The 204355-nt window shown below is 38.6% G+C and overlaps 2 long non-coding RNA genes and 1 other non-coding gene across 8 annotated transcripts; 1 reads left to right on the plus strand and 2 right to left on the minus strand.

Annotated features, from left to right (window-relative positions):
- Positions 1–20180: 20180 nt before the first annotated feature.
- Positions 20181–20254, minus strand: TRNAI-AAU (transfer RNA isoleucine (anticodon AAU)). The gene has a single exon. It is a non-coding gene; the product is annotated as a tRNA-Ile (tRNA).
- Positions 20255–28937: 8683 nt separating this feature from the next.
- On the minus strand, positions 28938–135681 carry LOC110361765 (uncharacterized). Of its 6 annotated transcripts, none has more exons than XR_010470214.1 (5): positions 128667–135681; positions 126588–126642; positions 123046–125573; positions 111227–111423; positions 79805–83186 (listed from the first exon to the last, which is right to left on the minus strand). It is a non-coding gene; the product is annotated as an uncharacterized LOC110361765 (long non-coding RNA). The 6 variants fall into 6 exon arrangements; XR_010470216.1 differs by having other exon boundaries at positions 123046–124607; positions 128667–135680; XR_010470213.1 differs by having other exon boundaries at positions 123046–126642.
- Positions 75944–167901, plus strand: LOC110361764 (uncharacterized). The gene is made up of 6 exons (XR_010470217.1): positions 75944–76217; positions 119964–120068; positions 144256–144343; positions 151740–151835; positions 155332–155802; positions 167432–167901. It is a non-coding gene; the product is annotated as an uncharacterized LOC110361764 (long non-coding RNA).
- Positions 167902–204355: the final 36454 nt, after the last annotated feature.

Here is a 204355-nt window from a genome sequence, read left to right on the forward strand (position 1 = left end):
TCATTTTAGTTGCCTATTGCTGCACATTGTCTAATTCCATTACCTCCGACAAACACGGACACAAGAGGAATGCATAGTACTCAAGGTCTGGGTGGGTACTTTTCCAGACAATGGCCAATAACTCATTTGGCCTTTTTGTCTGCTATTGCACATTGAGGTAACAATTTCAGAAGACAGAAAATGATGACTCCAAAATATATTTCCTAAGCAGTAATTGCTATTTCCAAGTTCCGTACCATGTAGGCATGGTTTAAATTATTGTTCCTTGTAGGCAAAACTTCACATTTAGCTACACTGAAGCTCACATGCCATGCTTTTAGCCTTTCCCCTAGATCTAAGCCATTGACAATGTATTCAACTAACCAAAGGAAGTTGGCTCCATTCACAAACTTTTACCATGTAAGATTTCACTATGTATTCCTTTTGTCAGGTCATTGATGCACAATGATACAGACATAACGTAATTTTGTTCCCAGCAACTATCCTTCTGGTACCCCACTACTGACTTTCTTCCATTCTGGAAAGTAACCATTAAGCCTGACCTTTTGCTTCCAAGCATATAATCAGCTTTCAGTCCATAAAGGAACCTTTCCTCTTAATTCCGTTGCAACCTTGTCTCTTTAGTAACCTTTAGTGTGGAAACTTGCCAAAGGCTTTTTGTAAAACCCAATGCATGATACAGTGGATCACTTTTATCCAGATGTTGCTGACACCCCCACAAAACTGACACATCAGTGACCGCAGATTCTCTTCCCAGGAGCCCAGCTGCCTCTTTTTCCCAGAAGATCTTGTTCACTTACAGAATCAGGGAATTCACTCATTGCACACTCTACCATTTGACCAGGAATGGTCAGCCTAGCCAGGATACCCTCTAGAAACTTTGCAGTATAGAGGAGTTATGCTGGCAATCAGCCAGGCCTCCAGCACAGAGGGTGTTTGAAGTTGTAGTTTGTGTACTTTGGTCAGCAGTTCTGCAATTTCACATCTGAGCTCCCTCAGAGCTCCCAGGTGAATGCCATCCAGTCTAGGTGACTTATGAACACAGCTTCTCTGCTTGGTCTGATGCTTCCTGTATATTTACTTGAAATTCATCTAGCTCATCTGTCCTATCTACTACAAAGAATGTGTAGACATATTTATGTCATGATTTACACTGAAATCACAAAACCTAGCAGCTTTCTTCAGGCTCCACTGAAGAACCTCTCAGTGTCATCCCATGAAAAGATAGTGGCATTTTAAATCTAAAAGTATAAATGAGCCATAGCATGGATAAACCTTTAACCTGATCTCTTTGCAGGAATTTAGTATGGGGTTTCCATGCTAGTTGGACCCTAGAGGGCTCTGAAAGCTAAGGAAGCTGCAAGCTTCCTTACTTCCATACTATTATAATGCTGTTGATATCAGAAACTATCAGGTAACTCCACTGACATAGATGAGATCAGAATCTGGCCCTAGAGTATAGTTCAAAATTATCTTGTCTAGCAAAGAAAGAAAGAGCTGGCATTAGTAAGATCCCCAGATTTTTCTTATCATGGCCTTAATGTTAGCAAGTTAATATGTCTGTAAGGTTGCAAAGGATTTCTAAGGAAAAAATCTGTTGTGAGAAAATGATAAATATTGATTATTACACAGTAACAAAACCATAAGCAGATGTACAGATAATCTAACTCAGAGTGAATGTTACAAAGACTGCAATAGATATTTATCTGAATTTGCTATCTAGTGCTATGCCTATTAATTGGACTTTCTGAAATCATTAAACATATTTTCCACAGAAAGTTTTCTTGAGAGGTTGTTTTATGTTTTGTTTCCTCTGAAATGTAACAAAATAGTGATTCCCAGCACTGTCAGACTCTCATTCAAGTGCTTGTATTGAAACTTGGAAATGAGACTCACCCATTTTGATGCAGATGTGAGAACGTATACCTGTCTCTCTTGCATAATCCATTCACATATCATGTAAAAATACTTCAGCAAATATTTTCTCTCAAAAGGGTATGAAAGCTAAGGGAAGGAACAGTTCTGACATTTTGCAATGAATTATTTCACAAGTCTCTTATTTTTTTGGCCACTCCAGTTTTTGTTTTGAAATTAGAAAAAAAAAAAAAAATCCAGTTAAATCTGCAATTCAGTTAAATTGCATCTAGAACTCCTTAGGGGGAATAGGTCTGAGTTATTGCTTACATGGCAGCTTTCATCAAAACTTGAAGCTACTATCATCATAAATAAAGACAAAATGTCAATAGCTATCTGAAATTCTACTGCTATACCAGTTTTTAATGTCATTTCAAACTTAGGAGCTTCAGGGCTAATATAGTCCTCCTCTGGGCAACAGAGAGAAGTGAACGAAATACACTGACTGTTCCTTTTTCTCTGGAGCTTGCAGCAACTCCACTCCAAAGTCTATGGTGACTGGCAACAGCAGCTTAGTCCTCAGATGTAACAAATTGATGCAGATCTATCACTATCCAGAGTCAAGTGGAATTATGCCAGTTTAGTTTAGCAGAGGACCAAAGTATAAAATTATTTATAATACAAAACAGATTTGAGAGTCTCATTAAATATTTAGGGTTGGGATTTCTATATAAACAAACTTCAACTTTTCTTGTTCAAATTTGAAGCAAGAGAAAAACTGGTATGTTTAAATGACAATAATCTGCAAAATGTACCTTCCAGAGCACATTAAAAAAAAACCCTACAGGTTTCCTTTTTGCATCCATAAAGTCCATGATTGAGGTTCCCTTGGTGCTTTTAGTGCAACTAGCACAAGCTTAATCTCTTTTTAAATTTAAATCTTTAAAAGGCATTCATTGCCATTTTTCATAGGGAAAAGAGTCTTCAATTGCTAGGGCTGAAAGCCTGTCACTGTGATTTTTCCTAAAAATCATGGCTTTTCAAAGTTACTCTCCTGAAAGGAGCAAACTTTTAAGACACGTTATCTTATAAAAGTTACACAAAAGCATGGATGCTTTTCAAAACCTATTTTTAAGATCTCTAACTCAAGAAAAGTTCCTCTAATTTACCTACAGTTTTGACAAATGAAAGTTTCTGCAAAGCTCCACATACAAAGTGCAAAGTATCTGGAAGCTAGGAGCAAGGAGTGTGGAAGTGGGAAGGCAAAGGCAGAAAGAAACATTATGTTACTACAAAAGACAACATTAGACAACTAAAACTGACACTTAAAGCATGCATTTTAAATGCATATTTTCCACATATTTAGGCACAGTTAAATTTTAAATAGTTGTGTTTCTGTTTGGACTGTCTGTCACATTTAGCAGTGGCCATTCACAGATCTCATTCACTTTTGAAACAACACATACAAGCTCTGTCTTGGATTCCTGATAACTTCTACCAGTTAACATGACCAGCAGGCTCAAAGGCAGCTCCATGGTTTGGTAGCATAGGAAACTTAGCTACGAGCACCAGAATTTGATTAGTTTCCTGATGTTGGAAATAAATAGTCCAGAGGGTTTAGGCTCATGGTTTCCAGTCCACCAATGTAGCTCATGTGTAGCCCCAGCTGTTAAAACTACTTTAAAGTAAGATGCAACAGAAGGAGACAAAACTCTTCCTGAACAAGTATTTCTGCTCAGTTTGTATTGCTGTCCTTTTACCAGAATGACAAAGTCCAGGCTGTAAACTGTAGAATCTACAGCATATAGCAAAAAAACAAGTTCACAACTTTAATTCTTTGTTTGTATGGTAGACTTGGAAAAGTCTGAAGAGTGCTGGTAGAGACATCTGACCCACATACCCTTGTTATTCAGTATCCCTGTACCACAGACGTTATTCGTGTCTATTGCATCCAAAAGTCTGCTGGAAAGTTTCCTTCCTTTTTCCTTACATGCAGAATATCGAGGCTCTAACAAAATGTAACTGAAATATATTTGTGGCTTCTCATGACAGAGTGGGCTGATGGATGTTGCTCAAATACACATGATATTTTTAATCTCCTCCCTCAAAATTTTATGCTTCAGTAGAGCATAATCCATATCAAGACATTTTAAAAGCTGACATTCTAAGGGAAACTTCTGAAAGATTGTGAGGAATAACTCCAACTCCTAATGAAAATAAAAATGTAGGTCAAGCAAATAATGATTAGATCTAGTCTTCCTATAGCTTTACAAAAACGTAACAACCTCCCAGTAGCTGTGCTTTAAAAACTGAAACCAAGTTTCCTCTTTCCCTAAGGATGTACAAACACAGTATGTGATTTAAATTGAACTTGTGGAACCACTGATGTTTTGTCTGATTTTTACTCCTCTTGCTCAAAGCTGGCAGGAATGTGGCATATGAAGCATTTCTACTTCATCTTCAGCAGAGAGAAGATTGGGAAAAAATATTACAAAGTAAAAATCTTGCGGGTCATTTGCCAAAACACTATAAGGAGAAATATAAAGCTTTATTATATAATGATAATGAAAAAATGGGCTGTTTTTGTTGTTCCTCTGGTTTACTTCATTATACTTCGCTGTTCATGGATTTTCCATTGGGTTCTTACTGACTACCACATATGAACTAGAGAGGAAAGTCAACCTAATTGAGGTACCAAGCAGAAAATAATATAACCCTTAAAAAGTGGCCCTTTCTTTTCTGTGCTAGTGTCACAGAGGCACCCCAAAAGTAATAGACGGGTGATAAGATCCAAATACGCTTTATTCTAACCAGAGCTGTTGAACAGAAACCAAATATATTACAAAACACAGGTTCAGATACCAGTTAGGAGTTGAATTACTACACAGCTGACTCAAACTCAAGGGATGAGATCCCAAAATTCTAGAGCAATGATTCAAAACACACGCCTTCCTGCTCTTACAAAGTGAGGACTTTCATGTGTAAGCAGATGATGGCTTACCAGTTCAGCAAGGTGTCTCAATCCCCGGTGAATGTTCCTTAGATGGCCATTCTAAGGAAGAGTCTTCCACTGCATAACCACCAACCCAAAGAACACCAACTCAAAGCCGGTATTTGACAGGCTTTGTTTATATCCTAGTTGAATCTGGGCTGTAGTCATTTATGCTAGTGGTCCAGAAACTTCTCTCAACTAAGGCATTTCATTGGTCAAGGGCCCTGTCTGTTCACCAAGGGCTGTATGCATGACCATAGTGGTCCATCAGCCTAGAAGTGTCTCTGGCTTTCAGATGGGAGAAGTGCCTCTCTCACAGATAGGTATCAGAGAAAGGATTTGACCATCATTTGCTCCTGTAACCACAGATGATCTTTCTTGCCAGTTCTATAGTGGTAGTTCTGGGGATATTCATGTAGGAAATCTGGACAGAGGGAACAACATTTCAATAAATATTCATTTATTCACATTTGGACCTCAGGTTTGAATAAATAGCATGCACAAGTCTGTTCGTATTCATTATCTGTGATTATTTGTGCATTAAATCTGTGCAAGATGCAATATGCTTTAAAAGTTAATTTTAAACTCAAATGTTAGTGAAAAAATATTATTTTTAATTTAGTATTCAAAGTTCAAAAGAAGGCTCCAGTAAGCTGGTAACACTTATATTTATGTTTCATTATAAACACCTGAGTAGTCCTATTGAAGTCAATGTAATTACTCGTGCACTTCAAGTCAACTGTTTCTAGGTTTGGAATCTTCTTTTGAAACTTTTTTAGAACTGTTTTAAAAAGCCTATATGTAGGGAAACAGACAAACTTCAAGGAATGTGTTATCTATTGTGAATTATTCATTCAAGCAGAGTTTTGTTAGTGACAAATGAACATAATTGAAGACTGATAATAAAGAAAAGCCTAGCATTTCGAAAACATAGCTTGTGTCTTTGTTGCCACCAGAAAAATTAAATATTGGGGAATTTGTTTGTGTCCATTCTTTTCTACAGAGGACTGATACAGGGCATTCAATTGCAAAGTGATGTTATCTCATGCTGAATAGTGGAGAAATTAGAAATGCCTATGTTGTGACCTCTCCTAACTGCTAACTTCAGTGTGTAGCATCAGACAACTCACTTAAATCCTTATGCGTCAGGGCATTATGAACATGCAATCTGAATGTCCCCAGTACTCCTGTAGGTGGCTGGTGATGATTAACACAAGATATCATCTGACTGGGCATGCTTCCTTCCAAGGATGCCCAACTTTTCCCTCATCAAGACAAGTTATAATGACAACTATCAATATTACAGATTTATAGAGCAGTGCTGCTCAAAAATTTAAAGAGACTAAGGCCTCTGTGTGCAAGAGTATGAATATACAGCAGGTGAGATAGTGTAGGCCTAAAGGTATTTATCTAAGACCACAAAACAGAGGACAGAGAAAAGACTGCTCATTGCCATGTTATTTATCTAGAATTTAATCTTGTATGATTAATTCAGGTTTTAGCTCAAGCCTTCCACTGCCCATTCAGAAAACTTTCTACTCAAGTTCAGAAGTGTTCTCTGTCTTGTTTAAGTTAAGAAAGATGAAGTTGAAATTGTTGCAGTCTGGATAGCCTTTGCTGCTGCCGCCTCCTGAAATAAAGTAGTTCCATCCAGGTAAATTGTGTTAGCGTGCCTCAGCATCCAGGCCATACCAGGGTCTCATGGGCACATGCAGAGGATGTGGTTATGTAAGTACCTCTCTTTAAGGGAATGTATTCAAACAGGAGCCTAGCAATCGAGTCAGCTATGGTTGAAAGATGTACCCACGCAGCTAGAAGTACATCCCAGCATGCTCATATCACCTGGAGCTAAACCATACAGGATGGACGTAACTGTTTATGTTCAGATAATCTGGTTTTGCATCTATTCAAAATATACTCACAATGCTGTTTGCTTTGTTCTGTGCCATTTTGAGTTAGTGCTAGTTCAAATGTCTCTGCATGGATATGTTTCCCACGCCCTGGTACAAAATCAAAGTTTATTGAAACCTAATATTGTAATCTGATGATTGTGCCCTTCCAAATTCAGATTTTTTTTTTCCTCCACTACATAAATAAAGCCTTTTAATAACCTCAATAGGTGTAGGAGAGGGTCTGAAAGTTACGTGAGTTATACAGACTGTATTTTGAGATGTAAATCAATCACAAAATCTTTACAACAGCAAGATTTTAGTCTTTTGTTGCACCTTTTATAAAGCAAATGGAAGAAAAAAAATTCTGTTTCTAATACAGGGAAAGTGAAAGGCAGCAGAGTTGTGAAAGAGAATGCAGAATTTCAGAGGGATGACATACTATAACAAATAGCCTTTTACCGACCAATCAAAAAATCACGTTGGTTCTCATAGGAAATAAGAGCTTAAACTCAGAATGCAAATACAATGAAGAGTGAGAAGAAAAAATGTCCCTTAAAAGAGAGAAACATCTTAATTCTAGTCAGAAATTTTTGTTATGTATTAATTTTCTTTTCACCAGATCTTATTTAAACTCTGAATCAGTGAGCTAATCTGCACAGAAAAAAAAGTGTCAAAAATATAACTTTATCTTGAACTATTTCAGCTACTTGGTAACAAAAATCCCACAAAACTTATAATTCTACAGCAGCTGTCATTTTAAAATTAATAGGTCCTTTCATTCAGCACCTCCCTGTCATTATATTTTTGCCCCAAATTAAACAGCTGTCCATGTGGTAAACTATTTCCCAATGTGCAAATTTCTGTTCCATAAAAATGCCCTGTTGCTGAATATATAACTAAAATAAATCATATACAAAGTATATTTTAACTCTCATTAAAATAATAGATTTTCCTGATAATGGCTTTTGCTCACAAAATGAAACCATGGAGTAGTTTTCAGTTTGTTCAACACCAAAACAAGAGGATAATCAAATATGTTTGAAATATTTATTTTGTCCACTTTGGGTCAATGTAAAGTCAGAGGAACAATATCAGTTTACACCAGTTGAGTCTCTACCCCATGATGTTGTAAGTCATACTGGACTGACATTTCTCATGAGTTTGCAGTCTACAATCTTTTTCCTGTTTTTCTGGCTGTTAAATATCACTTTTTTCTTTCATCTCACTATACTTGATAGTTCTTACAATCTTTAGCAAAGGTGAGTATTGTGGGCCATCAAAAGTTTTGAGATGTTTCACTTGTTTTCCATGGATTTTGATGTCTTGCTGCAAAGACATCATAGACATCTGAAGGTGCCTGTGGAAAAGAAAAAGGCTTTTTGGTGAAAAAGTTTCTCCCTGTATCTATGTTCCAAAGTAAAAGTTTTAATAATTTTGTTTTTGCTAAATTTTACATTATGCTTATGTAGATGACTTTCTGAAATCTTGTTTCGTATTTCAAACGTTGATTCCATTTCTCTTCATGCAAAGGCCCTCTAATGCTCCACCTAAAAGTATGAAAACAAAGGCTTAAGGTCAGCAGGTCAGAGGAAAGAGAATCATCTGAGAGCTCTAAGAGTGTGGAACACAAAATCAAAATTTCTTTTAATGATTTTGATAAATATAAGGAAGACTGTTTTGTACAAGAAGGCAAAGGAATGCTTTAAACATTCCTGCTTGAGCTCTACTCTTAGAGCAGCAGGACTTCAGCAGGTCTAGGTAAGCCTTGGAAATATTTCCTGCAAGTGCTCTGTCATTGCTGTTTTGCAGAGCATTCTTTAATGCTTCGGCGTCAAGCAGACCTGCAGACCTGAAAAGTGCACTCCCCACTGATGAAATGCAACAGGTGATTTGTACAAACACAATGTAGAAAAAGTTGCTTGATAGTTCTGGGATTTATTGAAAGGAGGAATATAGCAATAGCATCACACAGGAGAAAGACAGTGGAAAATCAGAGAAGGTCAGAGAAAGAGGTGATTTTTCCTCTGAAAAAAAAAAGTGGGAAATTATAATTTAAAAGGATGTTTAAGATTTTCAGAAATTTTAAAAAGGGTAAGTGTCTAATTTTTTTTCAGGATGATCTTGAAAGACCAGATGAAGTAGCATATAGTAAATCCAAGAATAAGCCAAAGGTGATGAGAACATTTTGGTACTAAAAAATGACAAAACATTGAAAGACATGCAAGGAAAACATCTCAGAAAAGACTGGATAAACTTCAGATAACCTATTTCTGATCTCCCTTATAACTTGGATTCAGGTAAACCCTGAAAATTAGATTTGTTTTTCAAATATCTTTGCTGAAGTGGATGGTCAAAGCTGAGTGGAGCTCATCACAAATCCTCTAAATTCTGTTCAAGGTTTCTCCCACGTGATTTATTCTTCCACTTACACAATTACCCATGTGTTTTTATTAGTTCTAGGTAAAAATAAATAGGTATTTTTTAACATATTACCCACAAAGTGTTATTTTTTTGTCCTCTTATTTCTAAAATTTGATTAGTTTCAAAACCCCTTATTTTATATGACTTTGGAAAGGTCCTCTCAGTTCTTGACTCACCACATCCACCCTTTCTATTATACGTGTTCCCAAACTGTGAATGTCATGTGACTTCATTTTGAAAGGTCATAAGTTGCTCATTGCCCTTCAGCCCTTCATCTTGTCCAGTACTTCGTGGATATTATTTGTCTCATATGCAAACTCTTAGGACAAGCTGATGTTTGGTTTTGTTTTGTTTTTCATAAAGTGCTAATCCCTATGGGTCTGTAATCTCAATGGGTTTGTTGCTTCCAGCTGTAATAAAAATAAAATATAATTTTTATTGATGACACTGATAACTCTGTATTCACCATTATTTGGATAAATGAATATAAATCCATTTAAGAGAGGAAGATCTATTTGTAAATACAGCTATGGAACACATCAGTGCATGTTTTAAGCTCGTATCTGTTCAGAATGCTGTTCACAGGACATAGTTTGTTCATTTATGTTGACAAATATAATGTTGTGTTTTAATTATTTATGGATTTTTAATTATTGAAAGCATTACTTAGCAGTCTACCAGGAAATGTATCACGCTATATATTCTGAGAGTAATAAAATCCTAATGATTAGAGGGCCAATGGCAGTAGTTCCCTGAAATTAAATCTTTGATGAGAAGTGTCAGAGTGGGTTGTGAGTTTTGGGACAGGGAGAAAGACAAAATTGTGATAGGTAACCAGGTAACAAATGTTTTCAGCTATGTGAAAGGTTAATGAGCACATATCATTTGCATAATGTGACCATTGGGCTTGTCTAAACCACCCTTTATTTCTCCTTAAAAGTACCCTATCAATGTGAAGTCTACTGTGACTCCATCAGTACAAGTGCTAGTGGAAACACAGTCTTGAGGACCATTTTTTAACTCCATGCTAACAAGGCTAAGGCAATAACATAGTAAAAATACTTGTAGGTAAAAGGCACGCATCTCCACTAGTATTCTTAGGGGTATTCCACAGAGGAAGCAATATTAGTGTATTGCAGGATGGGGAAAATAGATGCAGCTGAAACCTTTATGGTTATTTGTTTGTTTGTTTGTTTGGCTTTAGTTTGGCTTGGTTTGGTTTGGTTTGGTTTGGTGGGCGTCTTTGTTGGTTTTGTTTTTAATTTTTCCCGATAGCTCCCTATTCAATGCAAAGCAGAATTTAGGGTTGTCTTATTTTTTAAAAAAGAGTGATATTTGAGCATCTGACAGGTTAGTCTCTCCACACTGTGGTAAGAAGTTAATTTAGTAAAAAAATATCTACACGAAGATGTCAAAGAAAAAAATCTTATACTTTTTTTCTTCTCAATTACCCCTGTATAAAATATGATTATAAGGCACATAAAATTCAATAGAACAAGCTGACAGGCACATATACTACTGGAATTAAGTCTCTGCTTTCTCTTGCTCTCCTTTTTCTTTAATAGAAACATTTCTATTAAACTCATATTTCTACTAAACTATTAAAGTTTCTGGAAAACTCAACCAGCTGCATTGATCCAAAGCATGCCACCACTGCATTAAGGTACACACTGACTAGAGGTGTCCAGAAGCCTGTAGTATGAGATAGGCAGTACCCTGTCCCAGAGTCAAGCAGTGCTTTTTCTTTATCTGCTAGTTTAAGTACCAGTAGTAGAATTTATCTGAAATGTAGCAGTAGACATAATGTATTAAAGTCAGGTTTTTTACTTGTGTGACCTGTTTTCGTCAGCACTTAACTGGTAGGGACAGGACCAAGTGAGGGGATGCTTCTAAATCACTGATTCTTGTCTGGCCAAAAAGCTGGGAACCTTGCAATGCTCTATGGAATGTTTTTCTCTCCTCACAAACATGAATTAATTGACTTAAGCAATATTTTGTTAAAATAAGAAAAGCAGATAAAGACAGGTAAATTGAATAATATCTGCCATTTTAAATTATGAGTAACACTAGTTCACAAGCCTAGCCTACTGCAATAACACTTCACGACTGTCAAACCTCACTGGCAGGACTCAATACAAGCTATCTCAGACCTTGTGCTCCAAGCCAGTTTTGTTGCCCTGAACTCCTTCCAGCCAGCCCCCATTTCACCAGCTATTCTACAACATTACAACTAATACATTTCTCTGGCATGCAGGAAACATTTGAAAGCATCACTGCTTTTCAGGAAAAAGCAAATTCTTTTGTCCTTACTTTTTTCCCTATAGCTCCACACACACACTTCATTGACTTACTTTAGGATAATCATTCATCTCAACACCATAAGCGTAGTTACTTATTTCAGACATCTGTATCATGTTATAAACACAAACTTATGTGTGTTTCTCAATGCTTCCCAAACATAATAAAACAGACTTAAAATATACATGTTTGAGACCTATCCATCTGCCCTTTGCATTTATATCTCCCTTTCCTCTTTCAGAAATCAGCAGCGTGCACCTCCTTTGCCTCTTGCCCCCAAAATCCTCTGATGTTGCTTTGCCTTCAGTTCTAGCCTCAGCTGGCAGGATAGCACAAGTAGCTGAAACTGCTGCCCTGTATGAGAAGCAGCTCTTAGCTGCACCAGTCCAAACAAAACCCTGGGAAGTCAGTCTGGAAATCACAAATCTTCCCCTGCAGTTCCCTTTCTTCTGAGATTTCACACTAGACCTAATGAGTCTATTTATAGTTTGGTCTAATTATAGATCATAGAAGATGTGGTCCTGCTCTACTCCTAGCTGCTTCTCTTTTCATTGGTTCTAGGAATCACACTGCCATTGGATAAATGAGGTCAGATAATTAATCCAAAAGAAAATGAGCCTGCCAAAAAGAATTACGCATTTACTCATAAGATCAATGAGCTTTGGAGTTTACCCTCCAGCCACATGATGTCAAGATCTGACTCAAGGCAGGAGGCAGGAGCACATACCTCAGAAAGAAAAGAGAGAGAACAGGACTGTGCCTTTTGGCATCAACCTCTGCGAATGTAGGTTAGAAGCAGTGTGAAACAACATCTGGGATATGCCTCTCTGGAGAATACTTTTTCCTATCCCCACCTATACTGACATATAGATGCAGAACTTGAGATTTCATCCCTTTTTTCCTCCCTTACAGCCTGCTACCCAGAGGATTTCACTGCTATCATGTCAGGTCATGTTATTTCTTCTCCTCATAATAAGACAAAACCAAAAAGAAGTTTCAAAGCCTCCTTGTATGGTTACTCTTCTGAGTACCACCCAAACAGGTGTTTGTGAAATCCATATTTCTGTGGGTCTACCTGTAACAGGAGCTCATCAAACCATGCCATTAGCATTAAGCTCTGTCTAAGAATTCAGGTGTTCATTGAAGAAACAATTTTTCTTCGCTCCATTGCAGAAAAGTTATGCCTGTTTACTTAGACGGGGCAAAAGGTGCTAAAATTTAATTGGCTATGTCACAATAGGATTGTGGAGCTGGCAGGCATCTGTGTTCATTGTATCCAGCATCTGACTGTTGCAGCCACCCATGTTGCAGGATCACAGAAGGGTTGAGATTGGAAAGGACCAGGGGAGGTCATCTGGTCCAGCTGGACTGCTCAGATAGAGTCTACCTAGAACTGGTCGCCCAGGACCATGTCCAGACAGCTTTCGGATATCTTCATGGATGGAGACTCCACAATGTCCTTAGGCAACATGTGCTAGTGCTTGGTCACCCTCACAGTAAAACAGGTTTTCCTAATGTTCAGGGGGAACCTCCTGCATTTCAGTCTGTGCCCATTGCTAGTTGTCTTGCCACTGAAAAGAATCTGGCTCCATCTTTGCAGCCTCACTTTGGGTATTTGTATACATTGCTAAGATCCTCCTGAGCCATCTCTTCTCCAGGCTGAACAATCCCAGCTCTCTCAGTCATTTTTCATATGAGAAATGCTCCAGACCATTAATGATCTTCATGGCCCTCCACTGGACTCTCTCCAGTATGTCCATCATTCTCTTGTACTTGTAAGCCCAGAACTGGACAGGGCACTCCAGTTATGGCCTCACCAGTGCAGAGGAGAGTGGAAGGAGCACCTTTCTCAGCCTGCTTCAAGACTTTGGCTAATGCATCCCTGGATGGCACTAGCCTTCTTTGCTGCAAGGACATATTGCTGGCTCACATAATACAATTCCTTCAAATTTGGCTGATATGAGTTGAAATATTCAAGGAGGGACAGAAAGAGAAAGTAGTAGAAGGACCAGTAAATTTGTATGTTACACAACTGATTTTTCCCAACTTTTTGCTACATTTCTCTAGAGAGCAAAGACAGTTTTTTAACTCTGCTTTCTTTGTAGTGTTTTAATCTCCAGTCATGAAAAAAAAAAATCTTAGAAATCCTTATTCACCTGACCCACAGAATTCCCTTGTCACTTGTTATTATTTTCCTAAAAAAATCCCAGTAATTGGGGGCAAGAGCACAGTTCTGCTTTAAAAGCCATCTCAGCTCATGATACGTGTCATGGATTCCAGATGAATGATTAGGAGAACACGTATCCAATGCTGTCCAGATTCTAAAAGTTTAATGAAGAAGTAACATCCTTTCTCAGCTGCAGCTGAGTGCTTGCCTTGCAGCCCTTGGATAAACTGGAAGATTGTGGGCTACACAAGAGGGAAGTTCAAAGAGCTGAAGGAATGGCAGAGTTGTTTCTTTCTACAGTGAGTCTCCAAGGAACTGCCCACATAAGCTGGGAGTAGATTTATGTGTCTGGCAGAAGATGTTTTTAAGAAAAGTGAAGCAGGAAGCAGCAAGGGATTTGGAAAAGTTCACTGTAGATGCTTTATTCAAGTTTCTGGGCCAGGACCTGTAGGACTGGAAAAGATGGAGATTTTCCTTCCAACTCAAGTGGTAAGTGTTTCCAAAACCAGCAGAATCAAGGAAATAAGTGCCACAGAGCCTGTTATAGAGATGATAGTCTTCTGTCCTCTCAGCTGCCTAGACACCAAGATATCCTGAATGGGGAGACAGTCTGAACAGTTTGATGGCAAGCTCGATCACAAACACATCACCAGAGTACTGGATGAAAACAGAAACTGATGGAGAAAAGGAGAAACTGTGGCAGCATTTGTTATTTTTAGTCCTATGCATAGACATCATTATTACAGGTTGCAAACAGATAAGCATTCCATGAGCTACTGCTCAAGTCTGCCATTTGTAAATATTTTTTTAATTCACATTTTTAAACTGTACAATTCACTACATTCATACAAGGAGCTTCAGGAGACATTCTAGGAACAGCTGCTGTGATACTAGCTGATCTTATCCCACCTGCTCACCCTCAATCCCTGAAATTCTGAGTGCTGAACTGAGCAGAGAGGCTAGCATTTCACCAGATATGCAGAACGCACATTCACTGACTTAGACATTCATTGAACAAATGAAGTTAATTACAATACCACTCTTCCTTTTTCTTTTTCTTTTTTTTCTTTTTTTTTTTTTTTTTTTTTTTTTTTTAGAAATAAAGGTATATTTTGATTTTTTAGATCTTTGTTGCTCTTTGCAAGATTTTGTTGTGTTAGACATCTCCGTGGCTGGATGTGACTCTCTGTGAAGTCAAAGGCATTGACAGATGCTGAAGGTCTTTAGACAGATTGAATTTTCAGTGCTGGGTCCAAGTATGTTTAAAATGTATTCATATAGTGAGATGGACTATCCTGTGCTAGGAGATAGATCACAGGCTTTTATCATATGCATTTCTGGGTACCTTACAGCATCTTCTTTTCTAAAAGTACAGGAAGCCTGTTTGTACAAAAATTTATAAAGGTCTCAATTATGTGTGACAGTGTTATAAACCATAAGGAGGTAAAATGTGTGTTGCAAATCCAGGCGTGCCCGCTGACGCAGCCCTTTCTTTAACTCTGTTCATGAATCAGCATAGCATAAAAACTGCTCAATGACAGAACATTATCTTGTCTGGAATGTGGTGGTATAAATTTGATATGCAGAAAAAGCTCTGCTGTCCTGGTTTTGTACCTGTGAGACATCACCTGTTCTGAACAAACTACAAAGAAAGCAAAATGGGAGAAATTCTATAAGAATGCTCTTCACTTCTAAAGTCCATCGTAAAGCCCATATCTTGTTTGTTTATAACTTGTTTTCTCATTTTGATTGCAAGTTCTCTGAGGCATGGGTTTGCATGGTCGAACTTAATGGCAGCACAGCTCCACATTCACACTTCTCTAGCAGTGTGTCAATGTTTGCCTGCACATACTTGTGTTGCTGTGTTGCCTTGGATAGGTTTATATTGTCCCATTTTCATAAAGGCAAGAATTTACCATTTCTGGTAGAAATGAGGAATGCTGAAATGATATCTAGATATCTTAAAGCTTCTAGTGGGTCTACAGAAGATAAAACAGTTCAGCAGTTACTTTTTCAGTAACTTCAGTTAGTACAGGTATATATTAGCAAAAATATATATATATTTACACGGTTAATAACAGCTCTTAAAAGGTAAGGTAAAAGGTGGTGCTAGTACCGTTAGCATTCAAAAATAAAGCTGTTTGATCAGCCCCATGTAAACACTCAACAAGAAGAAGCAGACTATTGGCAGGGTTAGAAAACAATGGCATTTGAAACATTTGACTTGCACATCATTCAGTGTTTCAAATGAGTAAATACATTTAAGGTTCCAAGTTACATTCTGCTGATCAAGTACATTCTCCATGTTTGTACTGCACTGCCCAATTTTCCTACCAATTAGGTTAAAATATCTCCCTTTCAATTATTTTTCCCACTGAGTTATATCAGAGCAGTGAGAGAAAAAATAAAATTATGATCACCTAAAAACAAGGTGTTTGTTATGATTGAAAAAAGTTGAGTCTGTCATCCTTAGCAATGTGTTTCATGTCTTTAAAATCCTGGTACAGCACATAGGATGGGCAATAAGATTGCTCTGTGAATGTGGGGAAGAGATAGTGCTTTAATGCATTGCTCCTTGTTCTGTTTCATTCTGCATGTTTGCAGTGCATTACTCACAAATACACAGCACGTCCCTTGAACATTTCCTCTTAACTGGTAGTCCTAGATCATAGAATCAAAGAATCATATTGATTGGAAGAGACCCTCAAGATCATAAAGTCTAACTGTTAACCGAACACTGGCACTAAACCATTTCCCTAAGAACCTCATGAGACAGGACAGAACAAATTCTTAGAAAGGGAGTGGGGGGAAATTGAAATAGACATCACAAAGAAAAATAAACCAAACATGAAGGAGCAATGTTGGTCATGAATGTGTATAGACATATACAGACATGGATGGACACACACATAGATTGTTATTAAATCACCCTGTGCCCTGTCTAGGGTCTTCTTTCATTGTGAACCTGAAGCCATCAAGTTACCTCCCTCAAACAAATCCAAAACTTTGTTTTGAAGCTGCCTTCTTTCTGGTGAGGATGTTTTCTCTGGCCAGCTTCTTCCCCATTCTGTCTGGGATGGTAGGACCCACTAGCAAGAAAACACAACAGAAAGCTTTGCACCTTTGTTCTGAATTTGAGGAGGAGGCTGAGGCCTGCTGTACACACCACAGCACTGTCCTCCCAGCATAACTATTTTGACAAAAACTCATTTGGGAAGACAAACATGGTGACAGATGATGGGATTCTTGAGTTCATGGTCAAGCCTAACAGCTGCCATCATTACCAGGATGAGGCACAAACAGCCACATGCATCTGTGGTATAAATCCATTGATGTCAGCAGATGAAACTGGCTCAGAGAAATGTGGCCGCTTTGCTGTAGGTTTGTTTCTAAGGGAAGGGAGGATAAACAGTAGAAAAAAAGCAAAGCATTTTAGTAAATATGCAAATTGCAATCTAATGTGCAAAGTCTCTAGTTTGTTGCTCCAAACACTCCAATAAATAAGGAAAACTCTCTATTTGGCAACATATTCACACATAACACTGTGTGCCTGCCACATAAAGCCTTCCAAGTCAACTGGCTAATTATTATTATTTTCTCTTTTGCTATTAGAAAAGCACCTTTCACGAAAACAAGAGCCTCATTTTGTTGGGATGAAATCTCTCTTTGAGGATTTATATATCGGATTAATTAGCAGTTGGAACAGGACTCACTCCCTCTCACAGCTTCCATTCTCCCATTAACAGTCTGTGGCTCAGTGCTAAATCTCAGAAGACAGTTCTGCTATTTACTGTTCTGTTTAATGCAGGATTGCTAATTCTTATCTGTTTAAACACAACTGACGATGTCAGGACAGCTAACAAGTGAAGGCAGTTTGTAATGACTAGTCGTAATGTCAGTGTTGATCCTAACACTTTTATAAACTAATCATTTTCCTTCTTATTTCATTCCTAAGCATTAAAACACTATAAAAGAACAATCAGCATGAGAGTTTGGAGAGAATAAAAGATTTTTTTATTTGTATAATTTGCTAATTCTGTTAACTATTGTCTTAATTTGGAATAATTTGCTGGAGGTCTTTGTGCATTGTTGTCCCTCCTTGTGTGCTTCATTAGTCAAAACTTATTCTGCGGTATAGACGGGCCATTTTAACCTCCTTTGGTGGTCACGCTGGTCTTGCCCCCACCCAAACTGTGGCTTGTTAGCATCAATGTGAAGATAAACCGGCACACAGCTGAAATTGATATAATTGCAGAAGGATCGGGTCAAAACTACTCAGAGACTTAGAGGAGTGCACATATAGCCGAGCAGGAGATGTCATGCCTTACCTCCATTTCTTAAGCATCAGTGTCTGACAGTGTCAAACAGCTCAGTTGTCTGAAAGTCTGCCAGAGCTGCTGTAAGCAGTACCTCAGCAAGAGCTCCTGCACCCAAAGCTGACCTCAGGAGCAGTGACAGAACATGTCTGCACTGCGGCATGCCAGCTGGTCCCTGGAGATGCGCTGATGGCCCACCAGGACTGAAAGAGCTGTGGGCTCCAGCACTGGAGCTGGCTTGCACCCAGTCTGCTCTCAGGATCCATGGGAAGCTTCAGTCTGCCTCCTGCACCATGCAAAGTTATCCCATGCTTAAAGCTTTGAAAACTGCAGAGCTTACGGTCAGATGCTGGGTGAGTAATTTTCTTTCTCTGCCCTCATTTTCCCCACCAGCTAATAATATTACATAATATAATAATAGATCATATTCTCATCTAACAAAATAATAATAATAGATAATATTCTCATCTAACAAAACTCCATAGGTCGAATTCAGAAGATACTATCGCTCTTCAAAAACCAGCTGCAATAACAAGAAACTTAGACATCCCGTGTGCATTAAACTGAAAGTTAGGGATTTTCTGGACAATTGCACTTCCAGCTTCAGCCCCATCCAAAGAGAATGTTTAACACAAATAGAAGGTAGGATTCAGATTTTCTTTTGCTTATACCAACAAAACTGGGGTCCAAACCTTTTTCATTACAGTTAATTGCAGAAGTTCCACTGACTTCTAATTGGATGCCAAATTGGATGCCTAATAAAAGACTTAATAATCTGCATTTTAAACATTGCACAGGGTACCTGTCCTGTGCAGAGATGCAGAAATTTTAATCTCAGAAGATGCACTTGGCTTCACATCACCTTTAATTACACTTCACCCAAGAGGTTTTTGTCTGTATGTTTTGGAGGTATTTTTGGTTGGTTGGTTGGTTTTGTTTTTTTGAGTTTTGTTTGGTTTTTGTTTGTTTGTTTGGGGGGTGTGTTTGTTTGGGTTTTGTTTGTTTGTTTTGGGGTTTTTTTGGTGGTTTTTTTTTTGGAGGGTGTTGTGAGGTTTTTGTTTTTTGCTTTTTTTTCAACTTAAAGAAAAAAAACAAAATCCCTTTCAAAAGGTTAAGATTTGACCTCTTTAAAGAGTGCTTACTTTCTGTGAATTATGTACTTCCATAGATTTTGATTAACTGTAGCACTGAACTTTTATGAGTGACTCATAAGGCATATAAGGTTATCAGTCTTTAGCTCAAAACTTAAAAGTACTCCCACTTTTACTAGTCTGGGATCTGTCAGCTTGCAAATGGATAGAAATAATGTTGAAAGTATTTTTGTACCCAGTTTGACCAACAGAGGAGATTATGGACCAAGTTTTAAGAATCCTGTAATCTCAATAAAATAGCAAAATATACTGATCTTTTAGAATCCAGGTTTCAGCAATAACTCATAATCAGAGATGAAGGCTAAGATACATACACATATACATGTAGGTGGGATCTGTGAACTTTTAAAGTATCACAGTATGTTTGGGATTGGAAGGGACCTCAAAAGATCATCAAAAGATCACCAATCCCCCTGCCAGAGCAGGAACGCCTAGGCGAGGTCGCACAGGAACATGTCCAGGCAGGTTTTGAATGTCTCCAGAGAAGGAGACTCCACAACTTCCCTGGGCAGCCTGTTCCAATGCTCTGTCACCCTCACTGAGAAGAAGTTTTTTCTCAAATTTAAGTGGAACCTCTTGTGTTCCAGCTTGATCCCATTACCCCTTGTCCTGTCATTGTTTGCCACTGAGAAGAGACTGGCTCCATCCTCATGGCACTCACCCTTTATATATTTATAAACATTAATAAGGTCCCCCCTTAGTCTCCTCTTCTCCAAACTAAAGAGACCCAGCTCCCTCAGCCTTTCTTCATAAGGGAGGTGCTCCACTCCCTTAATCATCTTTGTTGCCCTACGCTGGACCCTCTCCAGCAGTTCCCTGTCCTTCTGGAACTGAGGGGCCCAGAACTGGACACAATATTCCAGATGTGGTCTCACCAGCGCGGAGTAGAGGGGAAGGAGAACCTCTCTCGATCTACTAGCCACCCCCCTTCTAATACACCCCAGGATGCCATTGGCCTTCCTAGCCACAAGGGCACAGTGCTGGCTCATGGTCATCCTGTTGTCCACCAGGACCCCCAGGTCCCTTTCCCCTACACTGCTCTCTAACATGTAATTTCCCAACCTATACTGGAACCTGGGAAAAAGCAAGTGGCCCGTACGGGGATCGAACCCGCGACCTTGGCGTTATTAGCACCACGCTCTAACCAACTGAGCTAACCGGCCCAACAGGTCTGGATTATTTTTTGGTTTGCCACTGAAGAGGGGATTAGAAGGATTTTTTACAGATGCCTTTTGAGGCTGAACTAATTAACAACATAACAATTCTTGACAGTTGAAAACCTTGTATTACATTAACTTTTATCATTATCTTAGCCTTTGTAGGGCCAGCCCAGTTCCTGCAGCCTTTCATTAGAAGCAGAATTTTCCTGATTTTTCTTTCAGTATCCTAATTATTTGATCTGCAATCTATTTTCCTTCCTCTTTTCCCTTCTAGACACTGGCTCACAACAGTAGTAACTTTCTACCACTCTGGCAGGTGAATAACTAAGATGGAATTTCTTTTAATTTACTAGCAGGTTTGATTTTTTGCAATCCTTTTGAATTTGACTGAAAATAAAAGTCAGTCCAAACACCATTAAAAATTTCAGTCTGAATGAAACATTTTACCTTATTTTAATTCAGTTCAGAAAGAAACATCCTTTTGCATTCTCAGGTTAGAGCGTCTTGTTTTAAAACAGCAAACTACTTCTGGAAGGTAGGTGGGAATGTTTAGGGAAATTTCAGAAGAAGAATTTGAAAAAAATAAATCAAATTTGCTAAATGGGCCATTAAAGCTATGTCTACCTCTTATGGCAGGAAAAGAAAATGTGTTTAGCTAAAATATGTCATCCATCTTTATCTACTCCTGACTGAAATATTTTAGGACTACATCACATGCCATCTCCTATCTAGACTGCTTCCAGACTCTGCCAGCTATTGTTTACCTTTTTCAAATTTTATCTCTCCTATTTACAATATGGCAATGATGATTTTCCAATAAAAATCACCTTATTTGCAAGTCAGATTTAACATATGCATTCCATTATTACAGTGCCCAAAGAAACTGCACTCAATGCTGTAGAAGACTGACCTGGTTTACAGTGGTTCAAGTTCATTAATGATTATGCTCCTTCATAGACATCTGCAAGAGCTCCATTTCATATTGATATTTTGATGCAGAGAAGGCTGCAAGAAGATTTAAGGCTTAGTGTTTTCTTACCTCTCCCTGAGAAATGGAGTCACCATCAAAACTCATGGAGATCTAGTAGTAATATTTGACAACCGACCTGAAATACTGCAAGAGAATACAAAACCATCCCTTTCCAAGTGACGTTCTCAAAGCAAGCTTCACACTGTATACCATAAATCTTTGAAAGTCCAGTATTAAGTTTCAGCAGTGAGCTTAAACAAGTATATCAGCAACAGTTTTCAAGCAACACGAAGACCCCACCATGAGCACACACCATTCAGGCCTTGGCTATGAGACAGGCATGCAAGAACTGAGTTGTGTTTCCTACTGGGACATTTTGTGGCATTTATCTCAAGAACGCTGATGCTCTTTAACTCTCCAGCACATCAGGTCACATGGCTCCTTTCCATACACATAGCCAAACCAGATGGGAGTACTGCAGATGTAAACTCTAACCCTTTTATACACCCTTATCACACCCAGTCCAGTCACATCTCCTGAAATTCCTTATCATATCATGTACAATCCTTTTATGGGGCAAAAATAACACTCTGCAGCTCTCTACGGCATGCACTGAATTTCCCTTCCACACTATTTGCCCTGTGCTGAAGTGCATTTAATTTATAAGGATATGCACATGTTTCTCTCAAGAAAAATATGTATTTCCTACAGAAGTTTCAAAGCACGTTATTTCTTTGTACACTGTAATCCCTCTGCATTACTGAGAGCAAATCACTTTCTGACATGTCCTGTAAGCGTTATTTCCTCATCCATAATGCTTACCAAAAATATTGAAATCTTGACACACTATTATAATGGCTTATAAATGTATTCCCAACTAAGTAAGTGAGAGGCTGTCTCTTACAGAGAGATTAAGTTTCTTTGCCTGGTATCAAAGTCTATGTGAGCAAGTGGTATTAACTGGTTGATTAACAATTGTTAGCAGACAAGCAAATGGCTTTGATGCTCTAACTTCTTTAATCACAACCCACCAGTGATATTTTGTTTCACAAAGCCCATCTAGTTCAAATGGGAGTGTAGTTTGGATTATGTTGGACAAATCAGCTGGTATCAGAAAAATGAACCTGAAATGTATTTATTGGCATATATATAGGATTTTAAAAAATCACTCGTGGTCTTTGAAGACAATGTCTATGCAGAGGGGTCACAAAAAAAATCTTCTTTCAGCTCTTGTATCATCACAGTATAGACAACTCTTCAAATCCACAATTTTAAAGACATTAATCAAGATGCATTTGCTACAGCTGTTCTTGCTACCAACATCTGGCAGACCTTGTCTAGATGTATTCCTCTTACCATGTACTTGAAAAAAACAAAAGTGGTAGATAAAGATCCAGTGAGGTAACCTCTTCACACGGGAAGGACTCCAAATTGATGCAGACCGTGAAAAACCTTAACAGTGGAGACAATTGTATGTGGTAGAAAAGGGGAAGCTGGAAAGGGATATGAAGAAAAGGAAGGGATATGTCAAACAAATGGGGTTGGGGAAGTAACTTAGCAAAAGCACGTAAGTCCTGTTATGGCTTAAACTGCTCTAGTCTTTCATGTTGAAGGCCCTGTATTTTTAAGGGTCTCCCACCATAACAAAAATTCCATAGAAGGCATTAAATATAGAATTTTTGGAAAATGCTGATGTGACAAGTAAAGCTGTTTGTGAGACATATGCAGTCCTGATGAATTTCTGACTCACCAATATTATAAAAAAAGTGTCAGACATTTCTTCTGAGCAGTCTGTTTGGCAAACTGAATACATATGATTATTAAATTCACTTACTTTTGATGATTATCAGTTTGTGAGCATTTGAACATTTCAGGTGTTTGTTCACAGTCACGTTGAGGACATTTTTTCGGAAAATAATTTATTCTTGTGAAATGTGGAAACTTCTTTTCATTCCTACTCCAGCATCACAGAAGTTTAAATAGCAAAGGACCCAACAGAAACCATTAGAAGCCTCTGGAGCAGTCTTCTGGTGTCATCTACTATCAATTCTCAGCACAGAGATACCAAGAGAGACTGAGAAGGCTGTAGTCTCTGTCACTAGCATTAGCACCAGCTACCAAGGTATGTGTACTTGTGTCATATTACAACACTGAAAACATTTGTCTTTTACGTTTTATTCCCGCAATTCCTCTGCTTTCCCTTCCCAAGGTCCATATGAGGTATCCTCACTTTTGCATTTCTCACAAGGCTCCTGAACTGTGTTTTAGAGACGTTCCATCGAACATTTTTTCAGTTATTATATACTATATAGACATAATTAATGAAGAATTTTAGTCAACAAAAAGTTCAAAGATTAATTTGTCTTCGTAAGCTACAATAGTCTGAGATTATTTAAATGCTTCTCATTTAAATAATGTCAGGTAGGTCTTGGGAGATGAAAGTGTCAGTTATTGCAACTATCTGCAACATAAAGGATTTTGAATCTCAAGATATAGCTATGCAAGGAGCATGAAAACAGCAATGCAGTCTTTTTTTTTTTTCCTTTTAAATAGGAATGTATATTAATGAATATTTGTCCCCACTATTTACTCTGCTTTAATTGTTTCAGTGAACTAAAAAGGTATGTTTTTTCAATTACATGGAGATAACTGCACTTCACACTACAGGGATCCTTTGTTTAAGAAAAATTCTTGCCATGCTTTGAAGGCTGTTGGAGAGATATATTGGAAAGAGCAAAAAGTCCCATGCTTCTGCTCACACAAAGTAATGAGTAACTTTAAAAATCCTATAGCTGACTTTTAAAATCATGTCTAGAATTGATATAAAAATTGAGATTTTTAAAAAAATATGTGAGATAAAATTGTCCTATATTTAACCCAGAATTACAAAGATGATCAAGGGAGCGGAGCATCTCCCTTATGAGGAAAGGCTGAGAGAGCTGGGTCTCTTTAGTTTGGAGAAGAGGAGACTGAGGGGTGACCTTATTAATATTTACAAATATATAAAGGGTGAGTGTCAGGAGGATGGAGCCAGGCTCTTCTCGGTGACAACCAATGGTCAGACAAGGGGTAATGGGTTCAAACTGAAACACAAGAGGTTCCACTTAAATATGAGAAGAAACTTCTTCTCAGTGAGGGTGCCAGAGCACTGGAACAGGCTGCCCAGGGGGGTTGTGGAGTCTCCATCTCTGGAGACATTCAAAACCCACCTGGACATGTTCCTGTGTAACCTCAACTGGGTGTTCCTGTTCCGGCAAGTGGTTTGGACTAGATGATCTTTCGAGGTCCCTTCCAATCCCTAAATTTCTGTGATTCTGTATGTTTATGTTAGCATGTAAAATGCATTGATAACTTGAAAATGTTTTAATAATTATCAAATAAATAAAGCGGGTGTACATGTATCATGGAGCAGTCTAAAAAATATGGCTTTTAATAGCAGGATAGTATAAGGCATGTTGTCCATAGTAATTTCATTAAATCATGTCTACAGGTGTATTCAAATGACACAAATACTGATTTCTCTTTTGAAAAACTGTATCAGCTTCAGCTTCATGATTTTACTTCCTTTCTCTATTCAGTTATTGGTGTCAACCAGCAATATGTAGTTAACAGCAGTAATGCAAATCATTAATCTGCTTCAAATGACAAGACTCAGACACAGTTATCAAATAAATTAATATGTTTTTAATGAATTTACACCAATATCCCTCCGTTTTCAAGAAGATTTGAAAACTGTCATAGTACAAACTTTTTCCAGCCTATGATCTCCATAGAACAAACAAGACATCCCCTGATTTAGTAAAAATTTCAGTGTTTATGTCATTAACAGGAGAATTCTCACAAAGCTAATCCCATCAGCACCCCTGAATTACAGAGACTACAGAGGTAAAGGCAGCTTTATGATTTTGTAAAATAACTGACAGCACTTCAGAATGAACCAGCCAATTATGCCCTGAAGTAACCAGTGTGACTTTGAATAAAGATAAGGCACTGTATGGTTATTTAATACAATATTTCAAAGAGACTATGAAGATTTTCTCATCTTCTGCATGTAGTCAGTGTTTTCATTGTACAGTGCAGGCTATTGTGCTTAAATTACTGTTCACATTTTATGCATATGTTGCATGTATTCTGGAATACAATAATGATCAATGGAGTTGCCCAAGCCACTGGAGATACTATGTGGCATTGATATAAAGCCAGAAAAAAGAAAGCACCAACAAACCAAACTCACAGAATGTTTTCTATAGCAAATAACAACATTCCTTCTGTCACCTCTAGACAAGATGAAGGTTAGAGTACAAAAAATCCTGTCTACAGTCTAGCTAGCGGACTCCATGAAAGTAATTTCTTTATATCCTGGTTACTCCTGCCAACATTAATTGTCGACCTCCAAGGATGCAATGACAGCTCTGCAGATTTGCTGTCCATAGATTACATTGCCATAAATATTCTCACCCATAAATATGTTGTTTTGATAAATTACCCATGTTCATTTGCAATAAAAGTTTTCTATCTTTTATAATGAACATCATATATAGATATTAGCTATTGCAGTGACACCTTGAACTTTTGAATTTAGGAAAGAATAGTCTACTGATAGACAGGACTGTGGAACACACTTCTTAGATACCCTCTTTCCTGAAGAGTGTCACTTCAGTCAAAAGGATTTACACATATTTAAGGACAGTAGGGAACAATAGGATCATCTAATCATCTAATCTGAAAAAATGTTAAACCTTCACTATGTAGCACACATAGCAGCTGGCTGATAATACTACAAGGATTCACCATGCATCTAGCATTTTCTTCGCCTAATAGCAAGTAGCACGACATCAGCTCTGTGACACAGAGAAACATTCTTATTTTGCTGAAGGGAAATAAAGATATGTGTAGGATTTGTGCTGTCACCAAAACAGAATTAAACAATAACTAGTTGCTGTATCCATCTCAATGCCCAGTCTATTATATCTGTTTGCCAGTCAAATAAATTGATATGGACAGGTACCGATCACCTCTTTGGAAGCTGATAGTGTAAGTATCTGAGCAACTGACACAACTGTTGCGTCATGTACTTCTTTAAATTCCAGCTCTGAAAACCGGAACATGGAGTCTCTATCCTGTTTTTCTACAGTTGTTCCCAAACTGAAGCATCTGAATCTTCTTTAAGCAGAGCTGCAGCATTATTCTACTCCTGACTTGCTATGTCATGAAGAAAACAAGCGCTTGCCTGAATTATTACAATGAATATGCACGAAATAAAGAGACAGGGGCCTCTACTGGGGCAAAAGGCTTTCTTCTCAAAGGCACTGGCTGAGCCCAGACACTTGGAATGTGAAGTCCTTTGAAACGAAGTGTGTCTGGCAGCTGGAGGTACCAAGGAATGCCAGCTGTTCACAGGTCGAGGTCAAAAAGCAACTATGGAGGTCATCTGGTCCAACCTCGCCAATCAAGCAGGGTCACCTAGAGCCAGTTGCCCAGGACAATGTCTAAACAGCTTTTGAATATTTCCAAGGACATGGACTCCACAAACTCTCTGGGGAACCTGTGCCAGTGCTTGGTCACCCTCACAGTAAAACAGTGTTTCTTGATATTTGGAGGGAGCCTCCTCTGTCTCAGTTTGTGCCCATGAGCTCTTTTCCTGTCACTGAGCACCACTAAAAAGATTCTGGCTCCACCACCTTTGTATCCTACCTTCATATACTTGGTAACATTGATAAAATCCCTTTGGAGCCTTCTCTTCTTGGGGCTGCACAGTCTCAGCTCTCTTAGCCATTCTTCATATGAGATGCTCACTGGACTCTGTCCAGTAAATCCATGTCTTTCTTGTACTGGGGAGTCCAGAAATGGACACAGTATTCCAGGTGTGGCCTGACCAGTGCAAAGTAGGAAGGAAGGATCACATCCCCCAGCCTGTTGACTGTTGATTCAGAATGCATGTCAGACCCCTTGTTCTTCACAGAAACAGTTATCAGCAGCATTAGAGACATTCTCCTGCATGAAGGCTGCTTTTCACTAGTGTGTATCTCTGATGAGACTTAGATGTGTTAATGTCTCAGTTCATTTTCCAGCTATCCAGTCATAGATTGTTCAGGATTACATGGTCATTTATGGCTGACTTGAAATCTCTATTAAATTATATAATTTAAAATTTCATGACATGAAATGGCAGATATCTTCACTGGCCTCCATCTTTCCATAATCTGTTTGTTGACTTTTTTGTCTATTAGATCACCCAGGCTTGTTGTCAGCAGGCTAGTTGTTAGGCTCAGGAAGTTCTCAAGAGATACAGATCCAAAAACCTCAAAACAACAGAGCTGTATAAGAGATACCCATGCACGGATTCCTCTAATCACAAATGAAAAGAGTTACCTTCTGCTCTCTGGAGTGGGAGACTCAATCCCGCTAGCTCTTCTGTTCCTAACAGAAGTCCTCCGAGTCCTGGGCGCACATGGCTGCCAAGCATGTCTACATTCCAGTTCTGGCTTCCTCTCCCAGTTGAAAGGGTGTGCAGGGGCAAGGTTTTCCCACATCAAGCCAATGATGGCTTTATTCTTCTTCTTGCTTACATGGGGAGGACAAGATGTGAAGTCAGTGTCATAGCACTCTTGGTCTTCACATCAAGCTGATTTTCTTTGCCTCTAGTGTTTTAGGAAAGATAGAAGATCTGGTACTCAAGACTCAAATACCAAGTCATTGCTCTGCTCTGCATCAGGTCAGGCTTCTGTAAAGCTGGGGCTCTTGTGCAGGTAAAACAGGTTTCTATATTGGTATAAAAATGTACAAAGGGATCTCAAATAGCTGGATGATGCACCTAGTCGTATGGTTTAGTTTTAGGTAGTCCTGTGAGGAGCAGGGAGTTGGACTTGATGATCCTTGTGATCCTTTCCAACTTGAGATATTCTACAATTCTATTATGTTTGCTCTCATTCAGGTAATGGGAAATGGGGGGAGGCTTTGTTTGGATGGAAAAAATATTTTCAGTCTTTGAGCCACTAAACAGACCTGTGTAAGCCCAGAAGAAGTAGTATCACACGGGGAATCAATACCATGTTCTCAGGTATGGTACATTTCGTTTATTAAAGCTACTACCTGAAAATGAACCTGATAAGCTAGTATAACTTACCAGTGCTGTGAGGTATCAGAGATACATTGCTTTTGGCTTTAGGTGAAGTTTAGATCATTTTGCACATAGTACCTCTGTATAACCTAGTCTTAGAGCTCCTCCAGCTCCCAGGTTCCCAGTGCATGGAAACTTTGCATCTCCAGAAGGAAAAAGCCACCACTTCCTACCAAATGGATTAGAAAAATTGTTTGCTTCAAAATGGTGAAATTATCCCTGCTTCTGAAAGTAGAAAGCAACCCAGCAGTATCATACAGTAAGAAATGCATGATACAGATTAGCAACACAGTGAGAACTCAAGGGGAGGAAAAGAGCAACTATCTTCAGAAAGATGGCCTCACTGAGGGTTACATCTCTTTCTTTCTCTTCAGAAAGACTGTGTCTAAAACCAGGAAGAATACCTGGGATTCAGAGAAGGCTTTCATGACACTTTTACCTTGTTAGTTAAACAGCTCCAAGAATTCACACTGGTATCACTACTCCGGGGCTGTGGCAGCCCTGTGATTTCTAGAAAAGGTAGTAAAGCCCAAAGATGTGGTGTATCACTTTTACCTAAACTTCCCAGGACTGAAGAGAACATCTTCTGCAATTAATTTTCTTTACTTTTTTTTTTTTTTTTTTTTTTTTTTTGAATGTGGGAAGCTGGAAGGGAGACTGATAAGTGATCTAGTTTCAAGGCTTGGCAGGGAAGCAGAAATAAAGACAGCAGTTTTGGTAATAATTCTGGTTCACTTAGCCATATAATGTTTCCATGATTCCTTACTACTACTTCTTTTCCCACACCATTGGGTTTTTCTGGTCTCGGATATCTACTTTTCTCTCAAAGTAAACACTTAATAAGTGCCTTTTATATTGTCCCATAAGCAAAGGAGAAAGGGCTACAGAACTAGTTGTTTCCTCATTAAATGGAGAAGGACAAAGATTCATGTCCAGGTTTCCACTGTGTTAACTGGAGAGGGCAGATTCGAGCTGCAGTGCTTTCTGTATTAACATGCCCCAAATGTATCTTTTTAGCCGTCTCCTGCTTAGCCTTTCTCATGCCCTCATCTCAGTTCAACACTTGGAAATTCCAGGCTGTTAGTAAGACTTGCCTTTGAAAAACATTTTCTGTTATATTCTGTTTCTTCATTCAATCTACATAATCCTAAGAAGATGAGAAATTTAACTTAGTCCTTCATTAGTTCTAAGCTCAGTGCATCATAGGTTTCTTGAGTTCAGATGGCTTAATTTATTGCTGCTTTGCTGAAGCCTCAAACAGTATTTTTTCCATCTTCCGCATCAAGGATTTCTCCTCTGTTTCTCATTTTAATTTTTCATGAGCCCAAAAGTTAACTTCCTTTAAAAAAATAAAATACAAACTTTGCAATAGCACCACCTTAATGTAAAAGTATTAAACATTTTCAAACAATTTCGATTTCACCCTTAACACTTTCATTCAAGAGTATCAGTAGTCATCTGCAGATGATAATCAATGTTGTGCTGTATTATTAATCAGCATGTACCAAATAACTGAGGCCTCAGCTTCCAGGTAAAATGAGACTCCATGAGATTATTATTAAGTGATTTTCTTGTATTATGTTAAGGTAAACAGCACTCTTTGCTAGGGATGGCAAAAGTGTTACAGGGTGAGTGTGTTGTTTCAAGACAGACTGCTAAGCAAGGCTAGTTATGAAAGATACGATGCACCAAAATGCGAGATGAATACTAACATAAACAAGCTGGGCCTTAGCTTACAGACACAACAGTTTCCAGTGGCTGTCAATGCCATTTCAGCATAAAACTGATCCTGCTGCTTTCCTTTAACTTCCATATTTTCAGCTGTTCTTTAACCTCTACAAAGGAGGTTCCCCAAGATGGTGCGTCTTTATAAAGTCTTCATCCAGAGCTTTTCAAGTTAAGAACTATTGTATCATCGAAATCAATACATTAAATATACTGAAATAACAAAAAATAACATAACTGTGTATTGAAAGATTAGTAAAAAGCAATATATGTTTTCCTTTCAGAATGAAAAATACGGCATTATAGTATCTTTACTTCAAAAGAAAGCTATTTCATGTATAAATTTATGCAATCAAGAAATGTTCAGACAATTGCATTGCTTCTTTGGCTGAACATCCCAAAGTACATTATAATTTAGGTCTTAAGGTTTAATTAGCAGAATACAGTTTGGGCAAATGAACAGCATGGAGGTGCCAAAACACAGAGTCCTAAAAATAGGAACCCATAAATCTTTCCGCCGTGGTGCACATATGCAGCTGTACAGTATCTGATGGATTGAAAATGCTGCCTGAGAACAACATTAAGATTCGTAGCAGCAGAGGAACTCTACTGAACAAATTTCACAGGGCAGCAGGAATTTATCATGTTTGTTCTGTCAGTGTAACTCACATCTCACTCGCTAAACCCCATAAAGGAGCGCGGGAAGCAGAAAGAGAAAGGCAAAAGAGAGGAAATGGAGTGATATCAAGCAAGGATTCTTTAAAGAGATTTATACATAAGCTACTTTGAAACTAGATTGCTTCTCGAGAAAGAAAGAAAATGTAAAATAAAAGAACCATTAACTGGTATATTGTTTTTATTTTGCACTATGTTTTGTGACATAGTATTTTTCTGAGGTGTTCTGTCAAAATACCAATTCCTGATCCTTTTCAAGGCATGCATACAGTATTTCCACTTGAAGAGAAGTAGATAAAAACCCATATGGTGCACTCCGGCAGCAATCAATTTGACAGTTCTTAGGACAGTAGGCAACACAAATGTCTCCTTTAGAAAAAGCATATGAGTCTATCCAGTCTTTCCTATTCTTGTTTGGCCTTTGCTTGAATCCTGCAGCTTAATAAACAGTTCCTCCTTCCTGAACAGGATAGATTTCTTCTGTGTGATTGGCAAGTAGAGGTTCTGAAAAATCATGAGATTGGCTTTAAGATCATGATATCAACTCAAGCTCAGAGAAGTACAAGAGTTAGGATTTTCTGCTATCACTCTCCTCTGAAGACGGAAAATAAGCATCTCTTGGCAACTTCATTTACCCAGACAACAATGTTGTTTCTATCATGAAGTCTACCAGCTGGGTTTCATCACTGCGAGCCAGGCTTGTTTTGGAAATGCAAAGGTGAGAGAGAACCATTAGTATTGAACTCAAAGGGGGTCTGAGGACATTGTGCAGCATATGCCATGGAGCAAATGACTTAATGATTATGAGTAGAAGATTTGGACTTGATATCAAACTCCAGCATCAGTAAAATATTGTGGATTGGTTCTTTGGAGCACAAACACTGTCCTAAGAAGTAACAAAATTCCATATGTATAGATAGGAGTCCCAGATGGGGTTGTTTGTTGAAATAGCAGTCCTGTGAACTTTGCAGTCAGTGTTAACCGGACTGTTAGCAGCACAGAATTCGTTGTACAGAGATGACAGATGGTGACTCTAGTTCCTGTAAGACAGCAGAAGCAGAGCTGATATTCCAGTACAAAAACAACTAGCTCAAAATCAACATGGAGCTTGACAAATCAGTTCTTCACAAATGAGCTAATCAGATAGAGAAGGAGGAGCAGCCTTGCAAAGTGACTAAAGGCATGGTCTATCAATGTCAGTGCAGAAATGCCTGGGTACCAAAGTCTGTATTATATGCAGAAACAGAAGCAGGGACAGCTGCTCCTAAGCTGCTACAGAGTTATTAAGCCCTCTTGAGAGGTGCTAAAGACCAAATAATTTTTTCTGCATGGTTCCATCATATACAGCGTGGACAAATCAGCCGTAGCAGCTCTGCACCATGCTTCATTGTTCACTGTACCAATGCCCTAGAAAGCTGGTCTGAAGTAAAGTGGATGGTGCCTAGCCATGGCTGTGCAGTGGGTAAACTCCAGGGGCCCATCTTGTGTTCTTAATATTCTTGTACATATTATAAATAGATAGGCCTGATTTTTGTGTGTCTTTTTGATATGTATTTCCTATTTTCCTAAATAAAAAGATAGTAGTGAGCCCATATTCTCAAGGACTTCTGTGAGCTATACTAGGGAAATGTCATCTCCAAAAGTAACCAAGGAAAGTATATTTAAAATTCAAGGAGCTGCAGGCAAGAACAATGTACCAGAGAGGTGTTCAAACCTTAGTTTTATCAAGAGAAAGTCCTTTCACATAATCTGATTCAAGTCTTTGTGGCTGTTATTGGCGTCTGACAGAAGATTCCTGAGCTAAATAAATGAGTTCTCAGAACAATTTTCAGAGAGATTAGGAGGTTCCCAGCATTTTTCTTAAGAAAATATTGATTTTTAGCTAATGTCTTAGAACTGGGAGAGAGAGAGCTGGGTCCATCAAATATAAAATAGTGCCTCACATTGTCAAAAAATGCAGGTTGAAGGCAATATTCCAAAACTTCCCTTGTTTAACCCACATATTTAAAAGTAAAATGAAATATTTGATTTCTGTTGAATGATCTCTTTCGAAATTTTTGTTTAATATTCCTAAGCATATCTATACTGTGATGATATGCAGAACAGAGATACAAGCTTTTATTTTTCTATGTAAAATGAGCAAATTTCACTACATAGAGTACAGGTATTTCCTGCTTTTTAAGGAAAGAAGAAAGATTGCTATCCAATAGCATAAAAATATATATTTGCAGCTTGCTGGATCTACTGCTATGTTCTTCCTAAAGGACATTCCTAAATGGGGAAAACAACAGCTATAAAAGAATTACTCCCCCCATCAGGTGTTAAGTCATGCAAGCTTGTAGCCATAGAGTTCATTTTTCATTCATTCATGTGGGCTCGAGTTTGGGCTCCAGTTTCTTTGCTCTTACTGTGTCTCATCAACCTCAGAGGTGCTCAGAAACACTCTAACAGTAATCCACATGAAACACAAAGCAGTGCCAGGTTGGAAAATTTTCTGCCAATGTTTTCAACTGGTTGCTCTTTTCTGTTCTTCTCTGAACAATCCCTTCTCCTCTTCATGCTTCCTAGTCTGTTTCCTTTGTCTCTGAACACAAATGAAAAGAGCAAAGGAAAACCAAATTAAATTTGCAAGTGCATTCCCTCTCATTCTGCTGCAATGCACTGCCTGACCAGCAGCTGCTGCCTGGTACTGTGGCAGTGCTCTGGGATTTTAAGGTTTCAAAGAAAAGTAGGTTGGCACCCCTACTGTCACTAATATCTCATAAAAAAAAAAAAAAAAAAAGGATATGAGAGCAATCAGAGAGAAGAAATGAGATCAGGTTGAAGGGGAGATGTGGAATTAGGAAAAAGGTGTCAGGGAACTGTTTGCTTGTTCTCTGATGGCCAGCCAGGTGTTTTCCTAACCTGCAAGAATGAAGAAGCCCTGATAACATATTCTGTTATATGACTAATTACATATTATGTGGCTCCAATTCCTCTGCAATAATTCAAGACAGACAGTATACTATGTCATGATGAATACTGTAAGGGACATAATCTTCCCCATTCTGCCAATTTTGTCTACATTATGTTTAGGGAAAGATGTTCACTATAGAGAGAATAGGAAGCACATTAGTTCTTCTCCTAAATTCCTTTTTGTGAACCTCACATCCAAGTCGTTTGTACTCATGATAGTATGGGGCTATCTGCAGAATTGTCAATTTATATGACAAAACGCAGAACTGTAGGATAAATCCTGTAGCAGCCATCTAGTCAAAGGTCAGGACTGAACTTTCAAAACCTGAAGGGAGAAGAAAAAGAGCTGTTGGGTTGATAACCCATAAGACATACAGTGAGCAAGAATAAGAGTCATTGTAGGATTTATACAGTTCATTAATCAGGACAGCATAGATACTAACAGGCTGAGGAAACTCAAGGAGGAAATTGTCAGCTTATTGTCACAGCTTTATCAAAAGGTACTGCCTGACTCTTCCCAATTCAGCTGATGATTAATACATGCTAGTTCTAAAAAAAAAAGAAGGTTTTCCGAAGTGAAATGACATAACACAAAGTCCGAAACAAAATCATAAGGAGAAAACAAACAAACAAACATACAAAAAACCCCACAACGTACCATTCAGCATCAGTCTGCAGCTGTGGCTCCTGTGACATTTCTCTTGGACAGCTGTTATGTGGCTTCAATAATTTCTGTCCCATGGTTCTGCTGTTTGCAGGACTGTGTGAGAAGCAACAGCAGTGAAGTGCTCTGGCTAAAATAACTGTAAAAAAAAGGGAGGAGGTTTCTTTCTCTAGATCATTTGCCATCATGGTCCCTTGTGATGCCCAGCAAACAGCTGGACCAGCACAAAAACGGGCACAGTACAGGATCAGGGAATCCACTCTTGTCAAAAGAAATGCCCAAGCCAGCAGTGTTGCCCTGGCAAAAGTCAATGAAAGCACAGCCTCAGGTCATAAGCACTAACGTGGCAGAGATACAGCCCAGCAGAGGAAGAGTGAGTGAGCCTGCCAGGCTGGCTGGCTGCACCCGTTTGTTGTACAGAGAGATAACTGTCAGAGCAAAGACATGAGAGGTGCTGGGATCCAGCAAGTGGAACATTGGGATGGAGGACAGGGAAGGGAAGGGAAGGGAAGGGAAGAGAAGGGAAGGGAAGGGAAGGGAAGGGAAGGGAAGGGAAGGGAAGGGAAGGGAAGGGAAGGGAAGGGAAGGGAAGGGAAGGGAAGGGAAGGGAAGGGAAGGGAAGGGAAGGGAAGGGAAGGGAAGGGAAGGGAAGGGAAGGGAAGGGAAGGGAAGGGAAGGGAAGGGAAGGGAAGGGAAGGGAAGGGAAGGGAAGGGAAGAAGCTATGCTGGTGAAGCCATGGAGTGGGAAGCAGAACTATTCAAAAGGAATAAATTGTAGGATGAGGTCAACTGTCTAGTTTGACTGCACCCTGAGGGGGTGGCACACGGGTATGCTTCCCCCATTTCCCCTACTAAGCTGCTATAAGAAGGTTTGAAGGTCCCAGAGCTCTGTTTCACCCTCCCTACAGATTGGCTTTTGTGGTACTTGAAGACATAGGCTCCACATCAGGGCACCAGTACAATGATGCAAGTGGAGTAAAAGCTGTGATTTGCATGGTTACTCATAACCCAGCAATCTAATGGTCCCTCCTGAAGTTGTCTTTCACCTGAAGAAACAGAGAAGTGCAGTTCAGAAAAGGGGAGGTGGAGAAGGAAATAAACTGGTGGTTTCAAGTTCTGGCCTCCCTGAGACATGAAAGGCCACCACCAAGTAACCAAGACCAAAAGAGTCCATTACTATCCCCCCACCTGACCAAAGACAGTAGGTCAAGGGAAAGGAGTGAATGGAAACAAGTCCACATGCAAGGTAACAGGCAAAACATCCCCTTGCCCACCATACCCTCCCAGATGCCTCTATACAACACATATGAGGCTCTGGAAGTGGAAGGCCAGTCAATGGCTGATGAAAACCAAGGACCATCTACACCACAGGTGCTAACAGGATCTGAAAGGCCTACCACCTCCAGAAGAAAGAAAATAAGGGTTATAGTTGTAGGTGACTCCCTTGTGGGGAGTGCAGAGGGTCCAGTATGCCAGAAGGACCCTTCTCTTAGGAAGGTCTGCTGCCTTCCTGGGGCCTGGGTTAAGGATTTCACCAGGAAACTTCCTAGACTGGTCCAGCCCATGGACTACTACCCATTACTGGTCTTTCATGTGGGTTGCAATGAAGTTGAGACCCATAGTCCAAGCGCATTTAAAAGAGACATCAGGGCCTTGGGGTGGTTAGTGAGGGAATCAGGAGCCCAAGTTATTTTCTCCTCTCTTCTTCCAGTTGTGGGCAGTGACATTAGAAGAAACAGAAGGGTACAGTTTATTAATACTTGGCTCTGTGGCTGATGTCACTGCCACAGTTTTGGCTCTTTTGATAATGGGATGGCCTACACAGCACTGGGTTTGCTGGTGTCAGATGGAGTTCACCTTTCACATAGGGAGGAGAGGGTCTTTGCACACAAGCTAGCAGGGCTCATTGACAAGGTTTTAAACTAGATATGAAGGGGGAGGGGGATGCAATCAGGCTCACCTGTGACATGCTGTGGGTTGCAACAGCAAGCATAGAGGGGCAAGGTGAAGCAGGCTCTAAACTGATGAGATTGGAGAGTAGGTGATACTCATGCAATCACATCCAATTGGGGAACATGCCAGACCAACCAGAGTAGCAACAAGTATTCCTTAGCTGCCTCCCAAGATGAGAACCAGGAGGCAAATCACCACATGGGTACACGTGTCTGCAGTAGACCTTTCTGCAGCCCTCATGAAAAACCCACATGCTTGAGTACTTCCCTGAAGTGTCTGTACACCAACATGCGTAGCATGGGGAGTAAACAGGAAGAATTAGAGATCTATGAACATGCACAGAGTCATAATCTCATTGCTATTACAGAGACGTGGTGGGACAGCTCACACGAGTGGAATGTTGTCATGGAAGGCTATGTACGTTTTAGGAAAGACTGGCCAGCAAGGTGTGGTGGAGGAGTTGCACTTCACATGGGAGAGCAACTCGAATGTCTTGAACTCTGCATATGAGGGGATGACAGACAAGTTGAGTCCTTATGGGTAAAAATTAAGGAACAAGATAACAAGGGGGACACTGTTGTTAGTGTTTACTACAGGCCACCTGGTCAGGAAGAGGAAATTGATGAGGCTTTCTACAGACAGCTGGAAGAGACTTCATTCACTCTGACATCTGCTGGGTGGGCAACACAGCTAAGCATTCACAGTCCAGGAGGCTCCTACAGATCATTGGTGACAACTTCTTGACACAGATTGTGGAAGAGTCAACAAGGAGAGGCATGCTGCTGGACCTTGTCCTAACAAACCAAGAACTGGTTGAAGATCATGGAGTTCAGGATCCCTGCAGGAAGCAGGACAATAAATAGGACTAAAACCATGGACTTCAGCAGGGTGAACTTTGGCCTCTTCAAGGTCCTGCTTGGAAGAATCCCATGAGGTAGGGCTCTAGAAGGTAGGGGGTTCCAAGGCAGCTGGCTAATATTCAAACATCACTTCCTCCAAATTCAAGACCAATGCATTGCTATAAGAAAGAAATCACATAAAGGGAGTAAGTGGCCAGCATGGATGGGCAAGGAACTCCAGTCAAAATTCAGGTGGAAGAATTATGTTTACGTAATGTGGAAAAAGGGACAGACCACCTGGGAGAAATACAAGATGGCTGTTAGAGTATGCAGGGATGGCCATGAAGGCCAAGAGTGTCCTGGGGTGCATTAAGAAAAATGTGAGCAGCAGGTCAAGGGAGGTTATTCTCCCCTTCAACTCTGCCCTGGTGAGGCTGCATCTGGAGTACTGTGCCTGGTTCTAGGCTCCCCTGTTTAAGAAGGACAAGGAATTACTGGAAAGAGTCCAGTGGTGGGCTACAAAGATGATTAGGAGTCTGGAGCACCTTCCTTATGAGGAGATACTGTCTGGTCAGCCTGAAGAAGAGAAGGCTGAGAGAGGATTCTATCAATGCTTACAAATATCTGAAGGGTAGATGGCAAGAGGATGGGACCAGACTCTTTTCAGTGGTGCCCAATGATATGATGAGGGGCAATGGGCACAGACTGAAGCACAGGAGGTTCCATCTAAACATGAGGAGAAACTTCTTTACTTTGAGGATGCCAGAGCACTGAAACAGGCTGCCCAGAGAGGTTGTGGAGTCTCTTCTGGAGACATTCAAAACCCACCTGGATGCATTTCTGTGCGATCTGCTCTAGGTGAACCTGCTTTAGCAGGTGGGTTGGACTAGATGATCTCCAGAGGTCCCTTCTAGCCCCAAACATTCTGTGCTTCTTTGAGAAGTCAGTTCCAAGGGAGACACAGGTGACAGCACAGAGACTTTCTATACTGGATTCGTGATAGAAGTAAGGACATAATGGAACTACATCTTAAATCCATTTATCACTCTGTCAGTCAATGGGTCAAGTTGAATTAACCTCTGTGTGTGGAGCACAGCTGATGAGGGCTCCAAAATTCCTCGTACTGACCCTCTGGTAAACTTAAACTGACAGACTTTTTGTTTTATTTTAGGGGTGGTTTTTTTGTAGATTTTTTTGTATACATGCTATCTCATAATCCATAGTTTGCTGGAAAAAAAAAAAAAAAGAAAAAAAACCAGAATAAACACTACATACTTCAGGGAGTAAAATAGTTTTAGCAGAATTGTTGAGCAAATCTGGAAATTCCAACAACTCAGCTTGTGCCTATGAATCCACAGCAATAAACTTGTCCAACTCCATGCATTCTCAGCAAGCTTCAAGAATTGTTCTTTAAATATGTGTATATATAAAAACGAGATCAGTGAACCAGTTGCCCATTCATTTTAGGCTGGAAGAGGCTTATTTCCTCACAAAAAAATTGTTTAACATAATGCTAGTCTTTCCAGGACTAACACATGAAGTACCATCTTACTGATGTTGCTGGGCATCATGACAAAAACTGAAGTTAGTCACTTGTATAAGTCCCTGCAGTCACGACTCATATGTTGGGATCCCATATCTCTATCAGCAGCAGACATGAAAATTGGAAGCTTCACTGCCTAAGGTTGGAATTGATTTCTAGATAGTAAAACATCTATGCCAGCTTAAAACTGCTTCCCGTAAAGCTTCTCTACAGTGCTGCTTCATTCTTTAAGGATGAAATAGGGTGTGAGTAAAAGGGTTCCTGGCTTTACATACTGCATTTGTCAGATTCACTTTTTGGATACATTTAATGCAGTCTTTCTTCTTGTGACAGTGGTTTTCCAAATTTTCTCACATGCAACTGCATTTATGTACAGTTGTAGGAATGCAGCTTCAAGTGTAGAAATCACTATGAGGTATATTCTGCAAAACAACAGAGAGGACTACTTTCTGGGCCACATAAAACATGGCTGACTCCACCTGAAAGATCAAAAATTACATACATATAGTTCTTTTTAGTTGGACCTGAGTTTAAAAAAATATATATTTAAAATGTGTACTACATTGACAGTCTTTTTATATTCTTTAGAATTATATTGGAACTATTCATGTCATGTTCTCTCTGATATTTCTTAATCTCCTGAATACAGTTTTAATGTTTCAGACTTCCTACATAAGAGTTGTGAAGCTGAAAAAGTAGATTAATCTCATTCACCTCCACCAAATAGGAAGAGATTTAGCACAAAGCAGCAGATACTTTTTCAGGGCAGCTGATGGACATAGGTTATGACACATTTGTAGCCATTTGGATATGCCTTTACAGGAGCTGTCATTAGATTATCTCATCTTCCTCTACAGACTGAGCTTTGCAGGTGGACCTCAGCTCCCTTAATGAACAGGACAAAATAAGAATGTTTACATTGCTGCAAGGGAGATCCATGTTAGACATCAAAAAGGAAGTTCCTAATGGATCAGATTCTGTGGAGAATTTTTGGAGTCACTGCTACTGGAGATCTTCAGGAAGAGACTAGAGGGACATGCTGGGAGTGACACAGGCACAGACGATCTTGCCATGCACACTCACAGGTGATCTGCGCTCCCCAGGGCTTGATTCTGTATCCGAGTACCACGGGCATCACAGGGACTTGCTCCCCTCCCACCTGCTTGTCTTCAGCCAGAGAGGTGATGGCAAGTGGAGATGGGAGACACAGTCCTGTGCCAGAGCCTCTCTAGGACTCGACAAGGGGCATGTGTAAAACTGCTGTGGTAATTTGCACAAGTCATGCACATCTTTTTCCACAGCATTTGTCTTTTAAGGGGGGGGACTGTTTTTTTGATCCAGTAACTAGCTGTCATCTAGTTCTACTAAAAATGATTCCTTTGGCCTTGCAATCTGACATTGCAATCTCTAAGTGTAGGGGCATTGTTGGTCTTTGTTTCAGGGCTTGAGATAAAGCCCACTGAATGAAAAAAGAAAAGGCTACATTCTCAAGTACTGACAAAACAATAAACTCGCACTAAAATCAAGGGTATTTTAAGAGTACCTACAGCCTCACAGAATCAGAAACCATGCCAGATGAGATAGATCTGCTGTAGGATAAGAGACAAAGTTTTGTTCAAACAAGTTGCAATAGGATTTTTGATTAGGATGAAAATGCAGCCACTTCCCTGGAGTAATTGGGCTATTTATTTTTAAAAATTACAATAATAATAGCATCCAAAAGAGACATCCATTTAGCTCTGCAGACAAAAAACAACAACAACAACAACAACAACAACAACAGCAACAAAACCCACAAAACAAAAACCCAAACAAACAAAACCCAAACAAAACCAAACCAACCAAACAAACAAACAAAAACCCAAAACAAAAAACAAACAAGCAAACAAACAAACAAGAAGAGGGAAATGGAGCAATAAGTTGAACAGGTGTTAAAATGCCACTTTTTATCAATAAAACACCTTCAGACTGACTATTGGTGATTAGAAGTAGATCTAAGACACTACTATCCAGCCTCCTAATTTAAAGGGACAATGCATTACTGCAACTGCAACAAAGAGATAACAACTCCAAAAGTCATGAAGTTGGATGTCAGTAAATGACCCAAAATAGTTTACTATAAAATCTTGACAGAGGAGGGGAAAATGTGAAGAATAATGCCAGACATCAGATAAACAACTTGTTAATACAGCTGTACTACATGTCCATCTCCTGCACCTTCATTCAAGAAACTACTTAAAGTAAGCAAAGTGGCAAAGTCTCTCCCTCTGCTTTTTAGAGAATCCTTCTGAAGCCATGTTCTAACGTGTTTGCTTTCCCACAGTCAGACTGAAATAAATTTGAGTACTCTGAAGCTACACACATCCAGTGAGACACTAACTGACTACACTTCTTCATCACTTTGATACAATAGTACATTACACCGCTACTAGTTTAGATCTAGTGAAATAACTCCAGAAGTAGTCAGCTGGTGAACACAGCTGAAAGTGTTAAAACATGATGTCTTACAAAAAAATAGTCTGTCCTCAATCCAGCTAGCATTGCCCTACTATTTTAGTTCTCTTTGCAAATTCACTAAAATAAGTATTTTCCCACAGAAGGAAGTAAAGACTAAGTCTCAGCATCCAAAATGTTAAGGTCATCCTTGCCATTATTAATAAGATGTTTTATTTTTCTTTCTGTTTTTTCAAAATGTTCCTTAAGAAATATTGATGTGCCTCATGACTCTAAAATACCCTCTCTTTTTTCCACTTCTCTGCTATAGCTGATAATTTGTCTAGAAATAGTACAAGATAATTAATATTTAATTAAATAAATGGTGGCCCAAGCTTGGAAATATTTTTATCCATCACTAGATGCACAAAAATATTTATTAGTGTATGTTTTTAAAACTGCATTTGTGCAGCTTAAAAATTTTGGGGTTTATTGTTTTAAATGAAAAGGAAGCAACAGCAATTCAACATCAAGCTAATAAATTATCCGGAACAAATCAAGACATCTTTTGAGTACCTATCTGGGCACCAAAGGATGATTCAGGTCCAGACTCTATTTCCTTTCTTTACAATGGATACAGCCTGAATCCCTTTGATTTTTGCCTTTTATTTCAATACTGGCAGAGGTCAAGTACTGCTTAGAATATATCCATCAGCTGATACACTAAGATTGATGCATAAATACCAAGCAAGGGAATAAATGGTAGCAAAGCACACCAAGGTCCTGACAACACATCAGGAAGATGATATAGAAAGATGCTATTAAGCCAGTTTAGCACTGGAAGGTGATGCCAAGAGTCATTACAGAGTCTCCATCCTTGGAAGTTTGTAAGACTGACATGGAAAGAGCCCTGAGCAACCCAGCCTGATCTCAGAGCTGTCCTTGCTTTGGGCAGGAGGAGGCCACTGAACCAACCTGAACTATCCCGTGCTCTTCAATTTTGTGCTAACAATGTAGAAATTACAACAAAAAGAAAGGTTACAGAACCGAGATAAAGTGGTAGGAGGCTGAGGGGCTTGAAAGAAAGCATCGGGACAGCTATGTCCGACATACTGGTTACAACACTTTCTGGAAGCCAAACTGCTACAAATTGGATGCTGCACTTTTTTCCCAGAGCAACATGCACAAGTATAAATCGTCCACATCTTCCTACCAGGTGGCAGTATTCCAGAGAAAGCATTTTGGGATCAGGAGAGCTATGTTGATTTAGATTAGCTGATGTTATCTGAAGGGACTAGTGAAGGGAAGTAAGGGATAGCAGAACAAATTCAGTCATTAAAAGAGTAAATTAAAATCACGTGGGCAAGTAAAGGCAATCCAAGATTTGTCAAAGAGAGGAAACCAAAGCAAAAGGAACTTGGAAATTTGTGATTCAATTAATAAGGGGCCTTTTAATGGACAGTGGAGCTGTAATATTTCACAAATGGAAAGTAGATCCAAGACAACAAAGCAAAGGAGTGGCTGAAGGCAGGAAGAGGAAGACCCACAGAGTACCTCTAGGGCAGCAACCTCAAAGACAGGCAAGCAAAGGATGAAGCCTTAATTCATAGCCTAACAGCAAGCAGGTCCTGCTGAGTGTCCTGAAACCTTCAGGATACTGAGAACTTTTAGTTGTCCATGGTTATAGCTCACTACTTGCTATAATAAATGCTGGGAAGATATAAATTGGAAATGAAGGGTTTCCTCCTACATTTTCTCAGCATGTTCAATACATATTTTTAAGAGATATTAAAAATTATGAAGGAGGTTATGTTTATATTTCCAGCCTGTGTCATACAAAAACTCTGTCTCAAGAGAACGTATTCTTGCACCCTTGAAATTCTGCAAGAGTTAGTGCTTTCTCAGCAGCCTGTTTACCAGCTTGGAAAACTTTGAAAATTACAATTAAAGAGTTTCAAGGTTGGCTACCACTTGACCTTGCTGTTTTCTGTGAGTTCATCACCAGAGAATGTGTTGCTTGGAGGCTGTAAGGGCAGCAGAATCCAACCTCAGCACAAAGAGCTAATCTCTAGTTGTTTTATAATCCAGCACCAGAGGGGAAAAGCTGACAGAGAAAGAAATGTCTGAAGATTATAGTCCCAGTCAAAGCTTTTAAAACACATGCTGAAAATTAAGCATGACTGGGTTCTTTGCCTTAAGCAGAATTGTTCATCTGCTTGAACTTAAAAACATACATATTGTAGGAACTGGATTAGGTCAGTGTGATTTCCCACTTTTCTGCTGAGATCATTGATACAACTAAATGTTTAAATCATTCTCTGTCAAGAAAAGGATTAAAGAGATGTTATAGTGAAACAAGTTCAAATATATCTGGGTTATGGAGTAATCTCAGTGTTGTTTTTAAAGTATTCTGAGAGATGCTTCATGAGAAAACATTTTCTTCATGATCATCGGGATGCACAGCTGTTAGTGACCTGACTATTTTATACAACGAAAGAACCAAGTTGTTATCTTCAAGATGCTCACAAGCTGAGATATCTGTCTGAGCAGCTTGTGCTGAAATGTGTCAAAACTAAACCCAAACATCTTGAAACATCCAAAAGAAACAGCAAGATGAATCATTTCACTGAGTTGGGACCTACCATAGGAAGAAATACTCTGCAGTATTAAAGCATACCGAGGAATGTTTTATTGGTCCATTATTGGACATAATGGGACTGTTGGAAAGCACAGAGATGATACAGAGGTGAATGAATTTCAGTGATGGGTGAAATGGTCTCTCTGTATTTAATCTCTGCAGTCTTCTGGGATATTTCTTTGTGAATGCAGGAGATAAATATAATTAACTTTTGTTGCCTTTCCTTTTGGGAGGATGCAGTGATGGCAGCCTCTCTATGCCCTGTGAAGTCATCTTCAAACATGTTCTGATGCATTGTTTCCAATACATAGTGCAAGAGTTGCCTAGAAAATTCCTGTAATGGAACTTTAAAAATTGCTGTGCTAAAACACAAATGTATACATTTAAACATTGAAATAAAAGTTACTTTTGTCACTGCTTACAACCTGAGAAGTTTTCAATAAATATTATTGAAATATACATGGAAAGATATCTGATGGCAGCTGGTTGCAAGCATACCTTGGTTTTTTTTAATCTCCCAATCATGGATGTTTAGAAACTCTATGGATCACTGTAAGGGTCTGTAAACACTAAGCAAAACAGACATATTACTAGTAGTCTTAATTCATTATATTAGGGTCAATGCCTTCATTGGAAACTTAGAAATCAAGAAAGGTGGAAAACACAATGTAATAAAATATAACACAATGAGATTTCACAGAGCGTATTCTTCATTAATCCACCTCAAACACATTAGCATGAATGATTAGCCAATATTCAGGGTCTTGCTGACTTGTTTCTGGTAGAAAGAGGAACTTGTGAACAATCAAGTATTATCTGCATACAATCCTTCTTATTTTTAGGGAATGTATACAAATTTCTGTTTCCCTCAACACAATAAAAATAAATAAGACCCCATTTCTTTTTCCAGCACTCAAAGCTGGCTCAGTTTTCTGGCTTCCTCTCAGCACCATTGTATCAGTGCATCTCAGGTTTTCTCCTTGGTTACCTGGCTTTTCCTGCTGGTGGTTTCTTGCTTGTTTTTTTCTTCCCAACAGACAAAACTCAAAAGCACAGCTGCCGCAACGCAGCCCCAGCCCCAGAAACCCATGGATCCTATGGTTCAGCTTCTGTTCATTCTGCTCTAAAGCTCCAAATAATGTTCCTGTCATTTCACCTATTCTGCTCTGTACGAGGCTAAAATGCTTTTCATCATGGTTAGCACACCCATTATCCTCCCAGATATACATAGGTCTTTCTTTGTCTATCAGCAGGCTATGAGCCTGCTGGTAGCCATCAGCCTTCCTTAGCCTGACAGGTTCATATGGAAACTGCAATATTCAAAGAGCTGGTGACCGGGAACGTCTGGCAGTGAGATAAACACAAAACTACCCTGTGGCAAAAATCCCGCTGTAGTTTCAGGAGCACTGAAAACTTTCAAAAAATATTTATTCAGTGTTGTGTCACAACTTCAAGAGGAGCAATTGATGACCTAAAGTGAAGAGGATGACTTGGTTTTGATCTGTTCTGTTTCTTGGATGATGTGGAAATTTCTCAAAATGGAAAATTTGCAGTCTTCACCACCACCATGTCAGGCAAAATTAATAGCAGCAACTTTTGTAGAAAGGCTTTGGGGTTCAGGGTTGCTTTACATTTGAAGGCTTCACCCTTCTCAGCATTTGACTTTGTTGTTGTTGTTATTACAAATTGAGTAGAGAAAATCTTACTGAGTTTTCTTACTGAGACGTCTTCTTACATCACAGCTGGAAAAAGACAGAATGGCTAGTCTGGCTTCATGTGTGCCTCTCACTGGATTTGGGCCAGAAGCAAAGAAAAAACTGAAAGGGGGAAAGACACCTGAAACTAAGAGGCTTAGCAGAGTGGGGCTTGCTCACACACGTCTAGCAGAGCTGGTACTGCTGAGTTCCATATTTGACTGTTACCAATACAAATTGAGGATGACAGTAAGCAATCACACTTTCCCCCCATTTTTTTTAGGAAAGAATAACACACAGAGAAATTAGAAAGAATACAAAAATCATGGAGACATAAAACATAGTCAGAGGAGAAAGTGGAGCTGCATTTTTTTTCTGCACCTCCCTGCGCCATAACCTTCCTATTCATTTTTATTTGCAGCTGTGGAAGCCAGGAGACTGAAGTAGAACTTTTGATTTTCAGAAGCACAAGACTGAATGCCAGGCAGCAAAGTAATATTTCTTTTTTTGGGGGGAAATATATATATATATATATAAGTAATTTGCATTTATCAGTACTTTTCCTGGGGACATTTCTGAGAATAATCATCATCCAGAAACTGCAGACAACACAGCAGCTGTTGGGAGAAACCAAAAAAGCTGCCCTGAAAAACTGAAGAAAGTTTGTGTCTCAGATCCTTTATCTGTTTAATATCGCAAGACTGTCTTCTTGCTGTACTGTAGCCAAAGGATCAAGCAGAACTCTGCTTCAGATCTGGAAGTTCAGAACCTGTTAGACTAAGGTTGTGCCTTTGCCCAGGCAGATGCAACTCCAGCTGCCAAGTAGAAGTCTGCTTTCTGATTATTGCACCCCCTTGCTGAACAGCCATATGTTTTCACCGATAATCCACCTAGACTCAGGACAGAAGTATTTTATACTTCTGAGCAAACCTTGTCCAGAAGTACAGACTCAAGCCATTTCTGGGAGGGTAGTCAGCATATTCCCATTTTGGCACAACACTGACGTCCTTCTCAGTCACACCAATTCCAGATGGGCGGGCCAGCACAGAGAAAATCCAGCTGGCCAGAAAATTCCTGTTGTTTTCTGGGTAATACAAATAATAATAAGAGAAGACAAGCCACTAATAGATAGCACTGTTGATCTTCTCTGAAGATCAGTAGTCTTACTTTACCAGTTTTCCAAGTAAGAAAACTAAGGCAGGTGGAAGTACATGTTTGAGGCCATCTGACAGGAAGCATTTGCTGAATGGTGTAGCTGAAGAGCATTCAGAAGAGTGTAACAGTCCTACACACATGGATAGTCCAACTTACCTGGATCTCCTGAGGACAAATGTGTAAGGCGTGGAGCCTATTCACAAGAAGGACTAAACTACCAATCCCAATGTGGAATATTGTGGGGAAAACTTTATTGCCCAAGGGAGGCAAATGAACTAGTCAGTTATGCACAGCTGTGCCAGCAAAATTGAGAGGTCATCCCCATAAACTGGGGAGAAACAGAGGATGTTGGTTTCTTGAGAATAACCTTCATTAAACATCAATCTATTTATTATTTATTCAGTTGTCTGTGGAGGCTGAGTAAGAGAAAGCTTAGCATTGTCATTTTCAGATAGAAGCAGATTGTTCAGAAAACAGTAATCTTTATTAGTAAAATATGCAGAAGTGTAATAGCCCATGCCATCCAGAATACATTGTTAAATTTAGAAACTTGCAAATTTAGAAACCTCTGAAGCTGATGCTGCCACTGATGTAAGGCATCACTTGATTTCATTCAAGGGAAAAGAGAGAGGGAGAAAGAGAATGTAAAGACTACAAAATATAATGTGTAGTCAGATAGTTCAAAGACAGTTATTTCTTGCTGGAAAGGCAAGTGATTGATAATTTAATTTGACATCCAAGCCAGAGTAAGTTTTGTAATAAGATGAACTGGAGTTTTTTTTACTTGCTGCACACCATAATTTGGTTTGGAATTTTAGAAGGAAAATGTCCTCTTCTACTGTTCTTTTAGTGTCTTGCAGTTTCACCATAACTGCTAATGTCAGGGCTGTACAGATTAATTTGCTAAATAATTACTGCCTTGCTTTGTTCAAATGAATGTGTTACACACAAGTTGGGTGATGCAGAAATACAAACCATACAAAACTACCCTGCTAAACTTTAACTCAGAGTAATAACTCTGAATCCAAATAATGAAATATTTTGAGACACATCAGCATAAACCACATGGCACAAGAAACCATGCTAAGGAACATAAAAAATTTGAGTATAAACACATTTTCCAGCATTCACACATTCATAGAGAGTCAGGATATTCACTTTATCACAAAGATCAAATGTTTTCTGAGATTTGTGGGGAAAGTAAAAACAACAACAACAAAAACCACCACCACCTCAACAACAACAAAACACAACCAAGAAACAAGTGACATTTTATGTAATGACAGGACTTTTTACTAGGAGGTTGGAGATCTTTGGAACAGATTCTCTTCATGTACTTCAGATAGCATTTTGACTGCTGTATGAGAACAGAAACTGCACTGTGTTTGCTGAAGAACAGTAGGTTTTAGGTTTCTGAAGGGTTTTTTTGTTTTGTTGCATTGAACAATACGAAGAAAGTAGATCTAAAAATTTGCCACCTCAATTTTCTGCTGTTTGTGTCACAGCACTGTTGCACTTCAGTTTCAGGGACTTTGAAATCTTTAAAGGCTGTGGAGCTGGAGCCTGCCATGGATAAAAGGCATGAGCTTTCCCCCACTTCAGAGGTGGCAGCTGCCAGGGAAAGGCTAATAGCTTTTTGCAAGCAGAGGAAAGTCTCTGATGTTTTCTCAACTAAGAAACTAAAAATGAAGCTACCCATAAAAAAAGTAATCATGGGATTGTTTGGTTTGTTGTTTTAGTTTTCCCTTTTCCCTGAGATTTGTGGAAGAAATGCCCACAGTTTGCTGGGCTCCGACTTTCTATTGGTTACCGACATTGTTTTGGAGAAGAATTCCCCTCCCCCCCATGCCCAATGCCTGTCCTTTCCTATTCCAGCTGTAACTGTGTCAAGCAGGAGAAAACACGTGCCAGTGCCTCAATCCCTGCAGATCACAGTGCAGCTTGAACTCCCAAGTCATGTGGTGAGAGTGACGAGGTGGGCACATCCTTTGCCTGTGGACCCTCACTGTGTGGTGATTCCCTGCAGCAGGGGGACCACACCAACCATTGGCTCAGTGAGTGTGAGTTAACAGTCCATAGCTGTTATCTTTTTTTCTTCTTTAAAGTGAACTAGCCTATTTTTTTCTAGGCAAATTAAGATCTAAGTCAATTAAAATATAGTCATGGGAATACTGGCACTGGTTTCCAGCAGAGTGCTCTCGCTTTTTGCATTTCCTGGTAAAAACAGGAAAAACTGGACAGAAGTGTGTGGCACATATCACTCATGTCATTCACCTGCTTTCTTCTCCCTTGTGTGCTTTCAGAGCCAAGTAATGTAAGAAAATTTTTACTGCTTTTACGTTACGTCTAATTTTGTTCTTTAGCAGACTATTTTAACAGCAGGAGTCCACTGAGCCTAGTCCATCTTTCTCTGAATCTGAATTCAGGTGAGGTCTCATTTAGTCTCACCTAAAGCTCAGCCCACTTTGTCCCACAGCTTTGTGAGGAAGAAAGCTTCCCTTCAGCTTGCCAGCATGAATAATTGCAAAACAATGTATCTAGCTATATGAACTAAAAATTGAAAGAGAAAGGCTCTTATAGCTTTTATTCTGTAGTTACAATAATAATATTACCATAGCGCTATTACTGCACATCTCTATATTTTAATATATCAAGGCCTTTCTCTAGGATGTGCTATAAAACCACACAAAGATATTACAAGAATAGTTGTCTACTGCTGATTCCTAATTGCTAAGGGTAAATGCTTCTCTTCAGGGAAGGATTTTAAAACAAAACATTTTTATTTCCTCCAGGCGTCTCACTACACCTAAGAGCCATTCACAGTCTGGAAATCTTCTTTTTTTGGAAACAATATGTAACACCATCTTTGGGCTACATAACTGAAGAACTTTTTCTCTCCTACTAAAAAGCACCTGTGCATCCCTTCCTTAATTTAACTTGCTTTCTCCAGCTGAGGCTGTTTAGTCATTCAGCAACTAGAACTGGTTCTGGTAAGGATAGAGTTTCTTTTTTTGGTTTATTTTTGTTACATTTTGGTTCTGTCAGATTTGTGAGCATTCCATAGGTAAAAACGTGCTTTCTGTAATTTGTCATGAGTCACGGTATGTAATTTGGCCTGTAACTGGACATCTTCATATCTTGTATTAAAACGCAAAAATGACTTTTATATAAATAGATTAGCAAAAAAAATAAAAGGGGGGGGGAGAGGAGGGGAGAAATAATTAAATTCTTAAAATGTGAGTGTTTATTTATCTTTAAGATGCAAAATACATTTCTAGAAAACTAAATTCAAGTCCCAGGTTTAACAGACTGGCCATTGTGCGATAGATTCAGTATCTATAAAGGCTGCGTTTCCTGTCCAAATTGATGTTGACTTATTCAAAAGGATACCTAAGCTGACTCTGTGAACAACTTGCAGAGGGTTTCAGTCTTTCAGTTTTGTAAATACTTGAGTTATAACTGTATGCCTTTCCCTGATTATTTAAATTCTTGGTCACAGAAAGCAGAAATGCCACTGAAGTAGGACATGTAAAATAATAAAATAACATGAAAGGCTGAGACAATCTGTCCAGTCTGGAAATGAAACTTACTCTAAACAGTACTGCTCATTTCAATTTTGCTTTTTTTTTGGTAAAATTCTGTGTGTTTACTGTAAGTGTTATGGGAACTGCTGCAGACTTCAGGCATGCAAGTACCATTTACAGAGAGTCATGCAGGCTTTCTTAATTTACTTTTTTCTCCACAAAAAACCCATACAATATGAACCATGCTGTGCCTTTGCTCCTCACAGTGAACAAGTATATTGTGTTTTAGTCTAGAGATAAGCTGAAGTATGTCTTGTATCCCACAACACATCAAATCCATTCATTTATTTTATCATTTTGTTTACTCTTGTCTGTGTTGCTTTTACTTTCTCACCTACCTTCAAATGTTTTGTCCTTACCTGGTTTCATAAGCTCACTTACATCAATAATCATTGATATTCACCTCCCCGCTTCAGAAATGTTTTGTACTTTTGCTGCTCATAGTTAATTTTTATTCCTTTGCTGCTCTTACAAGTTCATTTTTTATTTAGTCTGGCAGGTCATGCAATCTTTTCCATTGCTTTCAGAAGTTTTCATTCCCCTATCAGCTTCTACTGCTACCCTATTTTTTTTTCCTCACTTCTTCACTAGCCTTGTGGTTTGGGTTTGGTGTGTTTGTGTGTTTTTTTTGTTGTTGTTGTTGTTGTTGTTGTTTTTGTTTATTGTTTTTGGTTTTTTGTTTGTTTTTGGTGTTTTTTTTTTTTTAGTGAGGGGAGGGGTGTTGGTTGTTCTGGTTTGGTTTTTGGTTTTTTTTTGTTGTTGTTGTGGTTGTTTTTTTTTTTTAATTCTCTTACTACTTGTTCTAGATCCTTGTCCAGGTACTCTGGCTTTCTGCCCACCTTTGCACTAAAGCACTGTTTTCTGCAGCAGCTCTGATCTGGTTAAATTTCACATCTCCTGTCTGCCTACTTCATTTTGTCTTCCCACGTTATCTGACTTTTACTGAACCTTCATCTCAGAGTTCCTTGTAGCTATATTTCTTTTTTGCATTTGGTGCATTGAATTAACACTTTGAAATAACAGAAGTTGTGCAAGGAAGTTGGGTTGGGGCTTTGGTTAGTTGGCTTTTGGTGTTTGTGATTTGTTGTTCTTTTGACTTACCAGGCTTTCACCAAGCAAAGGCAGTCAGGACAGAAAACAAGAAAATCATCTTGAGTAGAAACAGAGAGACTGGTTGAACCATGGAACTTGCCTAAGCAGTAGATGTAGGTTTATCTGAAATGCTGAACTACCTGCTGTTTGTTTTTCCTACTCTGCTCAAGGAACCTGCACTTTGTGCTTATTTTCTGTAAATAAACAAGATTACACCAAATGATATACCTGACTTCTAAATCTATTTTTCATCTTAACAGGAACGACTTTGCCAGACCATATTGGCTAACTGCTTCAGCAAAGTGGGTAATAGTATGAATTTGTAGTACAAATTTAAAGGAAGTGACAAAGCTGATTTGAAAGACAGAATAGACACCACCTGTGAATCAGTGCTCTACATTCACATGGCTTTAAAAACTGACTTGTCTCCAATTCACTAATGAATAGCTATCAACATTATAGTATATATTTAAAAAAAAAAAAAAGTCTAGAACCCCTCTTGAGATCTGGGTTCCTATCCTAAAGAAATTGTAAATGGGGAGAAGAGTGCTGCTCATGTATAATGAAAAGGGCAATTTTTATACTAGCATATGGAAAAATTATTCACAGGGCCTTGAACTAACATGGTTTAAAGTTGTTTAAACGTACTGTCACATCCTTCACATGTTTCATAAATTAATACATTGTCATGAAGAATTTCACAAAGAAAGTAGTTAAATGCCAACTCATTAGTATTGTGCAAGTCAATTAGCATTTTGGCATGCAAAATCATATTCTTGTACTTGCAGGAGGCAAATTGCTCTCCTTAAGCACTAAGCTTGGTACAGTCTGAATAACAGTGATCAGGGTGCTAGTGTCTTCTGTTGACATCGGTGATCAGGTGTTGCATGTGGTTACTGTTCTGTCACAACAAGTATTGGCTAAAAACTAGAATATTTGTTCAGAAGTCCAGTCATTTTGAACAAAAAAAAATCCAGTTTAATTGAAGTGTTGCATTTCAATGAATAAAAAAAGTTTTGTTCTTTTAAGAAATGCTGTATTTTTTGAAATGATATTGTGAACAGTTGGATATCTAAGACCAAATGACTCAATAAAAATGTTAGTTTCATTTCTCTAAAACATAACTTCATCAGAAAATTATGCATTCTTATACAGTGATAATGATCTCCAAATCAACTGTATTTTCCAGCAACAAAAATGTTGTGGCACTCTGATAATTTAAAGTCTTCTATAAGTCTCCTATTTAGTTGCAGACACTCCCATAGAGACTGTTCCCTTCCACTCTATTTCAGTCTGGTCCCTTTGAACTGAATAATTGCCAATTGCCAGTTATGTCTAGCTATTATTTACCCATCCTCATTAGCAACAAATGGTGGTCCCTGCACTTGCTCTACTCAAATGAGCTGCCTAGCTCCACTCTCACTTTTTTTTAATATCTATAGCTATGAACGTAGATAGGTAAAAGTGTTAGCTTTCTGATTTATTACATGGACAAGTGAGGAGTTATGAAAGGGAAATATTGACTGGAAAAGCAACAAGACCTTTCAGATCAGTGGTGTTAAATGGCAGTTTTGTCTGAATGAGGATGAAAAAGAGGGAACAAATGTTTTGAGAACTGATCTTTTATAGTAAGAAGTAATAACGAAACTCCCAAGTAGATAATCTTTTCCCCTGCTGACTATTATTTGTTGTGTTAAAAAAAAAATACAAAAAATGTTATATACAGCCTTAAACCTACTTTCATTTTAAGCATGTAAATAATTCCTTTTCTTTAAAACCCCAGATTTTCTGTGCTTTTGCAATACTGTGCTAGACATTACTGCTAGAAACAATTAGCAACACCTGAAGAAGTCACTTCATTCTGATAAAAGGTGAATGAGTTGCCATCTACAAATCTCATTAAAAATCTAACCTGAAAGGCCACTGTTGGAAGTATTTTGCAGTATTTCGTTAGCTACCCTTTCTTGTTTTATTGTACCCTTATAGTCTGGTCAGGAAACCTCTGGTGGCCCGACTTTAGGGCACTAAAAATCCACCTCAATTGGTCTCTATTTTGTAGGACGTGTTTCCTGGTGCTGCTTGCTTTATGGCATATGAGTGGAACATCTCAGCTCTCTGCCTCGTGGGAAGTGAAGGTTAAGGCTTTTTAGGATCTTGATTTGAATATAGCACATAAAGCAATATTGCAGACTCTGTCATAGCTGTGTTTGCTATAGTTTCTAATATTTGGACTAATAAAAACCATTTCGTAACAGTGAGCAACATCCACAAGTGGCTGATAAATGCTACTTCCCAATACTTAAAAGAAAACAAATGCCTCGTGTTCCTGACATCATATATAAAGACAAAGTATCTTCAGGAATTGTGGATTTTGCTCTTAATCCTTGTTTATTTTCATTGTTTTTTCCATTTTGGAGTAATTTTCTAATGGGGCTAGCTCACATATTTTCAGAGCTTGTGAAAAGAGTAGTCATACTAATTTATAGTGTATTATTAAGAGTTAAAAATTTAATTTCACAAATTTGGATCTTTCCATGCAGCCATATGAGGGACATAACAGGTTAAAGCATATTCATTTCTATATAGCAAACAATAACAGGTTAATGACAGATTAATATGATGCTGAATCACTTCCTTGAAAGCAGAATATCCTAAGACACACTACTGTGCCTGCAAGTGTCAGGTGAAAGTTATTTTTAGATTTTTGCCCTATGGAAGTGGATTTAATCAGCTAGAGCTGATTAAACAGCTGTTCACTCTGAGAATAAAACACAGAACTGAAATATTGTTCAAGTCAAGAAGGATGAGATGCTCCTTTTGTTTTTTGTATCATGGATGAGTTGTAAAGACCCCTCAAAAACAGTCTGTACTTACAAATACAAAACACTTCAGTGAAGTCATTTTACTGCTTAAAGTGCTTTTTGTTGTTTTCTTTTGTTTACTCCTTCCAGAATTTCTGCTTGACTGAAAATTCAGAGGTGAGTGTTCACGCTGAGGAGGAATGAAAGGCAGTTTTGAGACACCCACATCTCTTGCAGACCAAGAGCATCAGCCAGCTCCAAGTGTTATTCTGTGGTACTGGCTGTTGTCCTTAGCAGTGTTGCTCAAACAATCTCTTCATCCTTCCACAGCTGTGCTGGGCACTACTAGCCCTTCCACTTAGGGTGCCAGTCTCATCTTGTCTGCTGGGGATTTTGTTCTCCAGATTTACCTTCCTATACCTGATAATCATCTGCAAGTTTGTCAAATGCTGTAAGAAGCACCATGGATCCTTGCCTTCTTGGTTTGTAGGTTCCCCGGGATGATGAAAACATGGAGGTGTGGAGGGAGGGATGTCTCTTATGACAGATGTCTCGGTGAGGAGAGACAGTAAATTTAGTGGCTTCTGGACAGATGAGGTAGCTGTGCTTGTATTTTTGTCATAAAATTTATGTTAGCTGTAGCTTGGACTCAGTCTATAAGTTGCTTTTTTAAGCACAAGATAGGTCTTAATATTTTTTAAATACTTCCTGACTATAGTGTATTGCTAATTTTTCTTTAAAAGGCAGTTTTCAGTGCTTCTTAACCATTTTTTCTGTAATTGAGCAAATTACCAATTCTTTTCCTTATTCTGCAGATTGAGATTCTAGCATACTCCATGGCCTGTTTCTTGGATTGAATATGTGACCTTGAATTGTGAGAAAATGATACATTTCTCAGGAAATATCAAGATTTGCTGTACACTTATCCAGAATAAGAACAATTTTTCTTCCTTACTGATGACAACCTCTCATCAATCTTTTGCAGATGGGCAAATGAAAATCTAAATTGTGATCCATGCATAATATTACAGTCACAGGCTACTAGCAAAAAGTATTTAAGTTCAGCTAACTGAAACTTTGGGCCTCCTCCATTAGCAGAGTGCCTTGCACCTGTGATGCTGGCAGGCCCAAAAACCTAAGATCTAGCCTTTGGGTTTGTTTCTTTTACTGCTTTTAAAAGGAGAGTGCTGTATGCCATTGTGGTCACAAATACTGTCAAAAAACAACAAGAGAAAAGCAGCACATGGGTCAACCAGCTTCATGCTGTATTAGGAAACCCCTTCGTCATGCTCAGAAGCTGCAGATAGACTTGACCCTTTCTATATGTCTCCTCTCAGATATTTTAAAATTAAATATAATCTTTGGCTACTGTGCTGTTACATTTTAATGTCCCTTAACACACACTTTTAGACTTCAGCAAACATTTTCAATGTGATACAAAATGTGATATCAGATTTCTCTCTATAGTTAAAAAAATAAACAACAACAACAGCCACCTAGATTGTGGGTTAAAAATAAATATATAGAAATCATAGGTATATAATATATAAAAATATTTATATTTTTATATTTATGAATGTGTAAAAAGATCTTGACTCTCTTCTCTCCACTGAAGTCAATGAAGCCAGTTAAGTGACAGAATCAAGCTGTGTGTGACACAGTGTGGGTATGCTGTATTTGCTCTATGTGAACTGCAAAATATCCTAGTGGGACTAACATAAAATACAACAAACTATTGTATAACATGGAACAGTGCTTTCCTTGGTGAAGGAGAAAAGCAATTTTATGTTTAAAATAGCTGGAATCAAGCCTATTGCACAGAGAAGTAGCTTATATTTTCCAAAACTGTGATTAATCAGAGAATCATTTTTGTTCTACATAGTATAACTGTATACTGCAATAGACAAATCTTATTCCATAGATTGTTTCTAGACCCCGTTTTTCATAATCCATGTTTTTTGGGAAAGCATATGAAAGCTGACAGAATTTAACATTGGATAAAACTGCTCTGCCCTGACATAATGTAATCTCAGAGCAGACGCTTATCTTGTTGGAAAGTGTTTCTGATGCTGAAGAAGAAGAGTGAGTGCCCCTCCGGGCCCAATAAGGCTCCTACAGACTTTGGGTCATGTGCTGCCTCTGCTTCTCATTAGCTGCACCTCACTTGTATCCTTGTTGCTCATCAGAGCACCTTCTTTGACTTCCTTTCTTAGCACTTTGCATGACGACGTTCAAGTACATTTTGTATATTTAGCTCTTCCTATTTATTATTTTGTCATTCCATTCCCTTCTGCATTTAAGTGGTGGGGCATTGAAAACTGGTCCCTTGAGGATGCCCCTAGGCTGCCTGGACAGGTGTTTCTGTGCAATGATTTAGCTTACTTTTAGACACAAATGTGCTTTTGTTGTCTTTTCCACTTTGCTTGTGGGGTGCAAGGAAGAAGATAATTCATTATTTAATTTACTCTTTGAAAAGCATCCACATATGAGTATTTTGGTGAAGGCCATTATCATCTGAGGAGGGGGAATGAGGGCTGTAAGGCCACTCGATTATTTTTTTTTCCAGCTACCTCCTCTTAATATGTCCAGAAAAGTTTTATTTAATTGGTTGACAGACTTTCGGATGTGTAGCAACCCAGCCCAGCAATAAGATCTTGAAAACTCTGATGAATGGCCACTGTGTACATGCAGGTTGGGTATAAAAGACCCATGAAGAGGCTCCAACCATTTCCAGTCCATTGCACATGTGACCTCAGACAACACACCTGCTGTAGGTGAGAAACATCCAGGATAAGCCAGATGGCTGTGCATGCCTTGCATTCTCCCTGGGGGTTTACCCTGCTAGGGAACTTCACAGTTAAGCTTTTGCCAAAAAAGACTATTAAGTTTTATCAAAAGTCACCAAGGAGAACAGGAGAAGCATCTGTGTAGGAAATGAACGACACAGTCGAGAGTGGTGTTGAAATGTTGGTGGATACTAGGCATAAAAACATGGCACATACACTGCGTTTGAAGTTTGGACTTTATAAGCATAAGACATTCTGAACCATATCTGCTGTTAGAGAAAGTTGTTAGATATGTTCTAAGGAGAAAATAATCTGTCCCTTCTGAGACCCAGTTAAGGAAGAGGAAGCACTGTTGATTTACTGGATATCTGTCAGCTGAGTAAAACCATCTTTGGGTTTAGTGAAAAAAGAAAATATTTGGTTATAAATTCGCACCATCCTTCAGCTTTCAAACTAGAACAAACATCTTCAGGCTTTTTATTCCTCTTTTTGTTCCAGACAGATGTATGGCTGATATGCTCTTCTACTAACAATAAACAGGGCCCCACAAAGGCATCTTGCTACGATAAGAGGCAAGAACAGCAAACCAAAGGCTATTGCCACACTGCAGATGGAAAGGCCGTACCTCAAAGAATGTAAGATATTAATGCACAAAAAGTCTACAAAGGTGTATTTTTACTGTAAGAATTACAACATCAAGTTTTATAGTTATAGAAAATGATTTTTTTAAAGCTAAATTATTATCTTTGCATGTCGTTAAAGCATTAAAATGTAAGCCTTATGTGGGAAATAACAGAATGGGCAAATAAAGAGTATGGGTTTTCTTAAAATTGGTGGTAAATTTGCTAAAACACAGCATCAGTTGCATCTTTTTTTTTTCTACACATACACTATTGTGCTAATGTATAATTAAACTACAGTGTGGGTATTGCTTTTTGCATTGTGGAGTAGCACAAAACCCCTTAGAAACAGATTTCTGTCTGTCAGATGCTGTATCACTTCTAGCTCAAAGTGTCAAAATGCCACATCAGGGTCAAAATGTGTGCAAAAAAGGATATAATTTGGACTTCTGCTATCATTTAAAATAAAATAACTAGAAAATCACCCCGCTCCCATGAGAGGAAGAAAAATAGGAAGAACGAGAATGCTGTTTAAATATATATTTACCTTGGTTATTACCATTAATAAATAGAAATATTTTGCATGCAAGAATCAGAGTAAATAAACCCATTTGTTTTCTTGTGAATTATGTATGCCTAGTTGTTGACTCGGTTCCTGAGGTCAGCTGATCGGAGCCAGCTCGGCCGGTGCCGAATGGGCGAAATCTCGAGGTGCAGAGACGCCTTTTTAAAAAATTTTTTTAATTCCTGCGGTTTCGATTTCACGACCCGGCAGCGCCCGGCAGCCCTTGCGGGAGCAGCTGACGTGGCGTGGGCGTTGCCAGGGTAACAACAATCACAGCCCCGCCCCTCCCCGTGAAAGAGCCTCAGGGAGGGCAGGGACACGTCGCTGCCCACCAGGCGCTGGGAGGTGAGACCAGCGTGTGAAGCTGTGAGTACCACCCACACTGTGCTGCAGCAGCGGCTGTGGGAGCTCGTGCAGCAGGTGCAGAGGTTCTGTCCCTCCTTGCTCCATAGACCATCTCACCTGTTGGCAGTCTCCCAGACTGCAGCTTACCATGGTCTCCTCCAGACAGAGAGCTTGCCCCAAAAAGACTGTGGTGACCCAGACGGAGGCCCTGCCCCGATCTGTGTCTGTTCAGGTCTCTGGCTGCAGGGAGTGCCAGAGGCTGCTGCTGCCAGGGGAGGGAGGCAGCATTCCACCTGTGTGAGGTGTGAGCAGGTGTGAGATCTGCTCAGCATGGTGGTGGAACTCAAGGAGGAGGTCAAGAGACTGAGGACCATCAGGGAGTGTGAGAAGGAGATTGACTGGTGGAGAAACTCCCTGGCGTGCCAGCGAGAAAGGCCCCAGGGGGATACCCCCCAAAAGGTGATAGGCCCCCTGCCCTGTCAGACAGAGGGAGCAGACCTGAGACAGCCCCTGCCCTGTGACTGTCAGGCAGAGGTAGGGGACCAAAAAGATGACGAGGGTTGGAATCGAGTTCCAGACCCCCCTCCCTATCTGCCTTCCTTCCCCAGGTGCCCCCCCGTAATAGGTTTGAGGCCCTGGATCTTGAAGGAGAGTTGGGTGAGGATGTGGTGCAAGGCCCCACTATGAGGTCACAAAGGAAGAGGCAGTTGACTCCACACCTCAAGTCTGCCTCGGATGAGAAAGAAAGATGGGTAATTGTAGCAGCCAATTCCCTTCTGAGAGGGACAGAGAGCCCAATATGCAGAGTTGACCTTCATCGTAGGGAAGTGTGCAGTCTACCTGGAGCCCAGATCAGAGATATCACCAGGGCACTCCCCAACCTGGTGCACCCAACAGACTACGACCCAATACTGATCTTCCAGACAGGTGGGGAGGAAGCTGCATCCCATAGTCTGAGGGGAATGAAGAAAGATTTCAAGGCCTTGGGACAGATGGTGAAAGACTCTGGGGCTCAAGTGATTTTCTCTTCCCTCCTTCCATTTTTGGATGACAATGTGGGAGGGAATAGAAAAAATCAGTCCATAAATGATTGGCTACAAGACTGTTGCTACAGACAGGGCTTTGAATTATTTGATAATGGCTGGTTTTATAAGACACCAGTCCAGACAGCAATACATGGGAAAGGTTTCTCTCACAGGGGCAAAAGGATGCTGGGACAGAAATTAGCAGGGCTCCTTTGGAGAGGTTTAAACTAGACTCGAACGGGGATGGGGCTGTAGCTGAGCTTGCACCAGTGAGCCAGTACTCCAGAATTGATGAAGACCGGGAGGCCTCCTACCCCCCTATGGTGAAATCGATGTGCTCAGCCTGTTCCCTGAAATGCCTGTACACCAATGCACACAGCATGGGGAATAAGCAGGAGGAGTTAGAAACCTGTGTTCGGGCAGGAGGTTATGACCTGGTGGCAATTACAGAGACATGGTGGGACAGCTCACATGACTGGAATGTGGTCATGGATGGCTATGTCCTTCTCAGGAAAGACAGGCCAGCAAGAAGAGGTGGTGGAGTTGCTCTTTACATGAGAGAGCAACTACAATGTATTGAGTACTGTCCAGGGGTGGATGAGGAGCGAGTTGAGAGTCTGTGGGTGAGAATTAAGGGGCAGGCTGGCATGGGTGATACTGTTCAAGTTCAGAGCATCCCGACATGCAGGAAGTCAAGGAAGGGAACCGGGAGACCTGTGTGGTTGAACAGGGAACTGCTGGATAAGCTCAAGTGGAAGAGAAGAGTTTACAGCTCATGGAAGGAGGGGCTGGCCACTTGGGAAGAATATAAGGCTGTTGTCAGAGGGTGTAGGAAGGCAACTAGTAAAGCTAAGGCCTCCTTAGAATTAAACCTGGAGAGAGGGGTCAAGGACAACAGGAAGAGCTTTTTCAAATACGTGGCAGATAAAACTAACACCAGAGGCAATGTAGGCCCACTGATGAACGAGGTGGGTGCCCTGGTGACAGAAGATACAGAGAAGACAGAGTTACTGAATGCCTTCTTTGTCTCTGTCTACTCCGCTGGAGGCTGTCCTGAGGAGCCCCGTACCCCTGAGGCCCCAGAGGAAGTCAGGGCAATGGAGGAGTCAGCCTTATTTGATGAGGACTGCATTAGGGAACAATTAAGCAATCTGGACATCCATAAATCCATGGGTCCAGATGGGATGCACCTGTGGGTGCTGAGGGAGCTGGCTGAGGTCATTGCTAGACAACTCTTCATCTTCTTTGGTAAGTCTTGGGAGACAGGAGAGGTGTCTGAGGACTGGAGGAAAGCAAATGTCACTCTAGTCTTCAAAAAGGGCAAGAAAGAGGACCCCGGTAACTACAGACCAGTCAGCCTCACTTCCATCCCTGGGAAACTGATGGAATGACTTATCCTTAGTGCCATCTCAAGGCATATCAAGGATAAGAGGGTCATTAGGGGCAGTCCACATGGCTTCACCAAGGGGAAGTCATTGTTGACCAACCTCATAGCCTTTTATGAAGATATGACGAGGTGGATAGATGATGGCAGAGCAGTGGATGTGGTCTACCTTGACTTCAGTAAAGCATTTGATACAGTCTCTCACAGCATCCTCACAGCTAAATTTAGGAAATGTGGTCTGAATGATCAGGTAGTGAGATGGACTGCGAACTGGCTGAAGGTAAGAAGCCAGAGAGTCGTGGTCAATGGGGCAGAGTCTAGTTGGAGGCCTGTATCTAGTGGAGTGCCTCAATGGTCTGTACTGGAGCCAGTATTATTCAATATATTCATCAATGACTTGGATAAGGGAATAGAGTGCACTGTCAGCAAGTTTGCTGGTGACACCAAACTGGGAGGAGTGTCTGACATGCCAGAGGGCTGTGCTGCCATCCAGTGAGACCTGGACAGGCTGGAGAGTTGGGCGGGGAGGAATTTAATGAAATATAACAAGGACAAGTGTAGAGTCTTGCATCTGGGCAGGAACAACCCCAGGTTCCAGTATAAGTTGGGGAACGACCTGTTAGAGAGCAGTGTAGGGGAAAGGGACCTGGGGGTCCTGGTGGACAACAGGATGACCATGAGCCAGCACTGTGCCCTTGTGGGCAGGAAGGCCAATGGCATCCTGGGGTGTATTAAGAGAGGGGTGGTCGGTAGGTCAAGAGAGGTTCTCCTTCCCTTCTACTCTGCCCCTCTGCCCTGGTGAGACCACATCTGGAATATTGTGTCTAGTTCTGGACCCCTCAGTTCAAGAAGGACAGGGAAATGCTTGAGAGAGTCCAGCGCAGGGCAACAAAGATGATTGAGGGAGAAGAGCATCTCCCTTATGAGGAAAGGCTGAGGGATCTGGGTCTCTTTAGCTTGGAGGAGACTAAGGGGAGACCTTATTTATGTTTACAAATATATAAAGGGTGAGTTTCAGGAGGATGGAGCCAGGCTTTTCTGGATGACAACGAATGGTAGGACAAAGGGTAATGGGTACAAATTGGAACACAAGAGTTTCTACTTAAATTTGAGAGAAACTTCTTCTCAGTGAGGGTGACAGAACACTGGAACAGGCTGTGCAGGGAGGTTGCAGTGTCTCCTCTGGAGACATTCAAAACCCATCTGGACACATTCCTGTGTAACCTCATCTAGGTGTTCCTGCTCTGACAGGGGGATTGGACTAGATGATCTTTCGAGGTCCCTTCCAATCCCTAATGTTCTGTGATTCTGTGACTTAGAGTGGGAGACAGGCCTCCTTTGATCTCCTTGATCAGACTGGTGTTTGGAAGACTTACAAGAAAGTGAGGTTTGTAGCCTTTTCTGCAAGTGTCATCATGCTTTCCTACCTTCATTACCATTGGCCTAAGAAGTGACAGCCTTATGTGTTTCGCTGTTTACAAACAGAACTGGAAAAGCTATCAGATAAGTAGAATACAAAATGCGAAATGTGTACTCAATGTTTGATGAGGAAGGTGGGAGAATAAGGAAGTCTTCACTAACTATTAAACTCCAAAGCTTGAACTGTCAGGCCATTGCTCACTCTGAATAATGCCTTCCACCATTGGTAGCTCCTCTGATTGGAACTGAAAAAATTGTGCCTTACCTTAATTCACATCACAATATACAGAATCTTGATATGACCAACAGTCAGACAAAATTTGGCATGTACCTTTTGGAAGTTTTTAGTAGTAATTGAATATTATCCAAAATGTTTTAATTTGTTTAGGTATTTTTAGGAAGAATTAATAGGTTGAGTAAATTAGAGCCATCCCTGGAGGGATCCCCAGGTGGACAAGTGGGAGCAAAAATTGGCATTAAAGCCTTGTATAAGACAAAGAGAGTTTAATTATCGTTTTAGTGTGGATTTTATAGAATAAGAGCAAGTCACCTAAAGCCAAACATATTTCTGTCAGAACAAAGGATAGATCTGAATTACAAAATTCAAATGCTTTGGAACCTACATCCCAAAGTCTGACGCTGGCATGTAGGATTTTGATCTAACAAAACCAAACAGTACTCATCTGGGGAAAATACCAGTGATATAAAAGGCCAGATGTGGATCAATGCAATTAATAGATCACTTTCCTCAGAGCTATTTTCAGGCCATGTATTTGAAGCAGATTAATAGACAGGCCTAGATTGTTTGAGTAAGATATTTAGATGGATCTTGATTCACCTTGAACAGAAAGACAAAAGACCAGACACAATTTACAAGCTGTGGTCCAGATTCTTTTCAACATGGAAACTTTTAAAAGAACAGGAGTTGCAAGAAAGAGAGAGGTCTCAAGCAGGGGGGAAACAAGTAATGTGAAAACTATGACATTTTATTTTTCTGCTAAAGTCCTTTAGAAAAAGTGTCCATTTACTTCTTGCAAACAGAGACTCCTGCTGCGTTGTAGCAGCTCAGTATACACTTAAAATTTTACATGAATGAAATATACAGCTGACAGTCTTACCTGTGGTATTTTCTAGACATTCAAGTTCTGGCTGCAGGCTGACTGAAGGAAAAGTTTTTGACTAGAAATAGTTTGAAAATATGGGAGAAAGCTTCCAGAAATAGTTTTCTAGAAAATATATGCTTGGGTTTTGGTACTGTTTGTGTCAGCCCTATGTACGCAGCTTTTTCTTTTTTTTTTCCTCTTCTTCTTTTAATTGCTATTTCTAACCCTTCCATAAGTGGAAGCTAAATGCTTTTATCTCAGTTTAGCTAGTATTTAATGGATCTGTGAAAACACAGATATTTAAATACATGAGCACTTCACAGGCCTCCATTTAAAATATTTAATATTCGGTGACAAGTACTTAATGATTTTTGGATAAACTAACCTTGATTACCCACTATATTACTTCAAAGGGTATCTTTTCTGTTCTATGAAGTATTTTAGGTAAATGGTTTAAAGGTAAAATGCTAAAAAGGCAGTCTATTTTACAGAATGAAGCACGATAGTTAAAATTCTGTTTAAAATGTTATGACACTGCAGTTTATTAACATTGAAAGAAATTTAACACCTAGTTTATGGTCCCCAGTTTTGCCTTCAAACTGGATAAACCTATCATACAGGAACCAAACTAGAACTGCTGCTAAGAGTGGCTTAATGTGGTGGTATACAATGTACCTTCTTCACCATTGGTTTTTTCATCTATAAGTTGGTTTATATGTTACTTAATTAGGGATGCCTCATATTTATTGACTTCTGGACTCAGCCTTCTGTTTGACTACTGAGCGATAAATTGCAATATTCAAGCCAAAAAATATAAGAAATGCAGTGAAGTGGAAACAGGTCCCACTGCAATGGGGGCTGTCCAGGAAGGCAATAGATAACTTGAGGAGGATAAGAGAAGCAGGGAGTAATTACTGGAGTGTGCTAAGGAGAGGTGAAGCATATACTGTTCTAAGAAAGAATGAAACTTCTGAAAGAAAGCTATTTGACAGATGAAACCAGAAAAAGGAGGGAAAGCTTTTTCTGCATCCTAGAACATTTGAATCTGATGTCAAACACACAAGACAGATTGTACCAATATCTAATTTGAAATCAAATTATAGCAGAAATCAGGGGCCCCAACCTGAGAAAAAGATTATCAGAAAGACTTTTTTGGTACATTTAAAAAAAAAAAAAAAAAAAAGGCAAAATCTGGCAGGCTAAGGAAAGCAACCAAGCCAGGCCATATGTTTTGAGAGGGGGAAACAGGAAATGTTAATGCAAGGAAATGTTAATGCAAGTGCAAGTAAATCTTAAAACTCTTATGAGTATGCAGAAATGAAATGAAATAAGATCAAACACTCAAAGGAGAAATCTAAGCAAAGTCTGATCCATTATTTAGAAAAAGCAGGATGAAAAATTTTGCAGAATGTGAAAAAAAAAATTTATTTAAGCAGTGTCCAGTGTTTAGACTATATTTTGAAGAAGCAAACCCATCTTTTAGAAAAGTCAGTAGAGAAAGACTGAATCCGTTTAAAACTAAATTAATGACTCAATCTTGGACAAGAAGTAAAAAGGCTTTTTGTGAAATTAATCCAAAGAATTATATATAGCAACTGGAACATAAACCTAAGTACTAGTGAAATCTTTATAATTTCTTAAGTGATCCCTGGTGCACAAGCTTATGTGCTAGTAGCAACAAAGGCTTTGGAAATAAGTTAGTTATAGTAAAATACGTAAAACTGGAAGAAGATAGTAGAAAATAATTCCTAGTATAAAAGTGTATGAAGGTAAAGAAAAACCCTAAACCTGTATCAAAGGTTTGATCAAACAAGAGTGATATACTTCTGAAAAAATGTTTTTGCTATCTAGAAGTAGCATCAGTAGAAAATGATGGCCTTTAGAGATGAAATCTCAAAGCTAATGTCTGAGTTTACTAAATGGGACATAGTAAATGTTGTTATGACTGATAAAAATAATTGTTTTCCAAGGATGTATGTTACTGCAGGTCCAGGGTGCCCAAGCTCCATGGTGTTATAGCAAGTGTTGTAGAAATTGACAGAAGAACACTTTAAACAGCTGAAAAATCAGATTCCTATTTGGCATTCCTAAACTTCAGGGCACCATCCTTCAAATTTGATCTGTCAACAGCTGAAATGTGGTTTGACAGAAAACTTAGAACCAGACAACTTGATTGCATAACCTCTTCTTTTAACTTAAAGCTAAGGTAAGTTAGAAAAAGAAAGAAATTAAACAGAAAGTGTACTATGGAAATGGAATGGCAACTATACAGACTACTTGTCTCCAGGACAATATATGATGGACAAATATGAGCAAACAAGACATTAATCTTTAGTGAAGTTGTTCCAGTTAGGTTGTTATTGAATATGCAGGAGAAATTGCAGATAATTCCTCTTTAGAAAGAAACTGAAGAAGTAAAAGGTGAATTCTGAAAATTTAAGTGTAGAAACAGAAGTAGCTGTTGAGAAGGTGGGAAATCACAGTATTGTAGTAGGTGAAGAGCTGAACAGGGGAAGAATTGCAGAGATTCTTCCAGGAGAGCAGAGGAAGGATACAAAAGGAATTTTTGCAACAGAGAGTTGCCACGGGATCCCTGCTATATAAGCAGTAATCAAAGGCAACTAATAAATAATTTGTCTTTTATGCAGTTTTGAATATATCCCTTGAGAAGAAGAAAGAAATAGTGATATTTGGGGCAAGCTGCAACCACATAGCCAAGTGTCAGGTTTTCTATGGCATTCATGCTGACCCAACAGAAAATGAAACAATAGAATAATTGTTAAAGGGTGCTGGGGAGACTCCACCATTACAAAAGGCTATATAGAGGTTACACAGACACCTATCAGGAGTAAGGTTAATATAATAGTCCTGGTCTGACCAAGGGGCTGGCCTAAAAAATTGCCCAAACTTTCTAGCTCACCTGAGGGATCTGTTACGATAGCAAGAGTCTGCAACTGCATTTGCAACAAGAGATTCTAGTAGGATGTCCAGTTAAAAAATGAAATGTAGAGTGAAAATTAGAGTCAGAACACTTTCTTGGAAATTAGTTTCCAGGTTCTCCACTGAAATGTAGGATCAGCAGATACAAAACCACAGCTCCTTATTCTTTCCACTCTGTCTTCTAATTCACTTTCCATAGTCCTGCTTTGGTAAAGCACATGTTGAATTTTAGAAACCTTTTGAAGTGCCCCTGAAAACTAAGGACAACTGAATGTATGACTTGATACTTTCCTTAAAAGTAACGGCTGGTAGCAGTTAAGTGCATGTTTATAAATGTTGATGCATCAGTGTCTTATTTTGTGTCTGTTCCTGCTCCCACAGAGATTTTGCAAAGCTGAGAATTCATCTGTGTGCTGTTGCCTCATTTCCAAACATGAACTTTGTGAGGAAAGTGCAGAGTATGGGTCTGCCTGATTAAGTCAGATAGACAGGGTCCCAATGTGCTCCTGGGAGCTTCCCCCAGCCTCAGAGAGCCCTCAGGCAGGGTTAGAAAAGTCTGGGGTTCTTGGTGAAATGTACTGTGGCTTGGAAAGCCTCAAGCAGTGATTTCTTCCTTGCAGTAAGGAGAAAGAAGTGGATCTTTGGACCTTGCCAACAGAATGCCCATCTAGGTTAAAAGCAAAGTCAAGCTCAGCCATCCCTGCCAGAGCATCTCAGGGCAACATGGGCAGACAGACAAAGCCAGTGAATTGCAATTGGGAGCCCCTTAGTTTGCTTAGAATGAGCTGGGTGGGGCTCTGCAAAACTATAGAACAAAATTATACTCCCTTCCCCAAGATCTTATATTACATCTGCTGCTCCACCTGCCTCAGCGAGAGAAGAGCAAAACACTGGCAGCTCTGCAGCCATGCCAGGGCTGAGGCTTGGGGCACTGTGGTCATTCAGAGACCAAACTGATTTTCCCATCTGTACCTCTAGGGACATAATTTTGATGAGTGTGTGCACAGCTTCTTGGGGCACGAATTGAGAAATATTTGGTACCTCAGCCTGAAACTAATTTACATAACTTCAACTTAAGGTCTTGGGATATTTTTTTGAGAGGTTTGTCATTAGTGGATTTTTCTAATTAAAGAAGCCTATAATACCAAGGAGCTGGTAAAGTTTGTCCTTTTGCTGCATCCCAGGACTACTGCACTAATCAGTAACTAAGGGAAATATACAAGAGTGATGTGTTACGTAAATAAGGCATATATAAGTGTATGTAAGCCTGGAGATATTTTTTCATAAGTTTTAATCTTGCACATTCTGTCCAGAAGTTTCAAGTGTTAGAATGACTGGGATCATGTTATTGCTTAGGAATGAGGATGTAACAGAAGCCTTTTCATAGTATCAAGGATACTCCAAAAAGTCAGCATTCATTAAATGTTATCAAGCATTTTATTCAGATGGCACAGTGAAGAAAGGTCCTGCAGTGCAAGGCTCTGTATATACTCAAAAGAGAGAATTCATACCCTACTAGCTCACACTCCAGGGAAGACAGACAAAAGGTGAGTAAGAGGAAGCATTTTATTCCAGTTTTACAAAAAGGGCACAGGGAGGCAAATCACCTGTTGGGATGATACAGAAAGAATATAATAACATGAGGTCCCGTAAGGACTAATTCTACACCTTCCATTATAGCATCCTTTATTTCTTTAAGAGTGCAGCATGATTCTGTGATGTAAGAAACTAAAATGCCTTTTCTGAGGTCTCCATTATGATGTCTTGTCTTTCCCACACAAATAAGAGAATCCTTAATTTAGCTGTGTTTGATATAGTGTTAAATGCAAACCTGCAGTCAATTAAAAAGGGGCTGCTATTGGCTACAGATTCAGATAACCTGAAACTAAGCCCACCAAAGGCCATTTGATCTTCCTCCATGTTTTAGGAATAGATGTTGTGTAGAAATAGGCTGGGCAACAGGAATGGAGAATTTGACATTCCATTAGTCATCATCACTTTGTGTGCCCAAGTGTGTTATACTTGGTTGACAAACTGCAAGCCACATGAAGAGCAAGGTAGGTATTGAGAAATTTCCTTTTTGAGGGTTGTTACTTGTGATGCTTTCTAAAAGCTGAATTTTGAATAGTAAGATGATGGATAGTGAATCATTTAAAAACAAATCTTGTTTAGATCTTTAGCTTGTGTAATAGGATCTCATTTAACAGAGCTTCTTGTTAACTCATTAAGGAAATTCAAGACTGGGGGATGAAAATGGCTTTGCATACTGTCAGAATGCAAGATGATGCTTTGAGTTATCTTGGAAGCAGGTGTATTTATTCCATTGATTCTTTCAAACACATTCTGTGCATTTTATGGCTTCTACTTTTCTCCCTTAATTTCCATCAATCTATAATTAATCTTGGGGAATGTTTGCCATGCATCATTGTAATTTGGTACTCTGTGAGGCTGGTTTGGAAGCCTGTATCTTGCAGATGCAGTGGAAGGGAATTTTTTTCAAGACACACTGGGTGCAAGAAATAAATATCAGGAATACCATTCTTGGCTCTTTTTCTGCAAAGTGTCTACAACCCCACAGCTTAAAGGCAAGAAATGAGAAGGAAAGAGTGTGCATATGCAGTGGAAAAGAGGAGAACAGGAGATGAGGAAAGTATTTCTTTAAAGAAAAAAACCCTGTCCTCCTCTAGACAGTGAACATATGTATGCATAGATGCCTTTAAACATACGACTCTTTCTGAAGTGAGGGATGAAAACTGGTTTTGGTTTCTGATATATTATGAAGTAAGTTTTGCAGCAAATTAAGTTAAAAATTTCATTGGATATGTTCTGTCAGAGTGGTTGGGTTCTAACATGAGGAAAGAAAAATATTTTTTTAAACAAAACTAAGAAATTTAATGAATCAGAAAGCTTTGGTGCTCATTACAAAGAAACCTTGCTTTTTCCAAGCTTAGGCACTAAATAGATGAATACTCTAAGGTATTCTTACTGTAAAAAGGAATTGATTAATGAGAATTTATGTCACAAGTGTTCACAGTATCACAGTCACAGTATCACAGTATGTTTGGGATTGGAAGGGACCTCAAAAGATCATCTAGTCCAATCCCCCTGCTGGAGCAGGAACGCCTAGGTGAGGTCGCACAGGAACATGTCCAGGCGGGTTTTGAATGTCTCCAGAGAAGAAGACTCCACAACCTCCCTGGGCAGCCTGTTCCAGTGCTCTGTCACCCTTACCGAGAAGAAGTTTTTTCTCAAATTTAAGCGGAACCTCTTGTGTTGGGCTTGATCCCATTACCCCTTGTCCTATCATTGTTGGCCACCGAGAAGAGCCTGGCTCCATCCTCATGGCACTCACCCTTTATATATTTATAAACATTAATGAGGTCCCCCCTTAGTCTCCTCTTCTCCAAACTAAAGAGACCCAGCTCCCTCAGCCTTTCTTCATAAGGGAGGTGCTCCACTCCCTTAATCATCTTCGTTGCCCTACGCTGGACCCTCTTCTCCAGCAGTTCCCTGTCCTTCTTGAACTGAGGGGCCCAGAACTGGACACAATATTCCAGATGTGGTCTCACCAGGGCGGAGTAGAGGGGAAGGAGGACCTCTCTAACAACATCCTCTAACAGCAGCCTTATATTCTTCCCAAGTGGCCAGCCCCTGCTTCCACGACCTGTAAACTCTCTTTTTCTGCTTGAGCATACCCAACAGATCCCTATTCAACCATGCAGGCCTTCTGGCTCCCTTCCTTGACTTCCTTCGTGTGGGGATGCTCTGATCCTGAGCGTGGAAGAAGCAATCTCTGAATGCAATCCAGATATCTTGTGCCCCTTTTCCTTCAAGCAGTCTTGCCCATGGGATTTCCCCCAGCAATTGCCTGAAAAGGCCAAAGTTAGCCCTGCTAAAGTCCAGGGTTGCAATGCTACTTGCTATTCTGTTCCCGCCACCCAAGATGCTGAACTCCACCATCTCGTGGTCACTGCAACCCAGGCAGCCCTCAACCTTTACTGCTTCGACCAGACCTTCCTTGTTAGTGAGGATGAGATCCAGCAGTGCACCTCTCCTAGTCGGCTCCTCCACCGTCTGCACGAGGAAGTTATCATCAATGCACTGGAGGAACCTCCTGGACTGTGGCTGGCTGGCTGAATGGTCCTTCCAGCAAACATCAGGGAAGTTAAAATCCCCCACAACAACCAGGGCCTGTGACTGTGAGGCCACTCTCAACTGCCCATAGAAGGCCTCATCAACTTCCTCAGCCTGATCTGGTGGCCTGTAACAGACGCCCACAACAGTGTCACCCCTGCCAGCCTGTCCCTTGATCCTGTTGGACAGCAAGTTGCAAAGAAGAGACATTTACTTGGATTTGAAAAGGAAAAACATTAAGGAACATATGAAATATTTATTTCTGAGTATTTTTCTAAATGCATTCTGCTTGTAGGAAGTCTGCTATGAGGTTCTGGAGTGTGAACATACATGCAGTATGTAAAGTGGACTTTACAGATCAGCCTTACTGAAATGCTCACTGAAGTACTAAGTAGGCAGGACGATGTTCATGCTTGTGCTTCACAAAATCATAGGAAGGAGTTGATTGGGTTTTATTTTGATTTCTTTTTTTAAAGATGCATCTTTAAAGATTAAAATAGGAGAATCCCGGAGGGGAAAAAAAAAAAAAAAAAAAAAAAGCAGAGTACATCCATCTGAAACCAAAACAGTGAATAGCCCAAGCTTTCAAAACTCAGGTACTCAAACCACATGCTTTTTCAGTATGGATTTTTGTTCCTTCAGCAAGGCAGATACCTCTGTTGTCACTCTGCAGGAGGGGAACTTCATCACCCCAGCCATCCTCGTAGCCACACTGTGCAGCCCTTCCAAATTAATCTCTCTTGAGCCTTTGTGAGATGTGTTTTGAGAGTTGTGTTTTGAATTCTATGCAAATTCTTAATAGGGTTTTATAGGGAAGCATTAATACCCTCTATCTTTGCTAGAGTGACTTTACCTGATAAATATTTGTTGTTTCTTTAATGACCACATCAGACTGGTGTGGTCATGTTCTTCCAAGCTGACTATCTGCAAGGAGATTTTCCTCCTTCTATATTAATTCAAACTGATTAACTTCCAGTACATAAGAGGGTTTTCTTTGATAGCATTGTGCAGTGTTACATCTATTAGTACTGCTATGTTGTCTCTCATTTCCCACTTTGTTCTCAGAGGTCATTTGGTTTTCTCTACATGATAATCCATTTCGCCTTTCTGGTGGTATCTTCCAGGTCTGCAACTCTTGCACGTTTTATTAGTAGAGTTACAAGTCTTTTCTTTGCTTAAAGGTCATTAAAGAAAAGCTGAACAAAGCATGTCCTACAACCTGAGATGTTCTTCTAACATCTTCCATCTAGTTTGGAAGTTCCTTATTTACCATAATGCCGGACTCTTCCCTTTACTTCCTAAGCCATTTTATAATCAGTTTCCTAATTCCCAAATTCTCTATTCTAGCAATTCCCTTTGAATACCTTACTATAATCCTGGCAGTCTGGATCTGGTAGATTTCCAGCATCTACACAAAGCCACTATCTTCTCAAAGAAAAGTATAATCTGTGGCTGGCATGATCTGCCTTTTTTTCTGTTCTCCATCCACTTTGCAGAAACAATTATTCTTTTGGGCCTGTCTGTGGTTCTTGAATGCTCTTGAAATGAAATGACAGCTTTTATTTGGAACTTCATCTGAAAAAAATCTTTAAGATGTTATAAAAACAGTTTTGAGATATTCTGTAAGACAAAGAAATGGTTACACTGCCTCTAGTATATTTTAATGTCTCTTTAACTAAGAACCTCCACAGAAACACTGGCATTCAGGCTGTGCGGATACTGATTCTAGTGCTGTGTAATGTTTACAATAAAACTATTTAGAAGAGGAACACAAGGCTTTATTGCAACAATCCCCATGACTAGGCAATCAAGTTTGGTGAGCTTTCTGTGGTTTGTAAGATTTTTGGTCTATTTTTGAAGCAGTGTGAATGGACAAGATCATTCTATTTTCTTAAAAAAGAATGAGGGTTTGGTTATTTGTGATCTTTTCAGATAATGGTTTTTAGTAGAAGGGAGGGTTAGCAAAACATTAAGAGAATTGAAGAATTTGCCAGTCAAAGCCTTTTCAGAATGAAATGTCCAGCACTAGATTTTGCCACTTTGAAGCAAGTCAGCTTAATTAAATATTCATGACCCTAAAAGATGTGTAGACACGTAGAAAATTGTGACTCCAGATTTTTGTGTTTTTCTAAAACTTGCATTAAAATGTCACATTACATTTGTATCATAAGCTTTGAAAATATGTACTCGGTAAAACTAGACATGTGATGTCTTGAATGTCATTTTGTAAGGTAGTGCAGAAGCCTTTTTCTTGGTCTTGAAATAATTTATTTTTTTTTCAATGGTAAGGCTGTCAACGTGAAAGGAAAAAATAAAAGTAAACACAAAACTGGAGGATACTCTGTTTCTTCTTTCTAGCACACACAGTAACAGAAACAAGTGCAAAACGATAATAAATCTATTCCAAAAGTCATTAGTCATCTGTGGTCACTGCATGGAAAAAAATAGTGCCCGTCTTAGTGACATGAGTGGCAAGTCCATGAAAAGGTTGTGTAGCAGCAATGAAAGTCTGTCAGTAGACATTAACAGATCAAAAGCTCCTACCTAACATCTACCCTGATATGCTCTAGCTATTTGTTCTTTATAGATCGCAGAAGAAATTGTCTCTTTTAAACTCCATTATTGCTGCATTTTGAGCTTCTGTCAGAAACGGTGCAAGAACAAACAGTATTCAAAAGATCTAATTTCTCCTCCAGCTGAATTCACTGAGTATCAAAGCAAGTGATTTATTTATTTATAAAGCAAATTCAGCTTAGTTTTCAAATCATCAAGATTCATGTAGGGGGGAACACGAAAATTTGAGACTAAGTTACGTGCTTGGTTTTTACTTTATTTAGCTTGATTCCTCTGTTAAATGTGACCCTGTGACAGTTTATGACCCCCATATGGTATACAGTTTGAGTGAAAAATAGTTCCATTTGGCCATAGTTTCAGGGAATATTTTTTGGGACTTTTACATTGCTGAAAGTTTTATTGCTGCTATCAATGGGAGAAGATACAGACTGTCATATAAATCTGCTCAATATTTACCTGCTGATTGTTTCAGCTTATGCCTATGCTTCCTATGGAATTTCAAGCAGAAATGAAATTAAAATGGAAAAATGTGTTAACTTTTTACAACTGAGTTTCATTATTTTTCCTTTTTAACTTTTTTTTAATCTGCAAGCGTTCGTCTTTTTCCCACTAAAATTGGAATCGGATAGATATAGAGTGAATAACTTTTCTGTTCTCTGACATTGTATCTAAAAGATTGTTCATTTTTTACATGGGATTACTTCCTTCAGCTAAGGTAGATCCAAACACATCATCCAATATTCACATGCAGTATTTTAATAAAGGACCATACAGGACCGTGAGTTCATAAAATTGTAATTACTTTATGTTATTGTTAATGCAGTTTGTTCTGTAACATTCGCAATGTATTGATATTCTGCAGTTAACAGGCTTTTCTATCAGAATTCAGCATATAGTGACATAAAGAAGTCATCATGGAGAGGAAACCCATTATTTCTTAGAGGGAAAAGCTCAACTGATTCTGGTCTGCTTATCTAAAAAGGAAAAGTTCATTGCATGTCATTTCTTGTATCAGACTTGCAGCTGCTGTGAAAGAGAGGTCTCCCATGAAGACCATTGACTTTCTGATTGAAAATTCATATGCTGGTGTGGAGAAGGATGCTTCATCATGAGGGGCTGAGCTCCACCAAGGAACATGGGCCATAGGCAAAGCTTCCATAGACAACTGTGTGAAAAAACAACACTTGTAAGCACAGAGAGAGGGGAGTGGCAGAAATCCGCAGGGAATCCCTTTACTCCTTGTTGGCACTATATGCCAAGGTGCCCATGGAAGATCTCCTTGCAGTATGTTGGAGTCCATCTGGCTTCCAAGCATCCTGGTGCTCTGCAGACAGAAGCATAACTTGAAGTCACTAGGACTTCTCTTTCTCTTCTCTTGTCCTTCTCTTTTCTTGCTGCAGAGGAAGGAAAAAAAACCCTGGGGACCAGTGCCAGTCTGCCCCGGGGGAAAGAATTCCTTCCTGACCCCAGTTCTGGCGATCGGCTGTTCCCTGAGCATGTGAGCCAGACCTGGCTCCTTGTCCCACAGGCTGCTCACACCTTCCAGGACCTGCCCAAGCCCTAGCCTATCCTCCCTTGAGCTGGAGCCATCTCGGGGACTTCCCAGAGTGCCCAAATGCCTCTGAGCTGATGGACCTTGGGGGCAAGAATTCTTCCTGTGCTGTCAGGACACCAGTGGGTGTTCCAAAGCCCTGCAACCCCTTGCAACCCTTATACCTCCTATTTCTTATGGCTCCTGAGCCTGGCTGTGTAGGGGATGAGAATGGTGAGCTCTGCAGTGCTCCTCAAGGAGGAATTGCCTTGGTCTTGCCACTGCTATCCAGTTGAAAAGGATTTCCACCCATGAGCTGAGCTTGGAAAGTGGCCCTGCCAGCAGATTGTCTTGCAGTGGAGAACCTCCAGCAGCCTCATGCAAAGTCTTCCTCCCTCAGACTCTGCCCTGGGATTCCAGCAGCTCCTCAGGTGCTTCCTCTGGGGTGTGTTGGGGCTGCCCTCAGGCCAGCTCTGGCAGTGGACACAGGACCTGGCTGCTTGTTTTGATCCTACCCAGGGCATTGTGACTGCTGCATTGCCGGGTGCTGGCATTGTGACATGGGGGTGACAGAGCCACACACGTGCAGCCCCACCAGCAGCAATCCCTCCTGCCCCCCCCACCCCTCTGCCCAGCACCCTTTGGAGGAAGCCTTTGGGGTGCTGGGCCCGAATCAGTCCCGTTACCTGCAAGATAGGGGAGTAATCAACCTAATAGTGTCCCTTGTTTACAAAAACACAGTGTGCATTTGTTGCCAGTCCAGCCTTAGTTGCAGTACTGATACTGCCTGTGACCATCTCCCATGCAATTCCATGAAGGTGCTTTCTGTCCTGCACTTGGGGCAACGACTCGCTGTGTTTGTACTTTCTCTTCCTCAGACAGCTCCCGCCTCAGTGGATGTTTTGGCACCGTTGGGTTTGGGGACTCAGCAGGTTTTCTCTCTTGGGCTGTTTAACACTGGGACCTTCCTACCCGTGCCCTCTGACCGTGGCTTCCACAGCAAACTGTTTGCTGAGGTACAGTTTGCAAATCAGCCCTTTGTGTGCAGCTAATGGTATAGGTATGTGATGGGGAGGAGGTAATTGTGCCATGTTTTTCAGGTGTGGAGCCCTCAGGGCTCTGTCAGGGCTTGTCACGCTGAACTCCAGGCATAACAGAGCAGAGCACCTCTTGTCTTGTCTTGTCTCGTCTTCTCTTCTTTCTCTCACAGTGAGTCAAATAATAAAGAGATTGTTTGCCTGATAGGACAGGGGGGGTTTCAGCTCCAAAACCACTTTCAAGGGCACATAACACAATGAATACAAGTGTACTTTGTATTTTGTTTTATTTTATTTTGCTGTTAATTTTTAAATTTACTTTATTTTATGTGGTTTCATGTTATGTTATTTCATGTCACTTGATTTCCATTTCTGACTCTGTTTCAGAACCTATGCTCACAAGCATTAACACAAGCCCAAGTGTAGCCAGGAGTTGGCTGATGCATTCTTCAGTTGAGTGTGAGAAAACATCCCTTGCAGGCTGGCAAAGGCAAGTCCCAGAGCTGCACAGAGCAGCAGCAGGAATAGAGGCCAAGCTGTCCCTGGTTTCTGAAGAGGGAGAACCTTGAGAGTGAGGCATGGGACTGTTCATGCACAAAAGAAGAAGAAGAAGAGGTGCATGGTACCATGGGATCTTTTCCAAAGCGTGACACTTAGTGATGGTGAGCAGACTTTTTTCCCTTCCCAAACTTGTTTTGCTGCTGTGCTTCTTGGCCAGTGATGCATGACAAGCACTCTGGTCCCTGCCAGGTGCTTGTGTTGCCTGCAGGGAGAGCTGACAAGTAGCAGCTGCAGATGGTGCAGCCAGCCCTGAGCCCTTGCAAGCAGGGGCTGTTTTGGTGAAGGATTTTGGTTTTGGTAGCTTAGTTTAGGTTGTTGAGGTGTTTGGAGGTTGTTTGTTTGAGGCAGGTTCTTTGAGGGTGATTGTCAGAGACTGGTTGTTGAAGGCTGTTGGGTTTAGGTTACTTGATGTAAGTGATTTTTGGTTGAAGTTGGTTTCGTTGAGGTTGTTTCCAATAGTTTGGTTTAGGGTGGTTTAGGTAATTTCGCTTAGGTTGTTTAGATGATTTTAGGTTGGGTGGTTTAGGTTGGTTATTTTAGGTTGGTTTGTGTTTTGTTTTTTTTTTTCTTCAGTAGGCAGTTTAGATAGGTTGGTTGACGTCTGTGTTTTTATGTAGGTTGGTTTAGGTAGGTTTGGTTTACATGGTTGAGGTCACTTGGAGGGTTTCTGTTGAGGTTAGTTGAGGTTGTTTGGTTGAAGTTGGTTTAGTTGTTTTTTTAGGTAGGTTGGGTTAGGTGATTTGATTTGGGTAGGCTGTTTGAGGTTGTTTAGTTCTTTCCTGGTGGTTTAATTTGTTTTTTTTGGTAGGTTTTATTTTGCTTGTTTGGTGGTTTACGTTTTTTTTGGTCATTTGGCTTAGGTTGGTTTTGGTTGTTTGGGTTATTTGAGGTTTGTTGTTTTGAGTTGTTTTGTGCTGTCTGAGGTTGGTTGCTTGTTTGTAGGTTGTCTGTTTCTCAGAGGTTTCATGTTGTTTAAGCTCAGTTATTTTAGGTCATTGAAGGTGGTTTGTTTTTGGTTTAGGTTGTTGCTTGAGGTTGGTTCAGGTAGTATGTTGTAGATTGTTGGAAGGTTCTTTTTAGGTGGTTCATGGCTGTTTGTTTTAAGATTTTGAAGGCAGATTAGTTTATGTTCTTTAAGGTTGTCTTTTTCCAGTTGTTTAAGGTTGGTTTATGTTAGTTGTTTTGTGTTGTTTGTTTGTTTGTTTGTTTTTCTCTTTCAGATAATCTTCACATATAGCAATTACTAGTGCATCTTCAGTGTAAAAATGGCACAGCTTTCTGAAATGTTGGTATGGGTAGACAATCTTTTTTTAATTGTTTTGCTTCTTAGAATCAGCCAAAACTCAACTTAAAGGGTTGTAGGATATTAAGATAACTAATATTGGGTCCAAAGTTTTATGTACAAATTTGTGTATTCCAATTGGTTTACCGTACCTACACCCTGCAATAATGCATCTCACTACATAGTGCCCATGAAATATAAAAGCTATTTTATTCTACTTCCTGTCTTAGAAGTATGCTCTGGAGAATCATAACAGTTGTTTTGTAACACTGTTAGTAAAACTTTCAAGAATCACAACTGCCATCATGAAATCACTAAACAATTCTGAATTCCTATGTATAATGTGACCTGGTGAGTCATAAACTAAACTATATAGTTTTTATTTGAGCATTTGCAGATATTAATTTGTTGTTGTGATTTGAGTATTATGTGCCTGATTTTTTTCCTATTTTTTTCTTCTTTTTACTTAACTGGTAATGAGAAGGGAGGGCACCTAGTAACAGTATTTATAATAAGTTGTATGGCACTTAGGAGTTTAAAAAAAGCATCAAACATTTTTCCCTTGGAGTCTAATTACTTGTTGCTTTATTACTTCTGGAAAATCTGAAGCTGCTCAGTTATCTGCCATCTCCTAAAATAGATACCAGAGCTAAAACTTATATATACCTATTATTGACCTGGTGGTTTAAGGGCAAGGAAGGGCAAGTACTGAGAAGGCAGTGAAATTTGTGGCTGCAGTGTGGATGGATAATAGTGCTGCATGGGTTGTGCTTCTGCAGGTATCAGCCCGTCTTCCCTAGGCTATTAGCCAAGTTGAGTTGTCTATATGTATGAACTGTACTCCAGTTTGAAATAAGACAAATTAGAACTTAAGTTAACATACTGAAAGCAGACTCCACATTGATTGGGAGAGGTATGTATGAGTGGAAGGAAGGGGTAGCCAAAGTAGTACAAAGATTGTCTCAGCTGGCTCCTAACCTGTTCAGTGACCTGTAGGAGAAGACAGTGACAGAAGGCTGTAGCATTACTGTATCTTGAGCTTACTGTCTTCTTTTTCCATCTTGGCTGTGTTGGTAGGAGAATCTTCTCTTTTACTCTTCCTTCGTGCTTGTGAAAATGGTGATATTTGCATGCTACTTTTCTTCTCTACTTAAAAATCCACTGGTTGCTAAATAAAAGGTACAGAACTTAGTCCACCTCCTGCAGCACTATAAACTGGCTGCATTTCCACTAAAAGCAAGAAACTTGGGCAGTAGCCTGTTAGAGGAAGATTTTTTTCAGCCAAGACTGATATATGTGAAATACATGAAGCTGCTGCATCCTCCACTACATGCTACCTTGAGGTTCAAGCAATTTGTGTATCCATCAGGCACAATCTAAAGCTTCATAGTATTACATGCTACTGACCTAAAATCACCTGAACTGATGTGAAGATTTCATCTGAGATTTCATTGTGTCTTATTAGAACCAAAATTAAGTGTCAAACTGTGTTTTGGTGCTTGGTAATACATTCTGGTTTGGCATTCGTTTTGTAAGTATGTCATAAACATGTTGCTAGTCATCCTCAGTCTTTTTGAAAAGAATGTAAATGTATGTGTGTGTAATGCTGAATGCATATGTAAATACTTACAGGACTGAGGAAATCAATCCCAGCATACCTAAAACTTTGTGCTCCCAGAGCAATGAATCGTTGTGCAGATTTGCATGCAGCTTGTTTCTGGAGATACTGATGATGCTGTTTCACTCTCTGTTTGTGTTAATTTGGTCTTTTGTCCTTTGGATTTAAACTTGTTTTTTACCTAACATACTTCTAATGGAATTAGCCCAAATAAATTCTTGTGGTAACTTCTGAGTCTTTAAAGTACTCACTCTCCACTAAATCTGCTTCCTCTCATAGAATAAGGCATCTTGCTTTCTCATGAAGGGGCATGTTTGTTCAGTTCAGACAGATGAATCATGAAATTTGCCAGTTGACTCAATAGGAATTTTTTTGTAGCAGCAAGTATACTGATTCACAAAGTATGGATTTAGCCCAATACTGTTTATAAATTAAAAACAATAATACTTGCTGCTGGAGGTGATGTGATTTAAGATTACATCACCTTAATCAGAGCCATTGAAACAAAAATGGATAATGTAAAATCAATGAGAAAATATAAAGCTCGCTCCTTCCTTCCTTCCTTCCTTCCTTCCTTCCTTCCTTCCTTCCTTCCTTCCTTCCTTCCTTCCTCCCTCCCTCCCTTCCTTCCTTCCTTCCTTCCTCCCTCCCTCCCTCCCTCCCTCCCTTCCTTCCTTCCTTCCTTCCTTCCTTCCTTCCTTCCTTCCTTCCTTCCTTCCTCCCTCCCTCCCTCCCTCCCTCCCTCCTTCCTTCCTTCCTTCCTTCCCTCCTTCCCTCCTTCCTTCCCTCCTTCCTTCCTTCCCTCCTTCCTTCCCTCCTTCCTAGCTTAGGGGAATTATGACTTTTAAAACCCTGCTTTCTAGTGATTAAAAAGCAAGTTGTTGCTACTGCATAGGAATTGGATGTTTAGCAATTGTTCAATTTATTTTCCAGCTTCAGTAAACAAAGCAATATTTCCGACAGTGAAAAATGTGTCCTCAACATTGTCTATTACTGTACCTTCTAAGTGTACAAGTTTGTTATAGCTATCTTCTCATTTTTTACATTGGCCTTCTTTGCCCTGGGTGGAAAAAAATAGAGCCAGTAATGACATGTATTATAAAGATTAATCAACCATAAAGACTATAATTGAACACACAAGTGTAGTCATTACTTGATTAATTACTTCAATAAAATAATCAGTCTTCCACGTTCATCAGAATAATATTCAGTTGTGACTAGAAGAGAGTGTGTGGAGACCAGGACTGCCTTCTATTCTTACATTAGACTTTTCTCTTTCCTTCTCTTTGGTTACAGAACTTGCTTTTATTTGAATGTTTCATTTGAATGAACTTGCTTGCTTTCCCAGCAGAATTCTGTCATCCTAACTTTATCCTTAAGAATAAATACTGAAATCTCCCATGTGAACTTTTACATCGCATGTGTTACCTGTTGACCTAATGAGTATATGTGGAAAAGTCCTTTCTAAGAAAGTATGTAGAAAATGCCACCCATGGGAGTTAGACAGTTAGACAAAATTGTTACTCTTATAGACTGAAAGGGCTATTAAGTGACAGATTATTGTACTCTTAAGTTTTCATTCCTAAATCATGTTTCCTAAAACTGAAACCTGGTGATTCATGCTGTGCAGCAATTAATCCATTGCTGCATCTTTATCTCCGTACTGGAACTCAAGCTCATGAGAATTTTTCTTTCTGTAACCTGTAAGGGAAAGGTGGAGCAAGTCTGCATATTTACGAACAAGATGAAGAATTATTTCTAGCTCAGATGATTTTGAAGTAGAGAAGTTGTATGCACAAGTCTTGAAGTTTTAGATTGGGAGATGTATTCTGATATCAATTGCTGTAATATTTTTACAGAAAGAAGATTAATTAATTCCACAGTGGCTAACTACAGTAGGGCAAGTAATTAATAATGTTAAATAAGCAGGCTGAAACATATTCTGTGTGGTTCAGTGTTTGAGCCATGGTCAAACCCAAGTGAGCATCAAAACTGAAGAAGTAGCCTTTAATGGTTGCTGCTTAATGCTGAGGGTTTACACGAGTTCTTCTAGCATTTTAGAGGCCATAGGAATTGATTAGTGTGCATTTATATTTGAATATTATGGAGGAAAATTTATATGACCTTGGCAGGTGGACATTATAATGTAATCTCAATTGTGTATATTTGTAACCCTAGTAAATGATGAATCTGTGTCTCTAACAGCATGGACTTCCTGACATACTGAATATAAGCTTACCATGTATCTATGTAAGACACCCAGTGCAGCGATTGCCTTGTTTAGTCATTACACATAAGAGCATCCTATACAACATCTAATTTCCAAGTGCTCCTAACTATGTTATTTCTCAAAGTTTTTTAAACTAACAAAACATGATTTCTTCTTTGAGATGGCTCTAATTGTCAAGTTCAGCTTTCTACAAGTCTATTTTTTGGAGTTATTTAAGCACTAAAAATGCTGACTTTTTAAAGTATTGTTGATTAATACAGAAAATTTACAAACTGCTGTAAACTGATTTAGTGCTTCAGAAAGCCTGGAGAAATATGTAGGAAGTTTTCCTCAATTTTTCTTCTTCTTGCTAGGTTTATGTTGGGGTTTGGTCTGGGAAGTTCCAAGCCAGAGAGATTCTTTAATATTGCCTGGAGTGAGATTAAGACACAAGTGAGGTCAAATGCCACTTGACTAGGGAACTTTATTGAACACTTATGAAGAAGATAGTGATAGGACCGGGAGAAAAAGGCAGAAAAGTAGGAAACCTAGCACACAGTTGGGACAGGTTTGCAAGAGAAAGTTAACCACCACGGATCCAGGATCCAGTCAGCTTCAGTAGGCAGGGCAGTGCATCTCAGGAAGGCAGCTTGTCCATCACTCACAGGTGTACCCTGAGAGGTACACACGTGATACTGCTTGGTGTTTGTGGGGACCTCCAGGTTGCGTGCATACTGTGTGTGTCTTCTATGCACGGACTGCCCAGTCCACACCTTTGCACATCTCTTGGTCCTGACACGCTGGTCCCATGTAGCTCGGTCCCCACACATGCTCTGGCAGGGGCAAGTGATTTGCTCATGGCCAGGCAAGTCTCCCATGGCTTGTAGACAGGCAGGTTCCCAGCAGGACATGCCCCTATTGCCTGTAGCTAGACAGGTTTCCTGGGGCTCGTAGCTGGGAAGGCTTCTGGGAAGTGGTATCGTCATTTGTGGCGGAGACAGGAGCAAACAAATTTTGAGACACTTAACTAAAAATGCAGTCTCTGACATTTCATTATTATAGTTTATCCAGAGAGGAGCAAAGAAGTTTCTCAGTTAGTTCAGCTAACTATTATTGCTCATGCCTGAGAGAGATCTGTGCTAACTCTTATAGCAGAAGCTGTTCACCTATAGTGTTGTGAAATTCAGAATAAGTGAAGTTACGCTGCCAAGATACATCACCAGATGAAAACTGAGGATGTTCAAACTGTTTGAGACTGTGATTCAGCCTCCTCAGAGGCTGGGGCTTTCTGGGACCCTGTGACAAACCTAGAGAATGTGCTGAGGAGGATTTTATCTTGAGTCGGTGTTTACCCCTGCTTGCAGAAAATTCTGATTTAGCCTAATACGATGATGCCAAGAGCATCCAGAAACTTGAATAATACAGCATAGAGTATTTCCAATGTATTCCTTATGGAGCATCTGGTCTCTGTTGTGTGTAGGTTGCTGACAACCCTCTGAGAGAAGACTGATAGGATTTTATGTAGAAATGTTCTAGGGGAAGGTCATATTAACTTCTGTCTCTGCATATAGGCATTGTCAGCATCTGCTTGCTCATCTGATCGCTTCTCCCAGGAAAACAGCTGTACCATTTATGCAGGAACTGTGTCACTTCTTACATGCCACTGTATAGTCCAGCACTCCTTATTTATTGCAGAAGAAAAGGCAGAGAGAAGGCAGAGGAATTAACTCTCATTTTTTTATGGAGAGGGTAGATTGAAAGAACAGCACTAAATTGTCTTGTGCAAGGCATTGTTGTGCTTTCAAGAAGTAGCGTTCTTCTTAGTAGTTTGATTCTGGTGGAGACAGTCATGAAGTGAGGGCCAAGAGGTATAGATGAAAGTTGGTTTAGCCCTATGGCACTGCTGTACAGATATCTCACTGGGATTCACCACACTTGAGCCAAGCCAGATCTGCAGTACACTGGTAGACCAAAGACGGGAGGGTTAGTGGCAGACAGAGTGGGGAAGTGTAAGTAACTTATTTGTCAGCACACTGTTAGTTAATTATCTAAACTCTAAAATCTTTTTTGTTTGGTTTGGATCACCTGTACTGGCATTTTCCTCATCGATGTTGACATGATTGAATGCAAAACCAATGTCAAGGATTATGTTTCCAGAACAGAGTAAGGACAGTGAATGCAAATTATCTCTTCCATCGATGGCTTTGTGAAGTCCTTAGAGTGGACAAGAGTGCTCAGTCACTGAATGGGCAAAGTTCTGACCTGTTAATTTGTTTCTAGACCCTTATTGTGATCTTTGCTACATTGTTTATATCAAGGATGGCACAGTCACGAAATAATTTCCTTTAAGTTGATGGTTAGGGTGTCAAACTCATTTTCACAGAATCACAGAATCGACTGGGTTGGAAAAGACCTCAGAGATCATCAAGTCTAACCCTTGGTCCAACTCCAGTCCATTTACTAGATCATGGCACTAAGTGCCATGTCCAATCTCAGTTTAAAAACCTCCAGTGATGGTGAGTCCACCACCTCCCTGGGCAGGCCATTCCAATGCCTGACCACTCTCTCTGGACAGAATTTCTTTCTAATATCCAGCCTAAATTTCCCCTAGCAGAGTTTAAGCCCATGCCCCTTGTTCTGTTGCTAACAGCCTGGGAGAAGAGACCAATCCCCACCTGGCTATAACTTCCCTTCAGGTAGTTATAGAGAGTGATGAGGTCACCTCTAAGCCTCCTCTTCTCCAGACTAAACAACCCCAGCTCCCTCAGCCTCTCCCCATAGGTCTTATGTTCACCAGAGGCCACATCAGCCTTGTGGTTACCTTCAAAGGGCCAAATGTCACTTTAGGTCTGTATAAATGTTACTCCCAGGTGAAAATGAGTTTGACACCCCTGCTATAAAAGAAGTCTGACTGTGATCACTAAACCAAGCACCTCAGAAGAGTATTTTTGGGGCAACAAATGTGTAGCTACAGCCTTGCTTGCATTTTGTTGCAAGGCTGTCAGTCTGCCACCTCTCATGAGTAATGAAGCCACTTAAAAAAATAAACAGTGAATAGGGGATGGCATGCCATTTGTCACTTGTGCTACTTAGCAGTTGCATATTATCACTTTTGCAAAGCATATCGAAATAGATGATTAATAACTTTGTACAAATAGAACTTCTCATGAGTGTGCCAGAATATGGCCTCAAGTGCTAAAATACAGTATATTCTTGAAATGCTTGTCCCCAGAAAGCAAAGACCTCTGTTCGTATTTTTGTTACCTTAAGTATAATGGGTTGGCACTGAATTTAAATAATGTTCATTTAAATTACTCTTGTCATTCAATCAGAATTCTTTATATACTTAAAATATAAAGAAATGTTGAATTCAGCACTAGTACTTAAATGAAAATCTGTTCAGGAATTTAGACCTCTATAAATACTATGGTGTATTCATTCTCGTTAAATCATAAGCTGACTTTCTTGTCTTTCTACAAAAAGTGGAGGTGGAGGTGAAAATCTGACAGTAGTTTGTGCTACACCGAAAAGTAAAGGAAGTAATCAGGTGCACCTATGTTATCTATTTTTGCATAAAGCATACTCCTATAGGTCTCTAAATCTGGATGAGATCCATGGAGGTGTACGTTGTTTTAGTATCCTAAAAACTGGAAATAGCTGCAACTGAATGTTATTTTCGGTTAAGATTGCAAATGTTTTAGGTTTGTTTTTTTTTTTTTTTTTTTGCGGTACCAAAACCCAATAATAGCATCAGATCACTTATAAAGTAGCATTGATAAATTTTAAAATAAATTATTTAAATCTTATTTAATCTTACAGAAATTATTCTCACAGTAGACCTCAGAGTATAGTATGAAGATAGATTCTATAATGTGTACAGAAGCAAACTTTAAAGCCCAGAATCCCTACAGAGACTGTCATATCAACAGTTTTCTTTATTTATTGATTTGTTTTTTAAGATACTCCAACAGGCAGATTGCAGGTGTGATACTGTTATTGCTCAGGAGAGGAGACACAAAAACTCTTGTGATGTGATTATAAATTCTGAACCCATTTCTTATAAATCAGTAACAGATTGACTTCATTAGTTGAATTCATATCTGTCACATAAATGAAGCAGCTACTTCATGTTTAACTGGTAGCTATAATAGTTACTTGCATGTTATTTATAGGCATTTATTGGATTATGATGGCAGAAATATGAACATGGAATAGGAGTTGTGAGGAAAAGAGATATGTTGTAAGGTATTCTCTTTCCCTACACTTGTGAACAATTTTATCCATCTTGATAAAAATTTCTTCTACTTGTCTTTTTGTGTTCATTTATCCTTGTGCAAAGCATATGTAATATGCTATAAAATAAGAATCATAAAAAAGGGGGGAAAAAAATTGTATAAAACCTTTAGATATTATCTGGTCCAACTACACCGTTAAAACAGGGCCAGCTTCAATTACTCAATTACTCAATTACTCATTCATTTACTCAAGGCCTTGTCTGAGTATTGAGTATCTTCATGTCTTCAAGAGAAGTCTTGAATAGCTCAGAGAACTGTAATAGGTTCACTTGCTTTGTACATATAAATAATTAAATTGATCTTGGAAGAGTCTTACTTTACGTGTGCATCAATAAAAGGTTAATCTTCCATTTTTGATCAGCTTGAGTCATTTAGGTTCTCTGCTGTACAGAAATCTTTCTGTACAAAGATTTCCACCTCTTATTTAAAGGTTGAGTAGTTAGGAGAATAATAACAAATTTACAAGGAGAGTGTTGTGCTTACTGGTTTGACATAGCACTCTTGTCTTCAGGTATGCAATAGGTTTTATAAAAGCAATTCCGAAGCAAATCCAGAAAGCAGTTACATATGTGCTACCTAGTTCAGTATTTTCAAACAGCTGTATCATGTTACAACCAGAAGCAAGACAATCATGTGATTGTGACTAGGGAAAATGGAAAAACAGGTACCATAACAGATACAGTTACGTCATGGAAAAGACTGTTCTCCTTTGAAATTTTGAGGGAATTAGAGATTGTTCAACAATTTCTGGAAAGTTAAATTCCCAGTCAACTAGAACAGTTTTGCTAGTCTTCTACTTTAGAGGTGTTGGTGGGAATTTGACCTTAAATTTTGTTTTGATGAACAAAAGCAATAAGTTTGGATTCCTCAGTCTAGTCTCTAGTGGCCCATTGTATCTGCTGCCAAACAATGGGATACTCTCAATTATGTTTGACAGTCTATTTAGGAAAAGATGGGAGGTGCAATAACAAAGAGTATGGTAAATGAAAACTGCTCTCCAAGCTAACATGTGTGCTGAGAAAATCCCCAATCACTATATGATTATTCTTGCTTGATGCTGTTGATAGAGATATGCTCTTACTGTGTTTTAAGAAACAGAGCATTGCATCAGCTGGCTGTTCATGGAACATGCTAAGTTAAATTTTAGTCTTGGAAACTGCAGCTGTTCACCATGTTTCTGTGTATAATGGATGAGATTTTTCCAAAGTATTTGGTGATTCAAGCACCATAAATCCTATTGGTTTGCAATGGTTCTTATGCATTTAAATTATGTAGTTGCTTATGTTTATGCTTAGTTTTAAGACTATTTAAAATATTATTTGGATCTAAAGTTAATGCTTTCAAATGGAGAACTCTGCTGGAGTTGATATGTGTCATGTAAGCAGTGCAGAGGGACTTGCCAAGATGAGTAGGCACAACTATATATCCTGGATGCTTAAACTTATTAAGAAAGGAAATATATCACTCTCAGTATTTATATCTTGCTTTCTGATTTATTCTTGTAGCTTCTAGACAAGATTTTAAAATAGCATAAAATCTATGAATAAGGAAAGCGAAGGAATAAATGGTAATAAGTTTGCACTGTAAGAAATGTCAACTTGTATTGACTATATAGTGGCAGCACATCAAAACATCAGGTTTATATGTTATAGTTAGGTAGTTTCTTGCATTTCTTTTTGCCAGAAGAAGCTTTTCCTCCAATTCTCTTTCAATCCCAGTAATCAGTAATGTTTTGCAAAACTAACTGAAGGGTTTGTTTAGCTTTATTTGAATCACCTTATTCTCATGTTCTCATGTTGAACTCTTGTGAAAAACTGCTAGATATTTTGAAATGAGGAAAGGAGGAAATGCTTTGCCTTTTTGTTTGTTCATTTCTTTCTTTGTCTGGTTTTGTGCTGGGGAATTGTGTAGGGTGTGACCTTTCTGGTGATTTAAAAATTGTAGTATTTATTACACCAGAGTAATAGCCATGGCCCAGGACTCTGGTGTTGGGTATAAATATATGAAGTTGAAAAGAAATGAACTGGGAACATTAGGAATATTTTTGACCTATGTTCTGACCAGTAAGCCTATCATCCATAATATGTTAAGTACTCTGTATAAGGTAAAGCAGAAGTTCTAAGGAAGGATTTTAACTAAGGCACATATGTACTGTGTAAAGAAAGAGCAAGAAAAGAGGTTAACAAAAAGGGTAAGAACAAATAAACCAGGAGTGTGTGCATTTAGAAAGCTGAGGACAGAAACACAAGGTGATAGTGGAGTGTTTCCCTAATTAAATGAAAGGAGTTATAGGACAAGAATGTGAAAAGGAGGGCAACTGGGAATTAGAACTTGTCTTATTTTTTCAGCACTTTTTTTGCTAGAAGTACATATACTACTGTATAGAAAATGAAAGTGGCAGAAAAAGATACTGACATTTTGGAGATTAGGTTCGAGCTGCAAAGTAGTGTTCTATAACTAGAAGAGTGAAAAGACTGTAGCATAAACAAATCTCATGGAGCAAATTAGTCTGGTTTCAGGATTTTCATTGGCAACTTTTAGTGGAAGAGCAAACACATTAGAAGTAGATGATTGTGGTGAGTTTAGCACCAGAAACAGGGTAAGTTGGCCTTGTGGGAAGGAGGAATTGGACAAAAGTGGCAGAAGAAAAGGAGCTATGAGCCAAATGTAGAAAATCAATGGAAGATAGAAGCAAAAGCTGTATCAATAGAAGTTACTGGAAGCAAAGATATGAAGTGTTATAGAATAGAATGGTTTGGATTGGAAAGGACCTTCAAAGGTCATCAAGTCTAACCCCCCCGCTGCAATCAGCAGGAACATGTTCAACTAGATCAAGTTGCTTAGATCCTCATCCAGCCTGGCCTGGAATCGAGCATCTACCATGACTCTGGGCAACCTGGTCCAGCGTTTCACCATCTTTATTGTAAGAAAATTTGTTCCTGATGTGTAGCCTGAATCTACCCTCTTTCAATTTAAAACTATTACCCCTTGTCCTACAACAGGCCCTGCTAAAAAGTCTGTGCCCGTCTTTCTTGCAGGCCCCTTTAAGTACTAAAAGGCTGCAATAAGGTCTCCCTTCTCTTCTCCCTCCTCAGCCTTCTCTTCTCCAGGCTGAACAACCCCAGCTGTCTCAGCCTGTCTTCACAGGAGGTGTTCCATCCCTCTGATGATTTTCATGACTCTATATATGTGTGTATATGTACACTATAAGGTACTATAGCGTTACATGCTATGAATACCCATTTATCATTCTTTACTATAAAGAGAGCATGCAGTCTGTGTAGAAAAAAATAATGTCATCCCTAAGTAGCAGCAGCCCAGGAAATGGAAAAGAGCCTTTTTCATACAGTGTATTTTCTATGTGACCAGCAGGTTGAAGAAGAGAAAAAAAAGTTTCCTGATTTCTGTTTGCGTATTTCACACTACAAATGCAATAGGAAGAAATGCCTGAGAATAGATTCCTCTGCACTCCTGGCCAAACATGAGGCTCAGACTTATAATATTAGACCAGGTAGTAGCTGGAGAGATTGATCAGGCAGAATAGCAATAAAGGAAGCTGCACATGAGAAAGACCAGGTCATGTAACCTTTCAGTGACTGGAAAAACCAACCAGTGACAAGTTCTATCCCTATTCATCTACTTCCATTACTGTATTTTCTGTTATTTCCTTTGCTAAAATCAGCTCCTGAGTGTCAGATACTTTTTTTTTTTTTAACTTCCAAATTCACGTTGTTTAAAACATGTTTGAAGATGCATCAGACAGCTTTACCAAAACAAAAAGTATGTGCTGCAATTGCATGACCCTAGAACGTTTTTTTTACCCCTCTGGGAAAAAAAATGCTCTTAAGTTTTGCATTATTTGATCCATGTTGTACTGAGATTTTTGTCTGCCTTTTTAAAAATACTTTTCATGGGTAGGAAAATTGTTACCTGGACAGGCTTAGAATCAGCAATGTTGAGGTATTGTTAAATAAAAGAAGTACAATCAGAATTATTTTGAGTAGTAGGACAAGGGGTAATGGGTTCAAACTGGAACACGAGAGGTTGCACTTAAATTTGAGAAGAAACTTCTTCTCAGTGAGGGTGACAGATCACTGGAACAGGCTGCCCAGGGAGGTTGTGGAGTCTCCTACTCTGGAGACATTCAAGACCTGCCTGGATGCCTTCTTGTATAACCTCATCTAGGTGTTCCTGCTCCAGCAGGGGGATTGGACTACATGATCTTTCAGGGTCCGTTCCAATCCTTAACATTCTGTGATTCTGTGTGTGAAACTAGTGTCTTAACTAGCTAGTGATACACCATACTGTGACAAAATAAATAAAAAACTTGGTTTGATCAGCTACTTCTTCTCCATGCCATTTGTATCTTGTTTTGCCTCCCACCCTTGTACCATATATGCAATGCAAGACAACTCAACTCTGATGCTGTGTTGGAATTCCCAGCATGCCTTTGCTCATTGTAACATTCCCCAAAATAAGGAAACTCAAAACTTACTCATATAAGTGTTCCTTCTACAAATTGCTTCAGTACTGTTGCCGTTTTTATGTCAAACACTTATGCTAACTTGGAATATTGAATGGTTGTTTAGCAGATTCAGAAATCTGATAAATCAAGTATTCAGTAATTTACATATTTTGCATACTTTTTTCTTCTTTTTAAAGTCCTTAGCAGCCTGTTTCCTTACAGAGCAAAAAAATCCACGAGCTAGATACCCTAGATGCAGTCTTGGTTTGGGTTTTTTGTGCGTTAGTTTTGTTTGGTTTTGTTTTTTCCTCAAGTCATTTACTGCTGCTTTTGGTTTTTTAGGTCCAAATATTACAGTAGCTACTGTCAGTTCCTTGGCATAAATAATATTTAGCTTTTCTTTTGGTGTGGTTGAAATGAAGATGCTACTGGCTTTTACTGACAACTTATGATTATAATAGAATCAAAGACTGACCTGCTCACAGTTACTATTCGTCTCTATAATCCAAATTTTATTATGTGATCTTCCATAGTAATAAGTAGATCACCACACTGGGAGTGCATGGTGAAGAATGTGAGGAATAAAATGAGGGGCATGTGTCATGGTTTAACCTGAACTGGCAAAACAACCACAATAGCCGCTCACTCACTTCCCCTCCTCCCACCCCCAGATAAGGGAGTGAATCAAAAGTGAAGGGAGAAATTTGTGGATGGAGATAAGCACAGTTTAATAAAATATTACTAATAAACTAATTCTAATATTAATATATATGAAGTTGAAATAGAATATAAAATAAAAGATACTCAGTGCAGCTCCTCATTAACTACATCTGTGCCAAGCAGCCAGTCCCAGGCAGCAGCACCTGGTCCTGAACAGCCGATCCCAGAGAGAGGAGAGAAAAAGGCAGAAAGGTCCAGAGGCCTCTGCAAAATGGCGGAATGGCAGAAGGCCAAACTGAAGAAACTCTGGAACAGAACTCCCCCAAACAGGTCTCTGTCCCAGCTTAGACCCAACTCCAAGTCTAGCCAGAAGATCCCAGCTCTTCTTAGACATAAAGCAGGATGCTAATGGGATGGAATACTCTTACTAATCAGTCTGGATGTCAGTCAAGGTCTGCCACATCTATGCCCTCCTTCTTCAATGCCTCACACCTGTGGGCAGAGGTCAGAGGCCTTGAATTAAACATTGACTCTGTCCCAGGGTGTTATCTCCTTTTCTGAAACTAAATCCAAACAACGACCATGCTAGCTATGAGAAAGGAAGGTTTCTAACTGCATGAAGAAAATTAACTTGTTTTCAGTCAAACCAGCTCAGCACAGTAAGCAGGTGTTTGTTTTTGTTTTTGTTTTTGTTTTTTTCCGGCTGCCAGTGAAATTGGTATGGTTTGACTGGGCAAAAATCACAGGATCTTGCTCTTTATGGTGTCTTTGTGTAAAACTTAATTAATTTCAGACTTAAGTGATACTAAAATGATGCCAGGGAACTCGTTTGGATTCCAGCATGTTAAATACTTTAGAGAGAAATCTTTCATTTAAAAATGTATAATTCCTAATTTGAATAAAGGCCGAGTGTGTCATGACTCCTCAGTGCAGCCATTTAAGGAAAAAAATGGAAAGACAATATGCTTGAATCAGTTCAAGGCACTCTCTATCTGTGTACATCTCTAAAATTGCAAGCTCCAGTGAACTACAATATGTGATTAATATAGAGCAAAGGATATAATAAATATGAACTAATTTATTTACTTCAGCTTCCCAGGGATTTCAGGGTTCTATTGAGAGTGGAAATATTCGTATATTTCTCTGGTGATATGCAAGTTTTTTAAATTTGATTTTCCATTTTAGTAACTACTACGTTAAAATACTATTTTGGATTTGGGTTTGTTTGGTTGTTGCTTTTGTTTTCTTTTGGTTTGGTTTTTCTTCCCACGTAAGTTTTATGATGCCATTTATGAAGATAAGTGATTGGGGCAGAGATTCCAGTATGTTCCTAATAATGACTATGAAGTTCCAAGTGACTTTACATGGAAGAAAATCTGCATGTGGGAAGCTTTTGCCCGTGACCAAAAACTCCTGAAACAAAGTAACAGGAGGTAATTCTCAGGGTGGCTCAGAAAAGAAAAGCCTATTCACTTAGTGTTGAAATAGAGACCATATCAAATTTCTCAACTGAGAAACATATGAAAAGCACACTCATGAAAGTTGGGGTAGAGGGGTGGATAGAGATTATGTTTGGTGTTTGTTTCTTTTCTTGCAAACTTCAACCAGAACAAGGAATTTCTCTTCAGTTGTTCATCCAGAATAAAGAGTTACTGATTAGTTTTATTTTGTGGCTAATGATGCCACAAAAATGTATCCAAGTATAGTGGATATACCATATTTTATGCTGAAAAAAATATCAGCTAAATGTGTCATGGTGTGTTAATTTTCCCAGGCAGTAGCAATGTTTAAAATACAAGGAACTACAGGAATTGCCACATGCTCCATGCAAAAGTGGATTCAAATATTTGCTTCATAAAAGTAAACTCTTAAAGCCTGTCCTCTCATAAGAATCAAATACTCATAAAACCAAAACTTTATCAGCGATCATTTAATCTCAAGGACTGGTTCTACTGGCCTAGTTCTGCAAGAACAACTATTGGAAAGAAACAATATTTTTAGAAGTGCCTCATTAATGTAGAAGCACCCAATATTGCATTCTGCATTTCTAATTTCCAAAATGCCATTAAAAATAGCACTTTGGAGTGACAGTTCCTCTACAGTCCTTAGGAAATCTAAAAATAAACAGCCACCTGTGCTCAAAATGCTAGTAACTCTACTTATAAATCACTTAGATTACTTATTATTTGCAGATATTTGCCTGACACTTATATGCTACACAAATCAATCTGGTATATACAAATCAAAAGTTATTCAATTAACATAAAAATATCGGATGTCACATGAAATGTCATTTAATGTCAGGACTGGAATGAGCAAATAAATTGCCTCATCAGTTTAATTAACAAAACAGGTAGCCAAGTCAAATTAATGTACTTCAAATTATATTAGAGCCATTTTGAATGGGATTGCACTGTTGAATTTTAATTGGAAATTCACTTTACAGGACAAGGAAAGATATTTTTCTTCAATGCTCAATATTAGATAGACAGACAACAAAATCTTTTGAGCATCATAGAGAGAATAGGGTAAGCTTTGGAGTCCTAGAGTCTATAAACTACCATTTGATGGTTAGATTTATAATTCAGAAATTGGTAATTTAAAAAAAAAAAAGTAGATCTAAATCATTAGGAGTTGTCTACAGTTTTGAGTTTTTAATCATTATTATTATGCCAAAGGACAGGGCTCCATTGTGCTAAGCATTTTACAGAGAGAGCAGAGAACCTTTGAAGACCTCAGATTAGCAGTGATGAAGAAAAAAAATATTATTCCTCATTGTGAAGTTGGCTGAAGCACAGAGAAGTCAAGTGACTTACCTGGTTAACAGAAGTTCAGGAGATGTATGACAGAACTAGGGCTATATGCTACCTCTTAATCTCAGTAATTTATCCTCATAGTGATTTTTCTGCTTTTCATTTTCCACTTGCTCTTCATGTGAGCAACGAAGAATAAGTTCATGTTGTTAGAAGGCCTTTATTAGAATAGTCTGGTGGTTTCTTTTTCCAAACACTTTTCTTTGAGTGATGGGCACATTGGAAGCAAAATGATTAAGTGGAAGGATCACAAAACAGTAAAGCGACTTTTGGAGAAATAAACAGACATTGTGCATTAATCTGCCTGGATAAGTTAAACAAGAATGAATCACTGCAGGACACCCTAAATACTTAAAAAACAGAAAAAAAAAAAAAATCAGAACTTTTCCAAGTGGTGCTGTCTGCCAGCATTCCAGATCATATTTTGAATGCAAGCTCAGTTGACTAACCTCAGTATGTTCTTCATATTTTACAAAGACTTAGCTGAAATCCTTGAAGCTTAATACAGTTACCTCCTTCTCTGTTTGAAGTGGGTTCAGTATTCCCTTTTCATGTTTGTAAGGTTGACAGTTGTCTCTGAGAAATGGAAGTATGTTTTCAAGTATTTCATGTAAACAGCTAACATTAAATACCTCTATTAGAGCAGAAAAGGACTTAATCCTTCGATGCATTATTCCTTGTTCCACTAGTACAGTAGTTATTACTAAAGCAAATTACTTCCTGCTAAAAAGTTGTTTGGACAATTAAAATAACATGTGTATGTACATTTACACAATTCAGTCAATCAAAAGAAGGTTGTCACAGCAGATAAAGAGAGATCCACTCACTACTCAGCTGATATCCTGGAATAATATTAAAAACAAAGTTGGAATGGGTGCTATAGCACTCCTCAACACTCAGTACTTTCATGTGAGATTTCTTCAGTCACAGCAGGGTAGATATACACCTTTCCTTAAACCTTCATTGAAATAACAAATATTGCTAGAAGTTGAACTACATCATCAGAGTATTTCTATAAGTCTTTGTAGATGTAGTGGTGTAATGTTATTGGCAGTATCTAATAACCAATACATTTACTGAAGGCTTTTACAAGTTTTAAGTACCCAGGCTATACAATGTGTTGTTTGGGTTTAGCAATTAGTAACAGTCTAGATATTAATGGCTGGTAGCATAGTAACAGTGCTTCAGAGTCAGTGTTTGAAGTATTGCTTACTAACTTAAAAAAAAAAAAAAGAAAAGAGTTTTCCTAAAAGAAACTTTAAACAAATGTGAGTTCACTATATATCATAATGGTCCTCTCTGGTTTGCTAACTCAAAAGAAACAGATTGTAAGTGATTTAAAGGCACTTTACATTGACTCATCTGAAATAATTTAACTATACTAATGTGTTTAGTGTAATTGTGGCTTTCTTTTATAGATCAAGCCTAAGCACCCTTTTAAATTATTATTTAATAATTATTTAACTCTAACTGAGCCACAATATCTGTCAGTTCTTGTCCAGATTTGTATTTCAAACATGTACAAAGAAACTGATATGTTTGTCTTTTTTCTACCTCAGTGACAGCAAAATTTTCAGAAAGTTTAAAGGTGACCAGGGGATAGTCTCCCATTACATTATTTGAGTTATATATATGTCTCTCAAAACCCAGTAACATTGATATGACCTTCCCTACATTTCTAAGCATTGCACTTTTTCCCCATTTATATTTGAACTGCTTTATTTGATTTTTAGCCCTGCTTCTGTTTGGTAATATAGAAGTAGTATAGAACTAATTAAAGCTTTGATATCGATGTATTTGTTAGTCACAATTTATGGCCTTTTGTCATATGTCAGAATTAGCAGAAGATCTCACTATAAACAACCATTCTCTGAATTAATTTATTATTTGAAAAAGAACAACTTTGGCAGGGTTGTTAACCAGAGTAAAAATAAATGAGTTGGATGAAAATATAAACATATGTTACTCTAAAATCACAGCCAATGGTATTTAAATCCTGTTTAAATTAGATTAAGACAAAATTTCCCATAAGAGTAAAGAGGGAGAAAAAACACAAGCAGAATGGGTAAACACAAAAATGTCAGATAAACTTCTTTATAGTTTCTGTTTACAGTGGCATGTGATTGCCTTCTGCACTGTGTGGTGTTGGCTATATAATTATGCTGCATGAATAGTGAGCTCTAATTGCAGCAGATGAAGTTGATTATTTATGCACCTCTGTGCTGAAGACATTTAATTTCTACATGCCTATAGCACAGAAGTGTGTACAAATCAAATAGCTTTGTAAAGGTATTGTGGCACGTACTTGAATTGGTTCACCAGAGAAGTATTTCCAGTGCATTTAACACTAGTGATAATGGAACAATGCCCCCTTGCTATTTCTGTAAGTTTAGTGTAGGATTCACTCCCTGTTAGATTTCTGCTCATCTTTAGTTTTATTCCGTGGGTCACGTGGAGGATAAAAATGGAACAGTCGAGACAGTTCAAGGAAGGTAATTGACATGCACAATTTCCTTACTCAAATACTGTTTAGCATGAATGTGCCCAAGTCAGGAAAAATAACCTTGGAAGTAGGCTAAAGCTAGGAAATGTGTGCTAATAGAGATTGTAAAATTTTCATGAACACAGGACGTGAAATGTACAGATTTCAGTCTGTCTACAACTATTATACTTACCTACGGGTCACTGTATGTTACAGTTTGGTGGATAAAAAAATGCATGTAAGACACGTAGGATGGGACAAGTATTTCAAGATGTTGTCAACCATATTCACTGAGAACAGCAGGAAGAAAAAAAAAAAGTCAGAAGATAGGAAATCTAAGACTTGACAGGCTGAAGATTTTGTCTTTGAAAAAAATTCTTAGATGAGAGATTGTTTCTGTCAATAGTTGTGCAGTACATTTTTTGTAATTTTCCCAAAGTCTTATTTATTTGATTACATTTTTCTAGACCAAACTGTACTTTGAGTTAATCTCTTTAATAGTGCTTGGCTTATTATGGAGGAATGATACGTGCTTTTATAAACTGCTGTATTACAAGTATGAGGACTTGTTGATTATGCTGCTTTTCATAGAAAAAATTCCTTTTTGTGGGCCTTTTCTGTGATAATCCTGGTGTCATCGGAAGAGTATTTTTAATTCAGTTGAGTTTCTAGCCTTCAAAGTTACTTACAAAGAACCATTTCTGTAACTGTGATCAGTTACTCCTAATATGCCTTTTTTTTCAAAATATTAAAATGTACGTTATTGTTTTCCCTCTGTAAATATGTTCTTATAATTGTTTTCAAGCTTTAACTTATGAGAACTTAACAAAAATGAATTCCAACTCACATAGCCATATGTTGCAGAGATTAAAATGCACTTGCAAGTAAGATATAAGAAGGCTGTAAACATTTTGTACTAAAGTAATTTGTCTGGTTGCATATGCCTCACATGTATACCATTAAGGTATTCTTTATAAATTTTAATATGCTTTTTGCTTATTCATTACAAAAAGACCAGGTCAGAGTTGCTTGTGGCTTGCAGTACCAGCACGTAGGTAATAGTTATCGAGTAGACAACCACAGAGGCAGAGTCGTAAAACAGGGTGCATTTACCTAGTACTTGTTTTCTGCCTGATATGTTTGAACATACCTCTGCAGAAGTTATATAAGGGAGACAAATGCATTTAAGCAAGGTAATTCCCTTACTTCAATAAAATCAGATGAAATAAAGATACTGTTCACTAGCTAGAGTATGCAAGTTGGCAAATTGGCTATTATTATACCTGCATTTCTGAATAATTGGGTTTGAAAATAATTTTTATTACATATAGCTGTATTTTTAAGCTGCCCAAGTCACTGGTACACCTTTACCTGTTACCTGTCCAATAAGTGGTTATTTAAATAAGATACTTTACTTATGGGAGCTTGCCTGTGATTGTGGCATCACATCTACTTTTTCTTGTTTATTCAGGGTATAATTCTTTTTACATTTATTTAGTTTTTTTTTTTAAAAAAAAAGTGTACCTGTTCGTACTGAAGCAATTTCATCATGGACTGTCTGAAGTAAGAGTTTTTAATGGGTCACCACATGACTCATGTTAAAATTATGTAAATGTCTAGTAAACTCTTAATGATTTAGTCTTAACTAGCTGAGATACAGACTCTTGTTCCCATAGGATAGCTTGGGCAAGAATTTGCTTCAGGAGGTGTCTAGGCCAACCTCTTGCCTAAAGGAGGATCCAGTCTGAGATCAGGCATGGTTGCTTGGGGCTTTAGCCAGCTGGGTCTGGAAAACTTCAAAGGACATAGCCTGCACAAACTCTGGGCAAGCTCTTCCATTCTCAGCTGTTCTTCTGGGGAAAATAGTCTCTACTCATCCATACTGAGCCTCTCTTCTTACAACTAAGCCTCTCATGCCCTACACCACTGTGAGCCTAGCCTTGTCTCAGTGGCCTCCCAGCTGGAGCTGCCACCTCCTCAGGTTGGACCAGCCTGGTCCCTCAGCCTGTGCTGGTTTGAGTGAAATGAGTTAATTTTCTTCATGCAGTTAGGAACTTCCTTTTAGTAGCTAGCACAGCTGTTGTTTGGATTTAGTTTGAGAACAAGAAGAAAACACCACGGCACAGAGTTAATGTTTTTCTACAAGTAACTTTCCAGTGTTTTTAAGTTGGAACAAAGGGAATGTAAGAACTTCCTGTTATCTTACTTGCTGTCTGGGAGCCAAGGTCTCTATCTGCAGGTGCAAGGCAGCTGGGAAGTGGGTGGGACAGACGTTGACTGACATCCAGACTGATCAATAAGAATATTCCATGCAATTAGTGTCATGCTGCATTTTTAATAAGAATCAGTTTTTTCGGCTGGGGGACCTATTCTAGTCCTCCTCTGTTCTGGTTCAGTTCCATTTGGGAGGTCCTTTAGTTTGGCCATTTGCCATCCTGCCATTTTGCAGTGGCCTCTGGGCCTTTCTGCCTTTTCCTCTCTTCCCCTGGGAAGGACCATGGTGCTCTCTCTCTTCCCAGGACTGGCTACACTGTGTGGGCAGGGTTCCTGAGGAATTGTGTTGACTATCTTCTATTTTATATTCTATTTTCCATTAAATATATATATATTAGAAGTACTAGTACATTAGTGTTATTTTGTTGAACTGTTTATCTCAATCCTCAAGTTTCTCCATTTCCTTTAGAGTTTCTCCTCTATTGAGGGTGAGGGGTGTGGTAGGGAGTGAGCGAGCAGCTATTATAGTTTTGATTGCTAGCTGGAGTTAAACCATGAGACACACTCTTCTCACAGGGCAAGTGCCCCGGTCTCAAACACCCTGAGGTCCCCTTTCTGAACTTGCTTTGGTTTGTCGATACTTTCCCTTTGTTGGGAGATCTCTACATTAGACAACCTATGTGTGGTCTAATCTATATATTTTATAACGAGCAGGGGAATAATCGCTTAACTCAATTTTGTGTTTGTACTGCTGTTGGGTGTATTTGCTGCTGGGTTATGCTGCTGACTTGCATTCAGGGGTTGTGAGCTGCCTGCCCAGGGCTCCCAGAGCCTTTCCAGCACAGCTAATCTCCAGCACATAAGGACACTGTATTCTCGGGGAATAAGGTGGAGGGTGAAGAAAAGTTGGTGTGACGGCTTTGAGGACACAGCCACTCCATGTGTTCTCCAGGTGTCATAAAAAGTAGAAGTTTTGAGATTACAGGGAAAACGTTTTGAGTGGTATTTATTGATGGCATGTTGGAGAAGAGGATGAGAAGTTTGAATAGCTGAATAGTAACAAGTAGTATTTGAGAAAAATCATGTTACCCGTGCCACATTATAACACACAGCATTGGAATGATGATGACAATTAATGCTTTTCGCCTTTTGTGCATGGTCCAGAGAATGCAAAAATATTAGCAAAATAAATGATGTGACTGACTGGAGCTTGTGGAGGGTCTGAATGCTGTACTGTATTTGGAGAGCGCTTTCAAGGATTTAAGTACCTTTTATAACAAGACAATCTTTCTAGATGTGTTTCCTTGCAGCTGTAGGCATCGGCTCCAAAACTGATAAACATCTCCTTTTTTAAATGCTGTTTCAAAACCAGTAAAAATAATTATCTCCTTTCTTAGCCCACTTACTGAGTCAAGTACATGATACTCTGTGAATCAGTAGGTGAAATTCCATTTCTCCTTCAGTAGATACAGATTTCCTGTTGGTTCTCACATTTCATTGTATTTTTATCTCTCTTTATTTTCAAAATGGTGATTAATCGACCTACAGCTTTTAATATTCAAAGCTGCATGACTTTTTCTCATTATGCAATCAGTAAAATTAATGAACGATGGCTCTGCACCACCAGGAGGCCTGGCTGAATAGCAAAGGGACTATAGAAACAGGTTATTTGTGGGTCACTGTCAGGATGGATTTAATCTTGTTGCATAGAATTTTTATTGTAGTGTAGAAAAATGTTTAGTGAATATTCTTGTGTTAATGAAAACTGTTAAATTTACACTGCTTCATATTTGGCATCACTTCAAAACATCGCTGCTGCACTTTGTTAATTTACTTTTGAATTAATTTCAGTGTATAATAAGAAGGGAGAAATGGATATCTTGAAGAGTGAAACTGATGGCTCTTAGAAACAGTAGATCAGGTTGGATTAGGCTATACATCCAGGATATTCAGTGGAAATACTTCATTTTTCTCCTGTGGAATCTGCAGCAAGCCTTAAATGGAGATACACAGTTCACAGTTTCATCCCTCTTTAGTCGGACCAGGGCAGAGTCCCAGATGGATGGAAATGATAATTTTCCTTAGCATGTCTCTGTAGCACCTTCAAGTTAACATCCACAGTTAGTGAAAAATGAACACGAATGGTGCTTGCAAGTCTACATATAAGGTTCAAAATGTGTGAACCTAGGTAGATAAAGCAAAAATTCTGTATTGAGCACAGCTGAAATTAACCTTATGTAGTATCATCATTATTTTGCCTTCTGCCATACAGCAGAAGGTAGCACTCTGTTCCCGTGTGTTGGAGTCATTAGTTACCGCAGATATACATAGATGAAGGGTGGTGTGATAAAAAAGGCCAACTCCAGATGGAAGCCAAATTGATCATCAGGTTTATCAGTCTGCATGACGTCTGCTGAGTTTGCTAGTCTGACTGTGGGCTAGAGTAGCATAGTTTCTGATGGTAACAATGGTATAATCTTAACATCAGAAATGTAATCTAAGAGGTAGGGAAGTACTATTCAAGTTACTTTGGGAATATTTTGGTATAATAAAAGGCAGCCTGTAAAGGTGAAGAGGAGATACTTCTTAAGATAGTCTGGGAACAAAGGCAAAACCTCAAGGAATTGCTGAGAAATCACTGTGCTTACAGTGCTGTTTGTGGGAGTTAGCTGTTTCAACAAGAGAACATAACTATCCCTGGATCTCTGCCATACCCCAAAGGAAGAACTAGCAACAAAGTGGACCTTTTTATGGAATGCGACTCTGCACAGAAGCAGATGTCCTTGCTGGTGAAACAAGGATAAATTAGACACTGTGTAAAACTCTAAACAAAACGAATTGCTACTAGGAGATTTTTGTTTATTTATGCTGGAAGAGATTATATTGAAAATTCATTTTGTGGGTGATTTGAAGGGGTGGGAGTGACTAGAAGAGATAGGAGACAAAGAGATAATTATACAAAAAGTCAAAATAATAATGTTTCATCAGTCATGTACTTTGTGGTCAGTAAAATGAGTTTTTAAATTTAACTGCAGAGACCTTACAAGTGCTCTCATCCTGCTTTAATGCTGATCTTTTCCTTACAAAATAGCATATCTTTAGACAAAAGCAATGAACTATGATGGCTTCCATTTTTTAAGTTCATTTTGAAACATGTTATATATGCATATTTTAATATGACATTCTCTTAACCCCTACTAATCTTTTACTTAAAGGCCTCAGTCTTAAAAAAATGTTGTCGACTTAACACTTCTTGTTTCCATTAGTCACTGAGGCATTAAATTTTGTCAGGATAGCACTCAGTATGATGAAAATAAAATGATAGTGGCTATGAGTTTGGAGTCTGAGAATTAATATGTATTATCTCCTACTGCATCCCAGCAAACAAAAACTATAGAAAATCTCCGCTAGAGCTAGGAGAACAATAGGTGTCTGGTTGTTGGGGGGTTTTTTGTTGTTTTGTTTTGGTGTGTTGTTTTTGGTTTTGGTTTTGTTGTTTTTTTTTTTTTTTTTAAATGTTTGGTCACTGAACCAAAAACTTGGAAAAATCAGTTCAGGTCAAGCCAAATCAGAATTTGTAAATGAAATTTACATAACTGTTTAGGTCAATTAAGTGTTTGATATAATCTGTCATGGAACTTCAAATTTTCAAACTATTTAGCCCTTTTAAATTAATTTTAAAAATTAAAAGAGCCATTTAAAATATTAATTTAAACACTTTATTTATGAAAAATATCATAACGTAAATTTTGGGCATGAGTGACTGACACCTTTCCTTTATCTCATCTTTAGTGTAAACTGCAATCTTGCATCTATAGATTGATTCAATGTAAAACTAAATTATTCAAATTCAGTGGTCCTTTTTTGCAAAGAAGAACATCCTGATCTCCTTCTGTAGCTATTCCATTGCTAGTCAATGTAAAACACAGAAAGAATCTAAAAGATTGCAAAACATAACATCTTCTTCCTGGAAGAGAAAGGATTGTATGTCCTGCTGGTCAATGAGAAATCCTCATAGTCTGGTGGCTGAACATATTTTCTAGTATTTAGGAATCTCATCAGCTTTTCAAATAAGTGATCTGGATCTTCTGCTTTTACTTTCAGCATCATTTAAAAGTAAGACTGAACTGGGGTCTGGGTTTTACATAAATTTATAAAATTATGTCCAGAGTATTATGTGTTTTGACCCTCTGACTCAGGGCTATGTACGCTGTGTGCATAGGCGAAGAGTCTCCCCCACAGCATATTCCATTATGCATGGCTCCATCAACCAGGCTAGCAGTCTAGTGGCTCCTTTCTCAGTCAAAAAGTGTTTTCTGTCCAGTCCTGGCACATTAAAAAATTTTCAGAAATTCTGTTTGGAGAGTGTTTGTCACAAAACACTACATTTTAGGTTCCACCCAGAAGGCCAAATAATTAAATGCACAGAAGACTGAATGAAGTCCTGAACTTCTGGTACAATCATTTATTGAGTCTAAGTTCTTGTCTTCACACATCCACTCAGCAAATTCTCAGGTACTTATGACATAGTAAATATTAAAGTTAACACAAGATAAAAAAAACTTCTGTCACTCTCAATAAATGACAAAACATTCCTTCTCTTCTCTTGAGAAATGCTATTGGTAGTGAATATTACAAGTATGAAATTTTCTCCAGACCTTCTTCCTTCTTAGTAGCCTGTACATAAAATCAGAACCATTTTGCTGTAGAAAAAATTTGAAGCATTTTTCTAAGTTTCACATGGTCTTTTAAATTGAAAAAAACCTCATTGTTACTGGCCTTATTATTTAAGTATCTCTAGAAAAAATGAAAGACATGTCCCATTAAACCTTTACGAGACATAATGTGTCATGATTTACAATTTCAAATGTTATTTAATTTTGCCACCCTTCTCCTAAAATTAAAAATTCCTTCTATGAAATATTCTTTACTGAGCATAGTCAATAAAAGTAAATTAATTATTTACAGAAAAAAAACACACAATCTGAACTTAGAAACTAATTCAACTTAATTAATGGGTGAGAGAGGAAGATACTGAAATATTAAGCATAAATTTTCTGCCCACCCAGATTCAACAGTGATGTTCTGACTTATTCATGAACCTAACTTGCTCAGTTCTATGTATTGTGGCTTCTTCCTTCTCAGTACTGTGTGTGCAGACAATATATGTTCTCCAGTAAATGAACCTTAGAATTTTTTTTTTTTTTTTTTTCATTTAAAAGAGAAGAACAAAATAATCCATTGTGGGTGTTTGTTAATTCCATATGGTTCCTAATATTTTTTTTGTACAAGACAGTAGAGTTAGGAGAAGTTACAGGTTTTGTCAATCTGGCCATCAGAGGTCTTGGGCCAAATGACTTGTCTGCAATCCAAAAATACAATATGAAAATAAGAGCTTGTAGTATAATGTAAATGAATACAGACTATTCTAGACAAATTGTATTCAGTGCAGTAGTGCTAAGAAGGAAGGTAACTGTTATACAGTTATGCAGGATTGTTACTAACCAGAAAAAACTATTCCAGGAGAGTCCATTTCCCATCCTGCTATAGCATAAGCTTATGTTAACCAGTGTGTCTTGTGTTATGTGTTCAAATGTAGTTAGAATTTCCAAAACAGTGTGGAAACGAGCTACATCATAGACAGGACTTGTTAGAAAATCCATGTTGGGCTTTATTATCTGCAAATGTGTACAAAGGATTGGATAACCCCGGACTGGATTTACCTTAGCTGCAATTTTGAGGTCTCATTTGAAAGCTTCCAAAATTCAGATGAGTTTTGATCAAGCCTCCTTGTTCGAGCATCTATGCCACAAAGACACTACCTTAGAATTTATTTAAGAACCTAGCTGATTGTGTTGGGGACAATACTCTAAGTTTCAAACTGCCCTCTATCAGCCAAAAGAAGTGAAAATAAGTCAGAGCTTACTGAAGAGAACATCAGGCAATAATTATGAGTCTGAGCATAACAAAGGAGTAGATTATTTGGGATCTGTTAGAAACTTTCTATTTTTGATACTATTTGATCACTGTTACATTGCTACATTTTTGTCAGCAAAGTGAACAAGGTGTTTGATGCACAACTTTGAATGGACTCAATGTATGCACAGCAGCACTTGTAGTTAATGCAAATAAATGAAAATATTACTTTAAAAAAAAAAAGTGTGCAAAACAAAATGTGATTTCCAGTAATGCTGTTGAGGTAGAAGGGAAGAATGTACTTCATTTAGAAAGGAAAAACTGAAGTGATAGTTCTCAGTAGATGTCATGGAAAGAAACATGCAGAATTGTCTTGAAAGAAGTTTTTTGCTAAAATGTACTTGCAAAGAGTGTTTGGCTATTTTAATTTGTGACATATGGGAAAGTAGGAGGTGATCTCACACCAGGTTGAATGAAGAGATCTGTGTCATAAAATCAATGACTAGATTACTGCTAGTAAGAAAAGCTTATTAGAAATTTTGGCCAGAGATGCACATCTGAAAGGTCTATGGAGGCTGAGCTATTTTTCTTAGCCCCCTGAGTGTTTGGTCTTGCTAATGCAGTAATCAGCATTAAAAAGCCTGCCATTTACCAGGGGATCACTTGGTGAATACCTGTCTCAAAAACTGGTATTTTTTAAAAAAACTGACAGAAGTTGCTTATATATTGCTTTAAAGCAATAAAGGGCTTCAAGGCCAAATAAAATCAGTTAGACTGTCTGCACAATGTTGCTATTTGTTCTCTAGAATGCTTTCGTGATCAACTTTGAGCAACTGAGGTGGTAATTTTTAGAGAAAACCGTAAGTCTGTCTATCTTTCAAGGCTTGCTTAACTACAGATAGGCCCTAGCAGCTTCCAGCTATCCTATCTTGTTCACAGGGCAGTGGCATCATGTAGGTATATTGGTGTCCTCTAGAGAGAATTTGTAGAAAGCATGGTTTCAGTTTTTGTGTGAGTTTCCTGCTAGGAACAAGGCAATGTGTCCAAATCTGTAGGTAAGGTTCAATGATCCCAGCAGCAAGGTCATTACATGCTTTCAAATATTTCAGTTTCCTTTTTTTCAAAAATAACTTCCATGTAGAAATGCCTGTAAACTTTTCTTTATAATTTTTATGAAGACTGTACTATAGTTTTTAGAAAGTGCTTATTTTTCTTTCTGTTAGAAGTCTGCAAAACTTACTCAGCACTCTTTGTCAGAGGAGACAGCGAAGTATTTTGAGTAGAGGTTGTTCCATCTGTTATGCAATGAGGAACTCCCAGCCACATGAAACTATGCAAGCTGAAAGTTTAATAAACTAAGAAAGATACAGTACAAATCCAGATTTGTATAGGCTAGGATAGATTCTGTTGTGACTTTCAGTACTGATTAACAATGAGGCTGCAACTTCCATGTGAGGGAATCCTGAAACTATGAACCACATGAAACTGAACTGAAAAGAGGAAGTAAGGAGGGAGTTTTAGAAGATCCTCTAACCCCACCCCATTTCATACTCCTTATCCTTCCACTTCCAGATGTTGGAGGAAATAGGCTCAATGTACCTGGTCTGTCTCAGTTGACCAGTTTAACAGTATGATCAATTTTCTGTTATGATGTCTATTTGTGACTGTTTTTATCTTAGCCTCTTTGTGAGTCTAGGTCTCTCATAATGCAGTGCAACCCTCATTTTATCGTAAAGGATGGTGTACATATAAAAGATGTAGGCTCATTGGGAACTTGACAGCAAACATTAAAAAAGCAGGCTTGAGTTGAACAGACTTGAATTAACTTGAGTGCTTTGTTTTAACAAATAGAAGCAGCTATTTTAAAATACTTTATGTTTACAAATATGTAAATATACAATGTTTCATTGTTATTGTTAAAATAAATTGGTACTGGATTAGGAAACTGGAACTGGAACTTAATTACCATATACTATCTAATCATATCTTTGATATTGATGAGTAGGAGTAGAATGTAGAGTTGCTTACACAGACCCTGTTTACCTATTTTAGGACTTTCACAGTAAATCCACATATGTATTCTTACATTGACAACAAGGATTATTTTCATAGAGGGGCCCTGGACTGTGGCTTTACAGTTCATAGATTTGATGTCTAATTTTCAACATTGATTCACAGGAGTTTTGTATTATTTCTGGTAATACAGGATCTCATTACCTCTGTTTGCTGTTTGTAAAATGTGTGTGTTGGGTGGCAGGAAGTTCTCAAGCCAGAGACTATAAAATCCCATATATTATGGTTTCCTAGTTTTGGCTATATCCGAGCTACGTTATCGATGACGAAAGTAATTCAATTTTCATGATATGCCATTAGTTGATAGCACAGATATCTTCTCTGTTAACAGAGAGAGAGAATTCCATGTATAAATCTCCCTGACATAAGATTCTTCTGGACATTTGCATGAATAAATGTGATTCCATTTTTCATAAAAAAGTGAACAATAATTTTGGACTGCAGTTTAGTTTTTTGCAGCCATGTTGACATAGACGTATGTTTTTCTACCTCTGGGCCAGCTATAATACCAGCTAGGATAAGGTTTTGGTTTCTGCTCAATTTTAGCATGCATTGTCAAGGCCATTACAGGGAGCTTGTTTCTCCTTCTGCCATCAAGAATCTAAGCAACAATATAACCAGTGACTAATGCAGGAGGATAATTACTGGTTTCATCAGCTGTCAATTGAAGCCATATGGTCTAGACACTAGGGAGGTGCTAAGTGATACACTAGTAATTCAGATATAGACGAAATATCTTTTACGGTATAACCTTCATGCAGAGAAATTACACTTGTTTTACAATTGATCAACACATTCATTTGTGCATGAGCAAAAGACTTTTCTGGGGCAAAGATTACTATATGAAATTTTTCACGTTAGGTGAAAATCTAATCTTAAAAAATCTAATCTTAAAATATTACTCTTCTTTATTTTATCCTGTGTATAATGTTTTCAGATCTGCCTGTTTCTTAGTATCATAGAACATGAGAGACAGTTTTGTATTTGTAAGCAAGCAAGAAAGAAAAATATGAACAAATACTAGCCAAATTATACATTTTGAGTTACTTGCTGCTTTTGAAGATAAGCCACAGTGGTGTGGTTTGATGGTTTCATATTCTTTCTGCCTGACAATAAAGCCCTTAATATTTACTCAGGGTAATAAAGAACCATATAGCCTTGAAGTTTATTAATTTTAAAGTACTAACTGCTGGAGAGAAAAGGGAACCGGCAGTTAAGGGCAGAGTTCTCATTGAAAAGCAGTACTGTAGGAAACTTTTCATTTACTCTATTCGTTGAAAATGGTACTTAGCAACAAAGTCAACTGTATTGCAACCATTTCTGTATCTTCTGATGTGAAGTTTTCAGTGTGAACATTTCAGTTATGCTCATTCCTTGTACAGTGCCTCAATGCATATTTTTAATGCAATGGTAAAGTATCCTGTTTAGGTCAGCATTGTTTTATTCTATTTGTGTTTTCCACATGCATTTAACTGTCAAAGGCTATACACACTCATATAGCTGGTGTGTGGGTTAGGGTAAAACAGGATAGAGTTATTGCTGTAGTAGCCAAGACCAAAGGGGAGTCTGAGCCCTCCAGGGGGGCTCAAAGAAAAGCCTTTCCTCTGCTGAGAAATAGAAACATTTTTTTTTCATCTGGCTGTTACTCACCACTCCCCCACCCCAACGTGTTTAAGCTTTCCATGCAGCAGATTATTTTTATTTCTAGTAAGGTTTCCTATCACCTCTTCCTTTAAAAATGGAAAAAATAAATCCTCTTTACATCATCAGGCAGAGTGCATCCTAACCTCTCTTTTAATGGAGAGCTGACTGCTAATCCTGTGTTTTTCTGTGCTTGTTGATTACTTATCAGTCTTCTCCTTACATTTCACACTGAATCTATAGGGCAGCCACATTACTGATGGCTTGGAAGCTTAGTGTGCTGATGAATGTGCCTTTGGGGAAGATAGTGTGATTGCTGGCCTGGCAAAGTCTTTGAGTATGTCCGTGGGAATTACAAGAAGGGAAATTAGTGAACAGGAAAACTAAGGACCTTAATGTAACTTTAATGTATTGCATAGTTTCTCTGTGTAAACGCTTGGCCATCTTTTCTGCATAGTGAATGCATAATTGTGAGTTTGGCATTTGAATAATTTTCCCCTCAAGGAAGCCCTAAAGGTTAAAAGCTTGAGGGGGATGGAAAATATTTTTATTCTCTCTGATCTATTACTTAATGGTGTTTAAAATCATACCATCCCACCAATATTAAATATCATGAAAACAAAATTTGGTATGCTCTTGAGTTTGGGATTTTTACCATACATTCAGAAGATGTAAGTAAGAAGGGGGGAAAAAGCAAGTTAAGTGCTGTCAACATTAAGCATATTTTGCCTTAGGGATAATTTTTTGCACCATGAAAAGAGAGTTTAATTAGGTGCAAAAATTTACCCATATTTGTGTTACAAAAAGAAGGTCCCACCAACATATCTGGAAAAACAAAGGAATTAAACACATTTGATGTCTTTTTTATTCATCAAAGTGATTTCTGAAAAGCAAGGTGGCCAGAATTCATCTCTGATATAAATCTATCGATTTCAGAAAGGAGAGTGGGTAAAGCAAATAGTAAATTCAGCATATATTTGCGTATATTAATTTATTGTTGGCTCATTTCTCAGTTGATATTAATAAAACTAGAAAGAGGAAGAAATTGCTTGATTGGTTACAAACTGTTCTGATTGCTGTCTAAAACACAGCCATAGTAATTAGGTATGTTGATCATCCAAGGGATTTTAGTCCAGGGATTTAGCAAGATCAAGTCTGAAGCTTGTGTCAGGTAAAAAGCCTTTCTAGCAGGGAAACTGGTTTTGTATGAGTATACTTTCTTTTAAAACCATGTATCCAGTTATGAAGCATATTTCCTAGATTGGAGGCTGGTAGAAATAAAATTCCTATTTCATAAACAATTGTGAAAGTAAAAATAAAAAAAAAAATTACTTGTGCCAATGTAAACATCAACATTATTGAGACCTCTAGTTAAGAGAACAGCTGCTTATAAAATCAGTATGTTATCATCTGGAAAAACAGATTCATCATGCCATACAAACTTTAACTCTGACCTGTTGGCTGATTTTTCTTTGAGATTCCTCATAGATTTAGGAGCTGGATCAGTCCTTACTGATCACCATACAAGTTTTCAAGTTACTATTGAGAATGAAAGCTTTCACTCCTATCCTGCTGGCCTCATTAGCGACGAGATAGACCTAATGAGAGGTGTTTAGCTGTGGTGACTGCAAAAGGATTTCCTCTAGTGTAAAATTTGATGTGAGTGCAACTGTGCCTCTAGCCTCAGACATAGAAACTCTGGAAAGACCTGATTACTTTAAGTCTTGTGTGCATCACTCTTAGTTGATTCTGAGGTGTTCCACTCCTGCTCTCTCACTACAGTGCTGTTAGCCAGCTCTCAGTCTGCATTCCAAACCCATAAAAGTGAGGTGGTTCTGCACTGCTAAAGTAGGGGTACATGCTGACAGGCTCACAGCAGTTTCAAGATTAGTCTGAATTTCATTGCCTATTTGACCTTGAACCTGCAGTAACCATGGATTTTCTTGTAACTTGGTGATTTATGCTTTAAAATAACAGTGGCGTCTTGTAGCTGAATTAATCACACTGCCATTAAGAACTAGAAATTATTTTATTGTACGACATTGTACATAAAACATAATTCCTTTTGCGCTTCTGAAAATTACAGTGCTGCTAAAGGTGAATCTATGATGAAACCAGCAAAAGGAGCCCCTGTTTACTCAGAAAGCCCTACAAGTGATAACTAGACACAGGAACTCCTCTAAGCTATTTGAGGTTGGTTTAAGTCTTGGTATAATGTGCTTGCAAGGACATGCAGAAACATGCTCTTTTTTTTTTCCCTTTCATTTCTCTTCAAGAGTGTTAGAGCACCAGATTTTTCTAAAGTTAAATCTCACAGAATATGAACTGCAATTGAACTCTGAGCAGGATGGTTACTAAGGCAATCACACTGGACAGATACTGACAGGGGAATTGGTGGAAACTCCTGAGGGTGTTTAACCAGAGTCTGGGCTGCAGCACACCGCTATTAAAAACTTAGCTGTGGCTTATACTGGTAGATTGGGTTTGGTTTGATTTCTTTTTTTTCCCCCCATTTTTATCTGACTCTCAAGCTTTTATCTTGAGCAAGTCTTCCCTGCTCCTGACCTGGTTGCCTGCAGTAGTTCTTACACCTTAGTTCATGCATCTGCTCTAATATTAGTGTTTATTCCACTTTCTACTCTGACTCCTGTGCTGGGTCCTGTTCCTGCATTGGTGCCTGACCTTGCTCCTTACCAGATCCTGCCTATTTTCATGCTTCCCGTTCTTTTGGATCTAATCTTTAGACAATGGAGCTTCCTTCTCCCAAGCTTGAACACTAAGGAAATAGCCCTTGGGTAGAACAAGTGCATATCTATATCTGTTTGATGACTTGCCAAAACGGGGAGTACTGAATAAGTTAGATGATACTGTGTGACGTCCCTGGTGACCTGTTTTATTTGAACTTGATCTTACACTTCTTACATTCTCGGGAGCTTTAAAAATGTCAGCAATGCTGGAGGGAACATCCCACAATGTGATCTGAGGCAGCTGTAGTTGTAAATGTAGTCAGCTCTGTTCCTGCATGTTAATATCTTCCTGATATTTCTATCAAATCTGCAGAATGCCAACATTCTGGAAGAACTGAATGGTGGTTCACAGACAAAAAAAAAAAAAAAAAAAATCCATATCTTCATGGTCCATTCAGTGAAAATTAATATGGGTTTTGGATAAAGTAAAAAATTCTGTAAAAAGCTGGATAGTCTGCTCTGACTCCCATTCCTCCAGTGCTTATGGCAGTATATGAGCAGAAGAAGAGCAAGTGTACTGTTGCAGGTAGGCTTGAAGACAGCAATATTGCAGACCTCTTTAGGAGTAATAAATCTTTGTAATAGCAAATGCCTGAAGCTGTGTAGGCTATTAGAACCTCACAAGCCACAAATCATGCTATGTACTGGACAGTTTCCAAAAACATGTGGAAAAGATGGAAGTACAAATCAGTTACCTTAAGAACTGTGGAGAGCTGTGCTTGCATGTCCACTTGCTCAATTAGCATGTGAATGTCCTGAGAACCAAGACAGGGAACTCAGCTGCAGGTGCTTTAGACTCAGAAGAATTCCTGGAGTTGTTTCACAATGGGGGTCTCTGTCCAAAATCCATCCCATCTAGCTGAGAAGTACAAGGAGCCTGAATAAAGTGTACCTAGAGAACCCAAATGGGAAAAAAAAAAAAAAAAAAGAAAAAAGATAAAGAAAAAAGAAAGAAAAAAAAAAGAGAAAAATCTCATTTGTCTATTCATCCATGTATACATATAAAGAAAATGGCTAAGAGCATGGAGTGCAGTGGAGCAAAAATAGTCTCTAATTACTGATAAGCAGCTGACCATCTTTATTTCTTCTGGAAGACTGGGCACTTTCACTTGGCACAGGTATAACTCATGCTGATGAGGTAGCAAAACCAGTGCTACTAGTGCCACTATGGTGGTGTATTATAGATAAAGCTGCTGCATTCAAAGGTAGGATATATTAAGAGAGGGACAGGACTCAAACAAATATTTGGCAGCTCAGAAAATTATGAAAAAAAATCTTTTTTGTTCTGTTTTCCTAGGTTCTTTCATGTCCTCACAGAATAGGAGGTAGTTTTACTATGTATCTCAGATGAAACTTCTTAAAACAAAATGTCAATGCAACAAGAGAAGTGCTACTAAAACAGACTTTGGTACTACAGGTTCAAAAATTGGGTTCAATGGTTGATAATTCTGAATAATACGAAAAACTGACTACTGGCATTCTGAAGTACAGACTTAGAAATAACTTGAATCAGATATTTAGTTCATACAGTCCTTATTTCAGTTTTTCAAACAACAGGAAATGTGATTGTTGTCTTTGTTAGAACTGCCAAAGTTGGAAAAACCAGCTTAATGGGATTAATCTTCAGAGCCGTTTCTCTTGCCCCCTTTCTCAAGGGGATTATAGGGTCTGTGGCTTTATTAGATAACCATAATTGTTCAGATTGCTTTGTTGGGGTGATATTCAACCTAAATGGCCTTTCAATTCCCATTATAGATACTAATATGGCAGTTAAAGGTCAGAAAGTGCTCCAGGCTACTACTTTGCCTATCTTATGTGGTAGCCACCAAAAAATTTCTTTGCCAGTTTTAATGAGAGATGTTGAGACTAAAGGCTAAAGGTCACAAGAAATACTTCCATAGAACAAATCAAGTTGGAAGGACAAGCAGCTACAAATATTGCTTACTAATGTTTAGATCCACTTGGTCTGGGTGATACAACTGCTTAATCAAGACATTTGGAATCCTGTAAGTCCTTTTAAATAAACAATCTTTACTCAGATTTTAAGGGAATAGATTGTTTTGATCTCCTGTGAGTTACAGCTTCCATGCAACTAGAGGTTCCTCCATCCATTTCTCCAGCTAGTTCCATCACTAATTGCACAAATGAACACTTGTGTTGCTGCATGCCCAAAAGGACAGTAATCAGGTGTGTAACCTGACTTGTGTTATAATCTTTGAAAGATGAATATAAAGTAGGAAACAGATCACAGTTAGATCTGTTTTGTCTTTATTTTTCAACGGACATTTTTTAGGTGTCCAACACTTTTCCATAAAATTGCACTTAAGCTGGGTTATTGAATGGATACTGTTCTTACACAGGTCACATCAGCTGAAATCACTTTTGCTTTTTTCAGGAGAGAAAAAGAAGTACTGTGTGTGCTTCTGTTCACAGCTGATCATGTTTGTGAAGTGTGATGTGATTGATAGATAGGGTGATACCTTTACTACACACATCTGCTTAAACCTGGTTTGGTGTTGCTGCTTTGCGAAGTCCCTTGGGAATACAGCCCGTCATTGTCCTCACACCATGAAGAAATTTTTCTGCCGGACAGTTTTTTTTGTTGTTGTTGTTTTTGTTTGTTTGTTTGTTTGTTTTTACTGTGGTCTCGCAGATACACAGAATTAGGAAGAATGTAACTCTTATTGTTCAAGTGCTGGGTATTCCTTACCTGGACACTACTGCTTACAGTGTGTACAGTTAAAATGTGTATTTCCTGTCTCTACTTATTAAACCAATATACCCTTGTCCTATTTTAATATCTACACCAATTTTAGAAGTTGGAGGACAGTGCTAACAGCTCTGAGAGTATTGCAGTGTGGGGCACAGGGGCAGCAGTGCTATCATCCACGGACATTTGAAATAGAAGTGACAGGATCTCCATGTCTGAGTTAGCAAAATGCTGATTAAACAATTCCAACTCCCCAATCCATCTTGCAACTTCCCATTTCACAGCCAGTTAACTCTGGCAACTCTCTGGCTGTGGAGAGGATCTGTTCTCAAGTGCAAAGGATAATTTTTTTACTCTCCAGCCTTCTATGCAATTTGTGCCTTTCAGAAGGCAATATAGTACTTCTGCAGTGGGTGACACTGGAATCAATATCTTACCACTGCAAGGCAGTTAAGCACACATTGAAAGGCTTCATAAACTTTGGGCACTTGAGTTTCTACTCAGACTGCCCAAGAGAGGAGGCAGGAACACCCGCAAAATGCCTTTAAGACACATTTTACAGCTCTACAAACTCTGTATTTTCTGAACCTGTGGAATTTTAAAAGCTAAGAATAATTCTGAAGTAAAGATCTTGACAGACAGTAGATTTATACCTTTTACACTGTCTTAAATTATAACACATTATTCATTATCTGTCTCAGTTCCAGTACTTTCATTCTCATGACTTCTTCCTAATCACCTCAAGGTGCAGAAAGAAAAAGCACTGTACTTCAAAATAATATATATTTTCTAAAATTAAATCTCTGGTTTATGTTTTTTCCTATGGTGATGATCTTAAAACTGTCTTCTGATCACTGATTCTTCTAATTTAAAATGTGCTTATGTATACACAAAACTAATTTTGTGTAGCCGTTTGCAGCATCATCAGGACGTCCAGAAAAGATTTTTCTTTTATTTTTCCCCTCTTATAGATGCAAAGGTACATCTTTAGAAAACCCTAACACCTTTTATTTTATGACTCAGTAATACAAAAGATGTGGTACTAGCATCTGAAGGTTTAACTTTACAGAAAACTGATATATTAATTTAAGACTGCTCAATTCTGGTAATTAAAAAAAATCTGTCTGAAGAAAGAAGGGGAGTGAAGATTGACAGTTTTATATTTTGTGGGGGTTTAAACTTCATCTGCCCTCTTTAGAATAGAAAGTTTTTAATGGATTAACTTTGCATTTTTTCATACAACAATTTTTCTAATGCAAAAATTATCAATCAATACTGGCAGATTAACACACGTTTGGCTTCAATGTGAGCTATGTTCTGCCATGATTGTCAGAATATGTTGATCATAATTCTCTCCTGGCTGTAGCTAGGTTGTTTTCACTTCTATCTTTGGCATGCTATTGCCTCCTTTTTCATCTGCTCTTTTATGAAAAACAAAAAAACCCAAAATAAACAACAAAAACCCCACAATAAAACAAAAACCAAGCAACAAACAAAAAAAAATTCCCAAAGAAATTATCCATTTGAGGAGGTAGGACTTATTTTTATGGAGTGTTCTGTACTGTTTCGATTTATGGACACTAGAATTGTATAGGAATCAGTTGAATCCTTGTGAGTTCACAGGCCCTGATGGGATTCATCCCAAGTTCTGAAGGAGCTAACAGATATTACAGCAAGACCCCTCTCTATCATTCACCAGAGGTCTTGGGAGCATGGGGAGGTCCCTGCTGGCTGGAATCTAGCCAACACTGTTCCAGTTTACAAGAAGGGCTTGAGGGAAGACCCAGGTAACTACAGACAACTTAGTCTAACCTCAGTACCTGGAAAAATAATGGAGAAGATCATGCTAGGTGATATTGAAAGGCATTTAGATGACAATGCAATCATCAGACCAAGTCAACATGAGTTCACAAAGGAAAAGTCCTGTTTAATTGATTTTATATCCTTTTATGAAAAGGTTGTGAGCCCTGTGGATGAAAGGAAGGTGGGGGATGTAGTTTTTCTGGACGCTAGTAAGGCTTTTGATACTGTCCCTCACAGCATCATTCTGGTCAAGTTGTCCATCTGGGAGATGAGCAGGTAGACAATGCTCTGGTTGGAGAGCTGGCTGAACAGCAGGGCTTAAAGGGTTGTGGTGAACTGTGCTACATCTGGCTGGTGACAGGTCATCAGCTGTGTTAGTCAGTGCTCAATTCTAGGGCCAGTTCTGTTCAATATATTTATCAATGATACGGATGCAGATGAAGGCACCCTAGTATCTCATGTGCTGATACTAAACTGGGAGATGCTGTTGACTGTCTCAAGGGACAAGAGGACAAAAAACTCTCAAGGACACAAATCATGAAGGTTGCAAGTGGAAACAGGATTTGCTTTTCTGAACCTGTTCAAGAGCCAGTGCTCACAAGCATTCACACAATGCACATGTGCAGCCAGGAGCAGCCTGATGCATTCTTCAGTTTAGGTTGAAAAAGCATCGCCTGGAGTCTAGCAAAGGAAAGCCACAGAGTCACAGAAAGTAGCAGCAGGAATACAAGCCAAGCAGTCCATGTTTCATGAAGAGGAAGAACTTGAAGAATGAGATCAGGAACAACCACACACAAATGAAGAAGATGATGAAGAAGACAATGAAGAAGATGGTGAAGAAGAAGAAGAAGAAGAACAAGAACAAGAAGTTGTGTTGCCACTGTTGTGATTGTGCCATTGTGTGGCAGAAAAGCTATAATATGTTATACTTGCAATCATGGAAACATGATAGGATGACTTCCACAACTGGAGTGTTGCATTGGATGGCTATAAACTCTTCAGAAGGGCTAGTCAAGGAAGGAGAGGAGGTGGCATAGCCCTGTATGATAGGAAGTGTTTTGATTGTCTGGAGCTTGATAAGGGTGATGATAGAGTGTTTATGGATGGGAATCAAGTATGATGCCAATAAGGCAGATATCCTGGTAGTAGTTACAGACCAACCAATCAGAATGAAGAGGCAGATAAAATATTCTGCAGGCAGCTAGGAGAACTCTCACAATCACTAGCTCTTGTCCTTGTGGGGCACCTTCAGCTTACCAGATGTCTACTGGAAATGCAACAAGGCAGAGAGGAAACAGTTTAGGAGGCTCCTGGAGTGTATGGAAGACACCTTCCTGACACAGCTGGTCGGTGAGCCAACTAGGGAAGTTGCCCCACTGGACCTGTTGTTTGCAAACAGAGCAGGACTCATGGGTAATGTGTCAGTTGGAAGTTGTCTTGGGCATGGCTATCATGAAATTATTGAGTTTTCTATTCTTGGAGGAGTAAGGAGAGTGGGCAGCAGAACTGCCACCTTGGACTTCTGAAGGGCAGACTTTGATCTGTGTTTAGGAGGCTGGTTGGCAGAGTCCCTTGGGAGGCAGTTCTGAAGGGCAAAGGAGTCCAGAAAGGCTGGTGGCTCTTCAAAAAGGAAATCTTAAAGGCACAGGATCAGGCTGTCCCCATGTGCCGGAAGATGAGCCAAGGGGGAAGAAGACTGACCAGGCTGAGTAAAGAGCTTTGTCTGGAACTTAAGAATAAAAGAAGAATTTATAACCTTTGGAAGAAGGATCAGGCTACTCGAGAGGATTACCAGGATGATGTGAAGTTATGCAGGGAGAAAATTACAAGGGCCACAGCCCAACTAGAGCTGACCTTGGCTACTGCTGTAAAGGTAACAAAAAATGCTTCTGTAAATACATCAGAAACAAAAGGAGGGCTAAGGAGAATCTTCATCCTCTGGTGGATGCAGGGGGCAACATAGTGATAGAGGATGAAAGAAGGGCTGGGGCACTAAATGTCTTCTTTACCTTGATCTTTAATAGTAAGGCCAGTTGTGCTCCAGGTACACAGCCCCGAGCTGAAAGACACGGATAGGGAGCAAAATAAAATGCCAGTAAACCAAGCGGAAATGATTGGTGACATGCTACACCAAATTGAGTGGGATTGTAGATCTGCTTGAGACTAGGAGGTCTCTACAGAAGGATCTGGGCCAGCTGGATCATTTGGCTGAGGCCAATTGTATGAGGTTCAACAAGCCCAAGTGCTGTGTCCTGCACTTGGGTCACAACAAACACATGCAGCTTTACAGGCTTGTGGAGGAGCGGCTGGAAAGCTACCTGGCAGAAAAGGATCTGGAGATGTTCATCAACAGCCAGCTGAACATGAGCCAGCAGTGTGCCCAGGTGGCCAAACAGCATCCTGGCATGCATCAAGAATAGTGTGCCCAGCAGAACTTGAGAGGTGATTGTGCCACTGTACCCGATGCTGGGGAGGCTCCACCTTGAATACCGTGTTCAGTTTTGGGCTCCTCACTGTGGGAAAGACATTGAGGTGCTGGAGACAGTGCAGAGGAGGGCAACAAAGTTGGTGAGGTGTCTGGAGCACAAGTCTTATGAAGAGTGGTTGAGGGAACTGAGGCTGTTTAGCCTGGAGAAAAGGAGGCTGAAGGGAGACCTTATTGCTCTCTACAAACACATGAAAGGAGGTTGTAGCGAGGAGGTTGTTGGTCTCTTCTCCCAATAAGCAAGTAATAGGACAAGGGAAAATGGCTTCAAGTTGCACCAGGGAAGGTTCAGATTGGATATTAGGAAACATTTCTTCATGGAAAGGGTTGTGAAGCACTGGAACAGGCTGCCCAGGGAAGTGATGAGTCACCATCCCTGGAGGTGTGAAAAGGCTTATAGATGCAGTGCTTTAGGGACATGGTTTAGTGGTAGATTTAGGTTATGGTTGGACTGAATTATCTTAAGGGTCTCTTCCAAACAAGAACAAAAATAAGAAAAATAAAAATAACAAGAAGAAGAACAAGAAGGAAAAAAAAAAAAGAACACTTTTTGCTGCCAAAACTTGCTGTGCTGTGCTTCTTGGCCAGTGATGTATGAATAGTGTTCTTGTGCCTGCCCCACACTTGCGTTACACGCAGGGAGAGATGAAAAGTGGCAGCTCCAGATGGTGCAGCAAGCCTGGAGCCCTTCCAAGCACAGTTTGTTTTGCACCAGCAAGAACCCCTGGGGAAATGGAGCCCAGGGAAGACCAGAGCTCGTTCCCACTGCAATCTTACACTGGGCATGAGAGCCCAAGAGCACCAGGGCATGAATGGAGCCTTGGAGGTGTGAGAGCAGCAGGCAGGAACCAAGAAGAAAGGGCCGAGATGAGCCCTGACAAGGGGCTGTGCTCAGTGCTATGGAGGGCAAGAAGCAGCCCCCACAGGCCACTCTGGGGGACCACTGTGGGAGTTTGGAAAGCTTCTTCTGCCCAGGATGTGGGGAATGAGGGCCGCCTTTGTGGACCAGGAGCATCAAGTCCCTAACCAAAGTGGCTGAAAGGAGCCCTGGCAAGAAGCTGTGCTCAGTGCTGCAGAGGAAGGCAAAAAAACACCCTGGGACACTTGCTAGCTCACCCTGGGGAACAAAAAGCCTTTTTCCCCCCAGCTGCAGGGCAGGAGAGGCCATCTTTGTGGTGCATGAGCATCAGGCAGTAACCGAGCCAAAAGGACTAGAGGACTTCTGACAATTGATCTTGCTTAGTGCTGCAGAGGAAGGCAAAAAACACCAGGGAGCAGTACCAATCTGCCCTGGGGGAAAATTCCTTCCTGACGCCAGCACTGGCGACTGAACATGTGAGCAAGACCTGGCTCCTCATCCCACAGGCTGATCATGCTTCCTAAGCTCTGTTCTCCATCCACCTGGAGCCATCTCAGGGGTTTCCAAGAGTGGACTTCCCACGCCTGGCAGGACACCAGTGGCTGCTCCAAAGCACTGGCAACATCTCCCTGCCAACGTCTCTGCCTCCCATTTTTTACAGCTGCTGCCCCTGGCTCTGCAGAGGATGAGAACTGTGAGCTCTGCAGTGCTCCTCAAGAATGCATTACCTTGGTCTTGGCGCTGCCCTCCAGCTGAAAAGGATTTCCATCACTCCAGTGAGCTTTGAAGGTGACCCTGCCAGAATCTGACCTTGCAGCAGAGAACCTCCAGCAGCTTTGTCCAGCCTCCTCCAGTCTTCCTTCCTCAGCCCCCTCCAAGTGGTTCCACCAGCTCCTCAAGGACTCTTTCTTGAATGTCTTCAGGGTGCCCCCAAGCCTGGTCTGGCAGTGGACACAGGAGGATGGTCCTTTTGATCCTGTGCCGGAGCATTGTGACTGCTGCGTTGCCGGGTGGTTGCACTGTGACATGGGAGTGACAGGGCTCCACTGTGCAGCCCTGCCCACCATCCTTCCTCCCAGCATACTTCAGAGGAAGGCCTTCGGGGTGCTGGCCCCAAGGCAGTCCCTGTGCACAGGAGGCCCAGGGGCCTGTCCCTGCCTTTGGTGGCCAGGTGCTGGGCACAGCTTCTGGGTGTCCCGGTACCTTCATCTGTACATTCAGATTATGTAAAGAAGGGCATTTATACCATAGGCATTCTTTTGGCTGTGGGCATGCCAGAGGTGAAAGAAAGGCATCTGGTTCCCTCTGCGTGGATTTTGCAGAGACACAGACAGCATGCAGGACTTAATCCCCATTCCTTACCAAAGCACCAAGGGACATCTGCTTCTAGCCTGATTATGGTGAGGTCATTCTCTTAGAAAGAAGTCCTCAGCTGTTTTGAATTCTGGATCATCTTTTTCCCTGCACTTCAGTAGCCCTTTTCCTTCTTTGGCCTTCAGCCTTGATGTCTTTCTCAAAAGCGATGGCAGCCTTCTCAGCCTTTGTCTTGCTCCTTCTAGTTATCTTCTTTTGTAGGTCCTCCATGCCCCTGATCAGCTGCTGAGGCTTTGTTTGCCTTCATCCCAGATGGAGCTGCTCTTTCTTGAGCCTGAGGAATGAGAATGGTCACTAGCAGTACAGGTGAGTTCTCATGGGGCTTTGCATAATGCTTGCCATCCCTTTGGAAATGTCTTGCCAGACACACAGGAATGCAATTGCCCACATCTTCTCTGTGGCTCATAGTCACCCTGGGATCTACTAATGAGTTTAATGTCTCCTCAGGAATACACCATTAACTGTCTTCCTGTCTCCCTGCTGCTGCAATATATTGTTAAAATTGTTTGTGAGCCCAAGTTAATGTGTGAATAAAACATATGAAACAATTTATGTTAAATAATCTTGTTATTATTTGCTTCTTCAGTAGAAACAGGTTATTAACACTTAAATTCACGCCAGCGCAACAATAACAGTTTAACTTCTGTTGTTTTAAAATTGTGTTACCAATATAGAAACCCAAAACTTAGTCCAAATCGAGGACTACAGGACACCTGATCAGGAAGAGGAAGTTGATGAGGCTCTCTACAGACAGCTGGAAAGTAGCCTCATGATCACATGTCCTGGTTCTCATGGGAGATTTCAATCACTCTGACGTCTGCTGGGTGGGCAACACAGCTAAGCATGCACAGTCCAGGAGGTTCCTACAGATCAGTGATGACAACTTTTGGACACAAATGGTGGAGGAGCCATAAAGGAGAGGTGTGCTGCTGGACCTTGTCATAACAAACCAAGAAGAATGAGTTGGAGATGTCATGATTGGGGGCAGCCTTGACTGGAGCGACCATGAGATGGTAGAGTTCAGGATCCCGCATGGAGAGAACAGGATAATAAGTAGGACTAAAACGATGGACTTCAGCAGGGCAAAATTTGGCCTCCTCAAGGTCCTGCTTGGAAGAATCCCATGGGATAAGTCTCTAGAAGGTGGGGGGTGTCCAAGAGAGTTGGCTAATATTCGAACTTCACTTCCTCCAAGCTCAAGACTGATGGATCCATATGATGAAGAAATCAAGTAAAGGGAGTAAGAGGCCAGCGTAGATGAGTAAGGAGCTCCTGTTAAAACTCAGGTGGAAGAAGGACGTTTATGTAATTTGGAAAAAGTGGCAGACCACCTGGGAGGAATATAAGATGGCTGTTAGAGTATATAGGGATGTGGTGAGGAGGCTAAACTCCACTTGGAATTAAGTTTGGCCAGGGATGTCACAGACAACAAGAAGGGCTTCTTCAAGCATATCAGCAGCAAAAGGAAGTTTAGGGAAAATGTAGGTCCACTGCTGAATGAGGTGGGTACCCTGGTGATAGATGATACAGAGAATGCAGAGTTACTGAATGCCTTCTTTGCTTCCGTCTTTGCTGCTGAGACCGGCCCTCAGGTATCCCAGACTTTCCCTTGGCTGAGGAAGACCAGGTAAGAGTTCATTTAGACAAGCTGGGCATCTACAAATCCATGGGCCCCAATGGGATGCACCCACGGGTGCTGAGAGACTTGGCAGATGTTATTACAAAACCACTCTCCATTATCTTTGAAAGGTCTTCGAAAACAATAGAGATGCCTGAGGACTGGAGGAAAGCCACTGTTACTCCAGTCTTCAAGAAGGGCAAGAAGAATGACCCAGGAAACTACAGGCCAGTCAGCCTCACCTCTACCCCTGGAAACTCTGGACATCATCTCCAAGCATGCGGAGAAAAAGAATGTTATCACGATTAGTCAGCATGGATTCACAAAGAGGAATCATGTTTGACCGACCTGATAGCCCTCTGTGATGGCATGACTGGCTGGGTAGACGAGGGAAGAGCAGCGGATGTTGTCTACCTTGACTTCAGCAAGGCTTTTGACACTGTCTCTCTCAACCTTCTCATAGGCAAGCTCAGGCAGTGTGGGCTAGATGAATGCACAGTGAGATGGATCATGAACTGACCGGATGGCAGAGCTCAGAGTGTTGTGATCAATGATGCAGTGTCTGGCTGGAGGGCTGTAGTTAGTGGGGTTCCCCAGGGGTCAGTATTAGGTCCAGTCCTGTTCACCCTGTTCATCAATGACCTGAATGCAGAGACTGAGTGCACCCACAGCAAATTTGCTGATGATACCAAACTTGGAGGAAGGGTTGACACACTGGAAGGCTCTGCTGCCATTCAGTGAGACCTGGACAGGCTGGAGGACTGGGCAGGGAAGAATTTAATTATGTTCAATAAGGGTAAGTGTAGGGTCCTGCACCTGGGGAGGAATAACTGCAGGCACCAGTACACGTTAGGGATGGACTTGCTGGAAAGCAACACTACAGAGAAGGCCTTGGGAGTTCTGGTAGACAACAGGTTTAACATGAGTCAACAATGTGCCCTTGTGGCCAAGAAGGCCAACGGTATCCTGGAGTGCACTAAAAAGAGTGTAACCAGCAGGTTATCCTCCCCTGGTGAGGCCACATCTGGAGTACTGCATCCAGTTCTGGGCTCCCCAGTTTAAAAAGGACAAGGAATTACTGGAGAGAGTCCAGTGGTGGGCTACAAAGATGATTAGGGACCTGGAGCATCTTTCTTATGAGGAGACACTGGGAGAGCAGTTCTGTTCAGCCTGGAGAAGGCTGAGAGGTAATTTCATCAATGCTTATAAATATCTCAAGTGTGGGTGTCAAGAGGATGGGACCAGACTCCTTTCAGTGGTGTCCAGTGATAGAATGAGAGGCGATGGGCACAGAAGGTTCTGTCTAAACACAAAGTGAAACTTCTTTACTTTGATGGTGCCAGAGCCCTGGAACAGGCTGCCCAGAGAGGTTGTAGAGTCTCCTTCTCTGGAGACATTCAAAACCAGCCTGGACACATTCCCATGCAATCTATTGTAGGTGTACCTGCTTTAGCAGGTGGGTTGGATTAGATGATCTCCAGAGATCCCTTCCAACCCTAACCATTCTGTGATTCTGTGAAAGGAACACCTCATAAAGGACACATTATTTGGCTCCCTTCTTAAATATTGCTAGCTGTGTTTTTAGCAAACTTATATTACAATACAGTTACAAATTTTCAATATGTCTGTTTGATCTATTTTCCTTATTAGCTGGTGGCTACTTACATGTTCTGCAATTTTGAGAAATGCTGTATCCAAAATGCAAGTAAACCTCAGACTGTCCAGGATGTTCCAGCCTCATTATTTTATTCAGTCTTCACCGTGTTAAGGAGGAAGGCTCTCTACATGAAAACTCCAGCTTCTTGAATCTTCTTAGGAGATATAAACAACTGTTTCCCCTTTCTTGAACTTGAGACCTGTCCCGTCTTCTAAAGCAACTAGAAAATGCAAAGCTTTCAAAAGCAGAATGCAATTCCATTTGATTTGGTCTAAATGGTAAATGAAAAACACCTAATGATTTATGAAGACAGTGTAAATGATGTATACATGTATGCATGAATATAATAAAAGAGAAAAAAATCAAGTTCAAGATTGCTTCTCCTTTTGCATTTTGCTTTTTTGGATCTCTGAAAACTAGGTCTTCTCCCAGAGAGCGATGAGAATAATGGAACTTTGTGGAAGGGTTGAAAAATCAAGATTGTCAGAATGGAAAAAAATGAGGCAATCAGTCATAAGTGGAAAAGTGCACTGTTGTGTTTAATCTCACATGACAGAATTCACGGTACCACTTGTAAATGGCATGTTATCTGGCTGAAGAAGGGGGTTCGTTTGAGAAGAGATCAAAATAAATAATATCTTAAAGACAATTAAAAATGATGAAGCATGGCTGAAGAGGCTGATTAGTAGAAGACCTATCCTTTTACTCTCTGTTTCTGAACTGTACTTGGTGAAAGGTATATACCCAAATGTACGTCTGCCTGATACACAGTTGGAGGTCACTCTACTTTATATTGTTGTATTTTTTAGCTGGAAATATTGCCTCTCACATGAGCAGATATAGTAGATTTAGTGCCTTTGTGTATATAATAGAAAGTTTTGCACAGATCTCAGTCCTAGTCATATATTTTAAAGGCTATCGGAATAATGTCTGTGTTTTAGAGGCTGGGATTTAAGTGCCATCCTTTTGATTGCAAAGCGTCTTTCTCTGGTTGTCAGAGTAAGTCGTGCAACAAATACCTGCCTTGCATTTAAGAGAGCAGTATTTCTAAATCTCTACTAATTACATCTATTCTATCTACTAGTGGAATGTTTCTTAGTCGCTTTGTACATTTAGTCATTAAATGGAGCTATACAGTTACAGACTTATTTTTGTAACCTATTATGCTATTGTACTTGTCTGTGTGTGAGGAGCTAGGTGAGTATTGAGATAACATTTTTTGGTACATTGAAAGTATTTATCCTGTGTGTTCTTGTTCTACTGCGCTCATATGATATATGTTTGAGTAAAACTCTGGTAATACAACCAATGTCCAGATAGATTTATTTGAGGTAACATGTGCTGTTGATGGTGGTAAAGATTGTCTAGATGAAGTAATGTGTACATTTGAATGCCTGTGAACTGCTGACTTGTGTGGAAGCCAGTGCAAGGGAGCAGGTTTCTTTTGCTCTCTGTACACATTATGCACCAGGATACAATAAAATCCTTTAAAAAATGCATATACAAATGTCTTCTTACCTGCAAGTTCAGCCTTTCATTGGATATTTTTCTGCATTTCACCCAGAAGTGACTGTATTATACGAAGGATCCATGGGCATGCAACAGAAAATGTATTGTTTTGATTTTATTATAGTATGGATACTATTATTAAAAAAAAAAAAAAGGTATTTGAATGGGACAGAAAAAAATATAAAAATACAATTTTCATTTGGAAACAGCATACTGAATTGGTTACTGTACCTTTTTCTTTTTTTTCTTTTTTTTTTTTTTTTTTTTTTTTTTTTGTAAAATCAGGCAAATCTTTCTGGCTTAAGCCCATAGGGAAAAAAAAAAAAAAAAGAAAAAAGAAAAAGGCAGCATCAGAGTGTAACCACTATGACCAAAAAATTTGAAATTACTGTGTAAAAAATTGCTGTGTAATCCTGGAGATTAAGTAAACTTTGCCTTCACCATGTGTTGAGACTCCATTTTGAAAGATGAGTTCCGGTTTTTCCCTTGTAATTCCCACTTACAATATAATGAAATTTCAGTCTTTAAAAGCAAAACAAACAAAAGATTTCTTCATTGTCTAATGATTATATTCATTTTAAATTAAATTTGTCAGTGTTGCCTTCCACTTGCAGATGGAAGACACAAAATTATGCAATGAAAATGAACTAATTGATTGTGTCAAATTAATATGTCCTTGATTTGAAAGTCATGTGTGGCAGTTGCCCTGATTTTGAAGCTGCCCTGGCATATAAGGAAGAAGGGACAATCAGTCAAATAATCTGAGTGCAACAGCTCCTCATTAAGTAGGACATTTTTCTTTTTGACATCCAAAGTTTGCTGTGCTGTGGAGTGGAAGTATATGATAACAGTACATAACATGATGTTAAAAACAAAAGTTTTAACACTTTTAAGTCACGGAAATTTACTTACCATCTCCAGGCATACTCCTTAGCTGGGTTTTTGTTTGTTTGAAACCAGTGCATATTCAGAGGATAGTGATCTTTGTCTTTAAGGCATGTTCCTTTTGCACAGCTTCTCCAGCAACCTAAATGCTGACATGACTTGCTCAGAGTATATTGGAAGGAGAGACATGCACAATCTTACTACCTGTCACAGAAGTGTACCATGTAAACATGGGATTTATTTTTGTGCTTTTCCTGAGTCAAATTCAGAACTAGCTTTTTGACGGACCTTTTCCATAGGGCAAATGCTGATGGAGAGTATCTTAGAAATGACAAGAAACTGATTTTGCTTCTAGGGCAATTTAAGTAAATTGGTCAGGGAGAAACTTAAAAATAAAAGCGAAATTCTGTATCATAGTCCAGAAGGTTTTGAAGTAATATGTAATTTGGGAATGTGTCACATCTGATAATTGCCAATATAAAAATGGAAGACATGTCTTTGATGATTGACAAACCTGCACATGTGCTATCTGTACATAAAGTTTTATAGCAGCAGCTCTCAAAAAAGCATGTAGGAGTTTGTCCTCTGTTAGGATTCATATAGTTAGTTGTTCTTTTCCACCGAACTGGTGAGAATTATGTGTCATTTCAAGTACCAGAGAAATTCCAATGACATAAAATACAACTGTTAATTTTTTACACTTCTTGATGAGTTTGGTGATAGTTTAAGTTCAGTAAGCTCTTCAGTTGTCCTTTAGGAAAGACAAGGATTCTTTTCAAACTGGAAAATATATCTGACAAAACCAGCATTATTGTCTTTTAGAAATTATATTCTTATGCAAAACTGAGTGATGCTCTGAAGTTCTATATGTACAAATGGATACAAATGCATCTACCAAAAAAATGTCTTAAAATGTGGCTTAAACTATTTATGTGGAAATTTCATACAAGTGATCTGACATCATAGATGATGTCAAATAGTGGCTACATGATCTAATGCTAAACCAGTGGATGACAGTCAGGAGAGGTGGGTTCTGGATTTGTCTGTTCCACTGACTTGTCCTCAAGGAACTGAACTCACTTAGTCTTCTGCCTCTTTACCCATTTTGTCAGTACAGCCGATTTATTCTCTTTCACTAGCTACTGGTATTACATACCTGAAAAGACTTCGGCCTGATGGGTTCTTGTCTTGACTGGAGACTGTTGGTGTGGCTGTAATGCAAGTAATTGTCACTGATATAATGGAGAATGGGGAATTTTTCTCAGAAGTGAATGCTTTGTAGATTTCACTCTGTGGATGCAGTAGGCAGTCTTTGAAAGCATCCATCATTCTTTCTTCCATCAGAGTGCCTTGTAAATCATAATGTATTTCACACTGCAGTTACAGTCCCATGATTGCTTTACCTCTGAAGCACTGTATTCAGCATGTTAATTTAAACAGCATAACAAAACTGCGCAATAGAAGACTAACACTTCAGCCAGCTTCTCTAACCTCCTTCTACACCCAGCTATTCTTATTCACATGAGCCCCAAGTTCTGGATTAACCACACTGTCTACAGCCAAATGGCCCTTCCATAGGCCTACATGAATTTCAATGGGCTTTAGTGGTTTTCTGCACAGAACTAACATGTTAGCCAAAAAAAAGAAAAGCCCACCACCACCAACAACAAAACAAAAAACAACACCACCACACATACACACACACACACACACACACACACACACACAGAAAAAGCCACAATTACCAACTTTTCAAGTTCAAGGAAAATAGAGAAATGAAATTTATCTCATTTGTTTCAGTACCTGGCTCCCAGGAAGCTATTTGTGTCATAGACATTAAGATAAACAAAAAGTCACAAGAAGGCATGCAAAAATAATTGTTTCAGTATGGCTTAAAGATAAAAGCACTATTTATTAGATCAAACACTTAGAATAGATGTGTGAAAATAAAATTATATATTGAAATGAGTATAATTTCTTCTCATAAGAGACAAACTACACAGAATAGTTTTGATCACAGAAAACACCACTCTTCCTTGTTACCCTTTAGTATGGTCCTCTTTGATTTTATGAAGAAATACATGCAAGGGTAGTAGTCAGGATTCATTAAAATTTAAGTTACAGTAGGTGGGAATCAACATTAGATAACCAAAAGTCAAAAACTTCTGCAAATTTAGTCATTTGTTCAGCCTACATTTTGCCCTCTTCTATATGTGATCTTTCATTGACTGTAAATACAACTTCACTTATTTTTTAACCGACCACTGCTAAAACTCGTGTGTAGGTAGATGGTAAGTCTGTCATGAGTCTGGTATCTGATCAAATTCACAACTCAAAATTATTTTTTACTGTACTTAAACAGTTTTCAATAAAGAGACCTTGTGGAAAGGAAAAGATGACCCAGCAGAGCTGCGTCTGGTCTATAGCAGAGAGGAATCATTTTGTCATGTGCAGCTCATGTACTAAAAATGCAATTTTTAGTCACCAAAAACATTAATTCAATCTTTTAAAGATCAAATTCAGGTATTAATTTTACAGAGCAGAAAGCAAATCATATACTTACTCAATTTTTGTCTTTGTAATTATTTTCATAATTAAATCTGACTCAATTTTATTTATAAAGGAGTAAAAGCACTAGAAATCTAAACAAGTCTTTACCTTGAAAATATTTCTGGGGTTTGAGTTTATTTTGTGTGTGCATGTGGGGGTCCATTCAGACAATGAAATGAAAAATCAGTATTTTGTACAGGTTTAATTATAACTCATTCTTAATAGAATAAAAAGGACTTGATATATTGCTTTTTCTTTACAGGTGCTCTCCTCTGCATTCATACAGAAAAATGCATTTTCCCTAGTGTCCTGGTTTTGGTTTACTGTGTGAGAATAGCACTGGGTAGTGGGGAGCCATGAGTGAGTGGCTGCATGGTATTTATTGGCCAGCTGAGGCTAAGCCAGGACACCTTGTGAAGTGTTATAAATAAAGTGTTACAGTGTGTTAGGAACTGAGGAAATGAAGTGGTATGTCTGAAGAAAAATTGGGAGGAAATAAACAAGATTCCCTAATGAGGTAAATTAATTGTCCTGATGTTCAAATAGTTACAGAGAATTTGTTCTGACACAAAGTGCACAATTTTAATATTGCACTGTTACTTCACCATTTCATCTTCAGGTTTTCTATATTCAAGTGGGCAACAAACTGTTTTAATTCGGTAGAAGAAAAATACATTAAGCCCACCTCCTTTAGTTACAGAAGCTTAAGCAATCCTGAATGTGCTATCAAAATTGGGTGATTCCATTCCATTCCATTCCATTCCATTCCATTCCATTCCATTCCATTCCATTCCATTCCATTCCATTCCATTCCACTACCCTCACTTTCTGTTAGAAAAATCTTCTTGGCTAAGAATAGAGCACAGAAGAAATTGAAAGTACTTTGAACTCAGAAGGGAAAAAGAGAGCAAAAGAAATCACAGCTGTAAATAAAACATGCCCAGGAATGAAAATGCATGTGCCATATATGCTGTTGAATAGAATGCCCCGCTGCAAGTCTTTGCTATCAAGTAAAGGTCTTTTCCTTTTTTCCTTCCCTCCCAACCGCCTTTCACTATTTCTGCTAGAGGATAAAGGTTCAGTGACAGAGGTTCAGCAGAAGCAATCTCAGGTGTTCATTTTTAAGTACAAATGAATTGGCTTGGCTTGGAGTCTTAAGCTTAAATTTTTGTCTTTAGAAAGTAAAGAAAGATTTTTGTAGGTTTTTGTTTGTTTATTTTTGACACTGAACTGAAGAAAAAATGCTAGTCTTTCAGGGATGACTGAATCAAGTTGTGGATACCTTATTTAATGAGAAATTAGAGCTGGCAGGTTAAGTGTGGTATTCGTTTCACATGCTGATCTTATTTGGCTGTGTTCTATGCATCTTATAGACCTCCAGTATCTGAGCAGTGGTCAATTCACAGTCTTAATTTATGCAACCTGTTTGTAAAGGAAGAAGTAAATTGCTAATACAGTCCCCGTTTCATAAAGGAGCACTTTAATCGGAGATTACAGGTTTAAGGAGGTATTAAGAGTGCAACCCAGAGATGAATAACAGAATTTTCAAAGCTTCTTGTAGATGTCTACAAACTTCTTAGTATCTGATCCTAAATATTTTTTCCTAAGATTCTGAGGCACAATAGCAAACTCAACAAAAGTGAAAATGCAAAACTCGTAGTTATACTAGGTAACAGACTTTATCTTAAAACCTTATTAGGCTGCTGACCTTGTCACAAGATTGCTCTTAATGAAAGAACAAAAGTGACAATAGTGTACTTTTGAAGATGTTCAGAAGAAGCTCTAAACAGAATATATATGTACCTGTAAGAGACTTATTATTCTACCATTCCTCTTTGCAGGATAACTCATTTTGCCCTAAGCCAGAGGCTGCAAGGAGACTCTGACAGGCTTTCTGCTCTGCAAATCACAGAGAAAATAGGAGAAAAAAGCAGGACTAGTATATCTGCTGGTCACTGCAGGGAGAAATAACAAAATGGTTCTACCTAATGTATAGACTAAAAAGAGGCAGATACATATGGAAGTTATCTCTCCTTTACCTACAAGGGGAAACATTCTGGGAAAGAGAGCTAATGCTAATCTTTTTTGTTTTATTTTGTTCTCCTTGATGTATCAAGAGGATTCTGGCACTGCTTTTCTTTAAGACAGCATTAGTCCCTTTAGAAAATATTGCTATCAGTCTACATAGAGCAAGCTTCTTAGTTTGCAAGCATAAAATAATGAAGTTTATTTAGGTGTGATCAATTTGAATGGCAATTCCTGTATGGTTTTGAAATTGCTGAAAGGAACTCAGTAAATATTCTCTTTGTGCTACAGGGACTTTTTTTTTCAGCGGTAGAGGTATGTTTTACAGAGTGAATATAACCGTGGGTTAAGACTTTTACTTCCTGATGCACTCCCTAGAGCATTTGCCAAAAGCTTAGTGGTGTACACTTAGCATCCTGATAGTATATATTAACCTGACTGTAAGAAACAAAAGAAAACAGAAATCTTTTTGGTGATGTGAACAGCAATTGGTAGAAATATTCTAAGGATATGACTCTGCATGAAATGAAAAGGCTTTTAGCACAAGATGGGTGAGACAACAACATCTATTATTGTTTGTTATTTTAAAGATGAATTCTCAATACAATTTGAGACTTGTTTAAGGAAGCAGAACAGTTACTCTTAAAGTGTCAGTGAAAAACATATGGTAAATGTGATCAGAGGCAGTCTTTACTAAATGGGTTGTAAGTATGACATACGCTGCACAAGAGTGAACATTAGTTGTCATTTAGTTTATTATTGACTTGGGAAGGAAAGTAATGGGAACCTACTGGAAGATTTTGCTTGAACCAGTGTGGACTGATGACTAGTGTTTGACACAGCCTCATATTAAATCATACTGGTCAGCAGGAACTCATTCACTGAATGGAACAAGAGTCTGCCAGCTTTTCTGTTTGATTAATTTCTAAATAACATGTACATCAATTTTCAATAAGAATGAAATCACACAAAAAATATTGAAAAAACCCTAGCAATCTGGAAGATTTTCTGTGTTTCAAATGCTTTTTTGTAGATACACCTGGCCTTAGTATTTGGTAAGTTACAAAGATGCTAGTATGGAAGAACATTAATGAGTTTTAACTTCTTTGAAACGTATTCTTGGTGCCAGTTTCTTGGGTGCATCAGTCAAAACCTAGATTAGGATACTTGCTGTCAATACTGGATTTTTGCTAACATGGGTGAGATCCAAACTTCATTCTTTGAAAGACAGCTTGTTGCCTGACACATAAAGCTAAGGCAGCAAATGGAAGTGTTCTCTCCAGAACAAAACCCTTCATTTTCCTCCCATTTGTATCTTCTTTCTCCTTTTTGCTCATCATCAGGTGATTTTTTCTTGGTCACAATATAAAATTCATGAAGTATGGCCCACCCTTGCTGGCTAGAATGGCAAATATATGGAGCAGAAAAGTCCAAATGTCTGTTAAGCATAAGACTGCCCTGCTAATGACTGCAATTTCCTAGTGTAATTCGTCTTCCAGAAGGCTTGGAAAGAGGCAAATTAAATGCTGACTGTCAAACTTTATTTTATGATCCTACACTCCAGGCCTTTTTCTTTCTGTGAATCTTTCACAACAGTTCGAGGCAAGTGTGTGCCTCTCAAAATGTGAACTGCTGGTTGACCCACCGCAGTGTTATTATTGCCACTTCAGAGTCTCAGTTCTGCTGCTGCTCTATCCATTCACCAGCAGCAATATTATGTGGATTAGACTGTGGATCCAGGTGGTTAGTAATTCATTTCTCCTGACTCAGCCAACAAGGCCTGCTGCATGATGCATCATCCACAAAGGGCAGCTTTGTATTAAATAAAGGGTACACTTTACCATGTTACTCACCCACCTCTATGCAACTCTGCATATTTTTCCATTGAGGTACTTAGGCAGTGATAAAACTCATTCTTTATGCATGTGAAGCTCTCTGTTTGGTTAGCAAGATGCCTGTTTGACTCTAGAAGTTTAGGCTGCAATTTAAAAATAAAGATTCTGCAGAAATCCTGCTAGACTAAGAGATGATACAGAATGCAGTGCTTTACTGATCACAGTGCGTGTTTATGAGCAGAAGAAATCACCCCTTTGTCTGTGATAAAAGCACCCTGATTCAATGGGTTCTGAGCAGGTAATACATAATAATAAATCCTACATAGTGGAAGAGTAGGTTTATATAGAAGATAAACACTGGAACAGAGGGCAGGAGTATAGCACAATTCATATAAAAATGAAGCTCTTTCATGGTTTTACTATACTCCTCTGTATTTGTTTAGATCCCCTAAAATATTATGCTTATTAATCACAAATATGGGCTCCAAGCCAACTTTTCCCTATAAAATCTGCTTTCTTCCGTAACTGCAAACTTGAATTTGCTACACAGTGGTAGTATTTCACTGTGTCAATACAATAAACGTAACCAAAAAGTGAGATGAATTGTGCTAGGTACTAGTCTTCTCATTTTAAACTTGCACAGCACGGTCGTTCTTTACCAAAATCCCTTGACTGAAGTACTTGCCTATTTACACTTATGCACTGACTCCAAATGCTGCTGGGCTGGAATGTTCATTACATGATCCAGAAACAGTAAACTGGTTATTAAAATATCAGAGGAAGACTAGTAAGACAATATACATGTATTTTTTTCTGGACTGTGTGTATTTGCTAACCCCATACTGAACAAGGAGAAAGACAGGAAATTAAAGAAAGAAATAATGAGCAGTCATCAGTGACTTTTCTTTTAAGGCTTCATTTCATATGAAAACCTCAGATTGCTCAAATAGAATGCTTTCTTTAGTGTTCACACCACTTTGATCAGTCACAAATAAGAATTACTACCATAAATGGAATCTGAGGAAGAAGTCAATAACTTTTTATTTTTTTTTGTCCAAAATAATTCTTCACTTAAATAGTTTTTTTTAAAAACAGTTACTTTCCATCCAAATAATAGGTTTTCAAATATATTGTTTTCTTTTGCTATTAAATATATTTCTATTCTACATCTGGATGTCACAGATTTCATCTCCTCTACTTGTTCATTTGTAGTTGATTGCTGGATCTTTACCATGTTTTGCTAGAGAAGGTAAGACTTGCATCTTCTGAAACAAAGGTGGATTAGACAGCCAGTCTATAAGGGTTTGTTTGTACTGCTGAAGAAAACAGAGTCCAAGAACCCTCACTACCTTCAGCACCACCTTCTCAGACTGGCATTTGCACAGACAACATCTGACTCCTTCTAGAGTGTATTAGTTTGTTCACCCCACACTGGATTTGGACAAATGTCCCCAAGTCAGAACGGTGGAAGTGTGTGTGGGCGGGCGGGGGATGGAGTGTTGCAGTTCCAAGTATCTTGAATGATTTTAGGATTATGTTACAGCTCACCACAGTGGTGTTTCTTACCATGAAATTGCAGGGATGTGTTGTAAGAGGTCTTTAAAGCCTTTTGGGCTACTGTTGTAGGACAGTGAAGAGCCAAAACGGGTGTGTGTGTTTGTCCATATTACCTTTTGGTAGTGGTTTCTGGAGTATATATTCCCCAAGTTGTTCCTGGAGAGTACCTATTGTTCTGCAGAGAGCTAGCTGGGATTGTTGAAAACACAGCATTTAGGAAGACAATAACCTAGTACATTCTAATTTCTTAGCAATTCAGATGTACTGTGTGAGACACTGAATATAGACAGCCCATGGTAAGAGCAGAGATTATGGGACATATGAGTTAAAATCCACTGAGTTAGCACTAAGTCAAATTTCACAAGAAATGGAAAGATGATACTTTTCCTAAGGCCTTAGAAGAGATTTTGTGGAGTTAGTTGCAGCCACAAAGCAACTAAAACATTGGTGACTGAGAAGTCTAAAAGGAAAGGGAGAAATACTAGGATAATGTTATGGGCAGGATGCAGATGACACACTTCCACTGACCCTCCCTTCCCCCACCCCCCTTTTAATCTCATTTAAACATTTTTCAATGAAGAAAGAATAATTTTTTCTCTTTATGGAGTAATAAAACCTAATTTGCGATATGTAAAGCTGTGGTGGGCTGGCTCCAACCAGCAGCTAAGCACCCACATAGCCACTCCCTCACTGCCAGCTACCCCACGCAGCTGGATGGGGAAGAGAATAGGAAGAACAAAAGTGAGAAAACTTGTGGGTCATGATAAAGGCAGTTTAATAAGTGATGCAGAGGCAATCACTCAACACCTCATATAAGTAGACTGATGCCCAGCCACTCACCAAGCAACATCCACCTTGGCAGGCAACCCTCCCACACCCCATTTTTATTGGTGAGGATGATGTTATCTGGTACAGAATATCAATCTGATCAGTTTGGGTCAGCTGTCCCAGCTGTGTCCCCTCCCCATTTCTTGCCCAGCCCCAGCCTAGTTGCTCTGGTGGGGACAGGACGAGAAACAGCCTTGAGGCTGTGCAAGCAATGCTCAGCAATAGCCAGAAAACTGGTGTGTTGCTAAAAGTGGTTTAGTCATGGATCTAGAACACAGCACCATAGGGGCTGCTGTGTAGAAAGTTAATTTCATCCCAGATAGACCCAGTATGAAAGCAATTTTGGTATTTTTGGTATGCTTCCTTTAAGCAAAAGCTACAGGTAGAACCACATCAGAATGCTGCCCGGTTTGGAGTCTGGGATATATTCAAAATGATGATGACAGAAGTTTTTGGCAAAATTCTTAGGACTGACTAGTCCTGATAGCATGCAACTTTGTTCTTGTTGTTAAAGCCTGGCTTTAACAAGCTCCTTCAGACACATAAGCAACAATTCATAATTGCACTGTTCAGTATAAAATGATGATGAGTCTGAAGTGTCAATGCATATTTTCATTATTGAATCTGGCTGCAACGTTTATGTCTGAACATTATTTGATTGAAATAAGTGGCAGATTCCTTTTTACTTCAATGGGAGCATGTTCAGATATTCTGTATGCAATAATAAGAATGATGAAAATGATCAACAATTTGTTGTAACTGCATATAACTGTGAGGAACAAATAAATCAAACAGGCACTTAAAGAATTTCCTTTTTAGAAAAAACAAAGCCACTGGGATACTGACAGTGATGAATCTGTCCTTCATTTGGTACTAATTAATAGTTCTGCCTGCAGCCTCATGGAGGAAACTTCCAAATCATAGAAACTGTGAAAAATATAAGCATATAAAATATGAGATTTTCTATCACAAAATGTCAGTTTATTCTCAGCCAGAATACAATGATGTGTAAACAAAATCTGATGGAAGGATCATATTCTGATTGCATTTTAATATTATAGATCCAGAGTAAAATCATTGTCAGAATTGAAATTACGGTATGTGTGGTTTTTCAAAGCTGATTGGGACATCTAGACACATGGTGTCACTTGGAACTAAATAAGGTAGTTTATTTAGCTTTGAAAAACTTAAATATTTGTGCTTAAATTGACACAAGAATAAAAACAAGTACACGGGCTGTGACAAGAGTTGTAACTTCCTTTTGCATCCTCTCCTGTGTCTCTTGAAATAAAGCAGCACATGCCCCTGCTCCTCTAATGTTTGTGGAATATTTTAGATGTTAATTCAAATTAAAGGAAAATAATCTGAAAGTGCTGAAGTTCTTAGTGCCAGAGTTGGGAATTTATTTAGATTGTCCTCTCCTCAGCACTGCAATATCTTTCACTTAGACTTCAAAAGTGAAGTCTAATTTACGTGAAATTGTTTGAGAGGATCCCATGCATCTGGGTTACTGAAAGTGTAATTTGGAATTTTCAGTGTGAAGAGGGAAAGTATGCTCTCCCTCTCCCACCCCACAGTATTTTCTCTCTAAACACCTGCCAGACATCACTATCATTTGAGAATACATGTTTAACCAAGCAGGTTATACTAAGGGGAATATATTTCTTTTGCTGATTGCTGTGGTTTCTCCTGCAGTAGGATGGTTCAAAGTAGTTACCTACTCAAATGCTGTTCTAGGTCCTCCCAGACACACAAGTCCACATACTTGCTGAGCATTAGATTTATATATTATATTTTTCCTCACCTCAGTTTTTTACATTATGAGACTTCGATGCTGTTCCTTAATAAGAAAATAAATGAAAACATACTTTTCACTGCTTTAAAATTATCAGATGGAAAATGTATCTACTGTGTGCTCTACTTTACTAATGACTTGATAAATATGTTTTACTTATCCTCTGTTGTAGAAAGTATTAAAAATTGTTGATGTGATACATTAAAGACATCATAATACAGTCCTTTCTTTGGGGAAATTTTTCTGGGATTCATAATATTTCTCGGAAGCTAAACATGTGGCTGTTTTATGACATGAGGAAAATAAATGAGCTCTCAGGCTCCCTCGAATCCAGTATCTTGTCAATAAATTCATACCGATTTGGATGTCTTTTGTATGTTATGATTTAGTCGCTGAACTGACTTACGGTGTCTTTTGGAAAAAAAATAAAAAAGTAGAGGGTCGTGTGCTATGGGTTCAGAATACTGAATTTGATTAGCTATGTTATTTTATATATCTATGATTTTACCCCTAGAACAACTACTGTGAAAAAGAGCTTTTAGAAGCAGGAATCTCCATATCAATAATCCTACTTGAACAGCACATCTACTTTGTTAAGTGTGCAGAACTTGACCAAATCTAGACCATGCTGTTGGTGGATGCAGGGGTTTATCACACAGTCAAATATGTGTAATTGTGTGGAAGGAGGGAATGGAGAAAGTTGTGTGTGAATAAACTTTATCTCCTGTGTAATCGTGGAGTGTGGACGGTCTGAGGGGGAGAGAAAGTTTGTTTCTCAGGATCCATCCTTTAATGAATGCTTCTCTCTTCTCTAGCTGTGTGGGAGGATGCTGTGTAAAAAAGCCATGATGTCTATGCCAGGGACACTACATGTAGTAATGCTTTATTGCTGCCTTAAAGCTCAATTTTGACAGCGCTGATTTGCCAGGTTCTGGCTGTTCAAGGCCTTGGTCTACCATCTAGCCAGGTTATTGAGGCAGCTCTCATACCTCAACTTTTCTTCCAAATTCTTTGCAGCTTTGGTCATATTGGTTTTGAAGTTTTCACCGCAGTCATATTAGAAAAAATTACTCAAAATTAATGGCACTGAGGTTCAGAAGAGGAAGACAATAGCTTCAAATAAATTCTAGTGGAGCATGTGTATAGCTTTTGGCAGCATTCCCAGCACTAATTTTTAATATGTAGTATAACATTAGGTTTCACACAGTTCCAGATTAAAACCTAAGTGGACCAGTTTGATGGGTATACATAGTGATGGAAGGTACCTGAGCTTAAGATTCAAACTTCAGCATTCATTCTTTCTCCTCAAAGAGCTAAACCTAAAATTCATAGCCTTTTAAAAATATATGTTAAATGGGAGGAGAGAGGAAAAGGTAGCTTGGTACAGTTTAGTTCTTTGTGACATTTGTTGTAGTGGTCCTAATATATTAAGTAGAGCAAAAGGTATTTTCTCTACCTTCATGCTTAATATTAAGTCACTTTATCTTACCCTAAAGCATCTGCTCTAGGTTGTTAGCAGTGGTTAGACTAATAATCTGTTTCATTTTGGTGAAAGCCTGTAGAGGCCAACTAATCACAGCCATTCAGGTGACTGACCAAAAACTTTCATATTGAAGGAAATTCTAAGTGTCCCAAACCTATGTAGATTTACCTTTAAAGGGTCAGATTCATCAGTATTTTTCAAGGGGGAAGTGAGAGGAGTATTTCTAGTTTTAAAACTGATACATCTACATGCCTATTCAATTATGATGTGCATCTATGTATACGCATGTGTATAGATGATCTGTGTGTGCATGTGTACACACATACAAACTAAAAACTTGCTCATAAATGGCTGTTGTATTCTGTGATGAGTCTTGAAATGTGCAAATATTCTACTTCTTGGCGCATGAGACGGAGCCTGAGATTTTCCTCATGTTCCCTGAAAAAACAGATATGTACTCCCCTGTGCAACCAGTGGACTGGTGGTTGTCAGAGTGCCCTCTTTATTATTTTTTATAAGATTTTATGCAGAGAAGTCACAGTGATTTTCTAGAAATCAGGAAGTTGTACTGAGATTAAATTCCTGGAAGAACGATTTGCCAGCATTGTACCAGGAGTGGCTGGAGATATCAGGCTCAGTCTGATGTGCCAAGAAGAAAAATCTTTGCACCTTTCAATACTTTTCGTAGAATACAACAGCTATTTTTTAACAAGTTTTCAGTTGTTGTAAAAGTAAAGCTACATGTAGGGGATATATACTTGCTGCTTAGCTTGAGGCATCTCACTTCAGTGACTATTAGGAAATTTTTCTCTCCACCCCTGCTTTATTGAGTGTGGAGACACAATGAATCAGGATGATCCTGAGAATCCAAGCTTAGATTTGACAAACTAGCATTTCCCACTAACAAACCCCATCATCAGAATGTTCTCCAGGTTCTACCTGAGGCAGTGCTACCTATTGGTGTTCTGTCCTGCTCAAATAATCCCAAATAAATCAGTGGATCTATTATCTTAAATAAAGGGTCTATGTCTTATATTTCCATAGAAAGTCAGTGAATTATATTTATCTTATTTATTTAGGCCTTTGCTTTTTTAATACCTCTCCTGGAGATTGAGATGCTTTCAGTGGTGTCAATGCAAGATGCTGCTGAACTGTCTATGCTACCTTTTTCTTCTGTAGTATACATATCCGTATTTTGTAGACTAGAGACAACAATCCTTTGAAAGACTGTGTCATGAAACCACATTCAGTTGTGCTAGGCTCATTTCTTCCTTTCCTTGTAACTTTATCCACCTTCACCTCTTTTCAGAGCAGTGATTGTCTGTGGTTATTGCAGATACATGGCTCATGGGGCATGTTCTCAGTGAAAATATCCATGATAAGAAAAAAATTCACTTGGTTTTATAACATTTGAAATAATGTATGTCAAATGGAGTAATAATTTGAAAAGGTTCAGGTAGAAGCATTTTTTGGAAAATAAATGGTGGAATGAGAAACTGTGTGTCAAAAATAGGTGAAAATTCTAAGTAATTTCAAACTGAAAAAGTTTTTCTACTCTGTGCTCTGTTTTCTTCCTTTTGGTTCATCTTTAGATTTTCACAATTTTTTTCACTTTGCTTTCAGCATTCAGTGTTGTGTCTTGGGGCAGCTATAGAAATAGAAAAGAAGAATTCTTTTTGCCCCTGGTAAGCCATAAGAACCCATAATGCTATATCATTCCAATAGCTGTGTGTATGTAGGCAATAAGTGTATAGTAGAAACCATTTTGTTATTAATCATCGGCTGGAGCCAAGACACTGCTACAGCATGAGCTATTCAGAGGCATAAACTGCATAATATTTATAATAACAAATCAATCTGTACCAGATACCCTAAGGCAGGGTTGTCAAACACTTTTTCACTGGGGGGCCACACCAGCCTTGCAGTTGCCTTCAAAGGGCCAAATGTAATTTTACGACTGTATAAATGTAACTACTCCTAAGGGATTCCAAATCATTGGAGGAGATCCAAAAGTTTCTAAGTAAGAGATCTTACAAATCTACTGACAGCTGAAAAATAAGGAAAAAAATAGATTATTTATTTTGTTGGCAACCCATTATTCTATGTATGTTCATGAAAGGAATCAGTTTTTCATTTAAGATGTTTTTAGGTCTATGGTGGACTATGTCAAGAAAAAGCATATTTGAGTTTCAGCTTGTAGTAGAAGTGAACTGTTCAATCATTTGATTTACTATACAGAGAAATGTTGCATAGCATATCTATCGGAATAAACAATTATGAGTAAAATAAGCAGCAGCATAAGATTAAAAGAAAAGTGTAATGTGCTTAAATAGCTTAAGCTTTTTTTAAGCTTTTTCTTATCTTAGGTAGAAAGGGCTGAAACACAAACTGGTTAATCTTTTTTTGTTGTTATTTGTACTTAATACTCATTCACTCACAAGTACATCTGGGAACGGTGTTAAAAGATGGCTTTTAAAACTATAAAGTCACTTATTCATAGGTCAGGAAATGCCAGAATTAATTGGTGTTTCTTATGTATCTTAATCTTTGTACTCTTTACTCTTTGACTCCCAGTCTTAGCCTCCCGGCCCTGTGAATCTTAGTCTCTCTATAATCTTAATTACAGTCTATTTTCTTCTGCTTATCTACCCATTGTATTATCTGAATTTGAATTAAAAACTGAGTGTGTGTACTCAACACTGCTTTTAAAACCAGCTCTAGATTAAGAATCTGATAGAGGGCGTAGCCAGACTCTATTTGTACACTGGGTTGGAAGTACGTAACTTGTCTGTGAAGGAGATCCTCTTATATTGTGCCCAGACCTGAGAAGATTGAGTCAAACATCTTATTAAAGATGGAATTATTTTAGACTTCTTCTACTGAAGAACAATAAAAATATATTCTAAGCATGGACAATCTGTCCTTTATTTCTCAAAAATTTAAAGTTATCTGGATTTGTGGACACTTTCACAGGATCAGTGAAGGGCACATGCCTGGTGCACAAGCCATTTTTCTGCCAAATTGTCTCTCTGCTGTTAGGACAAGAGAGAGCTCTAAGTGTTTCCAGAATTGTGAGAAATCTCAAGCAAATGGGACAGCTGGGGCACCAGCAACTCTACCTTTCACAGTATATTTTTGCATGAGTTGATTTGGTGAACCTTGCTAGGTCCATATTCTAAGTAGATCCAAATACAAAGATTTTAACTCAGCAAGTTTTGCAAGGTATTTTATGATCCAATACTAGGCATGCTTATTGTGCCTTCATCCAGCTAGTATGAGTGCAGGCCAGGTCACCTTAATTGCCTCTCACAGTGTTCTGCCTTGGAACTTCTCACTTCTCCATTTGCAATCTCAGCCCTTCTTCTTTTGTGATCTTTAAGGTTTTTACATATTTTTTTTTTCTATTTCAAATTCAATGTTTTCATATCACAAAAGGCTCTAACTTTGGCTTTAGTAAAATTTGCTTGACATTTTCTATTTTTAAATCCTGTTTCTACTTCATTGTAATTTTGCTGCATTGAAGTATTTAGATTGAAAATGCTTGTGTGCCAAGAAATGTTGTAGGTATTTTTAGCCATGCTGGTTTAGTTGTTGATGAGATTGAGGAAAGGGAGGAAGACTATGGTACCTTTTTAAACACGTGTGTTGCTCTTGTACGTTGGAGAGCTGGAACACATTCTGCTTCAGTGGGGTTTGTTTGGTGCAGGGAATGTGAGAGAATGACCTTTGTGTCAGGGATGTGGGTGTGCTTTTTGATGAAAATTCACCTAAAAGTAGCTATCCACTTAATAGAGTAGCAGCTCAATTCATCAGAGCCCATCTGCTCCAGTCCTTCCCAGCTTCTGTGTGGAAAATGGACTGTCCACATCCACCACTCCTCCCAGAGTGACCATCTTCAGTCCAAGACTGAAGGGCTGAGAAGGCCTTTGCCTGTAATTGAACTTGTTTGTCAGGAATTACCTTATCATTTGCCTTTAAAATACACAGTTTTGTGACACAGGTGTAGCAATGCCAGTTTAATATATTCCAGACCCGCCAGCAGCTGTTCCTCTTTGTTCCCACTCCTCTGTTGTTATTTCTTCAGTGAGCTGATGAAGATCTGAAATGCGTCATCTATTGGTTTTGGACACATAAGGAATCAGCCATTTACAATGTGATGCTACAACTGCCATGATGTTTGTTAACAAAAGTGAGAAGGTATTATGCTCCCTCCAGCCAGACAGAAGTGTAGGGACAGAAATTCATTAACAAGTTCTGCCACAGCAGCTCCTATATCATAAAAATTATGCACTCAGATTAGGGAGTCTGTGGCCTGGACTCTCAGTGCTTTTCCAGCTGGTACCCAGGCAGCAAGGAGGAAATTGCTTGTGTCAAAGGTAGACAGAAGAAGAATGAGCTACTTAAAAAGGTACAGCTCCTATGGAAAAATTAACCGAGGAAAAAATATTTCCTCTGGACTTCTCAGAATGGTTCAGATATCAACATCAGCACAAGGACTTCAGGCTGGAACCATCGCTTTAGTTTTTTACTTTTGAGAGCTTGAGTTTGGAATCTGTGTGGGTTTCATTTGGTCACTTTTTTGTTCGTTTGTTAGTTTTTTTTGTTTGGTTGGGGTTTTGTTTGTTTGCTTGCTTGCTTTTGATGTAACACATACTTTTGTTTCAATTCTTGAGCTGTTAATATTTTGTGAGAAAAACATAAGACAAATTCAGAAAAAAATGAAACCAAGTTCATACCAAAGGAGAATTTCAGTGGTATTCTCGGGATCACTAAATGTATACTAGGCACAGAGTTTACTTCATGAAAATGATAGTCAGGGATCATGTGTCAAAATAGGTAACTGCAGGTTGATAACTGAGCAGATACTTTAAAGTGAGAGATGCATTTACTGTAATGAAAACATGACCAGTGTGTTTCTCTGACTGGCCATTCTTTCAGATTCTCATGTCTCCCTTACTTATCTTCTCTGTGGATTCCTACCATTATTTTTTAATCCATCACAAAAATTTACTTTTTGCAGCTGCATCATGTAATATGAACACTACCCCAAATATTGTCAGTTAGCTGTAGGGCATCTCCTGAAAGAGATTCTAAAATCCCATATTAGAATTTAAATCCTTCAACAATAGCATCATTTTTGTTTAGGAGTCCTTCTTATGGCACATCCTCTTTTTTATGTGGCTCATTATACATAATTTGAACATCACTTTTAAGAGCTGCCATATGGTGTCCATAAATAAGTCTTTAGAGACTTTCACTTATCTTCTAAATATGGTTCAATAATGCCTAATTAAATCAATATATTAAAAAACCCCACAATCTATACAAATCAAGCTGCTTGAACTGGTTATTTTAGTATTTAGATCCTGTCTAATTAAAGGTTCCTTGAAGACATATCCTTCAAAAGAGAAAGAGTTTTTTCCCCACCTTTAGCTTTGTATTTTATATTGCACTACACAGATTTTATTACATAAAAAACTTTATAGTATATTGGTATTTTTATCTCTTGTATTGGTACATGTTTTCAATCTCAGCTGGGATCCCAGAAAAAGCTCCAAGTGGTCTTGGCCCTGCAGTAAAAGCTGAATTGAAGACTGCAAAAGGGCATTCTAGTGAAACCTTTTGAAAATTGTTTAGGTGCAAAGGTAGGAAAAGAAAACCTAAATAGCAAGTAGATTGGGCAACTTTCAGAGCCCTGCATAAATCTGCTTCAGTGATGATATTCAAGCACAGACTGAAATGGCTACTTAGAGCAGTGATCTCCAAAGCATGGTACATGCATCTCAGGGGCTGCACAATACAATCCATTAGGATGTGAAAAGAAAATATTTTTTAAAACTTATTTTATTCTATTTAAACAACAACACAACAACAACAAAAACAACTAGTACTTTTTTCATCCTTATCTCATTCTTTTTTATTTCTGTTTTTGTATTTTGTAATGAATATATATATATGGGGTGGGCATGCTTACAATTTTTTTACTGATAAGGTTGCATGATCAAAAAAGTTTGGAGGACCTATCTTTCAAAAAATAAACTATCAGTAAACAGTTAAATTACTACAGAATTTATATTAAAAGAGAACTTGTTTTAGCATTTATTTTTTACAACAAAAGGAAATATTGTTCTAATACTTTTTCCAAAGTCATAATATTCATTAGAATATTTTAAAATTTGTGTTATCAAAATCGTGAGTTGAACAGAAGAAGAAGAAGTAAAGCCATTGTAATACGAGGCTTTAAAGGTCTTTGTGCCTTACACTATTTGGTGCATTTCCCTAAGGATATTCAATTCTGCTTGTCATTGACTAATTTTGTCACTGGGCAAGTCACCTACTTTTCTAGGTCTCTGTTTTTCAATTGGAATAGTAGGAATGACAATGTTCCACATGAGTTTTGTGAGGGTAAATCTCTGAGTACCTTACTGTCTTCAGCCATCTATGCACTGAATAAGGCAGGTGAATAAACAACAGGAGATGATATAATTAAAGTTTGTCAGAAGGTATAAGCACAGACAAGAAACACCATGGATAGACAGGTGTTTTGGCATCCCCTCCCTTCTACATTCTTGGCATTGCAACTGCGCTTTTCCATGTGCGCATCCCACCTAACCAATATCAATATGTTCCTTTCTTGATATTCTCTCAGTAATTATTTTCCTTGTATAATTCAAAGATCAAAGAAATATTTATGGCTTTTCATCAAAAGGTGTGCATGTTAAACTTCTTTATATTTTTCTGTCATTCCCAGAGAAAAAAGCCAGGATCACCTAGCATCTATTAGGAGACAGGGCTGCTGCCTTGGCATTGTTTCAAAAGACAAAAAAGGATCACCCAAGGTAACTTGAAAGTTCATAACAAATTTAAATTATCAAGTAGAAGTTACCATTCAACTTAACTGGCTCATAGTGAATTAAATGCATCTTTACATTTCTGTATGTAAAGTCTGGGTAAAATAGATTAAGTTTGGGAAGATCTAGAGCAACCTGGAGGAGGAAACTGCATTACCAATTAATAAACAAAGGAATAAAAGGGTTCTCATTTTTTCATTACTCAACATGTAAGAAATAATTATTATAAGCTCTCTGTAAAATCTTTAAAGAAATGTAATTACAGCTTTGGTAGGGAAGCAGAATCTATTGCACTATCCAGGAAAGTTTAGCATCAGAATTTGACTAATATGTAGAGTTAGTTTTCAAAAGTTCTGTTTGATTGCTGTGGAACCCTTTGTATTGCCCACTCAAATTTATGGTCAAAGGTTTCACCTGAAAGGGGTGGCCACGCTTCTAATCCCCATGTTCCAACAACATAAGAGTGCAAAATGTATCTAGATAGTTTCTGCCAGCCCAATGCATGGGATGCTTGTTTGCCTTTGGAGAACACAAATGGAAAGGATTAAGCTTCCTCTAAGCTTCCTTCCATCCTTAACCACTCTGTATTCCCTTGCATTGTCCTAAAAATCTGGCTATGAAGATTTCATGAACTTAAGTTCTCCAATGATCCTTTATTTATTATATCCTTGCTAACCGTAGAATTTTTAAATGGCGTGTCTAAAGCAATTTTAAACTCCTGGTTTAAAAAGCTGAAACCCTGTTTTTCTTTTATTTTATTTAAAAGCAAACAAACAAACAAACAAAAAATCAGAGGGAAAAAGTGCCACGAATAAATATATTTGAAGAAGGAAAGAACCTTTTATTTAATAATATTTTCTTTCATTAGGAAAAGTAAAAAAAAAAATGTTCAATTTCAGCCAATTCCTATGGAAGAGAGGTGCAAGAAACATTCTGACAAAACAGAAAACAGCCGGTAGTGGTAAATCCCCAAGAGAATTATTTGAATTGAAGAGGAAGTCCAAGACATGTGAATTTGTAGATGAGTTTTGTGAATTTTTTGTAAGCCTAAAAATATTCCTGGAGAGGCAGTACACTGTTTCTGAAAAAGGGGGAACAAATTGGCATCTCCCATACCTCGCTCTTTGTTATAGTGTTCATGTAGGCTCCAAAAATATAAACTCAGTCTGAAAAAAAAGTATTTCAGTTTGTTAGATGCCTGGAAAAAGATAAAAACATGGTCTGAAAACACATATTGTTTGTGTAGATTTCAAGGAGACTTATGTCAGCCTCTGAGCAGCAATACAATAATTTGAAATTCCTGGTTAGAGTTTTAAATAGGAAATGTATGTTTTTGGTTCAGCAGTAAGTGCTTGAACAGGGAGCAAAATATCTACCTTATATAACTGGTAGCGCTAAAACCAAGTACATGGTCCAAGTACACCATATACATAATGTATGTTAGTTATGAGGCAAGTGAGAGAGAATGATATACAGAATTGATCTAATAATGCGTACTGTGAAATGAGCAAAGTACCAAGCAGAGTAGATGGAATAAAAGTTCATCATTACAGGGTAGGGCAGGTGAGTAGACCAATGGAAAACAAACCAATTATAGACCTAGTGTTATGTGCTCTTGCAGATTGAGTTCAAAGAGTTCAAAAAGCTGTTACCCTCTTCAATGGACTGTATCACTGCTTCTGTAATGATTTGATCTGATCTGCAATTTGTTGCTTCAAAGCAGAGGTAGATTATTCTTCTTTCAGCAATTGCTTATGACCATGGGTAGGCTGAGTTGTGGTAACACAAGGCTGGAGCATGGTAAATGAAATTGTTCGATTTGTCCACAACATTACACCTCATACACCCTAGGTTTCTCGTTATATTGGACCTTGTGTTCGACCAAGTTGAAATAAAGTGTTAATATCCAGCAAGACTTAAGAGCCTTTAGGGTAAACAGCCCTGACTGGGGAAAACAGAGGTAACAGAAAAGTATGAGAACAGAAAGGACCTTCAAAATGAAAGGAACCAGGTAATAAATATACCATTTTCAGGTGTTAAACACTGGAACAGGTTTCCCAGAAAGGTGTTAGATGTCCCATCACTGGAGACATTCCAGGCTGGGCTGGATGGGGCTCTGAGCAACCTGATCCAGTTGATGTCCCTGCTCTTTGCAGTGGGGGTGGACTAGATGAACCTTGAAGGTGCTCTCCAACCCAAGCTATTCTGTGATTCTATTTTGTTTTATGAGACTGTGTTAATTGCACCAAAAGAAACTCTAGTGTGCATGCAGGTAAACTAGTTTAAAGGTTCTTTATACTGATGTGGCTTACTTTCCATCTTAGTCATCTGAGTTACTTGCTTACAGATGCTCATCGCAACGCATAGTCGCATCTCCACTTGGAAAGCTGCACTGTCTTATGTAGACCTGTAGAGTAAGGCAGAGGAAGTTTTGAGTGTAGATACACCCTCTAAGGATGTTTAAGATGTTCAATGATGGGACATCAAGCCAAATAAAGCTTAATAAGGAAGAGTTCGGTGTATTAGCAAGGTTCTTGTAAAGAATTTGCTGCTTAGACAATACAAAAGGTGTCTAAATGTAATACAGCTGATGAAGGTATAGCTTGGTGTGCTTCAATTGGGCGGAACCACTTTTAGAGAAGACTTGAAATTAATAGTCACAAAACAATGTGACCATACCTCTCCAAGGTGACAGTCAGTCACCTTCTGGAGAGGTGGAGATAAGGAAAGAAAGCCACAATCCTGTCTTCTAATGCAAAAGCATTTCCTGATTTCTCAACAAAGGAAAAGGGAACTGACCTGTTACATTCTCAGCTACAAAAAAGGTAGCAATTAAAACTCAAATGAGACATAAATAGCAAAGAGAGTTCAGAGGATATATGAAATAAAAGCATAAAAAGAAAACCAATTCAAAATAATATAATTAAAGTAATTCTAAAGACCAAAACACTTTGTATAGTTTCCAAAGCTTTTTGTCTGATCATCTTTTAATGTATTTAAAATGACACATAGAAGTGCCAAAAACACCACTGGTCTTAGAATCACTGTTGCTGCAGAAATAAATGGGTAATTCCTTTCTGAAAGAACCTACAATATAGAAAGTTACAACAGACAAGAAACGAAGAACTGTTGTTTGGAAAGGGGTTCTGGATAGGAATCTTTAAATACCTTGGCCAGGGTCACAGAATGACTGTGTCAAACTAAGTATATTCTGTCTCACTTCTATTCTACCATCATGCTAATATATGAAAGCATGTGATAGAAATAAGGTTAATTTATAATACCTAGAAAAAATTTAGACTGCATCAGAGTAGGAGTGGGTTTTTTGCCACTGCATATATGTGTAAAGCCTACCCTTGCCTTCCCAGTTCCTCACACCTTCCTGCAAAGTTTGTGGCAGTGCACCTCAGCCTCTTTCATGTGCTTTCTTCCTTGCCCCATTGAGCAGTAGGCCCACACTCTCCACAGCCTTTATTATGTTGCCAATATACTTATAGAAACCCTTCCTTTTGCCCTTAATACCCCTTGCTAGTTCAAGCACCCTGTGAGCTTTGGGCACTTCTACCACAATCCCTGCAAATGCTCTATGTTCCTCCTGGGTAATTTGTCCCAACTTCTTGCTCTGTGTACTTCTTTTTCATAGAATCACAAAATCATACAATCATAGAATAGTTTAGGTTGGAAGGGACCTTCAAAGGTCATCTAGTCCAACCCCCACTGCAATGAGCAGGGACACCTTCAACCAGATCAGGTTGCTCAGAGCCCTGTACAACCTGGCCTGGGATGTTTCCAGGGATGGGACATCTAACACACCTCTGGGCAACCTTTTCCAGTGTTTTACCACCTTCATAATAAAAAATTTCTTCCTCATGTCCAGCCTGAATCTCCCCTCTTTAGTATAAAATCATTAATCTTTCTTCTGTCATAACAGGGACAGCTAAAATGTCTGTCCCCATCTTTCTTATAGCCCCCTTTTAAGTACCAAAGGGCCGCAACAAGGTCTCCCTGGAACCTTAACTTCTCCAGGCTGAACAACCCAAATTCTCTCAGCCTGTCCTCATAGGAGAGGTGTTCCAGCCCTCTGATCATATTGTGGCCCTCCTTGGGATGCTCTCCAACAGGTTCATGTCTTTCCTGTGCTGAGGGCTCCAGAGCTGGATGCAGTACTCCAAGTGGGGTCTCACCAGAGGCAGAGTAGAGGGGCAGAATCATCTCCCTCAACCTACTGACCACATCCTTTTGATGTGATTGGCCTTCTGGGCTGTAAGAACACATTGCCTGCTCATAGTCCAATCTTTCATCCACCGGTATTCTTAAGTCCTTCTCCACAGGGCAGCTCTCAATCCCTTCATCCCCCAGCCCATGTTGATATCAGGGTTTCCCCAACTGAGGTGCAGGACTTTGCACTTGGCCTTGTTGAACCTCATGAGGTTTGCACGGGCCCATTTCTTGAACTTGTCGAGGTCCCTCTGGATGGCATCCCATCCCTCAGGTGTGTCAACTGCAAAATTCAGCTTGGTGTCATCCACAAACTTGCTGAGGGTGCGCTCATTCCCAATGTTTATATCATTGATGAAAATATTTAACAATACTGGTCCCAGTACGGGCCCCTGAGGGACACTACTTCTCACCAGTGTCCATCCAGACATTGTGCCATTGACCACTACCCTCTGGGTGTGACTATACAACCAGTTCCTCATCCATTGAACAGTCTACCCATCAAATCCATACCTCTCCAATTTACAGAAAAGAATGTTGAGGGACACTGTGTCAAAGGCTTTACAGAAGTCCAGATAGAGTTGTCTATCCATAACCCTTCTTTTGTCCACTGATGTAGTTACTCCATCATAGAAGGCCACTAGGTTGGTCAGGCAGGACTTGCCCTTGCTGAAGCCATGCTGGCTGTACTGAGTCACCTCCCTGACCTCCATGTGCCTTAGCGTAGCTTCTTGGAGGATCTGTTCAATGATCATCCCAGGCACAGAGCTAGGGCTGACAGGTCGGTAGATCCGGGGGTCCTCCTTTCTACCCTTTTTTTCCAGTCACCAGGGACCTCACGTGACTGCTAAGACTTCTCAAATATCATGGAGTGTGGCTTGGGAATTGCATCAGCCAATTCCCTCAAGACTCTGAAATCAAGTCCCCTAGACTTATGTATGTTCAGGTTTTTAAGTAATCATGAACCTGATCTTCACTTACAGTAGAAGAACTTTGCTTCCCCATTCCCTGTCTTGCAGTTCATCCGCTTGAGAAGTGTGTTGTTGTTGTACCTCAAGTTGTTGAGTACCTCAGCCTTCTCTTTGTCCATTGTTACCAATTTACCAGTCTTGTTTATCGGGGGGGGCTACACTTCCTTCAACCCTCCTTTTCTGTTTGACATACCTGTAGAAGCCCTTCTTGCTACTCTTTGCATCCCTTGCCAAGTTCAGCTCCAGTTGTGCCTTGGCCTTTCTGACCCCATCTCTGCACAAGGGAGCAGTGTCCCTGTTCTCTCCCCAGGATACCTGTCCCTGCTTCTGCTGCCTGCTCATTTCCTTCTTGCCCTTTAGTTTAACCAGCAGATCTCAACTCAGCTTCGTATTTGAGCTCAGTCAGGTGTTCTCTGTTGATTCATGCTCAGTTTCTGTAACAACTTGCTTTACTTACAGCACATTGGCTTGGGTCATTCTTGTGCTTTAAGGATGTTGTCCTTGAAGATCAGCTGGTTCTTCTGGACCCCTTTACCCTCCAGAGCAATGCCCTATGGGATCCCACCAAGTAGGTCCCTGAATAGGCAGAAGTCTGCTGTCTTGAAGTTCAGACTTGGGATTCTGCTATTTGCCTTACTTCTCTCAGGATTTTGAACTGCACAGTCTCACGGCATTTGCAGCCAAGTCTGTTCTTGACTTCCACATTTTTGACCATTTATTTACTGATTGTGAGTAATAGTTCAAATAAAATATTTCACTGAATGGCTGATCAATCATCTGCATCAGTAAATTCTCTTCGACACACACTAGAAATCTCCTGAATTGCTTGTGTCCAGCTCTACTGTCTTTCCAGCAGACACCCAGATGAAGATCCCCATGAGAGCCACTTTGTGGTTGCAAGGCTTCTTCCAGATGTCTGCAGGCTTCATTTACTTTTTAATTTTGTCTTCTGCAGCAAGTATGCTACCCATGATGGTCTATCCTCTAACCTCATGCATAAATTCTCAGCTGGCTTGTCACCACTTCCTCTGTGATGATACTTCTGTGCACTCCAGCCATTCCTTTGCATACAGCAGACCCTTTCCTCCTCACCTGTCTTTCCTGAAAAAATACGCATCCATCCATGTGCGTTCCAGTGGGACCTACCACATCACATTTCTGTAAACTCAATGAGGTCATAGCTCTTCAGGTCCTATGTGTTTCTAGAGTGTGGGCATTTACATCCTTTGCAAACTTGCTTTCTCCAGGGAAGCATGAGAGTTCCATTGTCCCTTCTTTGCTCCCCTATGCCTTACCACACCTCCCCAATATACCTAATTTACAGTTCTTAACAGGTTAGCAGGCCTGTTTGCCAAAACACTCTTGCCCTATTTTGTCGAAGTACTCATTCCTCAAAGAGGGTCCCACAATCACTGAGGCCAAAGCCCTGCCTGTCCCTCTACTTACGCAGACAGATCTTGATCCAATGAGTATGTCCACTCCTACCTGAGTCTTTCCTTTCACTGTAAAGATTGGAATGAAGTTATTTTTTTAATATCTAAGCTTTACAGAGGCTGCCATTGGTAAACTTGAAAATATGTATTAAACCGATGAAGAGTAAAAGATTTCTGAGTGCCTTTGTCAGTCAGGCACACAACATCAGGTCTATTACTCAAGCCTATTCTTTATAAATGAACACAAGAAAACACTTCATTCTGAAGTTTACCTAAACATGGTAACAATGTATCAAGGTGTTTCATACTTTTGTAAAAATGGAAAATGGAATTTGCAGTACTTCTGCATGAATTAATATAATTTTTCTGTATTAAGTTACATACTTTGTTTTCTTCTAGAGTTCCTCTTTATCATACCCAGTAGATGATGATTTATTTAAAACCACAAACCCTCATTCAATTTTTAATTAAAAAATGTTAAGTTCATTTATTTTCTGTAAAACAAATATTTGTTATTACTAATACATTTTAAAGGCAAGAATAGCACTTTGTAGTGTTTGTAGGAATAGTGTATGTACTGCACTGCTTCAGCATGAATTAATGTCAATCATTCAACATTGCACTAGAACTTCTCTGAAAGTAAATACATCTCCCAGTCACAAGAGAGAAATTGAATTCTTCTCAAAGAAAATTCAGGGACATGTGGCCATTGAACCATTAGATTCACATGTTAAAATAACAGTGCCTTTTCTTGTGTTGCAGCTGATATCAATCACTCCTGAAATACCAGAATATAAAAAACTCTAGCAAAGAATGCAATAAAAATGGACAATCTCGATCAACATATCAGTAACTGCTGTAAGTAATTTTTTCTTATTTCTGCTGGTTTTCTGGTTGTCTGTGCATCTTTTTAATATGTGTGGCTGCTTCTTTCTCACCACTATGTGATATTCACTAAGGAAACCACCTCTTTAAAATGAAGAAGAGAGTCTGGTTCATACACTACTATGTAATAATATGGTCTGATGGATAATGTAACTGTTTCTTTGTTTAGTTTTCAATCAGCAAAGATGGCTAAAACATGATGTTTTCAATATTTGTACAGGCCGATGATGATTGTATCTATGTTATTAGATCAAGATGTTTTCTTTCTGTGGCTTCATTTTAGAAAGGCTGAATGTGAATATTATGAATGTCCTCTGTATAATGTATACTCCTTTTGGCATTTGAAATGAGCAAGTTAATTTAGAAGTACATTTCCACAATCACTCATGTAAAACCTGGAAGAGCTAAAGTCTGAAAGTCTGCCTTAACTTTTTTTTTTTTTTTTTTTTTTTTTTTTTTTTTTTTTTTTGGTATAGTTGTGCTTTTGGGAGCTGTGTCTGGCTTTTATTCAGGTTGCAAATTAGTGTGGTGAACTACCACACTGAAAACTGTTGACTCAACACTTTTGTCTTATGACTGTAATCAAGAATTTGTTGTTAGTGTTCTGGGCATAAAATCTATGCTTGGACAGGTCTTGAATTTCCAAAGTGCTCTGTGGGGATGGTCAGCAGCTGATTTTTATGGTTCAGGTGTCAAAAGTATCAAGTGATTGTGGGAGAACTGTAGTGACATAAAAAACTAATTCCTTACTTAAGAATAGGCTGTAAGGTCATTGAAATATCCCTATAATAAGGACCTTTCAAGATATTAGAAATTTTCAGCCTTAACATTTTGGATTTTAGAATACACTTAGTAGAAAAATTATCTGTATAATTCCTGGGGAAATCACCTTAAAGTCTTCTGAATCTAGAGATTTTGTCTACAGCTATACACATCTTCAGGTAAGATGATTCTACCATGGCTTTTTCTGTTGTCTGCATTGGAGTGAACAAAGCCTGCAGAAAGTGATCAGAAATAAGCAAGAAATATTCATTCCCTCCACAACTTCCAAATAGATGCCTGGTGCATGAAGAAGTTGCCCTGGAAGATGAAATAATTTATTCCCAAAACAATACAGTTCATTCTATACACTATAAAATTGTTCTAATTTCTCAAACTGGATGATTTTAAAGAGAAAACTCACTTATGAAGGAAAAATTTCTGAGAAGTAACACAGTCTACCTGAAAACTTGTGTGATCTTTCGTTAAAGTGCATATACTAAATCAGTGCAGGAGTGAGACCATTTAAAGCCAATGTTTCTTTTTGGTTATTTTAAATTAAAAAAAAAAAAAAAAGGCAAATGTCATTACTCAAGGCAGTCTTGACAGGTCTGCAGACACTGTTAATTTACTGTCCATGCCTAGGTAATTTTTTCTGGTCTTTGACACTGCTGTTTGCTTGTTGTATTAACTCCTTGAATGTCACTTCCAAGAATACTCTGATTTTTAAACAAATGGGTGAGCTCTAAGATTTGTAGGCTCCTTAATATGCACTCACACCTTTTTTAGATAAATACTAAAAAGGCTGTTCAGTCATAGAGGGTTTTCTTCTTTTCTTCTGTAAAAATAACATGGTTTCTGACAAGAGGGTCAGAGGAAATAGAGGCTCAATATACCTGGTAAGAAAATGAAAGAAAATCATGTCCTGTCTCAGCTGATAGATTTGTGTCAAAATTCAAAGAAAATTTTCAACATCTGAAGAAATAGGTTTTCTCTCTTCATAGATGTTTTTTCATTTTTCATCTATCGCTGCCTTTCCCCCTAGTATCTACATCTTTTCCCTCATTTTCATCGCAGTCCTTCCTCAGCCAGCTATGGGGTTTATGAAGCACCTGTGGAAGCAAGAGTAACCAGAAATAAAAAAGAACACACTAGAATCAATTTATGTCTCTGTTTCTCATGTTAATAATCTAGAGGAAAAACTCCCCTGGTTCTGGTTTTTGATGCAAAATCTGTTTATTTACCCTCTATAGAAGTCATCAGTGTCCTATTGATAGGGATCAGCTACATTTTATTTCCCTCCAATATGAAGGAAAAAATCAACTTCTAGGAGAAAAAAACACACACCTTCAGTGACTGGTTGGCTGTTGTATCTATCTCCACTACACCAGGCCTTGAGCAACCTAATCCGACTTTGAGGTTAATCATGCTTTGAGCAGTTTGAAGGGCCCAGGACCCCAGATACCTTCTTTTCACCTAAATTATTCTTTGACTTTATATATGCAAAATATATATATGTGTATTCAATGTACATACACGCACCACATGGATGCATTGATACACACCTGAATTGTTTGTTTTGTTCTCCAATATCCAGAAAACCCAACAAAATAACATTTCTTTGATATTAATACATGTACACACAGATTGGTGTCTGTACAATCTATGGCTTACCCTGGAAACCCATAGGCTCTACAGAGAGATCTGGATTGTCTGAATCATTGGGCTGAGGCCAATCGTATCTGGTTCAACAAGAACAAGTGACGGGTCCTGTACTTGTGTCACAACAACCCCATGGAATGCTACAGGCTTGGAGAAGAGCAGCTGGAAAGCTGCCTGATGGAAAAGGACCTGGGGAAGTTGATCAACAGCCGGCTGAATATGAGCCAGCAGTGTGCCCAGGTGGCCAAAAAGGCCAAGAGCATCCTGGCTTGTATCAGGAATATTGTGGCCAGCAGAACTAGAGAAGTGATTGTCGTCCTGCACCCAGTGCTGGAGAGGCCCCACCTCGAATATTGTGTTCAGTTTTGGCCCCCTCACTATAGGAAAGACATTGAGGTGCTAGAGAGAGTTCAGAGAAGGGCAACAAAGCCGGTGAGGGGCCTGGAGCACAAGTGGTTGAGGGAGCTGGGGCTGTTTAGCCTGGAGAAAAGAAAGCTCAGGGGAGACCTCACATTCTACAAATATCTGAAAGGAGGTTGTATCATGGAGGGTGTTGGTCTCTTCTCCCCAGTAACAAGTGGTAGGACAAGAGGAAATCACCTCAAGTTGCGCCGGGGAAGGTTCAGATTGGATATTAGGAAAAATTTCTTCATAGAAAGGGTTGTGAAGCACTGGAACAGGCTGCCCAGGGAAGTAGTTGAGTCACCATCTCTGAGCGTTTAAAAGCCGCATGGATGAGGTTCTTAGGGACATGGTTTAGTGCTAGAGCTAGGTTATGGTTGACTCAATGATCTTGAGGGTCTCTTCCAATCAAAATGATTCTATGATTCTGTGATTCTGTGTAACTTGTTCTTTGCTCACTATGTTGTTATTGTTGTTGGATTGCTTGTTAGTTTTCTTTTGGTCCTTTTTTGTTATATGTGTAAGCCTTATTCACTTGTATGTATAATCAGGTTTTATGGAAATTATGTCTGAAACTACGATCTATTTCAGGCTCTTTGTTGCCATAAAAAACAAAGCTCTTCCTGGAATCTCTCTTTGTTTACAGGGGAACAAACTGTCCATGCTCAGTGAACATCAAAGCAGAACTAAATACTGGATCCCAGACTTGTCCTCTTTCAAGGCTGCAATATAGCAGCTCATCAAGGTGCAGCTGCCCAGCAGAATGAAGCAGTGAGAAAGGCAGAGAACGGTGGAGAGCTCTGCTTCCAAAGGCAGGATTTTCCTATGGGTCATGTTTCTCCTACATGAGAGAGGAGAAACACAGCAATTACGGTGTATGAACAAAGGCAGTAGCTATGCTGACTAGGCTGGAAAGTATTTAGAATTAATAGTCATTCCTAAATGACCATCTACCATGAAAGGATAAGTTAGTGTCTGATGAGACACACTGCATCAGTGCCCCATCTACGGGGAACCCAGTGGGAACATGGATGCTGAAAGTGTGGTTGTGCCTGTGTTTTCGCCTCTTCATAGATCTCCTGCTTTAGAAACATAAAGAGAACATAACAGGCTTTTGGTGAGTATAAACAAAATCTGCAAGACAACCTGAAGAGGAAAGAGATTTGATATAAAACAGCTGAAAGTGTTGCCCCTTACTAAAACAAATGATAGCACTTCCAATTTTATTAACTTCTCCTTTGTGTTCTTTCTTGCACATCCACTCCCTCACAGTGTGATGTTTAGGGAAGAACTAATACTTTCTTTTTCCTTCTAAAATGATTCTGAACAGATAGACCATACCGTACTGAAAGTGTCAGAGTTTGCCTGGGATGCTTCCTATCTCTCTGAAGTGCTTTTATATTTTTTACACATACGTTCAATTTTTCTGACTTCTAAGTTCAACCAGTGTGCTAAGTCCCTCACATTGGTTCTGGGCAGAAATGTTTGTTCTATTTGCTAAACACAACAAAGAATTAGCAAAAATTCTTTTATGCCATTGCTGCCGTACAGGCTTAGGCAAATCCTGTAAACCTCAGTGTGAATGAGGAAGAATAAGTTAAACCTTGCCAAGGGGTGGGAAGAGGCAGAAAAGAGTAAAAGATGGAGTGTTCAAATACAGCAATTTGAGTACAGCAATGAGAATACTTAGCAGGATAGACTGACCACGCCCAGCTGGCTGTGAGAGTGTAGCTGTGCTGGGAGACACCTAGTTTGGGGTCCCTAAGTCCTCCAGCAAAGGCTTAGCCTGGTGATGCAGAAGCTGTAAAAGGGCAGGGGACAGGGCCAGCGATGAGGATTTGTTTTGAATCACATACTGGGTCGAAGCTCTGTGATGCTGCCTGCTTCAAGGTCCCAACTCTACAAGGACACTTTTGCGTGATCAGCAAGGTATCCTGGACTGGGATAAGCATAAGCAGGTGTATGTCTGAGTGAGTGTTTTCCCCTGTATTCTGCACATTTCTTTCCCAATACTCCTGGTCATATGAAATTGCACATAATTTATATCTGAATACTTCTTTAGGAAACACAGCTTTTTGAGTGGTAGCTTTTGCTTAGTATTGCAAAAGAAGAATGGGAATATTGATGTTTAAGCTGTCTTTTATCTTACTCATAGCTGTCTACGGGTAACAGATAAATATAGAGGTTAAACACAGAGTTTCAGTCATACTTTTTATAATAAAATTGTGCCATCTGCAAAAAATGCACCTTTTTTATCCAGCTTCTTCTGTTTTTAGAATTTTCAAGTATTGCATGCTGCAATTATGGCTTATTTATTGGATGAACTTGGTGAAAGTTTTAATCAAACCAAACACATAGCGGTTTGAGAGTGAAGAAATTTCATGTCTCTTTTTGGCTTCTGCAATATTAATATACCTCTCTTTTCCTCAGAAGACACTTTTTTCTTAGTCTAGTATTTGACAATGAGCTAATGTTCAAAATGCAAACAGAGACTTTACACGTTGCCTGTAGTAGAAAACTATTTTCTTCCTATTTACAATATAGGCACTAACAGGGAAAAAGTGATCCCAGCACCATACTAAAATGAATTTAAGCAATTTCATATTGCAGGAAAACTGACAATTTAAAAGAAAAATCTATAACAAACATGGGAGAACTGAAATAGTCTAAACTACTAAGCAAATTAAAAAATCACAAGATAGAAATACATAAAATTCTAATAAATTGACCAAATGGAGAAGGGGCAAATTGAAAAAGAATGGTTCCATTTTGCTTATAAGAAATCTGCGTAAGCAAAGTTCAAAGTAATGCCAGGGAAGTTTCACAGGTGGAATTTCAAATTAAAATCACTGTTATCTATTCTCTTTTTTTTTTTGTCTAATCTGACATGTAGGGAAAGAGAGCATTTAGTGGCTTTATTACTACAACAGCTCTTCAGCATACATTGAGAAACTGGATCCAACTGACGTTGGTTATTTTTCACTGTCAAAATAGCAAACACTGAAGTAGGGACATGAGCTAAAAGCCGAAGCAGCTTTCTGCAAAGCTTTATCAGACTGTGCTTGGTTCCTCTGAGGAGAAAATACCTGAATCATCATGAAGATGTCTGAGAATCATATTTCAGGTTCTGAGCCACGTGCAATGGCTACCAGTGTTTTTAACAAATACCAATGATCATGGTATCCTATTTTACAGTTATCTGGGTTCTGAAATGAATTACAATTTTTTACTGAGGTGCTTTCTCAAGGCATATTGATTAGCCATAGTTATGGATGATCGTGAATTTTGGGAATCCACAAGGGCTGTCCTTTTATGATCAGTTTTAGTGTGCATAGGTATGTCTCTTTGTCAACAATATCGGCAAAATTTTCTTGGTTTAAGGGAATTTAAGAATAATTTTTTTGTCTTTCACTTTATATGTGTTTCAGGAAAATTAGACTATTCTATTAGAGATTATGTGTCTCCAAGTTCAGGGAGGAATAAAGTGTAAAACAATCAGCTTCACTTTCCTTGAGCTAATTTTCTATTTTCTCTGTTACAGTCTGTTTTGTTCAGAAGTAATACTCCTGATTATTCACAAAATGAAGTCTGTTTTGGTTTGAACACGATTACTCAGCCTTCCACAGCTGATTCTATTGAGACTAATGGGACAAGATGCTGAAAAAGGTCTATATCTCATTGAAGTTTAGGCTTGTTCTTAACTCCACTATCTCTGTGATGTGAAATGCATAGCAGTTTTTTCAATTTTGTATTGAGTTTCATGAAATTTTATACTCCAGGCTTGAGGTATCAGAAGTGTGTAAAGCAATAATGCATCTAGCCAATAAAAATGTATTGTAGGGAGGAATGGTAACTGAAATTTGCAAGAACAGTGAAATATGAAAAAAATAAAATAGAGGAGAAGATAGTCATTACTGAAGGAATTTTAAGAAAATAACTTATTGATGGAAATTATGTCAGTTGCCATGGAGATAAATTAAAAAAAAAAAAAAGTGGTATTTTTGTTAAAAGATGGTAGGTATGACCTTATACTTCTGTCACTAATATTCTCAGAGACAGAGGGCCAAATAAAGTGCTAAACCCAGTAGCGTTTAGTCAAAGAAATATAAGTTTTAATAGTGGAATAAATGCCAGACTGTTAAATAAGCTCAAGGAAGATATGGCAGAATGTTATCATACACAGGCCAAATGTCTGGAAGTAGCCTTTGCGTAGTAACCTGGATACCATGCTGCAGTACATTTCAACATCTATTACAGTCTTCATCATTCAGTAACAGTGTCTAATGCTGAAAGGTGAATTACTAGGTTGCTGAAATGAAAGGCTCTGAACTCCAAAAAGGTTTAGATTTCACACATTTGATAGCACACTCATATCACATAATGATATTTGCCATCTCACAACAGTAGTTTCTTGGTGATAATTCAATTACATGAGCTTATGGACATTCCTAGTCCTCCTTTGGCATCAGTCAGGTTTTAGTTATAATTAGTTTTTAAAATACATAATAAAATACGGAATACAATTTGGAATCCTAGTCAACCTTTAAATCATTGTGTTGTGCTCTTTAACTGCTAATTTAGTGCTTTCAACCTATGGCTTCAAAAAAAGTGTAGATTGCTTTTTGTTCTTGTCAAGTAGAAATTGCATTTAAACCTGAGATGGAAAATGTTGACCCTATTGTTTACTATGTTAAGTGGGTCCAGAGCAACCAAAAAAATGTTTATCTTACCAAATCTTCTTTGCATTTTTCTAATGATTGTCACTTGTTACAGAACTATAAAAATCTGTTGTGAGTCAGCTTTGTTAAAAAGCAGTGGCATGGAGTGGAGAAACATTAAGTCAATCTTTTCATCTGCTAAATATCTTCCATTCCTACTAAGGCTCAGTATAACTCAGAACTGACCTTTGTTAAGTCCTTGGTGAATTTATGTTATCCCAGACTTTTTAATTTGTACCAAACTTGAATTTGCACCAGGTGAAGATTTTTGCCGTAACCTCGGACTGTACCTGTTCTCCCTGCTGAGATGCCAGTGTCTGTCAACAGAGGTGTCAGTCTCTACTTAAGCATTTAGAAATACTTGTGACACCAGGTCTGCCTCTGCGGCTTCTCCACCTCTCATCTCCTCAAACAGGGTTCATGCCAGCTGTTTGCGACTATGTGAAGCAGTCAGTGACAGAATTTTAGGACTGTCTTTGAATTCTGCAATATGTTGAAGCAGCCTACGCGCAACATCACAGTGAAGGCTACATAGCAACATATAAGAAGATCTGTCGGTTGTGCTTTAGTCCAGCACAATGGTATTGCTAGACAGTCAGAGAAGAAAAGAACCACAACATGGCACTCTTTTAATAAAAATACTTCAAGCTAAGATAAATGGCAGAAGCAGCTTCAATTAGGAGTAATTATGTAGTTGAAATATTTTCAACACTACATGATGCAATTAAACCTTGATCACCAGTGGTTCCTAGCCTCCTTTAAAGAAGGAATAAGTATTCATTATGGAAAGAGAAAATTATATGTAATGTAGAGAGACAAAATATAAAACAATCAAAATCTAAACCAAAAGAAGATGCATTATAGAAAAAGTAATGAACTAGTCAGTAGACAAGATGAATGGCTGACTACCATTCAGAAGGTCTAGGCTTGAATTTATTTACACAAGGATTGATTTGTGTAAGACAGAGCTTTTTTCTCATGTCTTTTAATACACCCAGCAGAAATAAGTTAGTCTTTCGGGTTATGAAAATGTGTGAGAGTAAACACCTTTCATACCATCAAAACGTACCTTAGATTTTTGTAAGAAGACTTACAGTACCTCTGCAAATACTTGCGATAATGTATAATGGTGGAGATACCCACAGCAACTCAGAAGGGGCAGAGATTTCTGTTTGGGCTAATACTCTGGTTCCTGATATCATGACAGCACTACCTGTGACAGTGCTAAAGCCATCTTAGGACATAATATTTGATAATCGGTAACAATGAAAGAGAAAAGTGTCCCAGACTTTTTGCTATGACAGATGAAAGAATTAACATCTGAAATCCTGTAGAATTTCCTACACACCAGATGCACTTAATCATAATATAAAAATTATTAACATTGTCAAGTAATTACCCAACTTGATTACCCTTTTTCCATCTTCATTTTATCAATAACGCTTTTCTGGCACATGCACTTAGTCTTATATTTTTAATTCATGACAAGATTTTTAATTTTTTATGATTCTGTATCATCTAAAATTACATTTTTCATAAAACAGCTGTTAATGACCATAAGCCACAGAATTAGAGAAGCCAGAAATGGCATCTCCTTTTTAAGTTCAGAGCTTTAACTCTGTTTTCCCATGGCATGAGTATTTTCATCACTTTATTTGGTAGTGCTTTAAATGTCTTGATTAGAAGGGATAATACATAAGATGCTGGTAATATTTCATCTGGCTTGTTTTGCAGATCTTTTTTTTTACTTGATTTTAATTCTGTGAATCATAAATCACTAATGAGGCACATCTCCCTACTTCCCAGAATAGATAAGCATTCGATTGTACAAAGGCATGTGTTGAAACACAAGATACTATGCAACTTCCTGGAAATTATGCAGCAGGCTAAAATAATAGAGGTGGGGGGAAGGAAAGCTCTTCAGCCTTTTAAAAGAAATCTTTAGTAAGGAAATAAACCTCATGAAGAGGACTTTCTGATCTTGGAAGAACAGCTGAAATGGTAAATTTTACAAGTCAAACATAATCCTAATAGAAGATAATAGATTTTTAGACTCCATTTAACTAACGAACATGAACAAATTTGTCTCAAGAAACATTTTTCATGTAATTTCTAAATGAAAATTCTACCATTATTTCAGTTTTTTAAGCAGCATGTTATCAACAAAGACTTTTAGAAGTAAAATCCATAATCTCAAAAGCTATCAAAGATGTTGGTTTAAAGATGTTATGAAAAAGCAATGTTAAGTATGACATTAATAGCAGGTGTTCCATAGGGTAATCCTGTTTAGTTCAAGTCAAGGTACTCACCTTCTCAAATAGTTTCAGCTAAGCCTGACATAAAACAGAATCCAAATATAATGCTATTATTTCTTACATAATACTTGTTAAATTATCCTTGGCTTATCAGACTGAAAAAAATGCAAGCCTTACGGCATTTTGATTATGAGGCCATAGTAAGGCTCTGCCTATGTATCTTCAGCTAAATTCTGAATACTTTTATCTGGAACCCTGCTTGATGCCAAGAGAAGACATCATGGCCAGAAAGGCTGATCACGTAATTACCATCGTTTGCTGGACTGGCAGTTCAGCATGTGCTTCATTTTCTTGGTGCCACAACTTGGCATTTACTCTTGAGACAGAAACTCTAAATGTTAGTATTTAATAATGTTCTGTAGCTGTAAGGATAAAAGAAAGACCAGCTTCATGTTTGTTTATCTAAGGGTTAGATTTTGGACATTAGTCTCAGGTTCTATTAGAATAGAGCAAGAATGATGAATATGATCCCGTGGCACAGAATATACTCAGAACTCATTATACTGATGTGTCATGAGGAGAAGATGGCTGGAAGGAATGAGGAGACAAACACTTTTTATTTTATGCTTTGTAGTTTGAAATATTGGGAAACAATGCTTTTCACAACTCATTGAGATCATATTCTTCACGGACAGCAATTTCCATAAAGAATTCCATCAATGGATGAATCAATGGGCTTCTAAGAATCTGAGGAAAAAGGTCCTGGGTTGGCTTTGTTTTAGACGTTGCTCCTTGCAGAACAGGTGAGAGGCAGACATGGGTCTGTAGAAGAAGAAAGAATAGGTCTGTGGCCTGCAAAGTTTTGGGCTGCTCCTTCTGCTTTTTCAGCTTGAGACATTATTAACAGTGTGAGATGAAGCTGTCTCAATGGTAATGTATGAGGCTATTTCAGGACAGATTCCAGCTGTCTTTTCTCCAGAATCTGGAGGAAGAAAGTAATTCCTGAACATAGCACTTTAAACAAACATAGCTGTCCTTTCCTGATATGAGAAGAAACCTGGAAAGAGCCCATTTGTGCTGTTAAATGTCATTTTCTCAAACTTTGGGTAAATAGCCCACTTTTGTTTGTTATAATTTGGAATACCTTTGAAGCAGAAACCTCCAAGGAGGGTCTGAAGCAATTTCTAAGAAAAAGACTGTAATTACTTCGTGCTGCTTTATTCAGTGAACTAAAACAAAGCCCTAGGCAAGGGAGAAGTTTATATTTGTTTGTCTATAAAGTTCCATGTATGTGGTGCCACTACCCCAATACACTAATGTAAAATGTGTCTAACATGGACCATATCTGAACCCTGATTATTGCTGCACATTCTGGTAATGTTGCGTTATTTAGCAAGGCAAGCTGCTAAAGCAACTGCCATTTTTCAGTAGGTTCCAAAAGTAATAGCAAATCACTATGTAAGCATATTTATTGGAAACAAATTTTAATTATCCTGTGTACAGTGTTCCAGCCTGACTGTTGCTCAGCATTTCCTAGAATGATTCAAATTCTTAGCTCTGCTGAAAAAAAAACAAAAACAAAAACAAAAACAAACAAACAAACAAACAAACAAAAACAAAACAAAACAAAAAACAAACAAACAAAAAAAATCGCAAGAAGCATTTTGTAAGACATCACACTATGAAAGAATAATTAACGCAGAATGCTTTCAAAATTAACTGGTTTTAACTGTCAGCATAGTCCCACATAGAGTGCACTTTTTTTGACTCTTTATCAGCTGTCTAAAGGTATTCCTGAAAAGAACTTGTCCTCTCCACCGAGGTTGAAATGCGAAGTTCTTCTATATCAGGAGTAAAGTCCATGTTAAGGAAGTTGTCTTTTAGCCCACATGATTTATAGTTCTGTTAAAAATCAGTAAAATTTTGAGAAAAGGATCCATATTAAAGAAATTTATTATATTCTATAGGTTTAGTAGTTTTCCTTTAAAAAAATAATCAAAGCAAACAATAACGATCCCTCCTGCCCAAAAGCAGAACACTTAACAAATTCATCAAGGAGTTTGTACAGCAACTTAACATCATGTCCAGCCCTGATTCAATTAGATATGTTGTAATTCCAGAGGAAACTTGATGGCTCTTCAGCAAGCTCCATGGTTGCCTTCCTCTTGCAGGAATGTCTATTCTGGTTCAAAGGGAAGGGGCTAGCACGAGCAAGAAGAGACATTTTAGATGAGATTACTGCAGAAAAAGTAATTGAAGCAGCTGGTTGTAAGTCTGAGATTACATTAGAAGCATAACTAAAATTGATTTGGATCTGTTCTATAACTTTATGACAATGAAGTCTGTGGCCTTAGTGAAAGATTATAAACATGACTTTCAAACTCCCTTTGATATTCTTATTACAGTTGCCCTTAAATTCATTATGAGTTGCTAGAAGGTCATCTTGTTACTAAGCATGCATAGCTGGCACAACTCAAAATGTTCTGATAAGTTTGAAAAAATTAGTAAAGAAAAATATTAGAAATAAATATACTCAATATTAGATCTTAGCTTTCATTGTATTTAGTGGGTGATCTCAGTCTTGATCCCCAAAACTTACCAACACCATCATAAATTTTATTTGTAAACTATATTATTCTTTCTATTATAAGAATGTTTGTTGCTTTCCACAGGACTTGGATCTTTTGCCCTAAAATATAGCTCATATGTTAAATTTGCTATGTCAGCAATCACTTCGCATTTAAAATCTTTGAGGAATTTTTTTCCTTTTTGGTGGATTATTTTGGTAAAAGTATGCTCAGACATAACAGAAGTGTTAAGCAATACCTGCATTTGATTTTTTAGTTTTTGTTGAAGTCTGAAATAACGTAGGAAGGCATACATTTCAATCAAATTATTTTGATGTTCTATTTTTGAAGTGCTAAACTAGTTCGTAACAGTAAAAACATGAGTTACTGGTCTGGAAAAGGTAGAATTGTCTAATCTCTACATAATAGCAGTTTACTAATTCTTAATAGTCTGCTTTGTGATGCCATTGGAAATAACACACTTTTTTTTCAGTTTTACAATCTTTTTCTTTAAGCTGGAGGGTATTCGGTGCTAACTTTGTGAAGTAAAAAAACTACTTAAGAAAGTTGTGAGGAATCTTTTTTTTGGACTATGCAGACATATAGAAACTTTTATTGTGCCTGCTAGTATTTGCCAATAAGCTAGAACTTGTGTATAGGACACAAATTTTAGGAAAAGCTGGTATATATTTAATATGACACATAAGTATAGACTTGTCAGGAAAAGCTGGTATGCCATATTCAGCATGGCACATGTCAGAGTTGAATAGAGTCTTTGACTCTTTGGGAGTTTTGTCTGCATCCCTTGCAGACTATTGAAGCAGCAAGGATTCTTCTTTACTCTCCTAGGAGCAAGTCTGCCCTGGTACCTGTCAGAAGTGCCATAGCTCCTAGCAGTGTCAGCCAGGCTTTCTAGGAATCACTAAATTTGCAGAAATTTCTGCAGGTTAAGAGAAACTGAAAATCTTCAATCATAAGTTCATTAGTGCTAGCTTCACCCTCCCTCACTTTCGGCTAAAGATGGGTGCCAACTTTTTGGCAATATTCAAATGTAAGCGTCTGACTCAAGGTTCCAGAAAAACATCCTTAGGCAAATATAGATTAAGAAGGCCTGATTCAAAAAATCCTGAGAAACTAACAGCTTGAACTGATTCAAAAAAATCAATAATCTTTTAAAATATATAAATATGTCCTTACAAAAAATATAATCTTCTTTTAAAAAAAAAAGTATTCATCAGATAAATTCTTTAGAAGTTAATGTCCTAAATTAAAGTTCAGTTTTCTCAATGAGGGAGAAAGTCATTGAGATTGTGATGTTTGATGTCAGTCTGATTTTTTGTTTATTTATATGTTTCATTCTTCTTCTGGAAGGAGGTGCCAGGCTGGTGTTGCAGAGGACCAAGTGAGCCTTCCCTTACAGTCTTGGAGACTCAATAGGTTGCAGTGTAAGTCAGGCAGCTAAAGAGACAAAGCAATGTGTTGGCAACCTGCAACTACGAAGACACTATTGAGAGAAGGGAGCAGACAGGCAGACCTCTGAAGTGGCAGAGATATAGTCAATGCAAAGCTTGCTGCATCTCAGAAACCTTCTGTAGCAAACCTGGAAACAAGAAAACACTGAGAAGGAAGAGATTTTTGTATCTATTCTGTCTGTCTTAAATTACTGTCTTAAGAAGAAAGTATTCCAAGTTACAGTCTAGTAAAGCCAGACTGATATAAACGATGTCTTATATTTCAGAATGCTGATTATAAAAAAAAAAAATTAGATAAACTTCCTCAAAGCTCTGGCTGACTGCATCTTGCCACAAAGATCTATAAGTGAAAAATACTCCATATGAACAAGGAAAAAATAATATTAATAAAATAGCATATTTCATTGTGTTAATGAGATTTTTATGATTATGAAATGCAGGTGAAATAGTATAGGTTGCAAAGATCTACCTCTTTAGATCATCTCATCTTGTGTTAGTATAGCACCAAGTGCAATTTGGACCACAGCAAAAGTAGCTTTGGGACATCAGCGCTTGAAGTGTGAGGTTTAGAAAAAATGTAAACAGTTGTATGACAGATCCTCTAGTCTTGAAAACTCTGGTGTCACCTCTTGGTCACTTGTGAATTCTCATTCAAAATCCACTGAAATCAACAAGAATAATTAAGTAAATTTCAGATTGGATTAACGTTACGTTATTATTTTTATTACATTACCCAGATGTAGAAAATCATTACAGCCTGAAGGAAGTGCTCAAGGGCACTAAATGGTCTGTACTACAGGTTTTCAGGAAAATAATGGAAATTCTGGTGGGTGTTAACAATTAGAAAAGTGATATTCCCCCAAACCTCTGTTTTCTAATGAGAATGCTGTTCTCTATGAGCAATAGAATAAGAATGTTCTACTTTATTATACAAAGAATAGTCATATTCTATCATTTTAGGTGGTGCCTACATGGGCAGTTTGACTTGCTCTTTATTCCATTCCCGGATCCTGCTCCATTCATTGCACACTTTACATACATGCTAATTCAGCTCCAGACTGTTTTCTGAAGCCACTCAGTTACTTCCCTCAAAGAAAATACCTGATCACAGATGATGGGATAGCATGCTTCAGTGCCTCTTTCAAACACGTCCATCAGGGATACAGATTATGCTGAGTTTGGCTTCCCTGACTACAACAGATACTGTATTTGGAGACCTTTCCCTTTGAACACCTTGTGTGTTGCTTCACACACAGCTATGGCATCTTGCTGTACATACATTATTCTGTTGGGCTGCAAGAACAATTATTTTGGTACTCTGAAATGAGAAAGCACAAACACAGAATTACGTATCACGAGTACAAGGAGTGAAGTGTGGCTTGAAGAAGATGCAGGCCAAGTACTATGAAAAGCTGAAGGAATTTGGTTTGTTCTAGCGTATGGCAGCCCAAGAAGATTGGACATGAGCCAGTCCCCAGCAATTCACTGGGGACTTGGGTTCTTCTGACTGCCATTTGCAACACATTATAGACAAATCTTTAGTAATTTGTTCAAGAGATTTTTGTTTGAAATATAGTAGAGATTTTGAAATTAATTATAAACCTGTGAACTTCTTGCTGAGTCAAGTGTTCACATGAATTCCTAATAGACTAAAATTTTCAAAACATATGCCATATTTATAGAAAATGTTTTAATATGTGTCCTGGTTTTGCTAAAAACAAGTTTCTCTTTTAGTGAATTTTGCCTGTCAGCTAAAGCCTTCATATTAACTGCATTTTCCTGGATCACCAGACACACGTTTTGGTAAACCTAGCAATGGAATGCAAACTTATTGATAAGCATGGATGGACATCTCGCGAGAGGGGCGACGAGAAACCCATGACCAAGAAACTGACCAACTGTGTATAACATTCCATTCACGTGAATACTTCATATAAAAGTGGGAGATCACGAGGATCTTGCTCCCTTTTGCCCTTTTCCCTTCTGCTTATGGCCGACATTAGAAGAGGACCTTGCTAGTCATCCCTGCGAACTGAGGCCTAGTGAGAGACTGAATCCAGCTCCGGTTGGCTGCAGAGTCTAATCCAGGACTTCAGGTGCCGGCTCTGCAGTTGCTGAGACTTTCAAGATTGGTTTTGTATATTTTGTATTATTTTCTCTATTCTTATTAGTAGCATTAGTAAAACATCTTTAATTTTTTCCAACTCTCTTCACTCTGTCCTTCTTTTCCTCCCAATCGCCTCTCCTTAGTGGAAAGGGGGGAGAGGGAGAGGGAAGTGGCGGGGGGGGAGAGGGGGTTAACAATACATCTGCCAGGGTTTTATTGTCACCCCGCAACCTTAACACTCGACAGCATGACAGTGGTATAACAGCTAAGGCATTGAAATACCTTGCTTCACCCCTCCTATGATTTTTAAAACGAATATAGCAAAATGTACTACAGGTATAAAAGCTTACCTGTATGTCTTCATTTAGAAACACCTTCAAATACTAATCATCCTAATTTAGTAGCTTCACCTTTCCTGTGTAGATTTTAATAGCAGCTGGCCTTGTTTAGTAGCTGCACTTATTTAATAGCTGCACCTTTACCATGGACCTTTCCCGTACAAGCCGTAGGGGAAAGTAATTACATTTAATGAAAACCATGCTTTCCAAACAAGGATGTATTGTTAGTCATCTGAAATGGCCAGTGAGCTAAATAATTTGTGGAGAAATTAGGCTAAAGTACTGTATGTCAAAATATAAATGAAGACTAAAGTGTAAAGAACATGAATTGCAGAATTTCCTTGATGACAGCAGCATAGTGACTATGCCCTTACAAGCTTTGTATGTTCCTGCAAGCCCAGGAGCTCATGAGAGCATCATTCAATGAATGAAGATGCAGGCTGCTTTCAGAGCACTGTGGAAATGCACAGTCCATCAAAACAAGCATCAAAATGAGAATCACACACACTATATCTTGCTTATCCTGCCCTGTCAGGAATGTACTCAGCACCAATCTTGGCACTTCTGCTCCCCGTATTATGTTAGACAAGGACAGAGTTCACAGTTTAAAGTGATTTAAGGAATAGAAAAGAAACAATGAACTATTGATTTGCTAGGAGGGACATGAAAACAGCACAAGGAATGAAAATAAAATAAAATATTGGTCTTAAAATTATCTTTTTTTTTTTTCCGAAATGATTGAAAACTTTTGAAAAAATATCAAGTGACTCTTTTTTATTAGTGTTATTTTAAGCCAGAGGCAATTAAAGACACACGGCCTCTTTGCTAAAGAGATAGTCTTGTCTCATCTTTTTGATCAAAGTTTGTCAACAGAACACAACAGTGGCAGGCCACAATGTAATAACATTTCATTTTTTGTAAGGGAATTTATAAAAAATCATAGTTTTTCTTTTAATATATTTTCTTTATGTTGAAAAAACTTTGCTTTCCACTAATCAGAACATTAGTACCTCTGGAAATACTTACTTTTTCAACTCCAAACATTGTCTTCCAGGCATGTAAGCTACAGCAAAATGTGTTGAAATTTTACCTACTAAAAGGTTCCCAAGCATTGCCATCACGGTAGCATAGAAGTTTCATTACTAGTACTGTTGCTGCTTAATATACAAAACAGTAATGGAGCAATAGCACTATGAAATTTTTATATGTTTTGAATTTCAGTTGTCTCATATTGCTGTTCAAAGTGTGCAAGCTTTTCCAGCAGATAAAGTAATGTACAGCAGTGGTGAGATAAAAGCTGCAAACAGCAGTTAAGATATGCTTTTAATCAAAACAAAGTACTTCATTTGAAAGATAGGTCTCAGAAATTTACCTCACCCTGTAAATTTGCACAAATGTATTCTTTGTTGCACAGCAGTAACAATTAACTGAAAATATATTGATTTAAGTTACTATTTCTCTCTTTTCTGAGAACTGAAAATACTAATTAAGCTATCCCTACATGGATACTTTCATTGCTGTAATATTTCTGCTTTAATGGAATTAAAAAAACTTTTACTTACTATATCCTTGGACAACCTGATGTTACTGTGTTTCTGGTTGGTAGTGTGTAGACAATAATACAGTTGCTTTGTTTATTTTACAGTAATGTATTGCAGCTGCTAGTCTTTACAGTGTTCCTGGAATAATAATAGGAATATTTCATCATTTTACTCAATTTTGTGGCAATCCTGCTTATGTTTCTATCTTCTTGTATATGCAGTGTGCAGGCCTTTTCTAGCCCAGCAGTTTAAAGCGTCATGCTTATCGCTCTCAGTGAAAGATGTCCTTTCAGTGTTTCTCAGTCTTGGCATTGTTCTAGGTTCCTGGCTTGCTTTGCTAAAAGCAATAGTGATTTTAAACTGATTACCTTTTATTAGGTCCATGATCCATGAACCTGTGCTAACCAGCCTTAAGAGTCCAAGAGGTAATTTCTCCTGACAGAGCATGCACATTTTCATTCATAAAAAGAGGGAATTTCTGTGGCAGGTGCAAGAAATGCAAGACATTGTGTCTCAGTTGTGTGTTTGCTCAGCACAGCCCATCCTGCACCTTCTGTTTTGCCACAGGCAGTCATTTTGTGGCAAAGTCAGCAGGTAATGGCCCCTTTACCCTTAAAACTATTGCCCTATGTAACCTCTCCCCATGTAATGTTGCAGTAGACATACTGATCTACACTGCCATGACAAATGTCACAAACTCTGAGTCTCTCTCATTTGGGCTAGACATTTCATTCTGGGTTGATAAAATTCTCCCGGTGTATTTCTGTGAAATGTTTTTCATTTCAACAAGTAGGAATTCCTCATCCACACCCAAGAAATATGTTTTGTCCAAAAAAATTGTGGCCAATTCTGTCTGAGAGTACCAATCTATCATTTACCCAGTTGTCTTCTTTTCTTTCTCTCAGATGTGGCTATGTGGTACACCCTATCTCTCTGAAAAACACAATATTCTGTTTCAAAGCCAGATCACAAATGCGAAGATAGAAAGAAAAAATATAATGCATACTAGTAAAAGTGTTCTATCCCTTGTATCCAGTTACAAGGATTATCATAGGAACCAGTGTCCCATCCTCTAACTGAGCCTGCCCTTCTCCATTGCACGCCTGATGCTCATGCCCTCTGACATGTGAAATGTCCAGTTAGCTAATGACCCAGGGGCTTTCTCACCTTCCTATGGCTTGCAGTCCATGGAAAACACAGCTGAGGTAATAATCAGGCCCATAAACTGCAATATTACCATAGGAAAATTAATATGTGACAGACTTCTGAGACAAAGTAATAAAAAGAACTAAAGAAATTTTTCTTACTGTGAGAAATACTGATTTCTCTGGTCTTTTTGAAGAAACATTACACAAGAGAAGCTGTAATTGCATTGTGGAGTCATTCTTAATGTTTCTTATCTGCAACATCATTTTTTGCAACTGATTTTTATAGTGAACACACGTCAGAATGCCTTGCTTGACAACTTTTCTTGTAAATGTGAAACTGCTGACAGTCTTACCAGTAGTACCTGAAATGCAATTTGTGAGTCTTGGAGGGTGGAAGGAGGCAGACAAAATCACTATCTGGTCTGGATTTGATTAATGCTTTTTATTCCATTGCCTTCAGCTTGTGGCAGAACTGGGCTCCTCATATGGTGTTCAGCTGTTACAGGGGCAGGTTGTATAAAGGCCTCAGCAGAAATTTTTAGCTTTTAAAGACTATGGGATGACGTTTTCAAACTTTAAATCAGTTTTCATGTACTAAGAGCGTTAGAGGTTTGGGGCACTGTGAATGGGAATGAGCACTAGTAAAGGTGGCTTGTTAAAATGTACAAAGAAAGGATAATATTTAGGTGAATGACAACACGCACTGAATTTGTTGTTTTAAATGTTTTTGCTTCTAACAACATAGCATTGCATGAGTGAGCAATACAATTGTGTTTTAGAAGCTGAATTTGGAGAATGTGATCTGTCAGCTTCCAAAGGGAAGGCTGTCTAGGGGTTCTGTGTGCAAGCACACCTGCCATATTATTGCAGTTGGAAAGAAGAATGGCTTGCAAATACAAAATCTAACAGAACCATGCATTTCCATCAGAAGATAGATGAGTTAGTGAAATTAGCTACCTAAATGAGTGTAATCATCAGGGTTCAACAAAATCTAAATTACCACTCTCTCTAGTTTGACAATTCAGTTACCCCCTTAAAATCTGAAGTCAAGTCATCTGCAAGACTCATCTTTCGCTGTATTTTTCACAGTATTTAAATTAAGTATATTTTGTATCTGTAACAGATGACTTATAGTTAGAGTCAAGAGTTCACAATTGTCCTTGAAGATGTAAGGAGGTTATTTCTCAAGTTCAAGGAAAGCCTATATCACTACAGCCTTAATGTTTTGTGGTTATTGGAGCACCTAGATGTGTTCTGATAATTCAACTTTTATTGTGTCCTTTTGTAATTATTAGCAGTTTTATCAGACAAACAAATGAGATGCATAAGTTTAATTTTTGTTACCTTTAAATCATAGAATGTCCTGAGTTGGAAGGGACCCAGAAAGATCACTGAGTCCAGCTCTTGCCCCTGCACAGCCAAATCAAACATTCACACCATGTGTCTGAGGGCATTGTCCAGTCTCTTCTTGAACACTGTCAGTCTTGGGCCCGTGACACCTCCCTGGGGAGCCTGTTCCAGTGCTCCACCACCCTCTGGGTGAAGAACCTTTTCTAATGTCTAGCCTAAACCTACCCTGGCACATCTTCCTGCCATTCTCTCGGATTCTGTCATTGGTCACCAGAGAGAAGAGATCAGCACCTGCCCCTTTTCCTCCCATTCTCAGGAAGCTGTAATCTCCCCTTGGTCTCCTCTTCTCCACGCTGAACAAACCAAGTGATTTTAGTCGCTCCTCATCTGACTTCCCCTCCAAACCCTTCACCAACTTTGTAGCTCTCTTCTGGACACTCTCCAGTAGCTTTATATCCTTTCTATCCTGTGTTGCCCAGAACTGCACACAGTGCTCCAGGTGAGGCCGCACCAGTGCAGAGCAGAGCGGGACAATCACCTCCCTCGCCCAGCTGGCAATGCTGTGCTTGGTGCACCCAGGACATGGTTGCCTCTCTTGGCTGCCAGGGACACTGTTGACTCATGTTCAACTTGCTGTTGACCAGAATCCCCAGATCACTCTCTGCAGAGCTTCTCTCCAGCTCCTTGCTCCCCCGTCTGTATGTACAGCCAGGGTGGCCATGTCCCACATGCAAAGTCCAGTACTTGCCCTTGTTAAACTTCATGTGGTTGGTGATTGCCCAGTTCTCTGTCCCCCTCATGAACCCCTGCTGGCTAGGATCAATGACTGTTTTGTCTTTCAGATGTTTTTTCAATAGCTCCCGGAATAATCTTCTCCATAATTTTTCTAGTCACAGAAGTGAGACTGTCAGGCCTGTAGTTGCCAGGGTCATCCCTGTTGCCCTTCTTGAAGACTGTGACAACATTTGCCAGCTTCCAGTCAACTGGGAGTTCTCCAGATTCCCAGGAGAGCTGAAAAATCATGGAGAGAGGTCTCGCTATGACATCAGCCAGCTCTTTAATTACCCTCAGATGAATCCCATCAGACCACATCAACTTTTAGGGATCTATCTGGAGCAGCAAATCCTGCATAAGTTGAGGGTTGGTTTGGAGTTTATCATTCTCACAGCCATGGTTCTCTAACCCAGGGCCATGGGTGTCCCAGAGATACAATATATAATATATACAATATAATATATTTTCCACGTATTTTCTGAACATTTGTAATTAACAGTAATAGCAGTGTGGCTCATAATTTCATAAAAACTGACCATTCTAATTTATTAAAATTCTTTTTTTGATAATGCATTTATCAAATATCACAACATAGCGTAGAGACTGTACAGTTTTTACGAAATGTATTAGTGTTATAAATGGTTACAGAAAAAAAACATTGATAGTAGGCAAAATAAGGAAAAGGAAAAAAAGAAATATTTTAATGAATTAATGCCTGTTAAAGTGAAGGAAAAGGTTCTTGTTGACTTGTGTTGTCTTTGGATTCAGGTCCTGCAAAAAGGAACCCTTGAGCTATACAGGATCTATGAGGTGAACTGAAGTGCAAATACTGTTTCAGGAAGCTGCTGTAAAACTATCACAGAATTGCTGTTCAGTAGAACAGGGAGGGAGTTATGATCCTGTGGTATCTTATTTTTTATTAAGGTCAAATGGATCTGGATTTAAATACATTAGAATCTGCTACCTATTAGTATCTGCAGAGATGAGCGCATCTCTTAATATTTAAGAAATATAAAGTACCTTGTTTTTTCCATACTGTACTGATTTGCCAACTCTGTTGAAAAGAAAATAAATATCAGCATTGAAAATATAATTTATCTCTGAGCCAAAGATTAGATATAAATTTCTATATTTAGGTATCTACTTTTGAAAATTGTGAGGTTTTTTTCAAAATATGCTGAAGTGCCTGAGTGCCAAGTCTGGATCTTTTGAAATATTCAGTAAACTACATATTTGTTTGCAAAATTAAATGCAAGAAATATATATTTAGGCTGAGTATCTGTAATGTATTTTGAGTTCAGTATTATCATTTCAAAATTAGTTCTTCTTATTTGTGATCTTCTACTAGACATGATCAGTTTATATTTTCTTTACATATCGGTCTTTGATAGCTTTTGCATGAAGTAAGCTGGATTTATAAGTTCCAAAAATTAATTGTGCTAGTTAGAAAATTATTCTTGTGCAAATTCTAATCATTTTATAAGCATGTAGAGTTTTGGATTTTGTTTTGGTGGGTACTTTGAAAAATTAACTTTGTTTTATTTTTATTGAACAAAGGAGTGTCTGGCAGTCAGTAAAATGCTTGATAATAGACTTGCTCTTTTAGTTGCCAAGTAGTGTAAATGTTGCAAATTTCATTCACCAATCTCAAGATCAAATGCTTTAATAGATAATGGATGTGTATAGTTAAATTACATTAACCTGCCTAGGGCAGTTTCTTCTCATATCAAGCAGTGAAGTCTGTGTAAGTCTCATAATTCTTATTTCTGTGGTAATCCTTTCTTTGCTAAAATGTTGAAGTTGCTTTTTTACTTCGGTGAATAATTCTAACAATATCAGTCTTACGTACTATTGATAGTTTCAATAGAGTGTACCAGAATAGTACAATATCACAGCTCAGCATTAGCAACTTCATAGTCAGCAATGAAATCTATTTCCAACTATAAACAAGAATTATAGCCTCTATTTGCATTCCCTATTATTCCTTTCCTCTTCTCCTAAAATGAAAGATCTGAAAGGTGACTGTCCACACCTTGGTTCAAGGAATGACTCTTCAAGAACTTTGGAAAAATTTAGAAGGACTATTACTGTTATTTAGGTTGTACAATTGGCTAGTGTAAAGTCATCTAGCTCTACTAAAAATTATGGAGCCAAACTGATAAATCTTGGATAAAGATCACAGTATTCAAATACTTACCTTGTTTCTGGTCTGTTGAAAAATCACCTCCATATAGCTGGAAGACAATTGGAGACACTGAGGTACTAGCGAGTCCAGAGGAGGGCGATGAAGCTGGTGAGGGGCCTGGAGCACAAGTCTGATGAGGAGCAGCTGAGGGAAATGGGGTTGTTTAGCCTGGAGAAAAGGAGTCTGAGGGGAGACATTATTGCTGTCTACAACTACCTGAAAGGAGGTTGTAGCATGGAGGGTGTTGGTCTCTTCTCCCAGGTAGCAAGGGAAGGTTCAGATTGGATATTAGGAAAACATTCTTCAGGGAAAGGGTTGTAAAGCAGTGAAAAAGGCTCCCCAGGGAACTGGTTGAGTCACCATCGCTGGAGGTGTTTAAAAGGCGCATGGACAAGGTTCTTAGGGACATAGTTTAGTGCCAGAGTTAGGTTATGGTTGGACTCAATGATCTTGAGGGTCTCTTGCAACCAAAATGATTCTATGATTCTTTTCACTGCTTCTCTTTTGTCTCAATTTCCAAAATGATTTGGCTTAGGATCTTAAAGCTGTATATTTTTTTGCTAGCCTTGCCAAAGAAAAGCCCCTTTTAACATTAAAGATGTGGTTGGAGAAATAAAAAAGTCAAACAAAGACCTTGTGGCACATTATGCATAAATATACAACATAGGGTGAGCAGGGAAGGAGTGAAATCTGGCTCTGTGGGATAAGGACACTATGACAGAAATAGTGAGGAAAGTCATCTCTCTGCCCCTCCCCTTTTATTCTCAGAGTAAAAATGGAACTATTATGAGGACATTTCAAAACAGGCCATGTTTTAATATAATCTTTAACAGCAAATAGTGCCATTTTCATTTACCTTTTCCTGCTTCTCCATGCGTACAATTTACATGAGACCCTAACACAGTGTTCAGAGAGTGCCATGCCCTATGTTGTATGATGGCAGAAGCATTGTGGTTGCCATTACGTCACACCAGGAGTATTATCTTTCATTAACCCTTATACTTCCTGGACAGTAGACTTCATTTGTTCTTCCTTTCTTAACCCACCTTCAGCTGTAGGACTGATTGGTGCAAGATCTTGCTGGTTTAGGAGTTGAAAAGAAGTCATCAGTCCTGGTGATTAAACTGAAATGCATTCTTCACGCAGGACATAAAGCACAAACACATAATGCATTAAAAAGGATAGACAGACTAAATAATTTTTAAGTGACAACACTTTTTAGGAGAGAGGATAGAGTTAATGAACAAAGCATATCAGAAACTGGAGTAAAAATGAAGGAAAAGTCTGTCAAACAGATTATTAAACAAGGTAAGTGCACATAATGAAGTTGACTCTGATTCAACTAAAAAAACTCTCTGTTTGTTTTATTCCTTACTGAAGAAAGATTTTTGCAGTGACACTCATTGTCCACCATCCAGCCTCTTTCTGAACCCTCTGGCCTCTTTCAAACAACTTTCACAGAAGGGAAGGAGATTTTGAAGATGGTGATGATTCAGTTGCACTGATAAGACCTTTCTATCTAAGAGCTGAGTAATAGCAATATTCAAAACCATCTGATTTTCAGCTGAGTCTCAAGTTCACTGGGTGGCATGACTAGACCAGTGGCAGCTAAGCTCAACATAAAGCTCAGACAGATGGTTGGTCTAGGAAGAAGGATGTGGATCCAACAAAATCAGGTCCAATATTCAAAGGCGATTTCAACCTGTTGTATTTCAGTATGTCTAAATGGTATTCTGATGTTAAATATTGTGAAAATTCTAAAATATTTTGAAAGGAGAGGAGGAGAGGAGAGGAGAGAGGAGAGGAGAGGAGAGGAGAGGAGAGGAGAGGAGAGGAGAGGAGAGGAGAGGAGAGGAGAGGAGAGGAGAGGAGAGGAGAGGAGAGGAGAGGAGAGGAGAGGAGAGGAGAGGAGAGGAGAGGAGAGGAGAGGAGAGGAGAGGAGAGGAGAGGAGAGGAGAGGAGAGGAGAGGAGAGGAGAGGAGAGGAGAGGAGGAGACTTGGAAGGGACCTACAATGACCATCTAGTCCAACTGGCTGACCACTTCAGGGATAACCAAAAGCTAAAGCATGGCATTAAGGGTATTGTCCAAGTGCGTCTTATACAGTGACAGGCATGTAGCATTCACCATGTCTGCAGGAAACCTCTTCCAGGGTTTGAACTCCTTCTTAGTAAAGAAATGTTTTTGCATATCATGTCCAAACCTCCCCTGACAGATGCAGTTTAGAGACATTCCCTGTTGTTCTGGCACTGGGTACCAGGGAGAAGAGCTCAGCACCTCCCCCTCCTCAGGAAGCTGGAGAGAGCAGTGAGGCGGCCCCTCAACCTCCTTCTCCTCCAACCAGACAAACGTGGTGTCCTCATCCACTCCTCACAGGACATGCCTTCCAGCCCCTTCCCCAACTTTGCTGGTCTCTGGATGCGTTCATGGACTTCAACATCCTTTTTAAATGGTGGGGCCCAGAACCCCACACAACGCTCAAGGTGAGGCTGCACCAGTGCCAAATGCAGCAGCATAATCACCTTTTGACTGGCTGGCTGTGCTGTGTTTGATGCACCCCAGGATGTGGTTTGCCCTCTTGGCTGCCAGGGCTCACTCTGCTGACTCTTCTTGAGCCTCCTCTGTCAACCAGCAACCCCAGACCCCTTTCTGCAGCGCGGCTCTGCAGCCACTCCTCTCCCCACTTAGACTTGTTTCCAGTGCTGCTCCATTCCAGGTGCAGAATCTGACATTTATTCTTGATGATTGCCCGGTGCTCCAATCTATCCTGATCCTTCTGCAAGGCCTCTTGTGCCTCAACAGAGGCAGCAGCACCTCCTAATTTAGTATCATCGACAAACTTATAAACCATGCATTCAGGTCCTGCCTCCAGATCACTGATACAAATATGAAACAGAACCAGCCCTAGAACTGAGCCCCAAGGAACGCCACTGGTGACTGGTCACCAGCCAGATGCAGCCCCAATCACTGCAACCCTTTGAGCCCTGCTGTTCAGCCAGTTCTTCACCCAGCACACTGTCCGCCTGCTCATATCACATTTGGACAGCTTGTCCAGAAGGATGCTATGAAGGACAGTATAAAAATCCTTACTAAATTACATCCACTGCTTTCCCTTCATCTACTAGGCAGGTGACCTTATAATATCAATTTTTTTAAATGCATAGAATATATATAATAAATATTTATTATTATTTATATTATATTATTATGCATTTTGTTTTCACTTATAATAACATATAAAATATATATTTTAATAATATTTTTTCCTGGAAAAGACATATTTAAGTAATCTTTAACCCAAACCTTTATTTACATATCTGAGGTTCATCTCTATAGTACCTCATGATAAAAAGCACACTTGTTAGTGCTGGTACACACAGCTACAAAGAATGAAGAGCTCATTTCACAGCTATCCACTAGCACAATGCCTATTATAAGGAAAGCTGGACAGATTCACAGTGACAAAACTGATATCTCAAAGTGGAGAAGGTATCAGCACTTTAGGCTGACCTCTAAAGCATCTGACTACCTCTGAGGAGTTTACATTACCTGTACTCCAAAAGCTTCACAGTTACAGGTGTCTTGGGCTTCTCATATACATACAAGTCAATCACAACAGGTCTGCCAGAACAACGCACAACAAATTGATTATACTGGCAGCCAGCCCTGGTCTCCTTGAGGTAAACAGTCAGAGACTTTCGACTACTGGATGATAACAGCGTACTCAGGGGACTTCTATTGCTTGCTTACTTTTTCCATGAACCTGTTGCAGGGACAGCTAGCTAATACATAGTCAGTCTGTGAAACTGGTCACTGCTGGATTGATTTGGCCCCTCTGCAAATCTTTCTCTTCCAAGACAGACATGCTAGTAGAGAGCTGCTCTCTTTCTTCTGCTCCAACCTTTTTGTTGGTCCCCAGTTTGAAACTCTCTGTCTTTTAAGGCACAGTAAGAATTATAAGGTCTCCACATGGACTGGTTGTTTCGATCCTGAGCTACAAAATTTCTTCTTCTATGCCATGTCCCAATGTGTTTATGCTTGGAATTAGGGCATTTACCTAGCTTTGGGAGCAGCTTCTCTTCTGCTCTCAAAAGGACCAGAGAACTCCCTGCTCAGAAAAAGAGCAACATGAGACTGATTGTTAAAGGGAAACATGTTTAACAAGCAGACTTTACTTGAAGGGCAGACAGAAGGTAACAATTGTGAAACAGGGAATGTATTCAAGATTAGAACTGAAGCCATTTCAATAATTGATTTTGTACTTTAATAGCCAAAACCAAACTCCTTCTCAAGTTCATGTCCAGTCTTTCACTGATTCAGAAAGAGAATTTTAACCAAAGTCTCTCATCTTCCAGAAGAATTCTTTAATCATCTGATGGGCTGTACAGTATTCATAAGTGTTATGTCCTCTCCCATTTCTGCTCTACTGTTCTGCAGAAAACACATAAACATTCACTCAACCAGAGAGAACATGTAGCTGTTCATGAGAAATCTGCTCAGAAGCAAGAAAAACAAGTAAAAATTCCTGCTCTAAAACACAACTCAACCTTAGTCCCCAAGCTCCTGTGATAATATTTTTTCTGAGGAGGCCATAGGGCAGCAGCTTTCAGCATTTCATTTGTGGAACTCTAGACTCCTGTAGTTTACTGGTAAGAGCCCTTCAGAGGATAAAACATATCTATTGCTAGTAGACTTCAGTTCACAATACAGTTTGCTTCTCAGATGGACAGGGTTGTAAGACTGCTCAGATTTTGAAAAGTAAAAGTAATTTTTATAGGGAAATTTTAAACAGGTGTTCCTATGTGTCCTGTCTTTACACCCTGACCCTAGCATAGGAATTTCAAACAAGAAAGCAAAGAGGCATACCAAGGACAGTGACAGTCAAATTCTGTTTGGGGACATAGAATGAGACCTTTAAAAGTTTAAATGCTTTTGAAGTTCCTTCATATGTAATACTTCTCCATTCTCATTCAAAAAAGCTTCAAGAACAGCTGATGAATGGAAAACTCCGTGGAAAGCAGATCAACAGAAAATAGTAGTGAAATTCAAATTGGCATTAAGTATTTGCTGCTGAACCTGCAGATAGGATAGGATGAGGGAAGACTTTTTTATTTGTGTAGATCAAAAAAACAGTTTGGGACAGGAAAGGATCAGCCTCCTAATGAGTCGCCGGATAAGTTTTGGAATTAATGGTATGTCTTTATAAATAATTTAAACACACTATGGAATGAAAAATAAACTTACTGCTATGAACAAGTGATCTAAAATTCCTGACTTTTGTTCAAGATAATTTCTTGTCACAAGTACTCAGTGACCTAGCTAAGAAGGATGACCTTCTAGACTTAGTATTTGTGAACAGAGAAGGACTTGTGGGGGTTGTAATGTTAGATGATTGTCTTGACTGCAGTGATCAGGAGTTGGTTGACTTTAGAGTTTGTGGTGTAATGAGAAAAAAGTTCAGCAGAGTTGCTACCCTGAATTTCAAGAGAGCAAACTTAAAGCTACTCAAGGAGCTACTTAGTAGTGTCCCCTGGTGTAGAATAATTACTAAGGGGGCAAATTATTGAAACAAATTATCAAGAACACAGTTATTGAAAATAAAGTTATATCTACATCTTTAGCATATAAGGCAGATGCATGGCAAGTAAGGAGTCTGCTCTGCTTCGTTTCCTCCCAACAACTTGGCCTGCATTTTTGGATTGTAGTGCATGGGGGGAGCCCACTGTGCTGGCACTAAGAAGTATGGGGGAGTGGAGTGGAGATACTGCAGCCGAGCCCTGTGTACAAAACAGGTACAGGAACAAGATATAAGAAAGATAAATGTTCCATTCCATCCAAAATGCTACTTACTGAGCCAGAAAATGTGTTGAAATTTATCCTGTGGATGAACTTCACTCATGATAATCTCATTATAATATCAAAACACATCTCCATCCCAAAGGATACATGCCTCCATCACACCCATATGCTCCCTTGAGCATGTGCTGTGAAGTTTTTACCTTAAAAATAGAAGTGAGAGTTTTCACACCAATACATAACAAAGGTATGTATGACTAAAATCACTCAAGCTTCACCTAAATGTAGAAAATAGTATAAAATACCCTAAACAATAGAGGAAAGTTAGGGAAGATGCCATCACTGAGAAAGTCAAGGGAATAGCACAACAGACTTCTCCACCAAAGCATCTTCTTCACCCAAAAGGATGCTATTGGGTTAGATTTGAGGACTTGGTTATACCAGGTGTTTCTGCAGGGCACTTAGACTTCAAACTTGTATTTGCAGTCACATTAGTAGTGCAATATAGTAATCTCAGAATTTAAATATATTTGGAACCAATACTTACTTCTTGCAACTAATGAGCATTTTCGCAACCAAAGTGTATTTTTGCAACTAAAGTGTGTTTTTGCAGACAGTGTATTCTACCAATGGCAATCTAAAATTAGTTGTATCTATTGCTTTAATAAACCTCATTATTTGTGGATTTAGTCATGAGAATTTTTCACTGGATGTGCTCAGACTTGTATATATCATACTATACATGAATCTGTGCAAGTATGTAAATGCAATGAACACGGCCTGGCCCTGCACAATTATTGAATCCATAATTCTGTGAATTCAACATAATGTCAGACTGACTGTTGAGCATGATCAGACTTACAGTGCCAACTTGAGGTTATATGATGGAATTGGGCATCACTTGGGAGTTCAGCTTAGCTGCACCCAGCCCCCAGTGAAATTCTGAGGACAGTCTGGAATGCAAGGGAGCTTAGCTTCTGCTAAATTAACCCTCTTAACACAACACCTAGGAAATTGATTTGAGAGCTCAGGGCTCCACAAGTGCTCGTCAGTTTTGAAGAACTACCTCTTAAAAGTGCAGGAGCAGGAAATCCTATTGTGTGGGAGGTCAAACAAGCAGGGCAGAAGACCAGCTTGGCTGAACAGGAGACTTCTCCTGAAATTCAGGAGAAAAAGTAATCGTATGATGTTTGGAAGTGAGGTCAGGCTTTGCAAGAAAAATGGTTCACATATGCAGGGGGAAGACACAAAGGGCCAAAACTCAATTAGATTTGGAACTGGCCAGTGTTGTGTCAGACAACAAGAAAGGCTTTTTTCAGCATGTTAATAGCAAGAGGAAGACCAAAGAAAATGTTGGATTGATACTTGTTGAAGATGGTTACCTGAAATATAGAGATGAAGAAAAAGTGGAGCTTTTTTTGCTTCTGTCTTTGATAATACTGACAGACCTTGGACTGTCTGGGCATCTGAGTTGGAGTACAGCAGCTGCAGGAAGAGGGATGTTTCATTTATGGACACTAAAACTGTAAGGGATTAGTTACATCAGTTGAATGTTCCTAAGTCCATGGCACTTGATGGGATTCATCCCAGAGTGTTAAACGATCTAGAGGATGTTACGGCAGAACCCATCCCAATCATCTAGTAGAGCTCTTGGGAGTCTGGGGAGGACCCTGCTGACAGCAGGAGGTAAGAGATGAATTCCCTTGCCAGGAGGGTCCTGTGTCCAGGGAATTTGAGGAAAAAGACGGTCTTTAACTAGCAAAGATTTCAAACTAGATGGAATGTGTTAGTTAAGAACCTATGTTTTGAGTTACACTTGAAAACAAACTGGTAGCCAGTGCATTTTAAGACCATGCTTTCCTCTTCGCCAAGGGCCCTATAAGGCAAATGAATGCAGAAACAGCATGTCCTGAAATAATTCACTCTAGCTGTACTCATTGCATTCCCATAGTGCAGAGGATCACAGTACAGGAATGCAATGCTCTAAATAGAGCCCCACTATCTAAAAAGGATGTTGAGAGCCATGAAAGCTTCCAGAGGAGGGCAGCAAAGCATTGGAAGAGGCTGGAAGGCATGACCTGGGAGGAGTGGCTGAGGACACTGGGCTTGTCTGGTTGGGAGAGAAGGAGGCTGAAGGGCAACCTCACTATGCTCTCCAGATTCCTGAAGTGGAGGTGGAGAGGAAGGTCCTGTTCTGTTCTCCCTGTGGCACCCAGTGCTAGGATGCCTGGGAATGGCTCTCAGGTGCATTCATCAGGGGAGATTCAGATTTAAGGAAATATTTCTTTACCAAGAGAGTAATCAAACCCTGGAACAAGCTTCCTAGAGGGGTGGTTGATGCCCCATGCCTGTCAGTGTTCAAGAATCATTTGGACAACACCCTTAATGCCATGGTGGACAACACCCGTGCTTTAACTTTTGGTCAGACTCAAAGTGGCCTCTCCGCTCCTCTCCTCTCCTCTCCTCTCCTCTCCTCTCCTCTCCTCTCCTCTCCTCTCCTCTCCTCTCCTCTCCTCTCCTCTCCTCTCCTCTCCTCTCCTCTCCTCTCCTCTCCTCTCCTCTCCTCTCCTCTCCTCTCCTCTCCTCTCCTCTCCTCTCCTCTTCCCTCTCCTCTTCCCTCTCCTCTTCCCTCTCCTCTTCCCTCTCCTCTTCCCTCTCCTCTTCCCTCTCCTCTTCCCTCTCCTCTTCTCTCTCCTCTTCCCTCTCCTCTCCTCTTCCCTCTCTTCTCCCTCTTCTCCCATTCTCTCTCCTCCCCACCCTCCCCTTGCACAGACCCACACTCTGCCCCTCCACCCAGCATCCTTCAGAGGAAGGCATTTGGACTGCTGGCCCTGAGGCAGTCCCTGTGCCCAGAAGGCCCAGTTGTCCCTGCCCTTGGTGTCCATGCACTGGGCACAGCTGCTGGGCTCCTCTAATGTGTTTTCTGTCTCTTGGCTCCCAAGGGCAAAGCTCATGCTGTTACTGGTCTCACAGGCCATGGCAGAAATCCAAAGCACAGCCAAGGAAAGGATGACTGTTCCAAACTGGGAAATAGCCCAGTGCTGCTCTTACCCTCACATCCCCTTTTCCTACTTTAACCTTTATGGAAGTTATTTGCCTACCCTGAGTTGAGGGAAGAAGTTCAGATTGTATATAAACGCCTTGCAAATCTCTTTTTATTTTAGGATTTAGTATTCTGAGTCCTGAAAGTGTAAGGAAGGTACTATTCTTGTAATTTTGTATGTTGCTGCCAAGATTAATTTGTACATTCAAACTGTATAAACAAGGATATTTATACCATATACATTCCTTTGGATGTGGGGATGCCAGAGGTGAAAGAAAGGCTTTTGATTCCCTCTGCATGAACTTTGCAGAGGTGTAGACAGCATGCAGGATTTCCTCACTATTCCTTACAATGCACCAAGTGACTTTTGATACTAGCCTACACATGGCAAGGTCCTCTTCCCAGAAAGAAGTCCTGAATTCCTGTGTCACCTTGACCATATTTTTCCTTGCACTTCGGTAGGCCTTTTGCTCCTTTGGTTTTCAATATTGATATATTTCTTGAAGATCTTTCAAGGATTCCATTCCATTCCTTTCTATAACATACCATCTAGAATTACAATACACCAAAAGTATATGTTATATTTAAGGTGCAATTACTTTCATTTAATCTGCTCTGCAATTTACTAATGTACTTTGAAGACTATGTAATGTCACTCTTAAAACAGCAATTACTGTGCATCACTAATTAAGCTGGCTTAGCTATTGTAAGAAATGTGTCGTTTTCCCCTCCAGCTCTCTCTGCAATGTTTCTGCAAGGCTTTGTTTTAAGAAACTATTTGCATTCATAAACTAACCCTTAAACCATGTGCTACTTTGCCCTTTCTTCTCTAATGTATGGTAAATATCAAAGTGTCTCTCCTTACGGGTCCAGAATATATGACAACTGATTTCTATATTTTTATTGCCATTGTCAAGTTTTCTTCATTCTAATTATTTAAATATTCCATATGAAAATTCTACACATTAATCTTTGTTAGGATTTTCTTTTAGTTAAATCTGTGTAAATTACCATCTAGCCCCCTGTATGTTGTAACAAACAAGGGCTTGTTATATTTTTTTTACTGAGATTTAGAAACCCATCATCCTGATTCTGCAAAAGGTGACCATATGGACTAAACTTAATGCTTAGATTTGCATTGAATTCTACTGAGTGTGTTCATTAAAGAAAGAGCATACAATTGTTTTTTACACATACACAGAATTTAGAGTCATTAAGAAAACTCCATGGGTCCTCCCTTATGTTTAAATTGATCCCATGAGGTACTTTTGCAAAAATATGGTATTTTGCTAAGATCTACAATCATCCCATGTTTGGCTGTTGCATTCCAAGTTCCCCAAAATAGTTTTGGTATTTGGGTTTTGGTATTTGATCTAGAAAGCTTTGCAGGAAGTGCTTACTTCACAGGTACATGTCATCCACAGAAAAGATGGGCTTGTTCCAGATGCCTTTGTTCTACTTGTGGAAAAAAAAAAAGAAACAAGCTTCCTAGTCTTTTCACTCCAGCTTCCAATGGTGTGAATCCTGTTAGAGGGTTATCCTGAAGGCCCTGGTTGTGAACCTCTGCCATTTTAAGTGTTGCGGGGGGAACTTGCAGCATAGAACACAACTCAGGTTTATGCTGTCAAAGAAATCATCCTCACAACTCCAACCCCAAAGCTAGGGCAGAGTTCTATCATTAATTACTGATGACTTCGGGGCTTATGGGTGAAAATTACAGCCAGTTTCCCCTCACTTGCCAGGATTTGACTAATGTGTCATCTGTATGATTCTTTTTTTTATTAATGACATATTTTTCCTTCTCTGTTTCATATTATTAACTAATCAATTTTTTCATAACCAGATGAAGAGATTTCTTCCATTGAATAACATTTTCTTTGAATGTGTTGTATCAATGCAGCATTTTCTAATTAATATTTTGTTCATCACTCCTCATTATAACTTTCTGTTGTGCTTAACAGAAAAGAAAGTTATAAATTTTAAATCAAAATAAACCCTTTTGTTAAGTGCCAAAGCCATTTGTTTGGCCACATCTGGGATGTGTTATAGTTTAGCCCTCAGAGACACCAGGCCAGCAGTTTCCTATGGAGACCTGGAAGAGTTCTTGTATATCACGCACAGACTATGCCACATACACATGGAACTTAATTGCTAACCCAAACAAAAAGTCTTGATTTCTCCTTTTCCAGATTAATTCCAAAAGCAAGAAAGCAAAATACTAAGCATAATTATCCTCTGGCATTTCCAGTGTACACTATCCCCTGAAATCAAGTAATAAATTCATTTCCTTTAATATTGTAGGGTGTTTTGTGATTACATACAATGTAAAATTTAGTACTTTGGCATCAACGTCATTCCAGCACATAGCTATTTTTTACCTTCCTACATATGCAATTCATTAGAAAAGCCATCTGGCCCACCCTAGGCATGACGTGCCCAAGTTGGAGTGTGACAGAGTTGTGTTTGAAAGATAAATTAATAAGTGTGTGTAGCCCTCTCTGAATTCCATCAGCTGTAACTCCTGCTTAACATCCTCCTCTTTGCACATTATTTTGTTCCTTCTGTAGCTGAGAAAAAAAACCTGTTTGTTTAAAAAAAAGAAACAAACCAACACCTCTCATTCTTTTGATGATCAGTAGCATTAGCACTTGACTGCTTTCTGTGCTTTTGTAAACCCTAACTTAAGTAAGAGATCTCTTTCCTTGAAGTATCCCTAGTGAAGAGTAGATTTAAATATTTTTCTTTTACCTATTTTTGAGAGTTCAGGAACATTGCACATTCTGTGATCCCAAGCACAGGTCTCTTTGGAGCTTCTTCCAACAGTGCATTATTCTGTTTACAGGCCATTGTGTTTGAAGGAAAAGAACCGCCTTGTAGTTAAAGGAAAATCATGGATCCCTTAAAAACTAATCCACTGAGTGGTCTTCCATGCATATAATTTGTGCAAAGAAAATAATTAATTGCATTAGTGTGTGTATATATATATATTTATTTATTCCATATTTTTTTAGCCTGCTCACATTAGGAAGAGTTGATCTGGATGCTTTTGTCTTGTAAAATCCCAGTGACACTAAGAACATCTGAGAACAGCCAACAGTCAGCTTTGAGGTGTCCATGGTATCATATTGCCTAGTTATAATACATATCAATCACCAAGGTATATCAGTAAATTTATGTATTTTTTTAAATGTTGTTTTCATCATATGCTAAAACATGAGGCAACAGAAGTGCAGAAGATGAAATTGCAACTATACAAGAAATTAGTAAGTACTCATGATTTTTTTTTCCAAAGTATATTTACTATCTTTGTTTAACTTCGAAGAGACAAAAACAAGAATCAGGCCAGAGAATAACAGTTTGCAAAGGGTTCACATGCTGTGGGAAACTGGGGATCTTTCTCTTCCCTCATTCATTCTTGTAACTAAAGATTGAATTTTGTTATATTATTTGAGCTAAGGAAAACGGAGAAAGCAAAACCAATTTTCAAGTAGACTTTAAGATTTCAAATGTGATTTTAATGTCTTTTTATAGAGGGGACATAATTGTCAGTTACAGCATGGTTTTCTTGGCTATCTAAACAAAATGTGACAATGGTAATGCAAAACCACAGTTTTGCTTTTTCATGCAGTTTTAGTGGTCATTTTCTGTTATTTATTTCAGAACATATAATTTCAAAAGCACATTGATTTTCCTTGGAAAAAAACAGAAATTTTGCATTAATTTAATGGCAAATAAAACAGTCCCTGTTCTCTGCTAATTTTTTGTTTCCAGTAGTGGCTTGAAACTGTTTTGTAGAGAACTGGTGAAGAACACAGAGATTTCTTAGTTGGGTGAATATCAATAAGAAGTATCCTTGGCAGAGATTCTTTCATATATACATTAAAGAACACTGTAAAAGTGCAGATTTCTGACATGGAACTTTACAGAAAAAACCTGGAAGCAGACAGTAAAAAATCAAAAGCAACAGAAATAATGAAATATTTAATGAGAATTACAGAGATGACGGGAGAAAACCATGTCAGCAATACCTGGGAGCCAAGTTCTTCCACAGCTGAATAAGGCAAAGATAGAAATACATGCATTGCAATAATAATAATAATAATACTTCAACCTTAGTAATAATGGTTACAATACTGTAATTAGTAAATGCTGTCTACTATGTGACAGTTCTTGTGTTCACTAGATATAGCTAGAATACAGTAAAATAATAAATGATAAATAGTAGCTGTAGCTGTAGAATTAGCCTCATTACCCTCTTGGACTGATGGGTTTCCAGCATGATAGAAACAAGACCTGTGTAAATATTGAGGACAGAGAACTTTCTGAAAGGTAATTGGCTAATTGGCAGTCTTTAACCCATAGAAAAGATGGCTCTATCAGGACTAAGTACAGTACTACTTATTAGAACTGCTCAGTGCTGAGTTCAGGGTTTCACAAAGGCAGGTAATAAGAATCCCAAATGATTTTATTGATGAAGAAGCTCAAGTGTGGCAAGTGAAAAAATTTGCCCTTATCTTGGAGCCAAAGCCAGTAAACCAAATCTGCAAAATATGCACAGAAACTCTCTGCAATGCTGGGTAAGGTTGAAGACTGCTGTTCTAGCAATGAACTTATTGAATGCCTTTGAAATACTTCTGGCAGCCTATAGAAAACTGGCTAGAGGCACAGCTCTGGTTCTTCTCTTTCCCTACCATTGCTGCACTGTATTAGCAAGCAATAATTACTCTAAGATTTTCCTCTGTTGTTTTCAAAGGCTACAGTTCTTCAGAGAACAGTGTATGCAACTACATACCTATGTAATCATGACTGTGAGAAGGTATTAGTCCTTTCCATCTTGACTCGAGTAGGTAAAACCAGGAATATCTTTTATCAGTTTGTGACTATCAATTTATGATCAGCTATGATCCAAGCTACAGAACACTTAGAAAGCCTTGCTTTCTGTGTTTGGCTGTCTGTATTTCACAAAACTCCCTGCCTTTACAATTCTACTTGTTCAACTCTAAAGCTTTGATGGATATCATACTGCCAAGAGTGGAATTATCACAAGGAAAAAAAAAAAAAAGTGAAATTTATTGCTCAAATTGTAATGGCCAATAGTTTGGTAAGGAGCTTGACTTACCATTGAACACTTTTAGGGAGCTTAACTAATGAAAGTGCTTCTTACCAGAAAATAAATACTGCTTGTGAATTTCTCTGGATAATTAAAGATGTTTATTTGGCCCCAGACCAATCAGATAGGTTCACTGTCTTGCGCAAGACAAAATTGTGTGCTTTTACAGTATTGCCATTCTTAACACTATATGGCTCAAATGCCACCTGGTGGACAATCTTTGCAATGTTATTTTTTCCTTGTCTTGCTCCTCATAGGTAATTCATATGCTAGCTATGTCCTGGGAGAAATTTATCTGATTTTCCTTTTTTTTTTTTTTTTTATTATATGCATGAGTTCTTTGGTGCTTTAATAACCTTAGAGGAAAAGATGCTACAATGGGGAGAGAGCATGTTGAATGTTTTGATTCTATAGTGCCACAGTGTTATGTATCTTCTTTGACGTAGCAGTTAGTTTCCTACAAAAATGAAGTGGCTCTCTGTGCATTTGTGTCAATGCTTACCCTGACAGAACGACTCTCACTACTATTGCATGTTAAAGTAGTGACAATGAATTGCAGAATTACATTTGAAGATCTAAAAGTTTCATGAGAAGCATATTTTTACTGCTTTTCTCAACAAACTTGTTAACAACACAAGCTAGATTATAATTTTCCATACTGGAATTAATTAATTTTGAATTATTTTTCTAAAAGGAAAGTGAACCATCTCTAATGGTTCTCTACTTGTTGAAATCAGATGCCAATACTCTCACAGTCAAGACCATCTGCATGGATTAACTTATATCTGCAGTGCTGCTTGAAGGTACTATACATGGCTTGTAGGACTGGGTGACAAAATGTTATTACTGAATACTCTTAATGTAAAAAGAATAAAATACTTTCCAGCACTCTTACATCCAGGTAACTTTTGACTGCAAAGTAGTAGATATTTCAGATTTGTTTTTCTTTGTTGTTGTTCCACTGATACTCTACCCAGTGTTCTGAGTGCATTTGTGTACAAGCTTTTATCGTCCCAGTAAGTCTACTGTTGAAATAAGAAAAAACAACAAACAAAAACCAAGCAAACAAACAAAACCACACCTAGAGTATGTTCTAGAGTATGTTATGTGTGGCAATGCTTGAGATGCAAAAACAGGGGAGGAAGTGGACAAAAGGAAAATTCACAACATTCAGAATGTGGACATATTGGACACATGGTCTTAAAGGGGATATACAGGATATATATAATTTTATTATTACATTGTAATAGAGTTTAAGCTTGTAATAGAGTTTAACCTCTGTCCCCTGAAAAGCAAGCAAGAAAAAGGTATGCATGTTTTATAAATCATACAGAGTAACAGCAACATTTGAGTCTTCTTGTACAGTTTGAGAAGAACTTCACTGAGAGCAGTCAAATTACACTAGGAATTAGGAGAATCAACATCTCACAAGAATTTAACATCTGTCATGGTGGCATCCCCAAAGCTCTGAGCAGACTTCATTCGAAGCAGAGCTGCTTAACAGAAACCAACTACAAATATGGTTTATTCAAAATTATTCAGCACCCCAATAACATTATGCAGGTGAGTTTTGGATACAGGTTAGGAGTTCAATTATTATACAACCAACTCAAACTCAAGGGGATCAGATCTGAAAGTTCTAAAGTGATGATTCAAAATGCCATTTTTCCACTCTGTGTCAAAGTTAGGACTCTCAGGGCTACCCAGATTGCTTACCATACCAGCAAGGTGTGTCAGTCTCTGGATAATGTTCCTTAGATGATCCACCTAAGGAGGAGTGTCTTCAACTGCAGACCTGCTGCTCTGAGGAAGATCAACTCAAAAGCGGTCTCTGGTGGGCTCCCTTTAGTTGAGTCTCAGCTGTGGTCACTTATGGCAGTTGTCGGAAAACTTCTCTCAACCAAGATGTCTCATTGGTCAAAGGCCCCGTCAGTCGACCAAGGGGTGTATGGGTGACCATAGTGGTCCATCAGCCTGGAAGTTTCTATTGCTCTTGGCAGGGGGGTTGGGGTGAGGTGGAGAGTGCATCTGCCACAATGTAGTTTTTTGTTTTTTTTTTAATGTCAAGAAACACTTGTGTAAGTAACAATGGCTAGAACAGAAGCAAGTATGTTGTGGAAGGCGTTATTTTTAAACTTGTAGTGATCCACTAAGCTAAACGATGCTTTTGTAATGTAAAACAGAAGACTCTTAACATTTTTCATGTGAGCACATTTCAAGATAATAGCTATAGTTAATTTTAGTATTGTTATGTAGCTCTAACCAGAGTAGGAAGCTATTTAATTTTCTCAATCATTTTGTACGGTCAGTGGCTTGTTCGTATACAGGATGTCATTGCTCTCTGATGAGAATTTTCAGGTTCTGACAACAGATTTGCACTGGAAATGTTCACTGATGTCTGAAGGATGCACTATGGTTTCTAGCATAATTTTTCTCTGTAATTTACTACTCAGTAGGTTTTGTTGACCAGTAAATTAGGGGGAAATAGGTATTTATTTAACACTGACAGAATGAAAATTGTTTATATTCTTCACATTCCATGTATAGAACATATATGAGCTTGTAGGATGAATACAGTCCAACTTCCCAAATGCCTGAACTACTCCTGTTTCTGCCTGGTGAAATCTTTACTCATGAACAGCTGATGTCATAGAAAACCTAATCTGTTTAAACCATTTCAATTATGGGGTTTATTTGGTTTGGAGTTTTTTGTACTCTGGTGAACCATGGCCAAAGAAATATCCTTTGGAGGACACAGAATTGCTGGATGTCATTTTGAGCATGCTTAGGTTGGTTCTCAGGAGTATGCTGTGCTCCAGCCAGTCCTAAACTAACACAAATATCTTGTTCCTCACAAAAGGCTGCTTGGTCCTAGTAAGGTACCAAGGTCTGCAGCTAGGCGTATTATGAATTTTGCTGACCATAGTTTACACTGTTCATAGTAATGAGAAATAGGCACACTAGTGCATTTCACAGACAGATAAAATACTACAGTGTGTGGATAGTATATCCTTCTTTCATGTTACCATCTTTCTGGTGAGGGGAGACCACGCTTTTTTTAATTCAAGGCTGAAGATGCAACAAACGTGTGATTATTTCTATCACTGTCGTGAAAGGAGGCAAACCGCATTGGACAGAATTGTGATAGAGTGAATTGAATAACCAAGGCAAGTCATCTTGTCCCTTTCCTGCCTCTGGTTGGACAGAATATACACAATTAATATGGATATATTAATGTATTAGTAAAATATATGTAATATAGTGGAGAGATTAAGAGGTATATGAGAAGATTCTGTGCCACACATGTACCAAGTTCTGCATATGTTGACAACACACACACAAAAAATAATCTGCAAGTGAAATAAAAGTTGTCATTTAGTGCATAAGTAATTTACAGATATTTTCCCCAGTGACATTTGTAGAATGAGGCTACACTCCCTCATTTGCCAATAATATGTCGGGTTTTTTTTTCTGGTTTTGTGGAAAACATAGGTACTCAGAGTAGTTCAAGAAGCTTTTAACTGAAAGGTTCACACTCTTGTACAGTTAGACAAGCTGAAGAAAAAAAATAAGTACTGAACAAAATACAAAGATCTGTCATAAAGTTTCTATGAACTTTTACATTCATATCCATTTTTCCAGGTATAAACTGAATTCCTGTTGTACATAGGCCTTAGGTGACATGTATATAAGGTGAATGTCACCAGTGACCAGTTGAGTCAGAGGAGCCATTTCTCCCTTGCTCCAAACATTATGTCACCTACATGAATGAATAAATCCTTCAGGAGCAGGAAAGCTAAACCCTATGTGAACAGTTTTTTTGCTCTGATGCTTCAAATATACAAACTTTTGGCTTTCAAATAAATTAAAGACCAATCCTACTGTTTCCATTACGTGTTACGTGATACAAGGCTTCCTTTGAAATGAATAATAGTCACAGAAATGTAGATTGAATAACCTGACAAAGTGGACTGAAATGTTTAAGAAAGCACATATGTAAGAACTTTGCTAAACTGGAAGCTTGCATAGTTCTCATGTGAAATATGAAGCTGAAGCATCATTCTCTAAGTATATTTTACACAAAAGCAAATGATCTAGAAAATGGCAGTTTCTGATGAAGACGATTTAGACATACGACTAGTAAAACTAGCTTGCCTTAATTTCCAGAAAGATGAGTTTTCTGTACAAGTGTGGTTCCACCTTTCTACAAGTGTATGTCCTATTGTGTTTCTTCAATTGCAACTCATACTTACTCTTTGACATTTTTAGGGTTAAAAAGATATGGTAAGAAACTCAAACTCCCATTTTTTCCCTGAAGTGTTTGAAAGGAGGCTTATGGCTGTAATATAAATGAGTTGATTTAAGCCCATTTTTTTTTTTTTTTCAGCTTTCAATCACACATTTTAATGTTCAAAAATTTGTCTTGTTTTTAATATGATTGGGACTTGAGAATAGTTTCAAGATAAGGGGCAAAGCTGGCACATAAGCAAATGTATATAAGTCAACCATAAATATATTTTAGCTGGATATTTAAAAAAGGGTCTTGATTATCAAAACATTCAGTTACAATTTTTCAAAAGAAAAAAAAATCCCTCCTTTAGCTTCTTGTATGAGCTGCAAAACTGTAGGGTGCCTCCTATTTTTACTGCTAAATGCAGTGTTTTCTTTGATTTGTCTGATAATAATATTCTTTCTTCCTATCTGTTATTTATTTTGTGAGGCTTTTTGTTTGTGGTTTGGTTTTGTTTGTATTTCATGTGTTAAATTATTACTATCATTATTATAATTATTGTAATGTCTGGCTAACTACAAAAACTTTGGCTTGGTGTTAACTGGCAAGTCTCAAACCTAGACCATGCTTACACGGAAAAGGCACTTGAAGCATCTTGTATAGCAGGTTGCTTCACAATTCCCAATGTGATTCCACAATTCTCAATGTGGTTATTCTTATGACTTCAATATGAGTGAGCCAGGACAGTGTATGTGAGTACAACTGGAGGTAAAGCAGAATCTGTGGAGGGACAACAGAATTTCTCTTCTGAGGCAGGCTTCGTCTTGCCTGTGTTTCACTGTCTACATCTGTGCCAGGTACTCAAGGATCCTCTTGCAGTTAAAGGAAATAGGCACTTTAGTGGTGCTTGACTCATCTGATCATCTGCAAACTTCTAGTTTAGGGTAACGTGAATCTCACCCTGATGACACTGACAATCCTGACTAGTTGTCTGTCAACTGCAAACAGAGACTAAAGTGACAAGTTCATGTTAGATACCTATATGCAGATGAATCCTTCCTTGATTTGTAAGGGAGAAAGATGTTATCCTTTTTATTCTTTACAACCATTTGCTTGTTGTAATCCCACAGACTGCTGGCTGAGCAGCAGAGCAAAAATTAAAGCAATCAAAATTTGAAATAAAAACAAGGTGAGCTGACCTGAATAGACAACTAATGAACAAAAGATGCACTTTTTCTGGGAAGAACAGGTTTTTCAATGAGTTGTGAAAATACCCCCTTAATTTTTTCTGTAAGTGCTATAGGTGCTTCTGAAGCCACCTGCATCATCAGATCTGTGAGTTTTGCAGGTAACTGTTTTGCAAGAAGTGTGACTGAGAGATGTCCTGGAGCTGATGATGCCCTATGTGCTTGTGGGTTAATATTTTACCAGACAACCTCTAAGCAGGCTGTCCACGGGGTAATGGAGAAGCAGCCGTGTGGATGGAGAGCACCTAGAAAACAGGTTATGCTGTATTTACAGCTTTTCAGAATGGTGTTGACATATCCTACAACTCTTTTATAGAGCTGTCTTCACTAGAGTTACAAGTGACAAGCAACTAAATCACTAGCTTCTGCAAGATGGGTGAGGACATAATAGCCTTTCAGTCTTCCATTTGCATCTAAAATTCTCCCACGTTTGCAGGCATGTCCGTGGGTAGAACAATGAGACCTTACTTCATCATGAAGTTGGAAACACAGTAGGACTCAGTGCTTTTATCACAGCAGCACTTATAATTAGATTGCATTCTAAAAGAGGTTGCATTCTTTTTGGTTCTTAACACTTACCAGAGAGATTCAAGGTGTTTTTAAAGAGGAAATAAACCAGCCTGATCTTCATCTTTCTTTTGTGCAGAGTACAGCCATATAAACTTCAACACATTTCAAGGTTTTTGACTGGGATACTGAAGATCTTTCGCTGTTCAAAAGTGACAAGTGGTGCTATTAAATACCTCTCTGTGCTCAAATTGTTTCTACAAAATGCAGAAATTTCTATAAAATCCACTGTATCATTTTTGAATGATGCACAACAAAAATGTGTGTACTGTGTAAATTATGAACTTTTCTACTACTAGTTTCATCTAGTTCACCTATAGCTCTACCATGTTTTCTTTATGGATAGCAAAAGGTATTAGCTTGTTAGCTACAGTCATCATGTTCTTTTGATTCCTTTTAAAGTAATTTCACTTAGGTTCTCCTGCCTTTTCCTCTTAGAGTGCTTTTCTGGTGATTAAATCTTTCATATTCTGTCATACCCTCATACCATCTCCACCAAAATACTAATGGAGCATGTTCAGTTCACTTGCCCTGGTATGGAAACTTGCCCTATAGGACAAGAGGCTTAGCTCTTACTGATTCGTCCATCTGGCTTTAAAAACTCAATTTTGGTCTCAGAGTCAGTGGATCTTGTTTACAGCTGTTAGAATATGGGTGATTTTGGACACTATGCATAGATTTATGGGCTTGTTCTATAAATTGATATAATATTTACTTACCTCATTGGAAAGCTTAGTTCAATATTCATATAATGCTTTGAAATCCATAGATGCTGTGAAGAATAAATTACTGTTCATTCATTACACACCACATTGCAGTGAGTAACATATGATAGTCTGAGCACCTTTTATTACTAATGCATTTATAGCGAAAAACTCATGCACTATCGCAGTACAAGGACTTTGGTCTACCTAATGTGACTTCTTTATAATTTTTAATTAAAAATGAGATAAGATCAAGAAGTATAAGTCTTCTATCAATAAAATTATTTTCTCATGTCTGATACTTTCAAAAAAGCTCAAAAGGTTCTGAAAGATAAGTGATTTTTATGTGGCCATACCTCACAGAAAGCACCTCGAATCACCCTGTGTTTCATAAATATTGTGAAAAGGATTTGTGCTTGAGAGGAAAAGGGACTGTATCTTGGAAGATAAATCTGGACAACTGATAAGACTTGGGTAGCCTCTTACAGTCTTGTTTTCTTATGGATGAACATTATCCAGAATATATTTATTTTAATAATAAGCTTGTCCTTCTCTAATAGATATTTGTATTTTACTCTATATATGCATGAGTTATTAAATACATACATAACACTGTGTATTTGTTTGTGTGGGTGCATGATATGTATACATATATATTCTGCTCTGCAAGAGATAATAGACCTGTATGGTGGGCTAATACTGGAGCCTCCGACATGTAATTAAGGCAGCTTACACACAGGCTCATTCACAGTTCTGTGGTCTCTCATTTCACATCGCTTTGTGGGGTTTTTTTTTAGAACCTGTCTTCCTCAGTTAGGGAGCTTTCTATTCTCCATACTAGAGGAAGCATGAACAAAACGTTTTTCATGAGATACCAGGCTGGATGGCAAACTCAGACTGCATTTTGGTGGTTGTTGCAAGAGTCACCACATAGATGGTTACTATTGTCTCTCAGTTTCACCCATGTACCAACAGTTTAGCTGCACCTCTCCAACTGTTGAGTAGCAGGGCATGAGATAGTTAATTCCGTTTAATCAACTGCAGAAAAGACATTAAAATCATGTCTTTGATTAGATATTTCCTAACTCTGGGCAATAAACCCAGGCTGTTTTGCAATGTACAGAAGTTAAAACCAGAACATGCCTCCTTATAAATTTATTTGAAGTGGTCTTTATGAAAGGCCTCTGCAGTATCAAATCTGATAAAAGGCTGCAAGTCATTAAGGGTAGTCACAGGTGCAATGTTTGTACATTAGACAGCTCTTTACATTGTGTGCCTCCTATCAAGTCTTCCTGTTTGCTTTTGGTATGCCAGTGCAGAAGAAATAAAAGAAAAAAAAACAATCACGGTGCTGCCCTGCAATTTGTACTTTGATTTCATCCCCTTGTTACTACTACTCACTTTTTCCCAATTCTATGGAAAGGAGTAATTTAATTCTCAGTTTCAACCTTGTTTTCAAAATAGCTATCTGGATGTCAAGAGCAATCATTTTTTCTCACAATGTGCACTTAAGATATGCATGCATGTGTGATTTTATAATATCCCACTACAGCCTGTTGACCACTTTCCGTGGAAGAACATCAGACTAATTGTGGTGGACTACTCTGAACAAGGAATTCATAAGCCATCTCTTTTTCAGGTTATAACTACTACAGCATAGAATTTATATCAATATGACAATAAAATAAACAGTGGGTTTTCAGACCACCATACCAGTTAGCATCCTGTCTCCTTAGTTCACAAAAAACCTGTACGATCTATTTTTGCATTTAAAGTAGTAGGACTGTTAGTGGCTTTAATGAAAACCACCAACTGGTGAATGGGAACATTTTTCAAGCGTGATACAGTAGCTTCATTGTGAGCTGTGGACTGATCTGATCTGGCCAAGCTCGGCCAGAGCTCTTGTGTGTCTCAGAAACTCCCCTGAAGTCCAAGCAGTTACTTTGCCTGCATTGCAATGGCAAGTGACTTCCTAATGTTAGCATAAAGCTCATCTAATGCTTTCAGTTCTAAAAAAAGTTGTCAGATTGCCACCTTTCACACGCTTGGTGTTCTTAATGCCGAGCTGTCTGAGTCAGAAATTAGAAGCCTAGCAGAAAAGAAGAAAAAATAAAAAATAAAAAAAGAAACAGAGGAGCTGCATAGGAAATTATCCGACAGGCAGGTGTGCAGACAGGCAAAACAGTATGTATTTATCTTCTAAATGTAATAATATTCAGGTGGTATGGAGAAACTCCAGTCATGATTGACACCCTACTCTGTACTCGGTGCACTGTAGACACTTAATAAAAGGCAGTCCTCGTAGCCATAATGCAGAATTACTGGAGCTTCACATTTAACTGTAACACCAAGTGCCTTACCACAATCCATTATATGAACGAATTTATAACATGATTCAAGAGGACTCTGGATACTCCTAATATTATAAGATAGAGTAAATGGTAGTATTTTAAAGTACTTTTATTGTCTTGTATGTATCAATATGCTGTCTGTAGTAGGAGATGAAGATAACTATGGTTTATTAGTGTGGTAATTGAGACTGAATGATGTGGACAATATAAGAGGGAGGCGAATATATATTTACTCAGAATGCTTAAATGGTTCAGTAACTTTAGTGCATTATTCTGCTAACCTCTTCCAATTAGTTAAAGAAGTACTGAGTAGACAATGAGGTTATATTCTTGGTAACGCATATTATTTAACATAAAGCAGTGGTTTAAAGCTACTAGTTGTGAATTGTTCTAAAATCTTTACCAAAGAAATTCCCAAGATGAGGGCTGTAGATCACTGTCAGTTTGAAGGAAGAAATCTTGTCAGATTCTGCTGGCTCTCTCCTATGTTTCCAGCTGCTAATTTGCATTAAAATGTGGCTAAAAATACATCAATTCTTCTTTAATATTACTTAGTCGTGGAAGTATTTACTGTATTCACCAAAGTGTTGCTATGTACTTGTCTTGCAAAAGCCTTCAAGTCACTTGGAGTCTTCTCATCCAGGCATAAATGATAGTATAAAAAAGAGCTGACAGGCTCTTCTTTAGCATGTACCTTGCAGGCTATGCATTAGTGAAAAGAAACTTTTTTCCCCCCACAAACAGTAGAAGGAAATGTTCCAGGCTGATTTCAATTTATCCCTTAAAGATGACTGGAAATATTTCCAAGATAATTGTAACAGCTTTTGATAATTCATTTTCTGTGCAATTTTTTCAACGTAGACCTCCTGTTCATCCATGAATTGCCTATGACATGGTCTAAATTGAATTAAGAGAAGACTATTTCAGTGCACTACTTAAAATGTACACTTAGATGTATTTTAAAGATATATCCCCAGTAAAATCTGTTGTATAGGTTGATACTTAAATGCAATGTGAATTTAATGTAGAAGCTTGGAAAATAATTAACATATTCAGTGTTATTTTATACACTTATGAGATGCACAGTGTTTGTCTCTTTGTACAGGTGAGACTTCCTCAGATGTCATAAGTATAAATATAAAGGATAAAGTCCTATTCTCATTTTATTCAATAGCAAAACTCCCTCTTGTTTCAGTAGTACTAAGATTCCGCCTTACTCACCCAAAGTCCACAGGACGAGACTAGGATCTAGAAAATACTGCTTAATGTATTTGCTATTTAGCAAAAATCTAAATAATATATACAAATATAAATTCAGCATAAAATATTATTGCTATTGATAATAGCAATATATAACATTACTAGGAGAGAAGACACCTATGTGATCTAAAAAAATAATAAATGAGCTGAGAGAAAGAAAACTTTTAAAGTTAGGGAGCCAAAATCTCTGGTCTTTATTCCAGGATGAAACACAAACAGATTATTTAAGGGGTCAGTCTTTCAAGGACTTAATCCATGTTTTAAAAGTGGTCTAGATGTTTTTCAGTGCAATCTTCTCAGGTCATGAATTTGGCAAAACCCTCAAAAGACCACTGCATTCAGATGGCTATTACTGACTGCATATTCTACTTCTTGTGCAAAAAAAAATCTCATCCTGTTTTATGAACATGACGTACAAGATCCAGCTGAGCTTCCAGCTGAGCTGTTTGAATTAGTAGCAGCCACAGGTTATTCCATATAGCTCACTAAAATGGTCAATTTCTCAAAAGAGGTGTGTTCATGGATATAACAATTCCAGCTTGGCATAAAATAATAATAAAATAGATGCCATATTAAAATAATTTGTCACAGTGATTCTCAAATATTGCTTCATATTTTTTTTTAGACTTTAGGAATAGTAGGAATTAAAAATTATTTTTCAATATAAAAACCATCCAAATAAATTAACAGGTGGTGTTTAAATGAGAGGAGGAAGGAAACAAGCTCAAGGTTGGGTCCTAAGACAAACTCAGAAGAAAAAGACATGAATGTGTAGAATACTGTGTCTTGGAGGAAAGAATTATTTTGGACTGTTCAAGTGAATGAACAGTAATTAAATTATATTTGTAAATAAACAGTTTCTTCCATTTCTTCAAGGAGCATTAAACTGGAAATGAGCTCAAAATAAGCCTGATGATTATTGGAAACCACTTGCATTTCTGACAGGTAACCACCATTTCTGTTTGTTGTTTTAGTCATGATGCAGAATAAGAATAGAATTAATTTCTATTTGCATGCCTATAAAATGCAGATTCAAGTCTTGTATATGTCTGAGACATATGGCATGATGTTTTAGTTGTTTTGATTGTAATTTTTTTTTCATAAGGCAGTGTAGATTGATAGAAACAAAATTCTCTCAAAAGAAATTTCTAAAGGTAGATGCTGTCTTGATCACATGTTTAGACTACAGAAAATGTAGGGGCATGAACCTGAAAACACATCAGCATCTTCAATTTCTTTTGATTTTCGTATGAATGAGAGTCCAGGGTCATAATTTTTAGTAGTGACAGATTGAACATTTTGAGACTTCAACATTCCTTTTGTAAAAAACAAAACAAAACCCAAAAAAACAAACCAAACCAAACAAAAAACCCCACATCTTTGTTATAAATCATGGAACCATATTTTGCTATGATTACCTACATACACATTGCCAGTCTTTTATTTGCTTGTTTGTTTTAGTACAACTACAACAACAAAACTATGGTTAAGCCAAAATGCTTTCACTTCAAACAATAATGCTATATTTTTAGCTGCATGAAGCAAGCAGAAGATAAAGGCTCTTTTCTGCCAATGCACCCTCATTTTCCTTCTTAGCTAAATTAGGAAGGTTAGGAAAGACTTTCCTTACTTTTCTAGAAAATAAAAATTTTCTTTGTGTCTTTTGAGCTTTGATGATCATAATTTTCATGTGCCTTCTTTCTTTCTCCCCTAGGAAAGACCCATGTTTATAGAGGGTCCCAGTAGAAAACACCATGTTGTTTTTAATAAACCCAAGACTTCTCTCAGTAATAAAGCTGTCCATTATATGGCATTTAATTCTATGCATATAATCATGAAGTCTTGTTTGGTCATAATTTGAAATACATTGCATCTATTTTTCCTGCGTGAAGTCCTCATATCTGCCATCCTAGAGACTCGGGCAGAAATTCCACTATGGATAATCTTTAGAGCTCTGCCGTGCAAGAGAACATTGGCAACCAAAAATATAAAAGGGAAAAACTGTGTTAAAGTTGTAGTTTCTTAGGAATAAAGAAATATGGCTTTAACTTTTCAATATTAATTCCAAAGTTTCAGATTCCTTTTCAGCTTGGCTATTTTCTTCTGTGGCCCCAACTGATAACTTTATTGGATGCCATCTGATCCCACCAATGTCTGAAAATTTTAATTATCATTTCTAGATTTCTGACATTGTGTTTTTCTTCTTGACATTCACATACTGTAAATACGGCTCTGTCCAGGATGAATTCCATTTAGCAGACAATGCTTGACAGCCCTAGTAAATTCAGAATGATCTATTCATTCATCAATATGTGTGTATAATTTCCATTCAGCTCAATAAAATTTGTGTACAGCTGTAATAACTAGAGTCTTTTAACACTTTAGTGTCTTACTAATTGCCAGAGAGGTTTCATCAGTAGATATATCTTCCCAGTTTTTAAGGCCCTGGGAGTACCAATCTGAAAAATAAGGAAGGATTCATTTTCTTAGGGAGTAGCTTTCCTGGAAGATCCTCCTCCTGCGTATCTTGGCTGGTGTGTCTGTCCTAGTCTGTTAGGAAACTTTTCTAACCTATGGTGTGTCGAGTACAGGTTCCTGTTGATCCCAATTGCAGACACATGCTAGTTGCAGCATTGAGGTGCTAAAGCTTGCAATTGCCCTGATCAAGACTTCAGGGGTGTCTCACTGTTTGCTTAGAAACTTCCTCACAGGAGGAAGAGTAAAAGAGAGAAGTATCTAATAACTTCATATTGTATTCTAACACAATTTGAATATCTTTTTATTTCAAGGGTTAATATATCAAACTGGGATTTGTTGAATCATGTGAAGTAAAATTTCAAAACATCCTCCAGAAAAAAAAAAATAAAATAAAAAGAGTATATGTGATAGTTAGCTTATTTTATAGGACTAAAAAATGCCTGAAGATCTTTGCAACGATTTTTGTGTGACAGAATCAGTCAAAGTTAATGATTTTGCAGGCCCCAGTTGTGGTTATATTAAAAATAATTGCATTACCTTGGCACAACTCACTGCTGTTTCTACATAGTTTAAATATTTTATGTCGTTTTTAAGAAATTATCCTATTCCAAAGTGGGGAAAAATGCAAGAATCTGTGCCATTTCTTCTGTCTGAAACCACAAGTAAACGTTCTACTATCACCATTATTGAGATATCCATCGATCAACCTTCTGAATCTTCCTGTTTTGAATTACTTGTCTTATCCTTTATTTTTTGAATGCGTACCTACTTGTGAGCAATTTGAGTATGTTTTTGAAAACCCCAATTAGCATATGCTAAAGAAATGTGGAATTTGAACAATTCTAATCAAGTCAGATTTTTGTCCAGTGGGGAACTACATGAAATGGGTGATGTGCAAGTTTGTATCTACAAATGGAAGTGTCAAAGTATAAACGGATGATGTGCAGCTATATTGTTATATTGCTTGTTGGAAGGACCTTAATAAGCAGAAATGTAGTTTGAAAAATGGTCTGCTGAACTTTTAAATACTTACTCAGATAAGCTGTATATTACTTACTCAGATGAATAATAAAGGCCAATGAATACGCAGTAAGAGTTTTTGCATATGATAGTCACAAGTTTTTCTTTTTTCCATGAATATATGATGTCAGTTTCTGATTGTATATCATCACTATCACTTCTGCTGTAGCTAAAGAACAGAAAACATAGGTTTACAAATTTGAAAAATTGTGGGATATAGAGCAGGATGAGAACAGAAGATTTTTAAAAAGAAAGAATTTACAGAAAGAGGCCATTTTGAACTAGTAATGAATTGGTTCTGCATTGGTTCTTAGTTAATTCTCCTGAAACTAATTTATACTAATGATCATTGAACATCAAAAATGGGTCTCTGAGCATAAGAATGGGGAGGGCATGGCAGAGGGCTCAGGACGATGCAGAGAAGAAGTAACAAAGTCTCTGTGGGAATATATATTATTTCAAAACCAGAGATAAGTATATTAACACTTAGCATTCATAGTCCACTTTTTCATTCTGTATTTTCTCAGACAAATTGGCATTATTTTCAGGAAAACATTTAAAATATGAGCATATTCATACTCAATATGGATAAGGCAAGGGAGGGACAGGGTCAAAAAGGAAAAGATATGCAGCTGGATAAGATTACAGGCACACTTTTTCCAAGAACTGGCACTTAGGTTTTGTCTTGCACTGTGCTCAAACCTCTAGGCCACAGCTCTCCTGGGATATCACATATTACATATGGATGAGTTTTCAAAGTGACCTAAAAGACAGGCACTCTACTCCCTCTGAAAGACAATAGGATTGAGGATCCTAATAACCCAAAGCCTTTCTGAAAATCTCATCTTACGTATGATCTTAACCACTTCATCACACTCACTAAATAACAGCAGATACTTGTTAACAGCATGTGTATTAGTCACTGAAAATAATTTATCCTTGCTTTGGGGCTCCTCTAGAGAAGCCACATCTCTCAGTTTCTCAGCTTTCTCTATATAACACCTGAGAAATAATTGTTTCCATTATTCTTTGCCTCATTGACTGTAGAATAAATAATCCATGAATAATTCTCCACCCTCATTATTCTACCAGATCTGGTGAGCAATAACTTTTGGTTCAGTCTGCTTAAGGGCAATGGCAGGAGGGATGGAGAGGGATGGAAAAGAGCAGTCAGACTCTTGAAATCCCTAAACCATAAGGGTAGGATATGGCCAGGTTGTCTCAGTCATCTCTGGCAGGTGAAAACCATAGTGACACTTTAATGCAGCTTGCTTCCTGGCTCGGTCTCGGAGTAAGAATTAATTACCGAATGAAAACATCTGCATTAGTGGCTCCTGTAGCCACAGCTCTTTGCGGGAAGGATGCTGCTTGCCCCCCCCAGAACTAGGACCGCTCGAAGGACTTGCCTG

The sequence above is a fragment of the Columba livia genome, chromosome 2, assembly GCF_036013475.1.
Source record: "Columba livia isolate bColLiv1 breed racing homer chromosome 2, bColLiv1.pat.W.v2, whole genome shotgun sequence".
NCBI classification, from domain to species: Eukaryota; Metazoa; Chordata; class Aves; order Columbiformes; family Columbidae; genus Columba; species Columba livia.